The 287749-nt window shown below is 42.2% G+C and overlaps 13 protein-coding genes across 41 annotated transcripts in view; 6 read left to right on the forward strand and 7 right to left on the reverse strand.

Moving 5' to 3' along the window:
* Positions 1–714: 714 nt before the first annotated feature.
* LOC117430671 (vascular endothelial growth factor receptor kdr-like) lies at positions 715–52626 on the reverse strand. Its single transcript, XM_059001128.1, has 30 exons — positions 52058–52626; positions 43266–43362; positions 42008–42222; positions 39184–39311; positions 37760–37907; positions 37396–37532; positions 36377–36545; positions 35795–35912; positions 35427–35596; positions 33820–33976; positions 31114–31237; positions 27505–27613; positions 25286–25567; positions 22320–22466; positions 21834–21962; positions 21221–21327; positions 20635–20770; positions 19887–19991; positions 16774–16887; positions 16534–16622; positions 15891–16038; positions 14834–14931; positions 13721–13843; positions 13223–13334; positions 10709–10808; positions 8826–8931; positions 7204–7325; positions 6517–6595; positions 5893–5993; positions 715–3004 (listed from the first exon to the last, which is right to left on the reverse strand). The coding sequence occupies exons 1-30, from the start codon at positions 52113–52115 to the stop codon at positions 2815–2817; spliced, it is 3918 nt and encodes a 1305-aa protein (XP_058857111.1). The 5' UTR covers positions 52116–52626; the 3' UTR covers positions 715–2814.
* A 10676-nt stretch (positions 52627–63302) lies between these two features.
* Positions 63303–73748, forward strand: LOC117430292 (testis-expressed protein 11-like). The gene is made up of 25 exons (XM_034050178.3): positions 63303–63383; positions 63721–63840; positions 64141–64221; positions 64454–64539; positions 64632–64689; positions 65123–65218; positions 65367–65448; positions 65616–65694; positions 66048–66199; positions 66450–66535; positions 66778–66915; positions 67154–67256; positions 67560–67684; positions 67976–68061; positions 68194–68247; positions 68557–68597; positions 68971–69057; positions 69833–69903; positions 70212–70328; positions 70742–70814; positions 71171–71320; positions 71728–71836; positions 72314–72434; positions 72786–72953; positions 73103–73748. The coding sequence occupies exons 1-25, from the start codon at positions 63303–63305 to the stop codon at positions 73172–73174; spliced, it is 2436 nt and encodes an 811-aa protein (XP_033906069.1). The 3' UTR covers positions 73175–73748.
* A 4042-nt stretch (positions 73749–77790) lies between these two features.
* Positions 77791–134527, reverse strand: LOC117430755 (disks large homolog 3-like). Of its 13 annotated transcripts, none has more exons than XM_034902793.2 (25): positions 134040–134527; positions 132603–132734; positions 126748–126860; positions 123735–123875; positions 100126–100179; positions 99285–99335; positions 97376–97500; positions 96799–96968; positions 96249–96385; positions 96012–96156; positions 95624–95780; positions 95145–95288; positions 91809–91965; positions 91339–91453; positions 85724–85838; positions 83652–83828; positions 83046–83121; positions 81810–81855; positions 81246–81287; positions 81016–81066; positions 80728–80829; positions 80464–80636; positions 79902–80011; positions 79451–79542; positions 77791–78654 (listed from the first exon to the last, which is right to left on the reverse strand). In XM_034902793.2, exons 1-25 carry the CDS (start codon positions 134053–134055, stop codon positions 78548–78550), a joined length of 2748 nt encoding a protein of 915 aa, XP_034758684.1. In that variant the 5' UTR covers positions 134056–134527; the 3' UTR covers positions 77791–78547. The 13 variants fall into 13 exon arrangements, with proteins under 13 accessions (XP_034758684.1, XP_034758685.1, XP_034758678.1 ...); XM_034902794.2 differs by having other exon boundaries at positions 91351–91453; positions 134040–134526; XM_034902787.2 differs by lacking the exon at positions 81810–81855 and adding an exon at positions 82321–82423 and having other exon boundaries at positions 134040–134525.
* A 1785-nt stretch (positions 134528–136312) lies between these two features.
* Positions 136313–155781, reverse strand: LOC117430758 (glycerophosphoinositol inositolphosphodiesterase GDPD2-like). The gene is made up of 16 exons (XM_059001209.1): positions 155600–155781; positions 145698–145801; positions 144758–144861; positions 143599–143704; positions 143131–143190; positions 142923–143021; positions 142717–142810; positions 142105–142250; positions 141863–141945; positions 141262–141412; positions 140531–140752; positions 139920–140068; positions 139117–139264; positions 138773–138855; positions 138026–138051; positions 136313–137300 (listed from the first exon to the last, which is right to left on the reverse strand). The coding sequence occupies exons 2-16, from the start codon at positions 145779–145781 to the stop codon at positions 137236–137238; spliced, it is 1620 nt and encodes a 539-aa protein (XP_058857192.1). The 5' UTR covers positions 145782–145801; positions 155600–155781; the 3' UTR covers positions 136313–137235.
* Positions 155782–159084: 3303 nt separating this feature from the next.
* On the reverse strand, positions 159085–165618 carry LOC117430765 (arf-GAP with Rho-GAP domain, ANK repeat and PH domain-containing protein 1-like). 2 transcript variants are annotated; one of them, XM_059001379.1, is made up of 13 exons: positions 164774–165618; positions 163689–163877; positions 163484–163548; positions 162583–162966; positions 162384–162469; positions 162012–162194; positions 161661–161835; positions 161466–161525; positions 161080–161203; positions 160890–160989; positions 160575–160767; positions 160411–160445; positions 159085–159958 (listed from the first exon to the last, which is right to left on the reverse strand). In XM_059001379.1, exons 7-12 carry the CDS (start codon positions 161815–161817, stop codon positions 160441–160443), a joined length of 639 nt encoding a protein of 212 aa, XP_058857362.1. In that variant the 5' UTR covers positions 161818–161835; positions 162012–162194; positions 162384–162469; positions 162583–162966; positions 163484–163548; positions 163689–163877; positions 164774–165618; the 3' UTR covers positions 159085–159958; positions 160411–160440. The 2 variants fall into 2 exon arrangements, with proteins under 2 accessions (XP_058857362.1, XP_058857361.1); XM_059001378.1 differs by lacking the exon at positions 159085–159958 and having other exon boundaries at positions 160104–160445; positions 164774–165616.
* A 264-nt stretch (positions 165619–165882) lies between these two features.
* On the forward strand, positions 165883–169374 carry LOC117430767 (PDZ domain-containing protein 11). 4 transcript variants are annotated; one of them, XM_059001382.1, is made up of 6 exons: positions 165883–165990; positions 167146–167270; positions 167812–167952; positions 168085–168183; positions 168333–168393; positions 168894–169374. In XM_059001382.1, exons 2-6 carry the CDS (start codon positions 167178–167180, stop codon positions 168926–168928), a joined length of 429 nt encoding a protein of 142 aa, XP_058857365.1. In that variant the 5' UTR covers positions 165883–165990; positions 167146–167177; the 3' UTR covers positions 168929–169374. The 4 variants fall into 4 exon arrangements, with proteins under 4 accessions (XP_058857365.1, XP_058857364.1, XP_034759051.1 ...); XM_059001381.1 differs by having other exon boundaries at positions 165896–166040; positions 167133–167270; XM_034903160.2 differs by having other exon boundaries at positions 165899–166040.
* A 1711-nt stretch (positions 169375–171085) lies between these two features.
* On the reverse strand, positions 171086–175070 carry LOC117430762 (START domain-containing protein 10-like). Its single transcript, XM_059001377.1, has 6 exons — positions 174229–175070; positions 173393–173540; positions 172757–172860; positions 172532–172649; positions 172297–172349; positions 171086–171923 (listed from the first exon to the last, which is right to left on the reverse strand). Exons 1-6 carry the CDS (start codon positions 174415–174417, stop codon positions 171708–171710), a joined length of 828 nt encoding a protein of 275 aa, XP_058857360.1. The 5' UTR covers positions 174418–175070; the 3' UTR covers positions 171086–171707.
* A 1462-nt stretch (positions 175071–176532) lies between these two features.
* LOC117412278 (ras-related protein Rab-6A-like) lies at positions 176533–186710 on the reverse strand. 5 transcript variants are annotated; one of them, XR_004545896.3, is made up of 9 exons: positions 186405–186708; positions 184027–184085; positions 183407–183460; positions 181971–182076; positions 181224–181335; positions 180527–180620; positions 179816–179909; positions 178815–178881; positions 178452–178522 (listed from the first exon to the last, which is right to left on the reverse strand). XR_004545896.3 is itself a non-coding variant. In XM_034020501.3 (8 exons), the coding sequence occupies exons 1-8, from the start codon at positions 186478–186480 to the stop codon at positions 178458–178460; spliced, it is 633 nt and encodes a 210-aa protein (XP_033876392.1). In that variant the 5' UTR covers positions 186481–186710; the 3' UTR covers positions 176533–178457. The 5 variants fall into 5 exon arrangements, 4 of the variants coding, with proteins under 4 accessions (XP_033876392.1, XP_033876391.1, XP_033876390.1 ...); XM_034020501.3 differs by lacking the exons at positions 179816–179909; positions 181971–182076 and adding an exon at positions 182858–182963 and having other exon boundaries at positions 176533–178522; positions 186405–186710; XM_034020500.3 differs by lacking the exons at positions 180527–180620; positions 181971–182076 and adding an exon at positions 182858–182963 and having other exon boundaries at positions 176533–178522; positions 186405–186709.
* A 437-nt stretch (positions 186711–187147) lies between these two features.
* On the reverse strand, positions 187148–197418 carry LOC117430759 (arrestin-C-like). 2 transcript variants are annotated; one of them, XM_059001376.1, is made up of 18 exons: positions 197312–197366; positions 194789–194816; positions 194117–194160; positions 193230–193260; positions 192873–192933; positions 192554–192598; positions 192047–192243; positions 191674–191733; positions 191498–191565; positions 191153–191288; positions 190815–190899; positions 190281–190353; positions 190025–190162; positions 189610–189693; positions 189390–189413; positions 189206–189255; positions 188842–188851; positions 187148–187963 (listed from the first exon to the last, which is right to left on the reverse strand). In XM_059001376.1, the coding sequence occupies exons 3-18, from the start codon at positions 194125–194127 to the stop codon at positions 187858–187860; spliced, it is 1179 nt and encodes a 392-aa protein (XP_058857359.1). In that variant the 5' UTR covers positions 194128–194160; positions 194789–194816; positions 197312–197366; the 3' UTR covers positions 187148–187857. The 2 variants fall into 2 exon arrangements, with proteins under 2 accessions (XP_058857359.1, XP_058857357.1); XM_059001374.1 differs by lacking the exon at positions 194789–194816 and having other exon boundaries at positions 197312–197418.
* Positions 197419–201939: 4521 nt separating this feature from the next.
* Positions 201940–221730, forward strand: LOC117411821 (phosphatidylinositol 3,4,5-trisphosphate 5-phosphatase 2B-like). The gene is made up of 27 exons (XM_059001384.1): positions 201940–203126; positions 205457–205520; positions 207599–207737; positions 208014–208176; positions 208675–208815; positions 209129–209216; positions 209443–209532; positions 209656–209778; positions 209862–209976; positions 210084–210184; positions 210432–210534; positions 210761–210957; positions 211317–211434; positions 211761–211857; positions 212141–212279; positions 212362–212461; positions 212846–212934; positions 213610–213691; positions 214148–214237; positions 214469–214582; positions 214901–214989; positions 215076–215163; positions 215456–215611; positions 216024–216105; positions 216523–217312; positions 217729–217844; positions 218041–221730. Exons 1-27 carry the CDS (start codon positions 202990–202992, stop codon positions 218132–218134), a joined length of 3705 nt encoding a protein of 1234 aa, XP_058857367.1. The 5' UTR covers positions 201940–202989; the 3' UTR covers positions 218135–221730.
* Positions 221731–222245: 515 nt separating this feature from the next.
* LOC117412155 (P2Y purinoceptor 4-like) lies at positions 222246–232696 on the forward strand. 6 transcript variants are annotated; one of them, XR_009308980.1, is made up of 6 exons: positions 222246–222538; positions 225907–228117; positions 230426–230512; positions 230989–231075; positions 231858–231957; positions 232569–232696. XR_009308980.1 is itself a non-coding variant. In XM_059001490.1 (2 exons), exon 2 carries the CDS (start codon positions 225956–225958, stop codon positions 226994–226996), a length of 1041 nt encoding a protein of 346 aa, XP_058857473.1. In that variant the 5' UTR covers positions 222246–222538; positions 225907–225955; the 3' UTR covers positions 226997–229099. The 6 variants fall into 6 exon arrangements, 1 of the variants encoding a protein (XP_058857473.1); XR_009308981.1 differs by lacking the exon at positions 222246–222538 and adding an exon at positions 224299–224360; XR_009308983.1 differs by lacking the exon at positions 230989–231075.
* A 29835-nt stretch (positions 232697–262531) lies between these two features.
* LOC117430761 (transcription factor Sox-3) lies at positions 262532–263831 on the forward strand. The gene has a single exon (XM_034051202.3). The coding sequence runs from the start codon at positions 262736–262738 to the stop codon at positions 263648–263650; it is 915 nt and encodes a 304-aa protein (XP_033907093.1). The 5' UTR covers positions 262532–262735; the 3' UTR covers positions 263651–263831.
* Positions 263832–282314: 18483 nt separating this feature from the next.
* LOC117430182 (uncharacterized) overlaps positions 282315–287749 on the forward strand; it is a 51460-nt gene continuing 46025 nt past the window's right edge. For all 3 annotated transcript variants that reach the window (XM_059001443.1, XM_059001444.1, XM_059001446.1), the window contains exons 1-2: positions 282315–282580; positions 284930–285045. The gene's annotated coding sequence lies outside the window, so the exon portion shown is untranslated. The remainder of the gene's footprint in view (positions 282581–284929; positions 285046–287749) is intronic.

Below are 287749 nucleotides of genomic sequence, written 5' to 3' on the forward strand. Positions count from 1 at the left end.
ACTGGAGCCTGATGTCTAGAGGTTACGTTCCGCAGGGCTGGCCGCGTTTATTTAGCTGGATCTTTTGGATTGACAATAATGTCAAGTGGAAAAACAAGAATGAATATGAAATACAGAGGCTTGTTGTGCATAACAGGTTAGGAGTAAGGCTTTCATAACTGGCATGGCTATCCATCCAAAAAGATCTTTTAACAAGAAGAGTTTGCCACTCACGCTGGTGAACCTGAAAGTTAGAGATCGTTCAGAAGTTGAAACAGTGAAAAAGGCCCAGTTTTACTCACTCCAGATGGTTTCAAAATGTATTGATAACAAGTAGAAATGCCCCTCATACTGTCACATGTCTTTTAGGCTTTTACTTGGATCTATGTAATGATTCTTAAATCATGTTAAAGTCCCTTTTCTGATGTGAATTCATACCATGTTAATGACCAGCCCTTTAATAAAACTCAGAGTAACATACCACACAGCTAACTGTCTGTGATACAGTATATACAAACTCTAGCCTGTCCTGCAAGCATTAGTAACATTTTTAGTACATAACAATGCGACAGAGGCACTTTAATTCGAAACATTCTTGAAAACAATAAAGAATTACTATATGGTTCCTACAGAATATTGTGTACAACAGCATATACATCATAAAAATGTAATATATATATATATATATATATATATATATATATATATATATATATATATATATATATATATATATACATATATATATATATATTTTTTTTTCCCCCATGAGTATTGAAAGTGTTAGTATTTTCATAGGCAACATACAGGCCTAACAGCAGTACAGCATTCCTTAACCCTATTGCTCCATTCAGCGCTGGCTGATGCAGATTCTGTATTGCCATTTGTTTTTTTTCACATAGGCAAGACATTTAGTGCAGTACTTAGAGGGTACTGTAGGGTTAACAAACCCCATTTAGAATTTGGAATGATGTTTATTTAGAATGGATTTAGAATTTAGAATCCCATTTTAGCAACAGGGTAAAGTGAACTGCAGACACAATTAGAAATGATATTGGTCTTAATGACCCTGATCATGTACAAATTGGCCGTTTGTGTTTTTTTTTGTATATCACTAAGCTCTGACCTGAGAGATATTTTATAGCTGAGTGATCAGCGTTTCTCAGGCTGTCTGGCAAGCCAAGACAATCTTTGTTCCCCTTGTGTAAATGAGTAGCTTTGGCTATTTTTAGAACAAAATACCATTGTCTAGCATTCCTGGTGCCCAGGTTACTCTCCTGGGCAAACCATGCATTATGAACAGCTGGTGACATATTCGGATTGACTTTTTATTCCATCAAAAGAAGGCACTGCATTCAGACTGACACACAGATTTGAGACAGTTGTCTTTTACTTTACAATTGCTCAGCTGCAGTATTTCAGGAAGGGAATGAGCCTGGAGTTTTGATAAAGTCTTTGGTCTTTGGGGGATGATTCAATAAACCTGTCCATAACAACTTCGTGACCTGTGTTAGTATATATCTGTGTTGAATTAAGGGCTCCTGTGGATGTTCTCTCAACAGCTTAGCATGTTTGCTGATGTAAGGGTGGGTTGCAGGTGCAGTGTGTGAAAGTTTTATTGACTGGACTCACAGGGCAGGGAAATGAAGAGAATCTGTATTTCTGATACAGTCAACAGTGACATTAGTTTAGGTGTGATTTAAGCATAGCTTTCACAAACACAAGGTAATTCCAAAACATTACAGTTAAATGTATATATTAAACAAAAACACAGAGTGCAACTGAAAAAAGCACACCTTCTCAATATCCTCCGGTAGACAGCTTTCTGAAAATTGTAGTTTATTTTTCCTTTAACATAATCTACAATAAACTACACTTCCCAGAATTCTTTTACACCAAATATGTGTTTGTGTGTGTATGTGCTTACATTGGTGCCCAGCACCTGGAGTTACCATATGACTACATGTACACTAGGAACATTTGGGACCGTTCAGGCTTTTCAACTCACACTACAATGCATTCAAGTACCTTTCACAGCAGGACTACACTTACCAGAATGCATTGGGGTTGTGAGTTGAAAAGCCTGAACTCTCCCAAACTGTCCTAGTGCACATGGAGTCATACGGTAACCCTGTCCGCGCCCAATGATGGTTAAAAAGACGGCTGATCATCCTGTGTGATGAAAGAGTGATTCCGACGCAGTGTGTGACTGCTTTCACTGCACTGCGCTGCTACACTTTCATCACCACAGCAGGTGCTCCAAGCGAATACCCATAAGCACTCTATATGTTCACAATAAATAGGTTTACCTGAGAAATGTACTTCTTCAGAATTTTTTTTTTTTTGTGAATGTACAGCTTCTTGGGAACCTGAATAGAAAATGCACCCATAGTTTCTAGAAAGGAATTTGTAGAAAGATTAGCAGCCGACTTATTTTGATCCAAAAGAAAATGGAAATACCCTGACCAATGAAGATACCCATATACATTATAAATAACAAGAGAATGTTTTCGGACTTTGAAATTAGTATTCAGCACTTGGAGGGTATTTAAAAAAAAAAAAAAAAACCCTTGGAACTTGAATAATGTTACACATGAACTAAAATATTATTTCCTTCAGAGTTCCACGAATAATGAGTTCCTGATCAGTTCCACGCTTAATTACAAGAGCAGCCCTTTACTGACCCGTATTTCTATAGCCTGCCAATTACCGTAAAGCGTGGCCCGGAAATGTGCCCTCCTGCTTGATCCAATCACAAAGTTACATTTGCATAGTTGAGGTAAGAAGCAGTGACATACATTCTAAACAGACTTCACTGAGTGTGGTGGCACCTCGCTACACTGGTGGCGCAGAGTAGCGGACGACGTAGTTGTAGTCTGGCGGGGGGCTGTGGCACTCCAGGTTGGGGTCCATGTGGAGGAGAACGGAGTGCTCCATGCTGAAATCGAGGGGCTCCTGCAGGTACTTCGTCTCCTTCTCCCCATCGGACAACACTGATTCTTTACTCTTGCTCACTGCTTTCATTCTGCGAGAGGGAACACAAATGCACAGCAATCAATACTAGAATTCCAAACCCTTTTTTAATTCCAAAATAACTTCCAAATGATGTGTTATTCTGTTAAGTACAAAGCACAGTACTGGAGGGCCCAGCTGAAGTTGGATGATGTGGCTAACGTCAGTACCACCCAGATTGTTCTGAAGAGTCTGCAGGTCATAGGTGCCAGTGTTGGTAGGGCCCTGCAGTGGCTATGCAGCCCCCCGCATGCAACAATTATTTTACAGAACTGTAGGGTATTTTGCTTTCCCCATGGAAACAGCTGCAAGTCTCAAGCAATGCCAGTAATATTGTTGTTCCCATCTGAGTTCAGGCTTATGACATGAGGTGAGGGTTTTAAAGGGTGTTTCTATAACCTTGTCATCACAGTCTCCTTGGATTTGTGCTCTGCACTGTTGGCTATATACCCAAGCACGCTGTTGGCTGTCTTTATTGCTCCCCACACTGTGATTGCTGACAGTGATGAATCTATTACCATGCCAAGGTCTTTCTCTTGGTGTGCCTGTTCTAGTTCTATCCCCAGTGTTTGGTATTTGGAGCTTACATTTTTGTGACCAGCGTGTAACACTTTACATTGCTTGACGCTGAATTTCATTTTCATTTTAAAATCTCTCTTTCCTGGCTGGCTGTAAGCATAGGAGAGCTTTGAAACAGCGCTTTGACTGAGTTACTCCAACAAGGATCTGCAGAAAGCTCTTAAATCAGGGCTAACGTATATTCTGCAATAGTGTAAGATCAAATGGTGGAGCGGAAAATGAATACCATCTGATTTAATTCTCTGATCTTTCGAAAGAAAGCCCATTGTATCATTTCATTGTAAAATCCTTGGCAAACTTGTGTGTCGCAGTTAAAACGCTTAACATCACATTTTGCTTAAACTGCATTTGCTTGTGTGGAAAATGCTGACACTGGCCTCCCCTACCCCTGTTATAATCTGACATTCCTTCAAAGATCTGTTCACTCTTGTTGGCCACATTTTTGTCTCTTTTTATTTATTAATTTATTTTTGTTACTGTTTTCTCTTTTTAATTTGAGAGTATTAAAGTTGTCAAGAGATTCAAGGAAAAGAACCCTAAAGTATATGTGTAACTTGGCGGCCTCCCAAGCGACTGGAGTGTGAGATGACAGCAGCATTATTAGGAACTTGTTTGACCACACAGAGTCTCGCGGGCTCTCAGTAAGGGTTACAAATCTGTTCTGTCCCCGGGGCTGCAAAGTGTCTCAAGAGCGGCTGTCCGTCACCTAAACGACTCTGAAGTTTGAAGTTAAACTGTTCTAAGTGTTATGTAATATTTGTAATGGGGTGTTCTCGAGTCAACTGAATGATGAATGTATGCAGGGATAATCTTGGAGATTAACCCTGTCTTCACAGCGCACTCAATCACAAGTGATGTTTCAGATTTCAATAACTACAGATAATCGCGGTTTACGCCAAAGAAATTGCCTCGGTGAGGCTGTCATAACATCAGCTCTAAACTCTTACGCTGTCACGCTTTAACCTCACACCATACAGCTCATTTAGTGAAGGTCTTTTTTTTGCACAGTGTGTTGACTCGCTGTCGAGTGCCTTTACGCTAGTTCTTGTGTTTATTTTTGGTGGACAGGACCAACATATGATATTCGAATATAAATGATACTGATGATGTCTTGAGTTTATTTTTCGAACGGACAAACTCAGATAAAATGGAAGAGCTTTGAAATAACCATGGTCACCTCCGGGGGTTTGCTTATGTAACAGAATGGCAAAGAAAACATACTGCTGTTACATTTCTGTAAGTTCTGTTCTCATGTCTCCGCATGCCTTCACACAAACTCTGAGAGGGCAAACCAAGAAGAACGTCAGAGTATCCTGGTAGTGTAGCAATATCCCTGTATGAAACGGATACACCACTATTCATATCTAGAGTACTGAGTTCAGACTGCCTTCACCATGACCCGAGTGATCTTGGAGAGAGAATATGGATAAATAATGTCTGGTGTGTGTGAACTACCAAGTGTTATTTGCAGCAATGGATGAATGGCCCTTCAGGCCAGGCAATAGTGGAGATGCCTAGCATAGTTCGCACATGGGATACATCTACTCTGAATAGCCAGCTTTGATCTTAAGTGCTGGCAGTCTCTCAGGATATACAGTATTAATCTCATTCAGTTCCCTAACATCAAACAAACATAATAACAATCGAGGAGTAACATAAAACTGCAAAGCTGTGCAATCCGAAGAGGAAAAGTGCAGCCATAGACACACGAGGTAATATCACCAGTGAATCAACACAGACACAGAAACTGCTGATGCAATTTAATTCAACATTTCCACAAGAAAGACCAACTTCATGTCCCAGCTTGACTTTTATTGGTCTGAGGTGGGCTTTAATTCGGCTAAATTAAGAGCACTTCTAAGGGGAACTATAAGGGGTAGCAGGGTTAGTGAATTTCAATAATGTTCACATATTATGAGGGCTATGTCCTTAGAGAAAAGTAAATGAAGCAGTAAAGCAGACATTTCAGAACAAGCATTGATCCCAGAGGTCACATCAGTCCTGTCATTGTGTTCACAGAAATAACTGAAACAGATCTGTGTCTGTTAGGGACAACAGACTTACCATTACCAACCCACTTCATGCAACACCTGATTCCCAATGACTTTCTGTGGCAATTAAATGCATGCAACACATTCAAATCCTCTTACTTCATAAGCAGTCAAAAGAGAACCACACCAGAGAAAGAGTGTGGGAAATGCAGGAGCGAAACCCGCACGCAAACTCCGGACATCTGCATTTCCAGAACGGGAGAACAACAGCTCTTCCCGTGGTTCTGGAAGCCGTCAGTGAAACTCTCAGAACAGGATTACATGTACTTACGCTAAAGCCATTATGCTTAAGGGCCGGGCTCGCGTTTCCAGTCTCTTCACAGTCTTCATCTCTTCAGAGGCCAGCACCATCCCGCTGTCCGACTCACCCTCCTGCACAGAGCCGACATGGACAGGGAGTCACCAGCATGCAATCACTGGTCGCATCACTGCACACTGAACACTACAAAATACACTGCAAACAAGCCTAGGTGGACCAGGGGTAGGAGTTTAAGGCTGATCTGCCACCATTTCCATAGTTAAGAGACCCTGATCTCAACAGTGTGAGTAGAGAGGACTCCTTGCACCCTGCTGTCACTGTGTGTGCGTTCTTACAGGTACAGGTGTTATGCTATGCATTTAACTTAGAGTACATTGCTTAACTGTGCTTTAACATTCTTTCACTGTGCTGTATTCTTTTACTAAGATAAATGTATATGTATATATATATATATATATATATATATATATATATATATATATATATAGACACTGTGTATTTATTGTTCCAGTTGGTCTCCTAAGACAAGCTTGAGGTTCTTCACATGTGGAGCCAATCTGGCTACATGGAGGCCCTGGTCAGGCTGTATAGTGAACTGGTCTTCATGCACAAAGCGGCACCTGCAAGCTAGCATACCTCCTGGGTTTCGTTTGTTTCGTTGTCTACAGGGACCTTATCAAAGGTCTTCACACTGACGGGACGTATTTTTGTGTTCCTGTAAAATAAATTGAAAGAGAAATTAAAATAATGAAAAACACATGTACACTAATCATATTGATCAAACATATCTTAGCGAGAACTCGTACTTTGGCCAAGGTTACTTTCAATTAGACTGCCAAATGTGCTTCATTAAATTGTGGTTTAGTGATTTTTTGGTAGCTTCGCTGGGAGCACCACATTAATACCACTGCTGACTATGTACAACACTGTAAAAAACAAACACAAAAAACTGCATAATTTGCTTGAAGATGTGCATTTAACAGTGGTATGTATTTCGCTGGTATATGCAGGATATAGGGTACATATGTTTGGACCAACATTTATTCATTTTCTGGCAATCTTCATTGTCGGGCTGTCTAGTGAACCTGAATCCTCTTAGTTCAGTTGTTACCAGTGGCAGCTGGAAAGCCGATGATGTTACATGGTTACTGGTGTCACAAAACACAGTTTGCACCCTTGTTCACAAACTAACCATGATAGTCAACTTTTCTACTTGAAAGTGCTGCCCAAGGTGTACAGATTTCAAAGGTCCCGTCCCTTAACTGTCTAGCTAGGAAGCTGCAGGCTACAGTCTCACTGTGGGCACTGAAAGCTTTGCAGTACCATGTTCCCCCTGAGCGTCTCGGGTTCACAGATGTGTTTGAGGTCTCCTCTGCTGTAGAGGTGCTCGAGGTCTCCTGTCCCTCGGCCAGCAATGTGTTTATTGGAATGTAATCCTTGCCATCCTGAAGGAGAAAAGACAAAGGAGAACGCACATGGAACCAGTCCAAAAGGGAGCGTCAGAATTACAGCCAGAACAGCGCGTCAAGGTGAAGCGCTCACTTTGAACATGTGTCTGTAACGGTGTAACCACTGCTCACATCAGGCATGTTATTAAACAAACAAAAAAACGAACGCGTGTCAAAGCTCTTGAGGTGTGTTTGAGTAAAGATACTGGAAATCTGTCATTCGCAACTTGGCTAAAAAACGACCTGGTAACCTGCCTAAAATGTTACTAGTGTAATGATTAGCCCTGCACAACGCAAGGATAACCAGTCAATCACTAGGTTATTGGATATGATGCATTGTGTGAAGCATGAGGGTTTCTGCTGGGAGTGTAATCTGACTTTGCCTTTTCAACTTCTTTGCAAAGGCAAAGTCAGGGGGTTATTGGGGGTTATATCTGACCTATAAGATATAACCCCCAATACCCTTCTACAGTATAAATACAAGCAGAAATAAAATACAAAAGGCATACAATCACAATAATAATTCACAACAGATATTACAGGCTGCTCAGGATAAGAAACGTTCCTGATCTCTTGTAATTCCCACAGTGCTGGGAAGCTTCCTGCACCCTTCTCAGAGCGGGATTTATACTGTTGTGCTGTAATTCCTTTTTGTTTGTGTTTAAAAAGCAATGGCAATTCAAAGACCAATTTCAAGCTCGTCATGATCCCAATTATCCTGGGCTTTGAGGTTTAAAGACATAGCCCTTCCTGACTGTTTCACACTGGCCTTTAAACTCATAAAACAGGGATTCAGTGTGTAAAAGGTTAAGCTGAAAAGCCTGCTGTGAAGTTATCATTACCAACATGGACTTTACTATTAATTGCACAAGTGGGACTCACATCGTAGAAACAAAACAAAACAAAAAAAGTCTGATGGGAACTAGACTTGGAACTATAATGGCCAGGCTTGCCTGTGCAGCCATGGTTACTTTTCTTCAGTCTCTTCAAAGGAAGAATGCAGCTGGATCCATCTTCTCTTCCAGTGGAGCTCAGGGGCTCCATATCATTCCCCTTACTGACACCCCAGGGCAATTCACTCTCAGGTGGGAAAATAAATGTTTTAGGAAAAATATAAAATCATGCAATAAACAGAGCAAAGGTGGATACATTGTAGTTTTTCTTTGATTAACACATTATTATTGATTCAAAAAACAGATATGCATCCACAAGAGCTATGTTAATGGCATGAATTTGTATTTTCAAAAATCCAGCTAAAAGTGAATTGGTTTGGGCCCTGAAAAAGCTGGCTGTTGTTTGTAAAAGACTAAATTCTGTGCTTTTAAATGAGATCTCCCAGTAGGGGAGAATGGTCTGCTAACAAGGGGCAAGCCTTGACGGGTCGAATGGCCTTTTCTCAGTCCCAAACGTTGCTTATGTTCTAAGTGGCGTGTGTGAATGCTCCCTAATGAACCAGGACGCTTGTATTACTGTATCTTTGCCTGCGAGTCCTCATACCTGCTGGACTTTGGCCTGTAACAGGTCTCCCAGTCGCTCCACCAGCTCTGTGAAGTTCGGTCTTTCAGCAGGTTCCCCTTCCCAGCAGTCTAGCATCGTCTGATAGCTGGAGGACCAAGAGGAACAAGCCATGAAACTACAGGAAGCATAACTTCACCTTCATTAAATTATGCTCGCAGCACTGAATAAAGAATGGAATCTATCATTCAAGTTCCAGGTATGCATTGTAGAGGGGCACATAAAAGTGCCACCTGGCTGGTTCTGTTTCATTGGTAAGACAATGCACATAAACATCTTTACTTGCAATCTTGCAAGCCGGTGGATTTGACTTTGGGGATTTACTTGGGTTTGGAAGACAGAGATCAGTTGAAGGAAATCCTGTTGATATTGTCAGTCAGGAAGCAACCAATGGTTTGCTTTTGATTGCCTACAAATCAACAAAGAGCTAAGACACCTGACTGCTCTACGAGGCAGCTCGCAATGTGAGCTCCCAGGCACCTCTTTCCTGTTATGCGACTGCTAGTTAACAGCTGTCAGTTGCTGCTGTTTCTGTAGGAAACTCTCTTGTTTGCAGCAGTTTCTTATGGAGAAAGGCTTAAAAACACCTGGTTGGGCCACCTGTTTGTTCTGATATAAATAACAGTGCAATGAAAGCAGTCAAGACGCATCTCCTTGAAGTGCTGCAGATGCATTATTAAAATCCTGTCTATTGTCATTGGTTAAGGGAAGAGTTCAGAGCAGAAACACAATAGCTTTTGTAAATCTGAACTGCAAAGTATTTATACTTTATTACTCATAGACATGTTTAGAGCAAAGGCTAAAGCTGAGGGAACTAAGACACTTTTTCAGGGACTGTGGCTTGAAACCTGGTTCCAGGAGACCGGGAGATCTAGTTTGAAGCAACTTTGCTGTATCAAACCCCACGTCTCCCCTGGTGTGCCATGCACAAAGTGGCTCTGTGTTCCCTTAGCTTAACTTTGTAGGAAGCTGGGCTATGCTGCAGGTACTAAATGCTACAGTATGTGCTGCTAGAAATAATTACTACCAGTCGATGGAAACTTTAAACCGGACGTCTCAGTAGCAGAGGTGGTCGTGACAAGGGAGGGACCGTGTGTCCGGTGGAGGGCTAGGGTCTCCTCAAAAAAACAATCAAATATAAATGGTTCCTTTTCAGCCTGACGCTGCAAGAGAAAGCATTCTGTCTCAATAACTTTCACTGGCACCCAGCTCGTGAACGCTTGAACCCGCGCCCCACAGAGGGAGTATCTGAATGTCCTGCTTTCCCTGCAGACTGCCAGAGTTCTGTCACAGATCCAGCGAGGTCTTGGTTGTCAGGTACCAAGTTCTTTCATGGGAGGTTAAGGTTACCAGCGCATTACTGTCAGTGAGTAATAAATCCCCACCACTCTCTGTCAATCACAAGCTTCAGCTTGCTTTTCAAACAAATACACAAGAGAAATACTGGAATTTGCTTCCAAGTCCCCAGCAGGGAAACGTGATCTTTATTATTTAATAATGTGGGAAGCTCCCTGCTTATTCAAATCGGGTAAATGTCTACTGAATTCAACCACTATGAGCTGGCTGGAATGTTTCTTATAATTACAGTGTTATTGTGCATAGTTACAATGTACTTAAATGTAACCCTAACCCGAACCCCTTTTCTGGTAGAATTGTGTACTTACACATATCCTGCAAAAAAGATTGACACATTAAGTCCATTGTAACTCTGCATACTAACCTTGTAATGATGTGTAAGTACACATGTATTTACTAAGTAGCTGCTATGTAAACTCAAAGTAATTCGAGACACCTGATGTAAAGTGTTCCCCAGTTAAGATTATTAAAGACACATTGTTAAAACGTCTCTTTGAGAGAATGCTTACATTTCAGGGGAGGCGTGCTCAGGAGCTCTCATTCGTATCCCTTCCTTTAGCCGGCAGCAGAACTCCTCATCAATGTGTAGACCAGGGTAGGGGGAGGCACCTGAAAGGACAATACTGCAGCATTAAAAAACAAAGCCAGCGAAAATGAGCAGAAGCATGCACTGCTCCAGTGTCTCAGCATGTGCAGACCCTTGCTGCAGTGCAACTCAGATTAACATTGTCATTCTCAAATAGAGATGCGTTCAGCTTTCAGTGCATGTGCTTTGGATAGCTGTGGAGTTTTACTGAGGTACAGTTCACAAAGCAAGCCTGCCGATCAGGGGAAGAGAGGGAGGAGGGGCGTCTGTAGACAGTGCTAGCCAGGGGGGTGCGCCCGTATGCTCGTTGCATTGCGACAACGGTAGCGTCACTCTCTTTTCGCCTGTAGGGTGTCATTATTTTGTTGGTCATTTTTTTAAGTTTAGCAGATTAAGTCAATAGGATGTGCTTGAATTTGTTTCTGCCTTTCTCCTGCCTTAACAACTTTGTTTGGAAAATGTTGTATGGAAAGTATGTTAGTGATCTTGAAATCTAAATATGTATGTTGTACACAGAGCCTTACCTCAGCACCACGTTACTGGATCCTCAACTGATGCGCTATCCTTGCACTATTGCACTGCTAATATGTCATTGTAGATATAACTTGTTGTAATCCTAACTTGTTGCATCCTAGCTCATATTGTATTTTAGTAGTATTATTTGTACTTACTGTAAACTACTGTATTTAAATGTTAATCTTGCATTTTGACCCTGTACAGTACTGCCCTGCAACACCAAATAAATGAATAATAATAATAATAATAATAATAATAATAATAATAATAATAATAATAATAATAATAATAATAATAATAATAATATGAAAAGTGTAGTCAGTCAGAATACAATAATAAGATTCTTCTCCTGCTGGGGTTTTGAAGGGACCTCAAGCCCTCTGCCTCCAGTGATATAGTGTGTGTGCGTGTGTGTGTGTGTGCGTGTGCGTGTGTGTGTATATATATGTGTGTGTGTGTCTATAATACTGTATTTATCTTAATTAGAAACAATTCAGAAGAAATGCATATCTGGCATGTGTTGGCAGATTCTATCAACAGCAGCAAAAAGAAAGAAAAAACAGTGGTGGGTGAAATCAGCTAAAAGCTATTTAACTTCTCCAGTCTATGTCATGTCAGGTTTATTTTAGTGGAATTCAATATTATCTTTATTAATTGCTACGTATCTGGAGGGCTGATATGAAAACAAGGTGTATTTTCAGTCCTGGCACCTAAACTAACAAATTCAGGAAGTGAGACAGCGAGACCTAGATTGAAACGCAGGGGTTAACGTGATATCATGACTGTAATGTGCCTGTGTGTGCACATCGTGTTCAGGGTGCACTTTTGACCTGCTTACAATAGCTGATTTTTGTGACAATATAGTTAATGGGTGTAATTCTTAATGTATACTAATTTCTATAGAGGGGTCATTAGTAACACACCCAAAGGCACAAAATACTTTTGAAAAAAAGGCTTACATTGCGGTGGCTTTTGCCTGTTTCACAGCCCTTATCCCAGACAGAATCTAGGTCAGAGTCCAACGATGATTTGCAGCAAACTAATTGTTTTCCAAATGCAGACAAAACAATGGATGGTTTTAGACAAGCTCGTCCCAGAGGAACAATCAAGCAGTTACCGACACGCTAATTACCATCTCTGTTTGGAAACTGGTGGTGAGTATTCAAAATACCAGGCAGCTGGCTCAAGCTCCATGTCAAGCCAACAAAACCACAGTGTAGTTAAACAGGGCGACGGCTTACACAAGCTGTAGAAAAGCACAGCTAGCAGTTCATTATCAAATTCAAGTTTCCTCCAATTATGGGACTCTCGCCACGACAGAAGCACAGTGTTTAGGATTCAGTTCCTTCATTAGGAACAGCCCTGATATCTGTACAAAAAACCACTGATTTCTCTGTTTCAAGTGCCTTACTCCTTAAATCAGGAGGGTCCAATCCTGGTCCTGGAGAGCTAATCCACCCCAGGTTTTACAGGTAAAATGACATCATTAACTACTTCAGGGTCTGGATGGAGGTTTCATTTGGATCAATTAAACAATTTAGAACAGGGTTGGAACAAAGACCAGGAGTGGAAGGGCCAGCTTTGGCCACCCCTGCCTTAAACCATAGATTCAACAACAGCTCCTGTTGAGCGGTATCATACCCTGGGAACTTCAGGGAACATGCATTCAGATAAGCAGATCTCAAACTTGTCTTGCTCCTACAGGATGAAAGCTGCAAGAGGTTGAATGGCAGCTCATTCTCCACAAAGAGCCTGTGTCGTATTACCTCATCTCACCAGCAGGGGGGCCTAGTATATGTAATCTGTTCCACTGTCACACTGTGATAAGCACCAAACTGAAGCACAGGCTTTGTTTGCACAGGAAAGCAGGCATTCGTTTAGCTTGATGAACCCTTTACAGATGAAATGCTTTTGTATTTACCGAGAGAAAATATCTCCCACATGAGCACACCGAATGACCACACATCGGTCTGCGTTGAGTATGTCTTGTCAAAAATAGCTTCTGGTGCCATCCATTTGAGGGGAAGTCTGGCCTGTAAATAAAAAAAAAATACATATAAATCACTGAACAGCTGATGATATGATTTGTGACAAATCACTGCTTTTTAATTTTTAACATAACATTCAGCAATTGTAACGTCTTTGAGCTGATTTAAGGATAGCTTGCCAGACTTAAAAAATGTCACGCATGCCCCCAATAGGATGCCATTATTTGCATATACAGTATGCATTTACCAGAGCACTAGAGTATCATGAATATAGTTATCTCAGAATTAATTGTTACTGTACTAGGCTCTTGTATTCAGCTCAGACTTATTCTTCTAGAAGCAAACAAATGCATACAATCATAGTGTCTATCGTGGTTACATTTCGATACAGTAACAACAATTGTGCAAAATGCATGTTGCAAAATCCTTACATCTCCTTTGCGCACATAATCTGGGTCTTTGTAAATGTCCCTGGCCAGCCCAAAGTCACATATCTTCACAACATTGTTTTCAGACAAAAGGATATTCCTGGCTGCCAAATCACGGTGGATACACTGAAGGAAGGATGGAAAATAAACACAGAGTGTTATTATAAAAAGAGCCCGACTTCCTGCCGTGACATTTCTGTTCCTAAACACAACACCGCTGACATTTCTAACCTGCTGTACTGTCCTCTATGTAGGTGTGTCCGCTATTCTCCTGTGTCCTTTTTCACCTTTAAAGTACATTGGCTTTCTTTCAATCTTTAAGGGTACAGCTAAATGCTGTTTGGTTGAATTCACTCTGTACTACCATGAGCAGAATGAGTATATAGAGCCAGTGAAGCGTTTTTTCAATTATCTTAAAGGTCAAAGGCTTTGCACTGTGTATGCTTGCATCCGTGCTTTTAAATGCATGTGTGTGTTTGTGTACTTGCCTGTAGGGGGCAGTGAATTACATGTGAGCAAGAGTGGAGTCGAGTCGGAATGCGCTCTATTTAAAACTCATATAAAAGGCAAGCTAAGTCACATGACTCGCATCTCCCGCACACCTGTCTGATTCCTCTCGATGCAATGAAAAGAGCGTTAGGAACTTCTATTACAAACTACTTCTTTAAGAAGGCCAAAAATGCTGACGAAGACAACAGCAACAGTGCATCGACTGTGTAGGAATTAGATCATTCAATTGTCTCTCTGACTTGGGCTGTACTTTTCATTTCAGCCTCAGAAACAATGGGCTTTCAACATTGTGTAAGCAGACCCTTCCACTTCCACCCTTAGCCTATTCATTTTTCTCTTGATTAGAAACAGACAATTGAGCTAAAGCAGGGCCAGATTGAGGCAGCTCATGATGTGACTAATGCACCCTAGGGACCTACTTTACCAAAGGGATTCACACTACGTGGATCTATACGATCCTGAATGGGTACCGGATGAAACCCGCACAGCTGCCAAAATAATCCGAAGCATTCCTATTATTCTCTCCACGGCTAAAGTGAAACTGAGGACCTGCAGTGTAGAGTGGAAACACTTTGAATCAGTGCGGGACCACCGCAGGGTTCTTACCTTCCGGGACGCCAGGAATTCCATGCCTTTCGCTACTTGAAAGCTGTAACAGATCAGGTCTTCCATGGTCAGAGCTCGCTTGTATAAATCATCAGCATCTACAGAAGGGCACGGAAGACATCGTCAAACCACACCACCACATCAAAGGGGCTGGGCATATTGCTATTGAAGGTTTCTCAGTGTACCAGAATCACAAAGCTCTGTAAATTCAGAGCCACAAATAACTTCCATTGCAGCAATTAACAAATGGTATTGTGGCGTGTTTTCTTTAATCTTTGTTTTGCCGCCTTCCTTTGCTTGTTTGATTTTTAAATGTTTTTAAGTTCCAGCCACTCTAACCACACAATGACATTTCTAGGGACATTTCACTTTAGCACTGCACACAATGCAATTACCTCCTTAGGGGAATCACAGGTCCTAATGCAGTGCACACACTTATTCTTCAATTATTAACATGTCATGATTTCCACTTTGTTACATCTATTACAGCCAGCAGGTCCACAGCTAACCTGGCTAGCTTAAAATAAATGTTTTTGGTAACACTTTAAATTGTGTCTTTAATTACTGTGTATTTACATAGTAGTTACTTAGTAAATACACATGCACTTACACATCATTACAGAGTTATTATGCATAGTTACAATGTACTTAATGCGTAAATATTTTTGCACAATATAACCCTAAACCTAACACTAAAACTAACCCTAACCCTAACAATAACCCTTTTCTGATACAATTGTGTACTTGCATATATATCGTGCAAAATGATTTACACATTAAGTACATTGTAACTATGCATAATAACATTGTAATGATGTGTAAGTGCACGTGTATTTACTAAGTAACTACCATGTAAATACACAGTAATTAGAGACACTTAATGTAAAGTGTTAGCACGTTTTCTAAAAACAACAACATTAATACATCAGCCGAAATAAATAAATAATCAAGCATTGGTATAAACGTTGTGAACACGAGAGCAGGTCTGCCTGTCTGCTAATCCGAGTTTCCAGTCAGTCTCGCGGAAGGTGTTCTGGAAGGAAGACCCTGCCGTTACCTTCCTCCTCTTCCTCTGAATCACAGTAGCTCTTATCTTCTATGAACCCCGAGCTGGCTGAGCTCCCAGTGCTCGCCACGCTCTCCAGCCTCCTCTTGATCAGCTCTGTCAGGTCACGACTCGACTCCCCGCCGGAACCCTCCCGGCTCTGGAGTGTGGGAAAGAGATCTCCAAGTAGCAGCAGCAACGAAACAGAAGGCAGCTCCGGAAACCGGGCCCTGTTTGCTTCTGAGGTGATTCCGTAGCCTAGTGCTACTGCCACTTCCCTTCTCATCAAGACTGGTGAGGCTTAGAGCAGGTATAGTGGGGTTAAAGCATTATAACACATGGAAATCTGAGTTTAAATCTAGAACGGCAAGAAAAATGACCGTTTTGCAGTACAATTGCGATCTCTAAATTGCTTCAAACTTTAACAAAGCTAAGTAACATGCATGTTAACCCTGGACATGCACTGTAAAGACTGAAGGATCTGATAGAGAGATATATAACACTTGCTTCATGCCAGCCCTGACTTTAACAGTCCAGTTTTACACCATGCACTTATCGACAGCGTGTAAAACTGGATAGAGACTGACTCACTGCTGGGCTCGCAATGCTCCAGCACAAGGCCAGTACATGGTATGAGATCGCTTGTTTCACTCACCTTATACACAACAAAATCACTTCTCTTGCTTCTCAGATAGTTAGACAAGTTTCCATACTTGCAGAATTCCACGATCACCATCAAAGCACCTGATAATATAATATAAAACAAGCGAGTCTGGGTAAAGCATGGCTCAATTTGTCATTTAGCAGTAACACTGGAGCTTAGGAGTGAGTCATCTGCTTCTATGCTCTTCTGTTTCATTTCCCTGCCATGCAGACTCTGCAGGTGTTCTCTTACCCCCTGGTTTGGTACATGCTCCCAGCAGGTTCACTACGTTCAGGTGATGGCCAATGTGAATCAGGATTTTCAGCTCTGACATTAGAGCCTTGCATTCATTGGTCGTAGCCCCGTCTGTTAAACATACAAAGAACACAAATCACAATTACAGTTACAAGCTGCTGTCTGCAGAACAACGCCAGTCTAGTTCATTTGGTGACTGCATTGGTCCAAAAAACAGTGACTTTCACCTCATGAAGGGATCGATGTGGTCTTGAGAGATATGAGACTTATTACATATTAGAATGTGATCATGTTAATCGATGCAGGCCGATGACCGCTTGTTTGGACAGAATACTGAACTGCAAGTGAATGAATAAGGATTGTAACCAGATGATTCCTCTGGTTGAACAATACCAAATAAAGGTTGAAATAGCCTTGTAAAAAATCATGAAAGTCCTTCCTTTTTACTCCTCGGAACATGCCAGTTAACATTCTTTAGAATTATGGATTGGGGGAACTGTAAGTCAGGTTTATAGTGTATCGGTTGATTTAAGATTAACAAATTCCTTTTCTTGGGAACAGAAAAAAAGCCCAACGTGTTCTATAGTCTGACTCGAACACGTGAAACAAATTAAAGTCCACATGGGAATCTTTTAAGTCAAAATTCACTTTACAGCTTTAAAAAATCCATAGTTCCTGTCGCATGTTTCTGCGGTTCACTTGAGCACATGGAAGTGTAAAAAGCCATAATTTACACAGAACACATTGGATGTTATTAGGGGAGAAGCTACAGCACATTTGGCGCCAAGGTGGCTGTTGTTTTTCTTCTGCACATCCTTCATTCCAAAGAACTGATCTACCAGACCGTGCACTGCAATCACTGGCGTGTGTGAGACGGGGGCAGATACCTGCCACTAGCTACTATTGCCTTGCCTTGATCTGGAGCTGCACCATTTGCCTCTTTGCATTTGATGCTTTCTATTGTGCAATACGAGCGATTGTGTTTTAATATTAACAGCAGGCAGTAACTTCTCATTCCCGTAGTGAAAGAGGTGTGGAACACATTCCTTATTTTCACATATCCTGATTTGACTCCGACGTCTTGGATCTCAGGCAGATGATGAAAATGAATTTACGTCAAATGTGTGACAAATGACCAATGGAATGGTTTCCGGTGCAGCGGAAAGTTTGTATCGTTTATTCAGTTCCAAGTTTATGCTGATTCTAGTCTAAATCTAAGTTGCTTCCATACTGTAGTTTAGTTATGAAGAATCTCACTGCCATTCAGACCTGTTTAGTGTGCCTGTTCAATTATTATCTGTCATTATGCAGGTTCAGGAAACTTTCAAACTGTGCTTCAGTGCTTTACAGATGCTCACATGAAGACTTTTTAGAAATCCCCCTAATTTGCTCTTCATGGGATTATGAGGATTAACCTGCCAGAGCAGTTCCTCCCTCTCGCTTCATGCTTTTTTTCATCCCAATTGACGGATTGCTCATTTTAAGCACTCTGGTCTCACAATGAAGGTAGATGTCTTTTTAAGTTCTAGAACTGTATGTCATCTCCGAAGATCTTTGCTGATTCATATTATCCAAGGCATACAGGAAGGGCAGCTTCCCTTCAGCATGTATCTCTGTGGTGAATGCGAAGGAAGGATGGGTCCTGGTAAGGACATTCCAATTTATCATTGCCATGTGGCTGCAGCACAGCGAGACGCTTGTTAACATACTTCAGTGAGACTGATGGTGTGAGGGGTGCAGGTTAAGAGGGATTTGGCTGTGAGCGCAACAGTAGAAAACAAAGTCTCCTCATGAGAGGGTATTACATATCAGAACAGGGGCGCTGATAAGAGCTGTCAAATGTTTTTCGCCTACGTTCTCACCTTAAGTAAATGAATCAGATACTTCAGCATTTCCAATGAGAATTTCAATTCCAATAAAAAACCCACGAGATCATGAAATCCTGTAGAATTAGGCGCAGCTATGAAAAACTTCTCCACTGACGTAATTCTGTATCAATACTTATAAGCCCTCACAATTCAGTTGGCTCATTCCCCAAAATGGATATTGCACATCGCATGTCAACGCCGTCTACTGTAGTCTGAAATTCATCAGTTTGGTTGAATTAATAATAAAAATGTTTCAAAATTGACTTCATGTGTACTTCGCACTTTTGAACCGTGCTGCACCTGCAGATCTTGGATTGCTGATGTAAAAATGGATTTGAACTCTTGTCAAATACATGCATCTTTGGGGATGTGGCCCCAACTAACCTTCAACATGAAAAGACCGAGCACACGTCCGCTTTCAACCGCCTTCCCATGTGAAGACAAGGTAATTGTTTCCACATTTCACATGACAGACATGTACTATGCATTATTACAGGAGCTATATTTCAGCACGATAGCAACATGCAGTATGTTTAGTATTGCACTTCTACTGGGTTTGTTGTATGACGGTGTCTACTTTCTTTACTGGTGTGTCAGGTTGCTTCACTGCAGATGAATGCATTCTGAAATAATGTAAGTGTACTTCAATAGACTTTGATTATCACTCAGACATATTTCCAAGCAACCAGGGATGTTTATACAGTAAGCTCTTAACAGTAAACTCCATGAAGAATTGAGTTCCCTAACTTGTGAATTAAACCATGAATATCAATCCACTGTATTTGCGAGTTTACTTCAAATCTTGATTTATGAATATATGCATATTTTGGTTTTAATTTTTTTGCATTTTAGTGAACCAGGATCTACAGGAAATGTTACAGTTTAAAAGAACTATTACATCTGTTTTTTCAACTTTAAACTAGTTCCAATGAGATCATGTCTCAATTAAATGCAAAATATGAATAAAAAGGATTTGAAATTATGCCAGTTGGTCATTAAATACAAAGTTTTTTTTATGAAGCTGATTAAAGTGTAGAACCATATGAAAATGCAAAAATAATAATCTGCAATACTAGCATTTACAATAACATTTAGCATTTAAAGGGAATGTCTTTAAGGTAAAATCGTATTCGGAGAATTCACTTTACTGCATTGGTATAAAACACCTCTGCCTTTTAAAATAAAGCTTTGTGCATTTAATTGAGACTTGTTCTTGTTTGTCTAAAACAAGAAGAAAAATACCTTTTAACATTTTGACAGCCACGGTCTTGCAGGTTGATAATTTATCGATTCCAAAAGCAGATGCCTCCACCACCTTCCCGAAAGCTCCATGGCCAAGGGTTTTACCTAAAAAAATGAGAGCAGTTATTATTAAAACAACACAAAAAACAAAACCATTCTGGAACAGCCTGTCCAATAATTCAAGTGTGACGGCTGCGGTCAGACAGACACACTGCTAATTACAACAGGCTGCCAGGCTCTGTCTATTCATGGGAAGACACTGACACGTGTAAAATATTACATAACACTGGCCAAATTATATATAAGAAAGAAACTAAAAGAATGTATCCTTAATATATCTTGTTCCTTCAACATGGAAAAGGTCGCCATGCATATTTTCCTTGTTGCACACAAACCTTGAGCCCAATTCATGAATTCTTTTTAAATGAATGAATCTTATAAAAGAAAGGTCAGTTCCCTGTTGCCTGCAGAGATTGACACATTACTACCACAGATGTTTGTCGTTGTTATGAGAAAAACTTTGCCCCCCAAAATGGGCCATTTCCAAATGGATGTACGTTATTTAAACAGTTGTAGCAATACGTGGGGATGTGTAACGCTATATTTTTCAGAAACCCCATTTTTTTTTATTTAAAGACACAGCTTGCACAAACTTTCTAGCAATACTAGGAATGCTGTGTTTGAAGAAAAAGTACAGTGACTGGTTAGCGGTGTCATGCACGGGTTCCTCTGATGCGCTGTTACACACCCAGCCTCAGTCTGTCTCTCGGGAAGTCCCACTTGCTGCTGTCGTAAGGCAGGCGGTCACACTGCTCATCCAGAGGCACCTCATCCGGGTCCATTATGATTGACAGGTAGCCGGTTTTAATGTCTGCAGAGCTGGGCTGCACAAGAAACAGTTTAAATGTCATCAGTCTTACAGGTGATTTGAACAATGCTACATTCAACATTTACAATAAGAGAAAACAGGTCATGATGCATTGATCATTCCATAATACACCTTGGATTATTCCACAGTACATCTGGACTCTGTAAAAATATTATCAAGCAATCATACTGGCACAGCTTCCCCGAGCCACATACAGTACTTTCCGTGTTGAGAGGGTTTTGCATGCTGATGGTATGTTTTGAGTATCATATGCATTTGTTTTTTAGGGGTCAGTAATTTGTAACAAGGACAGCACTGGGATTGTTCTCCAAGCTTCTTAGCTCCAGTGGCATCACAGTGCTCCTGTTGTGCTCCAGGTAGGCACACAAAATATCAGCAGAGCAATGAACGAAATCCGCTGTTCAACATGTGGAGAAGGAGCTGTGTGACGCTCGGGCTGGCTTACCTTCTTCAGTTTGCGAATAAACAGGGTCAGCAGGAGCCAGAAGAGAGTGGCGACCAGACCAGTACAAACCAGGATAATCACCTCCCAGTTAGACTTCTCTTCCAGTCCTAAAACACCACGCGTAAAGCCAATTAAACATATACGATGGCACAGCACCTCCATCTTCATACAGCATTGGAAAGGTAGGACCTTTTGTTTTGTGTAATGGGCTGCCAATGCAAACGCCCCAAGTTGTCAAAAATGAAAAGGAACAGAAACAACAGCTCTGCTACACTTGAGTCATCAAGTTGACCATGACTGGATCCATCTGACTGCGGTGCGTCTTTCTAAATCTAGATGTTGTAGTGCATTTTCTTATTGCAACTTGACAATTGAATTGCCTTGAAGTGAAAGTACAGGCTCATGCAATAAACAAAGTGTAAGCAGGGAGGTGTTTGAGTGGATGTCTTGTCACTGATGTATGGATTTATATTTTCATAGTGAAGAGGTCATCGGATTGGGTCCCAAGTTATTGACATTTCTAACATGTCTGTAGCTAGGTCATACCCAGTAAAACATTCTTATTAAAGAGGCTGTCACAGTTGTGAATGTGTTTGTGAATACTTTATCTTACCCAGTACAGTGATGACGGCAGCTGTTTTCACTTCTCCTTCGTCGTTGCTCGCCCAGCACTCGTACAGTCCTCCATCGTCTTTCTTCACTCTTTCGATGGTCAATAAACCATCAACCCCCAGGGTAATACCTGCAACAGAACGAAGAAACATCAAACCACATCGAAACCACATATACATTTGATCTATGATATATATGGTAGTACTGACAGTGCTACTGTGTTCCATCGTAGAATGAGAGCGTTTGAAAGCACAAAAGCATAATGTGGAAAATGGGAGCCTTATCCTCATAAGTGATTCCACGTTGTATTATACTGAGGGCTGAATTGAATTGCTTGAGATTTTGCCATTGACAGTGACCTACCTTTTCTGCAACCAATCATAGCCCTTATCTAGTTAATACAGGCACAGAACAGGAATGGCATCTCAGTGCATACAGGAGTTTACTGGGTTCCTCCATTCTGCATGGCATGCCTGCACTCACTCACCGGGGGCTGGCTGGACCGGCTGCCCATTTTTGTACCAGGTGACGTGAGGAGTGGGCACCCCGTCGGCATGGCACCCCAGAATCAGCGTGCTGCTGCTGTTCACATCCTGGTTTGTGAGGTTCTGCTGTAACCTAGGGACCTTGCGTTCTGGAACACACAAGCCACAGGGAAGAATAGCATAGTCACATAATGCACAGCACTCCAAAGGGTTACAAGAGATTCAATTCTGTATTGAAAAAAAAACAATCATGTAATCTAGGTTAGTGGTTGTTATTTACATAACTTCCTACAAACTATTAAATTATTTTAACAATATAAAACTAGCAAGAAACCACTAAGAAAAAAATATATATTTGATCTTCTCCTTAATGCAGCTAAGTTGTTTCTTAGTTTCATTGCTGTTATTTGCCTTTCCAATTCCTTTGAAATATAGCTCTACCAGCCCTACCCACTGCAAGAGGCTTAACGGAGTCAACACAGTTCAATGGAGATGTTACACATGCCCTCTGTGACCCTTATCAGTGGTGATCTCTGTTATCTCACGCTAGCTGGTAATCGTTTATCAGAAACATGAGTGTCTGCGCCCCTCATGTAAAACATGTCAAGTGAGAGTGTGTTGACCTTTGACTTGACACTGTAAAAAAAACCCTTTCATTTAAGAGCCTTGATGTACACTGTGGCCGATTTTATACGTGGGAGATTAAGTTTGAACCACACCTGTTTTTTTATTGTGTTATTTGTCTTTTTAAATAAACAATAAAAATAAACAATTAAAGCATTAAATTAAAAACAGTCTAATACAAAATGTAATAACATTTTTAAAAAACACCAAAAAAATGTGTTTTTAATTGTAAAATTTGAAAAACTAAGATAAAAAGCCAGTTTGTAAAAATAGAACAATGAACTTGGTGGTGTAGATCTGAAACTAACCGTGGAAGTTAAGAAGCAAGAATGGAAATAACAAAGCGACAGCACAAAGTCAACCAGTGACTCAGAACAATAGTACCTACTGGTATTACAGTCCTTCAGAGACACATACATCAGTTACCAGTTCTAAAGCATGTGGTATTTACGATTCTCATAGGAAATCCCCCTGAAAGAACCTGTCTAACAAAACTATCTTTCCGATACTTTATTTTCAAGGTATTTTCTTACTGATTTCATTTTTAATAGTTTTAATACTGAAATAAGGGGTGGTCGAAACTGTTTGGACGAAACTACAGAGCTACATATTTATACAAGCAAGGATTTATATCATGTGAGCAGAAGCCAATCTTGGAAAGAGTATTTGCTGAGCAATCTTCTGTTGTCTTCCAAAACCTAGCGCCAGCCTGGCCCTGCATTAAATGCCATTCTTGCTATTAAGCTCTTTTCTCTATTTATCTACTGTACAGGCTGATCAAGTTTCAGAGATGGACTGAGATAACACTCCGCCCCAAGAAGAAATATTAGTAGAACTTTGATTGCTTGGAATCATTATGTTAAATGCAATGCAAAGGAACCCCGCTGATCAAGCTGAGCAGTCATGGAACCCTGCTGATCAAGCTGAGCAGTCATGGGACCTCGTTGATCAAGCTGTGCAGTCATGGAACCTCGTTGATCAAGCTGAGCAGTCATGGAACCTCGTTGATCAAGCTGTGCAGTCATGGAACCTCATTGATCAAGCTGTGCAGTCATGGAACCTCGTTGATCAAGCTGTGCAGTCATGGAACCCCACTGATCAAGCTGTGCAGTCATGGAACCTCGTTGATCAAGCTGTGCAGTCATGGAACCTCGTTGATCAAGCTGTGCAGTCATGGAACCTCGTTGATCAAGCTGTGCAGTCATGGAACCCCACTGATCAAGCTGTGCAGTCATGGAACCCCATTGATCAAGCTGTGCAGTCATGGAACCCCATTGATCAAGCTGTGCAGTCATGGAACCCCATTGATCAAGCTGTGCAGTCATGGAACCCCACTGATCAAGCTGTGCAGTCATGGAACCTCGTTGATCAACCTGTGCAGTCATGGAACCTCGTTGATCAAGCTGTGCAGTCATGGAACCCCGCTGATCAAGCTGAGCAGTCATGGAACCTCGTTGATCAAGCTGAGCAGTCATGGAACCTCGTTGATCAAGCTGTGCAGTCATGGAACCCCGCTGATCAAGCTGAGCAGTCATGGAACCTCGTTGATCAAGCTGAGCAGTCATGGAACCTCGTTGATCAAGCTGTGCAGTCATGGAACCTCGTTGATCAAGCTGAGCAGTCATGGTCTGCCATTGTGGGTACCTTCAAATGACCTGTAACCTTTTGACTTGACACTACTGAAGCTGTTTTCATTACCCAGCCTTGCCACGTCCTGCAGGATTATGTGAAGGTGGGTGTTTATACAGCACGACATTTCATCACGAAAATATAGAAGTACTCGGTGTACAGCTGGTACTGACTGTGGGAGTTAAGAAGCGAGAATGGAAAGAACAGACCACAGCACATGGTCAGTCGGTGACTCAGAACCATAGGGCTTACTGGAAAGGGGGGGCGTAGTGGGCTGTGCCCCCCTAGTTCATATCCCAGATTGAGATACAAATCATTATTAAAGTAGAGTTAAACACAAAAATCTAACTATAATAGGCATTATTTCTGGAAAACTTCTAAGGTTGTATATTTTTGCAAATTAGTACCAGTACTACCCCCCATTAGCAACCCCCTTTGTAGGATCCCCTTTTTCTCTCAGTATGCAATGTTTTCTAATCAGCGCATTTTTAGGGGGCATATTGCAGTGGATGACCCTTTCCATTATGTGTCCCCCAGTAGGGCACATGCTGCCGGGCCTGCTTAGTGGAATTACAGTGCGTTTCGGATACATTCAAATGATCCACTGTCAGCTACTAAAGGCAAACGAGTAAAATCCTGGGTAAAATTCAGAAGGGAGATAAGAGCGGTGTGGCCACTAGAAGTTCCTTACGAAAGCAGAGCTCACATAGCTTACCTACAACACGGAGCTCTGTCTTCTGCTGAATGATTGCGTTGCGGTACACATTGTGTGCTCTGCACTCGTAGAGGCCAGCGTCGTCAGCGGACACGTTCTTCAGGGTGAAGGACAGCTTGATGGAGTACGCCTCGTATGTCATGAACACATGGGCCACCGTCTTATTGCTGGGATAGTGCCAGCTCAGCTCCTTATACATGTACCTTGTGGCTCGGCACGTGAGATTGACGTCATGTCCTTCGATTGCCGTTTGAGATTCGGCTTCAAAAGACTTCTGGGAGTCTGTTCGAAACAGAAAGCAGGAGTTAGTCTATCAAGTACTGTGCCAAGAATACTATGCTGAAGATATTTTGTTTCTTTTCTTGTGTTTTATGCTTCAATTTTATATTGCCTCTCTATCTTTTTCAGATGTTTAATAAATGCAACTCATGCTGCCAACTCTGATATTTATTATCCTTGTCTTATATATGTATTAGTTTGCTTTGGGTGCATCTCAAATGTGATTAGACTTCAAATCAAACCTCAAAGACTCTTCACTATATTGTACAACTATCTTTATTTGAAGCCTTCAGTGCAAGGCATCTCAAGTTGTCAAAGACTTGCAAGTGCAGTAAAAACAGTTGACATCGTGGAGCTGAAGTTTCATGTGTCAAGGTTACAGTATGTATGGTACCGAGTGACAGCAAGAGCCTGTTCAACACTCAGTTCCCATCAGAAACCTCCACCACTTTTCTCTCCGTTTCAAAACCCATGCAACTTATGCTTCCCATTGAGCCAGAGATTCAGTATTTATTTAATGGGAATTAAAGGAGACAGAGACTCCTGAAGTTCCTACTTTGGTATTCTGTTGTAAACTTTTTTGATTTCCATTTCAGATGGATCATGCTTCATTTAATTCATGCATGCTTTTTCTTGGTTTCCATGGACTTAACCCACTTTAAAGGAAATCCTCCCATAGATCTGCACAGTTATTATTGATTCATTTCTCCAATATCCAACTTTCCAGCTTTTTGTTCCCAGCTGCTTCCCCTTATTACTGACATGCATGACAGCCAGTAACGTGCTTTAGCCCCAGAGACACTGCTGGCTTGAAATGACCTGCATTACTACCTGAAAGGAAAGCATGCAAACATAACCAGTACCAGATATAATCTTATAACCCTAAATGACATGTTTGCTTTGATAACATGTGCTCAGTTAAAGATATACACAGTGAATGGAACACACACACACAACAGGTACACTGCATACAGAATACACAGCAGGTAAGATGCATGGAATTATTTCATATGCTATTTGAACAAATGGGTAGATCTATGTAACTATTTTCTCTTTCAGTGTTTCATATAGGAATACGTTTTCAAATGATATACTGTATTAATGAGCAAGAATATCTTAAATGGAATAGAATGAGCGTGGTCAAAATACATATTCATTCTCTAATCTGGTTTGCATATATGAGTGTACAGTACAGACTATTAATACATCTTCATTATAGAACCAGACATTTCAACATATGCGAAACCTGTAGTTTTATAGTATGCTGGTGAATTCATTTTTAATTTCCTGAGCTCTTCAGAATCTGAAGCCTCAAATAGTTAAGTACCTATTCCAATGGTTCTGAGCTTTCACAAACAGGCTATTCCAGATGAACAGAAAACGTGTCATGCAGATACAGTCCACCTATAATTACTATGATATTAAACAGCTACTCTCTAAGGGCAATGTTAAACCTTAATACATCTCAGTCTTTCAGTTAACAGCACATAAAGCTTTCATTGCAGAATGTAACTTGAACTGAGACGTCTAAAGATTATTAAATAACGTCTGTTTTTCTTTCCCCAGTGGCGACAACTGAATATATCCTCTAAACTGAACGTTTACTTCAACAGCTTGGGGCATTTTCATTTACTGGTTACAGCACTCCAGCTTTGACAGGTACGTTAATTACTGTTCTTCTCCAAGAAACCCCAAGTAGCTTTTTTTTTTACCTATCAAAACTACAGCACTTGAGTAATTACCTCCTTCCCTGTGCTGTACTGTGATGAATGTATCACAGGGTTTTGGCACATGGTTATTTCTCTTGTGGTCTCCTACACTCTAGTGTATCGGCCATGGCTTCCCTAACCAATAGAGAACGCGTGATTGTACCCACAGCTGATCCATCCTTTTCAGACTATCACAGTACATGGTTGTAGTGAGTATAGTGCATTACCTACCTGTTACATAGAAATCAATATTGCGTTCGTCAACGCCTGCTTTGTTGAAAGCTATGCACTGATAAGTTCCAGACACGTTCGTCTCTGCCACCACCAAAGTGCTCACAGTCTGTTAACAGAAAGCAGAAATATACTGTATAAAGCACAGAAGTAAAATGCACACGTCAGTTCAATCTTTATGTTATATAAGATTGCATATAAGATTTGATTCATTTTGACACATGTTTAATAAGTCTTTAAGAAGGTTAATAACAAGTGACAGCGACCCTCACTTCATAATAAGGATGAACAATACAGATGTCTGCATGTGTGTTCATCAGCCATGCACAAAGGGCAGGGTGAACAACAGGGTTTGTACACATTGTCTGACACTACTGCTGGATCCATACAAAGCCACAGACAGGACATGACTAATTATAAGACAGTAATCCATTATCCTAGAGTATACATGGTGAAACGTAAAAGTCAAGTAGACAACCGTTTCAGCTATCTTTCACAGTCTTTTCTCACAGAAAATTACCTTTGCCTTGGCAAAATACGTGAAAATACAATATCATTGCTGTATATGGTCAGAAGATTAGTCTATGAAAAGAAACTGTTTGATGTGAAATGCCTTCTGTTGGCTGGTTGTGCTGCTCATTATATAATGTGTGTGTCTTTACCTGTCTGACACAGATTGACCCAATGACTTAAGTAGATACAATAATAGATCATGGACCAGGCTAAGCTTTCTTAAAATTGTCATGGTTCTTTGCCCAATAACAGAGCTACACAACAGCGAATATTAACACGTTCTCCAACAGGCCTGTTTTGTATAAGTTTAATATTTTATTTATCCCGACAGTTTTTCTTTTTCTTTGTTTTCACTGCACGGCTTGAGGCTTGTGACTTGATATCAAACAGCAATTGCTACAGTCTGAAACTATAATACTTTTTGACCTAAACTGGTGCTGCTTTTGATCATCATTAAATATAGAGCCATTAACTGCATTACGAAATACAGCTCTGCTCAGACTCAGCCCGTTTGAGAGCGGATTGTGTTTGAACTTTTGAGGATTGTTATTTGAAGGCAGCTGGAAGCTGGACAGTCAAGTGAAAAGACAAAAACAATGCTCCCCCATTATTGCTGGGACTTGAATTCAGAGAAATTGAGAAAGACAGACATGCAGTTGGTTGAAGAGAGTGATTCTCCCCATTGGATCTGCAAATAAAGTTGTTTCTCCTAAAAAGTTTGTTATTTGAACTTGTTGCATTCTTCGTCAATAAGTTATTTATATTTTTGTTCTTATCTTGCAAATCTGCCCACAGCCATCAATCCTACTGTTGGTGGTGGGTGCAATACAAAACTCATCTTGAATTAATCTTCTTTACACCCACTTGTTTAAACCTTGACACGAAGTACAACTCCCTGAATGAAGCGTGCAAAAGGAACATGGAAACGAGAAGAGGAAAAAAAAGCAGCTACACCACGAGTGGACGCGGCATTTGAAATGGAAACCGTTAGAAACTTTCAGGGTGACTCAACGCAGCCTAAACTGAGACGAGACTCGAAACGTAGGGGCATGTCAGAGGGTTTCTAACCTCATGATGTTTTGTAAGCCAGTCCCAGACATTAAGCCCACGCAGCCTACTTCCAAGAAAGGAAATAAATAACCCTCTGCTGCTTTCCTGATGAGTTCACTTGTGTTCCAACAGAAGCCATCAGGTGATTTCCTAGTTGCTGTTTCCAGCTGAGTTCACCTACCTGTGGTTGCAGCCCTGTATAATAGTCTTATTTGTTGGATTCCCGAGTAAGTGGGGACAGGCAGGACCCCAGTCGGGCAGGGAGCTCTGTTCACTTAACTGTTACCTTACCAGATGAGCCTAGTCCTGTGGCCTACAGTGCCCTTATTATTAATTTCACTGTGAACTGAAGGTCTCATAAAAGACCTTCTGTAGCTGTTAACGTCTGAGCTGTTCGGAATTAAAGTGGATTTATGTTAGATGACAAGAGAGGAATTTTACTCAAAATGAATCCCACTCCTTTAAAGATACAGAGAGCCTTGCTATCAGTGACCCTTAGCCCTGACCCCCATAAAGCATGACCACTGTCGCCACCAGCCCTTGTAAATGTGGTCCTTCCGCATTATTTATGTCATTCTAGATCTCCCCCAAAGTCCACAGCAACCTCAGAGCCACCCCCCTTTTCATTACAAAAAAAACTGTACTGGCTGGTATTATTATTACAATTGGGCTCCCTGGAGAGCTTGTTACCCCCATGGACCCTTTTTAAAACTGATGCAGATCAACTTGCTTGAATAAACTTGGCCATCCACCTAATTAAGTTTGGGTTGACTGGCTTTGGTAACAAGCTCTCCAGGGAGCCCTATTGTAATAATTATACCAGCCAGGCTTTATGTGTATTTAAGTAAGAACATTGAAGGACGCATTGAAGCACGCGGGCTAGCGTTTTCTTAATTGACTGATTTGAGGTAGCCGAGCTGTTTGAGGCAATGCCAAGAGTACACGAGTCACCAGTGATCAATTACCAGAGATTACTGGTAATAGCCCCTTCTGATGATCTTACTTGCTTAAGCCAACCTCAAACTTTCTTTTGTTTGTTATACTGCAGTCATGTCTGATGGGGACAGAGGTGTAGGCTCAGTAAATTTAAATTGGGTGCAAGTGGTTTATTACTAGCAGCACTTGCGTAGGAAATGAGTCCCAGAAACTGACTATACAGTAATTGGTCATCTGGGCCTAATTTTAGGGTTCCATGACACTCATCAAAAAGCATGTTACCCTGCCTGCTGTAAAACCAATCTTCCTGAGCAGGTATTTACAGGAATCAACTGCCCATTTGCAACCACCAACTGGGAGACCTGGTGTTCAAGTACTTCTGAACACAGTGGTAACATGAGGATGCCAGTCTCAATACTTCTGAACACAGTGGTAATGTGAGGATGCCAGTCTCAATACTTCTGAACACAGTGGTAATGTGAGGATGCCAGTCTCAATACTTCTGAACACAGTGGTAACATGAGGATGCCAGTCTCACTATGTCCTGTATATTTATGCATCACTATCATCCAGGGCAGCAGTGTGGAGTAGTGGTTAGGGGCTCTGGACTCTTGACTGGAGGGTCATGGGTTCAATCCCAGGTGGGGGACACTGCTGCTGTACCCTTGAGCAAGGTACTTTACCTAGATTGCTCCAGTAAAAACCCAACTGTATAAATGGGTAATTGTATGTAAAAAATAATGTGTAAAAAAATAATGTAATTGTATGTAAAAATAGTGTGATATCTTGTAACAAGTCGCCCTGGATAAGGGCGTCTGCTAAGAAATAAATAATAATAATACTGTATATTTGCTGTAATCCGCTGGTTTAATTGGATTGCAGACTGCAGATGGAACTGGCGGCAGCCCCAGTCAGAGATTAGAAGGAGATGAGACTGTTTTATAGACTGGCTTCATGGTGCAGATGCAAACATGGCCAACGACTCAATAAGCCACATGAAAATCAGATGAACCTTGCATTCACAGTAATGAAGTACAGGCTTTTTTTACACTGAACTGGTATTTGTATTTCTCCACAGATCAGTCCGTTATGAGTGTCGGGGACACGCACCTTGGTCTTCCCTTTGTGGATTTCAGTTTTATTCCCAATGGCCTCAATCCTGTTGGCCATGTGCAGGTCCTGCTCGCTGCCTCCTGTCCAAACCTGGACTTGCTGCGGCTCCTGCTTTTCACATCTGCAGTGATAAAAAAGAAGATATATACACTCCACCATATAAAGACCTAATAACTCCCAGCTCCAGGAAACGAAATTGGGCAATATCAAGTTACACATATCAACACACTATTTATTTATACTGTATGACTTACTGACTGCGTGCTTGAAGAGACAGATAGATAGTGTTGCAGAACCTAGGGAACATCAGTCATTTTGACAATACCTTGCCACCAGTACAATTCTGAGATCCATCTATCAGCAAGGGAAACACACACAGTATTGCTCATCAGAATGACAAGGGGCTGGGAACCCCACCCTGGTGACTGGCCCCCTCCGGGTACAGCAACACATCTCAAGAGTGTGTCTCGGTGGAAAGGAAGCAAAGTCCTGTAACCCAGCGGCCAGTCCGACAGTGAGAAACAATTGGATTGCTGGGAATGGAGTTGCAGTAAGGGAGGAAGTGGGAGAACAACAGGAAGGCCAGGCATGCGTCACTTCACACAGGAAATCTGCACCTCCTGCACGGCTCAGATAAGGACAGTCGAGGGAGCCAGTAGGTGAGGGGCCAGGCAGGCCAGCAGATTTCTCACTCCACTGATAACCATCTTCAGAGTGCTGTGCTTGACTTGACCCTCAGCCCCTTGAAACATTCCCCATTAGATCTGTACGAGCCCTGCACTGATATCTGTCAAATGCAACATTCTCTGTTCAAGCAGGGTGATACTGTACAATGCAGGGAAGGGATGGCTGTTTTCTTGAAACACAGCTAGTGAACAGCTTGAAGTCTGGTGCTGTATAGACTGAGCCCACGCACACTCTGGCTGGACAAAATCAAACGCTCAAAAGTAATGTCAGTTTTGATTTTTTGCTCATTAGCTGAGTATTTATTTAGATGTCAGCCAAGCGTTTTGAACTAGCTCTCTGTTCGATGAGTGAACTCAGTTGTGTTCTGATGTGTCTAGTCTCTCAGCTAATGGAGACTGGAGGCTTTTTTGGAGGCCAGGGTTCGAGTTTTGATCCCTAACATTATAATAGGCAAAGGATATTGATCGCCTTCCCGGGCTTTGCTTGCGAGCTGTTGTGTGATTAATAACAATGGTTCTTTACAGCGCAGTGTGCAACGGTAATGACTTTACTATACATCTTTGGAATGTATCCTTCAACGAAGTTAAAAATAAAAGTTCAATTTATCAATGAATGCTGCCCAGTTGAAGCTTAGCCCATTGATCAATAAGTGTTTCACAGTGTTATGAAGTGCTGATGGCAGCCTGAGCCTTTTATATAAACTAAAGCTGGGAGGTAAGCCAAGTTTAGGCAGTTACATCATAAAGTCATCCAACTTTATGAATAAGCAATGAGCGGTTATCTGCCTGGAATTAAAAGGTTGTGGGACTTCCTCTGTAACCAAAGACACTGTCTGGCACATTGACTACCTACATTATCCCTATATGAAACAATTTGACTGATTTATATCAATATTGCTTACTGTACTGTAAATTACATTGGCTGACTCATCACTCCGGTTCTTAAATCACTGCCCTGGCTTCAATTCAGGATTGATTTTACTGCTTATATTTACAGGAACTGTCGACACCGTGTGCTCCTCGTCGCACCTCGAGATCAGTGAATGCTGAACTTTTGGTAACGCCTTTAGTTGTTCTGCTCCCTGCCTTTGGAGCTCCATCCCAAGTCAATATATATCCAATAGAAATCTGCTATATATCGAGGGCCGCGATATAATCAGAGACCCACAGAAAAACAAATAGGCTAACAAATACTGTACAACCACTCCCCCGTTTTATCGGAGGCGGCAGGGTCCAGTATAAATCCTCAACGCAACCCGCTTTTTTTTCATTTTTCGTATAAAAAGCAGCACACCGTTTTAATTCGTACTGCAGAGGGTAATTGCTTCTCTTTTGCTGGTACATTGCTGCCACAAGTGAACACCTCGTTGGCTAAAATAAAAACCGCTTCAGCAAGTAGATATTTAATTTGCTTTGTGTTATTGTGCAATACGTGTGTATATGATAACAGTATGATATTAATGGTTTGTTTTTAATTGTTTTGTATATTGTTGTTTGTGATGTGCAGTACGAAATAAAATGAACAGTAATTCTAAGTGCCTATGTATATTGCAGCTAAGGCATACGCAGTTAGACAGTAAAAATGGGGATCCAACTCCAGTACCGCGATATATCCGAACCCGCAGGATAGCGAGGGCTGGGGGGAAAAGCAAACTGTATTGTATTGTATTGCATTGTATTGTAATGTATTGTATTGTATTGTATTGTATTGTATTGTACTACCATGTTTACTGGACTCATGGTTCAAAAGTCTTTTGACGGATATGCCAAGGGAAAAGTATGGCGCTGACAAGCAGCAGTAAACAATGTGCCTATTGCATTTCATCTTCCCTTTCAGCCCAAAGCTATTTGGACAGAGGGGAAAATCCCCAATATTGGCGAAACAGGACCACAGAATGGTCATTTAAAACACTGAACGGATCCGATCTCAGATGTGAAAGTGGTTAATCCTCGGAAGTCATGTAAAAAGTTGCCAAGGGTTCAGGATCTCAGGGTTAGAGAGCATGGCGTGACTTACACAGTTTTGGAGGGTTCAGGGTCGCAGGGTTGCCATTTCCAGATGATCTGGGGCGCCGGGACGCCGTATGAAGTGCAGGTCAGGTGCTGCTCTTCCCCCAGCTGGTATGGATACAGATCTACTGCTGCCACCTCCTCCTCGTAGATCTGCGGCCTCACTGAAAGAGCAGCACATCATTGCGTTAACATTCTAAAAAACTATAATGCTTTTTTTAGGCATGGAGAAGGTTTGTGTTAATGTCCTTCTGAGATTAAAATACCGCTGAAGAGCAGCTTCATACATGTCTGCTACATCATTAACTATAGGGCCCATGCAGGCAGACAAGGGATAGTATTTTGTGCAGTAAATTGTGCAGCAATACAAGTGTAGCGTGTAGCTATACACTGCATTCTTATAGCAAATGAAGACGTGACAAGCCTTCTAACAGCTACACTTGGCTGTCTGTACCAATTCACTGCAATGACACTGCAGGTTTACTGTAGGCTAGTTCTCTTTCAAGGAGTCTCAGCCTGTAGCAGCCAGGTGTTGCTGTTATAGGTGCTGATTCTGTTAAAATAGCATTTTCCTCTGGTCAGTTTTGCCCTAACATATCCCACTGTGCATGTTAAATAAAACACTGGATTTGTTACAAGTTTTGAGCAGACTGACTTCAAAAGAATGATGCATGATGTTTGAAATACTTTCTTAATTGTTAGCAGATTTCCATTGCATTGTTTTCCACAAGTTCTGCCTTTTGTCATTCTAATAAAAATACTGTTACACTAGCTGGCTGTGACAGGACAATGTGCAAACGATAAATCTCTCTTTTTTTACAATCGTAATTGGAAAGCTGCAAATTTTTGAAAAAACAAACAAACATGTTGAGTTGCATGCTTAGGCTATTTGAATGAAAAAAAGAAAATCCTGGTGCTTTCCCGAAAGCAGGCTGGCTGGCTACCACTCATGAAATGGAAATAGCTCTGGGGGTTTCCATTGCTCCCTCTTCTGGAGTCTGACCTCAGGTCAGAACATGAACTAAACAGCACGCGTGGCTTGTACTGTAGTATACAAAAATGATGCCTTTGTTTCTATCCTACTTTGAGTGCACGATACTCTCAGTGGTGTTTTCAGTAGGGCGCACCGGGACACTACTTGGGTTAAACGTTACCTCCAAAAAACGACCTCACATAGTCAGTGCTACCTAGAACAACAACGTATGGAAAATCATGAGCTGAGGGGATATCCTCCTATTTTCTTGACTGTTTTTGAACCAAACGAGAAAAGCTTTCAACCACAATCTTAAAAAAAAAAAACGTGTTAATAAAAGGATGTTTTGAAAAGCAATTAAAATCCTGGGAATTATTTTTTCCAGTGTGAAATGTCATTTGAACTCATCTTATGCTTATTTCTTTGAGTCTTTCTTTGTTGATTTAAGGGTTTTTTAGTTGAACAAAACTAGTAAGAATAAACTTTTGCGTCTGGTGATCCTTTAAAAAAACATAATTTCCCTAGAAATGGTGCAATATTCTTTGTAACTGAAGCTTGAACGTAGTGAACAGTTTAATTCCTAATCATTACAGTAATCACATTTGGCATTGATTCTAATATTATAAAAGTGTTATACATACTATTGACAATCAGTGTGAATGTGAGATTCTTATATAAACCATGCTTCTTATTGCTCAGAGCAATGGTGAATCTCCCAGCATCCTTTTCTTTAATGTCATTGATGCTGAGAATAGAGCCATTTTGCTTGTAGCAGGTGTGGTTTTCCTTAATTAGGAAACCATCTTTGTACCTGAAACAAAGGGAAAAAAACATCTGTTAATTTGTGACAGAAAACACAACTGAAAGAAACATATATTTCATTATACTTGTGACATTGGCCTTATATATGTGCTTCCCAGTTCTTATAACTAAATACTACTCAAGATCGCAACTATAGACCCAATATTTGAAAGCTCTGAAAATCTTTACATTTAAAGATCATTCTTACCATGCAACCTCTGGGGCTGGTAATGCATTGACCTTTGCCACGATTCTCAGCTTCTTCCGCCCCTCATGGACTTCAATAACAGGTCCGGTTTTATGAGTAGCGTTAATGAAAGGGTGTTCTGAAACCACAAACAATGAGGTGACCCGTCAGCGATGCACTTGGGTTACAGATAACAATGACAGATTTGTGTGGGTCAGCCACAAGGCAGTAATTAAGTCACTGTGATGGGGCTGTGCTGATATAAACCTAAGTAAGCAACGCTTGAGTGTTTAATAAACTACAGCACAGTCCTGAGACTGAGTTATTGCCTGGTGTCTGGCTCTTAGGAATCAGAAGAGACACGATGAACAACAAACTCATTCTGTCTTAGTTCACTGAAGCTAAAAGGAAGATGTTGGAAAGTGTGTAAATGAAAGAAGGGGAGCAAGCCTAGTGTATTTTGATAAAAGGACTCTCTTTCATTTAAGGTTATTGGAGCTGTATGGGTGTTATGTATAGATAAAGACTTCTAGCTTCTTGCTGACCTGGCACATACACACTTGTTTTGCTGTGTGGTGCATTTCTCCAACAGAACAAGCTTACCGTAGACATTGACCTTGGTGTAGGCATACATTTTGTATTTGTTGATTCCTATGCATGTGTAAGTGCCTCTGTCTGCCATGGTGATATTGTGCAGGACCAGCTTGCTGTAGATTGTGTAGACTGGGGTTGACCTGTCCATGTCCTTTTTCAGTGTGACTGAACCGTTTAACTGAAGAAAGAAAACATTCAATTAGAGAAATAAATATCCGATCTGACTTTACATTTTAAACATCTGCTATCAGTGGTGTTGATATAAGGGTTGAATTGATCAGCCTATAGCAGGACAAGTCACAGCCGGATCAAGTTTTTTTTTTTTTCTTTGTTTTTTTTGTTTTTCAACTTTATTAAATTTTCATTTTAAACTTTTATTTGTTATACAACTTTTGCAAATTTTACAATTAAAAACACATTTTTTGTCTTTTTTTATTTCCATTTTATTAAATGTTGTATTAGACTTTATAATTTAATGGCTGAATTTTTCTTTGTGTGTGTGTGTGTTCGCGCGTGTCTGTGTGTGTGCGGGTGTGTGTGTGTGTGTGTGTGTGCGCACGTGTCTCTGTGTGTGTGTGTGCGTGTGTGTATGTGTCTGTGTCTGTGTGTGTCTGTGTGTGTGCGTGTGTGTATGTGTCTGTGTGTGTCTGTGTGTGTGTGCGTGTGTGTGTGCGTGTGTGTGTGTGGGTGTGTGTGTCTGTGTGTGTGTGTGGGTGTGCGGGTATGTGTGTGTGTCTGTGTGCACGCGCGTGTGTGTGTGTGCGGGTGTGTGCGCGCGGGTGTGTGCGTGTGTACACGCGTGTGTGTATGTGTGTGTGTGTGTGTGTGTGTGATGCTCTTCGGGATCCTTGTGATGAAAGGCGCTATATAAATTGTATTGTATTGTATTAGTGTATTCTATATATGCATGCTAATCTGGATTACAGTGTTGTCCTTTCAGTTGCTCATTATACATTTCCCCAGACAGTGGTGTGCTGTAATAGAGACGGGTTCCGAGGACATGGGTGTCCATGCTGTTTGCTTCTCACCCTTTTCCGGGGGTAGTCCCACTCGATCGCTATTCTTCCATTGTAAGCGGTCTGTCCAGAGCACTTGAGTGAAAGCGTGTCTCCAGCCAGAAGCTTCACTCGCGCTGTCTCCATCTTTAAGTTACGGAAGTCCGGAGCTGGGACAAGAAAATTGCAGTTTAGTTTTCCTGTTCACCGGCAAGGCTTTCAAGTAATAATATCTGAAAGACTGTGATAGTAAAATATCCTGTTAATGTAACAATGCAAAAAAAACCCCCAAAAACCCTGTGATGAACTATGACAGACTGTGAGTTTAGTAACACTGTCGCTGTGGTACAATCTCTGAATTCATTGTATACATAGAGCAGTCAAAAATGTTACCTACCTAGTTTCACTGGCATATAAAGTGAGTGTGTCTCTTTTCCTTTCACATTGGTTACACATTTCAGCATGTTATGAACATATGATGACATGGTAAAACCAATCTTGGGGTCCCATTGAGCTTCTAGGCTTTCAAATTTCGTAGGAAGAAACTGAAATAAAAATTTTTAAAAAAAGAACATTTCAGCTCGTCCCAGTTCAGCCCAGTCAACATTTTCTAATAAAAGTCATGGCTACTAATTCACTCTGGACGGCTGCATGCAGTTACTGTAAGTTCACTTGTACCTTATTCTTAAACCAACACTCTATCTTGGAAGGAAGGAAAGAGCCCTGCCTTGGACTGCCTACTAGCTGTAAGGTCATTGCCAATCTGCAAAACACACATTTTATTTAGCACTGCAATCAACATGAGAAAAAAAAAGAGAAATATATTCAAGAAGCCGTGAAAGAGCTTACAGAGCATATAAAAGGCCAGCTATCACTAAATGGCAGTTTGGTCACTCTGGGGGGAGTGAAGAAAATGACCCTGCAAGCGGAAGCTGCAGCACACAAATTCCTGATTACTGCCCTTGATTTGGTTTAATGTTGTTAATTATTGTGCTAAATTTCCACCCCTTTTCCTGCAATACTCGAAGACAAAAAACTGATATTAAATAGCAGCTACTGCACCAGTAATTTTCCTTTGTTTCCTGAACATAATGTATAAAACACACTTTGTTAATTTTAGAACGCGAGTTCTATTTAAACTCCGAGCATCTCCTCCCAGCTTCCTGTCCACACAGGAAGCAGACTGGTTGTCTCCCCACTGTACCAGGAGCCGCGTTACACAAACCAAGGAAGCATTTCCGTGCTGAGAGAGCGACTCACCCACGATACAAACCAGGAACACTGAGGTTTGTCTCCCTTGAACTAGCCAAAATAATTGCAAAGAAACCCTAGATTTAATAAAATGTCGTTTTTGGCACTGTAGAAGTGTTAAATGAATGGGTTTAAATACTGTAGTGGGACTATGGGAGTTTAAACTAAAGATATTTAGCTTCTAAAGGGATGGAATGTTTTTGTGCACTATCGTAATTGTATAGTGAGGTGGCTCATTGAAGACATAACAAGATAAGTGATCTCAGAAACTCGACAATGTTTTGAAATTGATCTTGTAATCTCCACATATAACATTTGTCTTCAGTGAGCCACCATAGTTTTGTTCCAAACGATTCTCACAATTCTTCTGATGTGCAAACGTTACCAATAACACCTGTTTCTTTACATTTCCACTTCTACCTGAAGAAGAGACTTTTCAGGTCTTGAAAACTAATAAAGATAGACATGTAAATGGGGAAGGCTTTGTGGGAACATCAAAACTCACACATAAAAAAAATGATCCATTTCACAGTATCTATGATTAGCAACACAATGCTGCAGGCCTCTTACCGTTGTCAAGGTGACTTTGAGGTCTGGGGATGTGACTCTACAAGGCACTACCAGCTCTGAGCTGCCAGTCTCTATGAACAGGGATTCAGGGAATTGGATGTGAGCCTCCACAAATGGATTTTCATCATCTGTTAGGAAAGTAATAGAACAATATCACCTTTTATTTTTGTTCAGCTAGTAAGCCCTTTAATTTAAATCACATTACCTATCAGCCCTGTGGTAAGTTTGAGGCTGAACACGAGTTACCCTGCCACAGTTTCTACAATGCTCTTTTAGGTAGCACTTTACATTATGTGTCTCTCCTTACTGTGTATTTACTTATGTGTACTTACATGTGATTACAATGTTATTCTGCATAGTTACAATGTACCTAATGGGTAAATCTTTTTGCATGATATATGTAAGTACACAATTGTATCAGAAACCTCAACTGTATCAGAGACCTCGTTTGTTTTACGTCTCATCCGAAGGACGGAGCACAAGGAGGTTAAGTGACTTGCTCAGGGTCACACACAGTGAGTCAGTGGCTGAGCCGGGATTTGAACCGTGAAGCTCCTGGTAACAAGCCCCTTTCTTTAACCACTGGACCACACAGCCTCCTTGATGTCTCGAACAAAAAGATGTACACATTAAGTACATTGTAATGTGGAGTAGTGGTTAGGGTTCTGGACTCTTGACTGGAGGGTTGTGGGTTCAATCCCCAGTGGGGGACACTGCTGTTGTACCCTTGAGCAAGGTACTTTACCTAGATTGCTCCAGTAAAAACCCAACTGTATAAATGGGTAATTGTATGTAAAATAATGTGATATCTGTATAATGTATAATGTGATATCTTGTAACAATTGTAAGTCACCCTGGATAAGGGCGTCTGCTAAGAAATAAATAATAATAATAACTATGCATAATAACAGGTACATATGTATTTACTAAGTAACTACTATGTAAATACACCATCATTGGAGACACTCAATGGAAAGTGTTGCAGTTTTTTGCGTGTATGCGTCATTCAGTAAGGCACATAGTGACTGTTGCTAAAGAAGTCATGTGAGTTTAAACAATGTCTTACAAAGGTCCTGTACCCACTGTATGGACTCTCTGATGCCTACGCTGAGGTCTGATTAAGGGCACAAGCTTTTGGAAGACCGCATCATTACGCACTTTCATTCTGTAAGAAAATTGCTATCCTGTAGTTTGGGTTTTTAAAGTTGCAGATTTGTGTTCAGTCTTAAGGGAAAACTAAAGCAAATGAGTGAACAAGTTTATATGTGTGCTATGTTCCTGGATAACAGATTCATGTTAGTTTTAGCTTGGGAGAGGATAACATTAAATAATTGCATAACATTAAATAATTGCACTGACACAAATGTTACTGCTACTCCACCGTAAATGCTTGAAAGGAGGTATAACTGCAATGTACAAAAATGAAAAATGTTGTTTTTTTGGAGGAACACAAAATGTTTAAATGAATGAAATATCATTTATTTCAAGACGTTTGGGACATAAGCCCTTCTTCAGCTGTGTAGAAAGAAAAGTAAACCCAGCGCAGTTAACTTGTTTTTTTGTGGATGATGTCATGATTATGTCAGTATAGAATGTTCATTCCAAGACATTCCAAAGGTCCTAGTCTGAAGATAAAGTCCCGTTCCCTTTGTTTCCGAGAAGCATTTATTGATAGCACTGACTGATCCTAATAATATTGCTGTACATTTTGTAGACCTACAGTACCACGTCCTTTACGATTAAGCAAACAACAGCGGACTGTTTAATTCTATTTAAATTTTAATATTTGACAAACGTTTGGACTTCACATTGAGGAAGACTTCTAGTTGAAAAGTCTGTGAAAGAATTGTACTACTGCAAGTGGACGCACTTCTTCCATACATTTCTACAAAAACGTATTTGCAGCAATATATTATTATTATTCAATTGGAAATATTCCAGCTTCAGCTACCTATCGGGCTCTCCTTAAGGTGCTGTAAGTTCACACAAGACAAAGTGGTTCACCTCGGTCACGCCACCCTTGTGTGCTGCTGGTTTGTGGCAACAGTTTGGGAGACTCTGACACTAATTTGTCAGACCCCATGGGAAACTGCAAAAACAGAAGCAATTACAGGAAATAATAGCCAAGGAGCAGTGCTTCCGATATAATCACGCTCTCGTTCCCAAGTCAAGAAGAGGGCCAGCAAAATATTAATCTCTTCCTTTCTGCCAAGGACATCCCTACACCAACAAACCCCAGGAAACCTCCTGAGCAGCCCTTGAGTTTAACTAGCATGTTTGTGTAACAGTACATCTTTGTACTGAACGGGTCCACGCTGTTTTTCCACTTGTGGTTCAGTGGCGTACTCAGACACAACCCTTGAGTGTTTGTGCTCACTTAAGTGTGCTCTTTCAATCGGAACGACCACTCACTTCACCCATTTAAGTGAGCTCTGACACTCGGGTGTTGTTTCTGATTATATACGGTCAGTCGTAACCTTTTGCCCTGACAAATGGCACTTGTATTTCAACAGTCTTTTGGGGGTTATTTCAAATCAACTGCATGCATGCTAATGATGTCTGTGCCCAGACCAAATTGTCTTTGCACAGCAACACAAGATCAGAAGACAATGGTTGTTCCTCCATTAATGTTGTAGTCAGTGGATGTAAAAGCCGTGAACCGCTGTTCATGTTGGCCGAGGACATCCTTACCGCCTGTGTCTGCTAGGGCTTCCCTATAGCTCCTGTGAATCACCAAGCCGCCATACAAGCGTACTGGCTGTCGTAGTGTGCTGTGTGGAATCACCTGCGTGACATTTTGTAATTGATCTCGGGATGGTCTTACCTTTCACAAACACATAGGTTCTGCTGACCATGCTGTCTGTGGCGTGTGTGTAGTTGCAGGAGTAATAGCCTGTATCTCTGTACTGAGCGCTGCTGATGGTCAGCGCACTGCAGTGGGTCTCCCTCCCAGGCAGACAGTCGTGCTCATAGATCCTCAGCCTCCCACTGTCTGAGTCTAGAACCAGGGGCCACGTCCACATGAGCGGAGCCAGTCCCCTGTGAACGACGAGTCAGCATTAACACAGCATGCTTTACAAGGGCACACTTGGTACGGGTTGCAGAGATCTTAACTAATGGGTTTGCCTTGTTTTTTTTTTTTTTTATGTACTTCTGTTTAAGTCCTCATTCTCCGTTGACTTTTTAAACAGTAACTTGGGTACACCAGAGTGTAACCATTAACCCCCACCCTGCGACACTCTGATCCTAGGGAAAGTGAGAAATAACAAGTGTGTGCAAATTATTTTCCAGTTTTAAAGGTTTGTCCTGTAAACTCAGAATGTGGACAGGGGTCATTCAATCTGACTGTGCACTAAAATTGTGAGCATGTTTATAATGTCTGCTGAAGCAAACGACTTTCACATGGGAACAAGGGGCTGGAATTATATTTCCCAGTCTCCAGTGACCAGAGAATATCTTACATACCAGCACACATAGTGGAGCTCTGAACGGTTATTGACTAAAAAAGGTTCCAGATATTTTTTACAGCAATGCGGTAATGGCCTTATTGGGGAAAACATGTTTATATGTTAGACTTGTTTGCAATTGCTTAGATTTTTCACATTATTTAAAACAAAAACAAAAACAAAAACAAAAATCAGATCGCCTTGACTTAGAATGCATGAGTCATTATATTATCAAAATATTTCTTGACTTGTGTGGTTTTTAATCCAAACAACTAAACACACAAAATGCACGGCTCTACTTCAGTACCAGTATCTAACCACAATCACTACAGAAACAAACAAAGCCTTCCGAAGAGAAGCTTTTGTGTTCCTATCAATGGGTGATGTGAGCCATGTGTTGGTATTATTATTACAGTTGGGTCATTTTGGAGCCTGCAAAAAGAGTTTTTATTTCAGAGGCCCTGATATCAGGCTTAGGTAGCTAGATAACAAGTTGGATTACAGATGCCTATTAACAAATATTATAAAATGAAAATTCTAGCAAAGACAAGAGCCTTGTTTTGTGTAGGCAATGTGGAGATGTCAAAGTATTTTGGAAAGACAATAACATGTTCCATGCTAGATCATTTCCTTTACCTGCAAGTTATTGTCAGAGTGCCTCCAGCCTCAATCACATGCTGTTCATCTGAAGGGGACAGCTTTGGTGGAGAGATCCTGGCACTGTCGACCAGCCCTGGAAGAAAAGCTGTAAATGAAGACTGACTGTCTGAAGCAGAGACTTGCTTATCCGCGTGGTAACTTGGAATAAACCATGGATCAAGCAAACACTCGCCCAGATCATTTGGTACTCAATCATCAGATAGGGTCGAAGCCAAAACACAAAAACTGCATACGTTTTAAATGTCAACGTAAAGCCTCACGAAACATCAGCGGTCATTAAAAAATCACCTTTTAAAAGCTTTTTGCAGTCTTTTCCATACAGAAGTGCAGACAGCCATTACCATTATACATTAACTATCCATTTTTCTAAAGTTCAGTTACATGTTAATTTATAGTCAACCGATGACTGATGTTGAAATTACTTTAGGTCATGAGATCCATATGAAACCTTTAACCTTTTAATGTTATTTTGAGAAATATTAATTACTGCCTTACAAACAATAATTTAGCTTGAGGTCGATTTATTAAAACAACAGCGTATTGGTGGAGATTTCTTTCTATATAATATATCAACTGTTTTTTTTTTTTATTGTAGCATATTTAAGTTACAGCTGGCTTATTAAATGTGGGGTTCAGATAATGGAGCGCGATAGATGTTTCAGGGTAAGCTGTTTTATTAAGCCCATGTGTCGTGCATATTAAAAACAGATGTACTCTTAATCAAAAGAAGGTGCTCCACCCTCTCCATCAGTCTAGCGAAGCGATTGGGCAGAGTCTCCAATATCTGAGCCGTGGTGGTGATTATGAAGGACCTGCAGAACTATAGGGCAGGTATCAAATCAGCTCTCATTTTCAGAGTGCCATTCCAGTAAGTGGGTGAGCCTTGTGTAAGGGCAGCATTACTGGATACACTCACAGCAGGGTTCCTCTGCGCAGGTGACAGCATCAATGTTCATTATGCAATGTATGTAATGACACAGCGGACACATACTCTAGTTTACTTGGCTGTTTAAAAAAATATTTCTTTTGTGGCCAGTGAAATTCAAATATAATATTTTTTTTAATATTATTAAACTGAAGGCATTCACCTTTACACTCATAAAGAAACATGTTCCAAAACATGCTTTAAAACCTTGGTACGATAACATGGTATAATGACATGCGCATCACATTAAAATGTTATAATGACATGAGTGTAATTATAACTTATACAGCCTTTTGTTACAGTGTTTAAAATCACAATGGATGGGACCTCCTAGTTTGCAGTGCTATGTCTCTAGGGGTGTGATTTGTATACAGCAGTCTGGGAGTGCAATATTCTCATTTACATATTCCATATGGCATATAATATTGTGTTCCTCCTGTTCCAGGTAGCATAAAATGCAACCATATTAAAATCCCTTTCACCCTTCACACACTTCTTTATGAGGCTTGAGATTCATAGCATCCCTGTGGAGAATATATTGAATGGTACAGATGTGATGAACCACCTTGATGTTCGGAAAATATGAACCGTATAAATTACATTGAAATAGATACCTGATCCATTTAGCTGCTGTCTAACTGTTAACACATTGCTGGATAGTGGGTATATTTGACTATTCTAATGCATTATATATATATATATATAGTTCTGTAAGTGAATATTTTCATACTCATTCTTGTTCTGACAATTAAAATCAATATGTTTTATATATATATCGCTGGTTCAGCTGCAACAGATAAAAACAAGTGTCTGGTTTCAATATATCTGCCCTGGGACGGAATTCACTGCCACCACTTCAAACACCAAACCATTCTCCCACGTGCTGCCAGATTACACTATGAAAGAAAAATTCAAACTACATCCGCTTTCTATCAGCGACCCATTACCGAGTTTGACTTCTGACACAGCACGCTATTGGAATGGCAGGACTGCAGAGAGAGCCTTCAGATTATATATATATTGTGATAATATTTTTAGAACAAGGCTAGTGGTATATCTAATGAAGAACCGCACTGGATGGAATGAGGTTTCCAGTGAGTCACCATCTATGATGAACAAATAAATAATTGTCTAAATCTGTGACTTTCCACCACATTGTTTGCATTCTCAGAAGTTTTGGAATTACCAGATCTCTGACAGACTTTGATTGGCATAGTATTTGTATTCTTCTGGGAAGCTGCAACACAGGCAGTTATCATTGTTATTCACAGCAGAATACAAAAGGATTTTGCAATAAATGTGACTCACCTCTCGAAACCACGTTACTGTTGTTGGTAGCTGCAGCAGCTGCACTCCGAGAATGAACCGAACTGGCACTCAATTAACTTCCTTTTTTAATGTTTTAAAATGACAGTCAGATTTCACGGGGAAAAAGAGCTGCTACACGCATTCCTATAGGAAATGAACTTTCCTTAAATACCAGCAGTCATAGCTAGATTGCAATGTCTGACCTTGATGTCTTGGGTAGAACGAGGATTTGGTATCAAGGAACAACATTAAAAGTACCATAACAAGTGAACATGGTACTTTACATTAGAAATAAACAGCAGCCTTGGCCAGAAGGTTCCCTTGGTCTGTTAGTACCAACAATCGCTTGGAATGTAGAGAAAACCCCCAAGGTTGCCCACGTGAACAGAACTTCTCTCCTTCCTCAAGCTCTTACCCCTCTCTGACCTCCCAATGCTTTACAGACCGCATTCCATGAGAGAGAAATGAAAGCAAAAAAAAAAAAAAACCCTGGCTCACAACGTTACGCTTGTTGTGGTGTCAAAAAGAAGCAAACCTGCTTTCCATTAGCGGCAATTAAAGAAGCGAAGAAGAGAATATGGAAAGGGTGGGCTGAAAAGAGCATTACATTAAACAAGCTTCAAAGAGCTTCTTCTGTGGCAGTGTATCAAACCACACCATAAATACAAGCCCTCCCGGGATCATTCAAAGAAAGGTTTGGATCAATCCCTACTACATAGGACATGAATCTTATTACTTTACCTGTTCATAACACACCTATCCAAGGGGCTTGTGCTTCCGTTACAGTCCAGTCCAGGTTTGCAGGACTGGATTGTGTCAAGCAAAAGGTCATTGAATGCAGCTGGAGTCAACAAAAAACACAGGCTTCTTTCTGATAAATATTCAATTTAGTAAATCACTGATTAATAAAATTGACAAGGCAAGGAACAGTTTCATAGGATTCTCTTGATTGATATAACCATTTCAATATTTAGAAAAGCAGAAAGACCCTCATGAAAGTTTTATTTTTTATGCTTTATCATATCTCCCTGGGCTTTACAATGCTGAGCTTGGCTTTTCCATGCATTCGCCGCGCTTCATTACACTTTGCTATGCTTTTAAGGACTTGTAAGGGGAGCACCATCTTTACATTCTATTTGGTAACTATAAAGTATTTTGTTCTGTTTTGTGTGGTATGGGGCATTCCATGATGTAAACCTTAAGGCTCAGTGATGTATTTATTTGTTTCTGTGGCAGCCAACAAATGAGTCTAAAATAATAACCAAGCCAAATAAAACAAGCTCTGGATTTGTGCTCAGTCAGATAGCAGCCTCATCCTCCTCTGCATACCATATAGAGCTGGTTAATGGACCATTGCGTGTTCGAGTCAGCAACCCTGGGGGCCTGTTGTGAAGTGTAACAGCATACAACTGGAAATAAACAACTACATTTGCAAGAAGGAGCAGATAAACTACCGGTCTTGTTTTGCAGCTTCAAAAGGATTTGATTCCTCTCTGTAAAAGCTGCTTTTTTTACATTGCACTGGCTTTCAAAAAGCCTCTGCCCTTTATAACTATGTCTCATAGGTTATGTAACAATGGGCACATACTGTGAATTCGGAGTGATTTACAGTCACAGAGTGACTAATTCTATTAGATATTAAGGAATGGTTCCAGAGCAGTGCCCTATAGCCGCCCCCCTGGCTTCACAAGGAAATCCCCTGTCACAACCCCTGAGAGCGGCAGCTATAATCTGCGGAATTCCCTTATCTGCCGTTGGTACAGGACTCGGACTGCTTCCCGTTCCAGAAGTATTCTTCACGAGCACGCGATAGCCCGTGGCCTGTGCGAGGCAGGGATCGCAGGGAGAAAGGAATAGGACTTTCTGTCCTCAAGGCAACAACCATAACATTTATAAATACACGCTGTCCTCTGTCACTTCATGACCGTGCCTTGACCGACACCCAGCTCCGTTCAAAACAAAGGAGCCTAAAATGATTTGCTGGGAAAAGAAGAAGAGCTTTTGTGTTTCGGCTGAGCTGTGTATTTATTATTATTTGTTTATTTAGCAGACACCTTTATCCAAGGCGACTTACAGAGACTCGGGTGTGTGAACTATGCATCAGCTGCAGAGTCACTTACAACTACGTCTCACCCGAAAGACGGAGCACAAGGAGATTAAGTGACTTGCTCAGGGTCACAAAATGAGTCAGTGGCTGAGGTGGGATTTGAACTGGGGACCTCCTGGTTACAAGCCCCTTTCTTTCCACTGGACTGATCACCCGAGTTCAGAACCTGTTTCAAATGTGTTCCGCTGGCGAGGAAGCAATAACTCTTGCATTTCTTAGACCAAAGTAGCACATTTTCTATTTGCTCAGATGCCTTAGTTGGCCCAGCTTCTTTCAGAAACTGATTATCTATGCCAATGCATCATCTTCATAAAGTGTTCACAACCTCTTTTATTCCCTGGCCTAATGAGTGTAAAGCTGCATAGAGCTAACACACAGCTTCTAAAGCCAGACTTAAATGTAGCGGTCATATCAGCAGGACACCCCCTACGATTCAATTTGAATTATGGCGCCGTTATCTTTGGGACAAAACAATCCTCAACAATAAAGATAACTGGTCATGTTTGGCCTTTTCTTACCGCACTCAGTTATCGTACTTTCTGTTTTAAAAGCTCCAATAAGAGTAAAATCAACAGGTGCGGTAGACATGCTATACTCCATAGAGAGCCCTCCCATAACGGCTGGACTGAGAGCTCCCTGTCAGAAGGAAGGTTAACACAACAACACTAGCCGAAAGCTGAAAGAACGTTCATGTGACTTTATAACATACCCCTACACAACCATGAACCACCCCCATGTAGGCAGGTGGCTGCTGGGCAGTCAGTACACCATCCCCTGCCATTAAAAGCTCTGATTCCCTTGCATCCTGTTCTCAGCCCATTCTTACTGCATATATATATATATATATATATATATATATATAAATTAGATTGCCGTGTACATTTTTCGGTTTGATGTAACGCTCCAAACTCAGATCACGCCAGCATTACACGTGTGAGCACTGTCTGACCCGGCTCCAGACTCAGCTGTCCCTGATTCTGTGAAATGTGCTGACAGCGGAGCACGGAGGATACAGTCTTCCCCTCAGGATATTAACATTCACTGCATTCTTTTCCTTTGGCTCATTCTCCACTTTGTGGAAATCATTCAGCCTTTGCACTGGACTTTGGAACATCACCTCCTCCCAATGTGTCTTAAATTAGCAACATGCAATCCTATTCTACTCTTACATGATGCATTGCATCTGTGTGGATAACACAGCACCGGTGTGCTGGTGTGAACAGGAGGCCCTCCAACAGTCATTTTATAATATATGAGGACGATGAGAGTTATAGCTTACAACAACAGCTCTGCACCTGGGTTACCTTCATAAGCTGGATACTGTATACACACTACATTGCACAAGTATCAGCCTCTTATGAAATGGATCCAGAGAGATTAGTTAAAATGAGGAACTACAGTATATCACTGCTTGTCTCACAAGGCTCATTTTGTATTCAAATCAACTGAGTGAATTGAACCTGGGTTTAAACCCCAGCGTCTCCACACTCAGGCCAGCCAGCGCTCCCTCGCTGCACCCCTACACTCTCTAGCTGCCCTGCCTTATGATGTAGAGCTTTTATGATCTTTTATTAGCTTTTATAATCCATTTTTTTTATTTTATACACAAGCAATCTGAATCCCGTATTTAAACACAAAGACACACACTACGAACAAGAAACGAATTCCCACGAATGAATGACTGTGAGATAATGAGAATATTTCGATCCAATTATCTGACAGTATCTGCCAGGCTACTGTTTTCAGGATTCCTTCCCTGCTATGTGTCAAAGGCTGTATAAACATTCCAAAACAGAACTGTGATAAAAAATGAAGTCACTGGTTACAGTTCCAGGAATGTTATTGTCATTAATTACACAAAGCCTTTTTCATTTGTCACACAATCTGTAGTCCTCTGCAGGTCCTCAGACCACACACTGTCACACATATACAGTATATATATATATAGAAACAATGATACTGTACCTATTCACAAATCTTTAACAAAAATCCAAATCTTTTTAATAATAAAATACTCTGATATTCACAAAGCTGTTCTAAAGTTTAAAAAGCCAACTACTGCCTTGAAGAGTTTAATGAATATCAAATTAGATTTTATTTATTAGAAATGTAACATTATTTTTTTTAAATAAACGTCGATCTGTGCTTGTTAGTGACACATCTCTTTCAGCAAAGTTGCTATTGTAAATTGGGCAAGTGCCTATCCAGAGAAACATTGCTGTGCAATATGTGTGCAGTTGGTGAACAAGCCCAGTTCCTCACAGCTGGCAATCATCAGCGTTTCACATTGTAAAACCTGATTCGAACAATGGGGGTTGTAGTGCATTAACAATAGTTACTGGTAACAGTCAAGGCTTAGGAACCGTTCCATTAGTATTATCATGATGTCTATTGTTGCAAGCTGTCGGGGAGCTGTGATAAACACTGTGTGCTAGGCTGGTTTGGAAGGCACTCTCTACACGCAGGTAGTGTGTTTGGTTTCCTTGACCCTTGCAAACAAGAACAATTCCAGGGTGCCTCCGGACCTGCTCTCCACTTCCTCACAGTGTCATTCCCACGCTTAACAACAGCAGGGGAACATCGAAGGAAATCTACTTGGAAAGGCACTAGACAAAGCAAGAAAACTTAACGGAGGAGTGGAGTTGGTGTGTTTCCTTGGTTTCTTTGGTGTTGGTGTTACTCCTGTTTACTTTGAAAGGGAGCACTTTCATATACAGTGACGCTGTTCACTGTTCACAGGGTAGAAATAGCAAAACTCACTTGTGCATCTTTTTAATGAACTGTTGAGAACTGTAATGAACCCTAATATATATATATTGCTGTCTGCCCTCTAAGAGTTACTTAACTTTATGTCTATCGTATGTTACTGCTGTTGCCCCTTTAAGTGACCCCAAAGGGTTATCGGAGCTCTGTATAGCTGGCAGTAATGGCCATGCCCCAGGAGAGCAGACCTGACACTGATAAAGTCTGGATGGTTTATACCTGTGCGTCTTGCTGGTGACCCGTTCAATTCGAGAATGCACTGTATGAGCTAGCTGGACCAGCGAGGGTCTACTCCAGGAATAAAACCATGGACCTTAGCAGTACAATGCAATAGCAGGTTACCCATTTGAGGTCAGATCACTTTAAAGATTACCAGGGTATATTCTCACAGTGATCGGACAGTTTGCCACACTTTTCCCATGCTTATAGAATGACTGTGTATTTTACTTGCTTCACCAGCTTTTTCACAATGCTTTGCTTTAACATAGCTTACAGTGAGTCACTGAGCTTTCCTGTCTTTGCTTCAACCTGCTTCCTGAAGTGTGCTTTAACTGTGCTTTACTCCCAAACTAACAAGGAATATCTAGCCACGTGTATTGATAAAGCACGTTTGTACATTTCTATTGCAGTTTCCACATGTTCCAGGTTGGTATTGCACAAAGCTTGTGTGTCGGAGCAATTGAAGCAAAATTCCCATCTTGCTGGGTCACACTGGCTGTCAAGAGGAACGCATATATACACAAGTGAGGCACTTCAGCGCTGACACGGTTTGGAAAGGCTCTGCTGTCTAACCACAGATTGCTCTTGAGCGCATGGGTTGCTTGAACATGTAAGCGATCTGATTTTGAGGGCGTGACAGTTTCAAATAAAATAAAAAGTTACCTCTGTTTTTGCTGCAGATACAGCTGGCCCTAACAGCCAGGGTCACAAGGACCAATACAGCTCTGTTTGTGTCTCATGCATGTTTTTACAGTAGCCGACATTACATCTAACCAAAAACATGGAAAATACTCCACCTACTGGTAGTCAAAAGCACTGCAATTATACTCTGCGTTAGGCTAAAAAAATACAAGTTCAGAACACGACATATAATATTCACAATCACACACATATGTGAAGTCCGTTTTGTACATGATGAATACACCTCATTCTAGACCATATCTTAAGTTGTAGCTGAAGACGCTTTGCTTTTGTGTCATGTTAAATGTTATTAAGCACATTTGATAGTCAGGGCTGGCAATCCATAACCATTTCAAACTTTACTGAAATGTATGTTTGTTTTATCAAATGGACCACATCATGTATACAGCGTCCCAGAGCATCTCAGAGATTAACAATGTTCTTAGCAATAACTCGTGCAAATAAGTAACTCTATTGTAATTACAGTAAATGACAGTGTTACGTATGCGCGTAAGTTTTGATTATCCAATACAAATGAGTTGACATATTATTAGTAGGTTTAACATATATTTCATTTATTTAAAATAAAGGTTCGTCTTATGAAACCATATATTTTACGTATATGATTACCCGGAGCCTATAGACTCATAATTACTGAAATGTTTTCTCTAATAAAGAACATATTTTATTAAGTAGTCATATCTGCTTGAACCCAGTGTAATGTTATCGCACTGTATTGTAATTGTAATTATCAATTCCACTTACCGACCAGGCAGACAGAAACAGCAGCGCATATAAATACGGTAATGTCCATTGGGGACATGTTGGTGCCAAGTTTAATATTGTCCACCAGTCTCTTTAGCTTTAAATTATTCCGTTAGTGATGGCTTATCGTTGTTTTTTTTTAATCACAGAAGAAAATATGTTCTACTGTAAGTGTCAGTAAAAACCGGATAACACTACAGTCCAGTGTGCTGGACCACAGAATCGTTGCGCAAAAAGTCTTTCTCAAATCCACTAATCCTGTAAATGGAAATAGTTTCTGTGATTCATATTCTCATATCGCAACGTCCAGTCTCGTGTCTTTGATTGTTCAGATATCCAGCGACTTCAATTGGTTTTCTCGCAGGCAGGTGCTCGAGGATCTATACTTTCTTTTTAAAAACGTGTTTCATTTCCAGCAGGTCTCATTCACTTTCAAAGCGCGAATGCATACCTTAAAAAATACGCGAAGAAAACGTTCCCATCTGCTCCGAATGAATGGTTTGCAATATTCATTGGGACATATTTGGGATTTTTCTGTTTTCTACTCTGGGCTGTTTGTTCAGTGCTGAATTCCTTTATAGTCAAAAACCAGAGGAAGGAGGTAACGTCATCAGCGCTGGAGGGGGATAGCCTGTAACTGACACTGCGCTCGCTGCGCGCCTGCAGTCAATGACACAGATTCTTCAATATTCTTCAGTGAGGGTTATTATTATTATTATTATTATTATTATTATTATTATTTATTTCTTAGCAGACTTACAATTGTTACAAGATATCACATTATACATTATTTCACATTATACAGATATCACATTATACATTATTTCACATTATACAGATATCACATTATTTTTACATACAATTGCCCATTTATACAGCCGGGTTTTTACTGGAGCAATCTAGGTAAAGTACCTTGCTCAAGGGTACAGCAGCAGTGTCCCCCACTGGGGATTGAACCCACAACCCTCCGGTCAAGAGTCCAGAGCACTAACCACTACTCCACACTGCTGCCCTATGTTATCCGTTTGTATTAGTCTCTTCACACGACTGACTCTGTTATAATCCATGGAGACTGGATAAATACATCATCGTAAAGTTGTTATTATTATTATTATTATTATTATTATTATTATTATTATTATTATTATTATTATTATTATTATTATTATCATCTTCAGTTTATCACGATTACAATTTTAAAACGCGAAAGTGAAAAGAAAAATGCACAATTGAATCCTGTGTACCATAGGTTTAAAAATGCATGTTGTGAGAGATGCGCTGCTGTTTTCTTTTCAAAGCAATACTATATATTTCACGATACTTGCTGTCAAACTGTGTCTGTTGCTGACTAATGTGCTTTGTGTAAACATGGTGCAATACGGGCTGGGAGGGTATTCAGTCAGACACCAGTACATATTGTTAAGCAGATGCTGGAAAACAAGGGCAGAAGAGCTGTACAAAAACGCCATCCTTCTGCCATTCCAACTGGATCAATATGAGGACCAGCTCACTGAGGAACACTCAACCTCTGTGTCTCTTTCACAGGAGACATTATCTGAAGATCTCCCTCTCTTTGAACCAGCTCTCTGTTGAGACCATTTCACCTGTCTTACTGGTAATTGCAGTAGAAATGCACTCTTGTTTATGTGAACGCTGATAGTCCAAACTGACACAATGCTGCCATGATACGTTGCCTGCTGAAATAGCTGTAGAAACTCCAACGTCAAATTCCACACAAACACTAAAGTTTTCAATGAGCAGGACATCTCATAAGTGCAGTGGCACTTCAAACGTGATCCATTTACAGGGATGGACAGAAGATGTCTAATGCATAGCAGTTTTATCCATTCCAGATGTTAACACCAACTTGCTTAGCCACAGTGTATAGGTGACAAGCTCTGATGTGTCTCATTGAACTCAGAGTAAAACCAGGAATGGACTCCCACTGCTATGCAATGGGAGTCTTCTTTCCATCCCTGATTTAGGACTAATGCATAATACCATGGCTGTGCATGTTCCCTGTACACATGAGCTTCTGCAGTGATGAGTGTGAGCCCTGCCTTGGCAGCCAGCGTTGCAGAAACTCATTTCCGATGTTAAAAGAACACAAGACGTTACACCCAGCTATCCTCAATCAGTAGACAATGGAAAACATTTGAGTAGCCACTGCACTGGTCTTGCATATTAAATGCGTTGCTTATTAAATTCTTTTGCTTATTTTTGAGGCAGAATGAATATCTATTCAGGGATACCAAGATATTTAGTAAATGGTCTGCGTGGGGTACAAGAGGTGAGAGAAGCCCCATTACCAGTTGTCCTGTTTCAAGGCTGGTGACCTGATTTTTTGGCAGGGTAGTGTATACATAAGAACATAAGAACATAAGAAAGGTTACAAACGAGAGGAGGCCATTCAGCCCATCTTGCTCGTTTGGTTGTTAGTAGCTTATTGATCCCAGAATCTCATCAAGCAGCTTCTTGAAGGATCCCTGGGTGTCAGCTTCAACAACATTACTGGGGAGCTGGTTCCAGGCTCTCACAATTCTCTGTGTAAAAAAGTGCCTCCTATTTTCTGTTCTGTATGCCCCTTGTCTAATCTCCATTTGTGACCCCTGGTCCTTGTTTCTTTTTTCAGGTCAAAAAAGTCCCCTGGGTCGACATTGTCTATACCTTTTAGGATTCTGAATGTTTGAATCAGATCACCGTGTAGTCTTCTTTGTTCAAGACTGAATAGATTCAATTCTTTTAGCCTGTCTGCATACGACATGCCTTTTAAACCCAGGATAATTTTAAACCCATGTACATATATAGCATCATAGGCAAACATTTACAGGTATAGAAGGGTTACATTGACTCCATGCTAAATATACAACCATGATCCATTCTGCTTTGATCCATCCATTTGTGCAACTTCAAAAAAACACAAACTGCAAATCTTTTTTTAGCTCTGATCCAAATGAACGCCCTGTTGCATTACAAAAACACAAATCTTAAAGATAACCCGACGTCAAAAATATCTAAAGCAAAGTTTGCTTCTTTTATTTTGAGTCCCTGAAACAGGATGCACAGTTATTTATATCACCTGAAACAAACATCAACATCCCAAGCGAAGAAGGGCCTCCGCTGCCGAATGGAAGCGAAACAGACTGTTTGCCTTGACAGTGTCTCAAACGAGTTTCACAGCAGGACGTCTTGGTGCCAGGTACGACTTCCTTCACATGGGAGCGTCCTGCGCCAAGATCCTGTTGCTACGGTCTGGGTTGGACTGGCGTGACATTGGGGGACTTTGTCCCGTGCATTCCAGTGGTCAGTATTGATAAGTGACCTTTTTATTAAGATTTATCACAACGTTTCCTTCCCAACAATGTGCTCAAGAACAGCTGAAAAACAGTGGGAAAATGTGTGCTACGTGTCAACAGGAATGTAGCTGCATAGAAAGTTTCCCACAGCAAAAGTGTAACAAAGCACAGTGAAAGCATGGTAAGCACAGGTAAGTAAGCATTGTAAAGACAAGCAAGGTACACTAAAGCATATTAAAAAACAAACCAGGGTAAACTATGGTAAATTCATAATCTAACTATGGCAAAAGCATGGGAAAACTGCAAAAACACAGTGGTAAACTTTTAAAAAGGGGAGTATTAAGTCTTTAGCCAAGAGAGCGAAGCAGCTCATGTCACAGTATTTTCTAAAGCATCTTTACTTTGTTTCCAAACCCATATGTTGCAGTATTTTGATCTAAACACTTTTGGACAGCCACAATAAAGTCATTATAGTACCCGTTGTACTCGTTTACCACAGTATTTCTGCACTGTATTTGCTGCAGTTTTCCTGCATGTTTTTCCCATGGTTAAACCATTCATTTACCATAGTTTACCCTGGTTTGCCATGTTTAGTAATGTGCTCTCTGTCCTTTACAATGCTCCCCTATGCATTACCATACCTCTCTGTGCTTTACAATGCTCCCCTATGCGTTACCATACCTCTCTGTGCTTTACAATGCTTCCCTATGCTTTACCAGACCTCTCTGTGCTTTACAATCCTCCCCTATGCTTTACCAGACCTCTCTGTGTTTTACAATGCTTCCCTATGCTTTACCACACCTCTCTGTGCTTTACAATGCTTCCCTATGCATTACCATACCTCTCTGTACTGTACAATGCTTTCCTGTGCTTTACCATATAGGAGGCTATGTGGTCCAGTGGTTAAAGAAAAGGGCTTGTAACCAGGAGGCCCCCGGTTCAAATCCTGACTTACTCACTGTGTGACCCTGAGCAAGTCACTTAACCTCCTTGTCTTTCAGGTGAGACATTGTTGTAAGTGACTCTGCAGCTGATGCATAGTTCACACACCCTAGTCTCTGTAAGTAGCCTTGGATAAAGGCGTCTGTTAAATAAACAAATAATAATAATACCATACCTCTCTATGCTTTACCACGCCTCTCTGAGCTTTACCATACCTTGCTGTGCTTTACCATGCTTTCCTATAGCTCTCTGTGCTTTACCATGCTTTCCTATGCTTTAACTGTGTTTTATTAAGGGTACCAGTATAACAAATGCAGAAGCAATGTGCTGCCAGCAGTCATCAGGCTCCTCTCACCTCACTGTTTAAGCATCCTGTAGACAGATTGCTTATCGCTGTTCTGCTGCTGACGGTCTATAGCACTGCTGTACTACAGACCCTTAATCACTGGGGGTCGTGTCTCCACGTGCTGCCTTTATTCTGCTCATACACTGTATTCTGTCCCTTGCCTACGCTAGAATGAAATACATGTGAGGTAAATACTTCTGAGATGTGAAGCCAACAAACATTTACACACTAAGGGTTTAGGTTGATTCAACAAAGAAGTGAATTTTGTAGAAGTGAATAGACATTTGTGATTGGGATATGCGGTGGATGGTTGATTCAATTAATCAAGCGTGAAGTGCAAAGCAAACAAGTTGTCCAATGTTTTGGTTGATGCCTTTATCAGCGTAAGACAGGAATGCAGTAAAACACCCTGCACCTTTGGAAGACAGTGCATGCCTGCTGAATGAACAGATGAATGAGGCACCTTCAGTGCTTGAAGTTTATTTGCAATGCTTCATTTCCTTTTAATGAAGACCCCCACACAATACAAATGCACCATGGTGAGTGAGTAAACAGTGCAGGGCCTGGCGATATCTAGGCAGCAGGCAGCGAGGAACAATTGCTGGAAGCAGCAGCTTGACGGGAAGGAGTTTCAAGCAGTTCAATACTATACAAAGTGATGAGGAACAGTTCCACTTGTACAGTCTGTGTAGTCACCATGCATATTTAATGCACACTTTGGGTAAGTGGTTAATGTGGTAACTATGGTAACCAGATGGCAGGGTCTGGGGAGCAGTTCACATGAAAAGCTTCACAGTGTGGGTCAAGTGAAGGGAAAAGCTGGCTTGAGGTCCATAAAGCCTTCACGTGACTACATTGTAAAAACTCATTTTACCAGGTTCATTTTTATTAGTAGTTTGCTTTTAGAGTTGATCTTGTATCCCAATAAGAAGTGAAGTAATCCAGAAACTCCTCTGTTGTGTTGGGCTGAGAATGGAAGGATTCCCAGATTAATTGTTGCTTCTGTACAGCTCACACTGAAACTGAAACATTAAAGAGTTTTATGTTGCAATGTTTTTTTTTTATTTTTTTTATTGGTTTAGCAGGGAGAATAGATATCAAAATGACTAACAGTATCTAGATGGAAAATGCTTTTTGAATTAGCGTTTTTATCTACTCAACAAAAACAAATAAAAAAAAAGTTTTAGAAACATAAGAGAACACATCTGTAACCCATTCGGGGTGATGATTATGCTACCAGCCTTTAAACAATGCTGTTTTTTTATGATGTCTTTTGACAGCTAGTGGAAAATTTAAAAAACGTGGCCAACTTCTTACATTTTAACACCGACTCCATTGGACTACATGTTTATATTTAAATCAAATTAAAGCAATAATAAACTTTGTTCACAAAACTATTCGTTTTTTTTAATTATTTTAATTAATTTTTTAATTATTTGTTTATTTAACAGACGCCTTTATCCAAGGCGACTTACAGAGACTAGGGTGTGTGAACTATGCATCAGCTGCAGAGTCACTTACAATTACGTCTCACCTGAAAGACAGAGCACAAGGAGGTTAAGTGACTTGCACAGGGTCACACAGTGAGTGAGTCAGGATTTGAAATGGGGGCCTCCTGGTTACACACCCTTTTCTTTAACCACTGGACCACACAGCCTCCTTGGTGCCATTTCAGTGTCCTTAGATTAGATATTGTACACATATTTCTGGTCCAAAGGGTAAACATAATCTAAACTATAATAAAGATATAGATTTCCATACAGTAAGCGACAGATAAATAAAGATTGTGTTTTGTTGATTGTTTCATCTCTTACAGGAATGTTTGCACAAGGCTGGTTACATTCGACGCTATAGTAATAAAGTTCGACAAATGCTTAAGCTAAGTTCCAGTGAAATGTATAATGCATGCCAGCTTCCTTTCAGAGCGTGCAGGGGTTCCTTGGAATACTATCAGTTCTAGAATATGGTTATTACACTGTTACAGTTTGTTAATGGAATTCAATTATAATAATCTGTTCAAAGATCATGAACATGCAAACAAAAAAACGTGCACGTTTTGCATTGGAGCAACGTTTGATAGATCAGAAACATGTTATCTCTACAATGCATCACCTACTACTGTATAGCCTGTATGTCATCATTTGAGAATAGAATGCACTACTTAACTGGAAGCTGGCCTGGGAAAAGAGGAAAAGTATTTTGTAATAATTTGGCTCTCATAGGAGAGTTTATACATTGCAATACAATAGAAGAACAATGATCAGGGAATTTTCTCTGAGACTGGCAAAGTAAGACTTGTGATTAGAATTGATTTTGGACATGGCATGCACCTGGAGTCTGGTATTCATTGAAGGAAACATTAGTCACAAATGATCTAAAGGGAAGAAAGAAAAATAAAGCACAAGACTGGCACAGGATTGGAGCAAACCATCTTTAAAGCACATCAAGTCAGGGGCAGTGTGTTGAATGGAGGGAGGGTAGGGGGCTGGGATGCAACTAATTCACAGTACTGATCTCCTTTTTATCTGAGAGATTCGGTAGCTCATCTCCTGCAATACAGGTTGGCACTATATCCGTGACAGAGTCCGAAAGTCACAAATCCCACAGATAAAACGTTAAGATCTGTACTATGAATGAACTTGTATTCCAGATAAATCACAGTGCTAATACAATGATTAAAAAAAACAGAAATACAATTAGAATTCTGCATTGTAAAGGTATAAGAAAGATGGCATGTTTGCATTGTCTGCTTATTTGGGGATTAGTAAATATGAATTATTGCATAATCCAGTGTAAGGTAATTAATTCGTTTGCAAAATAACACAGAAAAAAAGAAATATTGACAAGGATTACCAAGATTTCAAGTAGCAATTTAGTGACTTTCATGCACACACGCACGCACGCACGCACACACACACACGCACACACGCACACACGCACACACGCACACACGCACACATATATCAGTAAAAACATAACATGTAACCATCATTTCCATCATTCCAGCTGATAAAATAAATTGTTCGCGGATGGGCTGTCATAACATAATAATGTGAAAGTTGTCAGTCAGAATGTTCTAAAAGGGCTCATGTTGCTTAGCTGTCAAAGCCCGAAGAAACAGAAACGGCTCTTTAGAAGGATTTTCTGCAGGATGATTGAATTTGCAGTCGCTTTAAAGAACAATGGATAGGTTTAATTGCAATAAGATGAATAGAGGGCAGCGTTTGCCAATATCAACACTGTGCACTCCTCTCAGATTACAAATGAATCAGATATAAGTTAATCTTTGTGCTTGTTTGTCCCTTTTACAGATTTCCACTGAGAGCGGCCTGTTCTGGAATACAAAGAGAGGCAATGCCTCAGGCAGGAAATAAACAGAGCCCTTTAAAACTTACTAGGATTCCTCCTGGAATTCAGTATAGGCTGTGTGTGTGACAGAGGCTGATGGATTTAAATAATAAGATTGCTGTAAGCTCCATTTTACTACATTAGATGAAGCTGCCAATGAGTTCTGCAATTCTTAAAAACTGATTTCATATTCAGGATTCAATATTCAAGTATTTCCATATAGCCAGAGACACTTTTTACATGTTTAGTAAATTCAATAAACCAAAGCTTGGATTTAGGTTGATTTAACACATCAATAATATTGGAGTTAATTTAAATAAACATGGCTCAGCATTCACTCTGTTCTCTGAAGGAACGTCACAGTTTCCCAATGTATTTTTTGTAGGATAATTACCGGTACGGCACTAGCAACCTGTATCATTATTGTAGCACAAAAGCTACCGAAAAAACAGAGTGATCAATCTCACTGTGCCCCACAGCCTGGGGAGGTTCAGTTCCAGTTGAAAAATAATCAGATGTTTTGTGGGTTAGCGAAGTGCTTTGGAAATGATACAAAAAATTTCTGGCACTGTTGTTTGCAACCTCATACAGGACATTTTTGGTGCCAAATTTCATTTAAAAAACAAACAAACAACATACCCTCACAGGCGCACGTACACACTCACAGCGGCCCACACTCATATGTTTAACTGAGTGTGTATTTTCATCCACAGAGTTGTTGCTAATGAGAGGTCTCAACAGGTAAGTAATCCCTTCAAGGGTTCACCTTGAATAAGGAAATATAATGGGATTGTCTGCTCTCCTTAATAAAGTCGTAGTAATTAATGTACCTAATAACTCTTGAGCCAAGTGGTGCACAATACTCCCCCCCCCCCCCCAAAAAAAATAAATAAAAATAAAATAAAATAAAATAAAATACATACTGTTTTAGGAAAAAAGATAATACAATGCCTACATTATAATCTGATTCAATTGCTTTCAAAAGCATATAAATTTATACTAACCTTGCATACTGCATATTTTTTAGATTTGTTTTCATTTATAGCACTGAAAATATATTCATTATTATATAGTATGTTGTCCTACAGTACACTAGCTCAAAATGCAGTGAAATTCAGGCTGGCTAATTAACGTCACTAATTCTGAACTGCAGAAATATCATCCAGGGCTCATACTGTGTAAACCATGGGCATTTTTTGGTAATTTATCGCAACCTACTGGTATGTTTTTGTACATAGACAATTTGAACCATCATTAAAGTCGGTTAAAGTGAGTTATTCTCTAAATAATAATAATAATAATAATAATAATAATAATAATAATAATAATAATAATAATAATAATAATAATAATAATAATAAGTGACTCATTACAGAAAACACATTGTGGTCTAAATACACAATACTCGTAGTAGGCCTGTGGGATTTGATTTTATTTAATCTTCAGAAACTGGTGGGATGCTCAAAATCTGGACAGTAGCGGGATGCTGGCATGCTGCTGCAGACCCCCGTAGATGAAACACAGCTTTCGGGGTAGCTGTTAGCACTGCAGAAATTATCCACGCGAGAAATTGTGCGCGAGATTGCCGTCTTCCACAGGCGGGAAACTGGGAATCCGCGCGCCACTTTGAAGTACGAGGATGCGAAAACTATATACAGATTTGGGTTTAAACAAACGTTTTATAGAATTAGCGAGATAGGGTCTGTACTACCGTGGATTATTTGTAGTGATAAAAAAAATATATACAGACAACCATAGATATGTATCTTATTCGCCCTACTAGTTACAAACAACAAATTAACAGCACAGGATACCGTAATACAATTTACTTTCATTAATGACGTGGAGATATCATTAGACAGGCTCTGTGCTAGGCCGTATATTAATTCTGTGTATGATACAAAATTGCGTCTCATTTATTTTACAATTTAAAATTTTTTTTTAATTTAATACAATTTTTAAACTAATCGTTGTTATGCTTTTTGTTTAGAGCTTTCGAATGGACATGGAGGGTTGTTTATCAAAGATTAAAGGTGAGTATCGTAAATACCTTCGTTATACTGTTTGTTACATGTTTACTGAGTACTGTTTGTTACGGCGGCTCCTTGAGGCCATCGGGATAAAATTTGCTTTCGGGTTAGGTAGAGATCACGAGATCATTTATGTCAGCTGCAGTACATGCCCATGATAATCTTCAGAATTTGAAAATGCAAAGACGCACACAATTCCTAAACTGTGTAGTAATCTCTTATAAGCAGACTGTTTAAAAAGATTTGAACAAACCGCACTTGACTATACATTGCGCTTGTGCATGTTGCAGGTAGTTTAGCCCTCTGAAACTGAGATTCAGTTATGTGAAGATCAAGTTATACAGCTATGTATGCATACGTTTAAACTTTTAGAATCACTTGGTGTGATACTGTTTTTTTTGTTTTGTTTTGTTTTTTTCTTAAAGAATTGTCTCAGGAGCTAGTACAGAAACAGATCCCTGGGAATGTGGAGGAAATCATTGACAAGCTGTTTAGCGAAGTGTCCTGCCTTGACAGCCAGAATGCAGTGAAAATACAGGAGCCCCAGGTGCAGCAGGGAAGGCAACTGTCTATCCTTCTGTGATAGCAGTTACATTCAAATCAATTGATAATACTGTAGCTCCACCAACAGGCAGACCTACAAACCTGAACTGTGTGCTTGTTTGTATTTTGTAGGTGGAAGAAAGTGCCATTAATCTCTGGAACTGGGCTGTTACAGAGCATGTGGGCTCAGCTATTAACGGAGAGCAAAGAGCAAAAGGTATGCAATATGATTTTCATACCTCTCATGTGCTTTTATATTGCAGTAAGTGAACCCATTAGCTGCCTACTTGTGCAGTATAATGTGAATAGGAAAGGGTTTCCTTGTAGTCCCCAGGACAATGCTTATATTAAAACAATGAATATATACCAGAAGTAAAGTGTGTATATGCTGTGTTGCAGTGAGGCATGTGGCTTGCAGGCTAGCATATGCATGTGAGACCTCAGATCCAAAAGAGGGAGCCATTCGCAGACAAATCCTGGTGAGTCTATTTTGGTAGCATACAACTATAATATATTCCAGGTCAGAAGAAAAAAAAAACACCCATAAAAATACATTGAGTGCATAAAGCAGAGTACTGCATATTAACAGACCAGGCCTTGTATATTAAATCTCAAGTGGCTTTATAGGTTTTTAAGGACTCCTGAAAGCTAACATCTAAGGAGAAAGACGAGTGGCTCATGTATAGTACAGTACCTCCAAAGTCACTACAGGATAAGTAACTGTTTTCTGTTTGCTGCAGATGGCTATTAAGACTGGGAGAAGCTGGCTGGACACTAAGAAACCCGCCTCAGCTGATGTCTTCTTCAGTCTTGCTGTTAAAGTAAGTTCATATTTGTCGCAGTTATTCATACCCCATCCTGTCAGGCAAAACACATTCTTTTGAACGTGTTGCAGTGGTTATGATAAGGCACCTAAACAAAATCAATTTTGTCAAACTTTTGTCTACAAATGGAGATACAACTGCATAGGTCTTACTTTCTCTTTGGTGGGATTCACTAAGACCACTGCCCTTACTGGAATCCATTAATATGCCGGCTGGCTCTTTTAGCAGTAGTGAAAGGCACTCCAGCAGTAGTCCTGTTCTGAGCTTTCATTGTAGACTTACCAATTTCTAGCAATACACCCCGATCCCCTGATTATTTATTATTGTGTTTTAGAATTTGGAATTGCTATATGGCAGACTGAAGACCCGCAGTGATGGACAGTCAGATTTAAACATTCCCAAGGGCGACGTGGAGAAAGATCTGTTTCGAGTACACTCCTACCAGGCTGAGTCTGTAGGTATTCACAATGACCCTGTAACCCTGAAGAACAAAATAAACATTTGATGGGTTTACAATGAAGTTTACTCATGAAGCTGCATTTGACCCTACCGTGTAAAATGGAAAAGTTCCATTCATTTTCATTGTTGTGGGTGTGTTTGCTCCGTTTTAGAAATGTAATAAAATGTACCAGAACATCCAGCCCATTTATCTTTATATCTTTCCTGGGTGAACCTAAAATTGCTTCTTCAGAAAAGAGAGATAATTATAGCAAATAGAAACACGTCAAAGCTAACTGCATTCTCTTGTCTGCAGGCGGTGGCACAGGCAGACCATCAACAAGCTGTTTCCTATGTGCAGCGCTGTAAGGATATGCTGCTCAGGCTGCCAAAGGAGGTATGCTGTGCAGATCACTTAGTTTTCATTTATATTCATGCAGAATTTGCCTTAAAAAATAAAAATAATTATGAAAATGTGTAATGGGTGAATTAAAAAGTAGTACTAAAAGAAAATAAACTAACAGGATATGGTGCCAACTAGAATATTGGACAACCCATAAAGCTGTCATTCTAATTTGCTGTACAGTTAGCATATTTAATACAATAATTAAATCACATTTATTTTGTAGACTGGATATCTGTCCCTCATGTGCTATAATTTTGGGGTTGACACCTACAATTTAAAAAAGTATGAAGAAAGTTCCTTCTGGCTTAGGTGAGGATGTTTTTCTAGTAAAACTGAGAAAAAGCAATTGCTGTTGAAATATTGGGATATTGAAAATGTCACTCTTTGCCCTTATATTTCAGCCAAAGCTATGATATTGGGAAAATGCATAAGAAGTACTCCCCTGGAGCCTCAGTGCAGGTAGGGGAATGGAGTCTGAAAATTAGACAACAGTAATACAGTTCCATGATGCAATGTATTTTGATACAATAGGCTGTATTCACAAAGCTTTAACTAACAAGTTCTTTAAAGTTTGAAATTCACAAAATTGTTCTTTCTTGTTGTTAATGAAACCAGGAATAGTCTAAAACAGTTTCAGGAATATCAAATGTATTATTATTATTATTCATAAGAAGCATTGGCTTTTAGAATGGATCCAAACCACCTAAAATAAGAAATAGTTTCTGATCTAAAACTCAGGGCTGCATAAAATCACAGACCAGAAATCCAGATTTCTACAAGCATTTACACTTGCCTAAATCCGTATTTTTACCAGTTCATTGGAATTAAAATGAACTTTTGAGCAAGTATGTGGAAACAAGGCATTAATTTCACTGTATTCTGCATTGTTCAGGCCAAGATACTGAGGTTACTGGCAAATGTGTATATGGAGTGGGACTGTAAGCAATACCAGGAAAAAGCTCTCAGTGCTGTCAGCTTAGCCAACAAGGTAATATTACACCTGTTATTTTTATAAGTAATATCAATCCTGTTATTAAAAAATACCAATATATTTACAACAATTCACCAGTTCTTTTACACCATTGTTCTGTAGATTCTGTGATCAGTAAAACTTATAAATTGCTTCAATTTGATAGGAGAATGTGCATCCTGCAGGCCTCTACTTAAAAATCAACATCTTACTGCAGTGCGTGTCTCCGGACGAACCGGTGAAGGCAGGTATGTTTTGGAGACTGCTGTCATTGTAGGGACAAGTCACGAACACAGCCACTCTTTTTTTTCTATTTATACTTTGACTGCTTTGTTAGAATGCAGCAGGAAACCAACATTGTTAAATAAAATTCAATAAAGAACTAATTTCTGTCTGTTTTCCTTTTTGAGTTTAGCAATAGCAGAGTTACTTGATGTAGAGGTCCCCCTGGATGTTTGTCTAAACACTGTAAAACTGCTAATGGATGCAGACAGGTAAGATTAGGTGGTTTCAGAACCGGAACTGTGATAGCAATCTTGTTTGTTGTTTGATTTTAATCATATCTATGCACCCCAGCTGTTTAAATTCCCTTTGTACATGTGTCAGTAGGTAAAGTACACACATTTTAACCAGCTAAAGCTTTCAAATTGCCAGTGTTTGTCTGCTATGGTAAAATTCATTAATAGGGCAGCTAATGCACTGAACAGCCATGTGTAATTACAAGTGCTGCAAGTACTTTAGCTCTTTTACATCATTTGCTATAACCTGGATGAGTGTTTGAGTTCAGTTCCCAGCTTGGGGGCAACTGTATGTACAGTCAGTGTGTGTTTGCTTCTCCCTTTAATAGGGAGGTCCTTGCCTTTGAATTTCTGAAGAGTGTGTGTAAACACTTTGAAGCCTCTCCAGAGCTGGGGAGGGCCCAGGTGCAGCACATCAAGATGTTACTGCAGAGAGGGAAGGAGCTGCTGGGCAAGCAGAAGATAGAGGACATCATCACAGGTATACAGTAATCCAGAAATATCTTACTGACCTCACTTTATTTATTGACAACAGACTGCTTTTTCACACAGTTCAGTGTGCACAAGATAGCTGTGCTTGAGAACAATGCAGACAAAGGCAGTGCTTTACCTCATGGGAAGTGTGTGTGTGGGGTGGGGTGGGGGGGGGGGGGTGTCGTCTGTCTTGAGTAGTAATTCTTTATTTTTTGGCCATTACATTTTAAATTAATTTCCATATGTATTCTTTGAAGGTCACTACACTGGGAAACAGCTTTCCCCTGAGGCACTTAACCACTTACATCTCCTTCTCTGGGATAGAGCTGCCAAGAACTTTGAGGTAAGAACAGGAGTCTGGAAACTACAGAGATGGTTCTCAAACCTTTTGTCATGCAGATTTTCAACCCATTTATGGCCAGTACTGAGCTGTAATGCTCAGGTAACCAGACCAATCAGACACTTCATTAGAAAAGCAAACAATGATATATTTATACTGCACGGGTCACCCTCCATTGTAGTATAATCGGATCCTTCCATTAAATGGTTTCTGTTTTGTAACACTAACTCTAAACTGTTGACCAGGCTAGGAACTACTCTGAGGCTGTGCAGTGGTACAACTACTCCTTGAGTTTCTATTCTGCGGGTCAAATGGAGCAGAACCTGGCCAAGCTGCAGAGAAACAGGGCTTCCTGCTTCCTGCATCTCCAGCAGCTGGACAAGGTACAGCTTTCCTGAAGCTGCCTGGGCTACAGCACCCAGGGGGTTACTATCCACAGCTGTTAGAAAAAACAATATACGTAAAAATACAGGTGTGAAAAGTGACAATGGACAAAAATACAGGTGTGAAAAGTGACAATGGACAAATGAGAGAGAGAGAGAGAGAGAGAGAGAGAGAGAGAGAGAGAGAGAGAGAGAGAGAGAGAGAGAGAGAATATGGCTTGTGCTTTCTTCTTACTAGGCTAAAGAAGCAATAAAAGAAGCTGAAAGGTGTGATCCAGACAGCATTTTCACACAGTTCAGTGTGTACAAGATAGCTGTGCTTGAGAACGATGCAGACAAAGGTAGGGCTTTACTTTATTATTATTATTATTATTATTATTATTATTATTATTATTATTATTATTATTATTAATAATAATAATAATAATAATAATAATAATAATAATAATAATAATAATAATATATTATTTACCTCATGCGAAGTAGGGGGTGGGGGTGGCGGGAAGAACAGTACAGTAAACTCCATAACACCGTAACAATATTGTTTTCTGATTTCTGTCTGAGAAGTGCAGAGTGTTATTTTATTTGGTACCTGTGCAAGAAGATGTCTGCTTCAACTGAGAATATGCTTGTGTTTTGTACAGCTTTAGAGGCTGTGAGAGTAATGGGGAAACTGGCAGAAAATCCCATGCGGAACGAGGACAGACTGTTAGCATCTGAGAGTGCCGGCTCCAACCTTCTGAGTCTGGCAGCACAGATTGCTCTAGAGGTACATTTCTCTTACATAGTGGATGTAACCCTTTATGGTATAATAGATGTTTAAAGATACATGTCAGAGCCTATTCAAAAGGCTTGATAGTGTATAAGCTCCAGAAAGCTATTGCCATCTGTTGGTTTGAAGTCAAAACGTAATTGTCTGGTTTCACAGACCTCGATAAGGCATTAATCTTGGACTGGTAACATTCAGCTTGTGAGGATTAAATACAACATTTATGCTGCATGAAATAAAAAAATGAGACCCTGGAAGCAGTGGTAACAAGCTGAGATATTTGTTTTCCAGAACGACCAGCAGGATGCAGCCATGAAGGCCCTGGAATATCTGTGTCAGCAGTCACAGGACAGTGGCCAGGTCTTCATAGCACTCAGGTAAGATAACAGAACCTGTACAGTAAAAAATGAAGAAAAGAAAAACTAGTGTTAAATGTGTTTGCATCCTATTGAACACAAAATGCACAAGAGGCAAGATTTAACTAAAGTAATTCATTTTCTTCTGCACAGGTGTTTGGTTAGACTGGTCCTTTCTAAAATGGGAACAATAACTGAGGAAAAGAGGTTGGTAATTAGAGGAAAATGATAATGCAGATTCGAAACATTAAAATTTATGAGCCATTTTCTGAAGGAAACCCTTTCTTTTGTTTATGCAGATGAAGACAGACAGTGATACATCTTAAAAAAGAGCATTAAGTAGAATTCTCATAGTGTTTCTGAATGTTTTTATTAGTATTACAGATGCAATGGGATTTTTAGAGGTTTACAAAAAATGTAATGCATAGGCATCCATGTTCATATATGTGAAAATATCTTCATGCTCTTATTATAAAAAGTCTGGGTAGTGTATTCACACTTTTTTTTTCTTCACAGGGATACTAACTTGGATATTCTGCGGTCATATCTGAAGATGGGTGGGTTAGAAATATAAATAGAAAGTAACTTTACAGAACAGAGTACCCTATGCTAACTACATAGGCTGCACTTGCTTTAGCTTAGTTTTAAATGTTTAAAAATGGCTCCCAGTTACACAGGGTTGAAAGATTGAGTAGGGGGTATGGGTGGTGGCTTAAAGCAGTTTTCATTTTTCCTTTTTGGACGATTTATCAGACATGCTATTTTGGCAACAGAATGAATAGTTTAGTTACTGAATGGTTTACTGGAGGTTGCATTATGTATTATACAATAACAAACTTTGTTCAGTCTTAAAACAGAAAAATAAGGAACAACAGCAATAACCTTAACCAAAAATCCAGTGTATTTATAGTGAATCCTGTTCCTTTTTAGCCCTGTTAAAAATATCCCAGCTCAACCCAGGAGAGAGCCTAAGTTTGGAGAAAAAGATTGACGAGGCAAACTGGTTCAGGAAAATTGGTAGGACCTGCAATAAAAATCATAATTGTTTTATATAACTTGATATGTTATATGTTGGGCTCTTTGTTTTCGGTTTTTATTTTTGGTCACGTGATGTCCCTTTAAAGTTATATTGAGCTGTTTCTGAATTAAACTCTTGGAAAAGCATTGATTGTGAAACAAGATTACTTTAGTTTCTTCTCCCATATCTTGAATGAGACTATGATTCTGTTGCATTGATAATGTAAAAAAAAATAATAAAATAAAAAAGAAAAAAGGCAGCTCCTTATTTTTTAATTCAAACTGAACACAAAAAGCGAGGTTAGTTAAATTGCTTTTCCCGGATTTCAAATCTTAATGACGTGTTGGAAAAATGTTATAACCTGTTTTGCAAATAATAGTTTCCTCTTCATTACGATTTAATTAAATCAATTTAACTTCACTCGCTGTTTGCGTTCGATTTGAATTAAAAATAAGGAGCTGCTTTATTTTTTTACATTATTGATGAAACAGAATCATAGTCTCAAAAAAGTTGCAGGAGAAAAAACTAGTGAACTTGTTTCACAATCAAGACTTTTCAGAAAAAAGGGGCATCACATGATCAAAAATAAAAACCGAAAAGCCCTTGTTATATGTTAAAATATATAAAAAATATATATAAAAAAATATATATGTTAAAATATATAAAAAAATGGAGTTGAAACTATAATCAACCCTAATTTTATTTGAGCACCAGCACTGCATTTGAACAAAGCTTTTTTGGGAAAAAACTTTTTAAGTAAACTTTTTTTTTCAGCTTGGAACTCAGCCTTGCAGTGTGAGGACACACCTGGCATGATGAGAGATTTCTTTGTGCTTTCGTACCAGGTAGGAGAGTCTTCCTTTCTCTGCCCTTGTGATATGTAAAAACATATTTTTCTATTTTGCAACTCTTGTCTTTTTAAAGTTTATTACAGTGATTTCAATGGATGCCATTTGTAATTAACCCCATAATTTTCAGGCATTTTTTATCTTACAATTTAGACTAGACTAATGAAATGTTAAAAAAATTAAATATATTCTGTAATGTTATCCAGTATATAATCTGCATATCTTTCTTAGTCATGTTGGTGGCTGCCACTTTTGTAAAGCAATCTTGAGTTGCTACAGCATTCCAATGACACACTCTTTTTCAGATTTCCCAGTTTTGCCCGTCTGAGAAAGCAATTTTAGTTGGACAGAAGACTTGCCTCCTCATGGCAGCAGCAGCCAGTTTGGAGCTGGCAAGAATCCCTTCAGAATCCATCGAACAGGTTGATATTAATTATTTTTTATATTATCTTATTTTTAGGATATATTTTATTATATACTGTATAGCATCTGCCATACTGTCACTTGTCAGCGCTGAACAGCAAAGGTATGTCTGTTTAAGGCAGCAGAGGGCCTATCATGCCCTGTAGAAACCAGGCATTGAATTAAAATAAGTTTGTATATTGTATTCTGTTGTGTATTAAATATATACATTGTTGTGGAGGTAGGCAGTGCACTGCTGTGAGGGACAGCAGGATCACAGATCAACAGAATTAACATGTATAAAATATCAGCCCAATGTGAAAGCAGTCAGAGCAGATGGGGACCAGGGGCTGCACAGGTGTGTTGTTTACTTGGTTGAGGTGCTGATTGTAGTTAAATGGAGACTGAGACTTCACAAGCTTTTCCTGCACAGACTGAAAACCTGACCCAGGCACTAGAACACATGCAGGTCTGCTGGGAGGTGTGGAGAACATTGAAAACTTCAGGTAGCCTTTACTTTCAAATGTAATACCCTTGGTGTTCCTGCACTGAAGTTTTTATCCATACATGCTGTAGAGAACTATTGTACTTCAAGGAAGAATAATAGTGACACAATTCTAGTTTGTTTTTTGAATAGTGAATGTAAATCTCTACAAGTGAAAATTTTAATTAGATTTGCAGATCATACATCAAGTGTGTTTTAGCAAGATGATACATTCTTAGCAAGCCATTAAAAAATAGTGAGGTGATAAAAAAACTATATTGCTGCACATTTCTAGTTCACATGCTAACTTTTATGACTATGTCCCCAAATATTTTTCTAAGAACAAGCAATTTTACAGTAACTTGAATTATTTTGCAGGGGATTTCTCCAAGGACCCCACAGACACTTTGCTGCTGCTGTATGAGTTTGAGGCCAGAGCCAAACTGAACGACCCCAAACTGGAGACAGTGCTGGAGTCTGTGCTGGAGCTCCAGCAGATCGAAACCAAAACATTGGAAACCATTGCCTGTAAGTACCATTTATACAACTGTAATTAGTCTGTATGATCATTCTTCATGACTCAGCCTTACTGTATACCAAGACATTTATTTATTCATTTCATTGTTTATTTTAACAGGGCACAGCGGTTGCTTCTCCAGTTACCACAAAGGACAATTTACAGCAGTCATTACAAAAAGTTACCCTTTTTGCCAAAACCACTGAATGCGTGTAGTTCATTCCTATTTAAATGTGTTTCAGCTCAGGTACCCAATCACTGTAGACATAACTACCCATTCCATTGAGACACAAAGGATAACCTACTCATTGAGATCCATTAAAAAACATACAAGTTGACCCATTCCATTTGGAAACTTAAGGATAGCCACTTCCCTGCAGATACAAACAGGCTATTGTCTTCTCTCCTGTCTGTCCAGCACTGGCTATGGAGCCTCCTGCTCATTTCCCCTCGCTGTGTAAAAAGGCCTTGAGGATCGCACTGTCTCTGCACAGGAAGCGTCCCGATTCTGACATCTTACGGTGCAGGTAAGAGAATAAATAATTTACATTTCTTACTATACCATTTTACAAAATAGATCTTGAATAGGAAAGTGGGGAAATGCAGAAAAAGCCATATGAATGTTTTTTATGTATTTCATTTTAAATGGTAGCGTAAATACTTCTGTTTCCCATGAATGTACTGTGTAAATTAGATACTACTGATTTCATTAAATATCTACAGTGCGACTACTGATTTCATTAAATATCTACAGTGCGACTACTGATTTCATTAAATATCTACAGTGCGAGCAATGACAGGGTCTGTGTTTGCAATAAAAGCATGTTTGCAAGGTGATTTTCAAGAAAATTAGACACTATCAGTAAAACTGCTGTGTTGTGTATTACACAGTACATAAGCAGCCACTGAGTTTAGATAAATGGACATTACAAATTGAGATCAAACGAATGTCGTACTAAAAAAATTAGTTTACTTTCAGTACCCTTGAATCCTTTTCTCTACAGCCAGTGTCTTCACAGTCTGATCCAGTTGTCGCTGCCCACAGGGGTGCTGGAAGTGGAGTCCCGGGTTCTGGAGGAGGTGTGGGGGTACTATGAAGAGGCCCTACTTATAATAAGCAGTGCAGTAAGTAAGACAAAATAGCTTTAAATATAGGCAGTGGTGAATCGACGAGGTGCACTTGTTTAGTATACCACTCATCTGTTACTAACTACAGTAGGCAAGTAAGGAGTGCTTAAGAGAATAGTGGGGATTATGGATGTGACAGTTTTATCAGTGACCGTCCAAACACTTTCCTCACAGATCTATTAGCATTTATCTACATTCGTTTGTAATTACACTTTCCAGAAGGATGGAATTAATCTTGAGTCTGCATTGCGTGTCGTCATTATTATTATTATTATTATTATTATTATTATTATTATTATTATAATTTTACTGAGAACTCATCATTTTTTTTTTTTTTTTTTAAACCAGCACGGGGAGTTCCCTGAAGTGGAAATTCTGTGGCTCCTGACCAGAGCCTGGAACACAGGGATATTGCTCTATAGCCTGGCTCAGTACACAGAGGCAGAGAAATGGTGTGGACTGGGCATGAGCTTCCTCCGACACCTGGGCTCCCTGCAGGCTAGCTATGAGACTCAGGTAAAGGGTTGCTTCACCATTCCTCTCCTCTATAACCCATCATCATACCATAACACAATTTGGGAACATGAGTATAATACCTGTTACATAAATATATATAAATTAAGCATCATAAAAAAACCTGACTACTGTGCTGTTTATATTCCCAGATGTCAGGTCTTTACACTGAAGTGCTGGACAGGTTAGACAAAGCAAAGACCAACCTTGTGACTGAAGCGTGAGGATACAAATAGACACCATGTGAAGGTAAGCACTGCCTGGACGGGTTTCTGAAGCTTTGCTGCTCTTGATTCCAGTTAGAGGAGATGCAAGTGTTGAGGAGCCACCACCATATAGACTTTAAAATGGTGGCTAAAACCAAGCTTAATAAACTTCCCTGATTGTGTCTTCCCATTCACAGATGTATTTTATTAAACAATGCTTCAAAGATGTGCTGTTCAGTAAGCTTTAGCAATTGTTTGTTGTAGAACATGTTCTTTTTCATTCTCAGATGTGTTTTGCTATTCTGTGTAAATAAGGAGTGCTGTAGCTCTTACCTTTCATTAAAAAAAACTGTTGAATGTTATATGTATTTGTAAATGTTATATGTATTTTGCTATAAGAAACTAAAATGAAATGAGTGTAAGTATTTAAATAAATAAATAAGAATTGAAATGTATTCTAGATTTGCTGTTTAAATAGTGTTTATGTTTTCACTGTATGTCCACTAGATGGCAGCAGAGCTTAAGAAAAGACTGTTGTGTAAGACATCTTCCTCCTGACCAAGGTTGCCAACCGTCAGTAAATTTACAGTATCCGTAGACCCGTGAATAACAAAAAAAATAAATGTCTGACTTTGGATCAAAATAAAGGATGGTATATTTTTATTGCTCAAATATTTATTAAAAAAAAAAAAAAAAGAATGCCAAATAACAATACTGTGCTGAAATTAGTACGTGTTCTTCAACCAAGTAGCCAAAGCACAACAAGCTCGGGAGACATCCAGCTTGCAATGCTTTTCCCACAGATTGTTCGTGGAAATATGCTGGATAGCCTAGACATGGATTTAATGCCATACCAAGTGACTAACTAGACGGATCTGGTGGCTGGTGAATACTGGCACAAAACTGCCAAAATCTGGCTGCCGTAACGCCAAAAGAAATGCTATGACAACCAGAACACCACCAAGGCACAGCACTGGTGTGTGCTCTGCTTAAGAGATAAAAAAAAAAAGAAAAATTGATAAATAAACACCAGTTATGATTCTGGCCTTGTCTTGTGTGTGGAAAATATTATCCAGTCTCAATCTGTCCCTACATATTGTACAAATAATTAATTAAAGTACTAGCTGGCATTCCACAGGGGTGTTAAGCAGTTCTCTGGCTCAGTTGGTAGAGCACTGGACTTCCCAAAGTACTGTTTAAGTCCGTCTTTTTCTGGAATATTGTTTAATTTACCTTACAGACCTATAAGGTTTGGCTTTGAGTCCAGTTCAAGTCACAAATGAAGCCAAATTGAGAATTAAAATGTATCCTAAGGTCCATATCACAAAATGTAATGTTTTCATGCAGCAGGTAAACCAGCTGGCTAGCTAGCTAGTTCTGTTGGTAGAACATGGGACTCTGATTTCCAGGTTAATGGCTTCAAACCCCATGTTAGGGGCATGTGTTTTCCTTTCATTCTCAGATTTTGCCCTTTTTTGGTATCGTTTTTTATCAGTTAAAAAATAAAATCAAAAGCTCTAGTTATACAGTATGATGATTTTTTAAAATTATTCATTATTTGAAAAAGTGTGAATTTTCCTGTTAGTGCATCAGAGTGGATAAAATAAAGTCAATACAGATTAAACTGAAAAGGTGCCTTAAAAATGAGTCAGTTTTGAGTATTGATGCTGCTTACCCCTTGTGCACTGGATCAGTAACTCAGAGGAGGTTAATCCTTTTCTCTTTTTATGACTCATGAGGATTGCGTATTGTTTATAAAAACACATCTGGTATGTGAAATACAGACAGGCAGTGTTCCTGTCACTGTGTTTATGTGAAAGCAGGCTGGCTGAAAACATGAACACCATACATCAAATACTTTAAGAATCCAGCAGCACTGGACAGATTCACCTGCTACAATGGGAAACAAGGGGTTTAGTAAACTGAAACCATGACTAATAGTCACATATTTTATTATTTTTTAAAAAATATTTTTGACCATTCCAAAAAAGGACTACCTTCTTAGCCAGTATACCGATTGGTAACCATGACAACAAGGATTCCTTTTGTACCTGGGCCCACACAATATTGTCCTGTTAGTTACATATTGTAACAGAAAGAATAATGTACCGTACAATCAAGGATTGATATTCAGCAAGCAGTTACTGGACTGGTGTGCAGCACCATGCCAGCCTTACACTCTCAAAACCCAATGACAGAAATTAAAGACAAAAATACAGTTTATTTCTTAGAAAGTCCTTCTGGCCCAAAGACTGGCACCCTCACAAAAAGAACACAAAGGCAGTAGACAGATGAAGTCTCAGAGCACAGTAATCTCAAATAAGTATTCTTTGGGCTATTTATTCATAGGTCAACTTTATGATAAATAACAGACACACATTAACAGTCTGCAGTGTTCAGACTCAGTACTGTAGGTCAGTATTCTTCCAGGTCAAAAAATTGGCTTCTCTCTATATATATTATATATATATATATATATAAAATGAATGACTCAATTGGTAGTTATAACTTTGTACCCGACATATGCCATCTACTGTTGGTCTCCACACACCAGACGCGATGCGATTTTTTAATTGGCGACGAGACACTTTCACAGCGACATGACCACACACCAGAAGCGACAGAGGCGATGCGACAGGTTTGAAAACTGCCAGATCTATACAGCTGTTCAAAATTGTTATTGACAAAACTATGATCAAGACATTCGTCAACATGACGTGGAAATTATGAGTGTCTTCTCTGACGGTATTTCAACATACATGGCAATAAATCACACACACCAGGCTTATCCAGTTCCTTTGTCATAAAGCTCTCGGTACTTTTTCAACAAAAAGTATTTTTGTTTTATTATTGTCATTTTGGATACTGCTTCACCGTGCTGGGCCACGTACATTGAAGCTGTTCTGATTGCTTAATGCCCTAGTTGACGCTTGTCAAATCGCAAAATTTAGGATTCAATTTATTTTGTGTCTCTCTTGCATCACCTGTGGTGTGAAAAATACTTATCAAAAGTATAGTTTCTACTCATTTTGACACATCTCTGTACAGTTCTGCTTAATGCATCACGTCTGGTGGGTAGCAGCCTTAACTGTTACTCCTGAATCCAAAAATAACTAAATAACTGACAGACAGGCCAGCTGTGGGATGGGAGGGTGGGAGCTTTTGTTTACAGGGGAGTAGTAGTGTTTTAACATGTGTCTATTGTCAGATCTTCTAACAGAAAAGTTTACTTACCTGAAATTTGTTTCCCTCCATTGATTCTCACTCTTGGAAACGCAAGAACAAGAGTGGGGAGTCTTTACATAAGGTGAATGTTACAGCTAGAATAACCTTCAGAACAGTCTATACGCAATTTAGAATGGCTCTTTTTCCCTCTCTATAGTCCCTGAACTTTGTTAACATTAGTCACAGCTGGTTTTACAGAGGTGCCTGACAGATTAGCAAGTCTGTTCAGAAATTGCCTGCAGATTACAGTGTGTATCTTGGCCCTGTAAATACCCTGCATGCTCACACAGTGAAATATCCACTCCTTCAAAAGAAAGTGGAAGTTCGCTTTATTTAATAATAATGCTCTGTTCCAACAAAGCAAGGGTGAGGCATTCAGCAAACTGGAAACCTCAAGTTATAAAGAGGTACACTGTCCAGCACTAAATTCAGCAGAGATGTCACAAGTAACTGTTGGTGCTTTACTGTGTTGATATGTCAATAATACAGCACTTCCTTGTTATCTACTGATTTATAGCATCTATGATTTACACTGATATGTATGCAAAATAAGTTGGTAAAGGCAGTACTAAATACATATTTTAGGTTGATCAAGAAAATCCCTCTCAAATAAGCTTGTTTTTTCACTCTCTTTCACAGTTATACACCAGGCTCAGTTACTGTGACGCCCCTCCCCTCCCCCCCACCCCCAATAGTCTGCCTCCCCCACCCTGACCACCAAGTGTATCAGTTCTGAGCTGGCCAATCCATCCTTAAATAAAAACGCGTCTGTCGCACAAACATGATGGTTTTTGTTGTCTAAGATTACCGAAAATGAATTACCATTAGTCTTTTTTCTACCCGTTTTCAGGCTGCTGTTGCAATAATAATAATAATAAAAAAAAAAAAAAAAAAGTAAAAAAAAAACACAGTAAAGAAAAAGCAGCAGAGAGGAATATACCACAAAACCATCTTGTCTAAAAAGGGTAGGAGTGAGCCCTGTAAGGATCTGCATCTAAAAAAATTATAATACTGCAGACAAATGGTAGAACTGAAGCAGGGGACTGATGCCTGGAGGTTTTGACTTGCAATTTGAGTTTGAGTGACCTTTGAGTGACCTTGAGTATTTGTCATTTCATTGTCTTTGTAAGACATATCCTAATTAGGATACCCCTGAAAACAAACTCAATTATGTAGATGAGATTCTAACCCACTGGTTCAACAACAAAGCCTTTGCCTGTAGGGAGAATCAACTAATCTTCAAGGGCCATTTAAATAGTTGTTCAAACTGAAAATACAGTGACAATTTCACATATTTTAGTTGTAAGGCAGCTTGGGATTTTGTAGGGACCCCAGGTCACTCCTCCCTTATTCAGAGTAGCTTTAAAAATGAGTCCTAATAAAAATCAGAAAGCCCTCCATGCAGACAATTTTCATGATGTGTAAAATAATGCGTATTTTTAATATGTAGTAAAATTATCTTTCCATTGGATTTTAATCTTTATCTTCCTGTTCAATATATAAATGTATAGATTTGCGTCCCACAATTCCTTTCTTCCCACCTCCGGAGATGAAAAATCTTGAATGGCTGCTTCACAAACTGCTGGCAGCCAATCACATAGCAAGCTGGTTGTGATAATTGTGAGCCAAAGTTTGTACTTTTCATCACTGATTTGAATTAGAAACATTGGAAAAGATCCCTTGAATAGAAGAGTACCAGCAGGGGGTTCTATTTATAACTAGTCCTTATAGAAAAACCTCATTGGTCTCTTTCTGTCTGCTCACCCTCCAAGTCCATAATGCAAGTTTATAAACATTTACAAATCGTTTCAACTTGTACGATTCCCCTTGGCAAACTTTTCAACATCCCATTTTTCAAATGCTTTAGGACATTCTGCTGATCCTTTCTGTCCCTCTGTAGACCAGAATTGATTTATTTTCCTTTTTCTTTTTTTAAAATAGATCTAAAATTCATTTAGAATGACATTTTCCAGTCTTCGATGGAATTGCAGAAAAACTCATGCAGGGATGCGCACAGTCACGGTAATGGTGATAAAGACTTGTTTTTAAAGAGTAACAGAATGATGACAATAAAACTCGATATGCAACATATCTGTAAAAAGGGGAGGGATCAGACTTGATCGGGGTGGGGAAGCCCCGCTCCAAGGCAGGGGGTTGGAGGGACGCTCAGAGCTTTTCAGAGGAAGGGATCCAGATGTAGGGACCAGATTGTTCCTCAATTATCAGTTTTATTTTGTTGTAGATTTCTTCTAGCGAGTCACCCTGTACAATGGCTGTTGATAAAAGTGAGGTAACATTAGAATAGGTTTCAATAACAAATTCAATACCGCTAGCAACAAAATTACCCGCATTGTGACCGACATGGAATCACATTTGCTTTAAATTCTAGAACGGTTTACATTTGAACTGTACTTTCAAACTCTAAATGGTCTGGCAAACGACTGATACGTTTCATATAAGAAATATGTAATAATGTAATTGGCATGCAACTTGCAGACTGCAATACAGACCTTCTGGATTTCTACAAATTAGACATGGACATTTGTCACAAAGACTTATAACGTATACTGTGAATGACAGTAGCGACCCATGACTGGCTGATGAGGTACCAAAGGATACATCGTGGGAACAGACTATTTTATTTACATCCTAGACACGTGTATGTTACCACCTCCATACCCTTTGTTGTCATGATTACCACCAAAAACATTTTGCTCTAAACAGATAGAAAATTGGAAGTGGGTTAACAACATGTACTGAAGCTGTGATTCAAAAAATGTACCACAGTATGTGTGTCCTGTAGCAAGCTGCAAAACCCCAAACAAGAATAGGAACTGTACTGAATAAGCGACAGACTAGCCATAATACCTTAATATGTCACTTAAAGCATATTTTAAAAACGACAAATGAAATTGCCTTATTTGACTTCAGCGAAGGTACATATGTGAAGGTTTAACCCAATGTGATTAGACACATTCATGATGCAAGGGTAGCCTGTCCCCACCCCCCACACACATCAAAAGTAAGCAAGTCTTTCAACTATAGCAGTGTTGAAAAAGAAGAACCCACCTGTAAAATACTCCCCAAACTCTTGCTCCAGCTTCACTGCCTTGTCGAAGACTTTATTGGCTTGTTCGTACGTCTGTCTTTTATTCATTTCCCTAGAAGAAAAAAGAGCAGGTTAGAACACCGATCGGTCTTACGCAGCCATTTTCATGGTTTATGTGGGCAGCACTGATGCAGTGCTTGTTTGGAGCTCACCCATGTGCAGAATGACACTTTAGAGTGTCATCTGTGGGATTTTTTGTTACTGTCTATACAAACAGCTTAAATGCGGCACCCACACAGCCAGCTTAACGCTCCACCTCAGCTTTCTCTGCTCGAACTACCTAATTGCTCAAACTGGTGCTGTGGCATTTATTAAAAGAAAAGGTCACATGAATACATGCACATTTGAAAAAATGTAAAAAAAATGGGAGCAGGAGCGGCCAAATAAAGGCCACTGTTGTTTCTCACTTACATAAGGGCTTCGATGGATTTTGGCTTGATGAAAATGGCAATTGAAAAAAGTTGTGCTTGTTGCAGCCTCTTTATGGCATTCCCAGACACATCCAGGATACAGTGTTTTCCCTATAAAGAAGGAGAGTTCAGTGTTGATGTACCATACAAAAAACACAAAGCAGATGGTGCTCTGTACCATCAATAAGGAGGAATCTGTTTTTCCTGATTCCACTTAACAGATCAATATCGAGCACAATTCCCAACAAAAACGCTAATGCATTCTCAGGTAAAAGTACTTTGATTTTATTATTAATTTATGAATTCCTCTCATTCTAAAGTACTTTCAGGCAACAGCCTTGAGAGATAGCTTCTAAGTAACTTATATTCTACATCCCAAGACAAGTAATAGTGTCCATGATAAATTTGCCAAGTTTACTGTGCTGCTCTTTATGCCAACTCTTTCCTGGTGCTCCAAAGTGCACAAACTGGCTATTGGAACCAATTTGTATACATTTTTTTATTTGACAAAACATATCTTTCATCAGTCTGGCACACAAATTTAAAAAAGACACTCTACGTACCCTCTCTGCAACAGCCCTCACAGACTGGATGCTGGTCCCATACAGGTTCTCATTAAACTGGCCTGCCTCAATAAATTTATTATCCTGAATGTCCTTCTCCATCTGCTCTCTGGAGACAACAAAGTGATAGTCCTGGCCGTCCAGCTCGGTCTCACGCTGGGGCCGGGTAGTGTCTGTAGGAGCACACAGATTCAAGAGGGAGAGTCACTTCAACAGTGCATTGTAGATCAGTGTGTGCAGGAATATGGAGAAGGAAACACTTACGTGGTACACAAGATCCAAACTTGTGGGGATACTCTGAAATCAGATCATCATTTATTCTGTCCTTCATTGGGCCCAGGATTATCACAGGTCTGGTGTAGTGAACTGAACAAAACAAAACAAAAAACACAATTACTGTAGAAGTAACATTTCTTGCATGCCTTCATTTGGTATCTCCAACTTCAGTTTCAAAGACCGCTAATTCTGGGCTGTCTAGTCTACATAGTCTATAACACTAACCATGCAGATGGAGGGAGACATTTAATGAAAAACAAAGTATTTATTACTTACTTTCCTGTCGCATAACAGGTTCGTAAGAGAGAATGGTGTCTTCTTGACCCTCTGCAAAAATAAATACAATATTAATTGCACCAGTATTTGCACTGGAACATACATACATATGTAAAGAATACACATTTTGGAGCATTAAAAATGCCCCACTCCCCACAAAGCTGGTTGAAATTAAACAGATGGATAAGGCTCCAACCCCAGAGATCAGTATTGAAATGATAGCCACTTACTGGAGCTGCTTTCACTGTCGCTTGTGTTGGATGTCACACATTCTGGAGGAAAAAAGAAGAAAAACTGAGCTTAACTTTTAACTGAAATAACGTGAAACTGCCTGTAAACACAACCCATTATCCCTCAGCAAAAGGCTAGTGTAACTGTCCCCTTCTTACAGGAAGTGTCCCTGAATCAGTGTAATAATGAATGTGTGTTTTTAATTTCTTGTGTGGTGGAAAGAAAAATGAGGAAACAAAACAAAAGCCCAATTCTCCCCTTCTCTCGTCAGGATAGCTAGCAATAGGAAATGAATTGCTTCCTTGAATTGTGTTTAAATTGAGCAAACCCTTTACATTCAGGAGACTTCTTGTAGTTTGAACTTGCTCAGGCCACAGCTAGGAGTAAAAAGCAAATAAAAACAATATGTAGTTTAATCTTCTTAACTACAACCCAAGCATACTGCATTTTATGGGGCTCATTTCAAAGTCCACCAATTGCCTACAGGCTGTGGCTCCAATTTAGGTATATCCGCAAGTCCCGTTTATATTAGGAGGACAGCTACATGGGAACCCCAAACTTACTCAGACTCTTTGATCCATAATAGTCATCGCTTAACCCTGGGAAGTCCTGAATTTCCAGACAACGAGAGCAGAGACGGAAAAACAGAGAGTAGAGACAGAGTGGAGGTTAGTGTGCTGTGAAGAGAGAAAAGGCTGAGAGACCTGTGCAGAATTCAGTGAGTCGAGAGGTTGTCTGCTGGAAACAGTGAAACCCTTTCAACTCAGTGACATTCTGTACCCTCAGTGAGACAACCATAGGACAGGATTTTAGTCATTTGCATTCCGTGCAAACAACCAGCTTCAAACAAACAGCAGAAAAATAAATTCTGCCATAAAAACAGACACATGCCATCACACTTCGTGAAAGGCATGTAGAAGTCTGCCCAGAGAGCAAAAGAAAGAGTGAAGGTGGAAGAAAGATAAGCCTACAGTGTCTTAGTGTTAGTAGGTCTACAACACCTTTCTGCACTATTCAGCCTTAGGAAGAGTCTTCAAATGCATCATCAAGGTCTTCACGCACGCTGATACTTACGTTCCGTGTCCACTTTTTCCTGCCCAATATTCTCCTTGCTCTTGTAAAATGGGAACTTGCGCGAAAGGTTGAAGCTCTTTTTGCGCTTTGCTTTGACTGACTGCTGAGAAACATGAAGATGAAGTGAAGAAATGAAAAAAAAAATAAAATAAAAAAAAAAAAAATGTGTTTCAATGCAATGCGGACAACCAAACATTACTCATGCAAAACAAAGAAATGAACCAAAGGCAATGATTACGGCACATCAGGTGGGTGGATCAAATGAATGCAAAAAGAAAATATGATAAATGCATGGGAAAAATAAATAGAATAAAAGTAAAGACCATTCCACAAAACTCATCCTAAAAGCAAGTAAAACCTTGCAGAGTGGTAAATGGAACAAGAATTAGATTGTGTGCTTGGGAATATGTATGTGACAATTTGATAATGTTAAACAAGATAAATAATTGCAAGAAACTTACTATGAGGAGTACGTTTGAAAAATGCCTTGCCACACTTTACAGCGTCTCTTCACACTGTTGCCACACAGCCTTGCTGCCAGGAGGAAACATTTAAAACACTGTCTGAAATGTGACCCCCCCATCGTTCTGGCAGGAGTCCTTTGGTTCCCACGCTATTGAGAGCTGGGTCAGTTTCCTTCCATGTTGGTTTCTGGTGATTAAGGAGTACTATACTTGACCTATGGTGTCTAAGGGCAGTGATATATATTAAGAAGCAAGACTCACCCTGTTTGACTCAATCATGCCGGTCCGGGCGTGGAACTTCACAGTTTTTAACCTCGCTCTTTCTTTCTTCTCAACTCTGCAGAATACACAATCTTTTCATTATATCCGAGAAAAGTCTAACAGGCACTTTCCAGGAACTCAATAAAAAAACAAAACATTTACAGACTCAATAGCTATTAACTGCTCAAACTGATCAGATACAATTACTGGGAGCTAGAGGATCCTTGCTCAGCTCCTCCACTTGTTAGTTTCAGGGAAAGTCATTTGACAATCTTCCTGAATGGGAATCGTACCCTTCCACTACATATCATCGTTTGAGGTTAACAATTGTTCACTGCAGTCCAAGTACAAACTTTCTGAATGAGTTCCTCCTAACAATCAGAATAAGAGAAGTGAAGCTCACACACAGACCCACAGGGACCGCAGGGCGCCTCACTGGATTTCTGGTGTCCCTGTGGCAGCTGTGGTTTCCTGTGAAATATTTCTCTCTCCATGACAGAGTAGGACTCTACTGTGGGGATGACATGTTCTCTGTGTGCTTGGATAGGTGCTGTACACACCCTCGCGTTCTTTCTCTTATTCTTCAAGACATTCAAGCTAGCCTACCTCTTTTTGCTGGGGATGACCCCGATCTGCTCGCTCTCGCCATGTGGAGTAACGAGCCGTGCTTGCCACCACTCATCATCGGAGGCATTGATGACATGCAGGATGTCTCCGTACAGAAAGCTGAGACCCTGGCTGGGGAGGCAACTGTCCCGAGTCCGGTCGTAATCAAACAGAGCCCTGCAAAGTGGAGGATAGGGTTAATTAAGCTTGCTACAGGGTCCCACTCCCTCTGATCCTTCAACAGCAAATCAGGAAAGCTTTTGATTAACTAGAAATGTTTTGTTTTTTTTGTGAACAAAAACAAAATGATAAATGGCATCTCTGATGGAATACAGTAGTTTGTAAAAATAAAATGTTAACATTTATATTGCCAAAGCATTACGTCGATCATCCAGGAAATCAAAAAGGTCACACAATAAAGCAGCCACATTAGGCAAAAGGACAAAGTGAATTATACTGTTAAAATATGAAGTTGAAATCTCAAATTGTTCAGAAGATTAGCGGTTAAAATAGTGGCGGTGGCATACTGACAGGTATAGATAAGCTCCCCTCACGAGGATGCACCATTAGTAAAGGCTGTTAATGGTCCTGCAGTAATGCTGTGTCCACAGTGCAGCTTAAAGCACACTGGATTAGTGACCTCATACCCTTCATACAACAGAGCTACTCTCCACACAAACAAGCCCTCCATTTATAACCTGCAATACCCTGATCAAGCAATGAGGTGGATTCAAATCTCAGTTTAAGAACAGCTGCCAATCCCCCTTCTAACAACCTCCAGGTCAGGACTTGAAATTAGCACAAGTCGATCGGGTGATCATGCCTTTCACATAATTAAACGTTCTGCTAGTGCATGTATTTTTTCGGTCACCCGTTTACACAAAAATATTGTAGCGTTTACCCCAAAACTAATGGCAGAGGGATGCAAGAGAAAACGCTGGTCCCCATTTTTCAGCTATGAATGCAATGTATTACACTTTTGATAAAATCGAGTAATATACACATTTAACAGCCTCCACTCCCCCTTGTCAGTAAACACTTTGTTCTGAATGCCTTCTGTACAATAGTACAAGTTTATCATTATTAACAGTAATAATGTGTCAAGTGTTTTCAATGCGTAGTTCCACATGGTGAGTAAAAAGTAAATGCAGGCTTGTGTCAGTGCTGGCATTTAACAGGTCAGATGGGAGGGATTAGAAAGGTTCTAGGGTCAATGCATACATACAGTTACTTCTAGAGTTCTCTTGCGTGACAATGTACAACACCAGTAAAATCTTTGTCACATAATATAAAGGCTGATGTTTTCCAGCAGATTATTTTGGAGCAGGGGAATGCGTTTACGGGTGCTAAACAAACAGGGGCCTTTTAAAGAGTAAGCAGCAGCCAGACTCGTTTGGTTTCGGAGAAAACTTTAAGAGCAACTATTGAAAAGTCATCATTAAATCCAGAACGCGTCTTTTTTTATTAAGATCCATTTGTTTGGAAGGCCTCCCAAAAATGAATACTTTGGAATCTGGGAAATTACATAATTATAATAATAATAATAATAATAATAATAATAATAATCATCTGACACACCCAGTTTTTGGGCACCGCATTTTATAAACTGCTTTATTGTGTCTTAATTATGGACAACAAATTCCAGTTGGTTCTGCATTTGAACAATAAATCCAGGCTTAGGAAACTATGAACAATTACATCTGCCATGTACAGTTAAACTCGCCATCACCAATCTGAAGAAATCTCTCAACAGCAGAACGGTCCGTTCATCTTCCGTAATTTGTGTTTTCTTAATGAGTCGACCAGTTGCTATTGTGTTACTGTTGGCATTTACTGTTGCCATCTGAATGAAATGTGCAGTACAATAAAAAACAATGAATCACTTACTTAGAGGTGTATTCATTTGCTATGTCCCTACTGCATTAACAAGCCCTAATGTAACCATCAGTAGAAACTCTCTTGCAGCCCCACTGTATTTTCCTTTTCTTCTCCAGCAATGTCATCCATCTGTTCTGTTTTGAAGTGTGCTGGTAGCAAGGTGAATTCAGAACAGCTGAATGTTGGTACTGTACCTGACGTAGAGGGATCGCTTCTCGCTGGTGCGCAGGGACCCTGACCCAGAGCTCATGCTGCTGTTCATCATCTGCTCCCGCAGGTCGTGGATCTTGGACTCAAAGCGGCTGTATTCTGCAAGCAAGGGAAAAGTAAGAGATGACAAAAGAAGTGTGCATAACTGGGGAGTGTTTCTATCCTTTATCCACAGTATCTTAGCAGGGCCCTTTTTGGGTACTTATTACAGAAACTGAATAGCTTGGAAGATGACCCCATTGCCTAGCCCAAAGTAGATTTCAGAGACAAAGTCCACAATAAACAGCAGTGCCTTGGGAGTACCTTCAACAGTAATGGGTCCCTTCACGAAATGGAAAGTTTAATGCAGTCCACACGAAAAAAACTAGAGGGTGGAAGGGACCATTACCAGTCCCCTCCCCCCCACACGGATTCTGATAAACACTAACATATGCTCTCAATTGATAACACAAGACTGTGCTTCAATATAACTTTGACACTCTGTCTGCTAAGTGGTAATAAATAATGAACCAGCCAACGAATTTGCTTGAAAGACACCCATGAACAAACATCACCCTTATCTGAGCTTTTCCCTAGAGGTAAGGGATGAGCTGGTTCTTAACTAATATCTCCACAGAAATTGTCTGCAAGCCCCTCAGGCAAGGAAGAGGTTAAACACACACACACACACACACACACACACACACACACACCGCAGTCAGAGACAGAGGACATCATCATCAGGTGATGTAACCTGAAACCACCTGCCTGTAACCACGAGCAACCAGAGTACAGTGAAACCCTACCTGCCCATGCAAGCTGGCAGAACCAGTTCAGACATCAGACAAGCAAATAGTAAGGGGAGGAAATACCTCAAAACATATATACACACACACACCTCCTTACTTCTAAATCATCAATACTTTCACAAAACCACCTATCAAACTTTGAATGCAGTCACTGAAATAAAATGCAACAGTCATGGCGACACTTCTTTAAACATACAGAAAGAATGTTGTTTAGAGCCAAGTTTAGAATGGAAATAAACACAGAATACAGCCAGCATGAAAACATCACAGGCATCTGCTGTTTAGTATCCACATTACTACACTAGCACCCACCTGGCATAAACTATACAACATTGACTACTAAAGCATCAGGCCTCGGCAGAACAACAAATAACCCCCGACACTGCAAGCACTGGTGTCGGTAGCACTCTCCCCTCTAAGGCAGAAAACGCTGGCATGTTATTGGAGGGGAAAGCGCTGGGATTCAGATGAAATGGCTTTGTTGACAGATATCTAAAACACAGGCAGGCAGTCTGGCTTGAGAGATTAGCCAGCTACTAACAGCGTTAAATGAAATAAAAGCGCACTGCTATCGAGTGCTGCAAACTACAATGTATTACGTCTGTTTTGTACTCATTCATGTTAGCTATTAATTACAGATTGAAAAGCTGAGCTGAAGAGGGTGCTATATCATCATCATCATCATCTTCACAAGACAGCAGAACGCCCACTTGGTTTGGACTAGCATCAAGCTTGCTGGAAAACACCAAATGGAGGAATCAAAAGGAAAGTAGAACATTGACAAGCACTCACATTCTTGTGAGCAATCAGTGAAGTCTGTTTGGCTGGTTAAATATTACTGGGGACTATAAACCATTCTGCAGGTAACCTCCGCTCCCCGGCCAAGGTCAAACAGCAGAGGCAGACTCTACAACAGGTCGCTCAGTGCAGGCTACCCATGCAAACAAGATGATCTCTCTTCCTGGTAAAACAGGAGCAGTTGCCAGAAAGCTCTTTGCTTTTGCCCAGAGTTATATGAATTATTTATCAGGTCTCCAAATAGTTCATTTAGCAGCAAGCAAAAGAAAAACCACACACTTTGAAGTTGAACAAAGATGAAGCAACATGTTGTTTTTTCACTTGTCAACTTAATATGTGAATTGATCCATTCATATATTTTCAGCTATACACTGAAATACTTTTTGAAAAACAAATGTTTGTTTTAACCCAAGACATAAATGTGTCGGCTACAGATTTAGGAGCCCACTAGTCTATACTTCCGGTTTGTCAGTATTTTATTCCGATTTATAATTTGGATAGGAGTTATTAATTTTGTTCTTCTATCGAATTGTAATGTAATGGGCATTCATATGTAAGTAAACTAGTTTAATGTTTCATTGAGAAGGTTAGTCAGGTTACATATTAATCATTAACTTTAAATTCAAGGCTGTTAGCATCTAGACTCAGACTGGTAATGAATGCAACACAGGAAAAGGAAAATTTAAAAATTTAAAAAAATCAACAGTGTGCTTAGAGTTTGCATTGGATCTTTGGTTTTGTGTGATTCCAGCTAGCTGCTGGGCAGAGGCAATGAAGTAGTGCCAGCTAACATACTTACTTTGATTTAGTTTAGTGGCTTTGGTCATTCAAGTGAAAACATTATTATAAAGGCCAGCCTGCACAGCTATGAATTAGCTAAGCAGCAGTGTAGCACAGGGTCTCAATGGTTTATAGCATGATACTAAGCAGCAGTGTAGCACAGGGTCTCAATGGTTTACAGCATGATACTAAGCAGCAGTGTAGCACAGGGTCTCAGTGGTTTACAGCATGATACTAAGCAGCAGTGTAGCACAGGGTCTCAATGGTTTACAGCATGATACTAAGCAGCAGTGTAGCACAGGGTCTCAATGGTTTACAGCATGATACTAAGCAGCAGTGTAGCACAGGGTCTCAATGGTTTACAGCATGATACTAAGCAGCAGTGTAGCACAGGGTCTCAATGGTTTACAGCATGATACTAAGCAGCAGTGTAGCACAGCTCCCCTCTCCCCAGTCTGGGCTGCACAATTACAGCCTTTTGCTTCACGCAGCTGTTTAAAACAGCTTCCCCTGTCCTTGTACTTCACTGCCATCTTTATGGTGGGATTTGAAATGAAATGTAAATGAGAGCTTTTATCTAGAATATTAAAGCTATGGAAAGCACATGCTGAAACAGATACCACACTCTCCTGGTGTCGAGATCAAAGCCAGTCTAAGACATCAAATTAACATCGGAGTTTTCCTTTGTACATCAAAAAAGAAGTATTGAAAATACATTCTCCAAGTCTGCAGCAGGTAATATATAGAAAAAATGAAAAGCTCATCACCTGTTTCATGTCAGGGCCAACTTTATCACAGATAGTTCTAAAATCCAGGTGGGCCTTTTAGTACATGCAGAAAGAACTGATCATTGTGCAATTCATTGTTTTGAATATGAACACACCTATGGAGAGCTCATCCCTATCAATGAGGAACAAGAAAACACTATCAAAGTTTACCAAAACTATCTGCATAAAGAATGGCCTCGTTGCCCCAGTAATATGGGGTGCAATTCTGTCAATCTATGGAACCATCAACCACTCCAGTCAACGCAACCAGAAACAATAGGCCTATGTCTTCCCGTTGTTAAGAACTGGTGCAGTTGAAAACTTCAGTGCAGAAAATAACTACCATTCCAAGACCACCTCGTTTTTCTTTAGTTTACCAGGCGCGATTCTGCCACATTTCAGGAAATGCTGATAAACCTGACGGGTCTGAAAACAGACACCGAGCCTAAACTGGAGTTCAAGTTTAATACTTTCAGTGGCAAATAGGTCATGAATTCGATTAACACTGTTTAATGTATCACAGGACTCAGCGTGACGCTTTAGAACAGCACAGTAATAGAACAAAATATATTATTCTGTTAGGGGTCAAAACAACACCTTAGGGGTCAAATTAAATACTATGTACATTTAGTAATGAGTGGTGAGAGAACTCATTTAACTTTCTCAACACTTGGGTGCATCGATTAACAATAACAACATGCTGGACAGACAGGAACAAAACAAAACAAAAAAATTATGAACGTGATGTGCATGCGTGCCAAACACTCCACTTACATAAAGGTAAGATCGTGTTCAAATGGAGCTAGTTTACACAATTAAATCGCCAAATAAGTATCAGAAATCAGACACGTTTACCAGTTCAATGTGGTTTATTTATTTATTTATTGTTATTATTATATATGTTTCAGTGTAAAGGCGACCTTTTGGCGGCCTAAAATAGAAACACACACACACACATAGATAAATGACCTCACTCTTTTTTACAGGTATAATGTTTTTTTTGTTTTGTTTTGTTTTTCCCCATAAACACTGAAATGCTGTGTGTATGGCCTGGTGTGCTTGTCTCACCTCTTTCGGACGGTCGGGGTCAGGCGGAGCAGTCGGGGCTCCCCAAACCATCTGTTGGGAAACACTCGAATAATCCCACGCAATCCTAGCCGCTCCGGGGAAGACACGCTTCCCTAAAGTCTTTCTTAGCGCTCCTCCCTCCCGGGGCTCGAGTGAATGGAAAGGCGCCCTCGGACGGAACTACAGAAATCGCTCCCGGAGTCGTGTCGGAGTCTTGAGAAATTTAATATCGCGGGAGAATCCTGTCGCTCTCCTCAGAAGTATTCCGCAGGTAGTCGCGTACCCATCCCCCAACCGCGATACGACACACACACAATCCTCTCTGAAGTTCAAACTGAACGCGTTTTTCTCTTCTTATTACTTTCCTTTCTTTTTTTTGCTCTCCGCTCACTCGCCCATTCTCTTTCCTCTCCTTGTTTCCAGCTGTCGGGAGCCCCGATGTTACAGTCTCGAGCCCTTCCTCCGACCCGGCGCGAGAACCCGAACCGTTCAAACCGGTCTGATGTCGAACTCCGTAAGGGCCACCCCCGAAACTGAATCCGGCTCAAGCAGCCAATCAGGTGCCACGGAACATCGTTTGCAAAGCCGACCCCTCCCTTCGAGAGCGCTACCTGTATTAAAGGGCCAGCACACCCATGCCACAAAAAGATGAAACAGTGAAGCAATAATATTGCACGTGGGGGCTGAAACGTGACATAAATAGTATTAATGGTTTACCAGTAATATTTATCAGTAATATTTCACTGGACTTGGGTCTACACACGTGTAATAAACACACACGTGCACATAAATACTCAATACTCCCCGCCCTGGTGGAGTGCTGTTATAATGTAAATTCTCAATGCGCCAGGACTCTGACCCCCCCCCCCCCGCACAGGTGGGGTGCTGTTATAATGTAAATTCTCAATGCTCTATTGTTTGGGCTGCACAGGGCTCTATTGTTTGGGCTGCAAGTGCTCTGCAGATGTCATGGATATACACAACAGCCTGGTTTGGACCAGCGGTTCACAAAACAACGTGACGTTAAACCTACACGTTAGGAAACCGGGACCAAATAAGGGAATTAAGGCAAGCCCATCTTAAAGAAAAAGGTGTACTTTTGAAATAGACATCCCCAAATCTGTTTAAAAAGTACACATACTGGGACTGAAGGAGGCAATGGGAAGGGGGAGAATCAGGGAGAATCAATGGGATCAGAAACGCTCAGGGAGAGGGAGAAGGACATATAGAGAGAGAGGAAGCAGGCTTTCAATGTTACACAGATTAACATTGAACAAATAAGTAAACACACACGGCCCCTGATATCACAGCAGGGGGATCAGGCGGTTCCTGACTCCTGTGAAATAACAGCCATGGGACGATCCTATGAAAGAATCGATAGTAAAGGCGAGTCCACACCTGGGTTCCTACCTTCTGGCCGGTATTGGGCGATGATGGTGACTGTCTGCCCCGCCCTCTTCAATGCGGCGGCCGCCTGCTCGTGTGTGGCGTTCCGCAGATTGACCCCGTTCACCTGCAGAGGACAGGCACACATGCTCACAGGTGTGGATTCTACTTTTTCGATAACTGCATGGCACAGACAGCGACAGACAGTGAAATAGTACGTAAGAGACAGAAAGGACGACACACAGATGCAAGAATTGGATGTACAGACACTGATGGTTACAGAGATAAGAAAACCAGTGACAGAAAGACAGGCAGATGCTGTATATTTCAAACTACATGCAGACAGCTACACACAGAAGAGAGACACAGTGAATCAGACAGACAGAGAGGCATGATTCTGTTACAACAGTCAGACACGCAGGAGCACAGATGACAGCTGGAGAGAGGTCTGGATGGATGGACGGATGGAGAAGGAGGCTTACCGATAGGATGCGGTCTCCCCTCCGCAGCTCCCCACTGAGGTCTGCCGGCCCCCCCGCCAGGATGAAGGAGACGAAGATCCCCTCCCCATCCTCACCCCCCACAATGTTGAACCCCAGTCCCGTCGAGCCCTTGTGAAGCAGGATCTTCCGCGGCTCCCTGGAAGAAAGAATGAGAACATCAAAGGTATAGAAGGGACCCAAATCAAAATGGGTTTGTGTGCATCAGGTATGACATTTATATTTTATATACAGTATGTTGCATATGCTTATATTCTGTACATACTTTATATAAAACAGCCCTTTAAATACATGTATGTAAGGGGCCCCTTTCACATACGTTCATATGAAGCTAAATATGTTGCATGTGTGCATTGTTTTATATGCAACATATGTTGTTTTTCCACACAGGGAAAGAAAGGGATGGAATGGGAAGCCACGGGTTGGAAAAAAAAGATCAACAAGTACAAAAATATACAGCAGCACAAAGAAAATACCAAAATAAAAAAGCAGGTTTTTAAAATGCTCTCTAGAGGAATCCTCAAGCACTGAAGAGATCTAAACTGGCCCTCCAGCAGCACAGGACCCAACATTATTGACTCAGCCAATCAAGAACATGGACACTGGAAGTTTAGCTGTCTGTCAGGAGACTTGGTGCCCCCCAGTGGACAAACACAGGACATCAGCCGCACCGCCCCATTGCCTCAGACTTAAACTAAGATTACATCATCAGCCAATAAACATTTCAGACTTTCCGGTGCTTGTGTCCAGAGAACGTCAGCTGCTGAAGATGAAAGGTCATGAAAACAAAAGGAAACACTGCCAAGCAGGGAACATGAAGCAACTGATCCCCATTTATCAATCAACGCTGCATAAACAGTGTCTGCTCGTCTTCAGCCTCTGAAGCAATGTAAAGTTAATGCTTTGGTAATCTAACAAGGAGTAAGTCCTGGATTTCACCATAAGTGTTCACGACTATTTTGTGAATATTTTTCGGGAGGAAATTTCTGCATTTGCACCTCTAAGAGACTGGTGTTTCTCTTATGAAGTGCAGAGGAACTCTGTGCATACTCCACAGCACATATACTGTGTATACATGATGTGCATCACGACCATGCAATACTGTGTCTCTTATAAATGTATACATATTATGATTCCCCCTAACTGTGTTGAAGAATTACATACGTCACCTAACAGTTCTGTTTTGATTAGAGAACTAAAGAGAGAACAGGATCGCACCGTGCTTCTTTCAGCATGTGGAGAAATCAACGTTGTTAGGGAGGACGATAATAAGCCGTTCTAGGAAAAACAACAGCCAGCTCTGGTGTGCAAGACATCAGTGAAATGAGTGAGGCGTGCAAGCCCCTCTCAGAGAGATGGGTTACCTTGGTTACCTGGGCTCGCAGTTCTTTAGCCTGAAGGGAGACTGATTCTTGGCTTGATGCGTTGAGGGATTCCTCACAAACGCCATTGAGGAGGAAACGTTAACTGTGAACATTGCTGGACACCGCCTGTCTGTCTGTCTGTCTGTCTGTCTGTCTCTCTCCCTCCTCACCCCAGTGGTCGAGGGGTGGTGGTTGTGTTCTGCTGCGTGGTTCCTGTCCCCTGGGTGTCCTGGTTTGACCTCTTGCACGTCCTGTCCTGCCCTGTGTTCGCTCGGTCCCAGGCAGAGTCCCTGCAGGTCTCAGTCTCGCACTCCTAGCTCCCTCACGGCTTGTTAGTCTCTGTTCTGCTGTTTTTCTCTGGGTGGCTCTCGGAGCTGCTCTGTTTCAGACACACTGGATCACTGAGCTACTGATGGGATGCAGCCCAGCTATAGCTGTCACACACACACTCCACACTGTTTACAGGACGTGCTTAACCCTCTCCTACCCAGAAACAGGCTAGAAAATATACTTGGCAGCCCTAACAGTGATGAGGTTGGCGTACTGCACTTAACCATAGAGTTACTCACACCCACTCTATTCCACACCAAGCCCAGAACTGAACTATGCCTTCCACACTGCTACACTTCTAAACAACACTATGCTTAACTGAATAAATATCTGTTGACATGGTAACATGTGATATTAAAACCAGAGCCTGTTCCACATAGCTTTTGGCTAATTTTTTCCAACCTAAATCCTAAAACTTTGAATGCAGAACAATTTAGTTTAGCTTTAAACTTTTTAGCATGTGGAGTTTGGAAATATAACACATAGTGAAAGGTGTAAGTTACTCTTCGTGGGTGTATATTGTACCACTTTTCTATGGTGAGGCTCTGGGACCTTTTCTCTCCCCCCGCCCCCTGCGCTCAAAAACCAGGGGAATGTAAACAGTGGTGAGCCTGGCTGTGAAACACTAGCTGAACCCCTGTGTGTCTCTCCCTTGTGATTAACAGGCAGCTGATTCCTCTGTGTTTATTTTACGCAGAATGAAGTTTTCCTCCTGTACAGTGACGTGCTGCCAGGGCCAGTGGGTCACTCCAGCTGGTACGGGTTTGTTTTCTGTTTCATTAATTATCCAAGGGGGGACGGTGCCAGCTTTGTTGCTGGATATTAATCATGTGAAGCGCAGGGCGCTCGTTATCATCAGCACCCTTGTAACATGTCTATGCCACCTCAAAGTGCTTCACAGTGGCAGATCTAAATATACATTTAAATATGTGATACAGAGTGGTGGTGTTTAGATCCCAGGAACTGCTTACTGCGCAGGTTTTGGTTTTGGAGTGAAGAGCTTCAAATGCAAGGTCTGTGCAATCCAGAGACGCGAGAGCTTGAGGATTTCAATGCGTGTACAGAATGTGGGCGAATGCGACCATTTACCTCGCGTCTGTAACTGCGGTATGCCAGCAGCTGGAAAGTAAACGCTAGTCATTGTTTCGAATGGCTTTTCAATACATTTATGGTAGCGGCAGCAGAGCAGGGTGCTTATATTTATATAAGAGAAGCGGTGGGACAACCATTCTTCTCCTCTGTCGAGGGTGTGGAGCCATGTGAGAAAACACTGCGGTCTACATGCGCAGATACTGTGCCATATACTGGAAGCACAGATAGATAGCTGATTATGTAGATGGACAGTTTGAGATGGACTGCTACAAATCCACAGATATACAGCAACAGGGCATTGCCTCTCTGTAGGTAGTCCCAGGCAGGTATCTGTGATTTGAAGGCATTGCAGGCTTTAATGGCAGAAGCAGCCCCCCCCAACCAATAGAGCTGAAAGCCCCCCCACAAACACACGCAAAATACAGCCCCCATTGCAGAGCAGAGCAGCCAGCCCAGTGCAGTGCAGTGAGTGCCTCCCCCTCACACAGCAGCCTGTGCAGCAGCAGGAGGGCTAGCGAAGCAAGGTTAGTACCTGCTGGAAGAGGGGGCCAGGCCAGGGCGCAGGACAGTGGGGGCAGGGCTAGGACCCACTTCCCGGGACACCCTGCTGTAGAGCTGGGGGGAGGGAGGGCTGGACTCCGCTTGTTTGTGGACGACACTGTAAATGGGTTCAGCCCTGGGGGTGGGTGGGAGAGTACAGAAATCACACTGTGAATGGGTGGATGTGAAGACGCCCACAGCTCCGCAATACTTGTGACACCACTCTCCACTGAACCTGCCAGCACACCTTCTGTTCACAACCTACACCAGTCAGTACAGTCTCAGCTCTACCAGTGTACCAGCTAGCACAATCACAGCTCTACCAGTGTATTCAAGCATTCTGTCAATTTCAATCGTGATATACTGCAACCCATATTTAAGAAAGAATAGAAACAGCGGGTCTGCTTTACAAATGCCACAATATCGGTCTCTTCCCTTCCAAAAAAGGAAAGGAGCGCAGCAGCCACTGACCTGGTGAAGTCGTCCTCCCCGATCATGTGACGAGGGACAGGGGAGTACCTGGAGGGCGTGACCTGAGGAGGCTGGTAGGTGGGCTTGCTCTCGACTCCGCCCAGGTAGCCCATGTTGGAGTTGTGGCTGACGTGGTTATCAACCATAGCGGGGAATGCTGCAGAGAGAGAAAAGGGAACAGAGATATTGAAACACGCAGTACGCAACAGCAGACCTGCCGATAACCAGAACAAATCATAAATTGGCTTGCATTGATTTGCTATTGTAGATACATTTGTTACCCATCTGGAAAAAAAACAGCAAAGGCTTACAGCGATTGCTGTACAATTCAGTCAAACTGCACGAACGCTGGCTGTCACAGACAGGAGCTAGAGGAGGGGCTACGTACTGCTGGTGTAGTCTGGGGGGGCGTACATGTCGTTCATGTGTACAGGGCCCGGTTTGGCCACCTTCAGGTAGACCATGTCAGAGGTGTTCTTCAGGGCTGCCACAGCCTCCTCGTGACGCACGTCCTGCAGATTGATGTTATTCACCTGCGGGGAGACAGAGAGGCGCTGTATCTCACACTGGCACAGAGGGGGGCCCATCTCACACTGCAGATAAACAGGTAAGAAAGAGAGCTCACAGCGAGCAGGCGGTCCCCAGTGTGCAGCCTGCCATCCTTCTGCGCAGCTCCTGCTTCGATGATCTTGGTGATGTAGATACTGTTGTCTCCGGGGATGTGTTGATTCCCGATCCCCCCCGCGATGCTGAATCCCAGTCCTGGAATCCACAACACAGGCAGGTGAGCCATGCAGACAGCACACATGCGAGTGTTTCATTGTGTAAACCAGTGGGCGTGTTCCACATGTCAGTGAGGAAGGGTCACTACAGGCTTGCATTTCCAAACATTAGCAGGTGGATGCATGCCATTGACAGGTTTAATTATTATTTTTACTTCTTTTAAAAAATGTAATCCCTGTTCAACTTAAAGGAATACTTTAGATATTTACTAAATTACCTTTAGGGTAAAAGATAATGCTGACTAAAAGAAACATGCCAAACATGAGTGCAGAAACTGTAAAATAATATTATTAGGAACACATATCAGATAAAAGATTAAGTATTAAACATGTATAGCATACATGTTGTGAGTAAGTGTGTGTGTGTGTGTGTGTGTGTGTGTGTTTCTTCACCTTTCGGTCCCTTGAGCAGGTTGATCTCCATGATGGTTTCGGGTGGAGCTTGTCTTCGTCTCACCAGCAGCCTCACTACTGGCCCCGCCTCCTTCAGCGCCTCCACTGCCCGGCTGTGCACGACCTCCGACACATCGACTTCATTGACTCGCAACACACAGTCATTCACCCTGCGAGAGAAAGAGAGAGAGAGAGAGAGCGAGAGCGAGAGAGAGAGAGCGAGAGCGAGAGAGAGAGAGAGAGAGAGAGAGAGAGAGAGAGAGAGAGAGAGAGAATGTAACCCCTCATTAACCCTGAAAAAGGAATGAGATCACTGTTTCAATGTATTGAAAACCCTCTCTTGTTTTAACACCAAACAAAGTCATACAAAGTAGAAGGATGAGATTAGCTACACCCAGCGCTGGCACGGGGCATCAATCCTCTAAGGAGCTCTGGAAAATAAATGTGTGATTGTAAAGCTTCAATGTGAAGCACACAAACACATACAGATGTACACAGCTGCACAGTCACAGCTTTCCACCCTAAAACTATTCCTGTTTTTGGGGTGAGAGGAAAGGGGGGGGGGGGGTGCACCTACCCCAGCCTGCCGTCCATTGCTGCAGCCCCTCCCGGGATTATTTTAGTGATGAAAATCCCTGGGTCATCTGGAATGTGTGGATTGTCGATTCCCCCAGCAATACTGAATCCCAGACCGGAGTTACCCTGATGAAAAAAGTATACAATACAAATAAAGTTCATTTTTTTTTTTTTAAATAACTGAATTCAAATACTGACTGATCAATACTACTGTTCTCTATACCATTCTCAATCAGCATATATGAGCTGTGTGGTCCGGTGGTTAAAGAAAAGGGCGTGTAACCAGGAGGCCCCCGGTTCAAATCCTGACTCACTCACTGTGTGACCCTGAGCAAGTCACTAAACCTCCTTCTGCTCCGTCTTTCAGGTGAGATGTTGTTGTGAGTGACTCTGCAGCTGATGCATAGTTCACACACCCTAGTCTCTGTCAGTCGCCTTGGATAAAGGCGTCTGCTAAATAAACTAATAATAATAATGATTCTCACTGCATACTTTGAATCCAGATGAGTAATACTTATGGGTGAGGATCTGGTGAATTCCAGAGGGACTGCATCTCACTGTTTGTGTTTCCATACTTGTGCACTACATTGTGGAGTTGCTGACAGGAGTAGCAGTGACAGTGTTTGTATACATGGTTCTTCAAATATTTAAATAGTTGTACTCTCTGAAGATACAAGCTGTCTTTCACAGAGCTGTCCTGTCTGAAACTGCTGGAAAGGTAGATAAACTGTACTATCAATATTCATGACACAGGATAGCACCCCAGACATTTAGGGACTGAAACCTGGAATAATTCCAAATCCAACATAGCAATTATAAATTATGCCATCCATCGAGTTGGACCGGATGCCTCTAACTGCCTCTACAGTGAACCACAGAAGATTGACAAGGTACAGCCAAAGCCATATTCTGATGTCATGATGTTTACACAGGTTCTGATGTGTGATGTCGTCATCACACTTGTCATGATGTCACCTTTTACAGAACTGTTGTAAAACAGTGTCATTTTGAGAAGTGCAGTTTTTAAAACAATGCATTCCTTTTCATATCAGATGAATACCAGAAATGTGTTACATATCTGACAAATCCTAAAAACCGAACCAGGTTAATGGGCCAAAAGAATACTGAAGCTGACAAGATAGTGCTCTATAAACTACTCAACAAGACAGTACTGCACACAGCTGGAAAAGCCCTCATTTTAGTTTTCCATAATTAATGAAAGTCGGGCAAAACAATGAATGATGCTGAGCAATAAAAACAAAAGCGTTTCATCAGAACTCTGGCAACTACAGAGAGTCTGGCATGCTGCATAAACACAGTACTCAAACAGACCAGAAAAGTGGAAGTTTTCATTGACATTGCTACAGCAGTTTTTCTGTGTAGTATAGATACAACAGGATAAACTGTTACTTTCTCAGAACCTGCACCAGTAAAGAGATGTCTAACTAGATCGAAAGGGAGACAGAACAAGAAGACTCAAACAGTACACCTTGTCAGACAGACAGCCAGGACTACGGGGGAGTCTACAGTTGGGAAGATTACAGCTTCTGCCTCTTTTTAGCAGGCTGTGCACTAAGCAAGCAGCTGCTCAGTACCACGTTCACCAGCAGGTATCCCCACTGAACAAAGGGGGAGGGAGGGGGGCGTTGACAAGTGCTGTTCTGTGAGCAGGAGTCCTATTGTGGAAATCCTTGCCTTAACGTGAGAGTTTTACTGAGGCCATGCTTTGAAGGCTTCCTCAACAAACAGCCTCCGCTGCACTGATACATATTACAACAACCCAGGCCCTGAGACAGAGCAAGAGAGACAGGAATGCATAGCGCCACCTAGTGTCTCTCATTGGCTATTACCCTCAAAAGAAAAAACAATAAATAAATACTAAGAAAAGGACATCACTTAATCACACCTACCCTTTCCAAAATAATCTCTTCATATTTGTACATTCCATCGCTACCATTTACCTGGAAGATAAGGAAAGAAACAGCTTTAATACATTTATCTTTTTCATGCTATGACAGTTCTGGTTTTTATTCATGTGCGCTGCAGAGCTGAGAATGGAGTGATTCTGTGCTCTTTATTAAGATGCAGGGTGACAGTGCTGCAGAGCTGAGAATGGAGTGATTCTGTGCTCTTTATTAAGGTGCAGGGTGACAGTGCTGCAGAGCTGAGAATGGAGTGATTCTGTGCTCTTTATTAAGATGCAGGGTGACAGTGCTGCAGAGCTGAGAATGGAGTGATTCTGTGCTCTTTATTAAGGTGCAGGGTGACAGTGCTGCAGAGCTGAGAATGGAGTGATTCTGTGCTCTTTATTAAGATGCAGGGTGACAGTGCTGCAGAGCTGAGAATGGAGTGATTCTGTGCTCTTTATTAAGATGCAGGGTGACAGTGCTGCAGAGCTGAGAATGGAGTGATTCTGTGCTCTTTATTAAGATGCAGGGTGACAGTGCTGCAGAGCTGAGAATGGAGTGATTCTGTGCTCTTTATTAAGATGCAGGGTGACAGTGCTGCAGAGCTGAGAATGGAGTGATTCTGTGCTCTTTATTAAGGTGCAGGGTGACAGTGCTCAGAGCTGAGAATGGACTGTTTGATGCTCATTATGTTGTAGGGTCCTAGCGCTAGAATGATCTTTCCTTTTTTCGTGTATCCTGGTGTTTAAAAGCTTGAATGTTCTTTTTTAAGAGAAGCTGAATAATAACCGTGTAATAATGAAGCATTCACAAAATGCAAGATCCACGCTGAAGAGATACTTACATAAGGACCTGGGTCCAGGGAGTCTGCATTTACAATGATGGGAGGAGGGTTAGCCTGGAAGAGAGACATTGAAGGGATTAGTATATCTTTAAGAGACTGCACTGTAATGATATATTTTAGGATGTGACATTACTAGTTTATGTACCACCAGATTATCTGGCTGCCACTGGTATTGTTCAAACCTGAAGATTATAAAGGGGCATCAAATAAACACTTACAAAGACAGCACAGTGCATTCCTAAACCAATAATTGATACAGAAATCTGTACAAGATCCACACCCACATACATCAACTGAATCACCATTGCAGGAACATAATGTAGAGGAGTTGCTGAAACAACTTGGCCTTGAAACAGTGAAACCCCGTACAGACAGATAATATACTGTGTAGAGGTGTAGATGGTGGGAAGGCGGCATGCTGTGCAGCTTCCAATGGCTTTTTCCACACAAGACCCCCTTGCTATCCGTAGTGATGTCACTGCCCTACGTGACAGTGAGGCATCATGGGTAAGTGCTGGCTATTCAGCACAAAGAGTAGAGTTGCCTGGGAGTTTTTCTGTTCCAGACTTGTTCAGTGGAAATGTGTTATTTTAATTGAGGTCTAGTCTTTGTGATGAAGTCGAGAGGGTTGGGTTTGAAGAGTGACATCAATTCCTCTGCTTGCCTCTAAGGTGACTGATTTCTCATTTTAAAGCAGCAGGGGTCTAAATGCATGGCAAGCTGTAGTTTCTACATCCTGCAAGCAACAGCTAATCACACATTGCTCTTATAAAACATCCTAAAGGCACTGCGTGGCCCTAATTAAGTAGAGGCAGAAAATACAACACAGAATAGAATGTGTTTTCAGCAATCGACCTTCAGAGGAAAGGGTATTATTGGAAGACACACACAGAAACTGATTATAAAATCATCATTACCAGTTTGTCTTGGCAGATCAACAGCCAATTGAGTTGTTTCCTTTCTTAAGGGAAGCCAAACTAAGCTTCACACTGCACTTTATACATCTTGATTGTTCAGCCTATCAGAAGTTTCGCGCAGCATAGTGGCGACAACTACTGGTATGTTTCCCAGACAACCTACAGCCAATAATGTTCATGCTACACACAGGATCTCATTGAGTCGATTGCAGTATACCCCAAAAAACCTTCCAAATCCCAGTACATTCTCTAAATGTAGTTACATTGTAATACAGCACCACTTTGCGTTATTAGTTATATAATTTAGTTTTAAGCACATGGAACGAAAGTGTAAGTGTAGCTACAAAGTAGTTAACATGCTTTGATTCTGAAGCACATTCCATTTTTTTTCAATAACTATTCAAATATCTGAGCGGTAGACATAACAAAAGATAATTCTGTAAGCCTATACTTGTAATACAGACAAGCTCTCTGACACTGAAACAGGCTCTGTGAACAATGAGATGTGTCACGATGTTAAACCAGCCTCGATCGTACAGACTTTTAACTGGACCTGTGTTTTACAGAAGCAAATTATTTGAAAATGTTTCCTAATGTCATTAAAATCTAAAGTTGAAACCTTAAAAAGGAGCTGACAAAGTTGACCCTACTGAAACCAGGACTGGAGGACACAGCTGGAAATGAAGTGGAGACAGAGTTGGGACAGTGGGAGACACTTCTAACACAGAGAGTGGGAAGGGTATAGAATGGGTTACCTAGCCATGTTGTTGATGACAAAATCATGGGAATTCTTTAAGACCTGTCTTGACAAAGTTTTGAGATCAGCCAGCTATTTGGAACTGGCCTCTCATTCGCAAATCTTCTTTTGTTCTTAGGTACCAATAATACTGCTACTTGGAGAGCGCTGTATTTCACTTTAAGTTCATTTTCAGTTGCACTACAGTGTAATAAAACACACTTCATTTCACTACATTTTAACCAGCAGAGGTTTAAACTGACTTACAGCAGTTTTCTGCACCGGTATAAATCTCGGCTGAGTAAAATGCAGTTAAATGAAGCAAAGGACTGCTCCTCTGTGCAAAACACCATTATACATCTGCTAATAAGGAACAGTATAAAGCCCACTGGCTGATCAGGTAAAACAGGTACAAAGCAGGCTCTGTGCTAATATGAATGTCAGAAAACGTGTGGCCGTGGCTCATAAACCCTACTCAAAATCTCTGAAAGTACAAAGGACAAGGGACTGATTGATTGCTGGTGTCATTTTTGACACCATGTCAAATCACATTATTTTAACTTGATGTTTGACTTCAATTTAAACAATTAAAATACCCTTTGAGCCACAGTAATTCTTTTTAACTACAAGGGTGCTTTATGAAGGTATTCAGTGTGGAAATGGTTAACATCCAGTTTATGGGGATGAGCTTCACGATTGCTGAAATGGATTTGAAACCCACCTTGGCTTTAGTCTCCACTGCTGATACTGTGTAAGGTTATTACTAAGATACTATGAAGAGCAAAGCACAAAGAAGACAGCCCAGGCTACACAGAGCAGAGCCGCGGCAGACTGCTTCACACAATGAGGGCTGGGGGACTTTGAATTGTTTTCAGAACCTGTCCTGCTTGTGTTTCGGGCTGATAAACGCTCTCCAGTGAACCTCCTCTCTCTCTAAGGGAGAGGAATTAGGGTCGGCTTTCCTTCCAAATCCTGATTACTTCTCAGCAGTGTAAACAAATCAGGAGACAACCTCCCAGTCCTTGACTATCATCACTAGGTCAGTGTCAGTCTCCCAGTCCCTCAGCTCTAACCCCCAATCAACACGGACTCCCTCAGCTCTAACCACTAGACCCTCAAAGCTTAACAACAGGCAATGACCTTGCAACAGCCACTTTCAGTTATATCCCTTGTAAAAGTTTTGCCATGAACAGTAATAGTTCAGCTGACCATACATTTATTCAATGTGCTTTAGCGATGGCTTACAATGCCCTTTACTGTGCATACATACTTATACAAATGTCTGGACAGGGAAATGCCTTTTCACAAAGCTATGCTGTACTTTTGGGTTAAATCCAACACTATTTCAGGTTAATAACTCCATTGGATCACAAACTACGTCCCTGTCCATCAGCTTTAACCACTAGGCTGCCTCCCATCTACTCAGGAAAAACTGTGGTCTTTGAGGCAATGAGGCTTTTAATAAAGAGTTCCTTTCTGAAGCATTACGGGACCTCCCGAGTGTTATCATCCTATACAACTTCCAAGAGAAACAAATGAAACAGAACCTGGAGCATTGCTTTAAACAGACACATCCCTACTCTGTGTCTGTGGCCCTGCTCTGTTTTACAGTGCCTGCTCTGTTTTAAAGCCAATGCTTTCCTTACATCAGAGACAGTAGTCTCTTCCGATTGTAATTACATTTTCCTTATAAATGTTTCAGCCCCTTCCTTGGAGACCTACAAGTAAAACGAGATCATTATTAATTTTAGCTGCAGTTGTTGCCTCTGGTTGTGAGGTTTAAAACCAAGCGTTCAGAGGTCTTTTAGATACAATCTTTACTGCGGTAAAAGAGCAGTTAATTGGTTCACAAACATGTGTAATTAAACTGGTGTGCTAACCGATGCTTTCAAACTCATTTTCTTAAATCTTGTTAGCTTACGATACATTATAACTGGAATTAGTTTTTAACCAAAAAACTGTTAGTGTTTATAAACCCTCTGATCTAAGTTTCTGCCTATTATATCTGTTCTGGATCAAGCCCGGATATTTACTGGATACTGTTACAGAAACCAAGCTGCAGGTGCAATGGGAGGTCCCCTGTCCCCCGTGCCAGCTATGCATGGTTAACCTCAGCTCACCCAGCAGAGGATCAGTGTGTGGAGACTGAATACACTGGAACCACCACAGCATCGGCAGCCGGCCACGCAGATCAGCGCGACGGGGGAATTAACACAGTCTGGATGAGTTTATCCCAAATCCCTTCATTTTCTCTTAATTCAAACCTGATCATTACTCTGCGTACTCCCAGCCAGCTGTCGCTGCTCATTTCTCCCGAAGCTGGGCTCGGGTCAACCCCAAGCTCTAGTGCCATCGGTTCCAGCTCCAGTGGGGCAAGTTTCCCCAATGAGATTTCAATGTGCAGTCGCTCCTGTCAAACCTCTGCCTCCAACAGTCAGATTCCTTCGGAATTTGCTCTTTGGAGTTTAAGGGTTTGTATTTCGAACAAAAACATATTCAAGTAGTCAAGCACTACAAACTTTGAGTACTGGAGTTTCTCAACTCCTCTGATTTGTTTCCTGAGTTTCCTAGTTATATGCGGGCCATACTGCCAATTTTTGCTTAATAAATTAAGTGAAAAATGGCTGCAAAGTGATTTATAAAGTTTTTAAGAGGAATTAATATTTAGTAAAGAACTCAAATAATGATTTTACTACTAATAACTAACCCCTAGTGGATCATGAGCGTATTCAATCTCCACTAAAATCAAATACAGCTGCAACTGCTTCTAGCAGAAGCCTAGGCTAAAATGCAATAACAATTACATCAAGGCTATGTCTCTATGGTGAGTGTGTGAGAAAGGGCTGGTCCGTGGTCCTTTCTATTTTTAATGGAAGCTAGGTCCAGCCTGTCAGCATGTTTTCGAATGCTGTGCTTTTTAACTGATGAAGTGCTTCTTCATCTAAAACAGCTCTGCCCTGGCAGGGTTTCCTGCAAACCCTTTGCCATCAAAGGCTCTGGCTGCAGAAACACTGAGCCAGTATCGCCTTCGTAAAACCCGGTCTTTAATTGTTAAATAATCAATGTGTTCCCATAGCGACAGATCCTCTGGCTCGCTTCCTTCAATACCAACTCCCCATCGCCAACTGAACAAAATGCCCTAGATTTGGGTGTTGTAAAAATAATTCAGACCATACCAACCCCTTTAACTTTTTCCCCCAAATTTTTGAACTGAAGAGCGCCCCTTAGGTCTAACCACAAGCCACATTGCCCTCCTTTCCTATCTGTTGTTGGTGATACTGCCTAACCACTAGAGCTGAGACTGCTTCTCTGCCTCACTGCTCTCCCCTATAGGATAGCTTCCACACTGCCTCCCAGCCTCAGCTCTAACCACTAGACCACACTGCCTCCCAGTCCCTCAGCTCTAACCACTAGAGCACACTGCCTCCCAGCCCCTCAGCTCTAACCACTAGACCACACTGCCTCCCATCCCCTCAGCTCTAACCACTAGACCACACTGCCTCCCAGCCCCTCAGCTCTAACCACTAGAGCACACTGCCTCCCAGGCTCTTAGCTCTAACCACTAGACCACACTGCCTCCCAGCCCCTCAGCTCTAACCACTAGAGCACACTGCCTCCCAGGCTCTTAGCTCTAACCACTAGACCACACTGCCTCCCAGTCCCTCAGCTCTAACCACTAGACCACACTGCCTCCCAGCCCCTCAGTTAAATCACTGGTAGTGGGAGTCAGGTTCAGAGACACACGGTGCAAGGAAGGGAGGGAAAGAGTCCTGCAGAGGAATGCAGCCCCCTCCCCCTCCCCTCCATGCTCAGCAGCGAGCAGCCTGAGAAGATAGCGGTTTCCACAGCACATCTTTAAATAGTGCCCATTTATCACACGCTGACTGCCTCATCAATAGGAGACAGCATGTATTACTAATTATCCGTTTGTTTGACGCAGTGAGCCTCAGGGGGCATGGGAGGCTCAGTGTGCAGCTCACTGGGCTACAGAGTGACCCGGGGAACACAAATCTGTCCCCCAGCAACCTAACATATCAATATATATAGAGGCCTGGGTTGAAGCCCAGTTCAGTGGGCAGCATCTCACATCACAAACACAATTCCACATGAGGCAGTGGGTAGATTTGATTTTATTGAGCAGGGCATGATGAGCTGCTCCCTCACTTACTGACGATGGTCCCTTCCATTGCTACTGCATGAGCTGCATCACTGTTCGTAACATACATCTCGCACCAAGGCTGGGAATGCAAAACGCTCAGTGTTACGAAAAAGCCGATCATCCTATAAAGTGTGGTGTATGTATTTATGTAAAGACAGGCAGACAGGCTCTCGTGGTCTGGAGGGGGTTACAGTGATAGAGAGCAAGGGACAGTGATATCCAGGTTGAATCCACACACTGCAGTAGTATCTCACTCTATTGAGCCCTCTACACAGCAGCTTGGTGTCCTGACCCCTGACTGTGATCATCCTAATCTGTTAATGTAAGAAGCGGGGAACTGAATTTTTAAGCTTGTGGTCCGGAGCAAATATTTGCCCCCTTTTTATGTAACTGCAGTTGTTTAATTCTAGTAAAAGGGGGGGGGGGACTTTAAATTACATGCCTGCTAATGATTCATGATGGATCGGTTGAAGAATTCTAGAAAATCACCAATTTTCAATCTGAAATCTAAATCACTCTTGAATTATTGAAGCTTATTATAAAGGATTACCAAAAACAATAACAGGAGCAACAGCCTAAATTGCCTTGGAGCAAAAGCCTAAATTCTCCAACGCTTACGCTGTTTCGTGATTTTTACTCAGCGGTTTTGAGGTTCCCACTGTGTCTCAAACAAGTCCTTCAGCCAGAGCTGGCCCCATCTCAGTAACCAGTCACGCTGCCAAACACACTGCGCTGCAGTCCAATCAATAAAATATATATTACAATGCATCGTATGCATTCTGTACATAAAAACAACAGCAACATGGAGAGACAGCGAGAGAGCGAGCGAGAGGGAGTTCACCACACAACACCCAGGCTATATCTACTGCGTTATATCATAAACCTAATAAAAGGTCATCATTAAACAGAGTACAGTCCTAATAGCTGATCTCACTTTGCCACAAACAACAGTTCAAATGCACTTGCACAAATCATCCCCTTACATTGGCACACAAACCATGCCACATGCCAGTCCCTTACTGGGATCCTTCCTAACCAATTGCAATCAACCTGCAAGGGATCTTAAATCGTCCATTCAGTGGGATTTGCATCATTCTCTTTACTGGGAACCAGTCTGTCCTTGTGACCAGCCTCTTTTACCAGGGACTCTTCACTGGGCTTCCAGCCAGCTGCTAGTTTGGGGATTATGGGACAGAGAGTAAATCAGCAGTTTCTGGGTCAATAATTTAATCTGCTCTGCTTTGTGTGATCAAACTGGTGTAGGATTTTCTGAATGACTGCATTCATACTTAATTACTGAGATGATATATCTAATCGAGGCTCTTGTGTTTGAAATACTAACACAGATGCCTTCTGTGATTCTCTATAGATTACACCAGACCCTGATGTGTGGGCCTTCAAGGGGGTTTAAAAGAACTCTGCCTATAAAAAGAAAACCTATATGCCGATTACGCATATCATGTCGCTCTATTACTTCATGGGTAGCAGTGTATGTGTGTTCCCATACAATCAATTGTTGCAATTTAACAGAAATATAATAGAACATAAATACAGACTATGGATTTGTGTTGCTAACCTGGTTGCTAAGGAGTACATCACAGAATGCATTGATAGCAGAACACCAGACTCAGAAATTCTATGACAACATTTCAAAATGTCTTAGAGGGCTTTACTGTAGGCGGTAAGTAAGAATGGCAGAAGACCTTGGGCTATACATTTTACAGGGTTAGGTAGGTTCCTGGTCTTACTAGAGAATCCAATCTGGGGGAATCTTGGACTGGAATCCAGGGTTACAAACCTGGACTGGAAGACAGCCCTGGCTCATCCAGGGTTACAAACCTGGACTGGAAGACAGCCCTGGCTCATCCAGGGTTACAAACCTGGACTGGAAGACAGCCCTGGCTCATCCAGGGTTACAAACTCACACTGGTCGTGCACCCAGTCCTAGTTTTCAGAGCTACGCTTTTTTCTGTATTACAGAAATAACCAGGTGTCAGAAATCTGAGCAATCAGGCACTAAATATACTCTGAAGTGATCGCACTTATTGCAGTGTGATTATAAATCTCATCTGAATCTGTAGGCTTACTGTTATGAGATGCTCATGCAGCTACATGGTAAGAATAATTCATTTAACAGACTCTTGGTGATTTAATGAATATACTCAGTTTAGGGTAGTTCTGAACCCCAGTTCTGGGTGCAGGACGAGTGTGAGTTTATAACCCTGTCCTCTGTGTTTAATAAAGTGATTTTAAATAGAATCTGGAATATGAATTTGACTCTTCAGATCTGCTCATATCATATTTAAGCGTATGTGAGGATTGTGCTGATTATATAATTGGAATTGAATGGAAATACTAATCCATGTAAATCCCCATATTCCGAATGAAGCTTTCTGATTCGGATCTCTGTGTTGTAATTTGCTCTTTCCTGCTCCAGTGCAAAAGAAAAAGCAGCACACTGTGCAGTAGTGACGCTCCAGGCTGAACATGCAGGAACATTCACAGCAAAGGGCAACACAGCAGCCACAATTCTCTAACGCCTTTCATAGAAAACCTTTTGAAACACCAACATCTATTTTCAAAGAATAAATGAATGATGGGAAAACAACAATTACTGTTTATTCTGAATACTCTTAAATAAATTACGTCAATATAAAATAATCTTGAAATCCAAAATACTAGTCTGGACTACCTCACAATGTGAGTGATGCACACACACAGAGTCTGGACTACCTCACAATGTGAGTGATGCACACACACAGAGTCTGGTCTACCTCACAATGTGAGTGATGCACACACAGAGTCTGGACTACCTCACAATGTGAGTGATGCACACACACAGAGTCTGGACTACCTCACAATGTGAGTGATGCACACACAGAGTCTGGACTACCTCACAATGTGAGTGATGCACACACACAGAGTCTGGACTACCTCACAATGTGAGTGATGCACACACACAGAGTCTGGACTACCTCACAATGTGAGTGATGACCTGTTTCCCCAGGTATAGCTGAGCTGGACAGTCTGGGTGAGGTGTAGCTGGATGGTGTTTAGCTCCACCTCAGACAGTGTAGTTTCATATCTCATACCCAACGGGGTCAAGCTGTGCTGTGCAGAAGCACATCCTCGAAAGACGTGTGCTAAAAAGACTGACTGTTTCGAACAATGGTGGCTGTGAGCGAAGGCTGTGCTCAAAACAAACCCGACACAGTTGTTGCTTCGTGGGACGCAGAAGAAATGACAGCTCTCCTCAACACTGGAACGGAAAAGCACATTCAAGAGCAGCTGTCAGGCACAGTTAGAGATTGAAAAGTGCTTGACAAAATCACAGAAATACTGCTATTCAGTGTTGAGATAAAAAAAGATAAAAAAGATACAAAAAATGAATACAAGATTAAAGAGAAGAACACGGTGTGACCCGACACTGACACTGGAACACAAACAGCCGGTTCAGCTATACCTGACAATGACACTGGAACACAGACAGCCATCTTTAACTACACCTCGCCCAGACTGTCCACCACGCCCACACTGTCCAGCTCGCCCACACTGTTCACCTCGCCCAGACTGTCCACCTCGCCCACACTGTGCACCTCACCCAGACTGTCCACCTCGCCCACACTGTCCAGCTCACCAAGACTGTCCACCTCGCCCACACTGTTCACCTCGCCCACACTGTCCACCTCACCCAGACTGTCCCCCTCGTCCACACTGTGCACCTCACCCAGACTGTCCACCTCGCCCACACTGTCCAGCTCACCAAGACTGTCCACCTCGCCCACACTGTCCAGCTCGCCCACACTGTTCACCTCGCCCCCACACTGTCCACCTCACCCAGACTGTCCCCCTCGCCCACACTGTGCACCTCACCCAGACTGTCCACCTTGCCCACACTGTCCAGCTCAGCTGTACCAGGGACAGGCAGTGGAAACGAAGCAATACGAAGACCAGAGGCAGGTTATAATGGTGACAGGGTTGTATTGTATTAGATTAGGGTTAGGATGTAAGGCTGGATAAAAGAATGGTAGTGAGGGCTGGGGTTATCATCATTTTCTGACGCTACTGTCAATTCTCTGAATAATTTGTCACCTGCCCAGAGGACATGTTAAAGGTATTTCTTTTGGAGCATAATCCTCTGTTTAGAAAGCCGAAGACGCCTCTGTCTTTGCGAGAGTTGTTTGTTTAATGCGTCCACTTCGTTTTAAACGCATGGCTCCTGTTATTTATGTTGTGCCCGGGCTGAATAGTGTGTTTAATTGTGTGTTTATAAAAGAGATGCTAAATCGTAATGTACTCTCCTGCGCAAAAACATTTCAATGAAATGAAGTACGACTGCAAGGCAGAGAGAAAATTGTGCAGTTTAATGTCAGCCATTTAATAACATGTTTAGACTAATAAACAGACAGGCAGACTAAAACAAGTACATATCTGTCAGCACGGACTTGAAGGGAGGGGGGCTAAGGGAAGAGGGAGAGAGGAAAGCCGTAGCAAGAGCATTTAAGCAATAATACCCAACCCTGTGGGCATTAACTGGTAGTAATGGACCGGAATGCAGGGTGTTCTATATTGTGCCATGCTTCTTGTGTATTTAGATGGTTTTTACATCATGGTGCACGAGTCTCTTTTACTGTTACACATGCAGTATTCTACATACAGTACTAGCAGTCATCTCCTGGGGGAGCGCAGATGATCCTAGGGGTTTAGGATATGTTTTAAATTGAACTTCTTTTTGCGAGTCTTGTATTTTAAAAAGCCGTCATCTTACTGCTGAGCAGTGTCTGTCGTTTGCAGCAGCAGCAGCAGCAGCAGCAGCAATGCAGAGATGGAAGCACATGACATAATCAAAGACAAAATGAGTGACGTACACACCAGCCAATCACCAAAAGGGCTTGTGTTTTACCGTGCTTTCACTGTGCTTTTACTTTGCTTTCCTACTATACAAATGCCATAATTTTACCACGCTATACATCAGTAAACTTCTCGAAGGCTTCTCTTACCACTCATCTTGCTTTATATTTACCTTGTGATCCAGAGCATTGTTTTATAACAGGGGGGACAGCTTATAGAACAAGTGTTAAACGAGATCTCATTTATTATTATTATTATTATTATTATTATTATTATTATTATTATAACTTGTTTTTCTTTCCAAATTGGGTTAATGTTATAACAACATGATCAAAGGAAACATTTATTGATATTATTGTGATTTTTAATTTTTTTTATTGATATTTTAAAAACATATACATTTGGAACCGAATTGAACACTTCACATTAAAGTCAGTTTTTCTAAGTGTATTTAGGACCTCACACATACCAAATCAGCTTTACTGATTTAACACAAACACTAAAACACCAAGGTCAGGTAACTGACACATATTTTAGCATATGGTTTAGCTTCTCCTAACTGTGCTGACATGAAACAGAGACAGGCGCAGGAGACACAATCTATCCTGGAAACCTACCACGAAACTGTCTGTGCAACACCAAAATACTCTTGAGATCCAAACACATGACCTTCAGTCTACTTCCTGCTTAATCCAGCTGGTTTCAGCACTAGCACTAGCAATGGATTGCCTGACCTGAGCTAACTTTAGCTAGTGCTAATCAGGGTCTGTGAATCCAGCCGTAGCACTTAAACATACGCCAATAATACTAACTCCTCTTGTCTTGGCACACGTTTTGTTCTGATAGTCAGATGCTTCTGTTTGAGACTTGCATGATGTTGGTTTGGATAATGTTGATGTTTTTACTAGATTTTTGGATAACACCCAATAAAACAAAAAACTGTGGTAGGGTGACCCAATCGTAAAGTAAAGAAAAAAAAAAGAATGACGCCATGCCCACGTGTCATAATTCATTAGTTCTCACGTGAAAACTAAAGGATCACTTGTATCATATTCCAGTAACACCTGGTCCTCAGCTACTTGACCATTAAAGAGAGGAGAGAACACTCTTCTGTACAGTAGAATGCATGCTGTTTACTGTGGACATCATTTACACATTGGCTTTCTTTGCACGGTATATTTTGGACAGTCATTTATAAATTCTGATATATGAACACACAAGCACGGTTTGCCTGAATATTTGAATCTTTGTCCCAGGACTAAGAAATATTAGAGCTGATGGAAAGCATGCTGACCACGTAGGCAAGGAAATGCATTGGGCATGTCTAAGATGTACAACATGATTTTATTTAGCAATTGTACGCAGGAGGGCATTATTATAGGAGAGGACAGCTTCTGAACCTTCCCTTTATAGAAATCGTTATTATCCTGGCATTTCACATTCAATCTTTTAAAAGACAAAAATACACCAGAGACCTGCACGTGCGGTTAAATATCCCTGTTTTCATGATCAAAACTGCAGTGGTATTTAGATCTGCAGCTGATTAGATCAAATGTTGTTGTATTTGCCAGACTATCCACATTAACTCTCATCTGATTCACTCGACGACTGATAAACACACCTGATAACGTAAAACAGTGGCAACGCTTGTTTTAAATGGAGAACATAATTTCCTGCAAGTGACTTGCTCAGTCTTCTCGCTCAGTAACTACTGGTGACATTTCAGCTAACATTTCAAATAGGGGAGCAAATGAATGATGACTCAGAGAGAAGGATAGTCACTATCCCATTGCGATTCGGATGGGTCTGCATCCCTTGTTCCCTCCTGCCTGTATCCTGAACTGACTCTCGTCCCTGAGAAAGCAGGAACTCAGAACACAAGCTTGAATTTCCCTCGTATTCCCTTTGCTAAAAAACTACCTCTAACCACAGAGAGTCCCTCACTCTAACAACGCACTGCCTGCAGCTTTCAGACCCATGCTGGTACTGTACCTACTGTATTAGAAGCAGCACTGCATTTTCAACTGTGAATTCCATGACATAGCCATTTTCCAAATGTTCTCAGGTTAGATGTTTTTTTTTTTTTTAAAGATACGAAAACTGTTTTGTATTGCATTAAATGATGTTGAATAGGCAGACTCATCTCATACAATGATGCATGCTTGAATCTGCTTTCAGCCCCATTCTAGGCTAGAATAGGGGTGATGATGGAGGGAGATGGAGATGGGGATAGGAGAGAGAAAGCATGGTAGCTACAGTGTGTGAGGAGAGAGAGCAGAACAGACAAGCTTGGAAACACACAACTCTGCACAGGAGACCTATTACAATGCTAACAAACACACACACACACACTGTACATACACACACACACAGTCAGTGCACAGACTGTACATACAGGTACACACACACACACGCATGTGGTTTCTTTCATATTCTAATAGTGAACATTTGAAAACCATGTTATTATCTCTTAGTAATTCTACAGTATCCCACTCTATTGATAAGCCTAAAGGCTTGATCAAAAAATAAAATAACATTCTGGTTTCCAAAGAGGGGTAGACCTGAATGCCAGTGCTCTCCTCTTAGGTATATTTCCATCTGTTTTCCCCATACCTCTGAGGATAAATAGCCCTTCTGGTTCTCACTGCAGCACTGATATCAGCTTGTCATTCACGTGATGTCATTTCCCTCTGCCATCCGATGCAAAAAGAAATTTCATACGGCTGTATCACGTCAATATCAAGGTCTGCTATGTAATATAGACACACAGCACTCTCCTGCTCACTGCTGGCACAGTAATATATACATTACACTGTACAGCTCCTCTAGCCTGGGAGCAGAGCCCCACCCCCACTCTATTAACCCAAACTGAGCACACACACCCCACAGGGACTGATCTGCAACCAAACACCCCCCCATCTCCCGCCCTCTCTGTGTGTATAAGAAACGTTGGCTTCTCATCCTCTCACAAACACCCCCCCCGTCTCCCGTCCTCTCTGTGTGTATAAGAAACGCTGGCTTCTCATCCTCTCACAAACACCCCCCCCCCCCCCCCCCCCCCCGTGTCCCGCCCTCTCTGTGTGTATAAGAAACGCTGGCTTCTCACCCTCTCACTACACTATCGGTCACCTGACCTGAAAAATCACAGGGATTTTGAAACTTTTCAACATGCTGTTCCTGCCAAAAATGCAAGTTCTGTAAATTTAAATATGTTAGAATTACCCATTGAAATATGATTTAAACATTTAAAATTGCAACTATGAATGCTTTTATGTATACAGAGAGAGAGAGAGAGTTGTTTGCTAAGGGGATGTTATACACCTCAGTGTATTCCGCTGTATAAATAAATACATACACCTAGTCTCTCTCCCCCTCTCAGTCTCAGCTGTTTCCTCTCTGTCCCCTAATCCAGGTTATTCACCACTTCTGTGTCTCTATGAACAGTGCCATTGAACGTGACGGCTTTTCAAAAATAAATACTGAACAGCCTGAAAAACAAGGAGAAGCCATGAGGCCCGACAAGCTTGCTGTCCTCTCTGCTCCACACTCGCTCTCAAGAAACACATCCAATTCTATTCTTGTCTTCCTTGTAAATGTACCATTCTGATTAGTTTATTATCAACTTCCTTGAAAGAGTTCTGCCTCCCCCAGATCTCCTAATAGATGAGTACAGTGCAAATACAAACACTGACCCGGGTACTGTGTATATACAATACACATCTTTTTAGATAGCTGTCTCTACTGGCAAATGTATACAAATTCAAAACTGCTAAATCTTTTCTTTTTAATTTGCCATACAACATGCATTCTTCAAGCACATCTATAACAAACACATACCACACAGTGGCATTGCTCACACACAGTACCTGGGCTGCACATACCACACAGTGGCATTGCTCACACACAGTACCTGGGCTGCACATACCACACAGTGGCATTGCTCACACACAGTACCTGGGCTGCAGAGAGTTAAGTGCCCCTCCACGCTTGTTCTAATCATTCTCAATAACTCAGGGTGAAGCCTCTCTACACTGGAAAGGGTTCACCCGCTTCTCGCTGCAGCTTGTCTTATATAATGCTCTTCCATTTCTCACTTGTTTTTGGATAAATCTTGATTTGCATTTCGATACCCAGGATGTCCAAACAATGCCTGTGCTGATATAGAGCGGGCTTCATTTCCATCCCTGGATCTACTCTAGTGCCGTCAATCAATTGCTATAATGAGCCTCTTTCCAATTTCAGATGCTACTGGACCATTGCAGGCAAGGAACATGTGCCTAGGGCTGATGTGTACCCCCATTTAGGAGCTTTACAACATTTACAACAGTAGGTATTCTCCCATTCTGTTGAATAAAGGACTTGCTAAATATAAACACAAGCTTAATGTATTTAAGGAAACATATACCTTCACACACTCGCATAAAAACAGAGTACTGAATGAACACAGAGTAAAAAGAATGCTACAATTATTAATAAACACACTTGATGCTATAAGAGCAGCTGTGTGTGTGTGTGTGTGTGTGTGTGTGTGTGAGCGAGTGTGTGTGAGCGAGTGTGTGAGAGTGAGTATGTGTTTGTATGAATGTGTGTGTGTGCGCGCGCATGTCTAAAATACTCATTTCATCCCAGCTAGCTGGTTATAAAATAAACATACAAAATACAGCCCATGCTATGGGAACAGCAGTTCAAAGGGTTAGCCTGCCATTTGCAGTATAATCTACAGGCAGGTAGGATTTAGATCCTGTGTGTTCACTGTTTCTCACACTACCTGAATCTTCAGCCTCCATTTTACTTGCATGCACTCACACACACGCGCACACACACGCGCACGCACACACGCGCACGCACACACGCGCACACACAACATTTCGTACAGTCACACTGACCCCCCCCCCCCCCCCCCCTGTAAAGAGAACTGCCTGATCTCAATATATCAATAGACCCCGTCCCTGTCTGTCTGTGAGTCTGACAGTGTGTGGAAATGACAAGCCCCAACAGGAGAGAGATGGAGAGACGAGAGAGAGAGAGAGAGATGGAGAAAGAGTTGCATGATATGGATTCCTGTGTTGAAAAGACCCCTCCCCCCAAACATGCAGGACTGGCTCAAACTGACTGGCCTAGCATATCAACACTGTGAAGGAAAAGGCTTGCATTCAAAAGGAGGGGCTTCACACCCGTTCTCATTATTAGGAAATGGCATTCAATATTATTGTTATTTGTTTTGTTTTGTGTCCCAGCCTATCAATACACTTATATAGATCACCTACCCACCCCCCTTTGAAATGAATGAGGAGATAGGAAAGATATCCACCATAGGACTACAAGAATGGGAAATACTCATCTATCCATCTCTCCATCTATCCATCTCTCCATCCATCTATCCGTCTATCCGTCTATCCATCTATCCGTCTTAACAGATACAGAGCTACGCACCCACTCACAAAAACACAATTATTTACACTAAAGAAATCTCCCAGCAATTGTGATCAAAAGCTTTTTTCCCCTTCTTCGTAGGAGGGTATTGTTTTGTAATAATAGGCTATAATTGTATCTGTCTGCTGGTATTCATTCAGTGTATGTTTTTAATAAACTGTATTTTAAATCGGATGAGTCTCACACATACATGTACCGATAGAAAAATAATAATCGGTCTATGCTTTCCCAATCTAATTTATATAAGCAGTCTTCACTGTTTAGAAATTGATTCTCCTAAAAAACTGATGCGCTGTAAACAAAGACACATACACACAAATATGAGGTATATGAAGATAGCTTTAAATATAAAGAAACGTTTATCTAGATAGTGTATAATGTATCTTAGATATACTGCATATCCACCAGTTACATTCATATATATGTCTATAGATATCCATGTTTATCAATTGATGCATAGGAACATACGCATGTGCATATGTGTAACAAAAAAAAAAAAAAACGATTTCAGCTGCACAAGATTAAAAAAGGCTACATTTCCTCCCCTAATTTGTATTTCCCCTGCAGCCAGCAGGCTGCTGCAGCTCTCATTGTGCTGTGTTTATGTGCATGTGTGAATAGTGATCAGTTTTATATGTCCACACAGGCACCCCAGAACCTCGCCGTGGAGCCCCACAGTCCGTGTCAGTATTACCTGGTCGTACCAGTCCCGGTTAGAACAGGTACACTCCGGCCACCATCCTCCTTGACCGCTAGAACTGTTGCCGTTCACCTTGGGGCCGCCCTTGGACTGGCCCTTGGGGTTGGGGCCCCCGGAGCCCGCAGCAGTCATCAGCTTGCCCTTACTCCTGCCAATGGTGCCCGTTCCTCCCGCGCCCCCACCTCCTCCAGCCGCCGGAGAGGGCAGGGTCTGTCCGGCGCCGAACCCGGCTGGGTAACCAAACTGGTCGGGCTGCCAGTCTCCGTAGGTGGGGGGGTCCATCCTGCGCAGGGCTGCCATGCGGGTCACCTCATAGCATTCCGGGCACTTGCAGCAGTGGTGGTGTTTGTGCATGCTGGCTGGCTGGCTGGTTGGCTGGCTGGCTTTGACGATCCTTTTAATGGTGATGCTTCGTCACGCAATCCCCCACGCAAAAAAAAAAAAAAAAAGTGAATACCAATAATAAGAATTACGATGATAATAATAATGATAGCAGATAGAAGAACAATTCACCAGCTTCTTGGTTCGCTTGCTCGCTTTCTTTCTTCTCGGCAATCAAAAAAAAAAAAAAAAAAACCCAGTGAGCGAGGAAAGCCAAATAGTCTTTCTCTCCTTCACGTACGGATCAGAAAATGAATGTACAATTCACACCATCAGAGTCCTGCCCTGACGGTTATGATGGTTAAAATCTCCTCTTAGCACGCTGGGATCACAGTGACAGACACACACACACATATATATATATGTATATATAAAAAAAAATATGGAGAGAGAGAGATATAAATGTCTGCCTGTATCTCCTGGTAAAATATTCCCCTGCGTGCGTGTATGTGTGTGTCTCTCTCTCTCTTATTTTGGTGGTGATTCTTCCTCTTCTCCTCCTCTTGCGTTCGTTGGGAAACTCGTTTCCTCTCTCTCTATCTCTCTCTTTTTTTTTTCCCCAGTCTGCAGAGAGGAGTGGAGCTCTGGATTGCCTGCCCTACTTGCTGATTGCACAGAAGGATGCGAGCGGGCGGGCGAGCGAGAGAGAGAGAGGGACCGATAGCAGCATCCCTCCAGCACCTCAGCCCTGACAGCCACAACCAATCAACTCGCAGCACAGCAACACCATCAGCAGCAGTGCTTCACTGGCTTCTCTTAAAGGGGCTGCGTGCCTTTTATCACATCATGGCCATCGCTCAGCGCACTTACTGGAAAAGTAGCAAGTTTCATAATGCGCCAACAGGCTGCTTAGTGCACAGGACTTCAGTTCAATGAATGGCATGTTTATGCTGTACGAATACGCCTCTTGCATCTTTAATCTGGCAGTTTATTGTGCTTTTCCCATGCCTGTACTATGCACATTGCTGTAGCATGGTTTAAAATACTTATCTGTGATTAATCATGCTTGCCTGTGCCCAAGTACACTTTGTTATGCTTTTGCTACAGTATACCGCAGTACACTTTTCACAACGGATCAACACATCTTTATCAAAACTGTGATTACAAGGTGCTTCTTTGTCAATTGAGACACTTTGTAAGAAAGTGATAGACAGCTTGTCTTGTGATAATCTTAACAGGAATGTTCTTGGTAGGTTTGTTAGCCGATTCCCTTACTCCAAGAATAAATCAAGAGTTTAACATTTTCTGTGTTCAGTACTGGCAGCAGGACTGCAATAGAGCCGAGATGTAATCCACCACCTTGACTTCCCTCTCTCTGCTAGAAAGCTTATATTACCCGACAATAAAGCCGTATGTATGAACAAATATCAGCATGGCAGCTCACTTCATTATCATGCAGTTCTGTTCCTGTAACTCATGTAGGTTTTGCAACCAGGATAAAAATAATTTACATTTTAAAAGAAAAAAAAAAGAAACCAATCAGAGCAAGTCCCTCCAGCATCGCAACCCTGCCAATCAGTGCGCTCCGCTCCTCTTCTCTGGGCGGGGCTTAGTGGCTGTTCTTAAAGAGACAAACAGCACCTTCACGCTCCCTCGCTATCCACACTGCGCACCCCCTCTTCTACTGAACCCCTTAACTGCGAGAAACTGGGGGGGGGGAGAAAGGAAGGACAGGAGGAGGGAGACAGACAGACAGAGCAAGCAGAGACAGAGAGAGGAAGACAGAAAGTGAGCTTTAGTCTCAGTGCGTCTTACTCCCCTCAGGAAAGGCAGCCGTTGCCTTTTAAGATTATATAAAGCAAAACAAAAAGGAGTAGATCTCTTCAGTCAGAACCAATGAATGCCCAGCATCGTCTCTACGAGCGAGAGGCAGAGAGAGCGAGAAGGGTTGAGGTTGGGAGGGAGCAGGAGAACGCTGCAGGGTTGGCAGCATGTCTCAGATATTCTGTATAGAAATGGGAATGCACATTTACTGTTGTCTCTGTATTCATGCACTGTAATATTTTCATTAAACAGCTCTCATACACTTGTCCAGTATGAAGGGGGTTACCACGTTGTCTTTCTTGCTACGTATCTTACAAACGGATGAAGTAAATGGCGCAGACTGGTATGCAATTGGCATTTTTGCACAATGATCCTTTCTGGTTTCCTGTAGAACAACAATGCTGTCCAGAGGTGCTTCTCCGAACTATCCGACATACAGTATACTGCTGGTTTTACACACTAATCATGAACTACCTCACCTAGACTGTATTATCTAAAATCCTGTTCCAGAGCAGTTTAAATCAGACGGTTTCTACTGGGCACGCTCGTATACAGGCTACATATTTAAACTATTTCCATGCTGGCAGACGCACTCCCAGTGAATTGACACCTTGCAGACAGTGAGCTGTGTAACTCTGGAGCCAGAACCTCCAGGATGTTATTGTGTAAAAGGCAGCAATTATAGAAACGTCTCCAAGCAGCTAAATCTGTCCCAATTTCCCACAATCTCTCACACCCACGCCCCGCTAATTAGCGCCTGTGACGGAGGATGCAGAGACGCTGTCCCATGCTCTGTGATGGAGGATGCAGAGACGCTGTCCCATGCTCTGTGATGGAGGATGCACAGAGACGCTGTCCCATGCTCTGTGATGGAGGATGCAGAGACGCTGTCCCATGCTCTGCGATGAAGGATGCAGAGACGCTGTCCCATGCTCTGCGATGGAGGATGCACAGAGACGCTGTCCCATGCTCTGTGATGGAGGATGCACAGAGACGCTGTCCCATGCTCTGTGATGGAGGATGCACAGAGACGCTGTCCCATGCTCTGTGATGGAGGATGCACAGAGACGCTGTCCCATGCTCTGTGATGGAGGATGCACAGAGACGCTGTCTCATGCTCTGTGATGGAGGATGCACAGAGACGCTGTCCCATGCTCTGTGATGGAGGATGCAGAGACGCTGTCCCATGCTCTGTGATGGAGGATGCAGAGACGCTGTCCCATGCTCTGTGATGGAGGATGCACAGAGACACTGTCCCATGCTCTGTGATGGAGGATGCACAGAGACGCTGTCCCGTGCTCTGTGATGGAGGATGCAGAGACGCTGTCCCATGCTCTGTGATGGAGGATGCAGAGACGCTGTCCCATGCTCTGTGATGGAGGCTGCACAGAGACGCTGTCCCATGCTCTGTGATGGAGGATGCACAGAGACGCTGTCCCATGCTCTGTGATGGAGGCTGCACAGAGAAGCTGTTCCATTCTCTGTGGAAGAGGCTGCACATTTAAGCCACACTGATATCATCTACATAATAATCCTTGCATTCTTTCTTATTCTTTTTAACTACAGCAAGGAATCAGGGTGATATATAAAGAGAAATCCAATCAAGTAAAGAACATTTCAGAGGAAATTAAATGGGTGGCCTTTGACCCCTCTTGACAAATTAAAAGTAGGCATCCCAGTGATTGATTTAGGAAGCGGGGGGGGGGGGTCTGTAGCTATTCAGACCAGCCCAAGCTCCAGGATCTGCACCTATTAGTCTCACAGCACCCCTATCAGCACCAGCATTGCTAACCCTGTTATATAGCCCAGGACTACCAAACAGCACCCTCTTTGACCCCTTCATTTCACATTTTTTTCTGGAATTTCTTTGCATTCTCAGCTTCTGAGGCACTGGTCACCTGACAAGACAGATGACCATATAAGGCTACAGGAAGTTCAGGAAGTACAGGAAGTACAGGAACCCTCTGTGTCATCAGGCTAAGGACAACGATGGCTTTCAATACTAAGCACACAGGGGGCACTATTATATTACAAAAGGATTGTGTTTGAAGCACACTTACCTTTTAAAAATACCTAACGCAAACACAGCTAATTGAAAAAACTGAAAGCAGCCCCTAAGTTCTAATCACTAAATCACACTGCCTCCCAGTCCCTCAGCTCTAACCATTAGACCACACTGCCTGCTAATCCCTGAGTCCTGACCACAAAAAGCCAATCTACCTCCCAGTCTCTCAGTACTAACCAGGGCAAGACACTGCCTGATACAGCAGGGGGCGCAGCAGAGGGGTGTGCAAATTAAACTTGTGTGGATGCAGGCAGCGCGAAATTATTTCCTTAAATCCTCTTCGCTTGTGCAGCAAATCGAATAAACTAATGTTCCTTCTAACATGAACAAGGACCTCCAGCTGCAGTGAAGGCTGGACCTTGAGCGGGACCAGAACCAAGCTGGTGCCGCGTCCCTGATTCACAACAAGCCTCTAGGATGACGCTGCAGCACTCAGCTCTCAGAGCTGCACAGTCCCGCAGCTGCAATCACAGGGAAAACAAAAGGGCCGCGCTGCAGCTCCTATTAATAGGATGGGTGGCAGCAAGCAGCTGCTCCAGCAGGCAGCACACAGCCGGCTGACAGAATAATGATAGAGAGAGAGAGAGAGAGAGAGAGAGAGAGAGAGAGACTGAGGCAGGGGAAGGAAAGGACTGGAAAGAAGGATTATGACAGGGGGAAAGGGAGACTGCAGGGAAACATAGAGAAGGAAGAGAGGAGGTAGAGAAGCCTTTAAAGAAGAAGGGTGAATAAATGGGAGTGAGGGAATGGTGAGGAAGGAAATGGAGAGGCACGGCTACTTCGATTGGGATACAGTAAGATAGAGATGTACAGTAAAAGGATTTGCTCAAATAGTTTGGTGATGTAGGCAGGGAGATAGTGCCGGTCGTAACGCTCTGTTAAATTTGTCAGTGAACCCCTTCACCTCCAGCCTAATGAGGAGAGACACTCAAACCACAGAGAACACTGCGAGCCCTGTGAGCATGTGGTTATGCAGGGGGAGGGAGGTGGTTTCCATAGCAACCTAAGCCAGGCTGAGCGTGCTCAGTGTCCGTTTCAGTTCTGACTCTCTGCGAGCCTGTCAGTGTGGCTGCTAGGGATCTCCTACACTGAAGAGAGATTTCACTGGGTTACGCTGAGAGAGCAGGGCAGCCACAGCACTCCGATCCTGGCAGATCTCTGCAGAGAAGCAGGGTTTCATCTGCTGATGAGAGTGTTGTACCGTCTGTTTGATGGCATGTTAAAATGTAATGGCATAGGTTAACGTGTTTAAGGTCAGCAGTAGCCCTTAGTGTTAACCCCGGTCAGTTAGTCTGACTCCATTAGTGAATAAAAGGTCAAGTCTGAAAACAAGATGATTGATCTTTGTAATTTTATCCTGGAGAAATATCTGCCCAGGATTACACTGATACAAACCAAATTGCACCAGCGGGTAAAGACTCATGGGTGAACACAGTGCTCCCTAGTGGGGAGTCAGTGTACTGCAGCAGAAACAATACCACTGAAACATCCAAATGAAAGCAAAAGGGAAAGACATCAATTGCAGACAATCCTCTACAGCAGCTACTCCCCCAATACAACACATGTGGCACCTATAATATTGCACAACGGGGGCAGCGCTGTGTAAGCAGCACTCAGCAGCTGCCCAGGCTCTTTGGCAACCCAGACAGGTCGTGCCTAGAGCCGAGGGGGTTAGAGACCCTTTGCAGGTGTCCAATTCTCAGTTTCCCCGAGTCTGATCCGCTTGACAAAGCCATTACACAAGTCACTGGGTTCAGGAGTCAATAACACTGTTGCTGAGAAGCTGTCCGAGGGCATTCCTGCTGAGTAACACAGAGGTACTGCAGGACAAACTGCAGAATCAGATTGACAAGACACCTCATCAATCATCAGAGGGAGAGAGAGGGGAGAGAGACAGAGATCCCCCAACTGGAACGGAAATGCTTCATCTCTCTCTCTCTCTCTATCTGGACACCAATCCACCACCACCACCACCACCACACACAAACTCATCCACATCAGACAGTAAAATAAGAGGCAGGGGGTGCCAGTTAACGTGCAGTTAACTTGAAAAACTGCAGAATGCAGAATGGCTGAAAAGTGACCTCAATTTAAGGTTTAAACTATTGCAGCTTTTATTATAAGCTGTATGTACACCTCCACAAACACGCACTGTGTTTCTAGATGGTGCTTGGGGGTCTATGAACTCTTTAAGGACCAATGACAAGCACACCCTCCAAAGAAATACTACCAGCACCTTGCATTGTGATGTTGCTAGTCTACAATATAAGATATGGGGTGGGGGTGGAGGACATCAATCAATCCAGGTTGAATGTAATAATTTTGCACCTTGTTTTCTCAGGGTAACACAGCAGTGGCGTTACCTGAGATAAGAGATGGCGTTTTCTGATTGATTTCCGATTCCCCTCCACACTAATGAAAGACGAGGCTGGTTTCATATCTGGGATGAAACCTTGCACTACTAAAGACATGAAACTAACTGTAAGAGTATCCAGGATAAAGAGTGTTAATACGAGCTGGTGAAGGTCTGTCCCTTTCAGTGTAGTCTGAGCTCCTGCCTTTCCCCAGCGCCCGTGAACGGTGAGCTCCTGATCCCCACTGACCTTGGGAATCTCCACGCGAGAGTGGGCCACCAGGCCGCACACCCGCTCCACTTTCTGTGAGCTCCTCCTTGCGGTCACCCAAACTCGAGCTGGCTCTTCACCACCCTCCAATCCAGGCTCCTGGCAAACTGGGGCCATTCTCTGAAACACACAGTACAGCACAATCTCTATGATCGAAGCAGATTAATACAAAACAATACCGTGCAACTCTCACCAACACATCCTGTCTTTGCCGACACGTTGTGTCTAATTCCCGTTCAGTCTCACTTACGAATGTGCCGCAGTGCTCTGAGGTAACCAGTTCCAGGGTTTCTTATAATGGGCATGGCATGCTCACCAGTGGGTTTCCTAATGCAGTGCTGTGGCCAGAAGGAGGCGCAATGTGCATTAGGCAGTGTTTTATGGGCATCAGGGATTATGTTAGAACAACACAATCTCCTCCTCCTCCCTGATCATCAAGGCCACAAAATAAAAAAAGACAGCAATTAAAAACCTGGCAAGCGTGAAGAGCTTTGATAAACAGGAATCCGTCTCTGTTACTACAGCTATCTGGCATCGAGGAGCATTGCAAACTGAATGGGATTTACTGCTGCTTGATTCAGAAAAGCTCCAAACCCAATCTGATGTGATTTACTGCTGCCTGCCCGGCACAGCCATATCCCAAACAGGGGCCTGACGGTTGTACTAGAGCAATGGAAGCTGCCTTTCTTTGCCTTTTTAGCTAATGCCTGGAGTTCCTGTTCTTCAATAGAGCCCCCTGATGGGGAATGGGGAGAGGGGGTATGCAGAACAGGTCCCTGACCCTGTGTAGACTCTCCCACAGCTTGGGTTTCTAACTACTCCTCATGCTCTTGATGGATTTCATTGTCTATTAGGGTAAGTTTCGTTTCTGAGAGCGGGGACCGCACTGAAATAATAATATGAGTTTCTGTGAGTTGGGTGTTGAGATCGAGGTAATGATTTATCCCATGAGCTGTGCTGTGTTGACTGACAGGGGACAGCAGCCCGGTGCTATTAAATATTTTTTCTTTTGAGCCCATTAAGATAAATCAATCGGTTCTGCGCTGAGTGGTCTGTGTAAGTAATCTCGTCTTCTCTTCGTCCCTGACTGTGAACCACTGCTAACACCTGGGTAAAACTATCTGTAGTGGGAAGGAGAGCGGCTAGCAACTGCCGAAAAATGAACAGGAAGATTATCCTAAAGGTGGTCTAATTTTCTTGTCACCTCTGGAGATTTGGATTCAAATCTCGCTCAGGTAACAAATGGCATGGGTTTGGTGTGGGAACATTACAGAGCCAATAAGGTCACAGTCAGGCCTAGACTGAGGTGTGCTCGTGAATGTGTTGGATGAAGCTTGCCCTGCATTTGCATGACTAGCCAAACGATGAGGGGCCTAAGATGGGGAGAGGAGAAGAGACATCAGAGAGCCTCCAGCCATCTCTACTGCCTGTCAGTGCAGCTGCTTCAGGGCCAGCTGCAGGACTGCTTGTTTCCACTGAACTACGGCACAGGCAGCTTTCGAAACACCCCCCCCATTGATGAAGATTGATCCTTGCGTGTTCATTCTCCTGAGCCAGCCATCCAGCCTGCCAGCCCCCAAGTTTATTCAGCTCTCTGAGCTCTGAGAGACCGCAATCACTCATGGAGGCCTGTGTCAGGACTGAAGCACCAACCAAGCTGCTCGGCAGAAGTCCAAGGAGGGCAATTAGGCAACGAAACGTTCTTCCCATTGTGCCAGCTCATGCTATTATAAAGCTTTACTGCGGACCTTAACACAGCAGAGCTTCATCTTCCTTTTATCAGGGCTTGATCTGTCGCGCTGCCTTTTCATTAGTGACCTGCGCTCGGCCTGACAGCTACCCTGAGCGACAGCTGTGCCAGGTATGTGCCAACAGTTGTTCAGGGCAGGACACTGCCAGATTCCCCCACTACAAAGATAAACCAGGCCTGTCCTGATTCAACTTACAATGAGTGTCCCGCATTCATGCGCTTCAGTTTAATTCAATGTTAAGCAACTCCCTGAACATTTAAACTAAACTCATGAGCCCAGTATGACATTACTTTTCATAATGGCTTGAACAGTTCATTTGAGTGCAATATGTATCACTTACTGCTGGGGAAGTGCTTTAAGAGGGTCAGAGACCAAGGCGCTGTCTGTTGTGATAGAGAGCCAGGCTCCGTCAGCCATCCTAGCCTAACCTTGGTGGCAGTAGCTGCTGCCAGCTGTGCCACTGTATGAGGTCACTTCCAGTGCAACGCTGATGCAAACTTCATTAGATTGCCTAGTATCAACGTGAAATCACTACAGCTAATAATATTTTTAAAAAAGTGACATTATATATATGTATCACATGGAAGCAAGACCCCATTTGTGAAAACTTGTAGGGGATGGAATATTAGCCAGCAGCAATCTCAACAGACCTCGCTCTCAGTCCAGTCCTATTCGGTCATTAGTTCCCTCTTTTTCTGCTGCTCTGCGCCAAATGATAGAACGCGCAGGCTCATTCGATTGAATTCCAATCCTATACTCTGGTGACTGCACGCCTGGAATCATAATGAGCCCTTTGCTGGACGCTTTCACAAAATGTGCTCTGAACAGCGCCTGCAAGGCAGGTTTTGTTAGATACATTTAGCTTTCTTAAGCAGGGCCTCTGCAGAGTGAGCCGTCCCAACTCAGGGTTAGGGCCCTGCTCTCCGCGGCTAGCTATCTGCAATAAACAGGCAGGGATTGAAATTGGTATTGGAATCTAAATCTGGACTTTCAGAATCACCCTGGTTGAGGTTTATTATTTAGATTTTATCCAATGTCCATCCCTATATCATACATTCAGATGAGGCACCGTATTACAGAAACACAGACATGTGGTCGGGCCAGAGCAGAGTTAGAAAGAGCTCAAATTCCAGCTTATTTTAATAACCCCCAGACCTGGCCCACTGTTACCAGTACCCGAGCTGGTGTGAGGGGTGTTCCTGTCTAAGCCTGTGCAGACAGAGCTTCAATGGATATCATACCTCCCATCTTTCATCTCCCCCTCCCGATTCTCCTGTCCGCTCCCCAGTTTCAGGCTCCTGGTCCTCCGCACGGCTGTTCAGCCTCAGTGTGACCTCATAGCATTCCTGGATGTCTGGAGAGAGAGAGTGAAACTCAACTTTTAGATCAGGCACCAAACTCCCGAATCACATGAGTTTCAATCCAGTCTTTTTTTTTTTTTTTAAATTGGTTTTAAACTTGCTAGTCTGAATGCATTGCTGTTCATTTTGTATTATTCAGAAGTATCAATGTTGTTAATCTTTGTGACAAGGAGTGGTGGGGAAGGTTTCTAGTGCCATCTGTACTCTGTAAAAATAAACTATAAAATCATCTTATAAAGATTTCAAAACACCCCAGAACTGTGCTTACCTGGGCATCAGGAATTAAACAAGGCAAAGAGAATACAAACAAGGAACTGACCCCTAGAGAGAATGATGTAACCTGGCTTCTTAATATTGCAATACAGGACTGCTATTTATTTAGCTGATCTAACCCTTAGAAATACTCAGTGTATTACAATGTATTATATAAGGGAGCTGTAACATTTGATACAGTCCATGGCTTCCTGTGTTCGATGTGCTGAATCTCACTGCACAGATTCACGAGTCACCATTTGTAATATTAATTAAACCCAAAATAAATGAGATCCCAGTTCTGGAGATACTATCATGCAAACCACAACTAGGAACACTGGGAATGAAGTAATTCCATCCTCCCTCATATCTGAACCACACACTGTGAAACACAAAGCTTGTTTGGCAATTGAAGCCCTGTCTCCTGGGGATTGGCAGGGGGTAAATACCTAGTGGATAGAGTCTGGATTGCAACACACCAGGGCAGAAGAGCATTTCATTCAATCAGTATGCTCTGTACATTTGGGCTGAAAGAACAATGGCCATATATCTCATCTTAACCCACAGCTTTGAATTGTGGGAGCTGTAGTTCTGAGCTGGCACTGTTTTCCAGTAGAGATGGATCATGGCTCCATGCTCTTCACATCTTCTTGTGTTTTCTGATCTCTTGCTCCATCTGCTGGTCTGAATTGAAGATTCTATTTATATTTTGCATCACAGATAGAGCAAACCTTTTGCATCACTCCTTCCTGAAACTACAATTTTCAAAAATAAATCAAAATAAATTAGAATTAAAATGAGGACGCCAGGTGAAGCAATGTCTCTCCATTAAAGAGATATTTGAGATATATTCTGCCTGGATATTGAATAAGCAACACTAACCTGCATCCCAGTCACTCTGCACATTGCCCATTAGGCCACACCTCAACCAAGTCAGGGCCACGCTGCCTCCCAGTCCCTTAGTTCTAACCACTGAGACACACTGCTGTCCATTCCCTTAGTTCTAACCACTGGGACACACTGCTGTCCAGTCCCTTAGTTCTCACCACTGAGACACACTGCTGTCACATTACCTTATTTCACATTACACATTATCCATTACACATTACCAGTGGGACACATTACCGCCCAGTCCCTCAGCCCTCATCATCAGACCCCACTGCTCCTGCCCGCTGTGAGACCTGTTGACCACACACCCCATGACATCTCTCTGATGTCATCAGCAGCTCCACAGTCTGCACACAGAGGTCCCTTGTCTTGCAGTAACAGCTCAAGGGATTAAAAAAAAAAAAGATTTGGGCTTGCGTAAGAAATTTGCGTTTGTGTTTCATCAGCGAACACTTTCAGTGAACTGGATATAAAGGAATGAAGCATTTAGAGGAGAGGAAGCTGTGTTAATCCCATTGCTGCAGCATGGCAGGACAGTGACTCATCCTGTTGTGTGTGTGTGAGCGTACAGTGTGTGTGTGTGTGTGTGTGTGTGTGTGTGTGAGCGTACAGTGTGTGTGTGTGTGTGTTTGTGTGTGTGTGTGTGTGTGTGTGGGGGTGACTATATGCTGTCCCCTAACGAGATCCATCTGCCCCCTAAGCACTCACCAGCACCCCCGCACTCTTACAGAACCAAAAATGCAATGAGACCACATCATTTCAACAGACGTGCCGGTATTACCAGTCCAGTAGGACAAAGTCCATTGAAATACAGTATAGAAAGTTAAGGTCAAGAGTCTTTTAAAAGCTCGAAACAAACCACTTTCTAATCTCAAGCATATTTAAAAACATGCCAAACCACAGTAACCTATGTTAAAAAATTCCTAAACTGTGACAGTGAAGTCTGCCAAACGTATTTACCCAGGGAAATCACTTATCAAACTTACTTTGCTTAAAAGTGCTTAAAAACAGCCTTACCATTGAAGCTGGATTCTACTGCCCTGAGCCTGTATGCCATTCCCTTATTCTGGGGGCTTGGTGACTGGCTTCAGCACTTGACAGTTTTATTTGACTGGCCTCCCAACTTGCTGACTTTTACTTCACTAGTTCCAGCTGAGTAAAACTTCCCGTTGTCAGGGCAGTGTGTCAGTGTGACAGTGAAATCAGCACAGAATTATCTCATTTCCCCAGGCGGAGGGTCCGTCGGTGACTGTCTCTCATTGTGACACTGCTAATATCTTCATTCATCTAATCTCCTCTGTGTGTGTGTGTGTGTGTGTGTTGCTAACACAAAGACACTAAAGATCTCACTATGACAGTCACAAATGAATGGGGGCTATGTACACGGAAATGTTAAGGTTATTTATAGGAAATGTGCTTTAAATAACTTCTCTCCAACAGAAGCACTGATGTGACACTTTATAGTACTGCTTTGGGTGTGGTAAATGTTTGATCGTTTTTTTGTAACACTGACCTACAGACTTTTAGGTTTCTGCCACCAGTTGTGTAAATATGTGGTTAGTTTTGTATAAAAGATATAGCTGTGTTGTGAAAACAATGGTCTCTCATTCGATACAGGATACGTAAATACATGTTATACACTATGAGCCCTAGATTGCATTGAGCAGTACAGACACACAAACAGATAAAAAGGAAGACGTACATATAGATTCATAGATCAGTAAAGAATGAATTGAACTGCTTGTGAACTCTCTGTCTGTTTGGTTAAGAGGGAGGACCAGGGTGTTGTTTTACGTCACTGAAGCACTCAGCCGCCCCCAAACAAGTGTGAACAAAAGGATGAGTCGGCGATGAAGGAGACCTTTGTTCCAGATTACTCAATCATGCATGCAGTGTTGCAGAGTCCAGCCTGACTAGCCCTGTGCCCTCTTCTCTGCGGGACTGAGACTCCCACTGGAGACAGGACAGTCCAGCTGCACTGTGAAGACAGACGAGTCTGCACCACAGCACTGATGTGACACTGTTAAAGCCTCTATTACTGTCTCTCATCTGCACCGCAATTGTGAAAGATAGCACCACCAACACCACAAGAGGGCAATCGGGTACCTTCTGTCCCACACTTCCAACAGCAACGCTGTTCCCTGACGTGGCCCAACACCACATGGCACGGCTACAGTGTGAGGCGGGACGGTGCTTCCAGACCCCCCTCCTGGGAGAGGGGGTGCAGCAGCTCCTGTCCCACAGCCAGCTCCAACTCCTCTCCGGTAGTATCCCCCCAACACGTTATCCAAACGCATTCCTGCACTGATATCCATGGTGTCTGTGCAATGCTGGGAATGGAATTTTCCAGTCACCTCTGCCCTGGCATTATAAGAAAGGGGTAGCCGTGCCTGAATTCACCTTTCACCAGTTCAACACCCAACACACAGCAAGCAAGGCCACACACACGCATAAAAACATTACAAAATCCAATGAGAGCGGGTTCAGATTACATCGCATCGCAGCTAGTCTGGTTTACCCTGGCGTAAGACAATCCACGTCATGCTATTCCCAATTAAATTCCACACAGGAATCCCTTTTTCCCTCTGCCTGGGAGTGAATCATGGCGTTGTGAGGTGCACCAGTGCATCACAGAACAACAATATTGCAGCTTAATAAACTCAAACTAGAAGCGCAATAACAAACTCCCCTGAGAGGTCTCCAATCTGCTGAGGCAGCAATACCAATGAGAGCTGCTACAGACTCCCTTCACCTACACAAAGATCAGCTCGAGGTTACACACAGAGAGGGGGAGCCACGCGGACAGGAATGCACTGCTAAACCTGGGAGCACTTAAGATTAAGGGTCTGTTATGACATGCTGGTAACCCTGATAGGAATGCCAGCAGTGTCCAACATTGTTAGTCAAGCTGGGTCTGTGTTCAATACACTTTTCATCGGTTCCTGGTTAAAAAGTAATTCTTAAAAAGCTGGCTAGTCAACTTTATGAACATTGTTTGCTTGCTATAAACATACCGTTGACATCCTAATTAGGGCTGTACTAAAAAAAATGCATTTCTCTTTTTGATTTCTTTGCTGCAGTTACAACATTTGGCCACCTAGTAGCACTGCATACAATGATTTATTTTTATTTTTTACTCTAACATGTAAAATTACTTTTTTTTTTTTTTTTTTTTAAGTTTTTAAGGTTAGACAACTAGAAATAAACACCCCATATATTTAATTACTGGTCTTCAAGGTACAGTCAGGTTGTTTATTATAATTTCAGAACTTGGAAGATGCTTTCCCCCCCCATAAATTGGAGTTAAACAGCTTACAGGGTTTATAATGTGCTGGGTCATTCTTGAGCTATTAGAATTGTATTTATAATGGGCTTTTAAAAACGTTGACCTGTTTAAAAAACAAATTGAGTATTCCAGTTCAGTACGGATGGTTCGTTGCATGGAAACACATAAGTATCCCACTGAATACTACAGAAAACTATACATTACTCTTGTCTAGTTGATAGATCCAGCCTCAGTTTCTACATATCAGGGAGAAGCCCATAAAACTGTGTTTCAATGCATGATTATTGCTCAACACTGGCTGCTGAATTATCTGCAGGGAAGCGAATCAGTGATCATTTATATTAGTCATTAAAAATGCATGAGCAAGATAGTTTCACTTATCGTTGTTTTTATCGGGATGTTGATTATGTAAGTGAAAGCCCTTTTGAAACAGTAACTGATATGGTTATTACTCGAACGGATGACAATGAAGCCTTATGAATATTTTGGATAACGAATGGATGACGGGGGTTTTGCATTAAGTGTGTTCGTTCTTTGTGAGGGACACTTTTATCTAAAGAACCGCTGAGAACGTTACTTTTGCTGGGCTTTGCAGATTTTGAAATGAGCTCAAAGTTCCCCTTATAAAAAAAGTGCAATAAAGCTCAGTGAAAGCATGGTAAAGCATTGTACAGCCCGGAGAGGTAGGGTTAGGGTTAGGGTTAGGGTTAGGGTTAGGGGTAGGGTTAAGCTCAGTGAAAGCATGGTAAAGCATTGTACAGCCCGGAGAGGTAGGGTTAGGGGTAGGGTTAAGCTCAGTGAAAGCATGGTAAAGCATTGTACAGCCCGGAGAGGTAGGGTTAGGGTTAGGGTTAGGGGTAGGGTTAAGCTCAGTGAAAGCATGGTAAAGCATTGTACAGCCCGGAGAAGTAGGGTAAAGCATATTTCAAAGCATGGCAAACCATAGTAACCTTTCTTAAATGCACAGTATAACAATGGGAAACCATGGCAAAACTGCAAAATTACTGCGGTCAACGTTTATTAGGGTCCCCCACAAAGTACTTACACAATATTTGGCATGTTTGTCACCCCCGAGTTGCAGAACAGCTACAGTTGTGGTCAAATGAAACAGCCAAGGTGGACACTGGCTTACTCCAAACTTCCAGTTTAAAAAAACAAGTACAAGATCAAGCCTTGGCTGTTTATTTTGGGGATGTGAATTCAGTTTCTCATTCTTTCTGCGGCTTGGTGTTCTGGGTCAGGCACCCTCAGGATGTGAGTCGATGTAATGTGAAAGACAGCAGTGTACACATGGGGAGCGCTGTCTTACCCAGCAAGGCACGGAACAGCTGGCTCCCAAAGATGCTGGACACTTTGGCCACGTTTGCTTTCAAGGTCTGCTCCTCTGGGCTGGTCAGGCTGGACTGGTACTGACCCAGCAAATCCACTGCCCTCTGCATGTCTGGAGAGGGAACACAAAGAAAGCTGTGTGAAACTTACAGGAAACTTTTAAATCTCAGTACCAAATAACAAAACAAAACAATCGCTGTGACAACAATAACTGGGGTTTCTGGGGTCTCAAAGCAAGGGCCCTTCGTGCTCCGAGATCGTCTGTCTGTCACACTACGGTGAACACGACTACTGCCTGGAGTTTGCATCAATCTTCACCAAGCTTGTTTCATACACGCCTAGCCTCCTAAAGACTTTTCATATTGCATGTGGCTATAACCTGGTGCAATGTCACGCAGTGTTAGAAGCAGTTCAGTAATTGCACAGCTTTCATAGTTTTTGTTATTTTTTTAAAATTATCTGCAGCACCTTAATTACAATAGATTCCTATGGTAAGTCAAGTGGACAAGCGTTTCAGACAGTGCCACCCCCAGTGCGAAGACGGGTAAGAGGGAGGGGCAGGGATATATCGGACAGGTCACTGGCCTTCCTTGCTTTGACCTTGTTCCAAGGGGACAAGCAAGTTGAAATTGAACAAGGGCCTCTCTGATAAACATTGAACGTTTCTGGAGAACGTGATATACTATATTAGGAAGAAAGAGAAAACACAAAAAAACCCGTTATTTTGCTGTGGTGAGTGGGGGGTTCGTCATATTGGTAAAATTGCGTATATTTGAGTTATTTCCTCGCCATCACCGGGTATTTTTCCCTTGGAATCCAGCCATTACGTCGCTGTTATCCAGGCACGCCGTATAGCCCCTCCCGTCACTCGGGTGTTGTGCACCCAGGCAAAGTCCGCTCGCTTGCAGGTGCTGCGGTTCTGTGCTCAAACCCCTCCCGGATTTGTCAATTACTTTTACACCTTCTCATGGCTCGTATCCAGACGCTCCGAGAGGCAAAGCCTTCCAAGAAAAGAAAAAAGACTTCCTGTTTCCCCTGGGGATTTCGAACGGAAAATTTGGCTTAGAAAAACATACTATGATAGAGAAATACCCTAAAAACCGAAAGCCTACGAAGTCTTCTGTGCATAATTGTGTGTTTGTCTTAACTGTAACACTCCGCACCTTTTATTAACGCACTTCATTTGCTTTAGAGAAACAGGTGTCTCTCTCGAGCCCAGGATGCCCAAGACGCTTATTTTCTTGGAATTTTCGTGTTGACAAAATAAACAAGAACCTCCACAACAGTAAAGTCTTGTGACAAATCGATTACAGTAAATAGAATATTAGTCCATAACAACTAGGCATGTATAACAACCCATACAGTATTTATAAAGACATTGGGAAATAAACAAACAACACGTCTCATATTCACTTACCGTATTTATGAACCATTGCAGTCTGGTTTGAAGAACTATTTCACTCCTCACGCGCTGTCTATTCCAACATACATTCATCAAACTATATATTTTTATTCCGTATAATTTTTATAAGAAAACAGAATCCTTTACTCCAATTCAATCCCCCGGCTCATCGTCTCGATTGGTGTTAGAATTGCGAGCGACTTGTTTTTTTTTATTTAAAAAACATAATAATAATATAAAACTTTCCAAAAGTTTATAGTCGACGTTATTTTCATTAACGGATCCGTTACCAGTCTGTGAAGAAACTGCAACGCAGCTCACCGAATAATATCGCTCTATTATGAACAAAATAAGTAAAAATGTTTTTGTGTGTCCGCGGAGTCCCTCCTCCTACAATATGACTTTTTATGATTAAGTTGAAACTGGATGTCTGTTTCAGTTTGCGGGTAACGAGGGGGTGGGTAGCTCCACCAATCGCCTCCACACGCACATGCAGTACCTCACAGTGACCACGTGGCCTCGAAAGCAGCACACACCAGAGAAAACGTTATCAGCCATTCACAAATCCCACTGCCTTGCCAGAAACTGAGACCCAGGCACTGAAGTTAAAACACCTTTAACTGCAAAGGGGAATCAATGGGTTCAGTTGGAGTTTTGGCACATCAGCACTTTATTGAAATAAGTCAAAATCTTTTAGGTTAAAAAAATATTAATAATAAATAAGTAAATCTAAGCTACTTAAATTGTGTTTACAACATGGATTCCTGGAAATATATGCATTGTAGTTATTGTATTCTTGAATATGAAACATGCCAGGTGCAAGTCTTCCACTGTCTGCAGTGTGAATCACTGCAGCGAAGGTCTGAGGACCAAAATATATAGACATCAAATCATGGCAGTTTGGGTTATCTAGTGGCACATTAGTATCTAAATAATAACAATGCAGACATTTCCTTTATAAATGTCAGAAAGATGCAGGAACCCTGAGCCAATGAAATCCAAACAGCTTCCCAACTCTCTTCACACGACATACACCTTTAATAATACACCAACACCCTTACAAATAGAGCAAACATGTACACATTCTGCTAACTTTGTGAAAAAGATAGATCAGATCAAATCCAGTGAAGATTTAACACACCCACTCACAGCAGTATGAAACTACAAATATTTACATTCATTTCAAACTGTCCCCCTGCACAGGAAGATAGATGGTCTAGTCCAGGGTATCCCAGTCCTGGTCCCAGGGACCCTCTGTGTCTGCTGGTTTTCATTCCAGCTGAGTTATCAATTACTGAATTGAACTCTTAATTGAACTATTCATTAGCTTAATTAGACCTTGTACTTGTTTTCAGCTTTAAAACAACTCTCAAATGTTTTACTTGATTCATACTTTGATTAAAACAAACAAAAAGTTTTGGGCAGGGAAAATGTCTTCAAGACAAGGCACGTTTTTTCACTTACTGTACTCTGTTCATCCTAAAATATAGAGTCATATTTACTATTTACAGACCGTTTAGTCTTTAATTAACTATTTTAGGAAAGAGGTAAACACCTGTTAATGTTACAAACCTACAGCAGTACCAGAACTATTAAGTGATATATTTCAAGTCCTCTTCAGCACTCTCAATGCGTTTTGTAACATTATGTTTTTCTCCTTTCACAACATAGGAGAATTAAAAAATGGGAGGCCACGTTTTGAAAATCGGGCCTATATATTTGAAGGAAGTCTGCAGAGCTACAAACCCCTCACATCCACAAGGGGAATTCAATTCTGCTAAGAAATACATAATAATAATAATAACAACCAGGTATTGTTTTCATTATTTTTATTAGACATTATTTACATTTACTTCATAACTGCCTGCATTTCAAATTCATTTCACCAGAATCTAGAAAATATTTATTCAAAACATTATTATTTAATACAAAAATACCAGGTACTTCTATAATGTATGAAAATAACAGGGTTACTGGTCAACAAAAAAAACAGGGCTATGTATTTGTTGGAGTAAAATGATGGTGCATTTTTTCAGTGCGATTACTCCAATGAAGCAATGTAATTCAAGGGGGTCTATTTTAATGATCTAAACAGCGTCAGATCTTAGTATCGCCACCTTGATCTTTTGTGACACCCCATTCCACTGTGATTATTAAAATGAATGAATATAGATAAGCAACGCGTAGTTATTCATGTCCGACACCGACTGGATCATTACATTATATTATATATTAGACACTCCTTAAGCTTTGCATTTCTCATTGTGTAGCATTAACACAGAATTAAAAAAAAAAAAATCAGGAGCAACATGGTTATTGAATATTCAGTGCTATTGTTGTGATGACAATTCAGTAATACCACACTATCCTGCCAAAAATAGCCCCCAGTGTGGGAATCCCCAGTAGCGAGCTTGAATATTCACATGGACATGCCTAAAGAGTCTACAAAGTGTTGGAAGGCACTCTTGCCAACGCTTGCCCCAGGAGACATGAAACACATTTTTATCTAAACTGGGGGTGGTATGGAAAGAATGAACACATGATAAATAGCATATTTAGCTTTTTCCATCCTGTTCTATATTCCATTTTGAGCATACAGATACACAGTACTTATCTGAGGTATATTCTATCACTTGAAATGGAAACACTGATTTTATATATATATATATATATTATATATATATATATATATATACACACACACACACACACAGTATATCATATTTGTGTGTACTTCAGGATTGTTAATACTAATGTTTTAAAAATGTCTGAAATGTCCAGATTTTGTTGACCAGTATACAGCAGTAAACACCTTCAAACACAACCTTAACCACAGCAGTAATGGTGAACTTCAGTGACCAAACAGGTCCTGCCTGCACCCCACAGGAGAGTGGGTGGGGTTTCATCACGGTCTGTTAAAATACATTCAAGAGCGGGTTGAAGGGGGGTACAGTATAGGGCCCCCCAAATGTTCAGAGAAAAGGTAACCCAAGCCCAACCCCACCCCCTCCCCCAAACAAAAACTTCCTTCCAGTCTTGACGAGAATTGCAGTATCCCCAGAGATACAGATTCCCAAATCAGCTACTCCGTTCCCAGAAAAATATATTGTTGAGCAGCCCTGAACAGAAAGCATTCCGAATGCTGCTGCTGCTTCCAGCAGGGACTCCTTCAGACAGTCCTTGGATCTGCTGGCCCGGCCCGGCCCGGCCCTCACAGAAAGGTGTCCATCTCACCCGTCAGTAAGTTTGTAAAGCCATTCTTGTGCTCAGCGCGTCCTGTGGAGAGACAGATAAGCAGAGGCCATCAGTTCCTCTCCTTTCAGAGGCTTCCCACTCCCTGGGCTGCACCTGCACTGCTGACAGACCCTGGCTCACACGATGTTCCAAGAGCATGTGCTTTTAACTAAAATCCAGATCACAGCAACAAACGTACAAACTGTTTTCATCACTTTATTAAGTGTGTTCGTTTACAGGGTCATTCCAGCTCAAGCGGGCTGACAGGGCTTCCTCGACCTTATAGGTCAATTCATTATTGTTTAGCTGGATGGCCGTTGAAACCTGCTTTCTTGGTCATCCCCCACATGAACCAAAAATGTAATCAAAACGGGATTTTTTTTACCAACTTCAGACATGTGGTTTACGCATGGTTATTCATATCGGAGGTGGATTTTAGCCGCAGTGTCGACTCGCTGCTAACTGACAGCTGTGCCTGTTACGTTGCTGCTGAGTTTTATGTTTTATGTTTGATGATTGAATATGTGTGTTTTTTTAATCCTTATTTATTGTGTTTTGTGTTGTTTGCTGTGGTTGTGTGAGCCTCTTGCCAGGTCATCACGGGAAATGAGAATTTGTTCTCAATTGACTCATCTGGATAAATAAAGGTTTAGATTGATTGATCATCATCATTAACCCTGAACGGTGGAAACGCCTCCTCAGAATTGGGGGCACCTGAGTTGGATCGACCCGTATACTGTAGGAAAGGTTCCTGAGGAGACACTCACCCCCTCTGTTGTTTCTGAAGCGCCTCCTGAAAAAAAAAAGAAAAAACACAAATAACACACTTTGTTTTTTGAGTCTGGGTTTTAAAAAAGCAGTAAAAAAAAAAAAATCACTACCAGATTTGCTAAGGTTTTTCTGAAAAGGTAATGGAATTGACAATGTAGAATTATGAAATCATGATTAAACTGCAACTCAAAACCCAACTGAAAATGTTGACTATTAGTATTTTTTTTATTAAAAAGAGTTTTGACAAAGGATCAACCCTTTTAAAAAAAAAAAAAGAAAAAAAAAAAAGACACAGATAAATCAGTTATATCAATTAAAATCAGCAAATCAACTCTGTTAAACTCTCTAGGTTAGTTTTTTTGTTAAACAGGACTCTACTGTATGTAGCAACACTTTCATGAACCTGCATAATCTGTCCGAATCACTTTGAACAGACATGCAGATAAGTATTCATAACATGCTGTCATGACATTTATACAAACCAAACATACAGGAACTGAAAATGCAGCTTTTCAAGTGCATGTAGGTGACTCATAACCATTAACACTTACTGTGATTACTGAGATCTATTAAAGAAGATCATCTTGGGGATTCTGATGGATTACACAGCGATATTGAGAAGGAGATGTAAATGCTACATAGTCTCTCAGTCATATAAAGCATTACCCTGTGCTGTGCATGTGAAGCAATACACCGAGATGCTGTGAGGTAATACAATCCCCCGCCCCCTGACCCCCACTGACCTCTGCAGCAGGAAGAAGCCCAGAACGACCAGCAGGAAGAAGCAGTCCACTGTGATCCAGATGGCTCGGTACGTGTCGGGTGCCTGCGCAGAAACACGCAGGAATGAACACTGACTTCTATACAAGTCTAAGAAAGGTCAGACTGCTGTAGGACTGAACATGCTGTTGAGATGACAATTCAGTGATATCACAGGAGCCGTGAAACTGATTTCTGTCTGAATCGGGGGGGGGGGGGGGGGGGGCGTTATTTTCATATATATCTGTAGAAGACGAGGAAACTGTTGAATTAGCTTTAGCGGGTTCTTTTAGAATGACTTGGCAAAAGTACTTCAAGAAATACTTACGAGGTGCCAGATGGGGCGTTGCATGTCCCGGAGTCGATGGCAGGAGTTTGTGGTGACGGAGGAGACCCCGGAGCACCACAGCAGAGAGAAGAGCCAGCGCTCATTCACCACCCACATGTTCAACGTCACGTTACTCTGAGTCAGGTTCCTGAAGCACGCACACACACAGGGACACACACACACACAGTCACACACACACACACACACAGAGTGACAGGGACACACACACACACACAGTAACACACAGACACACACACAGTGACACACAGTGACAGACACACACACACACACACACAGTGGCACACACAGTGACAGACACACACACACAGTGACAGGGACACACACACACACACACACACACACACAGTGACAGACACACACACACAGTGACAGACACACACACAGTGACAGAAACAGAGGTACATTGTAAACATAAGGATCTAGACTTCTGCTAAAATAATTTAACACTAATAAAACATTATATAAAGTGGTTACAATATTGTGCTTCCTTCTTTTCATAAGCTTATATATGTACTGCATCTACATTTCACCTTGAAAACAGATACAAAAAACAACTGCTTATTGACTTGCACTTATGTTTTGAAAGAGAGCCCTCTGGTGCTTAGAAGAAGGCATGGCAATGGAACAGGCATGGAACACGTGGAAACGACAGAAAGAAAGCTAAAGCAGCACTGCCAGGATAAAGCAGGGGCTTTCACTGAATCACCTAGGCGTTTCTACAACACAATCTCCAGTCTCAGCAGCAGGTCGCTCCCCCACCCCTCCCCCAGACACAAACTCACCGAATCTCCTGGCCACTCAGGAAGGAGTGTCGTATGTTGAGCCGGTCACCCCCGCCAACCCGCATGGCCTCCTTGTCAGCATAGACCTGCTGGAAGCCAGGGGGCATCGCTGCCACTCTGTCTCTGTCCTTATTCACCAGCCACAGCACCTGGCAGGGAGGAGGCAGGGGATATGACTAGGCTGGTGAGCTAACATACACTGTACTATACTGTACAGATGGTAAAACACTACTTTAAAAAGATAAGCTGTAAACGGTTCAGCCTCGTCTCAAAAAAGGAAACTCCTGTCCAATAACCCGTGACAAACTGATTACTAAAGCACCAAGCCAGCCCAGGATGTTCACTGCTGAGGAATTACATGGCGAGGCACAAGATGAAGCCCTCGAGAGGGTGATTGCAACTATTAACATTTGAAAACCTTTTTTCCCCCCAATTCATTTCTACTGAATGCATCCTTTCGGCAGCACAAAATCATCGCTATACTTTGACTTTAAAGGCTATCAGTCGGCAGGAAGGTCTTCCAGTGCTGAATGAGTTGATGACTTGTTTCTGTAGACTCTCTGTTATTTAAACCCTGGTGTACTGAAGCAATGTCAGCCCCGCATTCTCACCAGCTGCTGCGGGATGCTGGAGTTGAGAATGGTCTCGATAGTGCGCTGGGTGTAGTTGTGTTCGTAGGGGTGTCCCGGAGAGAGTTTTTTCAGATCGAAGATGACAGAGGTGTTGTTCTTCCTGGCCAGGTTCAGCAGATCCCTCAGGGACGGGATGCTCTGATTTCTGGCTTCCTCTCGATCCAGCTTTGAGAAGGAGGAGACTGTCTGGAAGGGGTCATTCTGAAACAAACCACAAGGGCGGCTCCACTCACATCACTGTCCCCCCGGCCAATCAGGTCTTAGCAGGGGTGAAATAAAATGCTAATACTACAATGCATATCTTCATATGACACGACAGCCCTGGCAGACTGCATGAAGTCTTGGGTTGTCAGTTATTTTCTAGGTGATATATTACTTCCAAATCACATAATGTATCATGTAATGCTGTTTAGAGCATTGCAGCTATCTCTTGCACACGGCTTGCTACTCCAACTGTAATCAGGTATTAAGATTCTGCGACAGTGCAATACAACGCACCAATTTATATAGTGCCTTTCATTGAAAGCATACCAAGCACACCATTTTGCCTCTAATCTAATTGAGTAAGAAATGATCCATTCGTGTTTGTAATGTTCCTCGTGTTTTGTAGGTCACTCAATGCATTTGTTACACTGCTCTGTGCTACACTGAAGTAGTGACTTGGGTTGACTCTAGCTACAACATTAGGGACGTTCACGCGGCTGGATTACCTCCAGGTACCAGTCCCCAGCGTTGAGGCTCTGCAGCTCCTTCCAGCTGAAGGTGGAGCTGCTGTTGTTGGCTCTCTCTGGGAATTTCTCCAGCACGTTCGTCGTCCTTTTCAAGGAATCGTCGTGCATCAGGAATGGCACTCCGTCCCAGCTGAGCGGGGGAGAGATGAAGAAATCTCAACTATAGCACAGGCTCTGCTCTTGTAAAGCGTCTTTCTGTTCATTCTTGTAAAGATCTATACTGGACATATTGATGTATATACAGTTGAATCCCTTTCTTTTTTTGGAGCTGGCCACAATAGGGAGTCTACAGTATATGTCTGTAGTTTGCTGTATAAATTTATAGTACTGGTATATTAAACATCCAAATTACATATCGTAGAATTTCCTGGTGGACACATTTTCTAACTATGAATGTGGATTTTTGCATAGGACACAATGCCACCTGGTGGACAAATGTCACATTTACAGTCTCTCTTTTTTTTTTTTTTTTTTTAATAAGGATCTTAAAGTCACACACACACACACACACACCACTTCTAATATCTGCCTCGTGTCTCTCTGTGTTAGTCTCTCTGGTCCCTCTCTGTCTGTCTCTCACCTGAGCAGCACGTCGGACTCGAAGGCAACCACCTTACACTCCATACTCTTCTGGAACGACATCATTGTGTTCTCTGGAGCGAGCTTTAAAAAGAAGAGAGAGTGAGAAGAACTTTCACCAGAGAGACCCAGATGAGCCACAGCAGCTACGCAGAGAGGCATGGAAAACCAGGAAAGCGAAAGGCAAACATGTTTCTAACTGACAAAACTGCAAAGCAATTCAGCAGTTTAGTGCAGGCTCACCATGGGCGCCCCCCGGTGGCCGATCAGGGCAGGTTTGGGAGGTAACTCCCTTATCTCCAGGAGGCAGGGAGATGTGATGAGCAACGGAGACAGGAACACAGCAGCCACCACGATGAGGTAAGCCATGAGGATAAACACCCTGGAGACTGAAACACACACAGGATTAGCACTGACAGCCAGCAAACAGCAGAGGGCAGCACTACCCAACACTGGGGAGGAACTGAACACCAGCAGTGTTCTCAATCATTCGTTTTTTGTGCTTGTATTTAAAAAAAAAAGTTTTTTATCAGAAGCTTACATATTAATATACTGTTGACACTATTCACAAAACTTTAGGAACTGTTTGAAGGACATGTTTTGCTAGGACTGTTTTTCTTCTTTATATTAGTTACATTTGCATGTAGAATCAAGTTTCAACACAATTTTTAAATATCCATTTGGGAGTGTGGGGGTGGTGGTCTTTATCAGGTAAACAACACTGGAATAAATGTAGACACTAGCCATGCTAGACAAGGGGAACACACAGCCACAGTATCAAACGCTAGCACAACAAACAGCGGCCGTGTTTAGCGGGGGTGGGGGGGCAGTGTTGGGGGTCTGGGCTGTGCTTACCTGTCCTCTTGGCCATGAAGAATCTCTGGACAACAAACCAGCCGAGGAGCGACACGGCAGCCACCCCCCCCAGCTGGAGAAAAGGGGCCGTCACCTGGCAGGGGCACAGGGAGGGGTCAGGGTGCACAGCAACACACTCGTGCACAGCAACACACTAGTTAAAAAAAACGTAAAATGTGCACGCTTAATAAATATTCTGCACATACCTGCAATGACAGCAAGGCTGTGCCCCACTCCTCCATCCACCGTACACATATCCCAGCAATCCCAGCGGCTACTATTACCACTGCCAAGAACAGCAGGACCTGTGAGGGGTAGAGAGCAGGACAACTCAGCACCCAGGGACAGAGACAGTGCCTGTTATCAATAACTCCGACTGCCAAATCCTCTGCTGATCAATAGCTCTGAGAATACCTTGTGAATCCAGTGCATGTCCAGAGGTTCTTTAAGAGCCACCTGGATCAGCGCAAACACCTGAAGAAGAAAAAGAAAAAAAACAATCAAATGAAAAAAGTAGAAAAAGAATCCCTCAAGTCAGTAATTCCAAGCGTTTTCCTCCACCTGCCTGCAATTTCAAACGTTTCCTACAGGTGGCGGTTTGTACCACAAGTCAGATAATTGCTTCAAGCGTTCATTGAGATCTACTTTAAAGATTTTAATACCATCATGCTCAAATGTATTATACTTTGTGATTCTTCAAGGATCTCGTGTCACTGTATTTCTATTGCCTGCAGTAATGTTAATACGTGGGTCAGTAAATCCCCAGCTGGATTAATATAGAGAGATGTTATTTAGATCCACCACTGTTTAAATCATTAAAATAGACGGCATTGTCAGTCCTTCAGTCACACATCCGAGCCACACTGCAACAGATAAACTCACCAGCAGGAGGCAGCAGTAGATGACCACCACTGAAGTCACGATCAGCACCACCAAAAACCAGTTGACATACATGCCTGTGATGCTGCTAAGAATTGAGAACACCTTCCTGCAAAACAAGACGGCCTTGTAGTGCAACACAGTCTCTTTAAATATACATCGGCATAATACACACTATATCTATATATATATATATATATATATATATAGACACTGATATACTGTGTGTGTGTGTGTATATATATATATACTCTGTGTGTGTGTGTGTATATATATATATATATATATACACACACACACACATACAGTATATATATACACATATATATATATATATCTATATATACATACAGCTATGACCAAATGTTTTGCATCACCACATAGGATGAACACATTTTGCTTCATGAAGTCAAATAAAACCTGCTGTATATTGTTACATTAACATATTGAATTACACACCGCTTTGTAGTTTTCCCAAATACTGTACTACTATTATGGCTTCCTGCACACTTTGCGATATAATTTTGTAGTTTCTGAATTATTTTCGTAGTTTCTAAAATTATATTTATTTAACATGATGTTAAATAAATATAATTTTATATATATATATATATATATATATATATATATATATATATATAATTATGTCTCAATCCTAAAATTCTAGGTGACGCAAAACTTTTGGCCACAGTTAGCTATTTATAATCCCAAATATGTGTTCTTCTGAATCATCATTTATCATGGCTTGTTTAAGATCATCATACTTTGGGGCAGTCTCTAAACAAGCCTGTGCAAGGAGTTCTCTGCAACAAGGCCAGAATAAAAATGACTAAAGGGGTGTGCACCAGTTATAAGTGACGTTATAAATCGCCTTGGGCATCCCTTAGAATTGGTTAAACCCGACCCTTCTAAATAAACTGACAGAAGGGAAGTCCTGATTCTTCTGTTCGCCCGCTCCTCTCAGGACTGAATGGATTGCCTTGTTCCATCAAGATTTGCTTCTGCTGTGATATTGAAATGCTACCTCTGCGCCACCACTGCACACAGTCTCAATGAGATTCACAGGAAGGGTTACTGTAGGAGCGAGGCAACCCCCTGGCAATGAGGGGTGAATCTCCTAGTTTATTCAACCCTAATGAATCCAGTGTTTTGCTGTACTCACGTGTTGAAATCGTCCCGGTCATTGTAGGCAGCCCAGCACACATAGATCCACCAAAGAGTCAGCAGAAAGATGAAGGACTGGAATGTGAACCAGCAGCATGCACACTGCCAGGGGAAAGAGAGAGAGAGAGAGTGGGAGAGAGAGAGTGGGAGAGAGAACGACAGCAGACATGCCATTTGCATATTTTGTATGGCAGTATATTTACAAAAACAAGTGTGTGCTACATATGGCAGGTGTTTCTATTTCCGTACCACTCCCGTGTATTGTATTGCATTGACACGGACAGCAAGAGAAGGTACCAGGACCCTGGAGCTCTCTCCACTCTTGCCTGTCAGGTGCTCAGTGGGTGTGGTTTTGCTTGCACGTTCTCAGGTGTTAAAAAGGTGAAGTCAGGTACAATACCTCCCCCAGCCCCCCCTGCCCTTCGGAGCGATGCCCCGGAGCGCAGGCAGGCAGGAGGTTCTCATGTCCTGCCCAAACAAGTCTACCTCTCTTTTTTTTGTAGGTTGTTAATCCCTTGGGAAACGCAGGGCTGCTCTGCAATGCTTTGTGAATACAGCCCTTTGATTTGTTTTCTCACTCAGTGTATAATTATATAATAATCACTACCAGAATGCATCACTGCTAAACGTTTCAGAGCACTGCCCCAAAGACTGTAATCATGACAACAATACTTAATCTTGTTAAGATGGATTATTATTACAACACTCGCTCTCTTTTCAGAAGCTTTGTCGAAACACATACTTTTCCAAAGCCTAGATGGTGCAGTGAATGTGCCCTTGCCTAGCGACCAGCCTTCGTCGCCACATTACAAAAGCAGGTTAGACAGCTGAAAGGCATTTCCAGGCTGTTCGCTCTGGTCCCTTGCAAACTGACAGTGCTTGAGGTGTGTGATATTATCATATTATATGAAGGCAGGGTTACTGTGCTGCATTATTACCTGCCATTTCCCTGGTTTTCTGTCCTTCCCATGGCAACTGTAGACCCCGACCAGGCAGCTTCGACAGGGGTGTTTCTGCGCCATTCTGCACTACACAGCCTTACCTAAAAACAAGAGACACACAAGAATAACCTTTCTGTACCGCGGACAGGTGGGGAGAGACAGTGAGTGGGTAGCATATGCACAGAACATACATACAGAGTGGGTGTACTAGCCTTCCTACTGTAAAGAAACAGAGACGAGGGGTGAAGGGGAGAAACAAGTGTCTCGGACTATCACTGGGAGTTCTTGCATTCAATAACTTTATTCATGGCTTTTTTTTTTTTTTTTACAAGGTCTTATTTTGGAATGTAACCTGCATTATTAAAATGTAAACTATCAAGTGACAGATGAATCACGCCGCTCCAAATGATGCCGTCCTGCTAATAAGAGCCAGAATCGGATCAAAAGAAAGTCTCTGGATTCTGAATCTAGGGTTAAACACACTTTCTTTTCCATTCGTTGTGCTTCTTGTATAAACAGAAGAGTTGCAGAACAGTGTTTATTTTACAGAGAGCATCCTCTATGTATTTGTATACATACAAATGCATTCTGAATAAACGAAACATGACTGAAAGAATGCGGTGAATAGCTGATTGAATTGCAGGCAAGCAGAGGCGTGAGACATTCCTGCAGAACTGCTCCGGGCTACAGTGGGCCCCTGGTACCAATAGAGGGGCTGCCAGACACTCTGTCAGCAGTGCAGGAACCTGCCTAAACCCTCTCGGGATTTCACTAACTGACTTACACATTTAAACAAAGTCTGTTTCAAAGCTCTTTTTAAAATGTCCGCTCTAGTGCACTGGGGTTTGAGATCTGTCCTCTAAATCAGTGCAGGAAAAAGAAATCAAAGTGCTCTGGCTTTTCTGTTCCGTACCACACCATGGATCGTTATTGCTGTGTTTCCTGTTTGACAATGTGGGCAATAATCCTTACACTATCAGTGCACTAGAGCAGACATTTAGAAAAGAGCTTTGAAACAGACTTTAAAATTCTAAGTGTAACAAGTTGTCCGGATGTTAACAATGAAAAGAAAAATGCCAGGTACGTTATTTAAACAGTTGTAGCATCACGTGGGGGATGTGGAACGCTAGATTTTTTGGAACCCCGCTATTTACTCTTTAAGCGTGGGGGGAAAAGGGTTTTATGAAAATGCAGATAATTGTGATTATTTTTTGATTCATCATTGATGATGTGTTTATCAAATAAACACATCATAAAAAAAAAAAAAAACTGACCTATATTTTCTGTGTTTATTGTATTAATTTATATTCCTTAAAATGCTTTTCTTAGGCTACTTGAATTGGGTCCATATTAGTAATTCTTTTTACTTTCATTCAGTTAATCTTGTGAATCTACTCATGCGATGCCATTTCAACACCACACCTACTAGAATTCCATTAACATCTGATTTTAATGACCGCTTCTCACCGCGTGGGCAGCAAACAACACCTACAGTTATTCATATATCTTTCTCTACTCGATTTCTTCACATCTCAAACCTCAGAGGACGTTGAAATAAAAACAAATGAAATCAAGTAAAAAAAAGAGTTAGGCATGTACATCCTAAGAAAAGGAGAAAGATTTCAACCCATTACTGAATTGAATGACGAATGTGACCGAATCCGTGTTAGGGGCTGGAATGACGCATTGTGCTTCGATGAATCGGGACTCTTTCTTTACAGGATGTATCATATTGTAACAGGAGCGTGTATCGGGATACAACACCAAACTCAAGATAGCTCATTGTAGCTCACCGAGTTTTACAGCTGGTATGAATGCATACTCTCCCAAAGTCAGGACACTCACATGCAACGGTATACATGACACGGGGACCTGCATATCCTGATGCAGATCGTATCGTTAGAGATTAGGGTACCTTTACACCCTTATTCACGATGGACAGTCTGATCTTGGCATCGTCTTGTATAGAAGTGATTGTTTAGCGCCGCAGCACTGAGTTTACATGCGTCTGTTTGGCACAAAGCAGATGAAAGCATGTGTAATTCCAACAGGATCCGATTTCTCCAAACAGATCAACAGTGATAATGGGCAGAGGGATTTCGTATGCATGTGCCACACGACCGTCGTACTGTATGTGTGACTCATGTCCAGGCACCCACACCGTATCCCAGTCAACAGAGATATGGGGAGAAGCATACAAACAGTAGGTGCACTCCTGCAGAATGTGTTGTTCGCTAGAGATAAACTTTTCATCCTGGAGTATAGGAAGCCAGTATAGAGGCAGTCCTGACTGGAAATAAGATTTCAGAGTTCACAGGAAATATCTTGTTCAGGTTCTTACAGTGCTGTTTATTTAAATTATTCACAATCCTGGACTCTCCCTAGGGTGGGTTTTTTCTTTTTTTTTCTGAGCTAGGATAAAGGAATTTAGCCAATGTAACGTGCATTTTGCTATGACGTCAAAACGATGGAAAAAAAAAGAAGCTATTAGTCACTTTAGCCTTTAGGCTCTGGTTCAATCCCAGAATGGTAGCGGTGACGACTAATACATTTATTTCTTTTGACAAACTTCCCCGGAACTATTAAAGACACAGTGAATATACACACATGTTTTCAGAACACTGTTGGATTTGGAATGATCTGTTTATATCCAGCAATGAATTTAGGATTGCAGTTTAACTGCCGAGAATTCCAAGAAAATACATTGAAAAGATAAGTCTTTATTTATAGTGCTCACCCGTCTCTTATACAAAGTAACACCTGTACAGTCCAAGCCTAGTGTTTTTTTTTTTTTTTTCTTATTCAATACTTAGTCAGACTTTATTTAAGGCCCCTATTTTGTTGAGGAGCTGTTAGTAACTAGCATACCAAAATGCTAACATGTTTCATAGTTTAAATATTACTTAATATGTATTTTATTTTAACATTCAAAATATGTTAAAGTTTAAAGCACTAAATGTGTTTATTGTTAAAGTGAAACGTTTCAGATATGAAAAGGATGCTGATGGGGATGATTTTGATAGAGTAGCACATTAACTAGGACCATGATCTTTAAACAAAGTGAATACGTCCATCCACCTTGCACATAGACCAGCTGGGATCTCTCAACAAAAGAGTCGCCACCAACTCCCTAAAGTGTTTCTAAATTGTATAATTAGGCACTTGCTTTCACCTCAGAGCACTGTAGTTATAATCCTTCACCATAAAGTGACAAGCTATGAATGTGGGGGCTTGACCAAGTAGGAAGCATGTTAAATCATCAGAATGAAGGATCGGAGGAGTTCTTTCCCCCTACAGGGTGTGAAGTGTGAAGGTTTTCAGCTGGAAGCAAATGCAATCATGAGAAAGGGGAACTGCTGCAGTTAACGTCAATGAAGAACGAATAAGCATGACCAGGCACACGCACGATCTCAGCCATGCAACTAACACTATTACAGCATGGCGGGGCTGCACGCAGACTGGATCTTCATGTTAGCAGGTCTGCTATTAGCTGTAGTAAAACACAAGGCAATTAGATTAGAATATCATTCTCGTATGTTTAGCCCAGGGGTCTTTAAGCGCTCTGGCATGAAAAAGGATCCCCATGTGCAGTATGTACCACAAATAAGAACCAATCTTACATTCTGCAGAACAGAGGGAGAGAAGGATCCTGTTACTCTGTCAGATTCTGCCAGGTTCATTAGCCTACCCTTGGAGGCTAGAGCATGCACTCCTAAGTAATAGGCTAGCCAGTACTGCCCTTGGTTTGGGCCAGTCAGCTGTGCTAGTGTAGACTGTGAGACCTGCTCGCTAGTTAGCCAGGAATGAGTCCTGGCTGAGCCATAGCAATGGTTACATTCTAATACACAGCACAAAATAAAAGGCAATGCGTGGGTTTTGTCAAATGCAAATGAGATAGTGGGATTACATCTTTTCAGTTCGTGCAGCGGAGAGTGCGCCAGTATTCATGAAGGCACTAGCCGTGACGTCTGTTGTCTTGATTTCTTCAGTTCCTAACCGTACACGGACCTCGCAAGCTTGCAATGTTCTGCAACCAGAGCTCGAGATCAGCTTTGTATTTTAGTTGCCTTTCGTCCCTGAAATCGAAAAGCACCTGCATGTTTATAAATATACTTCTCGCTTTGTGAGAATGAATGCTCTTACATGGAAACATTAGCATGGTTCAGGAAATCAATGTGATCATATCTCTGGTCTTTAACACAGAGTAACTCAAGCTCAGTTCAACAATACAGTATCTAATTTGTTTTATACATGCCTAAGGACCCAGTAACCTTAAGGACCTAGTCGAATTCAAATTCAAGCCACAACAGTATTTCATGTTCACTGGGGACTCCCAATGCTCTGGTTTCTCTAGGGCAGTGTAGAGGTAACCCAGGTCCACAGACTTGGTTTGTTCAGCATTGGTATTTCTGAATGGCAGTTTGTAAGCGGCTTTTTTTAGCTCACTTGGTAAAATCATCTCGACTCAGAAAGCTCTTTGGCTGAGTTTACAATACTCTAGTCGATGGTTCCGGAGCCTTTCTAAAAGGGGGGGGGGGGGGGGCGTGGGTTTGGGTGCTGAGGGTGCACCCCTTTATTTCAAACAAACATCTCACAAACTAAACAGTATAACCGCAATTAAACATTGTGTGCTATACAAGCAGCTCTTTTTTATATTTATTTTTTGAAATCTGGACTTCTGACCTTGACTTGCTTTCTTTCATCTATTTCTATGAAATGCTATTTCATTTTTTGTAGTGCTTCGTGATGTCTTTGGCATGGAAAGAGCTTTGTAAACGGGAAAAGCATTGTTGTGTATTTTACTTGCTGATGCTATTCCAGGACAAAACAGCTTTCGCTTGCATTCAGCAATGTTTGGCAAGCCGCACCTTTCACTTGACATCCTGAAGATGTTTTTTTTTTGTTTAAGCAAAAATGAGATCTCACAGGGACCAGAGAGTCTTACAGTATTTATGGGGTAATAAAAAAAAAAAAATACACTGCATTCTGCTTATAACAATGCTTGGCACGTGACTACTGCTGGCCAATCTATGAGATCCAGGGCACGACTCCAATTTAACAGGGCAGAGGCTGGGCATGAACTGGCAACCCCGTGCACCACAAATAAGTATCTTCAACACAATGCAAAACAGCCAGGCACGTCTGCATCCGTGGCTTTAGAGCTGTTAACCTCGTCTCATCTCACCCACAGGGGAAAGGACAGAATCTGTAACAGTATCACACATCAATACCCGTTACAGTATGGATGTGCGTGCAGGGACCAGGGTAGCATTAAATGGAAAGGGGAACTTGCTTGTCTCGATTCTGAGAAGTGTCTTGCTCACTCTGGGCTTCAAATCTGATAATCAGGCGATTCCCTGAAGCAAGTTAATATAAAAACAAGACAGTTATTTTCCTCCTGGGAATTCACCTTTAACTTGCTGTTTTGCAACTGTTGCTTCATTCACATAATCTGCTGCCTAATGCTTGAGTTTCCAGGATTGAGAAACTGCATGCGGTCAGGGTAACAATCAGAGCTAAGGCACGAATCTCCATTTCCTATAAATGAGAGAGAATGGCTTCTGTATGTCGTTTGTGAGCTTCTTACAGTGGCAACAAATCACTTACGTTGAAGTCACTGTTACTCAATTAAATTGGTTTCCAAATGAAAGCAGTTGAACAATCACAATTATTACATCTTTAAAATATGAATTCCAATTCCTTCAAACGGAATGTGAATTGGAATTGGGAAATGATTTTAAAACGGAATTGGAATGGAAATCCAGGAATTGATCCCAACCCTGTTTTCCCCCCTTGTTATGATACAGCACTTTACTGCATGATCGCTCAGAGAGGCCCCTGGGCTCATACCTGAGTTTCAGTTTCACATAAGCCCACACACCTGTGTGTGATCATTCAGTTTGAAGTAGTTGTAAGGGTGTACCAGTGAAGAATGTGCTGTTGCTTTAGGACAAACCTTCACCTAAAGGACCTTGACAGCCATAGATCATGGCTGCTTAGCCGGTGTGCATCTCCAAAGTGATCTGCAAGCCTGTTTCAGTGTGAGGATGTAGACACAGTGTGTGGCCACAAGCCTCCCCAGGTGGGCAGGATACACACATTGTGTTCTGACGGACGTTAAAAGGATGAGTTTTATCTTCTACATTTTTCTAATATCTCGTTTCTTCAATGTCCTATTTTATACAACGAGTGTTGCCTTGCATTTCATATCCGGTGGTCCGATGTGAATAGGAGTGCATCTCATTTTGGAATCTAGCTTGCATTCCTTCAAATCCAATTCTAGAATCCCACTGTTCCAAATGACCCCACGTTACTAAGAAGATGCAGAGTTCGGTCTAAGGAATGTAATTCTCAGATCCCAGTTGTTACATTTAGTGTGGGGTAGCAGAACATGCAGTACTTTACTTCCCTATTTCGGCCAAAAAATTCCTTCTGGAAAGACTCTGCAAGGTTGATTGTCTGGCAGGATCAATTAGCACAAGAAATGAATGTTGCAGCACATTTCAATCAAATGGTTGTTCTAGTCCTACTAACGCTTTTCTTTTAATTGCTCCGTTAATTTGGTAATTATTTTTCTGCCTTCATCTGATCCTGAGTAAATCTGGGAGTGGAGCCAAGGATTAAACTAGAAAGGAGCTTTATCGCAAGCACATGGATAGTTTCATAGTTAGAAGTAGAATGAGGTGTGCGGAGAGTTAGTGATTTATTAGAACAATAACAACAACCTGATTGCCTTTTCTGAGGTATCTCCACTGAGTGTAACACAGGAATACCCAGGTATTGTTAATGGGGACTGCGCCCTTATGAATTGAATTGCACCTAGTTCTATAAAGGCAGGAAGGGCGACTTTTGCTTGTGGATGTTAAGCAACATCCCATGGACCCATTTCAAAAAGCAATGGGGATGCTGTCCTGGCCAGATCCCAAGCTAAATATCCCCTGCCCCAGCAAACTGATTTTGAAAGTATCCATTCCCTATACAGGACAGTGTCTTACTCTCGGACGCTGCAGGTCTCATTGGGTCTGTTCTTGGGGTGCTGTTGGGAACCTGTCGACAAAGTTCCACTGCTAGCTGATCAATACTGAACTGGGGTCACCTTCTGCCAGTGTCGTGAGAAGCATAGCGTGGGAGAGCTTTGTGAGAGCCAAAGAACGAACAGAAACAAGATCAGACAGAGCTCTCCTAATTAAACAGGCGTTTCACAAGTGCTTGAACAGGAACTAAAAAAAAACACCACAATCAATGAGGACACTCCCTCTCAAGGAGGCTGTCAATCAATAAGGGCGAAGGTAGTGATGACTATGAGGCTTTTCACATGGGTTCAATAATGTAGCCATACATCTTCAGTATAGGCAATGTGCTTGCTTTCCAAAGTGTCTTAACTCATTATATTTAGTAGCAGACATTTACATCTGTATACACTGTGAACTCCAGGTTTCAAATCTGGATTCATGCATTCAACGACTTTCAGTGTGCTTTCATTTCACAGCGCTCTCGAAATGCATATGCTAAGAAAAACCCTTGATGGAATTGCATCCTTAGTATGTACAATCAGGTATGCATTACTCATTTAGTTATCCATTCTGTAAAAAAAAGGTTATTATCTATTTGATATAATTTCTTGAGCAATGCAAAGATACATCAGACCAGAAGATCAGACAAAATCAAAGTGGTGACAAAAAAAAACAAAGCAAAGACTTCTATGGACGCGTTGATCTTCGATACATTACTATTGCAATGCATTGACTCAGGAGTTATTTCAAGTCCGCTTTGAATATTCTGATAGACTTTGCTTGTCTAAAGAAGCCAACATCACAATGTATTTGTGGGTTTCACAGAACATGATAAGCACTTAGTCTGGGGGAAAGAAAGCTCCAAAATTCTGTGAAACCAGAAGTAAAAACTGTTTTTAAATAACTGTTACTTGTTATAACATGTTGCTCATAAATAAATCTGCAAGTTATTTGAATATGTGGAATCACAAGGTTTTATGAAAGGGCAATCAAACAGAAAGATAACAAAACGTCCTGCCACTTCAGTGTACTGATGTTTCTTCCTGATGGTTAAAATGAATTATTAACCAGATATCAGACTTAAACAAAACCGCAACCTGTCAAATAAAATGGTTATACTAAACTGTAAGTCATTTATTAATACGTGTTGCTTATAAACCAGCCTAAATCTAAAGCAAATAAGGGTTCCAGTGAAAGCCAGCCAAATGGTTAGCATTTTCAATAAAACAGCACCCTTCCTCTGGGATTTCAAAAGCTTATATTTAAGGTTATTGTGAATTGCACAACAATGTAAACTACAGTATACAACACAATTAACGCAGAAAGCCATAACTGTAGTAAGTTTAAAAACAACGACAAAGAAACCCATGCAAACCATCTTTACTGTTTGTGACTAAATGCAAACATTTCCAGTTTCAGTTTTACGTCACAATTTATTGGAAACGGAATGTTAAATTAAGCTGTGCAGTTCAAATGAATACAATTGCAGTATCATTAGTGTGTATCCTTTATAGTTGTGATAATCTTTTATCGTTTAATCTGATACGCCTATGCACGGCATACAGATAGCACACTTCCCTACCGACATTTATTTACGCTGTCACTGTTACCACGAGTAAGCTATGGACAATAGATGAAGCTTTAACTAAGTCTAACTTAGCTTTACCTAACACAGTCTAACGAAGTACTAAATCGTATCACTTGAAACACTCTTGCTCATTTTCGATTGGTTCTATTGAACGTGGTGTTCAATTAGGCGGCTGTGGTTTATTTGTGTGACCTATAAACGATAGTTTTTGTACACAGCATTCTGATATAAAACCAAACCGCTTTCTCTGGGTGCTTCGCTAGCACTAAAACACAACCTTTGCTGTTTAACAAGGGTCTTTGTTGCCGCTAATTGAGCGATTCATTTATAGGCACAGTTCATTTGGCACAGACAGCTCAATGGAAACTGACTGCTCACACTATTAAAACTGTATGAAACAAGGACCAGACTCTGATTTTATTGCTAGAACCTGGGCGATAAAGTGTATATTGAACTTATTTTCACCCTTTCCTAAACTTAATACCAATAACATATCTATATTTTTTCTTTCTTCATCCCGATGTTAATAAATTAAAAAAAATCTTGCCAGCGTTGCTGAATAATTCCAATAATTGCTATTTTTTTTTTAAATAACCAACTTTCCCTGAATTTAAAGTTAACGTAAATAATAAAAAAGTACGTTTCTTTGTAAAAATGATAAATCATTCCACAGTTTAACTTCCGCTGCTTCAATAGTTGTTGGTTTTGTTTATGTTCTCCGCAGGACAGGTGGTCTCCGCGGTAAGCATTGGTAAATGTCAGTCATATACAAACGCTGTTCGATCGGGAATAAAAACCAAACCTAGGAAACCTCAAAAGGTGTTTTTGCTTTGGTTTTCCCCCCATAAATGTAGCAACACCATTGTAATATTGGAAATAATTTAAAAACAAAACTGCCCGGGACACTATATCATACAATTATCGACCGTTCAGGTCCTGTAGGCGACTTTCAATTATCGGTGAGTTTTGGAATAGACAGCACGAGGAAAAAAGGATTCTCGACGTACGTATTTTGAACTCAAAGTTCTAAAACGGTTAAATCTATTTTAATCTCAGATTTCGTTACGGTGATTTTGTTCGTTTTACTGGACTATTACTTTTACTTTATAGCAATTAACCATATTTTTATTTTTATTTTTTAAGTTCCCAAACAATGTTTGTAATAGCTCCCGCACAGGTAACCAATTCTATTTCCTTAAAAAAAAAAAAAAAAGACATGATACAAATCTAATTCAATCTCACCTTTTAATACCAAACAAATACCGGTACCAACAATAATTTTTTTTAAAAAAGTTTACCTTAGTGTTTTGTGAGCGTTCTGGTCTGTGATTGGTAAAGTTGCATGGGAGATTCTCGAGTAATCCCAATAGTAGTACTGAAAACAGCCCTTGCGGTATGAACACACCTCCCCGGTTTGTTCACTCCCCTGGCCCTCCTGTCTCCCATCCCATTTCTCTCCCTCCTTCTCCCTCTCCCTATTCTCTTTCACACAATTTCACCCCCCACTTTAAGCTAGCTCCACTTTGTGCGCTGAATGCTAATGGATTCAGTGAATAGATGATAGATGTGAACAGTGGTGATGAGGCGCTGGTAAGGAGAGAGAGAGAGAGAGAGAGAGAGAGAGAGAGAGAGAGAGAGAGAAAGAGAGAGAGAGAGAGAGAGAGAGAGAGATTTAGCTAATAATGTATCATTACTGGATTTATTTAGACAGACGTGGGACACACATTAAGGAAATTTTTCTCTAATTCTGTTATGGAGTGAATGTTATAAAACCCTTACAGTGTGTTTTGGTGAGAATATTTAGCCATAGGCTGAACCAAACGATTAGACTGTGCAGTGGAACTGGTGAAGAGTTTAGTATTAACAGATTTGTATTTATTTTTGTATTTCTTTAAGGAATCACAACACAAATATTCTTCCATTCCCCTTTACAAGCCCACATTTCTTTTATGGGGGTGGGGTCAGTATTTAAGACCAAACAGACAAACAGTTGCCCAGGGTAAAGTACATTTTTTATAAGCTGTTTTTGACGCACGTAACTTTGGCTTGTCACCAAATTCTAGCACTTTGAAAGTTGTAACACATCAGGTTCCAGTCCAAGAGTTTTAGATAAATAAAGTTTCACCACACCTACTTACTTGGACTTGAACACAGGTGCACGCCTACCAGAGAAGAGCTATTTTAGAGACGGGGGGAGGAGAAGTGGTGGCTTGAGAGACTGTTCACTTCTTAGTCTGAACCTGTCACTGCGAGTGGAGGTGGCTGCCCTCAGGGGTATTCCCCATTCCAATATTCAGGTACAGCAGGTATAGCCAGATGCACGCAGTCACACACACGTAACGTAAAAGAGGCTCTTTTATTAAAGTCTTTGTTTTTAAAGAAAGGTATCACGCAGGTTTTGACCTCCACAACACACAGAACCAAAATCTTCAAACGATACCTGGTGTTTCTTTGTGAATGCATGTGAAACTGAACTCTGTATATCTGCCTGCCGTTGTTCGTTATGCTGCTCATCTGCTGCCATTTTGAAATGCTGCATTTGGGGTTATATTTGAAAATCATCACACCCAGAATCATTTGGATCAGCCTGCTGGATTCTAATGGGTGTTGGAGTGCCTGCAGAGAAATCAACTAAGACCCATACTTAGGGCAGCAGTGTGGAGTAGTGGTTAGGGCTCTGGACTCTTGACCAGAGGGTCATGGGTTCAATCCCCGGTGGGGACACTGCTGCTGTACCCTTGAGCAAGGTACTTTACCTAGATTGCTCCAGTAAAAACCCAACTGTATAAATGGGTAATGTATGTAAAAATAATGTGATATCTTGTAAGTCGCCCTGGATAAGGGCGTCTGCTAAGAAAGAAATTATTATTATTATACTTTCCTTTGTTAACATATCAGGCCCTGTTCTCGATGATTGAACCTTTTTCAAAGTCTATGCACAGCTATACCTAGAGAATGGAGCATCCAACTTGAATGAAACTTGGTACTGACATTTCTGAGCATAAACCCTTAGTTCTCAGAAACTTCTTGTTTGTGTGGCTTTGCTGAAACTGCATGGACAGTCAATGAAACGTCTGAAACGAGAGCTGAAATCATTGGTGGGGATACCTGTGTTAAATATACTGTATATTCAGTCGCATTAAAACCAAAGATGCCATTTTTTGGACGAGAAGACTTTGCCAATGCCTTGAACTGCTAAATATCTAAGAGATGAGCGTTTAAAGTTGTGGATGAAGAAACAAATGGCCACATTACAAAATACAGTATAAAGACATTGAGAACGAATTATCAGCCGAACAGAATCGTATTTGAGTTCTGTTTTAGAACCACTGAAAGAATGCCTCATTATGAGCGAGCAGGAGAAGGATACAGCTAGCAACAAGGATATCGACTCAAACAGTATTTCCTGGTACTAACAGTTCAATATGGGCTGGTTTTCGATCTCACAAATATTGACTGCCAGCCAGACCTTGACATAAAGCAAAAAAGATAGCAGCTATCCCATGCCAACACGCTGTTTGCAATTCAGAACTTATCATTATTCATTCCATTCTGCACTCACACTGCAGGGTCTTTACCTGAGAAGGGTGAACACAACGCACCAGCAAAGCAAACAGTGCTTGTGTTACACCAAGGAGTGGGCTGAATCAGTGACTGGTCTTACAGATAGGGGCTGGAGTTTACAGTAGACCTGGCATCAATAATGACATGGAGATATTTTAATAATGACTTTGGTTTTGGTGCCCTAGTTTATTTTTATTTTTTTGTTTTTGTGTGTGTGTGTACTTAGACAGCATCAGGAAAATTAAACAGCAAGGTTCAGAAATAAGATAAGACATCTCTCTGCGGAGGTTAAAACGGCTCACTCATTATGAGTTCGCACATTTTCATCGATAATAGTTGCTGTATTTTCCTATGACTGCTTACAGTGAAGAAGATACAGCTGATGTCAAGATATCTGATAACAAATGGGACTGACCACTAAAATCGAGGTGCAAGGATTGAAATAGCACGTAGCGATATGCTGATCAAACTGACATCACAGCTGAAACCAAAAAGAATGGGCAAAATTGCAAACTGTTCCCTGAATATCAAACTTCATTTGATCTACAAAAACACTTTATTAATATTATTATTATAAAAGCTCTCCAGTGAAAATATGGAAGGGCTTTATTTATGGTATTTCGGCTTTCAAATTGTGCTCCTTGTGTGTTGCCTAGTTTTGGAGATGGTTAGACCCAGTTCTAGAGGAGTGGATATACCATAGGGAAGCATACAGTGTGCGCAGGCTAGTGAAGCACTCAGAAGACAAGACTGCCTAGAGTCTTCGAAATTAGCAGCAAAATCTTAAAATCAGGGAATCAGAAACGGGATGGCTTTTTATAAATAGCTGTACAGAAAGCAGGTGTGTGAACAGCGATGGAACTAAGACTCCCATTGAGTAGCAGTTTGATGCATTCCTGGTTTTACTATGAGTTTAATAAGAGACACCTGAGTTTTCCTATACACTGTGGTTAATCAAGCTCCTAGTAAAACCTGGAATGGGTGAAACTGCTATGGGCGGGGGAGTAATTTGCTTGTTCAAATTCATTCCATTACTTGTAATTTATTGGGAAGCGTTTCTTCATGGGAATGGCAGGGGTGGGCGTTGATGTTTTTGTATTGTATCTGTGTGCTTAATTTCTCAGTGTTGTGTAAGGACAAAGGACATACCCAGGGGCAATAAAAAACCTGGTATTTTATTATATACCTCGGGTAGCACGAAAAAGATTAACTGTTGTTGCATAAAGTCACTGCAAGCCAACAGGTGTTTATATATGTACGGCATTTTGAAATGCTGTGTAAGTAAAAGTGTGCATCTGTATATACTGTACATGCTGTATTTTGTTGTTGATATTTATATTTACAATAAAATGACGCTTCCCTGTGCAGTAGTAAGTTTGACTACTTTCCACACTTTCCATGTAAAGATTAGACTGCACTCAGGACCTCACCGTGCTGTGTGATGTGGGAGATGCACCTCTAGTGATAGTAAACCAGACCGAGGATAATGATCCATGTAAAGATTAGACTACACTCAGGACCGCACCGTGCTGTGTGATGTGGGAGATGCACCTCTAGTGATAGTAAACCAGAGCGAGGATAATGATCCATGTAAAGATTAGACTGCACTCAGGACCTCACCGTGCTGTGTGATGTGGGAGATGCACCTCTAGTGATAGTAAACCAGACCGAGGATAATGATCCATGTAAAGATTAGACTGCACTCAGGACCTCACCGTGCTGTGTGATGTGGGAGATGCACCTCTAGTGATAGTAAACCAGAGCGAGGATAATGATCCATGTAAAGATTAGACTGCACTCAGGACCTCACCGTGCTGTGTGATGTGGGAGATGCACCTCTAGTGATAGTAAACCAGAGCGAGGATAATGATCCATGTAAAGATTAGACTGCACTCAGGACCTCAGCGTGCTGTGTGATGTGGGAGATGCACCTCTCGATGGGGTCTGGCACTCTTGTGGAGCCTTGGCCCGGGCTGGGGTACGGGGAGCCCCCCCCGAAGGAGGGGCTGGACGTGGAAGGTTGAAGAGCCTCCTTCAGCAGGACACCCCACTTCTTACAGGGCCAGCTGTGCTTAAACCGCAGGGACAGGGTCCTGCAGCCAGGGGGCAGAGTGTCAGGTGAGACAGAGATAGACAGGGCTGCTTCACGGAGCAGGGCAGGGGTGCAGGATGAAAGAGGAGTGCTTGTTTGATGTGTTTGTATTTAAACCCTAAAAGAGGATGACTTCACTGAATTACTTTGATTTTTGATGTTTTTTTTTTTATTGCATGATATTTTTGCACCCATGGTTATACTATACATTTACCGTGGTTTACCATGTTTATTAATATTCTTCACCATACTTTAATATTATTTACAATGCTTGCCTGTGCTTTACCATGCTTTCGCTGTGCTTTATTACACTTTGTTGTGCTTTTACTATGGTAAAGGAGACTCACACACACACTGTTAGAGATTAATCACAGTCTCTTTTGTTTAGGATTTAATCACTAAATGATAAAGACAGAGACAGATATGTAATGGACTGTGCGTTCAGGAACAAACCTCTCTGGTGAGATGATTTCAATCATGTTCTCAGGCTGTGGGGGAAACACATACAATAGCTGGATTAATGTTTTTAAAGCACTCGCAATTAAAGATGGGAAACTGAATGTTTTGTATTTGGATGGTATTCAGATGACTGGCCAGACGTGTGACAAGCTCCTTACTGCAGTTCTGTGACAGAGTCAGCCTCAGCCGGTCTCTCTGGCGCCCTCCTGTGAGGTAAAGCAGCAGTTCGGTCCCACGGAGTGCCGCCCAGGCGTCTCTGTGCTCCGGCCACTTCCCGTCCCTCGCGGTCACCCGGGAGAGACAGCGCACCCCCACCAGCTCCGAGTCCGGCACTGGCCATGGCAGCAACACCTACGGGGCAAACACAAGGGGTAATCGGGGGGGGACTGGGGTAAATAGGGCCACTTGTCATACTGAAGTACCCGAGTATACTCAGGTGTGAGAGGCCCCCATCCCTTTCTCCACCCCGTTACCTTGGCGATGTGCCGCAGGTGAGTTCTCAGGGTCTCCTGGTCATCTACTGAGCACTGCAGCCTCTCTTTCAGAATGTGCATCACAAACTCATGTCTTTGCCTGCAGGGAGAGGGGGAGAGCGGGTGAGGGGGCGAGGGGGAGAGAGGGAGAGAGATCCTAACCTCCTCACAGTCTCAGGCTCTCCCTTACCCTGTGGAGCAGTCACAGAGCGAGGTGACGTCCCTCAGATTGAGAACCTCGCAGGGGGCAGAGTCGACCTCCTCCGAGAACACAAGCTTGTCTTTGTCCAGTTTGCCCTGGAACTCCTCAGCGTCTGCAAGCACAGCAGATCACGCTCAGGCCACGTCCACAGTAAACTGCCATGCCCTTTACTATGCAGGAGCTCCTCATCGTTCACTGTTTGGATCATTTCATGGTTTTTATGTGTATGACAGATTGCGAAATGGAGGAAGGCACTGTATTAAAATGCAGCTGGGGATCAACATGGTTTGTCATGTTTGCATAACTTGGAGGACAGTTTTCATTTTCGTTTGTTTGTAATAAACTGAACAGTTTCTAAAGGAAGGACACGGTACCTTGTACAGAACGGTTCTCTGGAGGGGAAGGGTCAAGCCCAACGTCTTGGAAAGGGGCCTCTGAGAACACAAATACAATGTTATATACCGTAGCAATCAACTTTCCAATACAAATCCATCCTACCGTTAGCATTCCACGTTATGGTGCATTATCCGGCCACACTTTGAAACAGGGAGCCGCGTTCAGCACAGTACCTGTGATCTGGTTCTGGCGCAGCAGCTCGGCCTGCATGGCCTGCCCTGCCTGCTCTGCCAGGGAGATGGGGGATGGCTGGGAGGGCTCCCCTGGGTGAATGATCACCCGCGCCCCGGAACACAGCAGGGCCAGTGTCTCCGACACATCGGCAGTCATCCCCACCTCACACAGACGCTGAGGCAGAGAGAATGAGACTGGGCGTTAGAGAGAGAAAGAGACAGAGGGAAAGATACTGGCACTATACACCACCTCACAGCTGAGAGAGAGAGAGAGAGAGAGAGAGAGAGAGAGAGAGAGGGAGGGAGGAAGGGAGTAGGCAGTGTGTTGCTGTGGACAGCGTGGACTCCTACCTGGTGCAGCTGCTCCTGGCTCCTGTACAGAGGGTGCAATTGGCGGTAGCGGCCCTGCTTGTATTTGGCCCAGGTGAACGCCCGGCGCTGCTACGCAGAGGATTCTGGGCAGATCTGTTCAGCGGGCGGCACCTGATCCCCCCAAAGCTCATTGGCTGACTTGTTCCCGAACAGAATGAACAGCTACAAAAAAAAAAGGTAGCATCCCTGTTTAACACGGCTTTTACTTTCCGACAGACCAGGGAAGTCAGGGCGAAAATCCTTTTTTTTTGTTTTTTTTTTATCGTCGGTGATTTAGCGAAAGACGTTTTGCAAACTGGTTTTTGATCTGTTGTCCCCGGGTGACAGAGTCCTTCCTCTCAGATTCCCTACCTGAATGAGTGGCTCTGTCCACATGCTCTTGCCCATCTTCAGACTGCATACCTTGGAGACAGTGGTCCCCATGGCACGGTGCGGACCTGGAAATAAACCATGCTGGGGTTAGTGAAGACCAGTGCAGATCACAGGTAATCCCCTCCCTCCAGTATCCAGTCTAGCCCCTCCTTCTCCCTGCAGCCCCTGCACCCCCGACCTGCACAGTTGTCACAGATGACGACGAGCAGGTTCACAGAAGCCCACTCTGGGTCAGGACTCCAACAATCGGCACAGTTTCGATTCCATGTGCTCCCCCAAACGCGCTCCGCCACCTCACTGCAGGACAGGGCACTCTTCACAGCCTGGGACAGTGAGCCCAGCCAGGCAACCAGCTCCCGAGAAGAATCTGCTGTGAAACTGAGAAGGACAGGGAGGGGTTAATGAGGGACACAATCCACCACACGCAGGACTGGGTGCTCCTGAGGGGGTCAGGACAATAAGCAGCTATCACGACATTGAGGTCGAAGCTGTGTCTGCCTGTCTGCTTCGCCTGGGACACGTTCATGTTGATCGCTGTCATTGCAACGCCTTCTCTGAAATCCTGGAAAAGGCAGAGGATGGAATAGAATCAATAAAGATCTGTAGTACAGGCAGACAGACGGAGGGGGGAGCAGAAATTCACCTTTTCATATTACAGGACACAGGAAATACCAGACCTGCTGTAAAGAATGGTAAAGACTGCATGGCTTTGTGTGGCCACTAGATGTCACCCTGGCCATAATAAACAGAAAATGAAACAGTACTGAACCCATCCAGTGTTTGGTTATTTAAAGAAACTATAATCAAAATGTATATAGAAATAGATATTTATAATAACATTATATTATAAAGTTGTATTAATATATTTGTATATTTAAGAAGGTTTTAGTAGTTTTGTTTTTGTCTATAATGTAAAACAAACTGAAGAAGATCCTGCGCATTACAGCTTTGCTTCCGGGAATGTAAACAAACTGAACCATCAACAAGGTTAAACTAGCGAATAATATTGTGGCAAACAGACACCAATGTACAATTTGTGTACATTTTTATTTGAATAGTGTAAAACAGTGTGTTCTCACCCTCTTTGCTGGACACTATTTGTATCTGCGGCATTTCAGATTCTAAAATGCTGCAAAGTGATTTCCTGCAACAACAAGAAAATTCTATATGAGACTCTTGTGCTGTAGATACCTGGCCATTGGCAATCCACTGGGACAGCAAAGTACAAAAAACATCCATCCCAACTCACAGTCTTCATAAAAAAACCAATGAGAAGCTGCTCACCTCCTGGGCTGCGGGACAGGGGGGGCTGTGCTCTGCTCTGAGAGGGTACTCTGGGTGCGCTTGCGAGGTTTGGGTACGGGGTACGTCTGTCCCGCTGGGGGGACCACCCTGGGGAGGGGTTTGGACATGCTGTCAGACACTGAAGTGAGAGCTGTGGCTGAACTGAGCTGACACAGGGACCGTGTACGTCTGGAAAATAGAGATGAGTGACAGATGAAATTACCTTTAGGGAATGTAAACAAACAGGGTGGTTAACAAGCACTGCTTTCTGATAAACTAGAGTGCGCACAACGCACCACCAGACACATTATCCACCTTGGTCAAACAATAACCCAAGCAGGCATGGGGCTAATAGGACTTGCAGTATCTGGAGGTAAACATTATTATAAAAAACAGAATTTAAACTGCAAATGATCTTTTACACAAAACGTTGTATCTATGAAATGTAGATTTTTAACCTTCATTTTCAACAGCGGCTCATATGACATCATCTTCCTAAAATATTTAAAAACTGTGGTACAGCTTTTAAGTTATGCATTATTATATTTATTGTTCGGAAGTGTTTTAATAATTCACTTATTTGACAGCACTCAGTGCGTGATACTGCCGCCCATTCCTTTGATAACAGAAGTGTTTTGACCACCATGGGCAGGAGTGTGGAGTAGTGGTTAGGGCTCAGGGCTCTGGACTCTTGACTGGAGGGTCGTGGGTTCAATCCCCAGTCAGGGACACTGCTGTTGTACCCTTGAGCAAGGTACTTTACCTAGATTGCTCCAGTAAAAACCCAACTGTATAAATGGGTAATTATATGTAAAAATAATGTGATATCTTGTAACAATTGTAAGTCGCCCTGGATAAGGACGTCTGTTAAGAAATAAATAATAATATACAAAAGTAATTGACCAGCACCACATTTTTTTACTTTGGTAGCTGAATGCAGAACTATTTGTGCGCCACAAGGCTGGACACTAAACTTTAAGCTTGCTTTTGTCTATACATGTGACGGTACATGTCATAGACAAAACACTGAACCAAGAAGTACATTAAAACATTAAAAATAACGTTATATACAAAAGTGCCCTTACCTTGGTATTTGTCGTTTGGCTTACAGGACTTGAAATAAACCTAAGAGATCGACTCGAAGCGGCTCACGAGTGCGACAGGTGTGGATCTTGTGACCAGCGTCGTACCTGTAATACAGGTCTTACGGGATAGAGCCGCGTTCCATGGAGAGTGATTGTGTTTAGATTGAGATTGAAAGTAAAACTCTTTGCAGTGTTACCGTGCTGCTGAAATTACGACAGATGGTGCAAGGACCAACTCACCCTAAAAACGATGCGTGCCTATTTCCTGGCTAAGCACTCTTAAATACAGTACTGCTGTAAAGGCTACGCACACACACGCTGCAGTTGCCTCGACAACCGTATTTGGCACTCGCTGCAGTTGTTTGTTGTACACACACACCTTTCATTACTGAAGTGAGTGTACTCCATGTTTAAACAAACCACTGAACTCGGCAATCATTACATGGCGATCGTAAGGTTTTGTGTGACCACATGGAGGTTGTGTTTTTGTTTATGCTTTTGGAAGAAAGTACTGTACGTAACCGATCGACAGCTCGTCAAGCGCAGCTATGCTCTTTTCTGCAAAACCACCGGAGACGCCGTTTTGCTTTTTCTGCACTGCTAAGCGGTGACGATCTGCAGTACCGTATCTTACCAATTTAAGTGCCCATCTTTCTTATCATGTTCCATTTGTCTTCATTTTAATGAAATAACAAAGTGTGTTTGTTTTTCTTTTAGGTGCACATTCCTTTGTTCATAACTGTTAGCGTCTGTGACTGGTGTTCAGATCATTTTACACACATAAGCTGTTTTATATCCCTTACTTACACTGCATTGGACCAATCAATGTTAGATCCAGTCGTTACGTTAGCCAGCCACTAGAGCGCGCTGCACCACACCTGTCATCCAAGAATATCATTATAAACATGTCGATGCAACACATAAGTTGTCGTTCAAAATATACACGCAACTGCAAGCTTTCTTCCAACCCTATATACTAATAATAGGCAGATGTTACCACCAAGTGTTCACGGCACCAGTGGTTTGACTGCTGGCATTTCACTAAGGCAAATATAATATGTATCTTTCTTTAGCCCTGAATTACTATAATGTGCTATACTGACGACCTTAAACGAATCAGGAGTCGATACTCTCTGATCACATGACAAGGGAGGAGCGACGTGATTCCAGCAGCGAGGCTTCAGTAGTTACGCAACGAAACCGGACCAGCTGATGAGGTTTTTTTTTTTCGCTTGTGAGAGACTTACGCTTCAAAGTCAAGAATACGGTAAGTTTCAACTCCTAAAACAAAAACCAACAACACAAAAAGCAGTAAAGCGACTGACGGAGGCGGTTGGATGTGTTGTTTGATATTTCGTCACCAGATACACACTGTGTTATGTCGGAGTGAGCTTCTGTCTCAGCTGTGTTTTACTGTGTAGGCGGTCTCCCCAGATCGGGTTCAATGAGATTTTGTAAATGTTAAAATGCGTAACTGCTTGTCACATTGATAACCTGGTATATTTGTTTTTCAGTGTCACAAATCAGGCAATATATATATATTTTTTTCGATGTCTAAACTAGTATCGATTGCCTACAAATGTATAAATGGGGTTGCTCGACCGAATTGAAAGGCCATGATAATAACATTGAAAGAGGCTGAATCAACTAGTTGCTTTAAACTTTTTGTTTTTAGACGCTTATATTTTGTTATCCACTGTCTGCACAGTGCTGTAAGACTGCCCAGCCAGGCACACCCTTATTAATGTACCGCTTTCGGCGATTAGCGGCCTAAACTGTAATTGCAGTGTACCAAAGCCTGACGTCATCCAACACCGATCATAAATCAACATTAATTAACTGTACACGTCACTGTACACAGTCACGCGTTTGACTAAGTCTTGTATATTGGATGTTTTGAGTGGGGTTGTCATTCGTGTTCTACTGGCGCGCTCTGCAGTTCTTTCCCAGTTCTGTATCCTGGTCGGCAGTGAAGGAGTTAGGCATGCTCAGTGCAATGCAGTTTTGTGATTTAGTGTAACACACGGCATGCCAAAAAAGCACCAGATCTATGCGTGTGGTAAAATTGCTTCTTTTCTGCTCAATATGTGTTCTGCAAGGTATATACAGATAGGATTTGATATTTTAGAGACATAATACTTGTGATTGTTCAACTGCTTTCATTGAATTGACTAACAGTGACTTCAATTTAAATAATTTGTGTCCAGCGTGATTAACTAGTTTTAACAGAATACTGCTAGTTTTGATCAACAATGTGTTAGAATTGATTAAAAAGGGAATTGGAATTGATTTTAAAACCTTGCTCACTTGCTCTTTTTGAAACCCCTCCCTTGGAGTGTAATTTACATTTTTAATCAAGTGTTGCTCGACAGAATGAAAAAATAACTCGAGTTGTGGTGTTGCGATGGACCCCAGGATCCCGTACGATGACTACCCCCTCCCTGTGGTCCTCCTGCCGTCCTACGAGAACCCGCCTGCCTGGATCGCGCCGCAAGAGGTATGCCACCCTTAACCCACGAGGCTTTGAATGAGGGGCGTGGAAGGAAAGGACCCTGCAGGAAAAGAAAACATCCAAACTGAAAACCTTGAAGCTACAGAAACCTCTGAGAGGCTGGCTTATGAGTTGAAGGCTGTCTGCTGTCACAAGCTAAAACTCGAGGATTTGACAAAAACTAATCAAATTTAATTTCATTATTTTATTAAATTAAAGCACTTAGGGCATTCTGAAGTCTGTCTGCTTTGTGAATAACAGCATTATACAGTAGTTCGTGATCTTGTCAGGTTGTTTCACATTATACACTAATTTTGGACTGCTTTAGCTAAGGTCACGTTAGGTAGCGATAATCAGGGTCTGTGAAACTCACCACTTAATTTGGGAGGCAAAGGAAAGCCAGCTGGCAGGGCAATCCTTTCAGTGTCTGGGACAAATGGATGCTAGCGATGGTGCAGTGATGCGCCTGTGTGTCTACACACACCTCTATGAGATTCCGCCCTGTCTGTCCCTATAGACCCGCTCTGACCCTGCTCTCTGTTCACAGCGGATTCAACACCCTGACTACAATAATGAGCTGACGCAGTTCCTGCCCCGCACCATCGTGCTCAAGAAGCCCCCCGGAGCACAGCTGGGCTTCAACATTCGGGGAGGGAAAGCGTCCCAGCTGGGAATCTTCATCTCCAAGGTAAGGTCTTCATAAACCCCTACGGCACTCCGGTAGAACCCCATTTGGAGGAGACTCCATTGTGTCGATAGTGGCATACTCTGTTTCCATGTCTCCCTGTTGATATGAATGGCCTCTCTTTCTTGTTCCCAGGTAATCCCAGACTCAGATGCACACCGGGCTGGGCTGCAGGAGGGGGATCAGGTCCTGTCAGTGAATGAAATTGACTTCCAGGACATTGAACACGCCAAGGTGAGGGAAACACACTTGGTATCGGCCTCTTCCATTGTAATCCGCTCTGTGTTCTGGCCTCAGTCTGCATTAAGAACAATCAGGCCCCTCATGTTACCTTGTTCCTCCCTTTTATAGCAGCGTGAACAGTTTGTTTCCTCTCCTTTCAGGCTGTGGAGATTTTGAAGACTGCCCGTGAGATCCTGATGAGGGTGCGCTTCTTCCCTTACAGTGAGTCCCACTTCTACCCTCAATCACAATCTAACTACCCCCTGTACTATCGGGGTCTGAGGATCCCAAGCGCTCAGTGTGTCTGTCCTTTGATCATGAGTCCCACTTCTACCCTCAATCACAATCCAACTACCCCCTGTACCATCGGGGTCTGAGGATCCCAAGCGCTCAGTGTGTCTGTCCTGTGATCATGAGTCCCACTCTACCCCCAATCACAATCTAACTACCCCCTGTACCATCGGGGTCTGAGGATCCCAAGCGCTCAGTGTGTCTGTCCTGTGATCGTGTGTCGTCTTTAGTCAGGAATGTAATGTGTTTACTGTGGGAGCCCAAGGTGAAGTCAGCTGATGCAGGGTTCTCAGTTAAATCCCCCTGCTGTACAGACTAGTCTTTCATCATTGCAGGGAAGGGTCTCCCATGTCTGTAACATATTTTATAATATGTGGGGAAAGATAGAGCAGCCACCTCACTGTATGTTTCCCCTCTCTTTTTCTGCCCAGACTACCAGAGACAGAAGGAGAGGACGGTCCACTAACAGAAGAGGTGACTGGAGTAACTGTGCCTGTGGGAAACACAGCTTTGTCTTGGTATTGAGACCATGGGGCAGCACGGGGGGCTGTGGGTGTTACTGACACACTCACACACCCACCGGTAACCATGCTGTGTGAAGAACAAGGCATCAGTGACACTGCAGTTTAAAGGACCCGTCTTCAGAGTCATTCCTTTTCTGGACCTGCTTTTCAGCGATTGGCTAGGAAGGAAAGCAGCTTATTAATAATACCTGTGAGGGGGCGGGGCTGCTGAGTACTACTCCATTATTAATGAGCTGTGATTTCCCATGAGCCAATCCTGAGAGCATGGCCAGAGCGTGAATGCTGCTGTGATTCTGGAGTCTGCTCCTGGCGATGCCGAGACAAAATATGCAGTCGGCTACAAATGATATAGTTTTTAGGTACTAAGAATAAAATCAGATTTTGGTCATACTGTAGTATTTATTAAAATGAATTATTATCTTAAGGGATGTTTTTAGGAATGGAGGATGTGTAGAGCATTAGTGGGCTGTGGTTGTTGCCTGGGAGGAGGGTTTACTAACTGTGTTGCATCTGCAATGTCTTGTCCTTTTTAAACTGATGCCCATGACAACAGTCTAGCGCTTCCAAATGAGGAGTCCTTTTAATTGGTTTCCGTTTGCTTCTTAATTGTTTAGCAATTAATTTGTTGTTCCAGCTGATGTACATGAGAGATTTAATATAAGTCAGGAGATTCCTTCTAATTCCTTCTAATAAAACTCTCAATACTATTTTGTTCAAAAAATCTCCAAGGGCTATTATTGCCCTATTAAACCTCCACTGGGCCAGGGAGCAGTTCATTAATGTTGAGTGGACAGGCTAGTGAGGAGGAGCCCTGTGTTTGATAAAGACGGACAAAAGAAAGCCTTTTCATTAATACTATAGCGTGGTTTCCTAGGGAGATGAAATGGGTAGGGGTACGAACACTCTCTTTATAATTCTAATGGTATTTTCAGTGCTGTATCTTACTCTGTTCTGTAGGTTTGTTTTAAATGGCGTAGTTTGAATCCTTGTTTTATTTTGCACCTGCAATCACACAAGGTCTGTGTCTTAAGGGTCGACAAACTACACTGGAGCCATTAATTACCCAGTATGTTAACTAAAGAGCATTTACATTCAGAGGAGTTGTGTAAAATGCTAAGTTTGTTTTCCCGTTGCAAACTGGAGTAAGTGCTAAATAAACCTGCCCCATTTGAACAGGCAACACAGTGTGCAGTCCTAACATATCCAGAACAGTTCAAGCACCTGCTGGCTGCAGACAAAAGGTTTGACCCACTTGTGTCAATTCATCAAGACAAATAGGATTTTGCATAACTCAATTTGGTTATGTAAAAAAAATAAGCGCAAAGCTACTTGTAATCCTGTTCTTTTTCATTGTGTAAGTGTTTCTATTGAGACATTCGTCACAGTCAGTCTAGTAACATTGCATAATAAACATAACCCAGGTGATGCAATAAGCCAAAAGCGCTTTCCAGCAGAGACAAATCAATGTTGTTAAGCCCCTTTGGCATATTCACTGTGAAAAATGAGTGATGTCAAATAATAGTTCTACCGCCCCTACCTTTTTCTCTTTGAACACATGTAGTATTTAAATGGGATTTTTCTAAAGTTCAATGCTACCGAGATGAAATAAAAGGATCTGGTGCTGCATGGCACAGCATGTTAAGAGTAATGAAGATCACAGCAGTGCGTCTGGCTGCCTTTCAGATCTGATAGGACTGCTCAACAGTCTGCCTTTATTTCTTGATTCCAATACTCCCTTTCTTCTGGGACCACGCAAATCTGTATCACAAGAGCAGTGCTGATAAAATATATATTATTACATTTTGGAGAGACCCTGGATGTTTCTATACTTGCTCCGTAGATTACATTTTCCAGGCCAGGGGTTTGTACTGAACGGCTGTTTTGAAAACACTTTCAAAGCGATTCTACAGTCATTTCATTTTGTAAGAGAATCCTGGGCGCATGGGTCAAAGATGAATTTTGCATGAAATATGATAGAATCTGGTTTTTGAATATTTGCAGCGATGTCTCATTCTTCAGGTCTGCTGTTTCATCTTTCTCGCTTGTAAAACTGTATCGGATCACTGACTAATGCTATTATAACACAAAACTAATAAAGACTTTATTCAGTATTTTATTTACTCTATACAGGTTGACTTTTAAAGAAAAAGATATCAAGGTTGTTTAAATACGGTGGAACCTCTCTATTAGGAAACCTGTACATATTTGGTCAGAAGTTGGGTTCAGTTTTAGTAATATTATTAATAAGATAAAAACATTATTTGTATTACTATGAAATTAAAATAATGGTGTGTTTTCTCACTAGTTACAGTTTCAATGTGATTTTGTTAAATCTTTTAGTTTTAAAATCTCCTGCAGAACCATCCCTTTAAATTAAGAGAGTCACATTGTTAATAATGACACAGTACTTAAGGCACGGTTAATATTTATGGAATCAGAGAGGCATGGAGTATTTTTCCAACAGTGTAAGAGAGCTTGGCACATTGTGACAATGCCAGGTACAGTAAAACTGGCTTAACGGCATTCTTCAGAACAGTGACGTTAACTGCGCGCTAGGAGATCTTCTGGAGCTGGAGCAAGGTAGTCTGAAGGTGAGAAGACTATTCCCCTAAGTGTCGTGCATTCTGTGATATAACCCTTAGCAACGACTTGACAACACAATCCCAAATGTAGTCCTTCAGAGGCTTGCAAGCTTGTGGCTTGCAAGCCTGTCCTCTCAGCTCAGTTATCCTCTTCCCCCTCGCTCTCCCTCTCCTCCCTCACCGCGCTCTCGTCCACATTCTCCAGGGACTCTGTGCGCTGGATGTCTAGCGCTGATAGGCTGAGGAAGGGGAGGGGGACGCTCTGTTCGGGGTGTAGCCATGGCTTCTTGTTGGGAGAGTTGCTCTGTTTCCATTCCGCATAGCACTGGCCTGCCCTGTGCATCTTCTTCAGGACCTAGAACAGAGAGAAAGGGAGCGGCGTGGAGTTATTCTGTGCTCTGGAAATGATCTGATAAGACAGGGCTTTTCCAGCACCGTGACCGACCTCTGTACATAGTTACGGTGTTTGTGCTATTTCCAGATTCCTGAAATAGCTCAGCCCCAAGGCCTTTGCAGACGTATCATAAATGGGGTAAGAGTTTTGAATGATTAACCGTGAGTTGTGCTTTTGATTGTTCTCTTCATACCACCCAATCTGATACACAACAAAAAGGAAGCAACAGCAAAGAGCAAAGTGTTGCCAGGGATCTGCCTGCACTGCGAGATATCGGATTTCATTACGAACTACATGAATCAGCCAGAGGCTGTAAAGAGGACTGGAGACTCACCTGGGGGGCCAGGTACTGAGACGCCTTGTTCACAAACCACTTTGGGAGCGACCCTGAAACAGATAGGGGTTAGACACACACACACAGGAATACTCAATTACAGTGGGGTTACTGTTTTAGGAAATATAACACAAGCTGGATTTACAAGGAATTCACAGATCAGTTCAAGCCTCAGAGAGGTTCCTGTGTTCCGCTTTAGGTTCTTGCTGTCTCAGCAGAGCTAGGAAGGGTGTACCTCTGGGGTCTGCCTGGCACAGGTAGGTGAAGGTGCAGCTGTTGGGCCCCGTCGACTTTATCAGGAACCCTGTAAGAATGGAGATCGCCCGCACCAGGTCCTTTCGAGGGGGGTACTTCTACAAAACAAACAGGGCAGAGCTCAGCTTCTGATTCACCGCTACAGAACACGTGTAGCTGTTTAAAACCACATCTCTGGCAGGCTTGGATCACGCTAGATACATACCGGATGTTTGACAGAGGAGTTGATGATCATGTACTCGTCATCTTTCACTAGCCAGGACCTCAGGGTCACCACATCTCTGTTCTTCAGTGGCTTTGGACACCTCCCTGACAGCAAACACAAAAACTGTGTCAACAGCAATAGAACGAGCTGGGGGTCTGGGAGGCAGTGTGGTCTAGTGATTAGAGCTGGGGGTCTGGGAGGCAGTGTGGTCTAGTGATTAGAGTTGGGGGTCTGGGAGGCAGTGTGGTCTAGTGATTAGAGCTGGGGGTCTGGGAGGCAGTGTGGTCTAGTGATTAGAGCTGGGGGTCTGGGAGGCAGTGTGGTCTAGTGGTTAGAGCTGAGAGACTAGGAGGCAGTGTGGTCTAGTGGTTGGAGCTGAGGGACTAGGATGCAGTGTGGTCTAGTGGTTAGGGCTGTGGGACTGGGAGGTAGTGTGGTCTAGTGGGTAAAGCAGAGGGACTGGAAGTCAACGTGACCTTATGGTTGGAGTTCAGGGACTGGGGGGCAGTGTGGCTCTGATGATTGGAGTTCAGGGACTGGGGGGCAGTGTGGCTCTGATGATTGAGTTCAGGGACTGGGGGGCAGTGTGGCTCTGATGATTGGAGTTCAGGGACTGGGGGGGCAGTGTGGACTCACAGGAGTAGTACCCCACGTCTGCGTTGATGGTGATCCGTGCAATATCAAAGCTCTCTATGACGTTGGTGTCCCATTTCCTGCGGTACTCCCCGTCATGAAGAACATCGTACATGCTTGCAGCAGAGACATCCTTCATTGCCATTCTGCACTGGAATTACAATGAGGGACAACAGTGAGTGACAGGCAGCAGGCAGACAGCCTGTAATTCAGGGAGTTAGAGAGGGGGAGGCACTGGCAGAGAGAAAGCTGGGTTATAACCCACTGTTGATCGCTACCTAAATAAACATCCACTGCAATCCTCCTAAGCTCACAACAACAAGTGCAATTTTGACAGATAAGGGTTGATTAATATTGCATTTTATCTGTGTTCCTGTCAGTTGAGGTTTTAATGACAGTATACTGCGACAGGAAGTACCACCAAAATCAGTAAGGGAAAGAGAGCGAAACGAAGATACACAGTAAGGTTCTGAGGGTCAGTCCAGCGCGTCACGAACTCGTCATTCAAAATCGGCTTTCTTGTGACAATAATAATTCAGTTGGTTACCAAAAGCTATTTGACCACATTTTGTTCATTTGCATTGTAAAAGTAATCTTTTTTTTTTTTTTTTTTTTTTTGTACTGCGTGCAAGTCTAAAGTCAACGCGGCGTGTGAAGGCTTTGTACCACGTACTCTCGTGGCATGACTGGTTTTCATGGTTAGATGTTTGTATGGGACATTTTCATGAACATTTAAATACTGGTGCAAATAAGCTATGAACATATTAATAGCACAGATCTGGTACAGTATTCTTAAGAAATATAACTTCTGAATCGCACACATATTCTACTTTACTTACTTTGATCTTGTGAATTTTCTCTTGGTTCTGGCTCCGGTAGTGATGAGCCGGTGTCGGGGGAGGCAAGTCGATCCAAACCTCCATGCCCGATTTACTGTATTTATTGACCCAGCCTTCTTGAGACTCGCACTGTCCTTGGAACCTGGAAAAATCCGAGTCATCGGGCACTTTCACGGAGCCCTGAGCCATCTGTGTGAGTCTACCAGTGGAGAGGGAGTGCGCAAGCCCAGTGCAACGGGAGAAAGGATGGGAAGCGATCCAGAGAAGAAAGCGGGGTTCTGCGTTCTAGCGGATCGGAACCAGGGACAAACGAGAAGCACAGTAGCTTTTTTTTTTTTTTTTTTTTTAGTTTTAGAGCAATTTGGACCCGTGGTCCTGTGACCGTGCCACGGAACCCATAAAAACTGTTTTCCGTGTGTGTTTCCAGCAATCCACCCGCTGATTAGCGCCGGCTTCCCCGGGAGTTCAGGCTGCTCTTCCTCCTGGGTCCTCCTTTCTCGCAGACAAGCGACACACTATAACCCGACTCCCAGGGTCGAAACTTCCGGGAATTACGGCAGGTGCACCAGATACGTACGCAGGTCAAAGACAAACAAGTATGCAAAATGTTGCTTTCCTATGTAGACCCGGATCAGGTATTATTCCGAGAGTGTGAGGACTCTACAGGTACGCGCTGGTCCAAAGGTTCCGAACTCGCAGCTTGCCCCGGGGAATCCACTTACAGCCCGTAGATTGTCCAAGAGCTACGCAGCACACCTGGCTCAGCGGAGTTCGACGCAATACAAACCCAGGCGACATCGTTAACCCCGCCCTCTTGGACAGGATTGGTCTGGTCGGAGCATCATTTTTTTTATTGCTCTGGTGATAACAATCGTTTACCTGTCGCTATGGGTACGAATCAGGCCGGTCTAAAGTTGGCTTTGAGATTGGTTCATTATGAAACATATAAAAAATACAGCACAGACCACTTTAGGAGACTCGTCTGCTTCTCATTGGCAAGAAGTCCCACCTTCTCGAACAGTTGTAAGTTTTACGTTAATTATTTAACTCGCAGGTACAACAAAACGGAGCTGATAGAATCACGTTAATTAAATACGCAATATACGCAGGACCCAGGGAATGGACAAAAAAGCAACACCAGCGCTGTAGCACATACTTTTGCAAAAACGGGCTCATCCCATACATTTTGATAGAGGCTTGTCGGGAGCTCGGTTGGCTGGCGCTTCTGTAATCTTAACAATTCACTGATGTTTTCACGTGGAGCAGTCTCAAGTGTGCCTCTGTTCAGGACAAACACACTTCCCTGTATACTTCCTAATGAAGAAGAATCTGCACACCTTCACATCAGAAATACAGAATGTCAAATCAATTAGAAAAATCACGCTTGTTTGGTGAAATCTCTTAACTTTATTTCGTGTGATACACTTCGGTGTGTTTTTTTTTTCTTTTTTTACAGCAGATAATAGTACATTATTCACAGAAACTTCGCTAAAGACTAGTAGACAGCATGTTTTAAAATGTGAAATGAGACACACCAGATAGTACACAGCTGAACATTCACTCAGTGACAAGTAGTAGTGATCAGTTTAGATATAGTGTTACTTAATATGTAATAAATAAATAATAATAATAATAATAATAATAATAATAATAATAATAATAACTCAATATTTATCTATATTTTTTTCTTTTTTTTTTAAGAAGCAAAGTATGCAGACCAGGGATCTAACGCACAAAGTACAGCAAAGACAGATCATACCGAGTGAGGGGGTGTCTAACTACACACTGATCCACAACAGAGGCGGCGCCTGCTGTATAACACAGAGAACAAACTGAGGAAAAGCAAGGACTGCATTCAAGTACAAGAGCTGAGACACAAGCGACACTGCCTGGGTCAGGCACAGCGTTCACACATAAACACTGCCTGGGTCAGGAACAGCATTCACACATAAACACTGCCTGGATCAGGCATAGCGTTCACACATAAACACTGCCTGGGTCAGGCACAGCGTTCACACATAAACACTGCCTGGGTCAGGCACAGCGTTCCCACATAAACACTGCCTGGGTCAGGCACAGCGTTCACACATAAACACTGCCTGGGTCAGGCACAGCGTTCACACATAAACACTGCCTGGGTCAGGCACAGCGTTCACACTGCCTGGGTCAGGCACAGCGTTCACACATAAACACTGCCTGGGTCAGGCACAGCGTTCACACTGCCTGGGTCAGGCACAGCGTTCACACATAAACACTGCCTCGGTCAGGCACACATTCCCCCGTGTTGAACTCCGCCTCTCTACCATCATTTTGGTCAAGCAAATAATACAAAACAGTCAAGTATTATAAAACCAAATAAATATTTGTAACAATACTGCTACTTTACTCCTACTACTGCGATTAGCAAAACAGCACCTATTTTAGGCATAAGCACAGCATTTGTGTTCCTGTTCAATCAATTGGTATCGGGAAATACTTTGGGAACTCGAGGCCTCTTTCCTGTTCTCAAGAAAAGCATCTCCTTAAAGCACAAGGCCTCGGAGTGCAAAAGCCTGCCTCCTGCAGGAGAAATAAGGGAGTGCACCCCCTAGACAACATTATTTTTACTGTTAACAAGACAGCTGCACTGCACAGTAGGGGGTCATTTTAACCTTCAGATTGGGTTTAACTATGGGTTATTAAACCGTGGTACTCAAGCCTTATTAAAGATGTAAGGCTCGTCAGGATAAACCATGTCTTATTATTTCAAGGGATTTTTGGGAGATGCTTTCTCAAGTTTTTGCTTCTTGTCCTCCTAATAAAACCACACAGCGACACTCACAGGTTTGCTGTACAGCTGCCTCTCCATTATGTGAGGTGACAAGGCTTATTTTAAATCAGCAAACCAGGAATCCATGTACAGCTTGATTAGGCTGCCCATCACAAGACAATACAATCCGAATGAATAGTCCTGATTGCTTAATGCCATTCTAATACAGCAACACGTTCATTCTAGTCTTTGTAATGTTCATTGTTTTACTAAAAGCCTATTAGATGAACTCTTCATGACGGTAGGAGGCATTCAGACATATAATTACATCAACCTACGAGTTAAGATTGTATTGTTAAAGTGGATTAATAGGTAACTAACACATTTAATAACCCATACAATAATATCAATAAGAATATAGATTGCAAACCCCATCTGTGATGATGGCTTTTCTCAGGCGTGCCCAATTAGGGTTAAACTGGCAGCTATTCGAGGGTAATAGAATGGAAATACAATCTGAATCTGGAACACAACTGTTGGCATCTTAATAACTAACAGTAAACTGGTATTAGCATTTCAATACAATGTTTTTAATTCTTTACCCCATTTTTGAATTGAGTTTACATTTCGTTCCTCTTTACGTTAGATGTGTTTCTCGTGAGCGCGGAGTTTTGTTACTTAACTATTTTGTCTTTTTAAATGCCTCCACCACCTTTTTTTTGCTATGATTGGGAGAAGCTGTTTACCACTGCCGGTGATTCTCTGTTCTAAAAAACATCATGCATTTAAACTGTGTGACGTGAATAAGTGCAGGCAAAGGCCATGCAAGCATGGTTCTACAGTAGCAGCTCAAAGCCAGATCGGGACATTTAAAGAGGAGTTCAATCTCAATGCTGGAGCTACAGAATGAAGAATGATAGCAAACAGAGAAGAGCCCAGTGCATTCTAATGCTACAGCCAGGGGCACAGCCCTATGACAAAGGTGCTGCTTCACACAATGAACAAAACAACCACACACCCACACACACACAAAAAAAAAGATTTACTTCTAGAACAGCAGCAGTGGCCTTCTCAAACATTCACATTTTTCTTTTTGAAACACACATTTTTTATTATAATTTTTATTATTATAATTCAACAATGACAAGAGTGTACCGGCACCATTTTTGCTTCAAAAAACAAAAAAAAGTGCAATAACTGAAGAGAGGTGGGAGAAGCTATCTCAGTCTGCAATCCTAAATACGCCATGCAGTCGTAATAGATGAGATTTGAACTTTTCAGCATTTAAACTTATCCTGTGGTTTTAAATTGATTAGTTTTAAAATTTTAATTTTGTTTCGTTTAAATGTAATAGCACATCCACACGGTTACTCCGGATAGTCACTGAGCCGTCTGGAAGTAGGTTCTCTAGCCAATGGCGTCTGACATGGTTGGTGTAAATGGCCAATGGGAGACGAGCTGTTGAAAAAGGGGGACGGGATTAGCAGGAGCAGCTGGTCTCAGTGACTGGCTGTTCAGGAGGCTTCTCCAGTTTGATATCGATCACTGAGATGCATAGTTAAGGATCACACACACACACACACACACACACACACCTCTGGACACTGTCTCTCCATCAACATGGAAGGAGCTGCATAGGGCCAGAGGGATTGTCACGGCTGGCCAATTTCTCCATGGTGTTCACACTTTTTAAAGCCGATGTTACATTCAAAGTGGCTTTGGTAGAAAGACAGCTGTATTTTAAGGTCACTCCCCACTCCCCACTCCCCACTCCCCACTCCCCACTCCCCACTCCCCACTCCCCACTCCCCACTCCCCACCACTCTCTGAAGGATACTGTCCTCTTTGCTTTTCTCAGGTGTGCTGTCCATCCCAGGCAGGGCAGCAGCCACACGACGGAACAACTTAGGAGAAAAAAGAAAAAGAAATACAACACAGTGAATGCATCGCTCAAGAAAACCCCTGGGGTTTAATAGATCTTTACAATCCAACACTGGTTTCCTCACTCGGTTGGTACAGTGTGTGTTACTGGACTAACCTGTCAGCTCTGGAAGCCTGTGCTCAACCTGCTTTTGACCAGAAAGGAAAGGAGTTTGGTTGTCTGGTACAGTACTTCGCGGACAGTAGCCCGCATCAATAAACCCACGGCACCTCAACAGACAGTATCTCTCTGCTTGAGAGAAGCCCAAGATTGAATAGCAGGGCTTAGGGTCAGTGGCACTGGAGCTCAGGAGGGTAGCTCACTCTGCACCTACCCTGCAACATGCTGTCTGACTCGAACCATAAGCACTACATTCACAAGCACCAGACTATGTACAGCTGTGGCCAAAAGTTTGGCATTACCTCGAATTTTAGGATTGAGACAATTAAATAATAATAATAATAATAAAAAAGCTATATGAACATGATTTAGATCTTTTATTTAACATCATGTAATCAAAGAAACTACAAAATGACTTTGCAAGTCTACCGGAAGCCATAATAGTAGTACAGTATTTCATGTTAGACTTTGAAATGTCACATTTTTCAATGTTTTCCAGTTTTTCGTTATGAATATGGAAAACTAGAGAGTGGTATGTAATTCAATATTTTAAGGTAACGTTCTTCAACAGGCTTCATTCGACTTTCGATAATTCTGTATGGTGATGTAAAGCTTTTGGCCATAGCTGTGCACACAGCTAGACAAACAATATTTCACATTATTCACAAAATCCAATCCACATTTCAAACCTTCACACTCACTGCACATGCAATTAGGGTTAGGGAAGGAAGGACAGGAGGATGATGAGGACAGTGAGGGAGAGGGCTGGATTGGCTGGAGGAGTTCTCAATCTCTACCTGCTTGACATTGTAGCCAGTCTTTGCGCTGGTCTCAATGAACATGACATTCAGCTCCTTAGCTCTCTGCTCCCCCTCTTCTGTGGTGATTTGTCTGGTCCAGCAAAGGACAGAGTCACATAGAAGAGAGGCAGGCAGGCAGACAGACAAAGAACCAGAACAAAGAGAGAGAGAGAGAGAGAGAGAGAGAGAGAGAGAGAGAGAGAGAGAGAGAGAGAGAGAGAGAGAGAGATCAGCTCATAAGACTAAAGTCAACTTGCTCACAGAAAAGAAAAAAACAAATTGGGGATGCACAGCGTCTTGTCAAACCAGGGTTGGGGTCAATTTATTTTTTTCAATTCCAAATCCATTTTCCAATTCTTTTAAAACCGATTCCAATTCCAAATCCTTCAAAAGGAATTAATTTGAAAGACTTGGAATTTGAACTGATTAAAAGGGGATGGAAATTGGAATAGATTTTAATGGAATTGGAATTGAAAAAAGGGAATTGACCCCAACCCTGCATCAAATACATCTTTTCCTTTTAACCCAAGACACACAAAGCTGTATTTGTTAGAAATGTGCATTTTGAAAAAAAACAAACATGAAAAAGCAGTTTTTGATGCATCTCTCCTGAACCAGATTTGAAAGTGCTAAAGAAGGTTTCACCTCAGCAGGGACTCATTAAGCTGCAGCACTCAGCTGTGGGGGACCCTTGTGTTTGCCACCCACCTGCTTGACGTTATAGCCTGCCTTGGCGCTGGTCTCTATGTACATCACATTGAGCTCACGGGACTTCCGCTCAGCCACCTCTATAGAGACCTGTCTACAGCAACAGTGAGGAGGGGGAGGGGGCAAACAGCAGCAAAATCATAAAACAAATAATAATAATAATAATAATAATAATAATAATCATGATAGGAATGACCAACAAAGAAACACAACAATACAGATTGATAGTGAAGTTAAATAATAATAATAATAATAATAATAATAATAATAATAATAATAATAATAATAATAATAACAGAGGAATAATATGCAATAAACAGTAATTGAAATGAAAATAAATAAAATGTAAAACAATTCAAAAGCAGGAATGGGTTGGGCAGGATTGTGACGATAGCAGCTCAGGTGTGCAGGCTGGTCAGCGGGATGTCAGAGGCCTGGGTCCCCAGGGTAGGAAGTGTTTCAAGCACGCTTGATCATGTTTTAAAAGCCCCTCTTTCATTGGCTTTAGTAGTTTTTACTGCAGTGCAGTTATACTTCTCATTAGTAGTTGTTTTTTTGTTCTACTATTCTGATGATGCCCGCTCAAAGAAGTCAATGGCTTCAGTGTCTCAACAGCAGATATAAGGTACTGATGCACCCAAGTTTAGTTCACTCATGAGCACCCTGCTCAAGAAGGCCCTGAGCGCGTGCTCTTTACCTCTTATCAGCCAGGTCTGTTTTGTTCCCGACCAGCATGATAATGACATCACTTCCTCTCTCTGTTCTGACATCATCGATCCACTTGGAGGTTTGTTGAAAGGAGTTTAGATCTGGAAGAGATGTCAATAAATACAAGCCTTATGCTCACATGCCTCCTCCACTGCATCTGTATAATAATACATTTGCAACATATATACACAAACACTTTGAAATAATGCTTTGCAGGCTTTGTATTGCCAGTTCAGAATGTATTATTGAACACAACCCCCACAAGTGTCTTTCTGCAGTGTCCTGGCCCTTTTTAAATCTGCCAAGCCCTGCAATGAACCCTCAGTTAATATAAGGCTGGGTATTAAAAGGGCTCTGTATCTATACAGCACTGAGATCTGCCAGCCTGTACCATCGCCCTTTGTCCAGCCTTTGTGTTGTCTTCAGAGGTTATTGTTGCACAGTCTGCAAGTATTTGTGGCTGCAAGGACAAAAGATTTCCCCAGATAAGATACAGTACAAGGAAAAAGAAAGACCAGAGAAAAAGACGACAGCGCGTGTCAACACCCAGACACTGCCTTTCCCCAGAGCTGCCCTCAAGATCAGCACTCACGTCAACCCTTCTATTATTATCCTGACAAACAGGCTGCAGTCCACTATTGCAGTGCGGAGGCCTTTGAAGAAGTCTGAGGCCACACTCCAGAGCAGGGTGATCGGACCGCTCTGATAGAAGCGGACTGGCAGTGGCAGTACTCACTGGTGATGTCATAGACCACAACCGCGATGGTGGAGTCGCGGATGTAACTGGGAATGAGGCTGCGGAAACGCTCCTGACCCGCCGTGTCCCAGAGCTGGAGTCGAACCTGCGGGGTGCAGGGGGCAGAGAGAGGGACAGGGAGAGAGAGAGAGATGAAAAGAGGAAAGGAAGAGGAGGAGGAGGGGAGAGACAGAATGAAAGAGCTGCTGGCTGGATGGGACTTCCAAGGGTGGAGGTTTAGCCATCTAATCAGGGCGCTTCCAGTAACACTTTGAGGAATGACTGCGATTTGTTAAGAACTGCACTGGAATACACTCGGAATCATTATTTCACAAAGCCCTGATTAGCACTAATCCTGGACTACCTTACCTTAGGGTAACATTAGTGCTGATCGGGGTCTGTAGAAGTAATGAACTTACATTATATTAAACTTTAGTACCATTAAAATAGTCAAATACAATTTCCAAATGACATTCCTCTTGAGCTGATATCAACTTGCAGCCGTTACTGTGTACTCTAGAATTGAACATTAAGGGAAGGGAAATATGATTCTTATTGTAGGAGCCTCTCCCATTATTATCAGCCTAATCGGACTCCACTGAGTGAAGGAACGTTTTTACAAGTGCTTAGAAATCCTTCAAGATTACTACAGCATGCTCCTGACCTACAGCATAGTGTATTAGGAGATTTGTTTGTAAGGGTGGTTAAGGTCCAGACATATGGTTGCCAAGCTGCACAATCAAGCTGTTAAAACCAGGTGTGGATCAGTCTGCTGTGCAAGAGAAAGTGCATTTCCAAGCCAGAAGCAGCTCTGGCCCCTGTCTCTCTATCCCTGCACGCCAGCTCGATCGCTCGCTCGCTGGCTGGCTGGCTGGGTCCTTACGTACTTGCGATGTCGTACACCACGACGGCCGCGGCAGAATCGCGGATATAGCTGGGAATGAGACTGCGGAATCGCTCCTGTCCGGCCGTGTCCCAGAGCTGCAGCCGGATCTGTGCGGACCCGGGGGGGGGGTGGGGGAGGGCCAGCCAAAAGTAAACATAATGGAAAAAATGAACGTGAAGGCAAAGCCTACATTAAAAAAATAAAACAAAATAAACTGAGCAAAGGAAGTGTTGCAACGCAAAATAAAATGAATAGGTCAACAAAATAAACTGTGACGTAAATTAATAAACCAATGATAGTGCTTCTGATGCGTTCGAATGTCCGAAAACCTGGTCATGCTGGATGTTACAGTGTGTTATAATGCATGAAAATCAGCAGCACATACACACACACGCACGCATTTTTATTCTGATCTTTCCTGGAACATCTGACTTGCTCTTATTTTCCTAAGCACTGTACGTTTTTTTAAACATATACTATTTTATGGGGTCTTTCTTTTAAATTACATTTTTTACCAGCACCACTTTGAGTGCCACAGCAAGGTACTTACCGTACGATCCTCTAAATACATTGTTTTTGACAGGAAATCTATTCCAATGGTTGCCTGAAAAAAAAAAAAAAAAAGAGGTAATTTACCAATGTTAGATGACGGAACAAAGACACAGTGTGAACAGTAAATACAATACAAGCACAGTCACTGTCACTCACTCAGCAAGACATGCAGACAGACCAGCCCTGCACTGTGAGAGCATTCTCCGCACATCAGCTCTCCTGTCAAGTTAGCCGCACAGCTTCAGATTTCAGGCTTTTAGTAAAATTTATATTGTGAATTCAATGCACAAAACATCCCCCAATGCCTTTTCAACGAGTAGACTAAACAGAGAGAGAGATTTTGGATAACAGATGATTAGATTGACCCATCTGTAGATGAAGAGCCGAGCCATGTCTGCTGAGGGGTTCTAGGACCTATCATGGAGCTTCTACAGTTTTGAAGATTTATCCCCCTCTGAGGAGACAGATTTCATGTAATACAATAAAGATAGCTTCATTCACATTAACCTGAAAAATGTGAGTTTTATTGTTCATCTGCCCGGACTGCATGAATAAGCAGCATATAAAACAGTCATTAATTGATAGGCATTAGCTAGTTTGACTGTGCTAGTGTCTTACCTGGTAGGTATTGTCAAAGCTGTCGTACATGAATCTGGTGATGAGGGAGGTCTTCCCCACTGCAACGAGACACAAACAGACAGTCAGCAAAAGCCTCACCACTGATTAATGGGGCTTGTGGGGCCCAGTGGTTACAGCACAGTTCCAGCAAAGAGACCACTATACAAATCAAGCAAATAATGCATGAACTGAGATACAGGTCTACTCAGACTTACGTGAAGAATCTATACAACTGTGATCCATAAATATGAAGGAACAATTTAAAAAGATATACAGGATGCCAAAACTTCACATGACTGAATGGTCTCACATAACATGTTCATTCTAATGTTGGCTGTTGCATATACTTGTATGTGTGTACTAGTTCACGGATACCCCACCATGCAGGGAAGTGGAAGTTACAAACTTGGGGCAGTGCTTTTATTTAAGCAGAGATGTAGGGGTGTATAACAGAGCTGTAGGTGTACTGTAACTTGTTAAACAGTGGTATAAAAAGACTGGAGAGCTCTTTGTACACTGAGACCAGCAATGAGGACCTTTCAATGTAGCTTGTGGGGTCTGTACACTTTGAACACAAGCAACACTGGCATTTTGACTTGAAACCCAGGACCACATTTATACAATTATTTTAGGGAAGAATGTCGGTGTTTATTTGGGGTGCCCTTTTAATCTAAGGATCCCCAACAAGAACTGGGTTCAATCTGGTGTTAGGCTTTGATAATTGCTTGTTTTTCAGCTATACAAATATATATATATATATATATATATAGATATATTGATATATATATATATATATATATATATATATATATATATATATATATATATATATATATATTTTAACCAGGGTAAAAAAAAAAAAAAGTATTTTTTTTGTGTCAATTAAGGTTTACATAACTGTTTTCTACTAAAATAACCGAAACCTGCACATTAAAATACATTATGTTACTAGTATTTGTTTTTTTAAGGATCTTATTTTTTTTTTCTTGCTAGTAAATGATGTTGGAAAAACGTGATTTTAATTTTTTGTTTTTACAAATCTCACACCAGGGAAGCTGTAAATAATCCAGTAAAGATGATCTTATATCACTCTGCTTTCGTCTCCAGGGTTCGGCCCTGGAGTTTCTTCTCTTTTCCTCTCAATTATTTAACACCTGAAACACATTGCGCTGCTTCTTGTATTTGTTATATTGTTAACCCACAGAATATCTTTTTGAAGACACATAACAATAATAATAAAATCTTGATATATGTATAACATATCCCTGTGGTGCTGACTCCAGAAGCTGACAGCCAAGGGCGTTGGATCCCTGCTGCTGTCCACTATGCGTCTTTATGGGTGTGTGTGGGGGGGGTCGCTGTCTTCTGCTTATGAACGGGAGGGGGACCTGACTGGGCCCTTGACAAGGCGTCCGCTTTAGTTTAGCGGACAGCCGCCCCAAAACCTGGAGAAATCACAGGCGCATTACACCTAGATTCCTATGAAACAATGTACAAATATTATTCGAAACAAAAACCTGATGTGGCACTCCTATATACAGCAGGAGGCCCGCTTCTGATCAATGAAATGATACCATCGGGCCGGTGTATAGACAGTGTCGTTAATGTGACAGCATCCGAATAAAACGGGACCCCACAAAAACAACACAGAGATAATATAACTAACGCTGATAGTTTACAATATTACTTAAGCGATGGGTATGATCAAAGTGCAACGCAGATTCATCTTCTATAAAATCATATTACTATATGTATTACAGATCATTGTATTAATACTGAGCATTATTCTTACTGCAAACCTGTTCGGGAATGTTTTTTAATTTTATATACAGAGACCGCAGATGCTCGTTTTATTATTTAGGTTAAAAATAAAATAAAACAAAAACGCCTGAGCATTTTCTGAATTTGTAATTTCGAATAACCCCTTTTCTATTTTGTGTTTTGTTATGATCCCCGGTCACACCCAAAACGGGCTGCATCACCGCTAAGACATTTGGGTTATGGAGATGACATTGTTAGAATTTGAATTATTGATCTTTAAAGCAATGAATTATCATCCTCCGCACGAGATATAATATACCCCGATTTGCCAAACCCGAATCCCCGAGTCTATATCTCGGTCATGCAACACCTCTGCCGGCCCGAATCAGCTGGGAATCACAACCCCCACCCTCTCTCCTCACAACACAAACAAAAATAAGACATATTTTATTTTTTATATACTGGGCCCGAAACCCCGACTCTCTCCCCGATATCACTCTCCTCTCCACAGGCCCCAGACTCTCTCTGTCTCTCCCTCTTCATCAAGGTCCCCGAATCGGTCACTGATGCACGCTTCTGCAGGCTCTGCCCTCTAACTCTCGATCCCCGGTACTCACCGCTCTGCTCGCCCAGGAAAACGAGCTTGAATTTCCGCAGCGGGTTACCGAACTCTCCGCCTGCGGTGGTGGACATCTTCCCTTGTCTCTGAACAGCCGTCTGTGTGAACGAGTCAGCGCCGCACAGCGGGGAGGGGTGGGCGATACTAGAAGCAGACCGAACCAAAACAGAGACGGGGCAGAACCAGGGCCGAAACCCAAGCCGAGCCGAACCGGGAAAGGGGAGCAAAACCAAAGGATGGAAAATAGGAATGACAGCTCCGGACGCATGCGCGTCACTTCCACCAACAAGACGTATCGGCAGTGTGGTGAGGGCGATGACGTCATCGTGAGCCTCGGCGGGGAGGGAGTGGGGAGCGGCCGGGTGATGATGTCATCAGAGACGTGTTAGAATAAGTAACATTAAAAAGTGTAAAGCCTTGAACAAGATATTTATATATAAATGCAAGCTGAACAGATCGGCGTTACCTAGCGGTTGTGAGTGCAGAAACTGCGCAGAGATATTAATTTTAGGTAATGGCGGTGTATTATACTGTAGTATCACCCATCATTTAAACGGGCTCGTTTAACCTGTACAGTAGTCCCCGCCCCACCCCCACTGCAACTAACACTTTTAAAAGTTTTTGGTCAGAGAACTAAACTTTACAATATGTGCTCATTTTTATATGTTACTGTCATTTGTATATGTTACTGCAATATACTGGAGAAGCAATGTTTTTTTCAAAAATCACACCGAGTTCGTATTAAGAGTTTTACTAGCTTTATTCGTCTCCACAGTTCTGCACATTCACACACGAACCAAATAAAGCTGTCTCTTCCAAAATGAATTCCGTAACCCTAAAAGAGTGAGGCACATTCTAATTACAGCTCGACCATTACAGGACCCTCGTTCAAAATGCAGGGGAGCATTCACTGTGTACTGAAGCAACTAGACTTCCCAGTATAGAAATACTAATAAATGTGCTGCCAGCTGTATTCTGCTAGATAGACTGACGTCACCGTTGTTGTGTTGTTACTATTACTGAACATGACACAAAACCAGAAATGGCTACAATCTGAAAGCAAACTATGTGGGTTGGATACTGAAGGGTGAACAGACAACCCTTTGCACGTCCCTTTGTTCCATTGTCCACAGATTCCTTTTGACCACACTGCTCTGGGCTTCTTTAGGGCTTGGTGCTAGGGGTGGACAGTGAATTAATTGACACTAGGGGTCAATGCAAGCTATGTCAAAATCTCATTGGAATAAACCATACTGCCAATAAACAAGTAAGGTGATCTGCACCTGGAATTTAACTTTATTATTTTACAATTTAGGAACTGAGCATTGTTTGCATGTTCGGAACACTTTGTAACTTGGGCCAAAAAGCTGCTGTGGTCTGTCCAGGAGTGTCCATCTGTCTGTCTTTTTGTATGTCCACCCGTCTGGCCTGGTTCTGACAGGGCTTGCTGCTTAGGCCTCCTCTTCTTTCTCCTCTGTCTCCTCTGTCTCCTCTTCATCATCCTTCTCTCCTTGCAGATTTTGACGGGCAAACTCCTCGATCACAATGTCTTCCTGGCTGCATGTCACAGAGCACACAGAAACACACCTTTAGCACACCACTTCCTCCCTGAATGCAATGTGAACCGAGCAGAAGAGAACAGCGCCTCTGTTCTTTGTCTATGGCTGGCTATGTGGCCTTGCACCAGCAGAGGGCGATGAAGAGGACACCCGTCCTGGCCTGACTATAGGTGCAGGAGGTAGCACATAGTTCTCTATTGTATCTGTTCTATATTATATGAGACGTGTCTGGGATCTCTGTAAGCAGAATTCTATACAAAACGAAGTAATGTGGGCCAGAATCAGACACTTACAAAAAAACTGCTACAAAAAAGCACTTTGGATTGTGTTGTGCCCTGTTCTCTTTTAGTGGGCCTGCACCTTTGAATGCAGTCTCAGTAAGTAAGGTCATGGAGAGATGGTGTGTTTTGCACAGCAGTGCAGAACTGCAAAGCTGGATCCTAAGCTTCAGCCAATCAGCTGCAACTTCTGTGGAGATCTGTTCGGAATGCGCTGTGCAAGAAGGGGGCACTAACTTGACTAACTAACCCAAGGTGCTGTTAGTGTCAGTGAAGACCAGATTAGTCTCAATGAGAGGGTGCTGCCCCTAGTGGACAAGGTTAGAATAACATCCAGCACAAAAAAAAACCCAGTTTAGTGAAGGGTCCTTGTACAGTAAAATACAGGATATTTTACTGTCAACAAAGTGAATGATGATTAGATAGTATCTCTTCCTCTGTACTGTAGCCCCAGCCCTCCCTCATAATCAACTCTTTTCACTGTAGCACAGTCCCCAACCCCTTCCTCAATGTACACCCCTCTGTCTTCACCTCATCGGAGCAGAGCCCCTAACACTCCCTCCAGCTGTAGCCCTTTGTATAAAAACGTGTTGCTTACCTGATGCTTTCTACTCAGAGGAACAGGTCAAAGAAAGAGAAAGAGAATGAAGATTAGTGACCAAACCTATTATCAGCAGGATGTGGTGCTGCAGAAGACAGCGAATGAGACGGAGGTCATGCTGGGGTAAGGCATGATTATTAAAACATTGCTTACAGCTTGGAAACATGCAGTATTGGTACAAAAAAAACACCAGTTCATATTTACAGCACTAGAACCAATATACAGAATAATATGTTAGCCACATTACATGTCATAAATAAGATGTGAGAGCATTCTCTCAGTTGCTTGTGAGATTATTGAGCACATGTACAAGTTATTTAAGCGGACTGCCTAATTCAAAGCAGAACCCTGCTGTACTCACCGCTGGGCTTGGGGTGCATCAGAGTAAAGGGAATCTCCACTGCAACATCACTGAAAACAAGCAGGGGTCAGTGCCAGGCAGGGAAACATGAACTGCACTGGAGAGTGACAGACAGACTGCACACAATCTCCAGTCCATTATCTCCAGTATATCAGTAAGAAACAAAGTAAGAGTCTGTATTCACCTGGCAGTGAGGTCTCCCAAGATGCTGCAAAAAAACAAGATCAAAATAAAAGTCACACAAATAAAGCTCAGTAAAACAAAACAAAAACAACAGTAATAAAGTAGATGTTGGCTTCTTTCTTTCTTTCTTTCTTTCTTTCTTTCTTTCTTTCTTTCTTTCTGTCTTTCTGTCTTTCTTTCGTTTGTTCGTTCTTTTGTTTGTTCTGTATTAAAATACCCACCCTCCTCGGGACACCATCAGGTTGAGCTTCAGCTTGTAGGACACTAGGATTCCCAATACTTCCTTATCTATTCCGGGCTGCAGTCTGGGAGAGAGAGTGTGAGAGAGAGTGGAAAGGGATTGGAAAGGCATGAGAGAGAATGAGAGGCAGAAAGAGGGTGAGAGAGAAAGGGGTTGAAAGAGGGAGATGGTGGCGAGAGAGAGTGAAACAGCGGGGAGAGTATTAACTTAGGCAGACAGACAGAAGGACAGACAGACAAACACATAGACGGACGGACACACACAGGTGCAGACAGAAAGAGGCAAAGGACACCAGCTGTAGAGACACTTACAGACACACACACACACACACACACACACACACACGGTAGCGGTGACACACAGACAGAGACAGTCAGACATCGCTTGGTCCTCACATGGTGGTTGATGCCAGGTTGGTGTCCTGGTGCTTCAGCTTGCCATCCAGCGCCAGGCCGCGCTTCTCCCGGTTGCCGGAGAGCTGGGGCAGGATGCTGTACACCTTGGTGAAGGTGGAGTTAGCATTCACATTGTCACTGCAAAACACAACCAGCAGGGGGAGACAATGAGCACTTCTGTTTTTTGCCTCAATATGATCTATAATGTGTACTTTAGTGGCAGATCTTTAACCACAGTACCCCTTCTCGGACTTACGCAAATTCCTCTGACAGCACGGTCTTGGAGTATTTATCCAGGGAGTACAGCACGATGTCTGTCACCTGGTCAACTGAGAACAAACAGCAAGACAGGACTCAGTGCACACAGCAGCACAGAGCACATACACTCAGCAGTAGCTATGCACAACGCACATTCAACCCAGATGCTTCCAGCAGCATCTACACACAAACCAAGCTCTAACCTGAAATCCTGAAATCTCCCCCTGACCCAAACCTCAATGCCACCGTCAGACTGCAAAGCTGCTCTTTATGACCTCAGCGGCATGATATTATTCCCAGTTACAAGAGCTGCTGCTATCAGTCCTGGCTTACCATTGTTAACATGCTTGGTGTATGGAACCACAGCAAAACCGAGCTGAGCTGAAACACATTTCCACAGTCAGACCACGACGTTCCAGAACAGGCTCTTACAGTCATTGCTCTACCAACGAGTCTCCATCAAACAATCATGATCAGCCATGTTACTCTGGCCCCTCTCCTGCCCTCCCTTTCCCCTCCCTTTCTCACTCACTCGACAGTTTGACTTTCTTGACAATCTTGTTGGTGTTGTTGGTGATTTTCACATTCACGTGGATGGTCTCGCCATGGTAGTAGATCTGAGGACAAGCACAAGCACAGTGTTAGCCAGGTCTGCAGGCTCTCTGCTTCTACTCACAGTATTAAAATACCGCTGCGTTTGGAACCTTTACAAGGTGTGTGTGTGTGTGTGTGTGTGTGTGTGTGTGTGTGTGTGTGTGTGTGTGTGTGTGTGTGTGTGTATTCAATTGCATAAACTGTGAGGATGTTTATTAGAAGGATACCAAGCTGAAACGGAGAACAGTTACATACAGTAGCATACCCAGCCCTTACCTCCTTGTCCAAAGAAGCCTCCAGATGGAGGGGCTTGTCCGACATCATGAACTGCTTCACAGTCTCTGCCTTTGGCGCCTCCCCTGTGTTGGTGGGAGCGAACTGCACCTTCCGAATGATGAGCCTCACTGAATTCCTGGGGGACAGCAGGGAACAGACACCTCAGCAATAAAAGAAACCTCTTGTAAAATGTATACGAATACAAATAACGCACAGATTCGGGGGGAGGGGTGTCCGTTTGCACACTATGGTGAACCGATAAACTTCACACAGTGAATTGGAACACTTTCAACCTGGCAGTGAGGTTCCACCAATATCTAGTAAGCCGTTGCAATGTCGTCGCACCTTTTGTGAATTTTTTCCTCCAGGTTGTCCGCGCAGAACGCCTTGACCTCAAAGTCGACCCCACAGGACTGCAGAGACACAGACAGGGGGCAGAGTTACGAGACGTGACCCAGCCAAGACACTGCTAGGCAGGGAGTGGCAGCTGTATATCAGGAGAGGTTCAGCAACTGTCTTACCTTGCCAACATCGTCAGGACCGGGCTGCAGGGTGACTGAGCAGGGCAGGTTAGTTGGTATCTGAAACACAGAGAGAGAGAGAGAGAGAGAGAGAGAGAGAGAGAGAGAGAGAGAGAGAGAGAGAGAGAGAGAGAGAGAGAGAGAGAGAGAGAATGGGGGGGCGCTATGATTACTGGAATTGAAAATCATCTCAGAAATTCAGATCCAATATTGATTGATGGGGACAGAGAATAGAATCAGAGTGAGAGAGCAGTTGTGATCATGAAGTTAAAGGGGTAGGCGTGGAGGGAACAGGACAGAGGGAGAGAGGGGTGTCTGCTGTGAAGCTGAAAGCCGAGGTGAGGGAGAGGGAGAGGGGGAAGAGTGTTTTTACCGTGATGTTGAAGGGGTAGGCGTACTCGCCCAGTTTCTTGACCAGCTGCTGCTGCAAGTGGGTTTGGGGTTTCTTCTCCTCTCCGGTGGGCGGGTACACCTGCACGGTGTGCAGGTAGATGTCCTTCCTGAACGACAGCCCATACACTTCCAGGTCATCTCTCCCGTAGCGGAATGCACAGGTCAGCGACACGTACACTGTGGAGAGAAAGCAGAGCTAAATCCAGCTCATACCACTACACTGTAATGATGACATCACTGCACTGTAACATTGGAATCATTGCACTTAAATCACTGCACTACCACACTGATATCACTACACTGTAACGATGACATCACTGCACTGTAACACTGACATCACTGCACTGCAAAACTCACATCCCTGCACTGTAACACTGAAATATCACTGCAACCACTACCCTGTAACACTGTCATCACGGCACTGCAATTCCACAACTGCACTGCATCGAGCGTCCAAAGCAAAGGCTGATTGGATTCTGTACTGTACCTTTCCTGTCCTTGAGGTACTCTGGGTCCAACAGCACCATCCCATCTGTGAGGAAACAGGAAAAGGTAAGACACATGTGACCAGGACAGGGAGAAAAAGAACGATCCACCCCACGTAGGAATCTGCTTTTATTAATAACTCATTTTATTGTGACTGGTTTATCATCTGAAATCCCCCGGATTCATTTTAGAATCAAAATGGATTATATGTTGCAATAAGCATTCATTTGATATTTATTTTTTCCCCTTAAGCTAGCTGGTTAATCCTTTTGTATAATTTTTTTTTTTTTACATCTACACCTACAGGGTATTGCACTTACCAACTTCCTCGACCGAATCCACATTGTCTACAAAATCTCTCTTTCCCAAGTACAGAGAGAGCTGAGAGAGAGAGGGGAGCGAGAGAGAGGGGGTCAGTGACATCTCAGAATCAGATTTCACCTCAAAATAAAGGTTTGACCTGGCAAGCTCTCCATTGTTGATGTGATATGAACGTGAATACAGTGCAGTGTGGATGTCTTTCAGGGTGTCTATGTATAGTATGATATCATCTTTTAATATATTTTTACACAATTTTGGATTTTAATAAAAATGCACGTGTGTATTTAAAAAACAATGCTGCTGTTCTGGAGCAACACTGCCAGTCAAAGGGTTAAAAAGTGAAGAGTTTTTCTTACCTTGCTGTTGGGGCTGGTTTTCTTATAGACCCTGAAATTGAAACACAGGCATAATTATTGAGTGAGTTCGGACATTTCTGATGATTTTGTTAAACTGTTGAGAATCGGATCTCCCCTGTTAGTTATCTCTCTTCTAAATTGAAATAATGTCAATCAGCATTGACAGACAGTAGAAGTGAAGGAGGAGTCAGAAGGGGGGAGGTCTAGGAGCCCTGAACTCATCCACCAGGATAAGAATCAGCGACAATTTAAGCAGTGGCAAGCTATTTTAAACAGAGGGATTTAGCTAGCCTCTTACGCTGATCCCCCTAGGCAACGAAAATAATTGAAATCCGAGATGAGCAACACATCAGATGGGATTACTGAACGAGCAGAATGGCCGTATGGACTGCCTATCACCCCACCGTCACCCTAGCTGTGGAGGACGCCAGTTCAATCAAGGCATCACATTGCTGTTGATTTATTTCATTTTATATTCCACCACACAGTTCTAAAAATGAGCAGATTGCTTGTCCATTACAGTGACTGCAACACAGCAAAGCTTGTGTAAGGGAGGCATGCAATCCAAGCTTGCAGAATCCCCATTCGTAAAGCAGCAGAGGTTAAAGGTAATAAAGTATAGCTGTTGATTGGCTAGAGGGTACTGCTCTGCAGATGACGTCTATCAGGGATTGTGCATAGTTTGTGTTCACCTTCAAAATTCCCTTTTTAAATGGAATGAAAAATATACTAAAACTTAACCAGACAGGGTACAGAAACAGTACATTTAGAATACATGATGTTTTGGTGTATGGGCTGTCGTGGGTCTTGTGTAGCAAAATCCGGCGACTACTTCACTTCATCATGCAGTACCACCAGCCGTAACAAAACGCTTTGAAGATACTCACTTTGCAGACATGGCTGCTTGTAATGGTTGTGGCCTGGGTGTGTTCTGTGGAACAAGAAAAGATAGTATTGTTAGCTAACCCACATGGCAGTGAGAAGGGATTTTCCATTAGAATCCCCAAATCTGCAGAATCCTCCTCATTTTCAGGGATACGTTTCCCAGACTCTTTCACAGTATTGGTACGGCATTCTGGGAGCTCACGGATCCAGGACTTGAATACTGCATTTCCCACTGAAGTTAAACTCCCTGTTAGAAAACGTCTCTCAACGTGCACTATGCTGTTCCAATGGCTGTACAAAGAACACATTGGGCTTTCCTATTGGTTCTGTATGTCACTTCCTAATGTCTTGCCCCACTCTTCGTTGAGGACGCCCATTTGAACTATTGGACTGTTCTTCGAAATGGAATAACCCTCATATTCAGAGACATCTCTTGAGTGTGCATGCTCACTTCACTGTGCTTTCTCAATGTTAGCACTAACGCTCATGTGTTTCCCAATATGTCTGCAAGCCTTGTAATTAGAGCCCAATATTGCCTGATAAAAGAAGAAATCTCCTCTGGAAGTTACACAATTTTGGTTCTTGCTATTCCTGCCCTTGGCAGACTCCTGTTTGAATCTGATTATACAATAAGATTAACTGGGTCTCTCGGATTAGTTTATAAAAGAAAGTACCTGTAAATACTCTGAGTCTGGAGTAGAGCTGCAACAACGAATGATTGAATTATTCAAATGAAGCTCTCTGCAGAAATCAGGTGCTGACAATCAGGGGAGGGTCATTACTGTTGAATGGGTTGCAATCTCAGCGTGGTTATGCAGCGATTGTTATTTTTGCTTGGACCTTTTTCTTGCCCTGGGTCTAGATTGGAAAGATAAACCCGTGGTTTGAGTCTGGAGCTGAACCCCACACAGGAATACCGATCCCTGGAGAAACAAGGCTCCAGTAGAGCTCCCCAGCCTCCCTGCACACAGCAATCCCATCACTTCCCTTTACACCACACTGCTGGAATGGCCAATAACTGACAGCGCTACTATATTTATGTATTCATCTAAATCGAGAGGAGCTAATCTGGGTGGATGAGATTAGCGTTTGGACAGAGCTTTGCCTAATCTCAGCAGCACGCTCTGCCCTGGGATTAGCCTTCACTCATCTCTGCACTTCTCATCCCCACTCAGAGGCTCAAGTGACCCTCGCAAAAAAAAAATAAAAAACCCTTTAAGATTGTCCTCCCAATCAGATATCATCACATATCTCTTCCATTGATGGGTTTGCAGAGGCCATAGTAAGCATAGAAATGGCACCATTTCAATAGACTGAGAGTACAGTAGATCATCTGCAGAGCATCCTGACAGCTCCTCTATGTAAAGACAGAACTGGCGCCTCTCATACTACCTCTTAATCTTGCTAGATTTAGGCATGTACTCTACATATCAGTACACTAGTTGCAGAACACACACACAAACACGCACGCACACACACACACACACGCACACACACACACGCACGCACACACACACATATGCACGCACACACGCACGCACTCGCACACACACACGCACACACACGCACGCACGCACACACACACACACATGCATGTCTGTTTTAGGTGAAATTGCAGACTGAGACCTGAGGGAACTCCAGTTCTTCATTTAAATATATGGGATGTCCATTCAAGAATAGTAATGCTACCTCAGTCCTTGTTCCCCTCTACCAGAACCCTAGAAGCACCCCCATCATTCGAATCTCACTAATGTTTCACATGTAATCCAATTGCAACCCCTGTAAGGGTTTATTCTCAGATCAATGAATCCCTCCTTTGATTAGCCTCCCCATCAACAAATACAAATCACTTTCCACTGTCAATTACTGGTATTAATTCACAAGGAGGGGGCTGAAAACTAACATTAAAATCTGTTTCTTTGACGCAGTACCACTAAACCTCGCTGAGCTGAGCCGATTAGTATGGTCCCATTCACAAGATGAAGAACACAACAGAATGACTCAGTGTTTCTAATTCCAAGATGCCACACAAGCTTGGATATATATATATATATATATATATATATATATATATATATATATATATATATATACTGTATATTTAGCATACTGTCTGAAAATGTCGCACTTGCTTCCAAATAGAGTTCATTATGTACTAGAAATAAACACTTTGGATGGCTAACCCAGTGTACCGCAAACATTTGCAGCTTTATAATCAAATCTGATTGTTTGGTGTTTCTTTCATATTCACAGTAGAGAGTTCTCGTCTGTCTGTAATATCCTAACATTATGCACACTGAATAATCTCACAATGAATAATCATAGCTAGTGACCCTTAGATGTTTACATGTTTGAATAATCCTTTGTCTGAAATGGATTGCACGACATTGTATTTGTATTCAGAATTATGACACCATGACTATCCATCCCATAGTTATTCCTACGCTATCCTATTTCTATCCCATTGTCTGCATTCATTAATAGCTGGTCTTTTGCAAGAACTGAAGTTCATTGCTGTGCAATCTAAATTTGGCTCCTACACAACACTTGCAATCACTGTTGAAATATTTAAAAGAACAGGCTGGGAAACACTGCCTTATTGGAAAGGCAATGATTCTCATTGGAAAATATTATTATTATTATTATTATTATTATTATTATTATTATTATTAATGGAACCTACAATAATAGAATAATAATGAGTGTGATATCATTTCAAAGAGAATTGCTGACTATCTCTCTCCATCCCTTCACACCTCCCATAAATACAGACAGACTAACACAGACAGAGACAGACAGACAGACAGACAGACGACACAGTTAGACAGACAGACAGGCACAGACAGACACAGACAGACAGACAGACAGACAGACACAGTCAGACAGACAGACAGACAGACACAGTTAGACAGACAGACAGACACAGTTAGACAGACAGACAGAAAGACACAGACAGACAGACAGACAGACAGACACAGACAGACAGACACAGACAGACAGACAGACAGACAACACAGTTAGACAGACAGACAGACAGACAGATAGACAGACAGACAGACAGACAGACAGACAACACAGTTAAACAGACAGACAGACAGACAGACAGACAGACAGACAGACAGACAACACAGTTAAACAGACAGACAGACACAGTTAGACAGACAGAAAGACAGACAGACAGACCCTGGCAATGTTACCTGGAAGCACGAGTTTCCTCCTCCTGTTTTCTATGTAATCCTTCAGCGATGTGAGGCTGGCTTGATGCTTCCCCTCCCTTGCTCTGCCTTTATACCCCAACCTCTGCCCCTCCCCTGGATTTAACCCTCTGCTACAGCCCTGCTTTTATTTCCAATCCTATTACTCGATTAGCTGTCTGCTTTTTAACCATATGTTAAAAAATAGCAGGGATTAGAGCGAATGGTGTGTCTGTGAGCGAGCGAGTGCGTGTGACAGTTTGTTTGTGTGTGGAGGGGGAGGGGATGGGGGGGGTGGTACACTGTAATATTGTGTGGAGGGCGGGTGGGACACTATATTTGCTTCAGAGAAAGCTTCTTCTCTGCTGATGGTGATGATTTGTGTGGGGCACCATCTGCATAGAAGATTTATTTTAGGACATATAAAATATATTTCAGAATATGTTGCAATTTTTGAATTGGGAATATTGAATATATTGAACTATATTAAAGTACAGGAGATTTAGGGTATATTCACACATGCGGTGTCTAGCTGATTAAGAGTGCTGAATGCTTAGTATTGGCACAGAGCAAGTCAAATAAATAAATCCCATATAAATGAAGGAGAATCTGGATTTATTTATATTCACAAACTGGGTTCCCCTCAGCTGTTTTTCAGAATTGTAAATATGTCTATAACCTGGGTCCACTAATCTGCGCTTTCCAAGCGGTGTCTGCTAGGAATAGGGATTGGAACAGGCTGGGCCTGCTGAACTGCAGACTAATCATTGTTAGCATGTTCCTCTCCCAGGTGGTCAGAGGAGAAGTACAGTAAAGTGTATTGAAAGCAGCTGCCAGCCGGCTCCAGATTAGCAGGGCGTCATTTCTACAAGGTGAACAGGGTCACATCTTCTACATAATTTGGATTATAGGTACCATGTGAGACTAGGACCATCTGGGGTGGATTTCAGACAATCCACGTGTCTTCTCCTCTCCTGCGCTTAATTTTCATTAAAGTGCAAAATGAAAATGATGCTTTGCACCTCTATACTTCCATCCATAAGTAAGTCATTTTCCCACACTGTCACTCACAAGGAGCTGAGGAACCATTGCTCTCGATGTAAAGGTCATGACATACCACTTCTCTGTTTTTGATGCTCTTTCATAATCGGAGAGAAACCGATTATGCAATATGGATAAACATTTGTAGAGTGACAGAGTTAGGGTCAAACCTGGAGTCCTACTGTGTTTGACATACATTTGTGACATCCATCACAAATAGGTCATCCTCTGTTTGTGCCTTGGGCAAAGTAGCAATAGGACCGGTCTAATATGGATACAATTGTGCCAACAGTTCTAAATTGGTTCCTATTCATTTTCACGGACAGAAGGACAGGTGGCTGCACCTACATTCACTTTGGCTACTGAGCCTATAGGTCAATAAAAACCTCAAACCCCTGATGGTGATATTAATCACCTGTAGCTCTCAGAATGCCAGGTTAGTTCATTCTCGTGTGTTTCCCTGCAGTGTCACTGTGGAGGGATGGTACTGGCAGGCTCCTAGCCCCAGGCTGGATCGCTCCGGGTTCACTGCATCTCTGTGTAACTGAAGGTGAAAAGGTAGTGAAAGCTTGACAAGGCAGATGGTGTCTGTGGATAACTTAAACATGAGCTTTCGGCTGTGTTGTTTAGCAGGGTCTTTGTCTTTTATAAATAAGCCCCCTAGTTAAGAAGGCTGTGCCTCGCCATCAGGATCGGAATGTCGTCTTATAATTCCAGCAGAAGGAATAATGACAGCATCATTCCATTCAGTCAGCCCAGAGCGTGGGTGTGTGCTTTGGAAACGTTACATTAGAAATGAACCATTTAAACAGAAACATCAGCTATTGATACATTTGACACATGTTCATATCGGGAGGACACCAAATGCCTGTTCCGTGATGGTGAGTAATTAATATACATTAATAAAAAAAAAAACTTTCATATGGAATTTGTGAAATTTATGAATAGAAGTTCATAGTTCTGCAATAACTCAGTAACTTAACAACTGAAGTGTGTGCCCGCATCCCTATTCACAAAACATTCAGCAACTATGAAGCATAACTTACTGTGAGCGTCACCCCTGTTGTCTTCACCCACACAAAGCAAGCACATTGAAGAACAGCAGTGTCTCAACCCTGGAGTCTGTCACTCAATGGAGAAGGGCAACGGGCTTCCCTTTGCATGCTTAAGACAGCCTGCCGAGGTATCTGAAGCGTGCAAACAATGCAAACAATCTAAAAAGAATCTTACAAATATTTGTTCTTATGGCAAAATCCCAGAGGACTTTCATTTGCACATTGTGGTGGCTGGGAGCGAGTTTCGTTCCATGTTCTTTGGTTTGTCTATAAAATATGAGGAACTCAGAGTGGAAACGGAGCTGGAACTGTTAATGAACAGGCAAGTTTAAAGACAGGAGAATGATTGGTGCTTCTGCATCAGCTTTCTGACCTGCGTCATTCAACTCCTCAGTCCTGCACAGCTCTGAGCGCAGCCTGCAGTATTATTTCCCATGGTTTTCCCATTGTTATATTACTGTATGCACTTACCATAGTTTACTCCAGTATAGCATACTTTTTATAAAGACCTTACCTGTTCTTTTGCTGCAGCGTGCCTCAGTACACAACAGCAAGGCAGGGTATGTGGTGGCTTCGCTATTGGCGCTAAACTGTTCTTTGAGAGTTATTTTGAACCCAAATGAAGTTTCTATTGCTAGAGGTCTATTTCTGAGGCAGCTTAGCAGTAAGTGGATTACAGAGTAAGTCAACAAAGGTCTTTACTCCAGCAATCCCCTCATGAAGAAACAGTCTGTGAAAGATGCCAAGTCATGTAACCAAAAAAACAACGGGACAGATCATGTAATTGGGAGACAAAACAACAGGCTGTCTTTCATGATTTTCCAGCGGGCCATAGAAAGACCAGCACTGTCATTTTATTTTGTATCACTCAGAAAAGCTATTTATAAAATATTCAAATACCAAGGACCGAACGATATGGACCGCAATGCCAAATTATTTTTAAGCTCTGCACTCAATTCAAGGGGAAACCCCAGTGCGTTGTTTTTAATACATCTATTCAAATGATGCTTTTTATTGTACAAGAAAACGATAAGCAGCAGCAATAGAATCTGTTCTCACTGGGTTCTGAAGAGTTCCAAATATGATGCAGTTACAGAACCCCTAATGGTTTAGAACACAAAATAAGGGTTCCAGAGAGATCTTGAAACCACATGACTCTTTATAAAAAACACAGAGCCCTCTTGTCTAAGTGTGATCAAAAACTTGAAAACAGAAATACATTTACAATCCATCTGACCATATTCAATAAAAGACTAAAGTATTTTCAAAGTGATTCCTTCATTCTTTAAGAACTCCTATTTTTTTTAAAGGAGATAAAATCATGTTAATGTTACAAAATAGAAAACAAAACACCTTTGAAGTCCTTAAGAGAGCTTGGAATATATAAATGAAAGACTGGAGGATACCCTTAAAAGATTATGTGAAAAAGAAAGCTACAGTAGGTAATAAGCTTTCTTCCAAACGGTTAGACTCGCATTTAGGATTAGCTATCGTTTCAGTTATAAAAAACATTGCTGATCATTCAGGTGTGTTGACACAAAGTTTTGTCACCTTTCTATCGTGTTTCCTATGACACTGTCATGATTCTGTGAACATGAAAGCCAGATGTTCAGTATCAATATCACAAGTTCAAATGCTAGCTTCATAACTGTGCTTTTACACTGTATAGTGGTGTTTGCTGTGGTTTGCATGGCTCCTGGTCGTTTTTGATAAGGTATTTGTTTTTTTTCTATTTTCAGATTTTATCGAGTGAGCTGTGCGGTGATGCTCAGTGGAGTGAAAGGGTCCCAGCTGTGGTTTGATGCTTTGTGTTTTTATGGAGTGACTCTGTGGTTAGGGGGGTGAGTTTGGGCTGCGTTACTGAGGACTGCACACAGCCTGCTCCCCAGGAAGTGAGTGGGAAGGGTGGAGGGGGGGTACGAGGGGTATCTGCTGACTTCATTGCACTGCCCCCCCCAAGGTTAAAACAGCTGGGCAGACAGCCAGACTTCCTGTAGAAACCATAGCGCTATGAGAGCCTGAAAGAGGAGGGGTGGAGTAAAGACAGAAAATGGGACAGATATACAAACACATAGAAGCACAGAGAGAGAGAGTCAGAGACACGAGTTACAAAGGAGAAAGTGGGGAAAGATGAGAAGAGAGTGAGAAGGAGAGGTAGAACTAAAAGCAGAGAAGAACATCATGAAAGACTCAGTCAGGAGATTTGGGATCTGAAGAGCCAGGCAGCTGCAGAATGCTGGGCCTGAGATCTGCTGCAGGCGAGGGAGGGAGGGGAGAGGAGGAGAGAGAGAAGTACAAATGAAAATGTGAAAACTAAAAAGAGGGATGATCACATCCATATGGGGAGCTGCTGAGAAGGAAAACAGGAAGAGAACAGGCAGAGAAGGAAGGGGGGAGGAAAGACACAAGAGGAGGAGAGCAAAACTGCACAAAGAGAAAGAAAGTAAGAAAATGGAATGAAATACAAATTAAGAGAGGAGCCACTCTGAGCAGTGCTGGGGTTTGAAGGGGGGGGGGGGCACAGCTGATGGGGGAGGAGTTTCAAGGCTAGGTCTAGTGATGATGTGAACCCAGACTGTTTTCTATTTTTCTCTGAGCTCAAAGTGTCTTCCTCTCCCTGCGCCTGCATTCAGCCAGTGCTTCATTCTACAGACAGGGGCTCTTGAGGATCCATCTCTGCAGGACCCTGTCTGCCTGGACCGAGGTGGCAGTGCCCTGGCAATGAACCAAACTTACACCCCTCTTGTGGAGATGGACTGCCCTCACCTGGGGACAACCTAAAGAGTCTTTGTTTAAACAGGACTGATCCACTGAAGCAACAGGGATGTCTTAATCCCCATGTATGGGAATCTCGGGGGAACTGAAGACTAATTTCATTGAGTTTGCCAGTGCTAGTATGCATATTTTACTGTCCAGTCTGGAACCGACTTCTCGGCAATGGTGAAGATTTTAATTTGTGTGCAGAGTCTGGTCTCTATTTTACACCTGCATCCCAATTACACTTGCGTATATTCTCTTTGCATTGTTGTTTGGACAAAAAGTAACTAGAACTGGTCTCGGCCGCGCCTGATTACACAAAAGGATTCTGTAGAGCCCGAAATAAACACAGCAGGGCTGGGCTGTGAAGGGTTCTGGAGACACAGCGATGGTTCAGAAGCCAGCCAGGAGGCAGCACCATGCTGAGTGAAACAAGGCGGTCTTACATCGCTCTTCATGGTCACAGGAACTTACTTCAAGCAGCGATTGATCTGCTAGCCAAAGCTTTTAGCACATAAATACAAACTGCAACAAATACAAACTGCAATAAATGCAAACTGCAATACCGTCCACTGTCCTTGGGACCGCTTTTAAAATGGATGCACATCCTTGAGGGCAGGACAAGCAATAATCTTCTGCGGCAGAAATATTTACATTGTACCACTGGACTAAAGAAGCGGCTCCACTCAATCAAGCACACAGAGAAACGCTGAACTAGCATTGGGACCTGCACCAGTTCTCATTTCATTTTCTATTATTATTATTAGTAGTAGTGCACTGGTTCAGCCCGGTTCAGCTCAGTTCAGCCTGGTTCAGCCCGGTTGGGCCATGACGACAGCAGCCTGGTACCATCGTGATATCAGCCGGGTGCAGGCCGAGGACTACCTCGCCCGGGCCGGGAGGGACGGCAGCTTCCTGGTGCGGGACAGCGAGTCGGTGCCTGGGGCCTATGCACTGTGCCTGCTGTGAGTACCCAGCGCCAGGCTCGCTCTGTCTGTCTGTCTCCTGTGTGTGTGCTGTGAGTACCCAGCGCCAGGCTCACTCTGTCTGTCTGTCTGTCTCCTGTGTGTGTGCTGTGAGTACCCAGCGCCAGGCTCACTCTGTCTGTCTGTCTGTCTCCTGTGTGTGTGCTGTGAGTACCCAGCGCCAGGCTCACTCTGTCTGTCTGTCTGTCTCCTGTGTGTGTGCTGTGAGTACCCAGCGCCAGGCTCACTCTGTCTGTCTGTCTGTCTCCTGTGTGTGTGCTGTGAGTACCCAGCGCCAGGCTCACTCTGTCTGTCTGTCTGTCTCCTGTGTGTGTGCTGTGAGTATCCAGCACCAGGCTCACTCTGTCTGTCTGCCTGTCTCCTGTGTGTGTGCTGTGAGTACCCAGCACCAGGCTCACTCTGTCTGTCTGCCTGTCTCCTGTGTGTGTGCTGTGAGTACCCAGCACCAGGCTCACTCTGTCTGTCTGCCTGTCTCCTGTGTGTGTGCTGTGAGCCAGATGCAGTACTGGTACAACAGCATAAAACATTCCTACAACCCACTGGTCCCCTTTTAAGGTAGGACTGGAATCTAGCAGGTTGTTTTAAAGCGTGGTGTTTCTACAGCCTAATATTACCTGAACTGTGCACAGATGTTTAGAATTTCCTTTATAACACTATTTAGAGATGCAGTATGAATTATTTATAAGAGAACCATTGCTTTCAGTTACACAGTGGCTGCTGATTATCTTGATAATTATATACTGTTTTATGATTATTATTTTTTATATTAGGTGGCTCATGATTTGGCTGTAGTACAGTATTATGTTGTATTATATATGAATTGCAGTGCAATCATAAGAAGTAGAATCTACTGTATGTGCCGGTTTCTCTTGCTGAAATTCAAAGAACTTTCACAGTTTAACAGAGGTGCCAATGTATCAAACACAGGGTTCTCTCACTCTTCTGCTAGAGTTCCCTTCTGTTAATAAAAAGAGGTTATTCGAGTGTGCTGGGAGGATGCTGATTGTGTTCCTGTTTTATTTCCAATTAATTGAGCGTCCTTGAAAAAGTCACAGCACACTGAAGCCACCTGTCGATCCTTTCAGATGAAAATGACTGGGCTCAAGAGAAGAATGTGTAGCGCTCAGTGTGCCTCGTAGCCATAGGAGCTAGTTACACAATCAGGTCCTAGCTATGGTAATTGCAGAGTCACAGTTATATGCAATAAACCTGAATATGCAATAACCAGTAGAACAGAGACATTAGTTTTTTCACATTTTATTATGGTAAAGTTTTGTTCATTTTAAACTGACTGTACATTTTTAACAAATCTTTTCAGGCATTATTGTTGAAGATAATTATTCGAGCATCACTGCATGCAAAATGGTAGAGAATACACATGATTCTGCAGTTCAAAAAGCATGCTGATCCAAATTATTGCAATAACCAATATTGCTGTTAGTTTGGACTTTCCTACCAGTTCAATTTAGGCTACTGTTACATTCATGCCTCAAAAAGCATTCAAACTCAATTGGAAATACATTCCAACAGGATTCTTTTGACATTTTAAATGCTTACTATTGAAACAAAATATACAATTAGCTTAAAGAAATGTTTAATGAATGCATGTACAATGCAAAGATTGATTTTTTATAAACCTCAGCTCACTTTATCAAGCAGGCAAAAATAAATGAATCTCCAAAGAACACTCCAAAAGACTGAAACTGGATTCATATTTGGGGGGTGACTCCCAACAGAAAAACAAGCTATTCTGCAGCTGCAGTTTGAAATGCAGCTCCTCCTCATTGCTTTGGCAGCAGGAACAAAAACAGAGTCCAAACTGAGTGCTCTGGCCCGCCACAGCCAGCACACACACTTTCCACACAAACCCTGTCCAGCAACTCGCTCACGCTGCCAGCACTAGTCTTGGAATCCCTTTTTTTCCTTTGCTTTTTTTTTATTGTCTAAGCACGCAGCTGTTTTGGCAGGGATTTCTTACTGGGAGGGCCAGGGGGTGTTGAAAATCCTTGTAGATAAACAGTATGTGATGACTGCATTGTCCAGGGCATGCTTGTAAAGAGGAGTTCATGATGAATGCCTTGCAGTTAAAGGCTTCACCAGAATCATATGCAGGGAATCCGTAAACATAAATCTGACCAACAGCCAAGTAAGAATGAAAGAGTTATCTATTTATAAAGATGCAAAGAACTGACTAATAAAAGCCATATACAGATATCTACAATAAAATGGAAACTGTTGTCACATTCTCTCTCTCTCTCTCCCTCTCCCTCTCTCTCTCTCTCTCTCTCTCTCGCTCTCTCTCTCTCTAGGTTTCAGTGCCATGTTCACACCTATCGAATCCTGCCTGATGAGGAAGGCTTACTGGCTGTGCAGGTGAGTGCGCCACCTACTCTCTCTCTCTCTCTCTCTCTCTCTCTCTCTCTCTCTCTCTCTCTCTCTCTCACACACACACGCACGCACGCACGCACACACACACACACACACACACACACACGGTTGTCTTGCTGTCTTCCAGAGTGTAATAATTAGACAGCTACGCATGCAAACAAAACAAAAAGCAAAACATTTTCCTATTCATCCAGCTGGGAGCAGCACTGCTCAGTGAAAGGGCTAATATCTTAACACCGGGGGACATCGCTAATGGACTCCCATTATATGATTCTCAACTCCCCTTGCAGTGCATCTTTCAGGACATCATAACAATGTCAAACTACAGGGTGGATACTGCAATGGGGAATGCGTAATGCAAACTGTGTGTAAGCATCAAGGGCATCTCTTTAATGAGCTGCAGGTCTTGCTAATGAAAACTAGAGGAATTAAAAAAAAAAAAAACACCATAAAAGTAGACTGGGCTTCATTATGAGGCCAGTGCACAGTGCAGTGAGAATAAAACATTGGTATAGTCAATCAGTCAGATTCCGTTACTGTTTGCGATGGTGAAATGGGTGTGATTTGCTTCTTAGGTGTATAGTTCATGATATTAAACATATTTTCAGCACTGAGCCCTGCTCACAAAGTTTTAGGAACGATTTAAAGATATATAGCCTGTTTAAATGCATTAAATAAAGTTTAATATTTTTTGTTCCAGACTGTTCTTAAAGAATCCAACTGTTCTAGAAATGAACACCAGTCTAGAACACTTACATGGTGATTAAACTAAGGCACACCCTGTACAGTACAAGGTACAAAGACCCAACAAAGCCTTCATTTCAGGGCACGTCCAGCTAGGATTTATAAAATGCGTCTGTCAGTTGGCTGGCTGGACACATTGTGATAATTCCGGAAAGCTGATGAGGGTCCAAGCAAATCTGCTTCACTTGATGATAGGAACTTGATCAGGCTGTTCCAGTCCAAGCACCTCCATCCCATTACTGTGCTCAGATAATCTGCTTGTGTGTGTTACATTAATTAATTCACTTGGCACTTTATTTCTATATTTAAATTGGTCAGTTTGCAAACTTACAGCAAATGGTGTAAGTATAGTGCGAAAAAACGTAGTTAAAAGCAAAGTACAGTGCCAAGTTAGCATGCAAATTCATTGTGGTACATTTTCATTAGGGGACTTCTGTAAGTTCAAGGAATGGTACATCTGCTCTGCTAGCCGCGATTCTGCTTATGATTATTTGCGTTCTGGCTTTATTTAGTCCTGTTTGCATAAACCAGGAGAATTAATAGAACCGTGCTGAGAAAAAATCTGCAGTCAACACATTTCTGTAGAGGCTGTCGACCGCAGGGCACCGAGAGGGAAGCTCTCACGGTCTTTAAAGTGGGTTAGTGATTTCTGTAGCACGCTGGTTCACTCAGCATGGCTGCTATCTGGATCAGGATGTGGGGGGAGCTGGTGTTTATTTTATTTTGATATGGGACAGTCAGGCTTTTACACTAGAGCAAATTATTATTATTATTATTATTATTATTATTATTATTATTATTATTATTATTATTATTATTATTATTATATGCTAATTCTGTCAAGAAGGTAGAAATAAACCAGAAGAAAACGTTTTTGTTTACTAATTTTGTAACATTAGAAGTGACCTTTTCTGTTACTAATAAATGCGGTGCTAATTTTGAAAAAAACTTAAATATGGCTGCAAGTCTTATTTCAAAATAGGCTTTTTACTTGATTTATCTCATTTGGGCCAGATATACTCCAAAACGTCATCAGAGTGATTTTTTTTTTTTTTTTAGATAGTAAAAACACACTCAAAAATTTACCAACTCATTTAATTAAGGGGCTTGTGAGTAGTCTTAATTGTTTTAGAATTTTAAATTGTGTTCCCCCCCCCCCCCCCTTCAGATTAAAATAGCGGTATTATAACGCTAATGACGATTTGAAGTAAATGTCTTTGAGACTCATTGAGTGTGTTAGTCTTGTTCACAAAATGCTCCCTCGCGATGCAATCAGAAGCAGCCAGTCTGACAGCTGTGTTCTGTCGTCTTCTCTGCAGACGACGCAGGGGGTGCAGGTGAACTGTTTCAGGACGCTGGCGGACCTGGTTCAGAGTTACCAGCAGCCCCGCAAGGGCCTGGTGATCCCTCTGCTGTACCCCGTGGGGAACGACAGCGAGCCCGGAGACGACGGCACAGGTAAGGGAGGGACGCTGGCTGAGAGCTCTTTGGAGAATTAAATACAGTTTGAAATGTGTGTTTCACGAATACCAAATTTCAGTTAATGTGTAAAATAATCCGCTTGAAACAGCCCACTCTTTTTGCAGTTGGGAGTGATATAGCAATTGCAATGGAGATTTTCTTGAGCAACGATGTTTGCAAGATGAATACAAGACTTTAGCTGTGAAAGTGGTTCTTTCTACTGCTCTTCCTGGTGTCTTTCTCACCTCTTTGCTAATCGTTGTATTTCCCCAGATGGCGAGGATGAGAGACCCGGTCCAGTCTGGTCCCAGAGTGCAGTGCAGGCCAGTCCCAGCAGTGCTGGTGCAGGGGAATCTTCTCCCTCACCCCCGCACCCTGCACAGACCTCCATCCCTTTCCTCCTCCAACAGAGGCTGCAGGAGATGGGCCCCCCCAGGTACATGCTGGTTTGAGACGGACCCCCAACTGCTTTGATTCCCCAGTTACTAGAATGCTGTGCCACCTGGTGTGCCCAGGAGAAAAGCATAGCTTCCACATGACCCCGTTCTTCTATTGAAATCGTTTTTTTTGTAAAGCATTTTAAACAAAATAACATTGGTGTAATGTTCAGAGGTTTGAAAAGAAAAACACAAACTCTGACTGTGTTATATATTCAGTTTACAAAGCCTGATCACTAACACCACACATAACAGTATAACAAATGATATTAACCTTGTTTCTGAAATACATTTTTTAAATGGTTCAACTGTTATTTCTCCTGATATCCCATCGCAGTGAATAGCTGCATCTCCATTTTAAACCTGTATACTGTCCAGCTTCTCATGGGATTGCAATTACCCTTCCGATGACCATACAATTAAAACCTTACAAAGGCTGCTGGGAGATCCAGCACTGCAGATGGTTCTGATTGGCTGCTGTGCCCCTGTAATTACAGCGGGGCGAGCGATCTGATTGGCTTGGCGAGTGAGTACCTGCGCACCCAGCTACACCTGGACCTGGAGGGAGTGAGGAACGGGAACTCGAACCTACAGCACTTCAGCAAGGCTCTGGGGGCTGCCTGCGGGGGGCTGCACAGGTAACAACACAGAGAGATAGAGGCACAGTGTGAGTCTATACCAACACGTTGCTGGATCAGAGACCACAGTGTATCTCTATACACAGAGTGGCAGAGGGCAGCGTGTGTGTTACATGAGGCTATAAACACATCTAGGGCATTTGATGGAGAAATACAAATACAAGGAGTGTTCTTGACCAGCTAACCTGGTCATCTTTAAAAATCTAGAGCTTGAGAGCCACGGTTATGCCAAACAGATGTGTGTTGCTCTTGTCAAGGTACTCTTGTACTAAACACACTGTTGTTTCTCCTGGTTCCTGCTCCCTGCCCTCAGTGAGATTGACCTAACCCTGTCCAGTCTGGAGACCCTGGCCAAAGTGTTTGACGACCCAAGCCCGTCCCTGACCTTGGCTAAGACACAGGTAGGACGTGCTTTATTAATTTACACCACCTTTTGAAGTAGTAGTAGTAATATCCTCTATTTAATTTGCTCTTCATAAAATCTATATCTGTATCTGTGGAAAAAAGCCCCTCTGGCAAAATGTGTGCCCTGTAGTGGGCACATGCGGAATACAGCTTGTGTTAGAAACGATTAACCACGTGGACCTGTCATGCGCTTTCTCTAACCTCTCTCCACTCCCCTCACAGGGTGTGCCAGGAGGGGGAGACTCAGATCTGGGGAGCCTCATCACTAAGATCTCCTCCCTGAACAGCCTGCTGTCCTCACTGGAGAGAAAGGTACTGGGATAAAAAAAGGAATAAAGAAACAAACGAAATTCAACAAACCAGCAATCCAGTTTGAAGAGAGGGCCCCTAACTGTGGGTGATGGCATTCTCTCACTTGTTCGTTTTCTTGGTCAGGTGCTGAAGGCCCTACAGGAGGCAGTGTCCAATCACAGCCTGACAGTGCCGCCAGCCCCGCCCACTGGGACCGCCCCCATCGCTCGCAGAAACGCCAGAGTCACGCCTGTTCACACCTTCCAGGTGATCTTTCTACCTGTTTGAATGCTTTGATCAGGTCAGTCTGTCTGGGGAAGGTGTGTCACTCTGTCTGTCTGTCTGTCCAGGTGAAGGTGGCTCGTGCTGGCAGGCTGGCTCTGCATATTGATGTGGACGGCGGGAGGCTGATCTTCGATAAGAGACCCGGGGCCTCACACGAGGAATGCGTCTCGCACGACAAGAGTGAGCGCGCGTTTATTATTATTATTAAAACACATTCTCCTTCTTGTTATCTGTAATCCGTCTCTCTCCCTCTCTCTCTCTCTCTCTCTCTCTCTCTCTCTGCTCAGTCCTACAGCTGGTGAAGTACCGGAGTGCTCAGAACCGGCTCCGGATGGTCCTGGACTCCCAGAAGAACCAGCAAAGAGAGGTCATGTTTGAAAACGCCCGGGTGAGTACGGGACTATACAACAGCAACACTGAAAACTAGATCCTTTCCCTTTTCCGAATGGTTAATTACAGCACATTCTTTTCATCTCACTACCCTACATCTCAAACGCATGGTGTGAAATCCTTGAACCTGTATCTTTCTTCTGGTGGGCAGAGCGCCATTGCAAGACCACACCTGATCCCTGCTCGCGATGGCTCTGGTTCAGTAAGTGATGATTCCAATGCCTGTGTTCTCGGTCTCTCTGCAGAAGAGGGAGGCGTTCTGCCAGCTGCTCCAGCTCATGAAGATGAGGCACTCCAAGCAGGACGAGCCCGATGTCATCTCTGTCTTCGTGGGCACCTGGAACATGGGTAACCCTGGGGATGGGGCTCTGCTTCCAGGAAGAGCAGAGGACCCTGGGGTCTCTGTCAAAATCATTTACAGACCAAATCCACGCTAAATTCATTCAGAACAGCCTCTTTACATAAAGTCTTATTATATGTGCTTCTGTGTCCCTCATGTGTGACCAAACCTATCTTAAAATGCTTAAAAAATATACTAATGTTTCCTCTCCTCTCTCTCTCTCCCCCGCCTCAGGCAATGCCCCTCCTCCCCACGGCCTGACCTCCTGGCTCACCTCGACTGGTCTGGGACGGGTGCAGGACGAGACCACAGCGGCGCTGCCCCACGACGTCTATGCCATCGGGACGCAGGAGAACACTCTGGGCGAGCGGGAGTGGGCCGAGCACCTGAGGGGGGCGCTGCGGAGCATCACTGACATCGACTTCAAACTGGTCAGCAGCGTTCAACACAGGGGGGCTGTACAGTGTGTAAAGCAGAGCGGTCAAGCTGACCTTTTGTAGTTCACCAGATTCAGCATGACTTCAAAACAGCCTACTGGGCATGCAATCAATGAAGGTCTGTTTCACACCTTGATAGAGGGCCAAGAGAACACCATCTAACAACCCAACCGTTGGCATCTCCAAAATTCACTGGGACCCAAAGGTGCTATATGCTGTAGTGGGGGAGGGTTTTCCATCCGGAGAAACTGATTTTTATTGGCAGAATGCTGCCGACTGGTACTGGAAAGGGTCTTTCCTGCAGAGTGCCAGTCTCTGCTGTGACGGCCTGCATGTCCGTGTCCCTCCTGCAGGTGGCGCTGCAGACTCTATGGAATATCAAACTGGCGGTGCTGGTGAAGCCAGAACATGAGCACCGCATCAGCCATGTGGGCACCTCGAGTGTGAAGACTGGCCTGGGCAACACGCTGGGTATGGGAGAGAGTGTTGCAACGTGTGTGTGTGTGTGTGTGTGTGTGTGTGTGAGTGTGTGTGTGAGTGTGTGTGTGTGTGTGTGTGTGTGTGTGTGTGTGTGTGTGTGTGTGTGTGTGTGTGTGTTAAAACGGGTATCATATTTGTTACAAAGTGGAATTGAGTTTTTTCATTGTGGACGTCGTTCTGGGTTAAGGACACTGTACTTTCTGTTGCTGGCCCTGGGTCAGTTGGTATAATTTGTGTGTCAGATAGGTTTGACATTGCTGTAGACTCATCATCCCAGGATAATGGTTCTCAACAAGCTGCTGCCGCGTGTGTTTCAGGGAATAAGGGAGCAGTCGGTGTCTCCTTCCTCTTCAACGGGACCTCCTTTGGCTTCGTCAACTGCCACCTCACCTCCGGCAGTGACAAGACAATCAGGTAAAAACGACAAAACTGACCTCTAACAGGATAATAACACAAGCTTGACGAGAAGCCCCTGGCTGCCCAGGCTGTTGAGACATTGATGAAGACGTTATAGTGTTCCTTTAGTATTACGACACAAACTACCTGTATTATGGATGAACTACATGTATTATTAGCGTAATATATGTGGAATATACGTTATTTTGTTAGAGGCTGCCTGTTTCAGGTAGCGACACCCCTTCACAAGGTTTCTGTCTGTTTGTTTGATGAATAGTTCTGTGGTTTTCCAAACCTGCAGGCGGAACCAGAACTACCAGGACATCTTGCGTCTCCTGTCTCTGGGGGACAAGCAGCTGAGTGCCTTCGACATCAGCCTGCGCTTCACTCACCTCTTCTGGTGCGGAGACCTCAACTACCGACTGGACCTGGACGTGGAGGTACACCCCTGTCTGTCTGTCTGTCTGTCTAGAGCCAGCGCCACACTCCTCTAACTCTGAGACGCTGTGTCGCCCCCTGCAGGAGATCCTGAGACACGTCACTAAGCGGGAGTTCGAAGAGCTGATGTGTGCTGACCAGCTGACCCGCGAGCGCGACAAGAGGAAGGCCTTCCTGCACTTCAGTGAGTGGAGCGCCCTTTTTCTCTTCCTCTCGCACTGTGACTCTCCTTCCCCTTCTCTCTCTGGCTTTGTAAAAACCCTGGTAAACGGTGGTAGTCTTTGTTCAGTGGATAAAAGCTTGGTAAACAGCAGGGAGTTAACCAAGGTAAAGTGTTACAGGTCTACATAAAGAAATCCAACCAAATGAGTTAGAAGTGATGATGCCTTGTGTTCCTTTGCACCGTTGTGAGGCTTGCAGACAGTCTTTATTCTAGTGCATGTCAAATAACACCAGACAAAGTGGATTTACTGCCATCCTCTGCTCTGACCAGCCAGTAAATCCCTTTCAATACCTCTGAATGGGAGTGAGCAGCACCCCCGGTTAATTTGGCGTTCTCTTTCTGCAGATGAAGAGGAAATCGCATTCCCGCCCACCTACCGTTACGAGAGGGGGTCCCGGGACTGTTACCTGTGGCAGAAATACAAGACCACTGGGGTGAGGCCCCTACACAGTGATCACAAATTACAAGACGCACACATTTCATTCTGTATTACAAACCTTGAGGCGCATTGAGACGCAAAACTCCAGGTGCTTTTGCTCAGAAACTACCCCACGCAATACTTCTGTCAGTTCATGGTAGTACTGTCTCCACTGTAGTATCGTGGCTCAGTCAATGGTGTTGTAACTTTTTGGTATCATGATATATTGTGGGCACTGTTATATTTCCCAACACTCCTCAGAGTGCTTTGATATACTTTGAGAAAGAAAACATCAGCTACACTCCTACAATTCAAAGAAGTGAAGTAAAAAATCCACTTTCATATGTCTTACTACTCCAAGTTTGATAAGCGTAGCCACTGGTTCCCCTTTTGTTGCTGTTCTTTGCTTTTTTTATCTGTCATAATATAATGCTCATAATAAAAAACACAAGGCTGCTTTCTGGTACCCAATCTCTTTGTAGGCTGTAGGTCACATGGGCTGATTGAAGCCAGACCATTAGAGAGTTAACTGACCTACAACACAGGAAGTGAATGATTAAGCATTTGAAATATGTGCACACCCCGCAGTGTATAATACATCTGAGATTTATAAAACATGTGTTAGAAGTGCTTTCAGGTGGACAGCAGCTGGACAGTAACGTGAGTCTCTTTCCGTTGTCTCTGTCTGAAGGTGCGGATCAACGTCCCCTCGTGGTGTGACCGCGTGCTCTGGAAGTCCTACCCGGAGACACACCTCGTCTGCACCTCCTACGGTAAGTCTGTGCCGAGCCACTAACGCAAGAGCCAGGTCATGAGAAAGAGAAATCATTGTGCTTGTATTCTTGTTGATAGAGAATCACGCTTGCTCAGATATTCCCAGAAGCAGACACAGTGATTGGAAATGACACGTTTACATGATTTCAGCAAACCAGGAAGTGATGATGGCATGGGCCTAGCTCAGGACAAGCTGTCCAGGTCATCAGATCAAAGTCACGTTTTGAAGAATTTTACGGCCATATAAGATGTTCCCCTCATGAACAATAGTTGAAAAGAAACACAGCAAACACATTCAAAATGCATTCAAGACTGTCCTTAAAAGAAGTCCTAATGCTAACTTTTATTGTTTATTTCCTATGATGTAATACCAATACAATATCAAATCAACGTGACCCAATGGGCTGCAATGGGTTCCATTTCATACCCCCTGGAATTCTTCTCCTGTTCTTCAGGCTGCACTGATGACATCACCACCAGCGACCACTCCCCTGTCTTTGCCTCATTCCAGGTCGGAGTGACATCACAATTCATCTCAAAGAAAGGTGAGGCCACGCCCCCTATTCCCCAATCTGTAGAGCTGAGTAGACAGTGCCCTATTTGGCAGCATACAGTTTAAACTCTTAGGGAGATAGCCTTTAAGCCAAGTAGACAAACGTTTTCGTAAGTGCACTGGAAAGAAACCCTAGAGATATCATCTGCCCCCTGCAGGTGAGGCTGTCCTTTACAGTCTTAGCCAGTCAGGGGTCCCATTTGTCCTCTCTCTTCCTGTGCAGACCCGGGTTTGAGTGTGGAGCGAGCCTGCATTGAGCTGGATGGGATTGAAGCCATTGTGAAGACCGCTAGCAAATCCAAGTTCTTTATTGAGTTCCACTCCTCCTGCCTGGAAGGTAGGGGGCGCTGTTTGGTTGCCATTACAACAACAATGAGATACTGTTTGTGTGGGTTTAAAGGATGCATTTGTAAAATCGTAGCAATTGTAATTCCCAAACAAATAAGAATTTAAAACTGCTTACAAGAGCCCTCAGTTCAATGTGTGAGTACTTTATTTCAGGCTTAGTAACTTTATTAATTGTGCTGCTGATGATTCGGTGTAAAGACCTCTGAGAATCCAGCTCAGGGCATCACACAGTATGTTTCTGCTGTGACCCTCTCTTATGCCCCCTGGATCTGATGGAGGTATTGCTGCTGTCCTGTGCCCTGTACAGAGTTCAGGAGGTCGAGTGAGAATGATGCTCAGAGCTGTGAGGTGACCGGATTCCTGAAGCTGGGCTGGTCAGCCAAACAGCTGCCCAAGGTGAGCAGAGATCCATGCGTGCAGCACTGCGTCAGTGTGGCTCCAGTGGTGCAGTACAATGATTATATTACACCCCCTCTCTTCAGCTCACCCCGATCCTGCCTGACATGGAATACCTCCGGGATCAGCACATGCTTCTCTCTGTCAAGTCCTGCGATGGATATGAGTCATATGGTCAGTGCAGTTATTATCAGCCTTGTCATTCCATACCATGGTAATAGAAAATGAATCCTGGGGTTCCTATTCAATTTAACAATACTTATTTACAGCTTAACTCCCAACTTCTTACAGATCCGGTCACAGCTGTTAGATGAATTTCTGCTGCATTGGAATGGATTGTAAATGTCTTGACTAGAATCTATCAGCTATTCAGATGCCATTCCTATGATATTCCATGTGTACATTTGCAAGGCATTATAGAGCTGTGTGTCAATGCTGTACGCCTTGGCTCTGCCTCCACCTGCAGGTGAGTGCTGCATTGCGCTGCGTTCCCTCATCGGCAGCACTGCCCAGCAGTTCGAGATGTTCCTGACTCACCGTGCTGAGGAGATGGGCTCCATACGCGGGCGTATCCGTGTTTGCGTGCCGAAGGACCGGCGCGGAACGAGAGAGAGGATCTACGGTAATCCCAGTCACTCAGATGCACACCTCATTGGGGCTGTGCTGTTTGCAGAATGCAGATCCTTTCAGAAGGTTCCTCTTTTTGAAGTTGCTGTTTTCAAACTTCCATATTGAAGCAGATGCATCCTGAGTCAATGACATGCCGGGCAGACCACAGGGGTGATGCTATGGTTAAGACTTCCTTGCCTCGGATGAGTCACGTCAAGACACTACAGTGTACATGCATTTGAACTTGATTAGAGCTGATAGGCAGTGTGGCTATGGGGATTAGAGAGGAGTGACTGAGAGGCAGTGTGGTCTGTTTTCTTTTAGTTTCACTGCTGGTATCAGTCTGTCTATGTAGCTATTGTTAAAGTGTTTTCATGTGCTCTATTTTTCGCCTCTTTGCTTCTCTGAATGCTCGTCTCCTGCAGAGTGCTTCTGCCTTGAGAAGGATGAGAATGGGGAGATGAGAGGCGGGCTGTCTCCCCGGACACCCCTCAGCCATGGTGCAAGGTGAGGTGCGCGGTATTGCCCTACACGCTGACAGGAGTACATTGTCACAATTGTTTTCCATGTATGTGATATTCCGTTAGAATCAAAGGCTCCTGGTTTGAAAGCAGTTTTGCTTCAGTACCTCCTTGTGACCACAAGGGGGTGGTAAAGCTTGGGTGAATTTGTGGACAGCTTTTGAATGTCTAATACTACAAAATGAATGTTCACAAGGTTCACAGCAATGAACAGGCATGCTTATATTGCTTTCTGAAGGTGCAGTATAGGGATCGCTGTGGATAGCTTTATAAATAATATTTGAAGGTAGAATTGTGATGGCAGACCACAATGTAATTTTTAAATGCTTAGTAGTCACAGCTCCAGCCCCAGTGCTCTGCGCTATCACAGCGGTAACTCTTTCCTTGTTTCTTGTTTCTACAGTGCTCCTGTCTCCTCTGAAACCCCCAGCAGCTACACCAACCCTGCCTACTTCATATTCGAGGCGGTCGTCCCGCCACAGAAAGGGCCCCCAGAGGGGGGGCGAGCTCCACCAGCCAGTGAATCCCAGCCAGTGTGGCGCAAAGACCCCACACTGCACCCCAAACTGCTGACCCAGGACAGCAAATCCCCTCGCAGAGCCAACTTTGCTGAAATTGAAATCCCGGGGTACCCCCCACACTACCGGAGCCCCCGAGAATGCACATCGCAGCCTGGCTCCTCCTACCAGCTCTTCCCTGCCAAGGACCGAGCCCCAGTGAGCACAGCCCAGCCCAGGGCAACCCCAGAGACTAGCCTGTATAGCGACCAGTCCTTACAGTACAATGCCTCTTTGTGTAAGGATCTGCCCTCTCCGAATAAGGACCAGCAGAACTACTATATGAAACATGCTGGTGTGTATGAAGACCAGTCTTCATTCTATAAGGACCCGCACAAGCTGAATAAGGACCCGCCCCTTTTCTATAAGGCCCAAGTCAAGGCCCTGCCTCCGAGGCGCTCCCGACCCGAGGCTGCCCCCTGGATCGTGGAACCTCAGTTTGGAGGCAGCGCGGGAGACCACTCCCTCACCGCGCTCCAGATCGCCAAATCACTCAGCGAAGTGGACTTCCAGCCAATCGGAAGCGAGTATTCAGTCCCCAGGGGGCGGGGGCGGGGTCCGGTGTATGGAGTCCCTGCCTTCTCTGATGTGTGGAGTCGAGGAGGCTGCTGGGAACCCCACCCAGCACAGCGAGAGGTATTGACAGAAACATTGTTACTGTTATTGTAGGGCCTTTAATCTTGACGTTTCATTTTAGGTGGTTCATCAGAGCGTGCGAACGATACTGTACTGATAGCCGACAGCGAAACAGTCAAACGCTTTTCCATTAACATGAAGCTCTAAAATACCTTTTTTGTTACCTAATTAGATTAATAGGTTCACAATTAGTTTTTTAACGAATAAAGCTGATAATGCAACATTCATAATCGATTAAATCCCTTAACTATTATTATTATTATTATTATTATTATTATTATTATTATTATTATTATTATTATTATTATTATTAATAATAATAGTAGTAGTAGTAGTAGCATTCGTATCATTGCTGTTGCTGTTGTTATTTCTGATGTCGGCGCTTCATGATGTTGTCTGTCGCCCCCTGTGTGCAGGCGCTGTCAGTGCGCGGTGTGCCAGGGACAGTGGGGGAGTGGCTCAGGGTGCTGGGGCTGCAGCGGTACGAGACAGGGCTTATCCTGAAGGGCTGGAATGAGCTGGAATACTTCAGGTGAGGGGCCGTCGACTCCTGGGGCCAAAAGGGCTCCCGTCCTAAAGATACTTGCTTTCCATCCCAGCCCAGCAGGGGGGACGGGTTTCAATGGAAACCACAACTTCTGCTGAAAAGAAGACTATCCGAGTGACTCTGAGCAGGGTGCTACTGGGAGTGCCTGATCTAACGGAATCGTTTCCTGTTTTGTTTGCAGTGACATCACTGAAGAGGATTTGCTGGAAGCTGGAGTGAGGATCCCCGCCCACAGGAGGGTGATCCTGGAAAACCTTCGGGAAATCTGGGATTAGCGATTGGGATTTGTGCAAATAACAACTGCAGTAGGAATGACCTCTTTCCCATCGTGGCTCATGTGTCTGTGCTTGAATGAGCCGAAGAGACTATCATTGGCGCTCTGCACGTTTTTATTCTTCCCTATGTTGGAGAGATATTGCCTCCCTGTGGCCTGTTATCTGTTCACTGAGAAATAGACATCCAGTTGCTGAAATCCTCCTTATTAAATTGCATTCAAGTGGCTGTGGTTGGTTTCATCATGCAGACAGCCAGGCTTATCCCAGTACATCCCCTGGGCCCCCTGCGCCTTGCATCATCTGTTTCTGATATCTCCTACTGTTTTGAAATGAAATATCACATTTACCTTTTATTCATTTCCAGTTCAAGTGTGTGTATTTCTTTATCAGGGATTAGCGCTAACCTTGTTTCACAGCCACTCTTGTAATTACATCTCAGTCCCAATTCATTTGAAAGCTAGTGAGTGTTTTTTGCGCAGTGAAGTAATCTGGCACCACTGTAGGTGGCTGTCTTGTAAAACAGAGCCGTCTAAACGCAGCTCACTGCTACCACCCCTGCGCTGACTCAGGAGCGGCGAAGACTAACACATACTGTCCTCCGAAGCGTGTGCCGTCAGCCGACCGCTTCTTTACACTCTGCAGACTCACCGTGCAGCCGCCTCAGAGCTACAGCGTCGGAGGACAACGCAGCTCTGGGCAGCTTACAGGCAAGCCCGCAGGTGCCCTGCCAGACTACAGGGGTCGCTGGTGCGCGGTGAGCCGAGGACACCCTGGCCGACCTTGTGTAAAATAGGACCCAGTTCAATTAACACAAACGATGTGTTAGTCGAATCAAAATAAAAAAAAAAAACAGCTCCACATTTACAACATATGGTGTGAGAAGATGTTTGAGCGAGCTATTTTGTCAGTTTGAAGTTCAAATTGTTAATCTGTCTAGAAGAATGAGAAAACCTTTCAAATGTGGCAGACGGTATGGCAGGTAATGAAACCCCAAAGAAACCCAAACCTGCGAACAGCCCCTCCCAACTCGAGTCGTCAAGGAAACTGTGTTTGACTGCTCTCTATGGTGATGTCACTCTTAGTTTATTGAGTGGAAGCTGGTGCTAAACATATGGGCACCGTGTAGCCATGACGGCAGCAGCAATCTGTCGGACTCAATAAAGATGGTAATAATACAGGGTGGATCCAAGATCTCTGATACAATCGAAGATAACCCAGCCACAGCTCTTTGTTCACCTGTATCCGGGGGAAGATCGTTCTAGGAGGGGTGTGGAAGGGACACTGTGCCAGTTGTTAGGGTGGCTCCCGTGCAACCAAAGAAATCAGGGGGCGGTTAGACTGTAGTGCGTGTAAGTACCTGATAGGAGCACTTGACTGATGCAGAGATGCATTAAGGTGGCTTGTTTCATCTGCCTGCCCCAAATCATTCAGATTTCATAATGATATATACACAAATATTAATATGTTTCAAATCTTACTGCTTCATAGAATAACAACTGGATCATTGCTTTCCCAAGGAAGCAAGGTACCGGCAGTCCGTGTAAGTCCTGATTTCATGTCAATGTCATTCAGGATTCAAGTCCTGCTCATTGAAGTTCAGGTCTTGATAATCTGAAGCCCCTGCCATCTCCCCCATGCAGGGGTGTCCTATCCACCCGCACTAATGCAGGGCAGCATGGCATGTTTCTATGTGCCTTTGACACTTTGGATTAACACGGTAATACATAAAACTGAGCTGCTTCCAAGAACTCCAGTTCAGATGCAGGTCAGTGTGGAGTTGTTAATCGTTTAACTCTTACTGTAGGCGCCCTTCTTTTGTAAAAGATAATATTCCCAGTGATAAATGAAGTTCATACTTTAGATAAATGTCAAGTTGTGTTTGTGTGTTCGTGGCTTCCGTGTTCATCCCCAAACAGGCCATAGCTTTTTGTTCCCTTATCTTTTGATAGTTCGATGGAGGAGATAAGAGGGTGGCTGGGAGAGTCACCTGTTTGTGTTCAGTCTTTATCTTTATGGGAGTGTGTCAGACGCAGGCAGTAAAACACGTTTTACACAATAATGTCCTTTCTCACCAAGCTCTGTCACAAATGGAAATCTTTGCCTCTTTAATGGTTCTGTGTTGGATTGCTGGAGCGCGTGACTGGTGCTGTACTGCTTCCCAGCGTCGCCCCAAGCTGCCCTGCTATACTGTCTTACACTAAGAATGTTTTACAAGGGAGGTTAACAAGTCTTTCGATGTGTATTAATACAACTGAAGAAGCAGCACAGCCCTGAATAGACAGTGATGTTTTGTTTTACTAAACTTCTGCTCTGGTGCAAAATCATTCTTTTCAAATGAAAATCAAAGGGTAGGCAGGCAGGCAGGCAGGCAGGCTACGAAACACAGGATCAGGTTGAGGAAGCAATCCTCAGCACATTCACATGATCTCATCATCAAATTCCCTTAATCAGCAAGCCTGCCGCTTCTCAAATTCAGTAACACTTTGCAGCTGGTGTTATCTGAACTTGCAACATTGATTGACAAAGGCTCCGTCCATTGGAAACACTGCAGAAAGTGTGTAATTATGCTTATACACTGTAAACATTTCAAAATAGAAAAAGGGGTGATTTTCAAATACGCACACAGTACCAGCCACCTAGAAAATCCAGATACACTGACAGGGGAAACGGGGAGCAGGACAGTGACTTTAGCAGATAGAAGTGTAGCTGTAAGGAACTGATTGGAATCGTAATGGAAGGGGCTTAAGAACCTCTTGTTGAATTCATCTTGGACGGTACTGGGAATTATATGAGTGACTCAGTGTCCTCTATGATTTTTTTTTTTCTGGTTACCAAAATCAGATAAATAGATGACTTAAACACATCTATCTTCAGTTGTGGAGCTCAACGAACCTGCCGTCCAAGGGAAGTGTGAGTGAGCGTTTTAGGTCAGCAGCAGTTACTGATTAAAAGTGAACGCCTGACCCCTCAGTAGGTGAATTCCAGGTGCTATCTGCAAGGGGTCATTGACTTTCTCATAGGTGAATGATTGAAACAGTCCTGGCAGGCTGTGTCCTCTGATAAGTCAGCCCCTGCTCTCTGAATCCAGCTGCTCTATGTTAGGAAGTGTAAGCACCATCGATTCAGCAGTGTGGAGTAGTGGTTAGGGCTCTGGACTCTTGACTGGAGGGTTGTGGGTTCAATCCCCGGTTGGGGACACTGCTGCTGTACCCTTGAGCAAGGTACTTTACCTAGATTGCTCCAGTAAAAATCCAACTGTATAAATGGGTAATTGTATGTAAAAAAAATAATGTAATATCTTGTAACAATTGTAAGTCGCCCTGGATAAGGGCGTCTGCTAAGAAATAAATAATAATAATCGATTGCACAGGAAAACTGAAGAAAGTGGCAGCTGGCTCCTGTTGCTATGAAAACTCTGATGCAGCCTACGTTACATGTATCTACAGCGTGGCAGGCAGCGACTGAAGAGCAGCTGCTGAACTCGAAGATCCTGAACACAGTTTATGAGTAACTGCATTTACAAGAAGAGCCATTTACTGTAAGAGCCCCCTGAGAAAAACGGTCAAAAAAGAAAGTGAAACGTGGAACTCCTTGTTTGTGTTAATAAACACCCCTGTTTACTGTTTCACTCTGGCTAGTCTTCTGCTAATGTGGTGCTCCTCTCGTGAATCGGTTCCTTGTTCCTGTCAGGGGTTCGAGAGCGGGGCTCTTTTTAATCACTCAGATCTTGTGAATTTTTTTTTTTTACTTTTTACTGTAGGTTGAAATTGATAACCATCAATCTGCTTCCTATTGACAGTGCTGCAGTATACACTTGTTGCAGTTCGTCCCACTACATGCTAATGAATGCCTTATCTCCACGAATAGAGTTGAATAGAAAAAAACAGTTGAGTGAACCTTGAATACACCACTTCCTGTTAAAAAAGATAGGAGGGTTCTTCTGCAGATTTGAAAGTCTGTTTCATGCATTTGTCCAAAAAAATGCTGAGCACATGTCTTAGTTCCTTTTAGTGCTACTAGAAAAATATGCATTTGTAAACAGTCAGGATATTGTGAATTACTTCTATGTGCAATACAGTAGCTGTGGTTTCCTGGTGGGGCTGCTACTGGGTTTTAGTAAGAGAGACAGACTGGGGAAGATAGCAGGGTGAGAGAGAGGGAGGTCAGAAGTGAGTTTTAGGGATGAGAGTGAAAAGTGGTGAGAGGGGAATACAGGAGAGATAGGGAAAGTGGACAGCAGGAAGTTGTTCGGGGTTTTTACAATATGAATTCTCCAGAGTGATTACTCACCCTGCACAGTAACGGACTGTTACAGCTAATCCCACGCACATTCCAGAGACACAGCAAAACTCACAGCACGCTGAGCAGAGACTGGAACATCGCAGGAGAACAGCAAGCGTAATGGTAACTGCAGTCTTATCCCGCTGAAGCTGCTATGAAGAAACACTTCAGCATTGTTCATTTCAGCATTAACAGTGTTTTTATTTCAGCAGATGTTTAGGCTTGTTTGAGTCTTGAACGGTAGTAAATGGCCATTTAATTGTATTCATTCATGTCATGTATAGGTAAATAACGAGAAGCGCGTACTTAAGTTAAAAACCCTTGAGGAGTTACATGTATTAATTCAACACAATATCCTTATACACATATTAAATCATCCAGATATTCTTATAAATGTATATTCAGTTATTCCTGTTATTGAGTGACCAGGTTAATACAACATAAGCACTTATCATGTTTATATGCATTAAGTCATATATGACTTACACTTTAAACAGTTATGCCTTTCTTAATATATAGGCTTACTCTATATCAGGTTCGAGATGCTTTAAGGAAAAATAATCATGAAGTGTGTTCTGGAAATCAGTGATTGTTTCTTTCGCCGATCGGTTCGAGAGCCTCGAGTGTCAGTCAACAAGCGGAGGAGCTTGATATGAAATCTGGGAGCGATCGCAGGATGATGGCACACCGCTGTCTTTTTTTTCATTTGAGTATTTATTTGACTTTATTCAGTTCCTGTCCTTCCTCGAGTGGACAGCGTCTCTCTCTTCTCACTGGCGTTCAGCAAGCCAGAATAGCAACACCTTATTTTTGTGGTTTAGCTCTAACTATGAGATCGTTTTTGTAGCTATGACCACATTACATGATAAAACAATGTAGGTCAATCAGTGGTGTTACCGCATTTCGTTTTAGCCTCTTCACACAGAGCATTCAGCTACCGAAGTGGGCAGGCGGCATCCTGCCTTGCTGCTGCAGACACAGAAAAACAAGATCTTTTCTGCATCACGTAGGACGCCCATCTACCTGTGAATCAAGTAAGACTCTTTCTTTATTCCCATCGGACCGCCTCGCAGGACAGGCAGATCCTCCGGAATCCAATTCCCGGCATCACAGGTGTGTTTGGTTCACCTGGGCTTCACCCTGCATTGAAGTAAAGTCCCTCCCTGTCCTTCTCTACAGTTTATCAGCTGGTCCATACACCAATCAGTCTGTTTATGGCATGCAGTACAAGTAGCCCTCACTATTTTTTCTGCAGCCTGTGAATTTAGGTCAGGTAGGTATCCCCAAGGTTACGTACAAAGAGCACAGCTCAAGGGGACTTTATTAGTATTCAGTACACTCACAACAAGGGTCACAAGTTTTTCTTGCCTTGCAAAGAAGTGAGCTGCAAGTCTATAGCCCAGTCTCGTATAGGATAGTTTTCAATTCGGTTTCAGAGATTTTCTGAATTCCGAGTTCCGAGTTCTGATCATGTACTGCACAAAAATATCTATACGTTATTTTAACCATTCATATTCGTACGATTTGTGTTAAAACAATGCAAGAAATCCGCACAACGCCTTAACAAAACATGAATTATTAAAATAATGTTTGTTTTTAAATCAGATCAAATAAAGCTCTCAGCTGCTGTCCAGACGGTTTCATGAATATCAAGTTAAGAGCGCTGTGAATAAGAGCTATGGATCATATGACTGACTATTCACAGACCAGTGAGAGTGAGAGAGAGAGTCAGAGAGAGAGACTGAAGCCAGAACTCAGTGTAGAGAGGGGCTGGAGGGGCGGGGTTCCTTCTTTCACAATGCAATCATGTTTTACAAGCCCCCTTTCCTGATCCTGCCCACACCCCAGCCAGTCTGAGTAATAACTGCTTATCACAGCCACACACTGACTGCACACTGCACAGAGCATGAACCAGGGGACCTACACACAGCACAGGAAAGAGAGTGTGAGTTCCTACAGCCTCTCTCTCTCTCTCTCTCTCTCTCTCTCTCTCTCTCTCTCTCTCTCTCTCTCTCTCTCTCTCTCTCTCTCTCTCTCTCTCTCTCTCTCTCTCTCTCTCTCTTTCTCTCTCGATCGATAGATATGCTAAGAGGCATGAATGATTGTGGTGAGGAGGCTAGCTAACTTAACATCTGCATTGTGGAATTCTCTCCTCTTGACAGATACAGTACTAGCTTGTGGTTTTCACCATCCCAGGTGTGAGGGGGGAGTATTTTAGTGCACTGTGAATGAGTTTTGCAACTTGCTTAGTCACTTAGTTAGTTAATGTGTACTGCATAATGGTTTTCCTGTTTGTTACAAAGCTGGTTTAAAAAAACAACAAGCAGACTCATAGTAAACTGCTAGCAGACTTTGTATTTGTACAATTGACTGTGTTAGAATTGTACAGTGAAATAAAGAGATTTTTTATTGTGTTTGTATAGGATAATACAGATTTCAAAAACACATACTGTGATGAACAATATTGGAAATTCGAAATTGATTGTTGAGTTATATTCTGTTTTGATAGATTAAATAGTAGCCTACAATAATCCTTCTATTCTGAAGAACGAAGAAGAGTTGTATGGGTGCTTATTGTGGTTTCTTTTCTAGGGTGCTTTTACAAACAGCATTGTATTTGTATCGCTTTCATTAGTGATGATCGACTTCTTTTTGTATTGAATTGTATTTCAATATTTAGTTCATTTAAATTAACTATTATGCTTATTTGTCATATAGGCTATAAACCGTTATTATTTTAAAAGAAAGAAAGAAAGATAGAAAGAAAGAAAGAAAGAAAGAAAGAAAGAAAGAAAGAAAGAAAGAAAGTCAGTGTATAAGCTTTATGCTTGACAAACACGCACTACCTGCAGTTTTTTCCCCCAGGAATACTACGCTCATCCTAAACCAGATCAATGCGGACAGCTTTCCTAATACCGCGAACCCGCCACGGTGACTCGCGCGGTATGGAAGTAGAAGTTTGTATTCTACTGTAAGAACATGCGTTCTGTAGGCTATTATGCCAGAGAACAAATTGCAAGACACACACAAACACTTTAACAGAACCACAAGCGGATCAGGAAACTCCCTGAAAACCGACGCCAAAGTTAATATGGATTGTTTTCTAGGAACGTTCAGTGCATTCTTAATTTATGTATGTTTTAAAAAGGAAACCTGGAATTGTAAAGGTGTCTAGATGTCTTGTTCTTTACAGGGCTGTACCTGGCTAGTTTATATTTCGTGTCATGGTCTTTGGACTCGCATTCTTGGCGAGCTCCTTTGCTTGTTGAAGGTTGAGCCGGCGCTCACGGTCTGAACAGGGCTGGGACGCCCAGCCGTGGGAGATGATCTGCGGCTCAAGAAGTCAAAGAAAATAATGTTCCAGCTTGCTGATTGTACTTGCTTTACCTTCGTCAGAACCGTTAAATAATCGAGGCATTGCCAATTGTTCACGTGTACTGTAAACACACTATTTAAGAATTTATTTATTTATGTATTTATTTTTACTACAGGTGTTCGTTTTATAAAGGAACAGGAACAATATAAAAAGCTACAAATAAGATGGACAAGCCACTCTACACCGCTAACGACAGCTGCCGCTTCAACGAGGAGTTTAAATACATCCTGCTGCCGCTTTCATACGGGATAGTGTGTGTGGTGGGGCTGGTGCTGAACTCCGTGGCTCTGTGGATGTTCCTGTGTAAGATGCGCCCGTGGAAGCCCAGCACCGTGTACATGTTCCACCTGGCCGTCTCGGACACGCTGTACGTGCTCTCGCTGCCCACGCTGGTGTATTACTACGGCAACCGGAGCGACTGGCCCTTTGGGGAGTGGATGTGCAAGATCGTGCGCTTCCTGTTTTACACCAACCTGTACTGCAGCATCCTGTTCCTCACCTGCATCAGCGTGCATCGCTACCTGGGCATCTGCCACCCCATCCGCTTCCTCAAGCTGGTTAAAGTACGCCATGCCCACGTGGTGTGTTTCCTAGTGTGGGGTGCCGTGACGGTGTGCCTTATCCCCAATCTGATCTTTGTGACCATCAGCACCAGGGACAACGACACGATGTGTCACGACACAACGCGTCCGGAAGATTTCGATCAGTACGTCAGCTACAGCTCAGCAGTTATGACCCTACTGTTCGGCCTCCCGTTCCTGGTGATTGTGGTCTGCTACTGCCAGATGGCCCGGACGCTGTGCCAGCCCAGGGCGGGGCTACAGTCCCGCCAGCAGGGTGTACCCAGTTCCCGGAGGAAGTCTATCAAGCTGATCATCGTGGTCCTGGTGGTCTTCGCCCTCTGCTTCGTCCCCTTCCACATCACACGCACCCTCTACTACACCTTCCGCGTGCTGGACGCCGACTGCATGTCTCTCAACTATGTCAACTTCGCCTACAAGATCACCCGGCCCCTAGCCAGCGTCAACAGCTGCATAGACCCCGTCCTGTACTTCCTGGCTGGGGATCACTACCGTGCCAAGCTGGTGAGCGCCTGCTCCAAGAAACCGCGCTTCTCCACGATCTCACTGGTGCCGCGCAAACGGCTCAACTGCAGCCTGGCCGTGGTCTGCAACAACCAGGACTCTGCCTGCACCGCAACCTGAACCGGAGTGGAGGGACGCTGGGGTTTCCACTTTGACACTGCTCACCAGTCGCCCTGGAGACAGGGACTGTAACTTAGTGCGTCCCAGTCCTTAGCCCTGTACTACAGGACAATGATGCAGCCTAGCCTGCCGGTTAAAGGAACCGTAGGTAAGAGAGGAGGTCTGAGACGTGGGAGGCAGTGGTCTGCTTGGCTCGCTGCACAGAAAAAGCATGGGATTTCAGACAGGGGTAACAAACGCTTCCTGTGCTCCTCTCAGCTCTAATCAAGCCTGCCCTTACATCAACCACCTTCAGAATTTCAATACAAGGCTTGCTATTAATACACTCACGCTGAGCATGAGCAGCAGATAAAGTGCATTAACTTTCTTTTAAGCTAAGCTAGCAAGGGCGGTTTGATTGCATATTGTTAACTGGAAAACAAGACAGTATTAGACACACACTCAAATTGATCATACCAGTAAAAGAGGTTTTTACTTTGTTTAGAGGCATTTTCTACAGACAACTGTATTTTGTATTAGTCATTTATAACTATGTTATTAAAACACAACAAAATATTTGTTAACATTCTAATAAAGCACTTCCAATTAAAAAGAACGCATTTAAATACTGGAGAAAGACTGCTGATGGGGTCAACTGATTCAAATTGTATTTATACCATTGTTTTTTTTTCATTTGTAGACTAGATCAAAGGGTTACATGTATTGCCATGTAAGAGAGGGAAACAGTAAGCAAAACAAACATAAAAACGTGTTAGGATTAAAAGCAAGTGGAAGGCTGCACTGTGTTGTCCTCTGTGCCTCAACCCCGAGGCAGCGGAGTCCCGATAAGAGTCCCAGCTGTCTGTGTAACACAAGTGGAAAAACAAATCCCATCTAGGGGCTGTCATTCAAAAGCCCCCCCACGAGAGGCTGAGGGGCCCTGGGCAGCCACCCAATTGGTTTAAAAAAAAAACAACACACCACGCGTTTTAGCAAAGAACAAAAAGTTGAACTGTTGTATTGTGTAACATACAGTACATCACGATGCACAACACACAGCACACAGAACATTGCACAATTAGCAAGCATGTCAATGAGCATCGTGGGATATGGAATGGCACAAGAATAAAAAGGGGGTTCCGGTAAGCTATGCAAGTTATGCTATTGAAATGTATTTGCCTTTAAGTTAAATAACATTTCTAAAAAGCCTGGTTTTGCACCTGAACAAAAAAGTTACTGATAGGAAGATCTACTAACATCGTTTGAAGAATTTTACTGCGAATAAAAAATAGATTTTTTGGAAGAAACTTTGTTTTTCTATCTATCTATCTATCTATCTATCTATCTAATAGATACCGTTTCCTTTAATCGTGTACAAATGCAGATGATCACAGTGCATTCGGACCGGAAGCAGATCACAGAATTACCAGACAAGGCAGCACAATGCATTTGGAGTACAGTACAGTACACTGCAGAGTGGTGCAATACATTAATTGATTCATTAATTTACAGTAAAACTCCCAATCCCAACCGGAATGAACTCTCCTTGACCCCAGACATTTGTTTCTAGCAGGATAACAAGGGCTTTATTTAATGATCTAGCCACTGGAAAATCCCAGCAGGTCAAAAATAACTTGATTCCGGGAGTGCCCTTAAGAAAATGATTATGTGATGTTGTTAAAGAAAATAACAAGCCTGAAAGAGGCTGCACTGCAGTGTGAAGATGGCACAGCCATTGTTGAAGCTGAAAGGTCTACAGGAAGTGTAAGGAGGATAAACAGCAGACAGGAACTGACTCAAGCCGGAGAGCGATCCAGTATATCTCTCTGTACGTTAAGTGAGTCAGTCTGCCAGGATTCCTTCAGCTGAGTCTCTCCCTTTGCCTTGCTGTGACACACCCTTCACATTGCACCTTGTTATTTCTGTGCTGCTGTACAATGAGGTGGGCAGCAGGTGTTTGGGACAGTAGGTGGGGGATCTAAAGGAGGCGGTGTGGTCCAGTGGTTAAAGAAAAGAGTTTTTAACCAGGAGATCCCGGGTTCAAATGCATATGATGCATAGTTCACACACCCTAGTCTCTGTAAATCGCTTTGGATAAAGGTGTCTGCTAAATAAAACAAATAATAACAATATATGTGTGTATTTATAATAATATTCCAGTACAGAAACATTGGCACAACTTTTTATTTGACATAATAATAATAATAATAATAATAATAATAATAATAATAATAATAATGATTAACTGGAGTAAAAACGTAATCCTATCCTGGGAAACCACTATTAGCAAACAGATTCGAGTGGCGTTTGAAATGTTATTTATTTATTTTCGCATTTTCGTTTTATTTTAATAGAGGCTATATTATATTTTAATATACACGTTTAAATTTCACGAATATTAAATTGCCGTCTGCTGTCGTCACACTTAGTGCTGCATTGTTTTAAAAAAGACGTCATCACACAATGGTGTGACGTCATTGTACACACCCCACACGTTTTGTTGTCCATTACATTGTTTTTTGTCTTTGAAGACGCACCGCCCCCCTCGATATTATGGGCTAGATGGAAACGGACAGGCCTCGGTTGGTCAGTCACAGTCGCGGCTCGTCGAGATGTGTTTTGGAATAAGCAGCGAGTGGAGGTCGCTATGTGTCGTCTGTCTGTTTGTTAGCGTGGGTCAGCCGGCTTGTGCTGGTAAGCGCAGTCAGACTGGAAGCACGAAGGCTGTTCTGGTATTTGTTTAACCATAGCGCCCTCTGGTGGCGAATTCAGATACATGATTATTTATACATACAAATATTAAGATTGTTAAATAATAATAATAATAATAATAATAATAATAATAATAATAATCCATGTGTTTAATAGAAATAACAGTTCAGTTTGTAGGTTTACAGTCAAAAGTGTTATTTAAGATATAAAGTACTTTACAGAATAGTGAAGCACCTTTACTATAGGAATAAAGAAAACTATATCCAGGTTTTAATTTTTACAGTTATACTTTTATGCATCTGCAGGCATTTACGACATTTTATATCAAGGTAATTATTTTTCATAGCTATTTATAGTACACAAATACCTCTAGGTATTATTATTATTATTATTATTATTTATTTCTTAGCAGACGCCCTTATCCAGGGCAACTTACAATTGTTACAAGATATCACATTATACATTATTTCACATTATACAGATATCACATTATTTTACATACAATTACCCATTTATACAGTTGGGTTTTTACTGGAGCAATCTAGGTAAAGTACCTTGCTCAAGGGTACAACAGCAGTGTCCCCCACTGGGGATTGAACCCACAACCCTCCGGTCAAGAGTCCAGAGCCCTAACCACTACTTCACACTGCTGCCCAAGGTATATTTCATGTTTTGTATTGTTTTATTGTGCAACAAAAGCACCCTTAACATAAAGCTTGAATTCTTTCTGAACCTCAGCCCCGATACCCAAGTGGAACCTCCTGCCAGCAGGGGTCTTGAGAACGGCAGGGTACCCCCCAGTGCAACACACCGGGACGGGTGCTGGTGAGTGCCTGGTCATTTTAAAGAAGCTGTGGGTTGAATCAATTCAAATGAAAGTCCTTTCTTAGCTTGTGTGCTCATTACAGATGTAAAGAGCCTGCTGAGAGATCAGGTCCTGCAGCCCCAGCCTCCACATCTGGACTGATCACTGCAGACCTGAATAAAGGGGGCTGATCAGAGACACGCCCACTGGAATTGAATTACAGGAATCATACAGAGAGAAAGATAGATAATTCCATTGAGGGGTGCATGACATCACAAACCACAAGAGCAAACGCCACATGGTTTTTTTTTCCCTCTAATACTGCAGCCAGTAAATCTTACCTAATATACTGTATATTGACATTACGTCATCTCACAATATATTTGTGTTCAGCCTTAACATGTGCGTGTTTGTTAAAGGAGCAGCTGAGACCTCGGGAGTGCTGGTATGATTTCGTACTGTAAAGTTCACCACTTGTTTCTTGTGCCTGTTGCAGTGCGGCACAATCGAGACACCATTGCTAAGGGCAGCTCTGACCCGAGCAAGACGACAATAGGACTGATCACTATTGACTGGAACAGAGGTGGGTGACGGCACTCAGGGACCATGTAGTGTCCACGCATTCCCATCGACAGGACCTGCTTTATCAAAACGACGGACAGGGATTAGACAATAAATTAGAGCCACCTGCAATATGCAACACACACTTTTACTTTAAAGGGCTGTCTCTCAGCCTCACAAGACTGATTATTATTATTATTTATTTCTTAGCAGACGCCCTTATCCAGGGCGACTTACAATTGTTAGAAGATATCACATTATTTTTAGATACAATTACCCATTTATACAGTTGGGTTTTTTTTTTACTGGAGCAATCTAGGTAAAGTACCTTGCTCAAGGGTACAGCAGCAGTGTCCCCCACCGGGGATTGAACCCACGATCCTCCAGTCAAGAGTCCAGAGCCCTAACCACTACTCTACACTGCTGCCCACTGATCAACCACAGTCGATATACTTTATGTCCACTGCTGTTTATTGTAATTTTTATTTGACATCGTGTTTAACATTATGCCCCTAGGGATGCTCAGGGTTCTAAGTTGGATCTTTTATCCTCATCTCACTGACAGGGGACAGAACCCGTAACAGCAGTGTATCCCACATCACTGCCTGTTCCAATATATTTTGTGTGTTTTGATCAAATAAAGCTGGATATCCACAAAGCGGTTGGCTTCGAGTCAGTCAACAGTCAAGTTTCAAAATGTTTCTCGGGAGCTTTGCGTACGGGGCCCTATAACATTGATGTTCCAGTTATGTTAAGGTACTAAACAGTTTATAAAGCTGATCAGTGTGTTCTCCTTCCTTGCAGTGTTTCCCGGCAGTCCAATCCTTGCTAAATGGGGAGTTGTCAGCTGTACGGCTGTCGGTCTAGCCTTGGTACTGGGACTGGTGTTGTGGTACAAATGTGTGTAAGTGCTTTTAAACATCATTGAAACCTGCTTTAATAAACAGGTTTGTATTCATTTTAGCCCGAGCACTTCGCACAAGGAAGGGATGGTAAAGGGTGACTTTGATTGACGTTTATGAAATCCGAAATGGTACAGAGAGGGTTCATCTCAAGCACAGAGTCAGGCTAGAGTAGGATACACATTAAACAAAGTGTGAGTGAGCCTCTGCCTTGAACTGTTCACAGATACAAGAGAAAGAAGAGAAGGAAAGAGGAGGAGGATGAAGAAATTGGTGCCCAATTAAAGAGAGAGAGGAAAGAGGAGGAGATGAAAAAGAGAGAGAGGGGAGAAGAGGAAGGGGGAGAGGGGGAAGAGGGGGGTGTAGAAACAGAAACAGGAGGAGAGGGAGAGGAACAGGGAGGCGCTGTAGTGGAAAAAGCCACAGGTAGGTCACAGAAAACGACATTGTCAAATTCAAGATATGTATAATTCCGTATTAAGAAATGTAGTAATAAGATAGTATTATTAATAATAATAATAATAATAATAATAATAATAATAATAATAATAATAATAATAATAATGTTATATTGAATTGCATGGGTTTTTAAACCCTTTTTTACATTGAACAGGAGACAAAGAAAAGGAGGGAAAAAAAGAAAAGAAAAAAAAGAAAGAGAAGAAAGAAAAGAAGAAAGAAAAAGAAGAAAAGGAGGAAAATGAGAAGGAAGAAAACACAGAGAAGAAAGACAAGAAGAAAAAAGAGAAAACAGAGAAAGACAAGAAGAAAAAAGAGAAAACAGAGAAAGACAAGAAGAAAAAAGAGAAAACGGAGAAGAAAGTGAAGAAGAAAAAAGAGAAAACAGAGAAGAAAGAGAAGAAAAAAGAGAAAACGGAGAAGAAAGACAAGAAGAAAAAAGAGAAAACAGAGAAGAAAGAGAAGAAGGAAAAAGAGAAAACGGAGAAGAAAGAGAAGAAGAAAAAAGAGAAAACAGAGAAGAAAGAGAAGAAGGAAAAAGAGAAAACGGAGAAGAAAGAGAAGAAGAAAAAAGAGAAAACAGAGAAGAAAGAGAAGAAAAAAGAGAAAACGGAGAAGAAAGACAAGAAGAAAAAAGAGAAAACAGAGAAGAAAGAGAAGAAGGAAAAAGAGAAAACGGAGAAGAAAGAGAAGAAAAAAGAGAAAACAGAGAAGAAAGAGAAGAAGAAAAAAGAGAAAACGGAGAAGAAAGACAAGAAGAAAAAAGAAAAGAAAAAAGACAGCAAGAAACAGAAAGGGGAAAAGAAAGACAAAAAGAACTGGAAGAAATAAATGAAAGTGAAGAAAGGGAAGAGATGATTGAAAGGAAGTGATAAATGCACAAGATCTGCGCAGAGAGAAGGAACTCTCGTGCTCAGACCAGCTTATCTGTTTACTAAAACTTTCATGAAAGCTGCAGCTCTTATGAATGCACATCCAAATGAAGCATTACTGTTGCAGTAATAATGCCAGTGCTATATCAACTAAGGCAGTCATATAAATGACAGAATCACTGGTTATGTTCCCGCTGTGGATCCAGTTACAAACCGGTAATTGTGTGTTCCAAGCAGAGCTTCCCCATGCGTGCAGTAGAGGGCAGCATTGCTTTTTTGGTAAGCAAATCCTGCAACTAAACTCTGTGTTACCTGCTGAAAATTCCAAACCACTTACTGCTGATCAACAAGAGATGTGTGAATTAAAACACGCTCTTAATGGTTTCTTACGGGCACCCAGCATGCAGTATTTAAACCCCTGCAATTCGATTCCTTTAAAAGTGTGGACCGCAGCTTTAGAATTTTGCAGTGAAGGAATTTTGAATTACAGTCTTATGAAAGACCAACCTGCTGTTTTCTTATATAATATATATGTGAGGCCTTTTGGCGAGTTTACTTGTGTTGTAGCGCGTTGAATAATGGCAGTAGATGAGTGGAAGTATCTGAAGCGTTCAAACTTCATTTCCTTCTGCTTTTACTGTCTCATTACGTTTGTGTTTGTGTTTTATTAGAACAGTTAGTTCTAATAAAACCAACCCGATATTCATGACACCTCTTTGTTATTATTATTATTTATTTCTTAGCAGACGCCCTTGTCCAGGGCGACTTACAATTGTTACAAGATATCACATTGTTTTTACATACAATTACCCATTTATACAGTTGGGTTTTTACTGGAGCAATCTAGGTAAAGTACCTTGCTCAAGGGTACAGCAGCAGTGTCCCCAACCAGGGATTGAACCCACGACCCTCCGGTCAAGAGTCCAGGGCCCTAACCACTACTCCACACTTGTTAAGCATATATTGTGCTATATGTTTTTACAAACCTGGACTAATAATAATAATAATAATAATAATAATAATAATAATAATAATAATAATAATAATAATAATAATAATAATAATAATAATAATAATGTGTCCTTAGGGTGTAAACTGGGAAAGTGATACTGCTAATCCCCTTTCATGTTGTATTAAAGCCCTGAGCCAGTTATGAGGATTAGTGGTGATTGCACTCTGAGAGGTGATTATGTTTGCTGTTAATAAATGCTCTCTGAATAATCCCGAGGCAGGGGAGCGCAGTAATCGTGCTGATCATGAGTACGATTACTCGTACTCGTGAGCCTTTACTGCAGCAGCAGGCTGATCAAAACAGGACACAGCTGCCCTGTCAAGTGTAAAAACAAAACACATAACATGTCTACATATACACCATGCATTTCTCTAAAGTTAAGCAGACAAAGCCAACCACTGCAACCTAGGAAGTCATGGGTCAGCGGATCACGTGTTTTTAACAGACTGAACTACTTATGGCATGGGAAGAGGGCGGCTGCAGAGGATCCTGCCATCTCAAAGGCACCAATCAACACTGACTATAACCCAAACACTGAGTGCAGGTAATGAGCTGTAAGGTCCTGAACAGCACATCCACTAGCAGCTTTGCAGGATGAACATGTTTGTGACTCAGTGCACACACAACCCACACCTATCAGTGCAGTGGCTGCATTCTAGGACACAGCAGTCACTGATTCCTTTTATCGTCACAGACTTTTTCAAAGTAACTGCTCCAGGACTTCACAATCAGTAACCCCCATGGCTCAGCAACATTAGCTCGTAATGGTTCGGATAATAACTGCTGAACTCGTCTTGACAGGGGACAGAAAGACAGCTCTTGTCTTGCAGAGAATAAAGAACAAAAGAGAGGGACAGGGTCTTTTCTAAAGTCAGGACACTTTCCGTCTCAGTCCAGCTCTGCTCAGGCTGCTTCCCTGCAGGAAGTCATCTCTAATTGGATCTAGATGAATATCCTGGTTGTTAGCCTGTGATATTAATTATATTTCAGATCCTTCTAAAGCCCCACCCCCTCCTGCAGTACTAGAGGTCAGCTCAGAATAGGTCACAACAGCAGAGGAATTCGGGGAGAGCTGTAACATTAACCTTGTTAGTTCAGGCCACCTTCAGCACAAGCAGGCATGCAGTCTGCTGTTTCTATCATAAAGCATGCAAGCATGGGAAACACTTTCAAATAATGGCTGCAAATTCATAATGAATTCCGAGTGAACAGCACAGCACCTGGATATCTTAGACACTTCCTCTGAGTTCTGATTCATTTTGAATTCAGCCCTGTTAATTCATGTGGATTGAATTCTCATAATCTCACTTCTCACGCGGAATGCATGCCTTACACATGTGGCTGCTTTTCTCACTGTTTAGTCGCATTGTGTCCAGTAGACTGGACGCTCAATGAAGTGCTCCAGAGGGGTGCATTTGTTTTATTTTGGAACAAGTTTTTTTTGACAATAAGATGTGCTTGAATACTTTTCATGTTTCTCTTTTTATGTAAACATTATTTCCTTTTAGACCAAATTAAAGATGTACTTCAAAGGATTTAGTTTGAGTTTGACCAGTTTAGATTTTTCAGTTCGGCTGCCTGGTTTTGTAGAATGCAACATAGGGTTAAAACTTAAGCAAGAAGCAATGATGTAATTAGTATTCTAATTGTTTCTGGTATGTGTTTCATTTTTTACATTTCTGTATATATCTTTCACTCTGAATCCATCTCCGATCATTAAAATGGCTGCAAACACCTGTTAAACTTACAAGACCCCGACAAAGTAAAATCATGTCATTTCAGCACAGTGAGGGTGGAGAGTGGAACAGTTTGGCGCTGCGCGTCCCTTTTGCATGAACAAGCTCTCCTGCATCCACACTTAATATATTGAAATGCTGCATGCTGAATGTTGTGTGTGCTTGTGTCATTAGAGAAATGAATGCTTCTCTGGTTTTTCTCTCTCTCACCCCGCACAGCCCCCCCCCACTCCCCGCACATGCTTTTCAGTGCTCAAGGACGTGGTGCTGAGGAGATGAAAGGGACTCAATGCAGTGAGAGCAGGGTCACAGTCTGGCAGGCATCCTGCAACAAAGAGGCAAATAATTACAAATCTGCAAAAGATGAATGATTTGCACAGAAACCCTCAGCTTTATTCCAGGTGAGATCCTGGAGTGTGTTTCTGAGTTTTTATTAAAAAGTATAAAGATGATTTCAGTTTAAAGGTGTGCTAAAAAAAAAAAAAAAAAGCAACATAACTTTCCACTCGAAAATGCTGTTGGTTTTTGTTTCCTAAATTTCAAGCTCAGGCATTGTAGCTCAGTGGTTAGTGTCAGTTCAGTATATTTCAGTGGTTAGTGTCAGCTCAGTATAGCTCAGTATAGCTCAGTATAGCTCAGTGGTCTAGTGGTTAGAGCTGAGAGACTAGGAGGCAGTGTGGTCTAGTGGTTAGAGCTGAGAGACTAGGAGGCAGTGTGGTCTAGTGGTTAGAGCTAAGATACTAGGAGGCAGTGTGGTCTAGTGGTTAGAGCTAAGAGACTAGGAGGCAGTGTGGTCTAGTGGTTAGAGCTAAGAGACTAGGAGAGTGTGGTCTAGTGGTTAGAGCTAAGAGACCAGGAGAGTGTGGTATAGTGGTTAGAGCTGAGAGACTAGGAGGCAGTGTGGTCTAGTGGTTAGAGCTAAGAGACTAGGAGGTAGTGTGGTCTAGTGGTTAGAGCTAAGAGACTAGGAGAGTGTGGTCTAGTGGTTAGAGCTGAGATACTAGGAGAGTGTGGTCTAGTGGTTAGAGCTAAGAGACCAGGAGAGTGTGGTCTAGTGGTTAGAGATAAGAGACTAGGAGGGTGTGGTCTAGTGGTTAGAGCTAAGATACTAGGAGAGTGTGGTCTAGTGGTTAGAGTTGAGAGACTAGGAGGCAGTGTGGTCTAGTGGTTAGAGCTAAGGGACTAGGAGGCAGTGTGGTCTAGTGGTTAGAGCTGATGACTGAGAGGCAGATACACATTTTGGGGGTACTGCAGCTCCCCCGTCCCAGTAACCCGAGATTGATTGTTGTTCTTTTTAAAGTACTGTCGTTATTAGACTCAGATTTAAAGGAAAGAAAGGGTACTCGTTGATAGCCTGCCCTCCCCCTCCCTCCCCACACTGAACTAGCTCCACATCATAATCATTAATATGTTTAGACTTATTCATATGGTTTCAACGGTTCTGTTAAAGAAAGTAAATGAAGGATTTCAAGGACACGTGGGTTAGAATTTAATCAGAGGCACTGAGAGCTGAGAAGACTGACATAAAGAGGAGAGAAGTCCATTATTTCCTTGAAAAGGAAGCTGATGGCTTTCACGGTCGCTATGGAAACCGGCCTTTATTTCGTTGTCGAACCTGTGATAAGGTACTTCACAGGACTAAATGCAATTATTGTGAGGTAAAAAGGAAAATATTGCTTTTCAGTGCTAATAAATGTAAGCTATTGATTGGCAGGGAGTTCAATGTAGGCACCACAACCTAAATGCATAAACCTCAAAAAAAAGAGGAGAATTTTAAAACAAATCATACTGTACATCTGGGTTCTTATTGGCTAACTGTGCACCCCCCTGCACACTGAGGATTTCAAAAATTAATAATATTTCTTCTCTTTGCCAAATGAATGCGTCTCAAAATAATACATTCTGAAACCAATGCAGAAAGGAACTCTGGTTCTTTTAAGGCATTAGCTGAAAGTTTATCAACCAGACGTTTCTTATATAGTTTCTTATAGTTTTTAAATATCTGTGTGAATGAGTTGTGTATGGATGTCTTTGATTGTATCATCTGGTGCGGTTTTGGAAGCTCAAACTGTGCAAAATAGTGTCTCCAAAACAGAGACACCCTTCACTGCACTCACTGTTAACAACAAGTACTCAGGAGCTTCCATTAAACATGACAGAGGTTTGTTCTTTAGAATCGCTTCCTATGTCCTATACACACAGTGACATCAGTATACAGGGTAAGACTGGTTGGTTTCCTATACATGATTTATAAAAACGGTTACCCGTCACTGGGTTGTTCTCTGTCAGTAAGATGTTTCAAATGCTGGAAGCTTCGGCTTATCAAACATTTGCACAGTTTGGTGCCGGAGTAAATGAGACCAAGGAATAAAAGAAGATATTCCTGAAAGTGTTGGAGGTCATACTGGCTGATTTTAACAGTACAGACAGACAAATAATCTAAGGAATTACTTTAAAACTACAAATTCACAGACAATTGACTAGTCTTCTGACAAAAAGTTCCTTAATCAAGGTCATTTATTCACCAGTGTTAGCCATAAACTGAAAGCTTTACTGCAAAGGAAAGAGAGAGAAGTCTTCATGGTAATTGCATGTAACTTACAGTTTTAAGAGGCGTGATTTGGAGAGAATGTCTTATATTTAATTTTATAGAATCTCTTATATTTCATTTTTTAATAATTAGAAGATACATCTAGCTATATATGATATCCCCCTTGCAATGTTCTGGAGACAGGTATTGTAGAAGTCTTACATTGAGTTGTCCAGATTCCAAAGTTCTGACTTTGGATAGTTTAAAAAGACAGTGAACTAGAGTGCTTCTTTGTTATTGTGTTGTTATGGTAACAGTATGTTAGGAACAGTCCCTTTAGATGACCTAGAGGTGAAGGAACCAGATTCACAGAGTCGTGAGTCATCGCAGGAGCACTCTGCAGCGCTGCTCCTCTCCTCCATGTCTTGCATGTCTGTAAGCATGCTGTCTTGCAGGGGGCAGGAGCACTCTGCAGCGCTGCTCCTCTCCTCCATGTCTTGCATGTCTGTAAGCATGCTGTCTTGCAGGGGGCAGGAGCACTCTGCAGCGCTGCTCCTCTCCTCCATGTCTTGCATGTCTGTAAGCATGCTATCTTGCAGGGGGCAGGAGCACTCTGCAGCGCTGCTCCTCTCCTCCATGTCTTGCACGTCTGTAAGCATGCTGTCTTGCAGGGGGCAGGAGCACTCTGCAGCGCTGCTCCTCTCCTCCATGTCTTGCACGTCTGTAAGCATGCTGTCTTGCAGGGGCTGATTGTTTTAACCCCCTTTACACAGACACCATCGCGCTGCCTTATCTAAGCGGCTGCAGCCTCTCGTTAATATGCAGGGCATATGCCAGCCTTTTCTATATCATTGTCCTTTTATGGGAAGGATAATCACTCATTCAATTATCAGGCAGTCAGCAAAAAACTACCCCCCCCCCCCCCCCCCAAGAGGGAACCCTGGGAGAAGGTGAGAGCGATAGGAGGGATTACACCAAATTAGGACAGTTTAATATGGAGGGGGGGGGGCACAGGCGGGCAGATTGGCTTCATAATCTCATAACAAATGAAAAAGGGAACTAGTATATTACCCTAAAATTATTTACATGGTTAGTCCATGTGCAGTTATTATTATTATTATTATTATTATTATTATTATTATTATTATTATTATTATTATTATTATTATTATTATTATTATACTATATTTTGTCATTGTGTTTACTGTAGAATAGGTTAAACCGTGACGTTCTATATGCAAGAAGTCTAAAAAAGTTTTTTTTGTTTGTTATTTTCAAGGGATCAGTTAATCATATATAAAAAGCACTGTCGAGACCACAAAGTTCTCTATCTTCAGATGAGAAGTGTGCCTAGTGTGGAAACGTATTCACACATGTTTGCTTATTGGCACATTACTATTGTTTATTCAATGCTTTCGGTTGATCTGGCTCCTTCATCAGCAATCCTGCGCAGAAGTGCATGGATCTGTATTCATCCATACAGCCATCCTCGTATATAACACACCGCTTCTATTGACAGTAATAGGGCGCTACTTTTAATTACAATCAATACTAGTTCTACCCTGGAAATGGGAATCTTTCCCCCATGACTGAACTCCTCAGCCTCAACTCCTCTGGTAACTCGTCCCTAACTTTAAACACTCAATCAGAAGATTTCTAGTACTGTAGTTTTAGAAATAAGCTTAGTAATAACATTGGTAGCATGATTTTACATTTTTGCAGTGAATAATTCTAGTTTGTAATCTGATGCTGGATAGCTGGGGTTTTGCAGTCCCAGTGCACGTTTGATGAATACAGGATAGTTTCACGACTTATAAAGGGCAAGAAAAGAGACAGCAGTCTCATTGACTAACAAGTTTCTGACAAACACCAATTCAAGCGGGAGCTCAGAGGGTTAATGCAAAGGACAGCAAGTCCTTCTCAGTTAAGCTACACGCATTTGAATTCCCTGTTAACACAAAGATTGGTGCCTGTCAGTATTATAAATACATGTCATAAATATTAAACGCCTGCCTATTATCAAACTGAAGGGGACTGCGCCTTTACCTAATCTGCCAGCATGGTTTCAGCAACAAAAAAAAAGAAAGAAGGGAAAAAATGAAGGAGAAATGTTAACAGAAATCTGATTAGTCCCGGGCGTTTGATAAAGTCTGCCTTTAAAATAAACCAAAATTGAGAGTCATTGTACGGAACATCCTTCCTTCAATCCGAAACAACTCGCAGAAGGTCAGAAAGTTAAGAAAGTAATTATACCTCGGGAATAGGCAGCAGCGTTGGAAAAATAGAAAGCAAACTGTCAGTTTGATTTAGAAAATAAATTACAATTTTAATAACGGGGAGGGAGAAAACTACCTACTTCTCATCTGTGGCCATTTTTGCAGAGCTGGTTGTACACCGCAAAGTGTCCTTAAATAAAATAATAATAAAAATAATAATAATAATAATAAAAAATCTGGAACATTTGCATACTGATTTGAGGAGCATGGCACAGGGTCTGTGCCAATAACAGAGAGGACTCAGCACTCTCATTGTGTGCAGAACTCTGGTCCCCTCTGATATGAAAATGCAATTATTTTATAAGTAGATCTCTCACTGTGCTTGACAGTCAGAGTAAGCACGCTGCCAGCTGCATCTGAGAACAGGCCGCTGCTGCCAGATAGCACCGGGGCCGGCCTTTCAGATTGGGACATTTTTTTGCTGGACAAGATTACCTAAATGTTTCGCTGTTAGGGGAATGGACGTTAATGTAATGCATTGCCATTATCAAGCTCAGGGAAATCTGCATATTTATATTTATTTTTGATTCCATATTGTGGGTTTGGAAATAATAAAAAAAAAAACTTACTTTGAATACAGCACTTTTTTTTTTACCCGAAATGTAAGTATGTGGAGTGCTATTGGAAATTCACAGCTCATAGCTTCTTTTGATAGCTAACAACTGGGCATTAGCGGAAACAGCATGAACAGGTATCGAGGAAGCATGTATAGGCCCTACTAACCCACACATATGGATGAAAGCCTAGGGGAATTATTTTCTGCAAATCCACTTAGGGGTCGATTTGATCACACTATACCCTGTTAGAGTATCTGGATTGCATCAACCCCTGATTCTCAGGTTAACAACAGACAGAGGATGGATGCAGCCCTGGTGCTCGTGCTGTAAAACTGGCTTCGAAATGGACAGGCCCCCCTCAGCTTCATCTTCATAATTGTAGGATTCTTTTGTTCAGTAAAATGTTTTTTTTTTTTCTGTTCAGGTTTGAAAATGTAACCCATGGTATTTATATTTCTGAGTTCAGGATACCTATTATCTGTGGCTGTCACTGGTCAGTCTTTCAAATTCAATTTGAATTTGACCCCCCCCCACTTACCCGATGCGGGCACTTTTCATCAGAAGACAGCTTTGCTTCACCACACGATCCCCTGACGAGCCTCTATACCTCACTCCACAGGCACTTACACAACAATCGAACACAGCAGAGCTGCGCTAATTACATTCTGAATGCTATTGTAACATCTAATTCACAATGAAAGATTCCTCAAGGTAGGGCATTATTCATGAAAACAATCTATTGTCGATGCACTAATTGAAAGGAAAGCTGAACGCAATTGTGAATACAAATAACTTCCTCTTAATAATAGCTTTTTTTTTTTTTTAATTACTCCTCCAGAGATGTGTTCTTAATTAAAACCCTGTCTCTCTGGAGTTTGGGGTCACTAATCGCTGTGTCGAATACATCAAAAGAGACCTTTGTTTTATCTCTCTACCACACAGTGCGGTACATTTACCTGCTTTTATACAACATGAGCATAACTAATATACTAATAGAGTCGGTGTGCTGTACCTTCATTAAAAAAAAGACCATTAACACCGGTACATCTTCAAAAATGTTATTTTATGTGTTTGAATACATAATGTAGATTGATTTAAAGACATGCTGAAACAAACGTCCTGATCTGTTCCACATCTCCTTGGACAAGCTAACCCATTTAAGACAGCGGAAAACACAAGTCAGCCCTGTAATAAAGAGGCAGCCGCAACTAGCAGGGACTGGTGTTGCAGTAGGTTTGCAGTCGTATCTGTGTCCATATATATATGTATGTATTAGAAGCCTCTGTTGCAGACAGTAAGCAGTGACGGTGTGTATGCTCTGCTTTGTTGTTCTTCCTGTAACCTTGGTACACAAAGGGACACAGTATATGCTCTTATTGTATTACTTGTATTGTAACACTTGAAATGTATTTGCTTACGATTGTAAGTCGCCCTGGAGAAGGGCGTCTGCTAAGAAATAAATAATAATAATAAAATAATACTACATACTGATCTGATTAAGATGATACTGTAGCAATTATATTGAGTGACAATAACCCCAGGATTATTAGGGGCAGCAGTGTGGAGTAGTGGTTAGGGCTCTGGACTCTTGACCGGAGGGTCGTGGATTCAATCTCAGATGGGGGACACTGCTGCTGTACCCTTGAGCAAGGTACTTTACCTAGATTGCTCCAGTAAAAACCCAACTGTATAAATGGATAATTATATGTAAAAATAATGTGTAAAAAATAATGTAATTGTATGTAAAAATAATGTGATATCTTGTAACAATTGTAAGTCGCACTGGATAAGGGCGTCTGCTAATAAATAAATAATAATAATATTGTCTCTATCTTAATAGCATTTTTTATAAGGTACCAAACACGTGCACGCACGCACGCACACACACACAACAGCTATGCAATGGTATTTGAAATGTTTTCTTGCCTAAGTGAGATTTTCTAGGCCTACTGTGATTTTATCAGTCTAATGAAAGTAAAAGTGATTGTTCCTGGTGTGTTGTATATTTTATACACTGTGTTACTCCTCCAATGGTCTAGCTGCAGTTAGGTCATGTGACCTAGCGTCTGGGAGGGTATTAGATACCAGGAATTAACAGTTTTGCCGTTTTTCTTATCTAGTAAAAAAGGTCTTCAATGCACACAAGAACCAGAGATACAGATAATGCTGCTGATGCACAAAACAGGTAAGAAAAGAGATACTTAAAACATCGGTCAGCACTCCTTTATGAACTGAAGACCATATTCAAAAGATGAGATGCTCCAATGTAAAGTTAATATGATTCTTTCCGCGCCTCTACCACAGCCAGCATGCTGGAGTCTTTTCAGAAGCAGTTCTAGCTGGAATAGGTAAGTCATGAAATGTGAGGAACACCTAGATGATACACAAGTATCTCTTTAATTGACTTTCTATTTGTTAGGACAGTGTATTTTGAATAGTGACTTAATTCTTGAATTAGGCAGATGAATCCTTCAGGCAGATGATGATGTTCTTGCTTGAGTTGCAGACTGAAGATAGATTTCACCGGAACAGCATTCATGTGAAATGGCCCACGCAGCCCTGACCAGACCTCCCATTAACCTGAAGGGAACAGACCACACAATACGAAGCCTGACAAAACGGGTGAGTGCACGGCTGCTGCTGGAAGAAAAGGGGTTTAATTAGCGCTCAGTGCAGAGGGAGGACCATTATTACTTAATTAGCGGTAAGTGCAGCATTCACACTGAGGAGGGACCCTCACAATACAAGCAGGCTGTCTTCAAGACTGCGATAAGAACAGGCAGAATAAAAAGAAAATGATTTGTGAGCCTGAGATTTTACTAAGGGAGAGAGAGAGGCTAATATGCAGTTCAAAACTAAAATAGTTTGTTACAAATGGATATGACTTGGTTTAATAGAGTGAGGAAGATGCCCAATTCTGTGTTTCCACTCCTGGATATTCTGCATGCTTAATAAAATTCCCTGCAAATTCTGTTATGGAAAATCTCAGACAGACTCCTTGTTTCATGGGGTAAGAATTTACCAGTGCACCTCCAATGCTCAAGTATGCACTGGGCCTCATTCTAGAAATTCTACCTTGCTCAGGCTTGCCACAAAGGTCAAAGTGACTTGATTACATTTTCCAAATATCTATGATCACAGAAACTGCAGTAAGTCATGATTAAGAACACATAATGTGGGCTAGTAAACAGATACAAAAATAAATATTATGCACATTTAGAATTTATATGGCTGGTTTCACAGACTTAGATTAGCACTAAGCCTGGACTACCTAATGTTATTTTAGGTAAAGTAATCCAAGACTAGTACTAATCAGGGTCTGTGAAACCAGACAATAGTGTTTCTTTCAAAACGCTGCAATAAGGGAAAGTGGAAAAACCTTGCATTAGCATTAAATTCATTGTCAGGGCAGATACGTAACAGGTGGGGGTTAGGCAGTCTATAGGGTTCTCTTCTTTATCCAGGCAGGGGGGTAGTGGCACAGAGAAGCTGAAGCTCTCGTTCTGCAAGTCTGTAGTGCCGCGAGGGCACAGCGATCTCCCTGCCAGCCCAGGTGAACAGCACGGGGCGAGGGCGGGGGTGTTCAGTTCCCGAAACTCGAGAAGACCTGTCATTTTCCAATCTGCAGTGAATGCAGAGCCGTCGGGATTCAATGCCTCTCCCTCACCGGGCTTCACAAGCCGACCCTGTGAAAAGCAGGCTGGTGTAATGCTAGAGTTAAAGTAATGCTTTGATGCTGGGTAATAGTTTATGATAATGTGTGTTTGTCAGGAAGGACGCAGCGGGGAGACGTCCCCCGGCTGGAGCGGACACACGGTACCTGGGAAGATTATACAGTACCTGGCTGCTTAGCTAGCTCTCGGGCCTCTGAAAGCTGTCATTCTGTTAATGAGCACAATTACCCCCCCCCCCCCCCCACCCCTCCCTCCCTCCCCCACCGTTCCAGATACTCTTAACTAACAAAGGCTGTTTATGAATAACTTAAAGGGACTAGCAGCAGAGAACATACCCTGTTATGAGTCCTGGTTCGCAGGAATAAAATCAGCTGGTTTAGCTGAGCTGGGGGCCTCAGGATACAGGAAAGAAGTCGATGCCACAAACCACATTTCTCTCTGCAGGGCCATGTGAGAACACAACTATCCTTGTTATCCTGGAGGCACTGGGAGGTGTGGTTGGTCTTACCTTGCAGGATCTTTGTTTTATATTGCAATTGATTCCCCCTCGATAGATCCACTTTAACTCTGTTAGCACGACTTTTCATTTTTGAATGGTTTGCTCTTGACTCACCTGGTCATTAACCTGACAATACGTTCTCACAGGTGTACAAATAGGCAAGGGCTGCTTTTGAATTATGGACCTGCTATACTCACACACATAGAAGAACATGTTATTTGGTATATCTTTAAAGATAACCGTGCTCCTGAAAAACTCATCAAATGGGACCATTTTTAAGAGGTGCAAAAGGGCACCAAATTGTCATAGGTTAACATAAATACACCCGTACCAGAGACAAGAGTTTTACTCATTACTTTATTGCAGAAACATAGACATTAATTGACAGATAAACGTGAAGCCATAATTCAGATCTAATTTCTCCAGCCACTGACTGAGAGACTGACTGGGAAAACATGTCATGGTATACAAACGTTCCTCCAAACGTCTTTCTCTAATGACCCCCAGGAAGAAAGAGGTTTGTAATAAAAGTCCCATCCATCACGGGGCCGAGGTGAGGAGGAGTAACTGGAGACCGAGTGCCGAGCCTCGGGTCGGCCGGGGGGGCTCGCAGCCCATCACTCCCATTCAGGTGCCACCCCGACTCCACAGGCCCGGATCAGGTAGCAGAGAGCAGACATTTAATGCTGCCTCTGGCACTGGATTGTTGTCACTCACTTATCTCCTTGTCACTGACTCAGGCCTTAATAGCTGGGGTGACTGATGGGAGTTTAAATTGTTGTTAAATATCCAGATCAATCTGCGAGTGACATGGCGTCCCAGGGCATGATGCCAAATTGATTCCTGCAAATTAATAATAATAATAATAATAATAATAATAATAATAATAATAATAATAATAATAATAATAATAATAATAATGATGCACACTGTTCTCGAAAAATGATGTGATGTCCCTACATAACACAAGAAGATCAAAGCAAAGAGACTGTACCCCCCCCGCCCCCAGTATCAAAGCAAAGAGACTGTACCCCCCCTGCCCCCCCAGTATCAAAGCAAAGAGACTGTACCCCCCCGCCCCCCCAGTATCAAAGCAAAGAGACTGTACCCCCCCCACCCCCAGTATCAAAGCAAAGAGACTGTACCCCCCCTGCCCCCCCCAGTATCAAAGCAAAGAGGCTGTACCCCCCCTGCCCCCCCCAGTATCAAAGCAAAGAGACTGTACCCCCCCCGCCCCCCCAGTATCAAAGCAAAGAGACTGTACCCCCCCTGCCCCCCCCAGTATCAAAGCAAAGAGACTGTACCCCCCCGCCCCCCCAGTATCAAAGCAAAGAGACTGTACCCCCCCGCCCCCCCAGTATCAAAGCAAAGAGACTGTACCCCCCGCCCCCCCAGTATCAAAGCAAAGAGACTGTACCCCCCCTGCCCCCCCAGTATCAAAGCAAAGAGACTGTACCCCCCCTCCCGCCCCCCCAGTATCAAAGCAAAGAGACTGTACCCCCCCCCGCCCCCTCCCTAGTTGATGAACACACAACATATAACTAAATGGGTAACACTTTAAGGATGAGCTAAAAACATTCAATAATGCATCTATGAACGTGTCACTAACAATATGAGATGGTAATAAATAATCCTAAAAGTGTATAATACAGCGTTATAAGAGCATGTAATTCATTTTTAAGAGACTTCAACATGGAAGACATCACGCTTTTACGCTAGTAGCATCTCATTAAAATGGAATGGAAATAAACTGTTATTCTTGGAGGTAATCGTCTGAACCGTTGAAGCTCATTCACAGATGATTTATAAATCCTTGATAGAGTGTGAACGCTAACAGCTAGTTTCATAGACCCTGATTAGCTCCAGTCTTGAGTTACCGTACCTAATATAACATTGAGTAGTCCAAGAATCGTGCTAAACCAGCCATAAATGAAACCCAATGCACATGTTTCATATTGCCGTTCACAGTAACAGCCCCGGAGCTGCGATGGTGACACAGTGTGTTCTGGGTAAATGCTGCAGTCCACTGGTTTTGTTGTGTATCAGTGAACTGGCACCTGAAGTCTTGATACTTGAGCCACTGGAAGATCAATAAACTAACTACACCACAAGCCTAAAAACACATCCTCTTGTTCTCCAGCAACAGGATTCAGAAACTAGAGCTCTGCTGAAATGCAATCCTTCTAGGTTTGACAGAGAGCTGGAGCAGTGGATAGGGCGGCGTGGTTTGAGAATGGGAGTGAGAGAATAGGACTGCTGTATCCTACAGTAAATACTGGAATGTACTGCAGTAAAGTCTGTAGTAAAAGCTGGAGTAGATACTGCAGTAGATTGTTTCTTAAACGACAGTTAACAACAGTAAGCAGTGCAGTGCAGGCTGTAGGGCAGCAGCCTGGGTGAGGATGTGGGTGGCATCCAGTTTAAATGACAGCAGCTGCCTTACAGTAAATGACAAACCGTTCCTCTGTGCCTCTCGTTGTTTCATCATGAACTCCGGGTCAGGTCCCCAGCCTAGTTTTCCAGCCTGCCATATTGTCTGTTCTGCTCAGCAATTTGAAAAATGTGGAATAACAACAATGGCTTTCAGTGGGGTATTGTCAACTTCTGTATGAAGCAGTCTTGAATGGAACGGTCCCACTGCTCGTAGTTCTGTCTACTGAGCAGCGAGGGGGCCAGCTTCCTTGTGTGTGCGTGCTCGGTGCTAGAAATTAATCATATTTATACTCAATGTATCATATAGATATCAAATATAATGTGAGCTATGTAGACATGCATACAGCGGCGCTGTACATATATATATATATATATAGTATATATCCACCCACAGAATAGGTGTGTAACATTATTCAGGAATTGCATTTGCTTGTAGGTAAGTGTTTTTCTATGATTCTCTTGAAAATAGTCTAGTGAAGTAATACTCTGTGCGTCTACCTGTTAGTAGTTAGTGTGAGGGGTGTGTGGGCTAGGCAGAGTTGTGCTGGTCTCTGTGGTTGCTGGACAGTGTGTACAGTGTGTGTGTGTGTGTGTGTGTGTGTGTGTGTGTGTGTGTGTGTTAGTGTGTGTGTGTCAGTGTGTGTGTGTGTGTGTGTGTGTGTGTGTGTGTGTGTCAGTGTGTGTGTGTGTGTGTGTGTGTGGAGGGAGGAGGGTTTCATTGTATTATATGGCAGAGTGAGATGACTTATACTTTACTAATACAATAACATGGTTTACTAATACAATAACAAGGTTTACTTCTAATACAAAACATTTCTGTGAATAAATTTGATTTATTTGAATGGGGAACATTTGTTTTATGAGGCTGCGATCATTTTTTTTTACTTTCAAATAATAAATAGTATTACATTAGCATGGTGTAAAGACTGGAAATGAACAGTGCTCTGTTCTCTAAAATATGTATCGATTGGTTTTTCAACAATGAACAGCAATGCAGAGTGGGATGCTGCAACAGAGCTGTTTTGTTAGAACAATGACATCTTAGTGCAAAATAAAATGACACACTGTGATATTACTTATTACAACACAAATGCATTGATCTGCTGTTTTATTATAGTAAATCTGAAATGCTGCACAGTTTTTATTTGTATTGCACTCAGTTGAGCTGCAGGCATCTTCATGCTAACAGGCTATCGCAGAGCTCCCAGAATAACACATTCTCTCAGCCAAATCGGCTCGTGCATTAATCACTTTTACCTATTATGTTTTCACCCTGCTAATACAATAATATTTTTCATTGGTAAATGAGGTGATTAATCATTGTGTTTTATTACAGCACATTACCCCAGAAAACAGTCCATCATCTCAAAGATATCTGGGGCACAGACAGCGTTGCCATTTTTTCAGATCCGTAACACTGGTCTTAACAAACTGGCAGCATAATTAGTCGCAGATTTATTTTTTAAATCAAATAGTTTTGCAGACTTATCGATCCTGCTTTTAAAATAGTTTTGAAGTATGACAGCGCGCTGGGCTGTTGAGGATTTCCTCACGATGCTCTTGTGACATGTAAATATGCGATTCCTGTTGAAACTGTATGGCGGGCAATGGAGTTTCAACAGAGGGCTGTATCAATCCTGGTGAAAAGATTTGTCTGAAAGAAAAAATCATGAAACTTTAAGGACTGTTTTAAGGTATGTTTTTTTTTAAATGAGAGCAAACTAACAAAGCCTCTCAGAGGAAATGGGCTTCATGAACTGCAAACTTGATTTCTTGATTTAATTAATCAAAACTGGATTTAACAAAACCTTCCTTTTAACAGTTTTGTGAACTGGGCCCAGTGTTACTAACTTCAGTACAGCCACAACAACAACAAGCTGAGGAGATATAACATTTAACAGAGCTTAATATCATTTAAAAAAACTAAAACATGGAACAAACTTTAGGAATTCAAATATTATTTACTATTTAATTCCAACAGAATAATAATAAACCATTATTATTATACTTGCTATCATTATTATTTCAATATTAGTAATTATTATTATTTCAATATTAGTAATTATTATTATTATTATTATTATTATTATTATTATTATTATTAATAATAATAATAATAATAATAATAATACTAATACTAATAATAATTATTAATATAAACTGCCACTCATTGCTTGATGTGCCAAAAAAGGGTTTTTACTGTCATCATACCCTTCTCTTCTCTTCAGAAAGTCATTGTATTTTTTATCTTGCTCCTAATTGTATTATTACTTGTACTGTGATTCTTGAAATGTATTTTTGTTTACGACTGTAAGTCGCCCTGGATAAGGGCGTCTGCTAAGAAATAAATAATAATAATAATAATTAAGGCTTTCAGACGTTTCGGATCATTCTTAACCACTATGTTACACCTTGTTGGTGAATTCTGGGCTCTTTCTGTCTTCATATTTCCTTCAGCTCAGACAGATACACAATGCTTGCCTGCAGGTTTTTTCAGATCAGTCCAAAGCATTTCAATTGGATTGAGATCTGCTGATTGTGAAGGCCATTCCGGAACTTTTATCTTCGTTTTCCTCAAGAATTCCAGGGTTGACTTAGCTGTATACTTTGGGTCGTTGTCATGTTGGAAGATACACTGTCTGCCAATCAGCTGATGAGCAGAGGGTAGCATTATACTTTGTAGAATGTTTTGATATATGGCTGCGTTCATTCCATCTGCAAACATTCAAAATGGTTTTCAAAGTAATTAATATATATTTTAATTAGTTCTATTGCATTTTTACAGACTTTTAAGGTAAAGGTCCCAATGCTTTTGTCGTGAACACATATTTGAAATTACTTCAGTGCATATATAAAGAGTGTTGTTAAACTACCAGAAATAGTGTATTTGGTCTTTTGTCATATTAATTAGTGTCTAATGTTCACTAAATGCGTGCATTGAACATCTTTTCTTGAATGATCTCATGTTAAGTGTAGAGTGCCAATACTTTTGACTGCGCCTACCGAACTGTAGCATCAAGCCTCAATTCAAAGTTTACACCACGTCATCGCTACAATGGGTTTGACGCTGGGATAATGAATCCAGACCTCGGTCGTGTGCTTGTGTCAGAAGAGATATAACTGTTTAAGTAAATAGAGATGTTAATGTGTTGCTGAACTGCCTCAGTGTCCGGACTGTCGTTCAGGTGTGCAAACCCAGCAAGCTGCAGTGGAATGCCCAATCCGCGGGCTCGCTCGCTCTCTCCCTTCACAGACCAAGGTTACCAGCCCGCGTCTCTGGTCTCGTTATCCATTATCCTGTCACAGGACGAGTTCCCCCCCAGCCATAGTTTTTCAGACGGAGGGCCCTGCGTTTAATTAAATCATCAGTAACCCCAACCTTATTATCTCAGACAGAAGTTAATTAATGCTTTGGAGGGCGATGGCTCACACCTCATTTAATTAAGGTGCTTTTAATAAGACCTTTGCTGACACTAAATTTATGGCTGCTTATCTCCGTTATCAAGCGCTGTCGGCCGATATGAATTTGTCACTTTCACCTGAGTCTCGTGGAGATGGAGCTCAGTGGGGCTCATAATTAATCTCTCAATTTATACTTGTTTGTTTCTTTTTAAAAGCCTTAACAATCTACCTCTTGTAATTAGCCCTGCAAGTATTAGCTTCCCTAATAAAAGCTACTGTATCCAAAGTATTTCTATTATACATTAATTTTGGAGACAAATACAGATAACAACCTAATGGCATTAATCATATTACAGAACTGAGTGTGTTTAATTAACGAACGATACGCAGAGCAATGAATTACTTTCTGTTCTTGCACAATATTATCTTTAACTAGCGAAACTAAAACATTTTTTACAGGATCGATCTGTCGGATCTAAATTACATTGTATAATTTGAATGCCTTTTTTTTAATTAAAAAAAAAAATCAGCAAAATTGTTTCTGTTCTCAAATACACTTCTATAATAGACCTGTTTGCTAGAAGTTAATACATTGAGCGAAGAGTGTCTCCTATTGCATACGAGCTGTGTCATCTAGGGTGAGGCGAGAGGTTCTGGCTGACGGAACTGTGAAAATGAAATCTTTTAAGGTAAGAGACACATTAAGAAAAAAAATGGCGCTAATGTTGCAAGGGATGCAATAATTACAAACGATAAGAAGTACTGAAATTCTGACAAGCACGCAACTGTATCTGATTTCTTATATTTGATTTACGATCAAGGATAAGTGTAGGGTAATGTGACAAAGTGGAGATCTCTCGCTCTCTCTCAAAGTGAAATTGTTTGTTTAGCTCCCTCAGCCGCGCGGAATGCGTTCTGTGGTCACAGCCTGTCTGCTCCCGACAGCGGCGGGTTAAAGAGATTATTCCGGGGTCTGTGTCAGCAGCATCTGCCAGTCCCCAGCTCGCAGGGAAATTTAATGAGGAGGGTTATGCTTGCTCTGTTGGAAAAAGACCCTGCTATTTTAGGCATTCTTCACTGATGAAATAATAAAAAAAATAATGTAGCTGACCTGTTGCATGAGAGTTTAATAGAAACTGCTTTTATTTGGAGGCTGAGCAAAAAAAAAGGAGACCCAAAGTTGTGTTGAAGTTAAAAAAGCTTTTAACGCAGGTTTATAATATTTCCTCCGCTGCGAGATTTCTTGGGTCATGTTTTCGAAGTATTTCCTTAATTCTTTAATGAACTGAAGTCAGACGCGAGTTCGGTTCTACACGGAGGAGCAGCTGCTGGTCACACCACATCTATACACGTGTTAAAGGGTTTGACAGAGAATAACGGGTTATAGCATGAATAACTGTACTTGTATAAGAAAGCCAAGTAATGATTACGCCGACGAAGGCACGAGAAAACGTTTATACTGGACTTCTATGGCAAGCCAAAATGTATTTAGAGACATCTCAAATTAATTTATAGATATCTCGAAATATTTGAAGATATCTCTAAATCATTTCCAGATCTCTCTAAATCTTTAAATATATCTCAGATATCTCAAAATGATTTCCAGTCATCTTTAAATTAGCTTTTGAAGATATCTTAATTTCATTTGGAGATATTCTCTAAATGACAGTTTGGCGTACCATGCTAGCAAAACATTATTTAAACAGATCTGTAAATCAAGTTTTAGATCTCTCAAAATGAAATTAAGATATTTTCAAAAGGGTTTATTTACAGAAATCTCATTTAAAGATATCTGCAAATGATTTACAGATATCTGAAATACTTCAAGATATCTTATAATGCAATTTGATATATCTCTAACTGATCATTTGGCTTGCCATACTTAGAGCACCATGCTGCTATAGCATAGTATTTTCATTATTATTATTATTATTATTATTATTATTATTATTATTATTATTATTATTATTATTATTATTTATTTCTTAGCAGACGCCCTTACCCAGGGTGACTTACAGTCATAAACAAACAAATACATTTCAAGAATATGTATCATATACAGAAAATCACTAGTTTTCATCCTTTATAACACGTTTAAAGATGCGTTGCAGGTTGTTTATAGCTCATCATAAAACTAAAGTGCTTCCCTGGCCTAAATTAAATCCAAGGTTATGGCGCTGCCATAGCTGCACTTTATAATGGCAATGGTGCCGCCATAGTTTTGATTGAATCCTGGCCAGTGTTTACTATATAAGAGTGGTTCATTATAGAAAATGAGTTTTTGCTTATATAAAGCTGTTTTTTTTGGAGGGACAGAGATATATATATACTGTAATTCAATGGCACTGTAAATTCAGCAGCGGTAGCAGCAGCAATCAGTAATTTTAATTTAATTAACTGCTTAGTGTGTGCTGTGTGTTGAGAGTTGAGATCTGGCGGCCAGGAGACTAATTGTTTGACCTAGTGGAGCTCCTCTCTAATGTGTAATCCCAGGGAAATAAATGAGTCATTTTAAATATCAGCTTTAATTAAGCCCAGACAAGCCTCTGCCTGCGGTGGCCTCTGTTTCCAGTCATGCTGGGAGGTTATCCCGACTGCAGCGGGACACACCTGGGGAGCGAGGAGAGTGCAGCTGAGAGGAAATCGTTTTCAGGCTGACAATAAGCACTAAGGAGGAATGTAGAGGATTAGGCAGCTTAATGTGCCGTGAAGAAATTTATCATTACTGACAATTCTCACAGTGCTTAGACAAACACAGGAGACTTTCCGGGCTCTGTACAGTGTGCAGTTCAGTCTGCGGATGACATATGCAAACACATTGACAGTCTGTCTGTCAGGGATTGCTCATCGCATATTAGAGACAGCGAGCAGCACTTGATAAACATCACAGAGGGGCTGCTGCTGCTGCTGAGTGACTGACCATATCAGAGGAGGAAGAGTGTGAGATATCACAAATAAGAGATCACTTTTTATCAGGATGATGGTCATCCCTGGCATTAATAATAATAATAATAATAATAATAATAATAATAATAATAATAATAATAATAATAATAATAATAATAATAATGACTACAGTAAACCAAACAGGACCAGGAGAAGAGAAAGATTCCTCGCAGATCAAGATCAGTATCCCTGCACTGTTGATCTGTACATGCTCTAAATCCACTCTGCATCCCCTCATGTAAACACGAACTGTAAAACACATATCACAGTGCAAATGCTTCCAATAAAGCAATGGGACAGTATTGTAAACTGAAAAATGTCTCTAAGTGACCATGCCAGTGACTGTAGATAAGCACCAGGTCTGGCATGTGCATTATAAGAACCCTGTATGAAGCTGACAATCCCTGGTCAGACCCATGGCCCTGGCCTGTCCAGCCCTGTCCAGTGTGTTGTTGTTTCAGGGTCAACGCCAGCAGCAGCAGCAGCCTGTGTTTAGGAATAGCTGGCAGCAGTGACACAGGCAGGGCAGTGTATAAAGACATAGCACTGAGTCATAGATATGTTTGTCTAAAAGTTTACAGAGGTAAATCACGATTTTAACAATTAGCTACAATGTTCCAGCTTCCGCCTCCTTCAGAGAGCATGGTAGAAATAGCCAGACAGACTGATGATGTCAAGTTTGAAAGCTGCACAGTGACTGGCAGATGAATGTTCTAAGAACACTGTGACACAGCCAGTTCTGAGGTGGCGTTCCAATCCTAAAAGCATGCATTGTCTTCCAGGTTCAGTCCATAGGGTATTAAAGTCTGTGAATCCAGAATTTACACAGTAGGCTATATATACTATAGCAGCAATAAAACACAATCTTTGTGTGTGTGTGTGTGTGTGTGTGTGTGTGTGTGTGTGTGTGTGTGTGTGTGTGTGTGTCTTCAGCTTTAAACCGTCTAACTTTCAGCATAGTTATGCTTTAGCAGCTTTTAAAACCAGCACCGAATTACAAAATGTATGATTATTTAATGCAACAAAACGCCCCAAACAACCATCGGATATCTTTCTTACAGTTGTTGTTTGTTACAGTTGATATTTTAAATCATGTTTTTTATTTGATATTACAGTTTAGGAAAGTGGGAACATTTACGAATAAAAACTGTTTTTCACTTTCTCTTTTCACTCGCAGGTGAAGCGGCTGTGTCTGTAAATGGCTCGTTGTCCTTCGGGTTGTATCGCTGACGCTGGGACCTCGCTTGTTGTTGTGATAATAATATTCACACACGGCCTCTCATTGCCTCTCTCGCTCAGGTGACATTTTCTAGACTTTCTGTCTCGTGTTCAGGGTTATCTGCTGTCCGCGAGCACGGCGTAGAGAAACTACAAGCACGAGAGAGAGAGAGAGAGAGAGAGCGCGAGACAGGGTGTTGACGAAAGGCGGGAATATCGTAGCGGAGTAAAACCGGGACGTGTCGAGTGGAGAGAAAACACATCCTTAAAACAGGGAAAGCGCTTTGGAAAACTGCGACCACACGGTATAGAAATTGTTTTGATTTCCAACTTTTAAAAAAAAAAAAAAATGTATCAAAACATTATAAAACAGAAGACATTCCCACACAAGCATATACATTTTGAAATTCTTTTGATTATAGGCCTAAAAGAAATGCTGACATATCAAACCATTGCAGACTTTAATAGATTTATTTATTTTATAAATGACTATTATTATAATGCTTTTAAACTCTCCCCTTCCTTTTTGGATATCATATTTTTGGAGTAGTTTCTTAGCACGCCGCAGAAATGGTCTGGTCTGGAAGTCTGTCACAATGGGAATATATAGAGGAGCTTACTTTACTCGCATCTCAGGTTTAAAAAAAAACCATGCAGATCTTTATAAGACTGCGCTATTGTTACAATAATAGAAACGCCATTCTCTGCTAATTACATAACCCAAAGGTCTTGTTCAGGGTCACTGAGGTGGAAGATTTCAGTTATTGATTCTCGGTCTTTTAAAAGGCTTAAAATATCTTGTTTATTCGCATGTGTGTTATATGTTCATATTCCAGACCTTGTTAAAGCCGCGTCTATATTTGAGATGAGAGGGGGTGCTCTCGCTGACCCCGTGCCCTCCTCATCTAATGAACAGCTGGAAAATAAAAAGATTGTTAAGAATCGTTTCGTTTCTTGCCATTACAAGCTGTCCTCGGTCCTCGTATTGTTTGCCAGGAAAAAAAAAACCTAATTTCTTTATGATCAAAAGCCCTGCGCAATTAAAAGCTATCTATTCTGCTCAATCACAACACATCCCTTTGTAGAGGGTAAGCTTTATTTTAGAAACTGCGTTTTCTTTCAGAATGAAAAAAAGGCTCATTCAGTATCTATCGCGTCAATTAATATAGAATAAATTGCGTTCAGACTACAGGCCTGTTTTATGCGCCGTGTTGCTCGTACTATGCTGTTACTTGTTGCAACAATATACCTATTACCATAATAAGTGAAGTGCAGGGGAACAGCGCGCCCTTTTCTCTAATTTGCCTCTAATTAATGCTTTTTTCTAAGCTAATTAACAAGTCAGATTGATGAAATGATGTTGCTGATTATCCTAATAATAACGGACCCGCGCAAGCATTGCTGGGAAATGCAGCGTCGAATTATGTGTCGGTTTTTGTTATGAAAATTTAAATGACAGTTTTTGTTTTGTTCTGAAATATTATCCAGAAACGTTATGTTTTCAATAAGCGGTAATCAATGGGCTATATAAAATAGCTCTATTCAGATGGAGAGCCCTCTTTCCATTAATGATCGAGGCGCGCAATAATTAAATCATTTCGATTGCTAATTATATTTTACAATGTGTTCTATAACCCTACAGCCACGGATACATGATTTTTCATTTATTAAATTGAAATGTAGTATACGTTTTAATTATTATTATTATTATTATTATTATTACTAATATATATATATATATATATATATATATATATATATATATATATATATATATATATATATATATATACAATTGGTTTGATACCATTTCTAATTAAAGGATATATCTAAACATTAACATCGCGAACAATACATTAGATAGTAGCGTGATTGTTTTTCAGTTTTGTTGTCTTGAATCAATGTATGAAATATAAACCAAACCAGTTCCGATTATTTGTGCTAAATATAAAATATAATATTTGTATCATTTAGATTTTAACTCAATAGGACCTGCATCGCATTTATTTGTGGGCTCCGATTTAATAAGCTAAGAGCAGTTTTCAGTAAATTGTAGTTTTATGTTCATCAGTATTGCTGAATACAGTTGCAGGCAATACGTATTTATAATAGCCTATAATAAGCTTTATAGGAAAACAAAAAATTATACCACTAATAACACTAGTAATACATTATTATTATTATTATTATTATTATTGTTATTATTATTATTATTATTATTATTATTATTATTATTATTATTATTATTATTATTATTAGTTTTAATGATATTACATAAGATAGGCTATCCTCTATTTAAATATGTCATTTCACATATACTGGCTGCGCATCTTCAAGCTTTTTGCCATTGTTTTCTGGACATAAGAGTATTAGCACACGGTGTGTCGTGTGTTCCGCTGCGCGCAGGCGGCTGTTCTGCGGTATCCGAGCCGCGTATGGTTGTGTGCTGGCCCGCTCTGCAGCACTGGGATTCCTTCTCAGCTCCAGACCGCGCTGCCCGGCGCTGCTGGTGGTCTCGATCTCTCTGTTCCAATTAATTAGGAAACTCTGTTGAGGAAAGAAGAAGAAAAATAAGAAGTCGTCCTCATTCACTAGCTCCGGGTAGCTTCCAGTTTACTTCCCCGCTGTCGGGTTCATTTCCATAAGGAGATTACAAGCGGGTTAGTTTGTCGGGCTTATATCTGGCCAAACAGAACGAGGAATTAGACAGGTTTAGACGCTCGCTAATTAGAAATGTAGTCGCTTTATCTGGACGCTTTGATAGCGCACTGAAATCCGGTACATGGAGCTATTGACAGTCACCCTGGGGGCCCTGGTGTCTTCTCAATGGTTCATTTAGCAGCGCGAACTCCTTTTCTTTGACGGAGTTAGAGTTACTGAAAAAAATTCAGACCGTGAAAACCAAATAACTAAAATAATTAGGTGCGGAGCTCAGGCTGAAAACACAGCCGATAAATCCGTAATCAATTCATTGTTTTCAATGGTACTTTTCAAGATAAATTACAATTAGATAGATAGATAGATAGTATATTTTTCATCTATCTATCTATCTAACAGGGGAGTATGAGAAAAAACCCCACAATGGTTTAAATAATATTCGTTGTATTTGTTTCCAAATGGCAGTCTATAACCCTGAATTAAAACGTTAGGTTGAATAGTCTGTATAGAAGTCACATGACGTTATGAAAGTCATAGCTGTAACATTTGCTTTTGTGCTGCGTGTCTCCATGTGCGACCCCGTGTGCTGACATGTGTATGAATTGCCACTTTACAAAGACTCACTAAGAAACTCGGTTCTAGAGCCTATATGCATCAACTGAATAACGACACTTACAGCAAGTCATACAGCACGGTGATACTCAAGGGTATAGACCCCGAGGATGGGATGCAGCCTCGCACGCGGAATTCAATTACGGTCCTGAAAGCGGAGTAAACATTGTGCGCGAGTGTATGTTTTTGTATTGTTTGAAAACGTGTTTGTAACTTTAGCTGCCCCTCCCCCGCCCCCCTATGCCCGCTCACCCAGTTCTCACAGCTGTCAATATTAGAGCGCGCAGAATCAGACAGCAGGCTGCTCTGGGTTGCTGCTGTTATGACATGTCGATCTCTGCCATCAGAAAGGAGACACCGCACTTGTGAAAGTCGGCACACCCAGAAACTACAGGAGGCTAATGGGTAGTATCTTCAGAAGAATCGCGGTGAAGCAAGATTTAGGTTTACTGAAGCTTCTTACACAGAGTGAGGTGAACCTTCTGGCGTGTGTTATTGAAACACACGGTTTAAGAACGTGGCTGATATCATTACAGAGTATTTAAAAAAACATTCATATGTAAGCATAGGAGGAAATCGAGTGCGCGATGAGATCACTGTCTTTCAAGGGGGATACAATCCGAATCATGATGGTTGGGCGTTGGGGTATACAAAGAACCAAAGACCCCCCATCCCGTTTCTAATATATAAAAACAAGCAGAACAGCCAATAATTTCATTGAGACAAAATGTTTCTTTTCCAATTCGAAACTATTAAGTTTTTTTTTTTTTTTTGTATGCAGCGATTCTCCACAGTAGCGCTCCGAGCTGTTTCTTAACCCGAGTGCCCTGCTGCGCTATGGAGAGTCCATTCACACTTGCCCCTCGTAACGTGTCTCTGAATGGGCAGGGAGCAGTGGGTCTTAATGGCCTAATGGTGTTAGAAACATTAACAGAGTGCTTGCAGGTGCAAACTCGTCCCGGAGCTAAATGTGTGCCGAAACAATACAAATAATAATTAACGTTACATTCCGACTCCAAAAAAACTGGATGATATCAACAGCATACAACAGCAAACCCTGCAGAATTTAAACAGGGCGCTGGTGCTTTACAGCAAATACAGAGGTACACTGTCTCGTAGTTTATGTAACAGCGGGCCTTCACGAATCTTAAAACTCCATATACAAATATAAATGGTCAATGCTATTTAAAAAACACGTGTCACAAGGCTACAGACAACATGTGAGTATTCGCATTGAATTATCTTAGCTGTTACACACACTGTATTTAGTTGGCTCAACGATGACATCGATAGGAAAGTAGGCTACTGCATTCTATCGTCATTTAAACAAAGATTTGAGTGTCACGAGTTATTTTAACCACAAGGGGGCGCCAGTGTATTAGCTCTAATGACTGTGTCGTGTCAAGAATGACGAATGAGAAACCGATTTATGTTGGCATGTTTCTTAATTTTTTATGCTTAAATCAGATTAATTCTTACATTTATAAAGTTAGTTTTATGATGAAGTTAAATGAACAATACCTAATGCTGATAACTTTCTGGCCACTGTACTTAAAACATTTCGATTCCTTTTACTGTCTCAGGATATGCGATAACCGGTCATGGCTCTGTGTGTCCTGTTTATGAGAGACCGATGTGTAAAATATTGCAATCGTGTTCTAGGATTATATCAAGCAGGTAGAATCCAGAAAAGTAATTGAATTTGAGTGTATATGAAAATATAAATGAAGTAGCAGGCGTACACGCGGGAAGTCGTGTTTGAACGGAATTAAGATATTTGCTACGTTAGCGGGTTTAGTAGGCTACTTAATAACTGTATTCAAAATACTTTTTATATCATAAGTATAATTCCACAATAAACATAGTCTTAAACGATTAAAGAACAGGTTATATTTAAAAAATAAATAAACAGGCAAAATCGCTCAAACGTATCGTCCAAACATTATAAATATCTTCCTTTTGTAGCTCTTAAAGTGAACCGTGAGTTGTTGTTGTTGTGGTGGTGGTTTTAATAGCCCGGTTAAGGTGTGTTTATTTGAAAACAACGTCTTTGGCAATTTATGTTATATAGGGAAATAAAGCGAAACTGAAGGCCTGTATCTTTAAGAAGTGTGCAGGTGTGTGCGCGCGCGCAGGGGTGGGGAAGGAGGAGTGACAGGTGGATTCTATCCCAATCTGAGTTGCCGAGGAAATGTCATTGGCTGACTCGGTCACCTTGGAGACAGCGCCCCGCCTCCTGTCAGCATCATCTGTGGTTGCGCTTAGCGGGGAGGCTGTGAAACCTGCTACTGTGGAGAATACGTGAACTTTTTTTCCATTTGTATTTGTAACAAGGTTCGTTTTAAAAGATTAGGTTTCTGCCTTTAACCTGTAAAAAATAAATAAATAAACAAATAAAATTGTAAACCTTAGGTTTAAAATAATGTTCTACGGGTTACATAGTGTCTATGCTAAATTGGCAAAAGTCGTTGTTTTCTTTACCAATTAAAACGCACGCCGTTGTAGCCTGCAAACGTCACTGCAATTAAAAACATTAAGTACGGGGCAAAAATTGTTTCAGTGCATAAAGGAATCAATGGCGCTACAAAGAAACAACACAACGGGTTCATATGGACACGCGGTAAAATCAGGAATGTACTTTTTTTCCCAGCAGTGAAAACCAATAAATCAATATTTAAAATACACTTCATCTTCGGCTTTGTCGTTTGCGTCAATGTAAAGGCTTAGGCTCAGTTAACGTATTTATCTAGCTTTTCAGGCACTTTTTTGTTGTTATAAAGCATAACATACAGCATAGCTGTATTGTCTCATCGCTTATGTTTTTGTGGTTCATTTAACCGGTCCATTCCAATACATTACAATAATTAATTTGTATGTGGTCCGATAGATTACAAAACTTGGCATTTCAGATGTTTTAGGCTATAGCCGATACCAGTGTGTTTTCCCACCTTTTAAATTAATTGTCATAATATTTTAAAACTTGTGCGAACTATATTGAGTTATTTTGTAAATACAGTATTGTACGTAAAGCGGTTTAAAGTAAAAACTTAGGCAGGACTTGTTTTTCCATTTTGTCAGACGTTTACCCCAGTCGCAATGTTTACCATGTATTGTCCAGTAATGGTGTAGTCCTCACTTGGAGGTTGTGGGTTTATTTATTTATTTATTTATTTATTTATTTATTTATTTATTTAGAAACGAAGAAAGACCGCTTTTCTGTGCCGAGATGCGGAATAATTAATCCAACAACACTGAGCAACGCTTTCTCAAAACTGTGTAACATGATAACACGTTTTCCAGAGACTACAGCAAGCACTGTGATTACATCACCACGCTGCCTTAATGAATGGTCTCTCCACACCAGCCCTGATAAAACTCTGAATCATTCACATTAGGAAAAGTTTATATTCATGCATTTATTATCACTTTTGTGTAAGCAATTGATCCCTTTCTTTCACATCGTGTGTTAACTATTTACGTGTAATTAATTAAAAAAAAACAAAGCGGAGTTATTCGAGAATTAAAAAAAAACACCTATCTGCAATAATCGTGACGAAACCTCGACCTGCTAATCATCACCCACCCATTCAGCTGCCCGGTTGAACGGCCGCCCCTGGTTGGCTGAGGGGAGCTCATTGTTAGCCTGTCAATCTAAATCACATGGAGCGCTGCCTATTAACAGCTGGGCTGACGGGCAAGTTTGCAGACTTCTGTAGCAGAGTAGCACCAGAAACAACAGGCAGGCTCTTACGCAGACCAGGAAACGGCAGCAAGCGCACGCTTTAGCAGAAAAAAGAACTTAGTGTTTCATCCAGTTTTTTCTTTACTACTACCTCTCATCTGGTTTACTTTTTTATTTTCTTTTTGAGGATAGCTGTAAACTAAAGGCCAGCTGAATGTATAGCATGATGGAAACCGAGATCAAAAGCGCGCATCCGCAGCCCAACACGGGCTCTGCGGCGGGAGGCAACAATGGTAAAAATAACAGCGCCAACGACCAGGACCGGGTGAAGAGGCCCATGAACGCCTTCATGGTGTGGTCCAGGGGCCAGCGGAGGAAAATGGCTCAGGAAAACCCCAAAATGCACAACTCTGAGATCAGCAAGCGGCTGGGGGCAGACTGGAAACTGCTGACAGACGCGGAGAAGCGACCCTTCATTGACGAGGCGAAGAGGCTTCGAGCCATGCACATGAAGGAACACCCGGATTATAAATACCGACCCCGCAGAAAGACCAAGACCCTGCTCAAGAAAGACAAGTACTCCTTACCTGGGGGGCTCATGGCGCCTGGTGCCAACACTGTCAACGGCGCCGTCTCGGTGGGGCAGAGGATGGACAGCTATGCCCACATGAACGGCTGGACCAACAGCGCGTATTCCCTGATGCAGGACCAGCTGGGTTACTCTCAGCACCCAAGCATGAACAGCCCCCAGATTCAGCAGATGCACCGGTACGAGATGGCCGGGCTGCAGTACAACCCCATGATGTCCAGCGCCCAGACCTACATGAATGCGGCTTCCACGTACAGCATGTCCCCGGCTTACACCCAGCAGACGACGAGCGGGATGGGCTTGGGCTCCATGGCGTCGGTGTGCAAGTCGGAGCCCAGCTCGCCTCCACCGGCAATCACCTCCCATTCCCAAAGAGCGTGCCTGGGCGACTTGAGAGATATGATTAGCATGTACCTTCCTCCTGGTGGAGACGGTTCAGACCATGCCTCGCTCCAGGCCAGCAGGTTACACAGTGTGCACCAACACTACCAGAGCGCTGGGACTGGCGTGAACGGTACGCTACCACTGACCCACATTTAAAACAAGCAAACAAGCAAAGCGAAGAGACTTGAACTCCACAGTACTTTGGATACTTGAACACTTTGTTCTCTGAAAACTGTGAATCGGAGAAATGTTAAACAAAAAAAAAAAGAGTAATGCAATTATCTTTTTTCTCAATTGAAACTGTCAGTTTTAAGAGTTTTTTTTTTTTTTTTCTGTTTTAATGAAATATGTGGACTCCGCGAGCCCGGCAAAGTTTTTTGAAATTTGTATTGCAAAGAGGCTTTTTATCATGAGCTCCAAAGCAATCGAGTTCTGTAGAAGAATTGGACTTCCTTTTAAAAGATGGCAAGGCTTCTCTCTCTCCCCCCCCCCCCCCCCCCCCCCCCCTCACTCTCTCTTGCACAAAAAAAACCTGTTGCTTCAGAGAGGCGAATTTGTTTTTGATGTTTTTAAAATGTAAGAAAAAAAAAAATCATCTCAAGTAACTGTTTACACTTAATATGTAGATTGGCTTTGTCCAAAACTTTGTAGAATTGTTTCTCTTATTTTTAATGGAGTATTAGCTTTCTGAATTTTGCTTTTGAAACAATGTGCGGGTCGCAAGCGCAAGTTTGTATTTATAGTAAGTTGTGTGTTTTTTGTTTTTACATTTTATTTTCTAAAGCTTGTGAATTACTTCTGTATGTTTTTGGGTTGTTTTGAAATGTTCCTTTTCTGGTTTGTGAGGTTTTACTGATGTCAAATGTTTCAGGTTTTATCACACGGACCGAGGCTTATTTAAACAAATGACGGTTTAAGACCACTCACTCTATTCCAAAACGACAAATAAATTTGTACAAAACATAAACAACGACTCAAGTTTCTCCTTTTTTTTATATATATAAACAAGCTGTCTAACTGGATTGGGTATAGGTGTGTATAAAACAAATCCAGCCGTTTACGGAACAAATATTGTTCCGTATATAACTGGAACATCAGTTGTGTTCTGTTTCACAAATCCGTATTTAAATTGCTTTTTATTGCGAAGCTCTGGCTTAATACGAGGTAACTCGAAATCAGCTTGACTCTCCTGATTTGGGGTGCAAAGGAAACCCCAAAGCTACACTGGCGGTAGTTGTTGTTGAAGTGTTTTATGCTCTGTAATAGTTTAAATGTGTGTGTGTGTTTTTTAAAGAGGTTCAACTAAAAGACAATCACCTGTTCATTATCAACGCCTCGGTACGTATCACGGGAAACACCGCAGGTTCCGTGAGTGGTATTCAAACAGTAATTGGATTTCAGTGGGGCGAGTTGAAATAAAATACCTGCCTCGGATGAGGCACGCGTTTATGTTTTTTTTCTGGGTGACTCATTAATACGGTTAGGTGTATAGAACAGCTCTTTTAATTTATCTCAGTTTTACATAAAAGCCGATACTTTTTATTGTTTAACCAACTGGGGCAAATTAGATATTTGAATAAACAAATCAATGCCTCATCGAACCAAATTTTCTGCGGTTTTGCCAAATTCGAAAATTAGTGTCTTTGAGGGAAGGCGCTTGGATTTATGGAGACTATATGGGCAGTTTCTTTTGTGTTTTAGAAAATATACGTTTAAAATAAGAACATATTATGTATCATTAAACAAATGACCGTGTTTAGTCGTTTAAATTATTACAAAAATAATTGGAATAACGGTAGCCTGTTTATTTTAATTAAACGTAATATCAATGTGTGCCCTGGGTAAAAGTTTTTAATTAGCACATGTTGTCTGAGTTTACCGTTTGTTTATGTATTTGTTAAGAAGTGGACGCTCTTAATATTGCAACTCGCGGGGTCATTTCCGTTTCACATCTCAACGGGTTTTTTATAAGTTTAATATTATCGTTAAAGGAATGCAGCAGGACTTGTATAGGTTGAAGTGTTTAGATGAAGAATATGCAGGCGCTTAACGCGCTGGGATGCATGTGTGTGTGTTTCGTCATGTGTGTTCTTCAGAATTAAATGGTTGCTAAAAACAAATCGAATTGATCAACGTCATTGGGTTTGCGGCGTTCCCATTTCAAAATTCAACTTCATATTATTATTATTATTATTATGTAGCTTCATCTTTCTTATTTAATAGAATCTGACAGACAATTGACAGTTTAAGTGTGTAGGCTATGCAGTCTATCTAGAATATCTATTAATTTGTGTCCTTTTTTTATAAAGCTTTTAAATGGAATGATTTTAGGAGCACACTACTGTAAACATCGTAGCATATTGAAAGAAGAAACCAATACTTTGTCATGTATAGCTGATTTGAAGCTTACATCGCATTGCACACAACCAACCCCGACGCGAAGTATTAAAACCTCCTGATCTCTTCTTTGTAACGATTCTCGTTAATGATAGAAACACGTTTAAAAAAAAAAAAAAAAAAATCTGGTGCAGCACAAATTGTGTCAACTCCATTTTTGTTTGCCCCCAACTCACTAACTTGCAATTACAATTTTTATGTGTAAACCAAGATTCTGATAAGTGAGTCTTATGGCACCTGGAGTCTGATGTGATGCTGTAGGGTGACGGGTTTTTGAAGGATATCGCTTTGAGGGTTAGGACTGTACTTCTTATGAAAAAGCTTGATTGTTGTTCAATAGGCCCCCGTCGCATGCATGTTTGAATAGATCCTGGATCTGATAAACCAGCCTGGGAGTGGGGCAAAGTGTGCGGCGGGGCGGGCTCTGCTTCAATCGGCTTCTCATCTCAGAATGCAGGAGCAGATGAATCAAAGAACGCGCTCACACACGAGATCTCATCTCTCATCACATCTCTCACGCACTAAAAGATAGGAAATGATATCAACGGCAAGGTTCCTCTTTAAACTGGGAGGAGGGAGTGGGGGTTAAAGCAAGCTTTGTTCGATCAATTCATTTCAAAGTCTTCAATTTCACGGGCAGGGTTTGGTTTCCAAATGTGCTCCCGGGAGACTGTATTGAGAATGCATCGCCTGCAAAGCCATCGAGGCTGCACGGTAAACAAGCGCATGTATTGTGCAGGGCAGCACTTACTGAGCTCGACTGTACAGATATAGCCAGAAGTGTTGCATCGCCCTGTAGAATTAACTCACATTGCTTCATAAAGTCGAATGAAACCTGTTGAATAATGTTACGTTAACATTGAATTGCATACCTCTTTGTAGTTTTCCATATGCTTAACGAAAAAACGACAGAATAGAAAAACGTGACATTTCAAAATCGAACATGATGTACTACTAGTATGGTTTTTTTGATTACATGATGCTAAATAAAATATCTAAATGATCTTCATAGTTTAAAAATAAAAGATGCCTCAATCCTAAAATTTTAGGTGATGCAAAACAAAAATGAGTTACCTGAGACTTCACCCGGTTGGAGAGCATTAGAGCGCACACTGTGCTTCACGTTAGGCGCCACACAACTACCTTTACTCACTGATGACTTCTGTAACTTACAACGCACGTAACCCAGCTACAGCCTTTCCAAATGTAATATCACAAAAGCGCTCCCACCCACCCCAAGCCACAGATTTAAAAAAAGAGATATGGTTATATGAGAGATTGTGCTTGCACAATAATATTATTCAAGTTATTTCACGTAATACTTTGACAAATCATCGGTCCGTGTATGAAAGCAGTTTGAGAACAGCTAATCCCTGTTCTGCAGGCGCAGCTTCGTAGTATGTGAAAAATATATATGTTAGCCATACTGTTCATCCGTTTAAAAAACACGCAGCTCTTTAATTAGCTGTACATGTTTGGGAGGGGGGCTGTTGGTTTGCATCTGTTTATTCGTTTTCTCCATTCTTCACATGGCGGTAAAGCTGGTTGGGTTTGTACAGCAATATCGTGACACTTGTCTGAGGGAGATCGGGGCTAGGCCATGTTTGCAGACTGGCAAAGTCAGAATTGACAATCAACAGGTAGGTTACAGCTACTCGCTTCAACAAGGAAAATATTCAAACGTAAAAAGGGTAAGGTGATATGTAGATGTCATCTTATGTATATATATACTCTCAAATTCCAGTTGCACCAGCGTTACAGTAGAAGTGTGCCACAGCGGCCGAGCTCCAGTGAGTTATCTGCAACAATTCGAATCTGAATTTACTAACAATGCGTTCCAGTGACATCATGAGGGGCCCCGGTCGCATCTACAAACCTGCCCTGCCTGCATCACACTAGCGCCCAACTGTTGCCCATCAGCTGAAAACAACAGCACACGTTGTGATATTTACAACAACAAAACAACTTTTCACAATAGCCTTAAGGAGGACCGCGCCATGATAATTGTTTTAAGATTTCTGTATCATAAAGTTAGGCTATTTATTGAAAACTTGTTGTTGTTGAATAAATGATAATAAATACGTAGAGCAATGTATAAAATAGACTACTATGTGATAAGGCTCTGTTCACTACAACATTTCTTGTAATAGGGCTAATTAAAAAAAATAAAATAATAATAATAATAATAATAATAATAACTGTAAAAACTGTTGCAGACCCAGCTACTCCTCATGTGTTCTTGGTAGGCTTACTGTTTAGTTCAGGGTAGAAGGTGCTATCATTCACAAATGACGGGGAATACATTTTTCTGCATTTACAGTTCTATAAAAAAATATGTCTGCAGTGAAGGAAGCCCGCATATAAAGTGAGAAGGAATAACATAATAAATAAACACATTGACAGAAATGCAGAAATGCGTTACTATGACAGCTTCAACTGTGAAGTGATAAAAGATAGGCTTCTGCTGTTTCACGGCAAATCGGCCGCAGCTTCACCCCCGAAAAGACACTTAAACCCAGCTGCACATTGCTCGACGGAACGGCACATTAACCGTGTCAGTCAAGAAGCAGCCGGCAAATGAAGATTGGAATACCTGGGCATTTGAAATCTGATAGGGATGTTTTAAACAGCCAAGTGCCCGGTTTCCAAATAAAACGGCTCATAAACATTAATATGCAGGAACACGCGGGAGAATGCGTAGGTGTTTGCATTGAAATATTGAGTTGCTATGTATTTATTGTGTCAGTCGGTTTATTTAAACCACTGGCAATATTTAATCAACGCTTCGGAAACATACCCCTTTTGGGACTGAGTCTGCCACAGAGCAACTGGTAGGCCGTCGGAGCATAGCGGCAGTTGGATGCTGTTGAAATGCTCACTTAACTAGCTGAAGACATCATTGTCTGTCCTGTAACTGCTTTAACTTTGTATGCTTATTTACAACGGCTGCAACCTGACCACAAAACAGAGTGTATGGGAATAAAGACCAGAGAAGCATACACATAGGAATGCATGGTAAAAGAGGCAAGCCGCTGGAAAACATTGTAAAATAATAAATAACGTTTCGCCGTTGCACAACTGTCTCCAATATGCTGTTACTGTGCTTAGTAACAGTATGCAACTGAACCCATCGCCGCCTGGAAATGAAATACGGAGATCCTAAAGATTACAGTAGACCCGCATACCCGTAAGGACTGGGCTTGTTCATGTTACTACAGTACTAATGCTTGTGCGCTATTGCTGTTGCTGGAGGTCTATCTCCTAATAAAACGGCGTGGTTCAGAAGGTGTAATGCTTGTTTAATTCCTGGTTGGTTGGACATTTGCAAGTGGACAAGAACCATTCCACGAGTAATTTAAGAAACTGGATGTTAAACATAGGCTTATTTGACTATAAAATATACAAAGCTGTTAGCAGTTAACCAGATGTATTGCCACTCAAATCTTCTGTGGTTACTTGTATAAAAGATCTTGGAAATCCAGATACAGACCAAAGGGATTTGTTTCTTTGTGTAGCTCAGTGAGGGATGCACTATGCACAGTACTGTAGCAGCTCAGTGAGGGATGCACTATGCACAGTACTGTAGCAGCTCAGTGAGGGATGCACTATGCACAGTACTGTAGCAGCTCAGTGAGGGATGCACTATGCACAGTACTGTAGCAGCTCAGTGAGGGATGCACTATGCACAGTACTGTAGCAGGTAGCAGCTCAGTGAGGGAGCTAGTAGCTAGCTTAATTCTTGATATTGTTATGAAAGAAACATAATTAAAACTCGCCAGTAATTTGTTACTGAAATGGGAATCTTACACACAGTATTTCCATTCATTTTTGCATTTGCTGTCTGGAATGTTTTAAAATCAGCTTGCAGAAAGGCTAGAGGAGCGAATCTGATAAAATGTCTCTTCCTTCTCGTAAGTAATAAAAGCCACTGAAACAACATGCCTTGCAGTAACAGACAATCTCCTTCCCTCTCCTCATACCTTCCCAGCAGGGGGCTGGGACTCACAGCAGGCTGGTAGCTGCAGGGCCACCAAGAGGGAAAGGACAGTAGCCTTGCCTGCCTGCTCCCCTTCCCACACTCACAGTAAGTGTGTAACTCACGGGAGCTCAGCGTTAGGATTAGCAATGCACACCTTTATTGGAAAGATTAGCTCAGCTCCATTGGTTCAATACGGGGGTCCTCAATGACAATACAACATCCAACAGCAGAAATGTGTTTAGTAAGTTACCAGGTATTGGAGAGCCGTAAACAGAGGGTGCTTTACATTTTAAATATTCGTTTGGTGTGTGTTCATGTGTGTCAGTGGGGGTCTGTTTTAATGATCTTAATACTGCAAAGAGATTTGACCCTTATAAGCAATATCAATAAATACAGTGAAAATACAGGGGAACAATATTTGCCGTAGAGCAGTACATACGTTTCATGGAGGCGGTATTAAGATCTGCCAATTTTTAGATTATTAAAATGGAACAGTTGTCAGATTTTTCTTTAAAAAAAACTACAGATTGCCATTTTCCAACATACAACAGACTTCTATCATTTTCTACACATCTGTAAAACTAGTGATACATTTTGTTTCTTTTATGTAGATTTCTGCACAGATGTTAACACCTGGAATTTTTAAAAAAAATTTTGCCTGAGAATCAAACTAAATTTTTTTATTCAGTATGTGTTAATCTGTGCTTGTCTGTGGAGTTGGGTTTACCAGGTCTTCTGTTCCTAATTGGTAGCTCTTGACCCTCCTTTAATTTTGTACAAACAGGATTTTTAGTTCCTCTTGAATACAAGAAGCAGTGTTGCTGCGGAACTAAGTCTTATTTGTTTAGCTGTCGTGCGAGCGGCACTCAGACAGGGCCCTGTGTATCAGTTACGCTCCGGCAGTGAGGCAGCCTGAATGCTTTTTCTATTTCAGTAACTGGGGGCGACCGATCCGCTCGCTCTGCCCCTCTGTACCCTGGCAGACAGAGCTGAGCTCATCCTTTCTCTCACAGGTTGCTGTGGAACAGATTCTTCACTTGCAGCGAGTGCGGGCACATCCCAGGGAGGGCTGTCTGATCTCGCTGCTTCTTACCTTACCCTGTCAACCTGCCTGAAAGCAGACGCTTTACCGTAGACCACCACAAGACTGCGGTATACAGTGAGCCGCTCGATGCAACGCTTTCAATCACTGGTGCTGTGTTGCTGGAAACCACATGGCAGGTTCAGTGTGTGATCTCTTGTAACACACATGAAGATTGTCTGATACTACACAGGTGTCCAGGCTACCCCTTCTAAAAGTGTACCACTATATTTGTGCACAGTAGTTTTAAAAACTAGGGGATCTTGAGCCTTGTTCCAAGCTGTAGCAGGAAGCCAGGGGCAGCCCTCTAACCAGGCTTTATTGTTATGTTGTTATTATTGCTGTTAGGTAATTGAATGACCTTTAAGAATAATGACAGTGCTGTGCTAATGCCGTGATGACTTGATGTTTTGTGGAAATCCCTTGCCTAATTGTCCCAGCTGTTTAAGCCCGGAGTGACAAGGTGACCTGCCCTGCAGTTCTCAGTGTCAGCGCAGTAAGTACAGGGTCCGGCCAGCGCTCGCTAATCCCGGTCTGAGTGAGTCGGAGCAGTTCAGGGCCTGGGTGGCTCAAGGGAGGGGGTGAGGCTAATCGCCTGAGCTGGGACCAACTCAAACCTGTGGCTTTCGTGGGAAAATCTCAAACTAAACCCACAGTGTCATGCAGAGTCACTTAGTGCTGTTAAAGAGCTCTGTGTTGGAATCATTTTATAATCCTAAACATGTTTGTTTTTTTTCATTATGTTTCATGGGAGTTGCCTTGTTGTTTTTTTCCTTGGACGCATTTTGCTCTAAGCTCTAGAGCTGGTTTGATTCCGGTGGTCTCCGTGTCTCCTGTTCACTGCTGGGTATTCCTGCCATGTTTGCAGTTACTGCACCTTGTACTGCTTTGTGTTTCATTGCATGCAAAACCCCAAATAATGTACAATGTGCATAGCGGAATAATAGGGGAATACAGAACGCAAACAAAAGAGGAATACTGGACATGTTACCAGGCATCCTACCAAATGCCCTTGTGATTGTATAACAATATGGACCTTACCAGATCAACTTAACCCCTTTTATCCTGGAGACCCCTACAGCTGAAGCTGGTTTCATGTCATACAAAAATCATACAGAAAATATCCTGCGTTGCCTATCCAGCCTCTAAGAAAAGACAATCCAAATACAGTACCTGGGATAGTTCTAGCCCCTGCTGCCTCAGCATTCATGCAAAGCTTGAATGTTGCTCTACAATGTAGACAGGGGGCTTTAAACAGTGTACAGGTAAAGCTGTAATAAATGTACCCCCAGTATTCTCTTGATTTCCATTCCAACCGCTGTGTCTCCAATGAGTCTGCAGTCCTTTGTTTCCTAACCTGGAAATCGGAGCAAAGTTTAAACTTGCTAAAACAAAATGTACTTGAAGAAAACAAATCAAGACCCTTGAAGCTGAAGTTCTAGATTTCTCGAAAGCCACCGCTGGCAGCTGGTTTAAGTCAGGTAGAGGAGGTGTTTAGCAGGATTTCAAAACGTTTAATACTGTGTACTGCAAACAAGTCCTGGGGTCATTGCAACACTGCCTGAGTTCCTCGGCTCATTCAGTGCAGGGCAGGCTGTGTTAGTTAGGATGTAAATCTCTCCCAGGTAAAGCATCGATTCAGCAGAGAAGCGAGAGGAGGTGCAGGTGCAGGATATAGGAGTTCAAGCTGTGTAACTTTGCTCTGAAAACAGGTTTTGGTACAACACATACCTATATGCTGAGTTTCAACAGTAAATACCAACTGAACCTTCAATTAAATGCTCTTAATAGCTGTTAACTAATACAACGAATGGAGCAATATATAATTGTATTCCTGGGTGGGGATTAGAGTAGCAGAAATAACCTGATCTTTGCTCCAGTGCAAAATATAATTGATGTGAAGTTCCTGTATCTTAATCCAAGTGTATTCACCCATCAGTTCAAACACTCTGAGATCATGAGGCACTGGGGAAGGCATCAGCTGAAATGTTTGTCTGTTTTAGTTTCTTAGAGTTCTACCTCAGCATTTTTGTCAATAAAAATTAGGGCAGTCTTGAGAGAAAGCTGACACTGAGCCCCTCTTGATTTTTCCAGCGTGACGGGACAATGAAGCCAGCGGGTCAAGGGGGTGCATTGAACAGAAGGGGGCAGCCGACAACTAGGGCAAAAGTATTGATTAGTGGTCAGTGCGGATCATGTTAAGGACCCCGAATTCCGAGCAGCGCTGACAGATGCACAGCAGATTGATGGCGACCCAATTTCCTTCTGCTAGCGTTTGTGTTCCTCCTTTTTAAAAATGTACCCTGGCAAACGTGATTTAGCATGTTCCCATGCTTTTTATACCACTTTGCTGTTACTATGCATTTTTATGCTCTAATACTACATTTCGCTTCGCTTTAACCAAGTTATACCTTCGTTTAAAAAGGGCAGCTCTAGAACAAGCTATCCTGTTAGCAAGAGCCAGACATAAATCTTCCAAACAGGACTCTCTGCTCCACCCAACCCTAACCCTCCACTCCCTCCCGATCACATTCTCTGCCAAAATCATCCCGGCTCCAGCCCTGCGGTTGCCACTTAGCGTTGGTTGTTTTTGGTTTCCCTAGACAACCACAGCCCTCAAGACTACTGTACAGGATACAGTACATCTTCCTCAGCAATCAAGCCATGTCTCGTATAGGAAAGTCTATTGGGTGCCCGATATCTGCTCCTTATGCTAACCCCTCGGGTTTGGTTTCCTCTTGTTGTGCTTGCCCTGCACTAGCAGGCCTCCCCAGTGAGTAGTGGCTCTGTGCATTACATTATCACGGGGTAAGAGTTACGCACTCTGTCACTTATTGATTAGGTGCCTGTGTCAGTTTGTCACTTTTTCATAATTTGTCCCTGGGGGCCACACTGCTAGCCAGATGAGGCGTCAGACATGCCGCTGTCAGCTGACACGCTGAGAGCCGCAGTCTGATGGGCAGCCGTGTCAGATTGGGGGGACTTCATTTCTCTTAATACTGGTTATGGATTTCCAGGGTTACCGTGAGCTTTTTACTTCAGAACATTTTGTTTTACTGAATAAATAAATGATCAGGTAATTTGACAAATCAATGAGGTGAGAAACCAGTCCGGGTGCGCCTGGGAATTTCTAGCTGTGATGCATTAAAACGATTGTGTTGCTTTTTAAAAAAAGCGTAACTCTTTCCATCTCATGCAGCTGCATTGTTAGCTTTACTGCACTCGCCGTATTATACTGTGATCAACTCCAGTACATTATCTTTGCAAGGACTTGTGTGAAGAAGCAGCTTGAACTGAGCCTTCAAAAGCACATTCAAGTAGTGCTTCGACAGCAGAGTTGAATTAACAGAACGCCTTGTTGCATGCAGTACAACTGCCCTGTTAACTGATGCCCCTTAGGATATGGTCTACAGAAAGAATATGCAACTCAGGGTCTGCAACAATACTCTTCCTTGTCCCCACAGTGAATACGACCTACTTGAGATTGCCAAATGTCTAGGATCCTAACGGATAACAAATACCCCAAAAGACTACACTTCCTTTCTGTCTAGCTGGCTTGTGTCCATAGATCCAGTACCATACAAGCCCATCTCTCTGGTCCTACAAGAAAGTTTCAGGGCATTATTCTGGCTACTACAATGCCCCCATCGTGGAACTGGGAAGCCAGTAGTAAACAAGCAATTGAAGAAGAACTGTTTAACACAAAAGGGGATTAGCATACGGAATGGGTTGCAAGGCAGGGCTGTTAAAGCAACGAGTACAAACAGTTTGAAGAGGGATCTGGGCAGGAGAAAGGAGGGTTGGAGAGATACAGGATGGAAGCAGGTACAGAGGAGGCTTGGAAATCAATCCACCAAGTGGGGCTTCAGCAGTTCAGAGAGCTAATGAGCTCCCCTTGGTCCTGCCAGTATGTTCTTCTATTCTGAAAAGGGCTTTAGGGTTAAGGTTAGGGTTAAGGTACATGTTCAAGGTTTCAGGTATCTTCTTCAATAGGTCGGGGGAAATGATTGGGCACAGGTACTGTGAATCAAAAGTAATTTACTCAAGAAAACAACATACCTGAGCAAAACAGATTGGGCTATTTAACAGATTTCAGTATTAGGTTGAATATCATAAAAGATAGTGAATGTATTGCTGCCAAGTCTTGAAATTCATTCCCTACGTAGATGTTCAAGTTAAGTGTTTGTAAGGTAATTTCCCCACGTGTGGTAACAAATAGTGAAATAGACATACAGACAGATACATGAAATGAGCATTCAACACATAATACATGTGTAACAAATAAGAACATGTGCAATTGAACAATACCTTTCTTTTTATAATATTGAAAACAATACCTATGATGTCATTTTGTCCCTTCTTTTTCATTCGAATATCCCGCCGCCTGCAGAGACTCGTTGAGATGTATGGTTTTAGTTTGTGCAGAACCAGCAAGATGGATCCACATGTCAAACCATTACATTATTATGACACTCGCTACAATGTACCAACAGCAATTACATCATCTTAACAAGACCTTGTAGGAACAAGAAGCTGCATTGGAGGGGCCCACTCATGTCAGTTCCTGGCAAAACCAACAGCATTACGTAATTAATAACTTTAATTGCCTCTCCAGATTTTCCATTGCTAAAGATGAGCTGAATCCAAAGATTAAAGAAATACTTACACTCCTTGATGAGGTTGTAAAACACTGAGATCTGAAGGTATCACTACATACAGCCCTGCTAGGATTGTTCAGAGTGGCATGAAAAAACAAACGCTACAAATGCAATACTTTACATACAGTAGATCTCCCAAAAAACAAGTGTAGTACACTATGGTTGTATGGAGTAAAGATCTGTGAACCATAACGTACTAATGCATTTTTTGAATATGTGCGTTCGGAGGCAGGTAAGTTTGACCCTCTGTGCTGAAGCTCGCACCCTCTGCCCAGTGTATGTCAGGAGCACACATGTGCATGCATGCCTGCCTGCCTGGCAGTCTTCAGTCTGAGCTGTGACACCAATCAGTAGAGATGGCTGGCTCTTTGTCATGCTAACAGGGGTCGCTGCGTTTCTTATTCGAGCGGCCCCCTCTCTCAAGTCCAAGTTAAGTTGGGTTGAGTCGCTCCCGGCCCGGGGGCTAGCTTCCACTCGGCTCCCCGCTGGGGGGGGGGTCATCACGGGGATCCTCTCCGCATTTCTTCTGTTTTCATGCTGAACAGGGACCCATTTAAAATTCAAATTGCCCAATCGGGCTCCCAGCTATTGTGGGTTATTTATGATGGGGGCCAGGGTTACAAGAGCACGATGGTAATTTCAAAGTGAAAGGAGGGGAAAGAAGTTTTGCTTGAGTCATTGGTTTTTGTAATCATTATTATAAAAGGCAGTAGTAGCAAAACTAAAACAATATCTCATCCGGTAGCGTATACAATTGTATTGCATAGGCTGACTCTTTAATTGCTGCAGGTTACTCGACCGCTCAATCATAATATAAACCAGAATGAAAAGGAAAGTTATCAAATTAGACATCCCCAATGCTTACTGCTGTTCAGAGCTACCCCTGAGAGGACACTGTAAACAGGATCACATTTTAATCGTGGCTGTATATATATATATATATATATATATATATATATATAGAGAGAGAGAGAGAGAGAGAGAGAGAGAGAGAGAGAGAGAGAGAGAATGAGAATATAAAAGTTGTGTTGTGCATTGACCCCGCGGATGATGTTCCAGTGCTTTTGGCAGAGCTTTGTACAGACTGGTGGTGTGCTTGCATGCCTCTCTGTACGCAGCCTGGCTGTGCTTCACATCCAGCCCCGGGCCGTTGTTGTAATGGCAGTGACATCCAGTCCATTAGTGCTCCTCTGTGCTCTGCCTGCTTTACAGCCTCTTGGAGCCTTACATACCACAGCCTTCCTTCTGATTTCAATCTTCCCTTCTCATGGGTATCACGCATTCAAAAAGAATTCATCCCAGATTACTTTAAATGCTGTGTTCAAACCAGATTCAAAATGCAAATCATTTATGATGCAGAAAGGATCAAGCAACTCTAAAAAAGAGTGCAAAAAGAATTCAGGTCTTGTAAGCGAGTTGTTTCTTATTTATTTTAGAATTGCAATCTGTGTTATTCCCTATGAGAAAAAAAAGAATTCTAATAGTGATCTGCACTTTGAATCAAAAAGTTTTCTTCTCCTCCAAAAGGATGTTTCTTGTAATTAAAACACCCACTGATTCTAAAGCCTGCTCCAAAGTGATCCTTTTAATTACGTGCACATCGCACATGACCTTTAATCTCTAGATTGAGTTTTGTTTCAATTTCATGATTGAGTTAAAAGTTATTTATGGGGTATGAAACCCCAAACAATATGGTGGTGACCCATTGAAAACGAAATACCTGGGGTCAATCAGACGGCAACAGCAGCAGTGACCCCTGCTGGTTCCGAGAGGTATAACAGGAGCCGGTGCAGGCTCCTCCCACAGTGCCCATTGTGTCTGTAGAGCGTTCCTGAGCTTTCAATCTGGAATGATCCAGATTCCCATCCCCGCCACATCCTCCCGGGATAGAAGTTTGGAGCTGCGCTGCAGTTTCAGTTTCGCCTGACTCCTCATTTGCAGAATCAGGTGCGAACTAATCTGAATATTGAGGAGCTCAGTGCTGTGGGAGGACTAAGTCTGTAATTGCAGGAGGTGTGAAAAAAACAAACAAGTGTTAACGAGCGCAATTGTGCTTTGTCTCTGTGTGACTAATATCACAGGAGACTCCCAGCCTGCTCCCACATTAAATTCAGGAGTGCTCGTGTCCATCACAACTGGACAGGCTGTGAGTTCCCATGCACACTCATCGATAGATGCAGTGCATTCAAAACAATATTGAATTGGGTTTAGATGTGGCACTCAGATGCTTTTGTGGAGCTGTGCTTCATGTATACAAATACAGGGCTGTCACATTTCACAACACTTCATATCTTTGCTGAGATCACTGATAAAGGCTTTAGACGGATACTACAGTTTAACATTTACTATAGCAATGTTTGCTTACCATAGTAAAATAAGCACAGTAATTTACCAATGTGTGCCTGTGCTTTACCCTGCTTTCAGACATCAGTAAACTTTTATAGGGGGTCCAATTCAATTCACTTTTAACTATATATAAGCTATATTAACTATATATAGAAGTGCAAATGCAGAGCATGTTTTTTTTTATTGTTTCCATGCCATCAACCATAAACCAAAATAAAAAAGAGATACACATGCACCCTGCTTACAGCATGAATTTCCCCCCCTTTTTTTACCAGCTAAGAGTTAATAAAACTGATCCTTTCTCACAATAGTACTGTCATTCATTTGCTCCAATAAGATGGTAGTATGTTTAAAGAGTATTTGTTGTTGTTCTTCTTCTTCCTGGGGATAAGTCCGAACGCTGCGGTGTTTTCAGTTCACGGACCCTGTGAATGCGCTCCTGACAGCAGTGTTAATGGACTCTCCTGGAGATCCTAAATAAACCCTGGAATCAGTGCAGGTAGAGTGGATCACCCGGGGCCACGAGCATTACTGCTCCTCTAGTACATTAGGAGAAAGGCACTGCCGCATGGGTGACTGCCCCTCAACAGCCCGGTCTGCAGGTTACCATCGAGCTGCTTATTTTCCCACAAACCTGGGGGAGGGGGTCACTGGAGCCTTTTAGGGGGACACACTCCCCCTTCGTTCTGCCTGTGCTGCTGTGCCAGTTTATTAAGAGAATCCTTTCTATTGAGCGCTGCAACAACCTCTGGTGTTGGTTTTATGACATAAAACAGAAGGAATGCCACCTAGATTGCTTTCTGGGAAATGGAAGGGAGGCTGTGCTGCAATAGATATGAGAACTGGTAGGCTAACATTGCTCCTGCATGTAGCTTCTCAAATCCAGTGCATGTCTGTTAAAAAGAAATGCATGATCTGGTGCAGCTGCCTTTTTCATCTGAAGGCATTTTGTTGCTTATGTTTTTCCCATAGGTTTGCAGTTCATTTGCATTGCCCAGCCTGGTTTGACTTGGCGTGCATTCTTTACCATGCTGCATGGGTTACCTTGCTGGCATATGCTGTGTTTTCACTACACTTTACTGCAGCTTTCTGTGCTAATACAGTACCCCAGTATACAGTATCCCAGGAAACTTCTACAAGAGGCTAGCTGTCTTCAACAGATGTCATAGGATCACACAGCAACTCTGTCCTGAAATAAGTTTTTTTTACTTTAAATAAGTAATGCAGTACTTAAAAAAGCACACATGAAAGAGACCACTGCCATACCTAAATTGCATGAAATAGCCCTAATTCTGTAATTTAGCAGCCCACAATCCGCAGCTCACTCGTTCAGTTAGCGGTCCAAATTCAGCGTCTCAGTGCAGAGCAGGGGAACCCGCTGTGAAAATAGTTTCGTAATCAGACGACAGCAATTCTGTACCATGATCCGAACCCCTCCCTCGCTGTACGAGCATCCTGATGGAGCAGTGCACGAGGGAGGGGGGGGGGGGGGGGGTTGAACTAAATTCTAAACCCATAAAAGTCTAATCCCCTCTAAGGGTATTTGCATACATTTCAGAGTTCCTTTCAGAGAGAGAGAGAGAGAGAGAGAGAGAGAGAGAGAGAGAGAGAGAGAGAGAGAGAGAGAGAGAGAGAGAGAGAGAGAGAGAGAGAGAGAGAGAGAGAGAGTGCACCCAGCCTAATGCAGAACCAGAAACTGCTTTAAGATGTCACTATAGTGTGAAATATTGGCCCCCACCCTACTCCAGCACATATCCAAACCAGCCTGGTCTGTCAGAAACTTAAAGTAAGATGTGCAAACTAACAAAGGCAACCCTGCACGCTGCTACTGTAAACACATGTTGTATTAACTGACAGATTACATCATCTTCAATGCAAAGTTGCAAAGACCCGTTTGTTTAACTGCTTCCACCCTTGTGAAAGTTTACCCTCGTATTTGTGCAGTTTTCCCCTCATGCATTTCCCATGGCTATACTATGCGTTTCCCAGAGTTCACCCTGGTTTACCATATCTAATGATGTACTTGATCATGCCTTGTTATTCTTTACAATGCTTACCTATGCTTTACCATGCTATTACGCTTTACTCTGCTTTTACTATGATATACTGTTATGAGGGGCACCCATGGCTGAGTTGCTTCTTGGTACTTTCATTGAGTTTCTCCTTGTGGAAATAAAACAAGAGCAAACTTTGAACCGGTGCAACCTGAACAGTTCAGTCAAACTCAAACTTTAAAATCACAAACTTTAAAATCAGTGAGAAATGGTGTCAAACTTTGGAGTGGTCCAAACAGAATGATGAGTGTTACTGATTGTCCTGCAAGGCTTAGCCCCCCCCCCCCCCTCCCCCCGCTCTATCTTGGAGTTATGGAAGAGGAGAGTATTTCGCTTGCATTAATGCGGCTTCAAACAGTGTCACACAAAAGATCTCTGATTATTTAAATCTCCCCCAAAGCGCACGGGAAGATAAAAAAAAAAAAAAAAAAAAATCCTCTCACTGTGCGTGCCTAAATGTGTGTGTTTGGAAGGGGGGGCTGAAAGAGTTCAGTGACTAAAGAGTTAAACCTGGCTTATCAGACAAACAAGCCTTTAATAATATGAGTAAGATCCCCATGTGTAGTGTGTGCATTAGCGGCGCACTGCAGAAAGCATTGTGAATGACAGTATTAGTGCTGAGCAGGCTCAGGAAGCACATATCCACACACCTGACTGTAACATGCTATCTTAGTGAAACTCACACAGTAAAATATCCATGAAATATATATAAAAGTAACAAATAAACAGTTTAGATGGCATTCCAGAACCAGTGTTAACACTAATACTATACACAGTATAGGGCAGAATTGGGGGCAACACTTCATGCAAAAGGCTTCATCTTGAGTGAACAAAGGTTGAACTCAAATGGAATTGTCTGTATTGTGCTGTGTAGGACCTGGAGGGGAGTGCTTGTCTGGATGTACAGTTTCCATCTCATTTTAAAAGAAGTCCTGTCAACACTGAGGAAGCAAGCAAAGCACGCAGGCAGGGTGAGGCACAGAAGAATAAAAAAAACACCTTGAACAAGCTGAGAGCATGCCGGAACATCAACCAATCATATGCGCTGTCAAAGCAGAACACACTGACTGTGGTAGAACATGACATACATCTTCCCCAAACAGACCCCACACTATCACTTGCTGTAAAGCAAAACGAATGAATGAATACAAAGAGGGAAGCTTGGGATCCGTCCAGGAGTCTGCTACTGGGTCGTCATAACAGTACCTTTTATATGAAGGAACAGCCAAAAAAACAAAGCTTGCACAGGACTAATGTTAGTTTAAACTGTCTAGGCCTTAAAGAAGGTGGATTTATTAAAGCTCAGTGTTTGTTCGGACAGTTGTTTTAGTCTGCAGCCACTATAAATGACTCCACATCCACATCACGCCTCTGATGAGAACTCTGAGACAGCAGGTAAGTATGAGCCCAGGGGAATAGATGCTTCATTGATCCCATGTGCTTAGTTTAATAGGCTATTCTGACAACCCAAAGCGCACTATTAAACAGTCCGCCAGGCTTAGTCACAGATCACAAGGTTTAAAAATCTCAGCCATAATCTGAGCCTAAAGCTGCCCTCTCCATACTAAACAAACAGGTATGTTAAAGATACATTGCAGTGTACTTTATACGAGAGCAGCACTACACTGGGGTCGTTTTAGGAGGGTTTTAGAGGGGCTGCAGCACATACAGAAACAGCAAGTACACTCATTTATAATGTACCTTTCCATTGCCCTAAGAGTACCTTATTAAAGAGGGTGGTTGAGAGGTGAAGAAAGTTTCACATTTCGATGGATTCATTGGGGGGGGGGGGTGTGTGTCCTCAATCAGGGTGGCTGAAGTCATGAGGTGGCTTTCCTAGATTCAAGGAGGTTTGGAACGCCCTGTTCGTATATATTTGAATGTATGTAATAGGTGTACCATTACTACTGCTGTATACTTTCACTGCAGTTGTTTCTGGGGTGGAGTGCACAGGTAGGGGTCACTCATGTGCCCCCCCCCCCCCATCCCGTCACTGTCGCTCTCTCTCGCTCGCTCTCATGCAGATTGCAATGTCAGGCCATTGCACACTGAGCGTTCATTGTGTGTGCTAAATGAAGTGGAAAGGCCGGTGACAAAAGGGGGTGGTGCTGGCTCAGCTCACACAAAGACAGTAGCGTTGGGGGGGGGGTCCACTGGGGGGGGGGGGGGGGGGGCTAAATTGATCCCCTCCAACCCCCCAGTGTAGGCCATAGAGATCACAGCTCCTGACTGCCTGGCAGTCCGGGCGGGAGGGGGGTGGGGGGGTGGGGCGGAAAAACTTTTCTTTAAAAACGACAAACAACAATCTCGATTTTAGCAGTAATCAGGAAGTGCTAAACAAGAAGGATATATAAAAAACAAACAAACAAACAAACAAACAAACAAAATATATCGCAGAGAAGTGTGGTAACTGAAGCACATGGTAGAGCATGCATAGTAGTATGTGAAAGGCAAGGCAAAGTGCCAAGTTACTATACCCTGGTGTACTTTTATAAGGGTCTGACAGACTTGCGGGGAGGATGGTTCACATTGTCAGCAACTTTCTTCCCACGTGACAAGGCTACGAAGCAGGTTAGTGATCCTTCAATCTGCAATCTGACTTGAATGTTTGGCATCAATGAAAGGCTATCATTTCCGGATAGGATTAGGTTGAGGTGCAGATGCTCCCTGAAAAGGAGGTAGCTGCTGAAGCCGTTGCCTCTGGATAAAGTGAACATGTGTGGCTACATAGGCCTTAACCACACAGAAAACAACACATGGAAAAAAAAACAAAGAGAAATGATCTTGTAATTCAGGAGTAAACCCATACTGTTGTTTTCGGAAGCGTTTCATGATTGAAACAGTGTTCGAAGTTTCATTATATGAGTCATGCTTACACTTCTGTAGATGCAGCGCTAGCAGATAGCAACCAAACTGAGCAAAAAGAGGAGCCCTTAGAAACAGATTCATGATCGCAGCACATCTAGGGGGTTTCAACAGAAATAACCGTTTATTACATTTGAATAGCACATCATTCGGGTAAAGCTTTGTGCTGTGTTATGAAGCGATTATGTTTTCTCTTGTAAACGCCTTACTTACACATGCTTATAAACACTGTAATAACAGTCGGATTCTGTTTAAAATAATATCCTTATATTAATCATGTGGCAAATCAAAGATCAGTGCGGTTACTGTATGATCCATGGTTATGCTACGGAAAGCAGTGTATGCATACAGTTGCATTGAAATGATACGCATAAGAAAATGACAAAACTTTTATAACTTAAACTAAGAGAAGAAGACAACAGCAAGTTTCTTAATCAGAGAACTTAAATAAGCAAGTTCTGTTTGCAACATGTGGTGCAAGCTTTTCCCCTGAAGCTTCATTGCACAGCACACTGTATGTGAGCTTGCCACTCCCTGTTCCACTGTGCCCCTGCCTGTCCCAGCAGCCCCGGCACTCGGAGGTAAAGCCGGCAGATTAAGGCTCACAGGGGTGGCTTGGTGGTGACATCATGGGCTGGCTATCAGCAGCTAGCTGCCAGATGCGTATGGTTTGGAGGCTATTGTCCTTGTGAGCACCCTCAACTTCGCTGCTCTAATCCAGCACCTGGTAATGAACGGAGCACGCAAAGCCTCTAACAACAAACTGAGAAAGGTTTAATATCACACAGGGGGCTGCTGCACCTCACTGCCCTGGGCACTGACACTGATAACCCTGGAAACTCTTTCCCTCCCTGATGTAGAGACATGCAATTCTACCTGTGCCCGAAGCTCAAATGACGTGCCTACTTTTAAAATCCCTGAATTGAGATCTAACACGGGCCAGCGTGCGTTTGTATGTCAGACACTCATCTTTGGAACTCATTGCCATTCGAACATAAAAACAGCCTCTTCACAATACCTTTTTAAAATCACTCAGAAATATTTATTTTCAATCTGACCAGGATTGCAAATCCTGTAAATACTGACTATGTGCAGGATCATGTAAATTAGAATTATTCCGTTTATTTTTTCTTTTGCATTACTGTATTTGTGATGGGTTTAAACATTTTGTCCTTTTTGAATGATTAGTCTACATTTGCCATGGCTTGTATAATGTCTTGCCAGGACCCCCTTGGAAGGGAGATGCATATCTCAAAGGTTCTAGTGGTTAGTAATAGCAGTTTTAAGCTTCTCCAGAAAGACTCATATCTGGAGCAAACTTTAAAGAAAATATATATATATATACTACATGGTGGTTATTCCGTGAATGAGGTCTTCTGAATTACTGACGAACTGAATTCAGAGAGAATTACTTTCCTTAGATCTGTTTAGCAAGACAGCATCATTTAGAACAGCGTGCTTCACCCTGCATGGGATCTATATGAATACAAGTCTCCTCAAACTCTTACCACCTGTATAAAATAATGTTTTATTTACTTGCTCTCTTCATACAGTTCTAATTATATTCCTTCAGATAATAAAAAGGTTAATTGAGCTGAATCATCAGTGTGTTTGTCTTTAGGAACTTTCAAGTGGTGTTTATTAACAGCATTAAGCATTACGCTGCTGCTGTACGCTAGCCACAATGCCACAGCTCTGCGTACTTAGTAAAGCAAGTATATAAACACTTTTACAATGACTCATTTTAACTGGATAAAGATGTGATATCAAACACACAAAACGTTCTCTTCTGCTGAACTTTGCTGAAGTCCCGATTTCTTTAGTTGTTTTGTTTTGAGTGTCTCTGTACAGTTCTCGATGAGCCTCCATCAGGTTCAAACGCCTGATTTGTTGATTTTCTTTTCTTTTCCCTAATACCCTGAGATCATACTTCCACGGCTTTGCTAAAAAAAGCTTTCCTGTAAAAACAAAAAGCACTTATCTGTGAAGGTTTTAGGAAGGGTTTTCTTTTGAGGAATTCAGACAATGACAAGTGAAATCTCCCTGAACACACAGACACACCCCCTCTCCACTCCCAGCGAGCAGCAAAACAACACCCAGAGAGGCACCTGGGATACTCCGGACCTCCCCGCCTCCTCGGGCTTTAAACAAGGCATACACCTGGCTCAGAGGTAAGTCATTGGAGCTGTGTGGACTAGGGGTTAGAATTGAGTGACTTGTGAAGTCTCTGTAAATCGCCTTGGATTAAGGCATCTGCTAAATAAACAAATAATAATGGTTGGAGATGAGGGCCTAGCAGTGTGGTCTGTTGATTATACAGTAGCTGCCGAGGGAGTGGTAGAAAGTGTGGCTTAGAGGTTGGCGCAGTGGGACTTGGAGGCAGTGTGTCCTAGTTGTTATAGTTGAGGGACTGGGAGGTGATGTGGCCTCCTGGTAAATCTAAAGAAACTACTGTAGGAGGGAAATTAATTCACTTACAGAAAGGATGAAGTGTGAGGTGAGTGTTAAGGGGTAAGTGTCTGTGGCCAGGCTCTGTTTACACAGGAACCCATTAGGGAGGTAATGAGGATCTGCCAGTTGTCTAGTCTCTCATGTGTTCAGAGGAGGGGATAGCTAGCATCTCAACCATTGTCCTCAACACACCTGGGGCACAGCAGGTTACCTTGTACGATTATGTGTGTGTGTGTGTGTGTGTGTGTGTGTGTGTCTGCGTGCGTGTGTGTGTGTGTGCTGGCTAGAACTCATTCTGAAGATATGAGAGCTCTATAAAAGTTTACCAATCTCCAAACAAGTAAGAGATTGTGAGAAGTCTATCATTTTAATATACTGGTATGCTTTTTGCTTGCACTGTGGTCTACCATATTTGCTTTTTCTCTTTAATCACCTAGAACAATTATACACAATGGATACAGAACATTCTAGATCATCAAACTTCAAAACACTCAATCAAAAATATAAAGTAAACATCGAACCAAGTCAAGTAGACAAATATATCCATCTAAGCCCTGCCTTCTTAAACTAGGCCAAACGTTTGTCTGCTGAAAGTTTGATCTTGTGAAATGATTGGTTCTGTAGCTGGTGCAGCTTCACCTACTTTCCCTGTCAAGTAGTTTCCCAGGAGGAATTCCAGACAAGCAGTAAGATGTCTGTGTCAGATTATTTTGACTACACCACCTGGACACTTGGCTGTAAGATTAAGCAGAGAGAGAGCCCTGGAGCACAGGTCTCATTAATGGCACCTGCTAGTCACCCTGAGCATTCCGTGGCACAGGATTGGATAAAACAGATTCCGTCAGAGTCTCAATAGCACTCACAGGTGCAAAAAGCACATTACATCAAAGTGACAATCAATCCAACCATAAACACCTCTGAATCCTGTCAACTTTGCAGGACAAAAACAAAAACAACAACTAGACCACCTCTGAGCCCCTCAGTTCTAACCACTAGACCACACTGCTTCCCAGCTCCTCAGCTCTAACCACTAGACCACACTGCCTCCCAGCTCCTCAGCTCTAACTACTAGACCACACTGCCTCCCAGTCCCTCAGCTCTAACCACTAGACCACACTGCCTCCCAGCTCCTCAGCTCTAACCACTAGACCACACTGCCTCCCAGCCCCTCAGCTCTAACCACTCGACCACACTGCCTCCCAGTCCCTCAGCTCTAACCACTAGAGCACACTGCCTCCCAGCCCCTCAGCTCTAACCACTCGACCACACTGCCTCCAGCTCCTCAGCTCTATCCACTAGAGCACACTGCCTCCCAGCTCCTCAGCTCTAACCACTAGAGCACACTGCCTATCCCATACATGACCTTGGCCACTCTGTTTCATTTAGTTTACCCCTCTGTGGAGAGGTGCCCTTGCTGACCTGGTGCTGAACTCCAGAGCAGTAAGTAGTGTTGGAAGGCACTCGGAGCAGGGAAGACTGCTCCTGAGGTTAAACAAAAAGAAAAAGGGAAGCTGTACTGAAACAAAAGATCTGAACTGATTTACTTCTCTTCCCCCTGGGGGCCAGCAAGCCGAGGCCAAAGGCAATCAGGAAACCGCTTTCCCCTCCACCTGCCCTGCGGAGAGGTGGCACAGAGAAGCTGCTGGCTCGTTACTTCTTCATTTGTGTAATTAAATAAACTGTGACCAATCTGACAGGGCCCCATTTCCCAGCTTACACAAGGACCACTGTGTTAAGCTGTTCCCCATCCCTGTGTAATTACAGTGCTGAGGTTCCCTCCCCAGGTGAAAGAGGACTGCAACCTGTGCGTGTGAGTGAGTGAGAGAGAGAGAGAGAGAGAGAGAGAGAGAGAGAGAGAGAGAGAGAGAGAGAGAGAGAGAGAGAGAGAGAGAGAAGAAGAGAGGGGGACAGACAGAGAGGGACAGAGAGTTTGTACTCTATTTATTTTCTGTTGTCTGTATTGTAAATGCAACAAATTACACATGAACTAACTATTACTCAACTTTTACGTACACCCTCTCCAACTCTCTGCGCTGAATTTGAAGTAGTATCTCTGCAGCTTGGGTTACATTTCCCTGCACGATATTCTGCATTAGAAGATTAGCTGCAGTCCAGGAGAGTTCGCAGTGAGAGCAGGGATCAGTTCTGCTGAGTTTCCATTCAGTTCAGAGGATCCCGCTCTTGTATTAGATTGGTGTCTCTGCAGACCCCGGGCTCTTTCCCTTGCAAATGCTAAGCAGGGAGAGAGGCAGAGGAGCTCAGCTGGGGCTGGGGCTACCTTTCTCTCTGATTAGCACTCAGGAACTTCCACAGTGCAGTGATTTTATAATGCATTATATTGCTCTTCAAAGGTATAGGTCTGATCAAGCGTTGCCCCCCCCCAGCCCGCTCCCCCTGCTGAGGCTCTGCAATACACACCAAGGA

The sequence above is a fragment of the Acipenser ruthenus genome, chromosome 26 (genome assembly GCF_902713425.1).
Source record: "Acipenser ruthenus chromosome 26, fAciRut3.2 maternal haplotype, whole genome shotgun sequence".
Taxonomy (NCBI): Eukaryota; Metazoa; Chordata; class Actinopteri; order Acipenseriformes; family Acipenseridae; genus Acipenser; species Acipenser ruthenus.

What these genes read in the sequence shown, in the direction of transcription:
- LOC117430671 (XM_059001128.1), bottom strand. Translation starts at nt 52,115, where the DNA reads ATGTCCCCAATGGACATTACCGTATTTATATGCGCTGCTGTTTCTGTC. An exon ending in CCAGCCCCAGAGGTTGCATG is followed by an intron (nt 35,597 to 35,794) that starts GTAAGAATGATC and finishes CCTTTGTTTCAG; the next exon opens with GTACAAAGATGGTTTCCTAA. An exon ending in TTATTCGCAAACTGAAGAAG is followed by an intron (nt 20,771 to 21,220) that starts GTAAGCCAGCCC and finishes TTTCTTGTGCAG; the next exon opens with CCCAGCTCTGCAGACATTAA.
- LOC117430292 (XM_034050178.3), top strand. Translation starts at nt 63,303, where the DNA reads ATGGCTATTAAGACTGGGAGAAGCTGGCTGGACACTAAGAAACCCGCC. An exon ending in GGACGAACCGGTGAAGGCAG is followed by an intron (nt 65,449 to 65,615) that starts GTATGTTTTGGA and finishes TTTTGAGTTTAG; the next exon opens with CAATAGCAGAGTTACTTGAT. An exon ending in GCGGTCATATCTGAAGATGG is followed by an intron (nt 68,598 to 68,970) that starts GTGGGTTAGAAA and finishes GTTCCTTTTTAG; the next exon opens with CCCTGTTAAAAATATCCCAG.
- LOC117430755 (XM_034902787.2), bottom strand. An exon ending in ACCTGTTATGCGACAGGAAA is followed by an intron (nt 80,830 to 81,015) that starts GTAAGTAATAAA and finishes TGTTTTGTTCAG; the next exon opens with TTCACTACACCAGACCTGTG. An exon ending in TGAGGGCTGTTGCAGAGAGG is followed by an intron (nt 80,012 to 80,463) that starts GTACGTAGAGTG and finishes CCTTCTTTATAG; the next exon opens with GGAAAACACTGTATCCTGGA.
- LOC117430758 (XM_059001209.1), bottom strand. Translation starts at nt 145,781, where the DNA reads ATGGCGCAGAAACACCCCTGTCGAAGCTGCCTGGTCGGGGTCTACAGT. An exon ending in TCTACTGCTGCCTCCTGCTG is followed by an intron (nt 143,191 to 143,598) that starts GTGAGTTTATCT and finishes TTTCTTCTTCAG; the next exon opens with GTGTTTGCGCTGATCCAGGT. An exon ending in ACATGCACTGGATTCACAAG is followed by an intron (nt 143,022 to 143,130) that starts GTATTCTCAGAG and finishes TACCCCTCACAG; the next exon opens with GTCCTGCTGTTCTTGGCAGT.
- LOC117430765 (XM_059001379.1), bottom strand. Translation starts at nt 161,817, where the DNA reads ATGACTGCCGATGTGTCGGAGACACTGGCCCTGCTGTGTTCCGGGGCG. An exon ending in CTCTGTGACTGCTCCACAGG is followed by an intron (nt 160,990 to 161,079) that starts GTAAGGGAGAGC and finishes CTCTCCCTGCAG; the next exon opens with GCAAAGACATGAGTTTGTGA. An exon ending in ACCTGCGGCACATCGCCAAG is followed by an intron (nt 160,768 to 160,889) that starts GTAACGGGGTGG and finishes TTTGCCCCGTAG; the next exon opens with GTGTTGCTGCCATGGCCAGT.
- LOC117430767 (XM_059001382.1), top strand. Translation starts at nt 167,178, where the DNA reads ATGGACCCCAGGATCCCGTACGATGACTACCCCCTCCCTGTGGTCCTC. An exon ending in CCTGGATCGCGCCGCAAGAG is followed by an intron (nt 167,271 to 167,811) that starts GTATGCCACCCT and finishes CTCTGTTCACAG; the next exon opens with CGGATTCAACACCCTGACTA. An exon ending in AGGACATTGAACACGCCAAG is followed by an intron (nt 168,184 to 168,332) that starts GTGAGGGAAACA and finishes CTCTCCTTTCAG; the next exon opens with GCTGTGGAGATTTTGAAGAC.
- LOC117430762 (XM_059001377.1), bottom strand. Translation starts at nt 174,417, where the DNA reads ATGGCTCAGGGCTCCGTGAAAGTGCCCGATGACTCGGATTTTTCCAGG. An exon ending in AGAAAATTCACAAGATCAAA is followed by an intron (nt 173,541 to 174,228) that starts GTAAGTAAAGTA and finishes TTGTAATTCCAG; the next exon opens with TGCAGAATGGCAATGAAGGA. An exon ending in AGACGTGGGGTACTACTCCT is followed by an intron (nt 172,861 to 173,392) that starts GTGAGTCCACAC and finishes GTTTGCTGTCAG; the next exon opens with GGAGGTGTCCAAAGCCACTG.
- LOC117412278 (XM_034020501.3), bottom strand. Translation starts at nt 186,480, where the DNA reads ATGTCCACCACCGCAGGCGGAGAGTTCGGTAACCCGCTGCGGAAATTC. An exon ending in ACAGACCTGGCTGATAAGAG is followed by an intron (nt 180,621 to 181,223) that starts GTAAAGAGCACG and finishes CTGTTGCTGTAG; the next exon opens with ACAGGTCTCTATAGAGGTGG. An exon ending in CAGGCTATAACGTCAAGCAG is followed by an intron (nt 178,882 to 180,526) that starts GTGGGTGGCAAA and finishes TTTTCTCCTAAG; the next exon opens with TTGTTCCGTCGTGTGGCTGC.
- LOC117430759 (XM_059001374.1), bottom strand. An exon ending in AACCTGGCATCAACCACCAT is followed by an intron (nt 189,694 to 190,024) that starts GTGAGGACCAAG and finishes TCTCTCTCCCAG; the next exon opens with ACTGCAGCCCGGAATAGATA. An exon ending in CTGATGGTGTCCCGAGGAGG is followed by an intron (nt 189,414 to 189,609) that starts GTGGGTATTTTA and finishes GTTTTTTTGCAG; the next exon opens with CATCTTGGGAGACCTCACTG.
- LOC117411821 (XM_059001384.1), top strand. Translation starts at nt 202,990, where the DNA reads ATGACGACAGCAGCCTGGTACCATCGTGATATCAGCCGGGTGCAGGCC. An exon ending in AAGGCTTACTGGCTGTGCAG is followed by an intron (nt 205,521 to 207,598) that starts GTGAGTGCGCCA and finishes TCTTCTCTGCAG; the next exon opens with ACGACGCAGGGGGTGCAGGT. An exon ending in TGTCCTCACTGGAGAGAAAG is followed by an intron (nt 209,533 to 209,655) that starts GTACTGGGATAA and finishes TTTCTTGGTCAG; the next exon opens with GTGCTGAAGGCCCTACAGGA.
- LOC117412155 (XM_059001490.1), top strand. Translation starts at nt 225,956, where the DNA reads ATGGACAAGCCACTCTACACCGCTAACGACAGCTGCCGCTTCAACGAG.
- LOC117430761 (XM_034051202.3), top strand. Translation starts at nt 262,736, where the DNA reads ATGTATAGCATGATGGAAACCGAGATCAAAAGCGCGCATCCGCAGCCC.